General features: G+C 43.5%; 22 protein-coding genes across 40 annotated transcripts in view; 8 read left to right on the top strand and 14 right to left on the bottom strand.

Moving 5' to 3' along the window:
- The window catches only part of LOC137791994 (solute carrier family 12 member 6-like), a 21,888-nt gene extending 18,982 nt beyond the window's left edge, over positions 1–2,906 (bottom strand). Inside the window, exons 1-2 of the mRNA XM_068587311.1 lie at positions 2,750–2,906; positions 1–61 (exon numbers count right to left, since the gene is read on the bottom strand). The exon at positions 1–61 is cut by the window's left edge and continues 682 nt beyond it. The gene's annotated coding sequence lies outside the window, so the exon portion shown is untranslated. The remainder of the gene's footprint in view (positions 62–2,749) is intronic.
- A 622-nt stretch (positions 2,907–3,528) lies between these two features.
- On the bottom strand, positions 3,529–4,988 carry nop10 (NOP10 ribonucleoprotein homolog (yeast)). Its single transcript, XM_068588078.1, has 2 exons — positions 4,795–4,988; positions 3,529–3,956 (listed from the first exon to the last, which is right to left on the bottom strand). The coding sequence occupies exons 1-2, from the start codon at positions 4,846–4,848 to the stop codon at positions 3,816–3,818; spliced, it is 195 nt and encodes a 64-aa protein (XP_068444179.1). The 5' UTR covers positions 4,849–4,988; the 3' UTR covers positions 3,529–3,815.
- Positions 4,989–5,423: 435 nt separating this feature from the next.
- On the top strand, positions 5,424–8,933 carry LOC137792649 (nucleolar and coiled-body phosphoprotein 1-like). 2 transcript variants are annotated; one of them, XM_068588394.1, is made up of 4 exons: positions 5,424–5,476; positions 5,990–6,202; positions 6,480–6,575; positions 6,684–8,933. In XM_068588394.1, exons 2-4 carry the CDS (start codon positions 6,020–6,022, stop codon positions 8,730–8,732), a joined length of 2,328 nt encoding a protein of 775 aa, XP_068444495.1. In that variant the 5' UTR covers positions 5,424–5,476; positions 5,990–6,019; the 3' UTR covers positions 8,733–8,933. The 2 variants fall into 2 exon arrangements, with proteins under 2 accessions (XP_068444495.1, XP_068444496.1); XM_068588395.1 differs by lacking the exon at positions 5,424–5,476 and having other exon boundaries at positions 6,011–6,138.
- lpcat4 (lysophosphatidylcholine acyltransferase 4) lies at positions 8,836–16,742 on the bottom strand. Its single transcript, XM_068588396.1, has 13 exons — positions 16,235–16,742; positions 15,265–15,628; positions 14,904–15,016; positions 14,419–14,479; positions 14,174–14,232; positions 12,982–13,016; positions 12,239–12,293; positions 11,981–12,063; positions 11,105–11,230; positions 10,853–11,009; positions 10,432–10,524; positions 10,161–10,296; positions 8,836–9,451 (listed from the first exon to the last, which is right to left on the bottom strand). Exons 1-13 carry the CDS (start codon positions 16,322–16,324, stop codon positions 9,300–9,302), a joined length of 1,524 nt encoding a protein of 507 aa, XP_068444497.1. The 5' UTR covers positions 16,325–16,742; the 3' UTR covers positions 8,836–9,299.
- A 1,635-nt stretch (positions 16,743–18,377) lies between these two features.
- Positions 18,378–20,778, bottom strand: emc4 (ER membrane protein complex subunit 4). The gene is made up of 6 exons (XM_068587863.1): positions 20,649–20,778; positions 20,196–20,328; positions 19,991–20,105; positions 19,681–19,834; positions 19,426–19,586; positions 18,378–18,909 (listed from the first exon to the last, which is right to left on the bottom strand). The coding sequence occupies exons 2-6, from the start codon at positions 20,291–20,293 to the stop codon at positions 18,874–18,876; spliced, it is 564 nt and encodes a 187-aa protein (XP_068443964.1). The 5' UTR covers positions 20,294–20,328; positions 20,649–20,778; the 3' UTR covers positions 18,378–18,873.
- Positions 20,779–21,167: 389 nt separating this feature from the next.
- cyld3 (cylindromatosis (turban tumor syndrome) 3) lies at positions 21,168–28,618 on the bottom strand. The gene is made up of 17 exons (XM_068588043.1): positions 28,481–28,618; positions 27,988–28,216; positions 27,183–27,300; positions 26,714–26,871; positions 26,012–26,548; positions 25,750–25,855; positions 24,930–25,435; positions 24,523–24,688; positions 24,297–24,438; positions 24,029–24,151; positions 23,813–23,904; positions 23,646–23,709; positions 23,169–23,382; positions 22,951–23,059; positions 22,739–22,857; positions 22,125–22,344; positions 21,168–22,024 (listed from the first exon to the last, which is right to left on the bottom strand). Exons 2-17 carry the CDS (start codon positions 28,156–28,158, stop codon positions 21,840–21,842), a joined length of 3,030 nt encoding a protein of 1,009 aa, XP_068444144.1. The 5' UTR covers positions 28,159–28,216; positions 28,481–28,618; the 3' UTR covers positions 21,168–21,839.
- Positions 28,619–28,779: 161 nt separating this feature from the next.
- On the bottom strand, positions 28,780–43,015 carry LOC137792177 (adenylate cyclase type 2-like). Its single transcript, XM_068587709.1, has 26 exons — positions 42,783–43,015; positions 39,462–40,619; positions 38,135–38,332; positions 37,861–38,022; positions 37,228–37,377; positions 36,636–36,790; positions 36,378–36,489; positions 36,142–36,269; positions 35,885–36,043; positions 35,606–35,765; positions 34,947–35,123; positions 34,641–34,672; positions 34,343–34,396; positions 34,028–34,091; positions 33,840–33,937; positions 33,665–33,749; positions 33,375–33,512; positions 33,212–33,289; positions 32,508–32,683; positions 31,812–31,896; positions 31,547–31,705; positions 30,921–31,067; positions 30,713–30,820; positions 30,476–30,590; positions 30,160–30,284; positions 28,780–30,036 (listed from the first exon to the last, which is right to left on the bottom strand). Exons 2-26 carry the CDS (start codon positions 40,287–40,289, stop codon positions 29,902–29,904), a joined length of 3,828 nt encoding a protein of 1,275 aa, XP_068443810.1. The 5' UTR covers positions 40,290–40,619; positions 42,783–43,015; the 3' UTR covers positions 28,780–29,901.
- A 3,463-nt stretch (positions 43,016–46,478) lies between these two features.
- khnyn (KH and NYN domain containing) lies at positions 46,479–55,657 on the bottom strand. Of its 9 annotated transcripts, none has more exons than XM_068588010.1 (9): positions 55,482–55,657; positions 54,294–54,558; positions 53,088–53,222; positions 50,298–51,952; positions 50,053–50,183; positions 49,232–49,328; positions 48,959–49,066; positions 48,625–48,726; positions 46,479–48,108 (listed from the first exon to the last, which is right to left on the bottom strand). In XM_068588010.1, the coding sequence occupies exons 2-9, from the start codon at positions 54,519–54,521 to the stop codon at positions 47,712–47,714; spliced, it is 2,853 nt and encodes a 950-aa protein (XP_068444111.1). In that variant the 5' UTR covers positions 54,522–54,558; positions 55,482–55,657; the 3' UTR covers positions 46,479–47,711. The 9 variants fall into 9 exon arrangements, with proteins under 9 accessions (XP_068444111.1, XP_068444112.1, XP_068444110.1 ...); XM_068588011.1 differs by lacking the exon at positions 55,482–55,657 and adding an exon at positions 55,408–55,451; XM_068588009.1 differs by lacking the exon at positions 55,482–55,657 and adding an exon at positions 54,671–55,401.
- Positions 55,096–65,612, top strand: ripk3 (receptor-interacting serine-threonine kinase 3). Its single transcript, XM_068588017.1, has 14 exons — positions 55,096–55,149; positions 57,517–57,645; positions 58,558–58,715; positions 58,805–58,970; positions 59,527–59,682; positions 60,665–60,813; positions 61,640–61,689; positions 62,089–62,250; positions 62,330–62,412; positions 62,499–62,568; positions 63,006–63,067; positions 63,928–63,979; positions 64,068–64,264; positions 64,474–65,612. Exons 3-14 carry the CDS (start codon positions 58,564–58,566, stop codon positions 64,675–64,677), a joined length of 1,503 nt encoding a protein of 500 aa, XP_068444118.1. The 5' UTR covers positions 55,096–55,149; positions 57,517–57,645; positions 58,558–58,563; the 3' UTR covers positions 64,678–65,612.
- Positions 65,613–66,699: 1,087 nt separating this feature from the next.
- Positions 66,700–70,969, bottom strand: si:dkeyp-74b6.2 (cerebellin-1). Its single transcript, XM_068588369.1, has 4 exons — positions 70,769–70,969; positions 69,045–69,676; positions 68,119–68,238; positions 66,700–67,731 (listed from the first exon to the last, which is right to left on the bottom strand). Exons 2-4 carry the CDS (start codon positions 69,327–69,329, stop codon positions 67,534–67,536), a joined length of 603 nt encoding a protein of 200 aa, XP_068444470.1. The 5' UTR covers positions 69,330–69,676; positions 70,769–70,969; the 3' UTR covers positions 66,700–67,533.
- Positions 70,970–73,827: 2,858 nt separating this feature from the next.
- Positions 73,828–77,219, bottom strand: LOC137792480 (E3 ubiquitin-protein ligase TRIM39-like). The gene is made up of 10 exons (XM_068588194.1): positions 77,177–77,219; positions 76,504–76,741; positions 76,030–76,396; positions 75,657–75,752; positions 75,332–75,565; positions 75,089–75,236; positions 74,931–74,957; positions 74,754–74,818; positions 74,469–74,588; positions 73,828–74,349 (listed from the first exon to the last, which is right to left on the bottom strand). The coding sequence occupies exons 1-10, from the start codon at positions 77,190–77,192 to the stop codon at positions 73,948–73,950; spliced, it is 1,713 nt and encodes a 570-aa protein (XP_068444295.1). The 5' UTR covers positions 77,193–77,219; the 3' UTR covers positions 73,828–73,947.
- Positions 77,220–81,632: 4,413 nt separating this feature from the next.
- LOC137792558 (E3 ubiquitin-protein ligase TRIM39-like) lies at positions 81,633–84,553 on the bottom strand. The gene is made up of 9 exons (XM_068588290.1): positions 84,324–84,553; positions 83,845–84,217; positions 83,588–83,683; positions 83,262–83,495; positions 83,019–83,166; positions 82,899–82,925; positions 82,721–82,785; positions 82,409–82,528; positions 81,633–82,034 (listed from the first exon to the last, which is right to left on the bottom strand). Exons 1-9 carry the CDS (start codon positions 84,551–84,553, stop codon positions 81,633–81,635), a joined length of 1,695 nt encoding a protein of 564 aa, XP_068444391.1.
- A 13,457-nt stretch (positions 84,554–98,010) lies between these two features.
- On the bottom strand, positions 98,011–102,009 carry LOC137792303 (E3 ubiquitin-protein ligase TRIM39-like). Its single transcript, XM_068587927.1, has 9 exons — positions 101,783–102,009; positions 101,284–101,674; positions 101,077–101,172; positions 100,418–100,651; positions 100,120–100,267; positions 99,948–99,974; positions 99,122–99,186; positions 98,922–99,044; positions 98,011–98,752 (listed from the first exon to the last, which is right to left on the bottom strand). Exons 1-9 carry the CDS (start codon positions 102,007–102,009, stop codon positions 98,378–98,380), a joined length of 1,686 nt encoding a protein of 561 aa, XP_068444028.1. The 3' UTR covers positions 98,011–98,377.
- A 3,817-nt stretch (positions 102,010–105,826) lies between these two features.
- Positions 105,827–106,738, bottom strand: LOC137792557 (adhesive plaque matrix protein-like). The gene has a single exon (XM_068588289.1). It carries the CDS (start codon positions 106,736–106,738, stop codon positions 105,827–105,829), a length of 912 nt encoding a protein of 303 aa, XP_068444390.1.
- Positions 106,675–112,145, bottom strand: LOC137792446 (E3 ubiquitin-protein ligase TRIM39-like). Its single transcript, XM_068588125.1, has 10 exons — positions 112,127–112,145; positions 109,764–109,994; positions 109,268–109,655; positions 109,006–109,101; positions 108,589–108,822; positions 108,291–108,438; positions 108,096–108,122; positions 107,686–107,750; positions 107,486–107,608; positions 106,675–107,317 (listed from the first exon to the last, which is right to left on the bottom strand). The coding sequence occupies exons 2-10, from the start codon at positions 109,988–109,990 to the stop codon at positions 106,943–106,945; spliced, it is 1,683 nt and encodes a 560-aa protein (XP_068444226.1). The 5' UTR covers positions 109,991–109,994; positions 112,127–112,145; the 3' UTR covers positions 106,675–106,942.
- A 5,573-nt stretch (positions 112,146–117,718) lies between these two features.
- LOC137792434 (E3 ubiquitin-protein ligase TRIM39-like) lies at positions 117,719–123,096 on the top strand. Its single transcript, XM_068588104.1, has 9 exons — positions 117,719–117,825; positions 118,057–118,120; positions 119,212–119,793; positions 120,377–120,472; positions 120,851–121,084; positions 121,314–121,461; positions 121,566–121,592; positions 121,806–121,981; positions 122,072–123,096. The coding sequence occupies exons 3-9, from the start codon at positions 119,215–119,217 to the stop codon at positions 122,438–122,440; spliced, it is 1,629 nt and encodes a 542-aa protein (XP_068444205.1). The 5' UTR covers positions 117,719–117,825; positions 118,057–118,120; positions 119,212–119,214; the 3' UTR covers positions 122,441–123,096.
- A 1,478-nt stretch (positions 123,097–124,574) lies between these two features.
- Positions 124,575–127,351, top strand: LOC137792504 (macrophage mannose receptor 1-like). Its single transcript, XM_068588232.1, has 5 exons — positions 124,575–124,614; positions 124,898–125,269; positions 125,935–126,282; positions 126,803–126,897; positions 126,993–127,351. Exons 1-5 carry the CDS (start codon positions 124,578–124,580, stop codon positions 127,119–127,121), a joined length of 981 nt encoding a protein of 326 aa, XP_068444333.1. The 5' UTR covers positions 124,575–124,577; the 3' UTR covers positions 127,122–127,351.
- Positions 127,352–128,149: 798 nt separating this feature from the next.
- On the top strand, positions 128,150–133,857 carry LOC137792633 (type I phosphatidylinositol 4,5-bisphosphate 4-phosphatase-A-like). The gene is made up of 7 exons (XM_068588374.1): positions 128,150–128,411; positions 129,611–129,792; positions 130,155–130,261; positions 130,607–130,718; positions 130,823–130,875; positions 130,969–131,059; positions 131,715–133,857. Exons 1-7 carry the CDS (start codon positions 128,315–128,317, stop codon positions 131,856–131,858), a joined length of 786 nt encoding a protein of 261 aa, XP_068444475.1. The 5' UTR covers positions 128,150–128,314; the 3' UTR covers positions 131,859–133,857.
- A 110-nt stretch (positions 133,858–133,967) lies between these two features.
- LOC137792556 (uncharacterized) lies at positions 133,968–156,751 on the bottom strand. The gene is made up of 53 exons (XM_068588288.1): positions 154,474–156,751; positions 153,817–154,203; positions 152,728–152,789; positions 152,361–152,537; positions 151,946–152,190; positions 151,573–151,793; positions 151,261–151,377; positions 151,037–151,135; positions 150,682–150,726; positions 150,541–150,578; positions 149,761–150,254; positions 149,465–149,572; positions 149,342–149,376; positions 149,078–149,230; positions 148,739–148,867; positions 148,414–148,452; positions 148,199–148,324; positions 147,975–148,104; positions 147,005–147,175; positions 146,875–146,909; positions 146,612–146,773; positions 146,379–146,513; positions 145,981–146,019; positions 145,741–145,881; positions 145,342–145,436; positions 145,185–145,208; positions 144,638–145,088; positions 144,520–144,564; positions 144,387–144,424; positions 143,735–144,147; positions 143,613–143,647; positions 143,291–143,443; positions 142,579–142,710; positions 142,256–142,294; positions 141,835–141,960; positions 141,611–141,740; positions 141,211–141,381; positions 141,081–141,115; positions 140,830–140,991; positions 140,569–140,703; positions 140,181–140,219; positions 139,941–140,081; positions 139,569–139,663; positions 139,392–139,415; positions 138,733–139,336; positions 138,418–138,480; positions 135,827–138,292; positions 135,630–135,738; positions 135,217–135,339; positions 134,729–135,001; positions 134,517–134,630; positions 134,308–134,429; positions 133,968–134,211 (listed from the first exon to the last, which is right to left on the bottom strand). Exons 1-53 carry the CDS (start codon positions 156,316–156,318, stop codon positions 134,149–134,151), a joined length of 11,553 nt encoding a protein of 3,850 aa, XP_068444389.1. The 5' UTR covers positions 156,319–156,751; the 3' UTR covers positions 133,968–134,148.
- Positions 156,752–158,895: 2,144 nt separating this feature from the next.
- On the top strand, positions 158,896–186,243 carry LOC137791998 (uncharacterized). The gene is made up of 35 exons (XM_068587324.1): positions 158,896–159,086; positions 167,897–170,141; positions 171,622–171,683; positions 171,977–172,009; positions 172,200–172,394; positions 172,545–172,903; positions 173,183–173,421; positions 173,698–173,832; positions 173,993–174,091; positions 174,228–174,265; positions 174,551–175,470; positions 175,872–175,967; positions 176,057–176,091; positions 176,259–176,411; positions 176,509–176,640; positions 176,799–176,837; positions 177,013–177,138; positions 177,230–177,359; positions 177,549–177,719; positions 177,815–177,849; positions 177,939–178,100; positions 178,227–178,361; positions 178,720–178,758; positions 178,858–178,998; positions 179,213–179,307; positions 179,478–179,501; positions 179,799–180,339; positions 180,542–180,604; positions 180,764–184,192; positions 184,282–184,390; positions 184,681–184,803; positions 185,019–185,306; positions 185,405–185,521; positions 185,609–185,730; positions 185,843–186,243. Exons 1-35 carry the CDS (start codon positions 158,911–158,913, stop codon positions 185,903–185,905), a joined length of 10,869 nt encoding a protein of 3,622 aa, XP_068443425.1. The 5' UTR covers positions 158,896–158,910; the 3' UTR covers positions 185,906–186,243.
- Positions 186,244–187,039: 796 nt separating this feature from the next.
- LOC137791999 (zinc finger protein 638-like) lies at positions 187,040–204,614 on the top strand. 2 transcript variants are annotated; one of them, XM_068587325.1, is made up of 30 exons: positions 187,133–187,216; positions 188,828–190,898; positions 192,526–192,587; positions 192,873–192,905; positions 193,158–193,388; positions 193,556–194,631; positions 195,093–195,337; positions 195,432–195,563; positions 195,655–195,753; positions 195,872–195,909; positions 196,114–196,631; positions 196,719–196,753; positions 196,827–196,976; positions 197,224–197,352; positions 197,534–197,572; positions 197,984–198,109; positions 198,204–198,333; positions 198,562–198,732; positions 198,828–198,862; positions 199,220–199,381; positions 199,502–199,636; positions 200,163–200,201; positions 200,301–200,441; positions 200,534–200,628; positions 200,800–200,823; positions 201,118–202,727; positions 203,064–203,189; positions 203,405–203,788; positions 203,871–203,992; positions 204,423–204,614. In XM_068587325.1, exons 2-30 carry the CDS (start codon positions 189,096–189,098, stop codon positions 204,483–204,485), a joined length of 7,953 nt encoding a protein of 2,650 aa, XP_068443426.1. In that variant the 5' UTR covers positions 187,133–187,216; positions 188,828–189,095; the 3' UTR covers positions 204,486–204,614. The 2 variants fall into 2 exon arrangements, with proteins under 2 accessions (XP_068443427.1, XP_068443426.1); XM_068587326.1 differs by lacking the exon at positions 188,828–190,898 and having other exon boundaries at positions 187,040–187,216.
- A 4,230-nt stretch (positions 204,615–208,844) lies between these two features.
- Positions 208,845–264,044, top strand: dysf (dysferlin, limb girdle muscular dystrophy 2B (autosomal recessive)). Of its 9 annotated transcripts, none has more exons than XM_068588108.1 (57): positions 208,845–209,083; positions 216,064–216,119; positions 216,598–216,689; positions 216,823–216,928; positions 218,077–218,203; positions 218,288–218,544; positions 218,940–219,068; positions 219,149–219,211; positions 219,289–219,339; positions 219,417–219,447; positions 219,638–219,753; positions 220,600–220,726; positions 220,807–220,910; positions 221,115–221,183; positions 221,300–221,343; positions 221,471–221,553; positions 222,292–222,324; positions 222,564–222,679; positions 222,823–222,936; positions 223,029–223,206; positions 223,375–223,499; positions 223,876–223,982; positions 224,104–224,299; positions 224,553–224,699; positions 224,778–224,909; positions 224,994–225,160; positions 225,277–225,391; positions 225,501–225,606; positions 226,011–226,153; positions 226,361–226,531; positions 226,858–226,942; positions 227,045–227,122; positions 230,168–230,349; positions 230,795–230,935; positions 231,280–231,309; positions 231,443–231,478; positions 231,753–231,794; positions 232,452–232,553; positions 233,332–233,493; positions 236,638–236,818; positions 236,998–237,071; positions 239,216–239,275; positions 246,505–246,603; positions 251,832–251,960; positions 252,124–252,279; positions 252,369–252,460; positions 254,830–255,000; positions 255,120–255,262; positions 256,984–257,123; positions 257,224–257,312; positions 257,419–257,514; positions 257,619–257,760; positions 260,796–260,895; positions 261,263–261,435; positions 261,528–261,637; positions 261,719–261,866; positions 262,070–264,044. In XM_068588108.1, the coding sequence occupies exons 1-57, from the start codon at positions 208,996–208,998 to the stop codon at positions 262,127–262,129; spliced, it is 6,414 nt and encodes a 2,137-aa protein (XP_068444209.1). In that variant the 5' UTR covers positions 208,845–208,995; the 3' UTR covers positions 262,130–264,044. The 9 variants fall into 9 exon arrangements, with proteins under 9 accessions (XP_068444209.1, XP_068444208.1, XP_068444213.1 ...); XM_068588107.1 differs by having other exon boundaries at positions 208,846–209,083; positions 226,358–226,531; XM_068588109.1 differs by lacking the exon at positions 208,845–209,083 and adding an exon at positions 211,442–211,872 and having other exon boundaries at positions 226,358–226,531.
- Positions 264,045–270,000: the final 5,956 nt, after the last annotated feature.

Here is a 270,000-nt window from a genome sequence, read left to right as displayed (position 1 = left end):
GGAGACTGTGGCTGCTCGTCCGTCTCTCCGCCGCTTCTCAAGAAAAAGTACAAATGTCTTTCTAATGACGGCACCCATCGGTGGTCACAACCGGGGGAGGGGGTTGAGGAGGCGTCATCATGGGGAAAGAAGAGAGATAAGAAAGAAAAACAATAAAGCAGAAATTAGTTTACACAGCAAAACAACTGCTCTTGCAAAACTTAGTCACCAAAGGTTGTCATTGTCAGGCGGCGCTTGTATGTTTATGCGTTTACGAGTAAAAAAAAATCAGTGTTAAAGAACTTCCTCTTTAATAGGTTTCACTTTTTAGGGAAACAGTTCAGCAACAGCGTGAAGTCCACCTATGTGCTCTCAAAGCAACAGATGCAGGCTTCAACACGCCCTCCCCTTCCTTCTTTCCTTACTTAAATAAATGGGACATTCCTATCTTTTTGTAGCAAGTTAACTGAGCTAAACTAACCCTTAGAAATATTTGACCGGGGTAATTACCCTTCCAAAATGAAGGGAGGTTGTTAAACAATAACAAGCGAGACTCAAACCGATGGCCCCGAGAGCCGTGCAGGTGCAGAGTCATCCTTGCAATGTGCCCTCCTCCTTGTCTGGGGGGAAGAACAAAAAAAAAAGGACAAGACAGGACAGGGGGGTGAAGCTGAATGGTTGTTTAAGCTTGGGTTCATAATTTAATTATTAAAAGAGAGCGGTTCCAACCGGTTGCGGCAGTAGCTGCCGGCTGTTTTCTCTCCCTCTGCACAGAACACTTTCCTGTTTTCTAACGCTGCTTCACACCCTCTGTCCACACTGAGTGATGGACAGGGAGGGGGGGAGATAAAGAGACGCAATACTTGTTTTGCCGGTTCAACAAAAAAAAGTCTTCCTCAAAAGAAGGGGAGTGGGTTGAGTTTAATTTGCTCAAACTTCCAGCTTCTAGTGTCCCGTCACGGCAGGGGAGTCGAGGCCCATCCCAGCATTGGTGCAATAGGAGGCTGGGAAACACCCCTGGAGAAGTTATTGGTCTAGACACTCGAGTCTAGACAAACACATTCAGACCTTTTGGGCGATCACGCATCTTCAATACAACGCACAGCTTTGGAAAAGAGTTCGGCGGGCGAGAGGAAACCAGTTGGACACACAAGGAGAAAATGCCAACGTCAGCGCTCGCGTTATCTCCTCTCGCACTGTGCCAGTCACTGATGTATTAATACATCATGGGACGGTCTCCCACAGGGTGTTATCAATACCGTGGCACAGCTTTATTGCAGCATGTTCCATTGTGAAACATAGGTGTTCTCCTTCTTTTGGTGTGTGTGTGTGTGTGTGTGTGTGTGTGTGACTGCAGACGTTTGTTCCTCTTATCGCTATGAAGTACGACAATATGTGGTTACTATAACATGTTAAGATTCCTCTTTCTCTCCACTGTGTTGGCCTCAGCAGTAATATAAAGAGCATCACAAGGTTCAGAACATTTTGTTCTCCTTTCTGGACATTCAGCTCTGATTTGTACCTTTTTTTTTGTTACTTGTGCATATAACATGATTGTTATTATGCTCAGTTACATAAATACAACACTGCTGTATCACTAATAATTGTTTTTTGTATATATAGTTAGCATTGTACAACCCTAAATGCTCACAGTCCCCACGTGTCATAAACAAATACGTCACCTAGTTGACCTAAAGTCAATATGAACTGGGACTTTTCGTTATGTTGTTCAAATACAATACATTATAAGGCGGATGCAGGTTGTTTAATGTTCATTTTCTGGGTTGTTATCCACGTGTAATGGTCAGCAAACGGCTGTAACGTCACCTGTCATTTAACATTAAGTTTACCAATCTTCAGTAAAGTACCGCATCACCACCTCGGGACTACTCCCCGCAACGCCGTCGCAATAATGACCAAAAACAAACGTATAAATGGGCGTCTGAGGAGACGATGTGACCCGGCTGCCTTACCTCTAGCCGACGGTCTCTGCCCTCCCTCGGGGCACTCGAGTTAATCAATATGATCCAGTGGGCATTGCGTTTATCCAAACACGCCTCCATTAATGAGGATAACCATCCTCTAAACCATCCGACGGCAGCAACTTAAAGAGCGCCCGTTGGACGGTGATCCCCCGCGTGCTAACCGCCACTCAGCTGCCCGCCGTAAGCCAATTAAGCTCGCCATAATAATTCTGGCTTGAACCGGTCAGTGAACACCTCCCGATAATAATACGGCGTTTGTAACATTTCACAATAAAAAAACAATATTACAAATGTGAAACACGTGAGCAGATGTGTTTTTCCTCCCTCAAGAGAGAGAGAAGAAGAAGACGAAAAGGAGGGGAATGCGGCAACCGACCCGAAGCTGCGGTTTCTGGGTTTCCAGGCAACAACACGCATTAGAAAACCGGCTAAATTCGAGAGAAAGGCGCGCGCAGTAGAAATGAAACAAACGGCAGGCGGAATTAGCTTCGGCGCTGACGGACGTTGACAACCGTACAATGGGGAGCGGCGTGTCGGACGGGTGAGGCATCCCCCCGGGCGGCTGTCGGTACCCAATCCCCCGGGTGGCTGTCCGTACCCGGGGCGATGTATCGACGCGAGCCCCCACCCCCGGCCGCTTCGCTTCAGTTGGTCCCGGCTAACCCGACGTTAGCTAGCAATGCCGCTGATAAACTCCGCGGACCTCCGGTTTATTTCACTGACAGCGACAAATGCTCGCTGGGAAATATCGAAGTGAACACGTTAGGCACGTAAAAAGCACATACCTGGCCCAAATTCCCCGTGAAGAACGCCTCCGCCGTACGGCTTTTTTCAGTTACATCTGGGAAGATTTGGCTCCTCTCCCAGGTTTTATCGCACTTTTTTTTTTTTGTCCAACCGACCCAACAAAAAAAAAAACATGCGAGCGCGCCTGGCTGGTCCTCTGTCGCTTGCCGTCGTTCTTACAAGATTGCGCATGCGTGAGGACGAACAAGCGGCTCGTGCCTTGGGGCTGGGAAATGTAGTCCATAAATTATGATAAATAAATGACTGTTTAAAACTTTTTTCCAACGCTACATGCTTCAAATGTAAGTTTTAAAATACATAATCATTATAGTAGTGACAGCAATACTGATAGGTTTATAAATATGAACTCAAAGTATTTATTTTATTTTCAATAAAAGTATTTGCTCTTAATACTCTTGTAGTTTTATTTACGGTTGCTTTTATATTGTTGTATTAAGACTGACTTCTTCCACCACTTAGTGTCTCATCCACCAAACCAAGACGAGTAAATGTGTACATGTGCTATTGAATATGCATTGTGTTATGTATGTGTGCCTTTGACTTAAGCATTTCCTTTTGCCGGCTCTTAATCAACACTGGTTTATAAGATTCGAAGAGTTCTGACGTGTTCATTTGTGATTTAGATCTGGTGACTGGAAAAGCCGTAACAATACAGTCTTTTCATTAACACCATTAATGGAGCTCTCATTCTTTGTTTTGAAACATCTCTATTCAGGTTTCATTCTTTAGTTTATTATCTGGATTTCATACAAAAAGAGTCGCGAGCCTACAAATCACCAACCCAACATTTATTCCACATGAAAACAAATTTAAAGCATAATCAAATGAACGTCGACAAATAACGGTACATAAAAAGAAGATCCTCAACATCGATCACAGCTGATATCCAATGCAGGAACAGCCCCCGAAATGTGGGTGAAACCGAGGACAAATCCCGACTGCACGCTCATACGGTGTGATCCTGAATCTGTGTTTTTTATCAACTTTACAGTCCCAATCTTCGCCTGTGGCGCTCCTCTTCTCGGTCTGGTCTCCCTCCACCTCTCACAGAACCGGTCTTGGCTGCTGGGTGAGCAGAAGGCCGAAACGTTTCTTCACCGTCACCCGGTGTCGGGAGAACTTGTCGTCTGGGGAGAAGCGGGCCGGGTGGGCCGAGCTGGTGGGGTCCCCAGCAGGACCAATCTTCTGTTGGTGTCGAGGAGAGAGAAAGCAAAGCAACTCAGTTTATTCCATCACGGGGCGATCATAAAATAAATGCAACCTCAGATCAACACGTCTGACTGAATCGACTCCTTGTTGTGATAAATTCAGAAAAATAAAACAGTTGGGGAGAAAGAATGTATAATTTACTTGATAAGCATTTACTTGAATACTGTTTTTTTTTGCAGACTAATTCGACATATATCTCTTGTTATGCAACCTAATGACCACAATAACTTAATCTGCTTGAGTAGAACCACTAAGGAAAGTTATATTTATTGTCGATCTTAATTTATAGCACACTGTTTATGTTACATGCAATTTATAGCGCAATAAATGTGTGTTTATACATATTTTCTCTTATTATTTTCTGTGTGGTGATACGATAACGATGGTATTTAATATTAGACAAGTATCAGTTTGTGACGTTAGCAAAGGTGGATTTGGTTCAGGTAAAGAACAAAAACCTGCCCGATAATAATACGTTTTTTTTTAACTGGATTGATTACATTATTAAGTCATCTTTTCACCATATAGAATAAGTTAAATGAAAGTTGCAAGTCACGAGCTCTAAATTTAAAATAACCTTTTTTGTGTGTATTGCGTTTCCCATTAAACATTACAGATTAAATTAAGGTCTCGAGCTAACGTGATACTTAATAATAATGTTATTTAGAAAATAACCTGCATCAACAAACAGTACGATATATGTACTATATATTTCATTAAATACGCCACAGTATTTATGAGCTACTTTAAAATAGAAGAACACGGTATCGTAACAGAGTACATTTCCAGAAGCAGGACGTAAACACAACGTTACCTTCAGAGTGTAGACTCTCTCTCCGGCTTCATTTATGTAAAACTGCAGGAACATTTTGACGAAAACGTGATTTAAGAGCCTCAAAAAGTATAAAACACGTTGTTTTATCGCGTAAAACAACTCGGAAGTCGAAGCTAACGAGTTCTTCGTCCCGGGGATCCCACGTGCGGCGGAGTTTCTCCTCGCGGATAGCAGGGCGGATATCCGGTTTACAAATCAGAGCGCGGGGCATCCTGGGTAATGGAGTTTCATAGTCGTAAAATCGTTTTAAAATTGATTTTATACAATATTATATTGTATAAACGAATAGAACAATATATTCCAACGATATTGTTTTACATTTATGGTTTTATGAACAACAATATGATAATTAATTTGCTGAACACAAGCGTGAAAATGTAGTTTTTAGTATTAGTTTTACAATACAGTTGTAAATAATCAATTTAAATCAGTTCACAAAATAACAAATATTTACCTGGCTATAAATATAATTTATAATATATATGAATTCTAAATAAAATAATAAATTATATAAAACTTTTGGAGGTCTGTAATATTTCTATGCACAGAGTCTTCTGTCAAAAGAAAACAAATCCACCAGAATGCAGTTTGTTTTTAAACATGCTGCAGATGCAAACTGATTCATTGGTTGAAAACGATTCATTCCTCGCATGAAAGAAAGGTAAGCAAGATGATGATATATGACCGACAATTAGTTTCGGCTTAGGGACAACGTTTTTTGAGGCTTTTCACTTGAAACTGAGCTAAACTTTTAATAATGGCGGTTTACTGACATATTGCAAAAACTGTAAATACTGAAATTGCATCACTAAATAAGGGCCAAAAGTTTATATGAGAGTGCAGAAGCCGTATAAGTCTTGTGTTTCAACAATGTATGAAATGTGAATATGTGAATACAAATGTGTAAATGAAGAAAGATATTGTATGAGTAAGTGGCAATAGGAGCATGAGATACTGTATATTTTAGATTATCTTCCTTCTTCTTATACTACTGTTTATTCTCATGTATGGCTGTTCCCTTTAAATCATCAATCTGTATATTCTGTATATTCTACTCTCACTAAATACTTATTGAGTAGTTTGGTGCTAGAAGACATTTCAACAATGTGATTTGTGCGTCTCTGCTGTTTTAATCGCTCAAATTGCTGTTGGTTATCTCACTTTCCTCTGACAGCTACAAGCCAGAAACGCACAGCGATACACGATGGACACGATGCTGTTTTCTCTTCCGGAGATCATCCTGAGCGACGTGGAAGAGCCTGATTCCACTCAGGGCCCCATCACCTCGGCGCCAAACTCAAACTTGGAGTCGGGCTCCTACCGGTCGGTCCCGCCTTACATGTTGTTCCCCATTTCACCGCCTCAGTCCTGGTTCGTCCCGCCGGAGGTTCGTCCCGTATGAAGGCTGGAAAGCACATGATCTGTTACCTTTAAAAGCGAAGATTCTTACTCGTAACATTATTACTGTAGTGGAGCTTCAAAAGACTTGGGACGCTATCAAGTGGCATTATGGGAAATGTAGGATACAGAGGGCGTAGCTCATGCTGGCGAGTAGAAGTCAGGAGGGTCAGAAAGGCTTCTGCTGTTTCGGTTTTGAGGATTCTTTGTAAAAATCTGTCCTCCTCAAGCCCCTTAAATGTATATTATCAATCTCTTTCTCTCAGGTGGAGTCGATGCTGAATACAGAGTACCTGGACCCGCCCCTCGCTCCAGATCCAGATCCCATTGACCTTCTTTCATACAGGGAACTTTTGATGGAGGTAATAGGTCAAAACAACACGTCACAACATTTGACATGCAGGATAAAGGTTACTGAGAGAACAGGTTCGAATGACTTTAAATCTTGTATTTCTCCTCTTGCTCAACAGCTTTTGAATGTGATCCAGCAGCAGTTAGCGGACCTGTCCGCTGCCGCCTCCGGCATCGTGACTTCTGGCCCCGAAGAAGCGGCTTCGTCGCGTGTGGAGGAACCGGCACCGCCGGGCTCACGGTCCGACACAAGCCCGAACCAGGACGGACAAAGAACACCTCCGGGGAACACGAGCCCAAGTGAAGGTTGGACCATTGGCTCCCCCGTCGTCCCTTCGCAAGCCGACACCTCGCCGTCTCCCCTCGACCACGACGACTGCCTTTTCAAGGCCCACATTGCTTCTCAGCAGTTGTTTCCCAAAACCTCCCCGGCCGGCGGTATGGCTTCGGCTTCGGAGGCGAGAGACGCCGGAGCGTCGGCGGAGACGCCTGGAGGCGCAAAGCCAGAAGAAGCCTTGACGTCCCTCTCAGACCTCGGGGACACGCAGTCAGCTCAGGCGTCCCAGGAAGGACCTCGACCGGGGGACCCTCCTGCATCCGAGTCCCCCTCAGCACCAAGTGTTTCATTGGCCGATCAGGATCCTCTTGCAGCCGAGTCCCCCTCAAGACCAAGTGTTTCAGGGGCTGACCAGGACCCTCCTGCAGCCGGGTCCCCCTCAAGACCAAGTGTTTCAGGGGCCGACCAGGACCCTCGCACCGCTGCTGTCGAGGATCCTGCTTCCGGTTTCGGAGACGATTTTCCAGCCGGCCCTCCAGCTCCGAGTGTCCCGGCGTTGACGCCTCCTCGCCCACTGCCTCCGATGAGAGAGCCGGAAAACATGAACTCCAACTCTCGTCCCGAAGCAACTCCCGAGTCCTCTAATGCAGACTCTTGCGATCGCCCAGTTGACGTCGTTTTATCAGAGCCGGCGTCTCCTGAACTAAAGGCGGAACAAGGGGGCGAGACGGCGATAAAAGAGGCAACGCAGAAACAAACCGCCACGAAAGCGAAGGAGGGAAGGTCGACGAAGAAGATCGCCAAGCGGAAGGAGAACGCAGACAAAAAGACAAAAGCCAGACGCAGTCTGAGGCCGTCGAGTCAAACTGAAAACCCCAAAGCGATGCTGAGGGACGAACCCACGACAGAGGAAGCAGAGGAGAAGAAAGCGTGTGAAAAGGCTGAGAAGGAACCAGAGAGGGTCGGGGTGGTTTCTCAAAAGCAGAAGAGACGGTCGTCAGGAAGAAGAACGTTGTCTCAAGACCAAACACCGAGACCAGAGATCGGAGAGAGGGAACGTCGTCGAAAACCAGAAGGGGAGAAGCAGAAGCTCGAGGTCAAGGACCCCGACGCGAGCAGCGGACCGGGGGCAGGAAGCGCCCTGACGATGGAGGTCCCGCAAGAGGAGAGAGAGTTCGGTGAGGGGGCTCGAATGTCCGGTATCACGAGGAGAACCACGAGCGCGACGACTGAGGAACGAGAGCAGCCGACTCCTCCTCCGCCCGCCGCGAAAGCCAGAGGGAGAGGCAGACACCCGGGCGTGGAAATCCAGGACCATGGCACACTAGAAGGAAAGGCGAGCGAGGAGGAAGCCGGGCGGCGGACTCTGACAGTTTTAAGTCAGATGAGGAGAAGCAGAAGAGAGAAGACCAGCGAGGACAAGGTGGGTCCGGCTGAAGCTTCTCCGCAGAGCCCAAAGGTTCAGACCGACACTCGTTCGACAAAAGACTCGACGGAGGAGTCGTCGGGGGAAGAAGGCCAGCGACTCCCAGACAAGAGGAAACGCGCCGACGTCTCCGGGATCGACTGCTTGAGGTCACAAAGTGCGTCACGTCGACGGGCGAACCCGGTGGAGGTGGAGGCCGGACGGCGCAGCCTCGCGGAGAGTCCGCGGAAAAGGCCGAAAACATCCGGCTGTGAATGGAGCCCGACCCCGACGGGAAGCAGCGTGAAGGCGAAGGATGGAAATGCTCTGAAAGCAGCAGGAAGAAGAGAAGGAACCAGGAGAAGGTGCAGAAAAGGTCGCGGCCCATGTTTCCCAACGCGGCTTTCCAAGAAGTTACCCACAAAGTACCAAGACTTCACATTGTGCAAAGTGAAGACGCGCAGCCGGACGCTGGGTAAAGAGTAGAGGAAGACGAGAAGAGGAAGAAAACGCTCTCAGGAAGATTATTATTATAATTATTTTTGAGTTTTGGGATGAAAGATACAGAAAGAATGCGATTGACAGCTCCTGAAAAAGAAATTCACAGTTTAATTTATTAAGGATAAAAAATATTCACATGCAAAAATGTAAGAATTAATTTACGTAAAATAAACGTTTTGATTTACAGAGATTTTTCTTTTTTTTTGCACATTACTATTGTCCTGTTTAAGAAAAACACAAAAAGGCCACGTACAAAAGAGGGAATTACATAAATAAGACTTTTCATGTAAAGTAAAGAAATCTTTTAACATCTGGAGCAACACATCAAGATGTCTGTTGGGCAATAAAAACAATTGCACTGTAAACATACAAGTCTTCAAATACACAAGAGACACACACACACACACACACACACACACACACACACACACACACACACACACACACACACACACACTTAAAAAAATACAATCCTTTGTCGATTATTCTGGTTCAATACGTCTTGTCAGCTGCGTTTAACGTCCCGTAAAAAGCAGAATCCACGTTTCTTCCTCATTCAAACTTTTTGTTGTCGTTGTGCGTGCTCCTGTTGTTGTTGACAGTCTTCCCGTCGGCCGGCCGGGAGCCCGCCTCCTCGGGCCGCATGTACTCGCTCGCCACTCTGTGATAGGTCGGGTCGGTCGTCAGCACTCGCAGCAGATTCTCTGTTTGGTGTAAAAAGGGCGGATTAAAATTTTTATAAAACACTAAATTGTCACCTGATGAAACGCACGTGTCAGTTGCCTTTTTGCTTCATCGAGTTACTAAAGATATCTTACAGAAGAAGAGGAAACAGACAGATAAATATCACATCCGGTCAGGCAGAAACATTTGCCTTAAGGCGCTTTTTCTTTAAATCATAGAGTAAACTGAGATATATTTATGAACGTTTAAATGTTAGTTATCTATCTATCTATCTATCTATCTATCTATCTATCTATCTATCTATCTATCTATCTATCTAGAGTGCATCTGGATTTGTTTTCAATTATAACAATCATTTGTACGAAATAGGATTGTTTTTTGACAAAGTGTGTTTTCTTCTTAATGTTTTAACCGCTATATTTTTGAATATTTAGAATAGATTAGATTAGATATTCCTTTATTCGTCCTGCAGAAGGGACATTCACAGACTTACAGCAGCAAACAGGAACTCTCAAAACCTCCAGAGCAATTTTGTTGAGGTCAAAGTCTTAAATAATAATAAATTGAATTCAATTGAAAACAATTGAATTCAGTCTTCTTCACAGGAACTAAAGAGGCTCACTGTATGTTCTGATGTTGCCTTAAAATCCTATAAAAGTCAAATGGAGTCACAGTCGCCTGTTTTATCCCAGGACTATCGCAGCGCCCTCAGTGCGGAGAGCCGCTCACCTTCAGTGAGCGCGCCGCAGCCGGCGGCCTGAGCGTACAGCTCGGCGGTGTGACGCTGAGGGAAGTCCAGCAGCGCCGCCATGAGGTCCGTCAGCTCCTCTGCACTCAGGCGGCTTTGGCCCTCTGCGTCGAACAGCTGGAGGGCAACGAGACATTTAGAAGAGGAGGGGGAGGAGGAGGAGGAGGAGGAGGAAGAGGAGGAGGAGGATAAGACAAAGAAACAAGACGTCGGCTCCTCTATCTCCGGTCAGAAACCAGAAACCAGACTCACGGTGAACGCCGTGTGAAGCAGCGGCTTGAAGCCCACGCATCCCGACAGAGCGGCGACAGTCAGATAGAGCGGCCGGAGGTCCACCGTCTCATCCTGAAACAAAGAAAACATGCTTTATTACACGTTTTTGGACACAGTTTTTACTTATTCTTAATAAAAGTGCGAGCAGAGACAGAAACAGGTATTTAACTCATTTGCTAGTTGGAAACATGCAGCTCTCAGATCATTCCATTCACTTTAGGATGAATATTATCATTGTGGATTTCAGTTTTCTCATGATAGAGCGCTTTTCTCGGGACTCAAAAGGATCATCTTCTTCTTCTGTACATCTTGTTCTCGTTACTGGTCAACATGGACTCCTAAAACCCGATAACTCATCTACAGGAAACACAAACGCCTGTGACGAAGAAGAAGTAAGAACCTTGGAGTAAATGTCTCGGATCGCGTCGTCCGTGTCGACGTCCGTCAGCCCGAGGACGAGGGAGAGCTCTTCCGTGCTGACCTTCGACCCCCGAGCTCCCGACCGACACCTGTCAATCATTCTGTCCAGTGCCGCCGCCAGTTGTGGCGCTCCCAGACTGAGATGGAGAGAGAGAGAGAAGAAGCTGGTGAGAGGCATGAAGTGAATAACTCCTCTGTGAGGGGCGGGATGGAAACGCAGATCTGCTCTCACCCGCCGCCTCGCAGCAGCTTCAGCGCTTTCCTGGCGGGAGACTCCAGCGGCAGCGAGAGGCCGCCCAGCTTCTCCACGGGAACCCGGCCCTCCATCACGTAGGCCGTGGACGGGATTCCAAGGGCCCTGTGGCGCAGGAGAGAGGTGCATTATGGGAGACGTCGTACGTCATCTCTGCTGAATGTGATCCGATAACCGAGACGGGCGTCAGAAACCTCCAAAACCTTTCCCGCATCACAAGATGCGTCTTTGTGGAGCGATGGGATGGAGTGTGTTGCTTCACGGAGAGTAAAAACATGCAGTGCACGAAATAAAACTGCAAATCAAGACCCGAAATACACACAACTGCTGCTCAGTAGAGGTGGGAATCTCCAGAGCTCCCACGATACAATATCATCACAATACTTAAGTCTCGATACGATATTATCGCAATACATTGAGTATCGCGATATAATGCGATTTATTACATTTTTTTCAACCCAAAATTGTCCCCAAAGGAAAACTTTGTTACCAAAAAAAATGTATTTTATTTTTCTAGGACAAAACATTTACGTTTTTATTTAAAAGTACTTTTATACACATTTTCTATTCCATCTGGATATTTAATATTCTTGTTACTGTTCATTATTTGATTTGGTTTTGTTATCGTTCTACTGTTTATTTATATTACTTGATTTTTTATCTTTATTTATTGTGAGCAATGCTTTTGTAATCCTGTAATTTCCCCACTGAGGGACTAATAAAAGATTATCTCATCTCATCTTATTTCTACCAACAGCTCCCATCAGGAGATGAATGGAGCATGATCTCATGTGATAATATGACCGACATGCACCTGACATAGTGACATGAATCATATGGCGTCTGCGTACGCACTTGGCCATGAGTTTCTGGACGTTGTCTGCGTACAGGTTGGGGTCATCCTTCTCCTCCTGGGACGGGGAGTAAACCGGAAGGAACTACAGCACGAGAAAGAAAAACACCTTTTTACAACACTTTTATCAAAAGTACAGCTGTCTCCATTCACTGCTTCACACAGCAGTGATGTCAGAGTGCTGAACACACACAGAGCACCTCAACCACAGCATGCGACACATATCTATTGTTATTGAGACTAATAAACGGTAAAATGACCTCGATGGTGACTCTGGTGTAGAGCTGAGAGGTCGTGTGCCACACCGCCTGCTTCCTGAGAGACAACACATCACATTTAAAGTACATATTACTACTCATATTACTGGTTTTGTCAGAAGAAGTCTGGCGGCTTTTGGAGCGAGCGCAGAAAGAATCTAAATATAGATGGCACATGTTCAAAACATTGTTTTGTTTAGGCGTCTAAAACCTCGTAATAAACATGATATTTTTAACAATGAATGTGGCATTATGGGAAACGTGTTACATTACGGTTTGAATCTGATATGGATGAATACAATTTTTGTTCATTTAGCTAATCCAGCAAATTAACATCAGACTAATTAATTAAGCTACTTTGACCATAAAAATGATAAATTAAAAACAGTTTGACCATAAAGCAGCACTTCTAAGAGTCATTATGAACACGTCTTATTAAAATAAAAGCAGTGGAATCGCCCTGGTGGTGAACATATCGTCTTATTGCCCAACACCTGCTTCTTCTTAATGCAACATGACTAATGTGACCAGAAATGAACTCCAGAACACGCCCAGTCTGCAGTTCACAGCTGTAATAAAGCTGCAGACACAATAAATCCTCCCTCGTGGAGGATGTAAGAGCGAGGATTCAACTTCCTGGTTGATTTCTAAAAATCAAGGTTCTGAGCAGAAACAGGAAGTACAAAGTCCTGCTAGTTGTTAAAGCGTGTGTGTACACAGTGTTGTGAGGAGACAGTTGCACTCACCAGCTCGTTCCTTTGTACGTCCAGCGCACCGTGTCCTGATGAAGAGCAATAAAAACATCTCGTCAGTGAACGCAGCAACGAGTCAACGGAGGAGAAGAAAACTAAAGCGCGTCCTTCAGCAGGCGGCGTGGAGAGCAGCTGTTGAACCGGTGGAGATAGCGACGCTGGCATGGTTTTCACTGCGTGTGTGTGTGTCTGTACGTATGTGTGTCATTGTGGTTCCCACCTGGAGAGACCTTCTCTCACGGTTTTTGAAATCAGGTCAAAAGGTTAAGCGCAAATCTTTTTACAGGTGCGTAGCCGAGATCTCTACAGTCTGAGCCCGGGGGCCCGAGACCAGAGGGCTGAAGGACGAGGGGAAGTCAGAGACGTGTGTGTGCGTGTGTGTGTGTGCGTGCGTGCGTGCGTAGCAGCACAGCGTTGCTCAGGATCGTTCCAGTGACTTAGTTCCTGATTGGCGATCGTTTCTGCTTTTGAATTATCTCTAAAGATCTTTAAAGTTCATCTCTGGATGGACGACAGTCCTTCAGCATGCAGTCAACAAAGAGCTGATAATCTTTACTTCATCACACACACACACACACACACACACACACACACACACACACACACACACACACCTTCTATTTTTAAACCATCTCTTCAGTATCATGAACGCTCAACTTGTTGTCGGGAAATAATTCCCTCTCTTAATAACACTATATTTATATTTTACATTTACTCTCTCAGTTATCCACACTTTTTATTATTATTTATCATATTTAACTGTCTCTTATTATCATGTTGCTAAAGTAAAGCTTAATTAAAGACTCTATTTATAGCTATCTCAAATAATATAAGGACAAGTGACTTAATTACTTAATTCATCTTCACAAAGTGAGGTAATAAGTAAAGTTTGTGGACATTTGTGTCACTGTTTGTTATCAGTTTTTTTGTGAATCGGTGCATGAAGAAGTTCTGTAAACGTCTTCAGTTTGTTTCCAGCCTCAGACGTTCAGTTCAGAGGTTTCTGACTCTGAGACCTTGAAGAACGGCATTGCTTCCTCCCTGACTGGACAGAAACCCGTTTGAAGCCGAAATAAACACACACAAAAAAAAACATGGACGCTGCGACTCACCAAGCGGCCTCCTCAGGTCGCCTGACTGTCATTAAAATAAAAAACTGCCTAGCAACCCAAATGGCTTCACTCACCGGCTTGTTGGGGTAACGCAACAGAACCGGTTGGACCGGGAGGCCGGCGAGGAAGGCACCTGATGGAAGAGAGAGACACAAAAGAAGAGAGAGAAAGAGAGAGAGACAGAGTGGAAAGACTGGAATGAGAAAGACAACCAGCTGCTGCGCCCTTTTCTCCTCATTCCCGCAACAATTGTACCAAAGGTGAATAAACTGTCGGCATGCAGCGAGTCGCACAGCAGGACAAACCGGACGGGACTCACCGGGTTTGAATTTGATGAGCGCGCTGCCGTTGGTCGTGGTCCCCTCAGGAAACATCAGCATCTGACGTAGAAGGATTAAGACGTGTGACGTGGGAGAAAATACTACACACTGATCATATTTCTACACCAATGACATCACATTCTGGTCCCCAGGTTCCCGTTGCACTGTCCCGAACTCTCATTTAAAAAAAGGAGGATGGCGTTCACGGGAGGAAGACGTGTGTTTTGTTCCCCTCGAGCAGCTGCCATCTAATCTCGATCAGCTGTTTTTTCTGCTGACTCAGCGATACGCACCGCAAAGCAGAGACGTAACGGTCTCAATCGCTCGCCGTGGCTCCTGACGTCAAACCACCAGATAGCTAAAATACGATCAACTAATTGCTGCAACGTGTGAGCGGGTGGTGTCGTTGCAGTGGCTCTGTAAACCACAGCGAGGTGGAGGTGGAGGCGGACAGCGTGTACGCGGCCTGTGAGTGATGTCACACCTGAGGCCAGTAGCCGTTGGAGGTCACCCTCTCCGTGACCTGAGCCACGGCCTTCTTCCTCGACTCGTGGTCCGTCCTGCTCACCATCACCGATTGGTTGAACTCCAGCAGAGCTGAAAACACACACACACACACACACACACACACACACACACACACACACACACACACACACACACACACCCACACGCACACAAACCAAATGTTGTCTTTCTGCTTGAGTGACAATGTAAACAATAAATGTGTATATGTGTGTGTGAAGGTGTATATGTGAGTGAGTGAGTGAGTGAGTGAGTGAGTGAGTGAGTGAGTGTGTGTGTGTGTGTGTGCGTGTGCGTGTGTGTGTGTCACAGCCCCTCACCTCCTACGACCGGCAGGCTGGTGTTCTCCGACCGCGACACCACCGTGGGCAGCTGGGTCGGCATCAGCACCACCATGTCCATGAAGCTGCTGTGAGGCGCCACCACCAGCACCGGCGCCTCCTTCAGGTCCGCCCTGCGACCTTTGACCTCCACCCACAGGAAGCCCAGGAAGAAGAAGGCCAGCCGGCTGAGCCACAGCATGAACGGGTGGAGCAGCCAGCGCCGCCAGCCCTCCACGGGCCGAGCGCGAGCCTCCTCGGACAGGCCGGCCAATCGCAGCCGGGCCAGAGGCCACATGACGAGGAAGCAGAGCACCGTCAGAGCGACGCGCAGGGGGGTGAGGACGCAGCCAAGGAGGACACCCTGGTGACCAGAAGAAGAAGAAAAAAGTTATTTAAAAAACACAGGCACAAGCATGGCTACTGTTTCTGCATCCAGCATCACATGTCAGAGGTTTTAGACGCAAGCTTTACGTCATACGAGGACAAATAATGTCCCTAACATGAGCCGTGACTCACCGCCACGACTGTCAATCACGGAGTAGTGTTAATCTGTGGTTTGTTGTTATTGTCGTACGTCACGCCCAACCTTGATCATTTATGACTCGGCCGTTTTGTTTAGTCACCGACAGTCCGATAGATAAACGTGAAAGACTTTTTGTTCCCTTAAACTCATGTTGAGAAACTGAAGATTAGATTAAATGTACAGTATCCATGCATATATCCCCATATGTCACCGACTCCTTGAGTCCTTTACAAGTACACCATTAGTAGTTAGGAGTCTTGAAAGACATGCTCTGCTCCTGTCAGTCAAATGAATGCCAAACTAGTTTCAGGTGGCAGATTTGAATTTATTTTTAATTTCACTTCCGTCGCTGTTAAATTAAAACCTGCTGTTGTATGTGAACAACCTTACCCTGACCCCTGAACCTTACCCTGAACCCCTGACCCCGTTAAAGATGAAACTTACCCGGATCCTCTGGGTGCTGGTCAGCTTCACCTCGTGGATGAACGGATGTGGATATTCCTGCGTTGCTGAGTGACAGCCGTGCCTCTCCATGGCAACAGTGGTGGAGGCGGGGCACAAACCTCAACGTTCAACTAATGAATAAATACTTTTAAAAAAAGTCTTTACACGGACTTTTCTTGTGAATAAAGTGTTGTTTTTTTCTTCTTATGTTTGTTTTGTGGGTAAAATCCGTCGTTTCCGTCACTTGACAGCTGCGGTTGGACGTGAGAATTAAAAGGAGAAACGTCAGTTAACGTTCAGGTCAAACCAACGAGCCGAGGAGGACAGCGGCCGGAGGACGGAGGGAGGAAACAACAAAAACAGACGACGTTAACTGAACAAACTTAAAATAAACCAAAAAAAAGATAAGGTTTAGTTTAAAAAAAAAAAAAAATTCTGCTTATATCCTCCGCTCGCTGAAAGCGGACGAACGCCGTGAAGGAAACTGCCCATCCTTTTCTCTCTTGTACTCTCCTCCTTACCTGGCCCCGCCCACCTCTCGGCCCCGCCCCCGCCCCTTGTCAGCCCGCCCCCCTCGTGTCTCAGTCCGGCAAGCTGAACCGGTCCCTCACGAAACTATGACCAGAACACTTTTTAGAGGAGGGGGGGTATTAAAGTTCAATCGATTAAATGTGGAATAAAACATATTTTTTATCCATGATAAATACAAAATATGAGATTTTATAAGTGAAAATCATGATTGGTCTTAAATCAAATAACTAAATCAAAGCAAAAGTAAAACCCTCATACATTTAAAATTTACACCCCCCCACCCAAAAAATATATTATTTAAATGAGACTACTGGATTGTGACGTATACATTTTCGGTTTAATTAATCTAATGATGGGCCTAATTACAGTAACATATCTATTGTGGTATTTGAGTAAATGTACTTAAATACATTCCACCAACGTGATACACAAAGTCTAATTATGATAATACTAATACAGAATTATGACAAAAATATTTTAAAAATAATATTTTGCCTATAAATATATATCAGATTAAGGTATTCAAACATATATTATCACATAAATAGCACAATTACCCAGTACTGTATGCACAGATTTATGCTGGATAAAAAGCAGCTACCAGCATAAAATAACATTGACATGAAAAATGACTCATTGCCTTAAAGTTTACTCCTTAAAGGAGTAAAATCTCCAACTTTGACCTCATCTTTCATGTTTTCGGGTGTGTGTGGAGCATCTGTGTAAACGTCTTTGCGTAGTTATTCACACACGGCCGTAACAAAGAGCTTTAGCTCTCTGCTACTCGCCTCTCAGGTTCTCCCTCTGCCCTACCTGCCGGCCTTTGTTCTGCAGGGTGTTGCTGCTGATACCGACGCTCACGCCCACAAGAGCAGCAGCAAGCAGCAGGTAGAAGAAAAAAGGAAGGAAAGTCTATATATATGTTTAATTTGATTAACTCATATATGTTGACGAGGTGTCAATGCAGGTTTTGGCACTTTCAGTCCAACAATGGGGAGTCATTTGGATTTTGTGATAAAATTCACAATATTCTCAATAATCATGGAATTCGAAGGACAAATATATGGATAAAACACAAAAATGGAGATACAGTTTGTTAATTCAATTCCATATTTTCACATTAATATATGTGATATATTATTTTGGCATCAAATGTTTTGACAAACAGTTCAAATAAGGCGTTAGAAATGTCCATTTCTGGCTGAAAAAACACCAGATTTAATGCAAACTATTGTAAATGCATTATGTCCATAAAACTGATTTGCAACCAAACCCCTCGCGGCCTGAAACCAGCGGATATTTAAGGACATCAGAGAGGAAAACGTTCGCTGTGACGTGATGTCAGATTGCACAACCGAGTTGTTTAATCACATTATCTTTGAGATCAAACTTTTCTTTCTTTCTATGCTTGTGACTGAAACCTTTATCAGCTCGAGCAAACAAGTTCTCTCCAATATTTCCGTCTCGATGGCTCAGATCGATGTCGCTGAAGAGTCTGATTACTTGTTTAACAGACGTATATTTTATGCTCAATTTTCCCCGTAGAGAAATTACTTTGTGATATAAAATTCTACGCTCGTCCAACACATCAACGGACACGGTTGAAAACATGTTATTGCAGCCAGAAAAAAATGCTTTATTTATGTCATGTAGCATATAAGTATAAATTAAACAGACTCATAAATTAAAACGGATTAGTAAATGTTGCTGGTTAACGTCAGGAAACCACGAGTTCCACAAAAAAAGAGAAGGAAATACGACTCTAATGGAATAAAACTGTTCCAGACAAAAAGAAAAATGTTATGAGTTATGTAAAGTTCAGTATTAATGACATTAACCCTCTAAAACTGGGTTCAGCCTTCTGTAAAAAAAAACAACAACCTGCGACTGTTATTTCAACTGTAAAAGAAGAATACAGCAGTTCAACGTGATCGTCTGCTGGCTGTTAACCTTTTAATAAAATGTGAACGGGCAGCAAACGAAGAGCTAAAAACATCAAGCAGCAGGACGAAGAAAAGAAACATCAACGTTTCTGTCAAAAAAAACAAAACAAACTAAATGCGTCGTGGAGAACGAGCAACGAATGAACCTCTGTAACCGCGTCCTCTTCACAGCACCATCCCTCCGCCCATGATCTCCAGCCTCTGTGGAGAGGAAAGACGGTAAAATCAAGATGTGACGATTGGCTTCGTTCAGAAATGTTTACAATGGAAATAACTTTTTTCATACTACTGCAACAGAAAAAGGCGTTTTTTTCTCTCATTAAATGCGTATTATATGCAGTATTATATTTTGTTGCATATTGCCTTTAAAAAATCCCCCTCTCAATATAATTAGATGCATGTATTAGAGCCTGACCTATAAATTGGCCAATGAAAACCCTGGATTGATTATACAATCCATGCGTTTCTGTTATTGTGATCCACAAATAGATAGATTTTTTTAGCCCCTCTTTCTTCAAGAGGCTGCCATTGTAAATAAAGTTTGTTCTGATTGACTCAAATGGTAAATAAAAGGTAAATAAAGAGTAAAAAAGGCAAATCCTGCCCTCTACTGGCTGAAGCGTGAACAGCTGCCAGGATGTATGTGTTAAAACCAGAAGTAGTGGATCAAAGATAAAGAACAAAAGGAAGTGAAGCGGCGGTCTCAGCGGCGTTTACCTGAGGCGGTCCTATGAAAGCCAGCCAATCAGAGGAGTGCGTCGGGAGCAGCCCCATCGACTGACACTTGTAGATGGCCAGCGCCGAGCCCAGGACGTTACCCAGCAGGTAGACGAGGCCCTGCAGCCACTGCTGACTGGAGCTCTCCAACAGCTTGAAGGCTGAGAGACACAACGAGAAGGAAGACGTGAGAGACCGAACCCCGCGAGTCTCCGCTCGGGGTCAATGGGCGCCGGGGGGAAGCCGGGTACTCACTGGCCGACATGGACATGAGCGCCTGGATGGGCCTCCAGGCCATCATGCAGACCATCATGATGGGGAAGATGGAGATGGTGTTTCCCGACATGTACATGATGAACAGGTTCATGGGGATCTGCTTCAGGGGCCCGAGGGCCACGTCCCAGCAGCGCTGAGGAGACAAGAAGCAGAGGCCCGAGCTCAGCATTTTCAACTTTTTACTACACTTCCTTTGGGAGGAAAACAGAAACAAACACCACAAATAAGACCGACGTCTCGGCCTGAAGGAGACAAAGGAAGTGACGTCTCTCCGTCTCTCCTCCCTCACCTTCTCCACCAAGTTCTTGTCCGTCTCCTGGATGCTGGTGTCGGGGACGGGCTTCTCAGAGTAGCCGATGGGGTACACAACGTCTCCCTGACCGCCCTGCCGGTCGCCACGGCTCCTGCAACGCACAACGTTTGATGGATGTGCTTCTTTAAAAAAAAAAAAGTCTCTCTAGGTCACGTGTTTGGATGCACTCTGGTTTGTTTACCTGCTGTTGCCCAGACTCAGCTCCAGAGCCCACTTCATCCTCCTGGCCCCGCTGCCGCCTCTCGTCGACAGAGCTCCTCCTCCTCCTGGAGACGCCATGGCTTCACTGCTGGACCTCAAGAGACTGAAAGCAGCTACATGAAGACATACAATCCAAAATTACGCACAGAAACATATATGGTTGTATCTAATATCTTTATTCAGGTGCCAGCCTTCATACACACATGACACACACACACACACACAGTTAAACAAGCCAAGTGGCGGGCTGTTATACGCAAATATTATTGATTGCTAAAATTACTTAAGGCAATGTGATTGTATTAATAAGAAACTGAACATTAAAAACGACCCCACACGCTGAACATTAGGACGTTTACTATTCCTCGGCTTCGTCAAATATGACGTCACGACTCAAATAAGACAACACAGCGTCACTCACAATCACTCTTACCTTAAATAAACATCCACGCGACTGATAACTGGGTTTTATATCGTTTGTTTGTGTTTTCTTTTGGAGGAAATTAGCACAAAATGTTGCTCGCGGTGCTTGGGAAGGAAGTCGCTCGCTGTTTCCGGGGCACGTAATGATGACGCAGTTACGCTGGTGACCCGGATGTTGCGTCAGTTTCGCCCCCTCGTGGTGTTTTAGGAGAAGCGTTTAAATTCTCCTCAAATCACTTTCCGTCGTAATGAACGTTTGGTATAAAAAAAGATATAATAAAATATAATATAATATATATATATATATATATATATATGTATATATATATATATATATATATATATATATATATATATATATATAAATATAAAAGATATAATCTTTAAGACAATTCTTTATGTCTTATTGATATTTTATGTATTATTTGGGGAGATTTTGGATGCACGACAATGCTCCTTGTATCTAATCTGCAGTACTGCAGAGACATTTTAGTACGATTAATAACAGAGAAACAAACAAACTAGCAGGTTAGTATCAAAGTATTTATTTGCAGCTTTATTATATCAAACAACCCGTAAGAAATACAAAAGTTTAAACATCAGAGTGCAATCTTCACAGTCAGTTTAAGGCAACGCTATTATACACACACATACTGACACGTGAAGGAAGCAGTGCAAAATGGAAGCTGTAAAGTGTGTTACATGTACAGGCACAGTGGTTCTGTACACCGAGAGCGTTATTGAGTTAAACTCTGAAGACCAGAACTGACACCTCGTACAACTGAGTCACCCTCGAGGTCGCGTTCCAGCGCTTCATGAGTTACCATTCTCGACTAGGAAGCTAGAAAACACACATCTCCTTTCTCACGTTTAGTTCACGTAGCTCATCCTCTACACTAGAGCCGCTGGTTGTTTATTACTCAGAACATTGAAAGGCACGAACTGAGGCTAAAACCACCCAAAAGTGTGAACAGGCCCTACATACAGTAGCTGACATGTTTTAGATGCTTTTGGTTTGAATGAAAACTTTATTATTCACTGGATCAAGTGACAAGGGTTCTGATTATCAATAACCTAAAGTTAAAGTGGATGTCATCTGACGGTTGGATCAGACAAAATTTTTGCATAGTTTCTGTGTGTATATGTGTGTATGTGTATGTGTATGTGTGTGTGTGTGTGTATGTGTCTCTGCGTGTGTGTGTCACTTGTACAGGCTGAGCTCAGGGCTGTGGTACAGACACATGTAGGCGTCGCAGAGCAGGCGGCGGGCGGACTCCTGCAAGGAGGCGGGGTCAACTCTGGCCAGCTCGTCCTCCGATAGGCCGAGGTAGCGGCCGACCTCTGGACAGGCCTTCACGTGGGGGACATTGAAGCCGTTCTCGCCGCCTGAAGGGACAACGAGAGAGAGATACGGGAAGCTGTAACCACCCTCGCTCAAGCGCCTTTTCCACCTCCACTGATCCGATCGTTGGAACGCGCGGCTCACCTTCCCGGTCGGCCATGCTGTCGAAGAACAGCCAGTCGGCGGGGCGTGGCCCGTGCCTGACGAAGCTCACGTAGTGGCTGGTCTCGATGCACGTCACGGCGAAGAGGGACATGCGCTGGCGGGCGCAGAGCGCCGGGCCGGACCACGGGCCGGACCACGGGCCCCCGGGGACGGAGACGCTAACGGGGGCGTGAGACGCCCGCTTCCTGTGACTGTGGACCTAAACGCCAGACGAACACATCAAACACACACCTCCTAATCATCACTACGGTTGTTATTGTCATTTCTTATCAATGATCGTTGCTTTTTGAACTCGACAAGTTAGTGTCAACCAAAATTCCACGACTTTAAACAAATTTCCCATGACTTTTCCTACTTTTAACTAAATTTTCATGACTTTTCCATGACTTTAAACCACATTTCCATGACTTTTAACTAAAGTTCCCATGACTTTTCCTATTTTGAACCAAATTTCCATGACTTTAAACAAAATTTCCATGACTTTTAACTACATTTCCATGACTTTAAACCAAGTTTCTACGAGCAAACATGTAGTAAAATCTGAGTGTAAACATAAAAAAGTGGTAAAGTATTTGAAAGAACCCTGCAGGTACCTGTGAGTTGCAGGTCTGGCAGTACTGCTTGATGTGACCTGGAGTGATGTCGGGGTCGTCGTAGCACTGGAGACACTCCCACTTAGCGACTGCCTGACAGATGCTGCACTGTCTCAGGGCTACAAACAACAACAACAGCTCATTTAAACGGCGCTACATCTGATATGCAGGATGGAAACTTAAAACACGTGATGAAAACTAGTTGTCCTCACTGTCGTCCAGCAGGTCGGTGATGTCCAGGCTGAGGGTCGGCAAGATGGCGTCAAACATTTTGAAGTCCTTCCCGAACCGGGGCATGAGCAGGAGGAGGCAGGAGGGCGCCTGTTGGGGGGGAGGGGTCAGAACAGAAGCGGCGGCATTGTTAGCGGTGCTTTTTCAGGGGGCGAGTAGCGACTCGACACGTGCGATGGCAGCTCGGTCGCTCCGTGACCTCGACAAACTTGAGGCCGGCGTGCAGGAAGGAGGACTCGAGCAGCGCCTGGACGCTGGCGACCCTCAAGCGGGGCGACGGCGAGGCGAGAGAGACGGGGGAGAAGAAGGAGCCGCCCGGGGAGAAGGGCGAGGAGGGCGGGGAAGGAGAGGGAGGGAGCGTCGGGGGGAAGAGCTGATAGAGGTGACCCTCCTGAGGGCGCCCGGTCATCGACCTGCGAGGAGAGAGACAGGGGATGAGGAGGGCGTAGCTTAAAACTGAACAAAGTCTGTATTTTAATATAAAATGTTTTGAAAAAAGAAACATCTAAAAGTCAAAGGAAAGTCTAAACGTCAGGTTTCTTCTTGCTCTCAAAAATTCTGTTCATCAACTTGAAACCCTGAGAGGAAGTTTTAAAGATTTAGAGTCAAGATGAGCTGTGTGATAATGACGCAGGCTGTGTGTGTGTGTGTGTGTGTGTGTCACAAGTGATGTCACCTGATCTTGAGGAGCGGCTCGACTCGGAGGAGCTGGAAAAGCTTGTTGAGGAACTCTTCAGGATCTGGTGGACAGAACAACAGCGGCGTGACAGCATTCCTCAGTCTGATCTCACACACACAGACACACACATACACCTGCAGCGCTAATGGAGGGCGGGCGGGTACCTTTCTCCTGGTTGGTGAAGCCCATGTCGGTATTGGCGGCCTCCAGCAGTCGTCTCAAGGCCATGGTCTTACTGGCGCACACATAGCCGTTCCTTCAAAACATCCCAGCACAGAATCACTTTAAGAACTGACAATACTACCACAACAAAACTACCACAACAATGACTTAGAGTTACTGGTGCTAGCGTAAAAAATAGAAATTTCCTACACCTTTACCTTCGCAGAGGGTTGACGATCTCGCAGCGCAGCAGGTCCTGAGCCTGACTGGAGTCCTCGTCGGTGCCGGAGTCCGGCGGCCAGAACAGAACCAGGTCAGCTGAACTGCAGCAGGAGAACAGACTGCAGAGAGGAACAGACCATCTCCATGAAAACACACACTTTTTTTTCCAGACGAGAGCTTTGAAAAAAACGGCTCCTGCATGACATCACAGGTCGAGCATCTGGCATGTTAAATATGTTCGGTATCTTTCACTGTCAGATCTACCTGAAGAGCGTGGCGTCCAGGTAGCAGGAGTTGAGGTGGCCCTGGATGCCTCTCTTCCAGCCGCCGTAGAGCTTGGCGGCCTCGTCCCTGTCCGGCGGCGGCGTGTGCTGCTCCACGCGCTCGCTGCCCCACTCCGCGAAGGCTGCGCAGGAGAGAGCGCGATGACGTCATGGAAGTAGTACACGGGGGTTACGTTTGAGTGCGCTCCGTCGGGGGCTCAACGCACCTATGGAGTTGCAGCGCTCCACTTGATTGACGGGCGTCTCAGGGGCGGGGAACCGGGAGTCGCGCCTGCAGTTGCGAAGCTTGACGAAGAGCCCTTTGTTGGGCGGGCAACGGAAGTGACGGTCGCCGAGGTAACTGCCGTCAGTTCCTGCAGACAACTCCTGGTCCTGACACACACACACACACACACACACACACACACACACACACACACACACACACACACACACACACACACACACACACACACACACACACACACACACACACACACACACACACACACACACACACACACACACACACACACACACACACACACACAGTTGCTACCATTAGCATTAGCTCCTGTAAACCGAGTTCCTAAACGAGCATAAAAACATCATCGTGGTGAAACTTTCTCCTCACCAGCTCGAGTCCGGCCACCGGCTCTGAGATCCCGCCGATCTCGCCGATCCAGCGGATGACCCCGAAGAGCGGCGGGTCGTTCACCTCCACCATGGAGCCCACCTCCAGCTCCGGCTCGCCCTCTGGTCCCGCCTCCTTGCCCTCTTCTGCGCCGTCGCTGCCGTCGGGCGACCTCAGCGGCGAAGGCGGGCCGTGGGCGGCGCCGTTGGTGTGCTGCTGCTGCTGCTGCTGCTGCTGCTGCTGCTGCTGCTGCTGCTGCTCGCCGGCCGGCGGCGACGCCGCCATGCTCCAGAGTTTGGGAGGCGGGAGCGGGGGCGTGGCCCTGTGGGGGGGTTTGGGCGGCGGCAGCGGAGGAGGTTTGAGTCCTGGTTTGCCGGGAGGCATCAGGGCAACCTTGGGAGCCGAGGTAGACGGCGACAGTGGGGCCGGCTTCGCGGCGGGCGGCGGCGTCGGCTTCAAATTGGGTTTGCCGATCTGGTGAGGAGTGTGACGGTGGGATTTGGGCTCTGGGGGACAAGAGCGAATGTCAAGTCTCCTGTGTAGCACCTTCACGACAACAAAATGCACTTTTAATGAACAAAACATAAAGTAGTCAGATATATGTGGGTTTTTAAACTTTGAAACCTTTTAACCTCATTTGATATGCTTTTCCTTCAGTTTCAGGGTCCTGGTGTTGCGCTCGCTCACTGAGACAACTAATGATTCTACAAGCAACGGGTTAATAAATAGCCATCCCTGAACACAACAGTGACCTCTCACCTGCTGCTGACAAACACACTGCAACACTAAGTGTCTGTGGCTTGTTGGGAAACAGCCGTACCTGTGGAAACTTTGTTGGCTGGCAGAAGTAGTCCGTAGAGAGGATTAGGAATGTGGCAGAGCGTCTCTCCCTTATAAAGGCCGCCCCAGTTACCGACAGGAGAGTCCTGTAACGCAGAGAGAGAGAGAGAACTTTGTTTGTAAGCCGGGAAACTTGTTATTACTTCAAATTTCATGCCTTCTTTTTGAGAGCGATGACATGCTGCCAATATTTAAAGTCTGTCTGGACTCGGTTTCATCCACCGCGTCGAACTCGCACTGACCAGCAGGATTCCCACGTACATCCCCGACGAGGACCGGCCGGGCATCGGGCCGCAGAAGCGCACCTCCCCTGCGTAGACGCCGCTCTCTAGGGGGAAGCACACCCGCTGGCCGACGTGCAGCTGGCTTTGGGCCGCTGAGGTGGGGGGCGCCGCCGACTCCGCCGTCCGGGAGAGGATGCCCAGAGACTGCGGCTGAGGGGGGCTGCCGGACTGACGCTGGTGGAGGTTAACGTGACGACTGTGATGCTGCTGCTGCTGCTGCTGCTGCTGCTGCTGCTGCTGGGGACTCGGACGGTCGTTGCCGCTTTGCCCATTGCTGTGCGGGTTGTTGCTGCCGCGGGGGTGCTGCTGGTGGTGGTGGTCTCGCTCCCGGTCGCGCTGCCGGGCTCGCTCGTGAGCGTCGGATGGATTGTTGCGCGACCAGCTGCGCAGCCGGATGTGGCTGACCGGCAGGAAGAGGCCGCAGCCGTCAGGGCAGCTGAAGAGCCGGTGGCCCTTGTAGGAGCCGTTGTTCGTCCCTTTACCGACCGCTGAACCCTGCAGGAGGGGCGGGTGGGGGGGGGGGGGGGGGAAATCGATCACAAAGGATTAAAGGAATACTCTCTTTCTCGAGCAGTCACTTAAATCCTAGGAAGCGTTTCTAAAGTGTTACCCTGTAAAATCCTCAACCGTACGAAGGGTTTCTTCTCTTGTCGTCTTTACCTTGAGCTGCACCCCAAACAGCGTGGCGTTGCTCCCACGAGTCACTGGCCCGACGTATTTCAGGTCGGCCTCTGCCAGCTCGTCCTGCTGGCCCATTTGGACCCACAGCGGAGACTCCAACGGCAACGCAGCCAGATTCTGCAGCTTGCCGGGATTACCTGGGAAAACACAACACAACGACCAGCTCAGGACAGAGGGAGGAAGCAACGGCTTTCACGCACTGCTCGATATCCTTAGAGCATTAAAATTGAGCCAGTTTGAGTGGAAAAAAAGGCTTTACTTCATATTTTCTACTTCATAAAATAGATCGAAAATGTAATTTTTCGCAGAACCTTTTGCGGTTCTAACAAAGGTAGATCAGAGGTGAGGCACAATAACAATCCCTATTGTTGCCCCCCCCCCCCCAACAACACCGACATGTTCATTGTCCTAATACAAGTAAGCGCAGTACTCTAGCTTATCGTATTACCCAGAAGTCTCAGGCGAACCTCTGGTTCACCGACGGGCTCCAACAGGCCGTTGAGGTCAGTCGGGACTTCGAGCAGGTACTTCCTCTCTATTTTTAACATGGAGCCATTGTCTAACACCTGAGGGGAAAACGGGAGGTGGAAAGAAAGACAAATGGGAGAGTTGAAGGTACAAAAACACACGACACTCAGAGGGGGTGAGATTAGGTGCCACCATTTGAACAAGGACTCAACAGCATGCGGTGGATACTCTCGTTTAAACTGCAGTCATGACACGAGGCACATTTTTATATATAGTTTCATATTATGCAGCCTTTTACACTGAAGGCCAGGTCTGACAGATAAGAATTTACTTTATTTAATAGAAGAAAAACATATTGTATAGTGTTGTTTAGCAAGTTTGCCTGGCGGGGATTAGCATTTCCTTTTTATATAATCTTATATGTTTTGTGTACTTCACAGTGTTTTATTCATCTTGTGTTCAGGTATGTGTGTGTTCAATGTTTACCTGTCTGGAAGACACATTTGCACTTTGGAGACAATGTAGTTTAGTAGTAGATGTAAATAAGTGATTAGTATGTTCAGTATAAATTAACTTCACACTAAGATCTCGATAAATAAATTACGTGGTTTCTCTACAAAGTGCCACAACATATACCACACCCAAAGATGTCCAATGCACGATCATATTTCTGCTTTAATATGACTAGTTTTCGTTTCTAGAAATAATTGCTAATTAATTCACATTGTAGCTTAATCGCCAAAACGAATTGTGGGTTAATTAAATGGGTTAATGTGTGTTAATACCTTGACCCAAGAGGAGTCGCCTCTGTTCTTGCTAGACTCTTGCTCCTGACAGATGTACCCCCGCTGCAGCAGAATGGTACCGTCCAACTGGTCCTGGACCTTCAGGTCGGTCGTGATCAAAAACACTCTTGGGGGGCGGCGCCGCTTGACTTGCTCGTGAGCCGCTGACATTTTAAGCGTGTCTTTCTCTGTCGCCGGTTCACAGAGCAATTAAAACCTTAATTTTTTCCTGTAATATTAAGAGAAAACTACATTAATTTTTTTAAATTTAAAACAAAACGTCAAGAGGGCCGCAGCGTCTATCCACCTAGCGACGGTGAATACAGGTGACGTTGACGGCAGTTAGCGAACCAACGGTCACTTTTAAACGTTCTACATTCATGTCCACGGACCAAGTTCGTTTGAGATAAAAACGTTAAACAGCTAAAATTACATGTCGTGCGAACAAACCACGCAGTTGACGTAAAACTAGAGGCGTTCATCAAACACTCACCAACTTCATGAACTCCAGCCGTCAACATTTCCCCTCTCATTTAAAGGAGCTGCGCTTCAATAACAAACCGCACCGTGAAGCAGGAAGCCGCGTGACAGACTCCGCCGGGAGCCAATAGCAAGTGAGAAAAGTTCCGCGGGGGTGAGGTTTTAGCCAATCAGAGCGCATGTAGGCGTCACGGATACTGGGGGAAATTCCACAGTTCTTGATAGGCAAGGTAAACACTATATATACTGTATTATATGTGAGAATGCGGTACACATAGTAGCTGTATAAAGGTACACAAATGACACCAGTAGTTGTGTTTTGCATCAGTTTATAAATAGAATAGAAAAATATTTCCCTATACTAAACATACTCAAACTCTTTATTTACATTCACACATCTTCCATCACAGAAATATATTACATTGCTTAAAAGGAGAACTGTTTCGTGAGCAATCAATAGTGCAGAACTCCCTTGAAAAAACAACAAAAACATGAAAGTGCAATGTCAAGTGTGCATTATCTGACTTATAGCAAAACACATCCATGTGCATCCGGGTGCAGATGTATTGCAGCAACATGTGTCAGTTTGGGGGCAGTAGTGAAATCAGTGAGCAACAACAGAGCGCTGACAAGTGGCTCCTTTACTTTGTTTTTTTTTGGTTTGTGACACTTTAAATAAAGCAGTATGCGCCTGTACATGTGTATGGGTGGTGTGAATGAGTTTGAATATTAGTCATTGGGCTTTGTAGGTAGAACTATGCAGGATTTAACAATAGAAGCGTAGATTAGCGTAAACAACAAATGTGTTGAGACGAATGTAGTGTTGTTCTACTTTACTATGAATGTTTTTTGTGACCCCTGACATTGTCCCGTCACCCCATTTGAGGCTGGGAACCACTGCGGTCACAGTTCTGTACCAGCAGACGAAACATTAAAAAAATAACAAGAAAAAAAAAAGAGCAGAGGATTAAATCGTAAATGCCGTTTCGCAGCTTTGTAAAAAACACTGCGGAGTGGGAAAACAGTTCCCTCTATCATATCCTTCATTAAACAACTGCAATCTTTGGCACATCTAAGACGGACAGCTTATTTCTGTTCCAATAAATTAGTCACACATGATCACCTGTCCGCCACGTTAAACGTGCCACAGCGATGATTTCAGATTTTATGTTCTCAGAATAATACAGTTAAAAGGTGCGCGTTGAGTAGAAAAGCTCCTTGCTGTCGGCCGCCAGCTGTCGTCTTTTTCCGACCGAACAGGGATTTTATTTAGTGTCTCATCCGAAAGACAAAGGCAGCTCCTTCACGGACGTAAACGGGGGGAACAGTTGATACATCTATCGCCTCGGCATCGAGTCAGTGGCGTGTCGGGTCAGACACCTCCCTGTCTGGTTCCCCGGACTCTTCAATATCAGGTGAGGAGTTCTACGGAGGTCAGAAGTGAGGAGACGCCGGGTCCGTATTCACAAAGTAGGTGGTGATTTCTCCTTTGCCCTTGACGTTGATGACCCCTCTGAGAGTGACGCTGTATCCCACGCCCTCCACCATCTGGGCCGTCTCCTCCGTCACCTGAGAGCAGGAAGAGAAGAAACGAGGCCTCAGCGCATGAGTACGTGTGACATGTAGCGTTAATAATCCAGCGTCCACAGGGATTTAAACACACAAGCGTCCTCTGTATCCTCCCTTGCCCACCTGGATCTTGTCCAGCACCCCCGTGCTGTCCATCCTGCTGGCCACGTTGACAGAGTTCCCCCAGATGTCGTACTGAGGTTTATGAGCTCCGATCACTCCCGCGATCACAGGGCCGAGGTTTATTCCTGCAGGGGAATTCACGGATTAAACATTCAGATCGGAGATTTACTGGGAGAATATCAGATCGACTGTAGTTTTAACATCCGTTTGCAAGACTAAAACACTTTTTCTAAGGAGAAAAAAAGACCAGTTGGAAGATTTGAGTCAGCTTATAATGGATTCAGAGTAAGAAACATAAAAGGTTTGTCGGACTCACCGATCCGGAGTTTGAAGCTGTTGAACGAGTGTGTGTTGATGAACTCCAGTTTGCCCATCAGAGCGATGGCGAACTCCACCATGCAGCGCAGGTGGGTGTAGGACATATCCACCTTCTGCAGGGGGAGCCAGAGATCACGTAAACGCAGGGCAAGGCGACTCAAGACCAGCAAGCGCTTGCTTTTAAAACATTGAGGACATTTCTCAATAATAATAGTGAATAATAAATGCAGCAAACCTTTTGTTCCTCCTCTTTAGGCGCGTGCCTCAGCCCCGCAGCAGCCATGTATGTACTGCCGATGGTCTTAATCTTCTCCACGGAGCAGAATTTCGGCTTTGAGAGAATCTACATGCGAAAGACAAAGACAGAGAGAGAGAGGAGAGACATTAGTTAGAGACGCGAAATGTGACACTGACAGTTTAAAAGTACATCGTCTTCCTCATACCTCATCAAAGTCTGATATGATCTCGTTGAGGAAGCGCAGGCACTCCAGACCGTCCCTGTTGGCGCTGCTCTCGCTGTAAAACTCTTTGAACTGAGGCACCGAGGCGAACATCACACACACGGAGTCATACGACTGGCTGTAAAGGTCCTGAAACACAAGTTTTAACATGGGAAAGGGTTTAATTTCACGACGACAAGCAGTCAAACCTGTTCAGCTCACGAATGACCTGAAAGATTTAATGAGCCCAAAACCATCGACGCAATCACAGCAATCATTTATAAGTGTCGGTTATTTTCTGAACGGTGGATTTCAGCTTCAGTGCTTAAAATACAAATTGTTATATAAAAACAGGCATTGTAATAACAAATTCCACAAAATCTATATCATTTTTCATGTTAAATTTGCTCAAAAGACCAACATACCCTAACTTTCTCTGGATTTAAAATGTATTAAGCCTTACAGCTTCACTCCCTTATGTTGCCCATCTTTCCTGCTGTTCTCACAAATCAATGTTTTCCTGTTTTGTAAATCCTGTATCTTCTATTTTTAACAATAAAACACCGACCTGGTCTGTTTCATATGATTGCTACGTGCCCTTCCAGATAAAAACAGCTGGTTTTCTTCACCTGGTTGCGAATAGTTTTGCCCATGAAGAAGGCGGCGACGTGGAGCGGCAGCACGTTCTGGAGGAGGAGTTTGTTGACGTTCTCCATGGTCTCCATCTCCTCCCTCTCCGTCTTGAAGCAGCGGTTCAGCAGGAAGTCGACGCGGCAGCCCAGCTCGTCCTGACAAAGAGAGAGAGAAAGAGGGAGAGGGAGAACATGCGTGATCACGAGGATACAAGTTAACACACTCTGTGAACACGTCCTGTATTGTAAAAGGCACACACACCTGTCTGGCCAGTATGAGGCATACGATGTAAAAGATAACCAGCCACACCCCGGACATGATCTGAGGGTCCTTCAGTATGCCTGGCCTGGAGAAACAAAACACATTTTTCACATAAGCTACCATCTCTCTCCATTTTTTCCTCACCATTTCCATCACATATGAGAGTGTCTTGTGTCTCTCAGTCAATGAGGCCTGACCCCCCCCTCTCCCACCCGACCTCGCTGGGCTCTGATACAAAAAGCTCTTGAATAAATGATCTGAAACTCCAGACAAGGATTCACAATCTGGACCCCGAGAGCCGGACAAAAGGCAGGAAATCCAACACCTCGGCTGAGCCGGGCGGAGCCAATGTGGACGAGTGGAACGTGAACTTCAGCAGGATGACTGAGAGCCGGTGTGGACGAATGTGCATTCATTACATGCATCTCGTTTGCAGCAGCTGGTTCATCAACACAATGTAACACAGACAGAATGTTACATCTTGTTCATTTCTTCCCAATTAAACTGAACAACAGTAGACAAAGCTGATAAGTCTGACTTTACACTTTGCTTTCCTGTTGAAGTTGTGTCTGCTTTATTGCTCTTTTGTTTGTTATTGTCCAAATTATTTAAATTATTTCCCTCTGTTGACATTCTTTATGTCTTCATTCCTTCACTTTAATTAGTAAAACACGGTGATGTTAAAACGTCTCTCACTTGGTGTCGTTGTAAAGCAGGTCCACAAGGCAGGAGGACCTGGCGGCGTGGACATGGAGGAAGAGGGCGAGGTAGACCACCACGGCCAGCGTGAGCAGCAGAGCCTTCACGGACAAGCACGTCCTGACGAACACGATGACTCCCAGCATGGCCAGCAGGCAGCAGTACAGGTAGTACTGGATGTGGGCGGAAAGAATGCTGCGTTACGAAGATCAAAGATTAAAGCTCGCGCTCAACATCCACACTCATAAAGAGTCAAGTGAAGAGCTTTTCTTGGTGGGGGTTATAAACTAGCTTGAAGATAGAGAGAGAAAAGCTTAGAATACAGTTCTGCGTTATCAGTGAGGAAAGAATTAATGAAAATGTTTTATTGCCCTTCGACAGCAGCGTGAGATGCCTGACGTGTTCTACTAAAAGCCGCCTGGAAACTACGTTACCCAACCAATGACGTACTCTTTGATAATGGAAAGCAGCTCGTGTGAGAGGAGGATGAACTCATTCACAAGTTATTTAATAGCCAATGTTTTTAATGTTCACGCAAGAGAAGTTACAAAAATGCTTGAGTGTGCTGCCAATTGTAGTTCTTTGAGAAATGACAAATCTGAATGTGCGGGTCAGAAGTGGTTTGCCATCCGTGCATCTCTAATCTAAGACATGAAACATGGATGAATAACAATGATAAATGAGCATTTGGAGGAACTCACAGGCCCAGTGTAGAGTTTGAGGCCCTCCAGCTCTGTGTTGTTGGTAATCGACGTGCAGTTGTTTCCAGGGAGGAAGAACTGAGAGACAAAAAGAAAAACTTTTTCCAAAAAATGATTCGATAGAACGACAAGAAATGACGGGGGAGGCAGAAGAGGAGCTCACGTAGTTGAGGATGGCCATCATCAGGGTGATGAGCACACACAGGATGGCCACGAACAGCCGCAGCGCCGCCCTGGAGGAGACGCCGCGGGACAGCCCCGAAATCCACTGGACACTCGGCGGCATCTTGGTGCGCCATTTCTAAAAAAAAACAACACGAAAATGGGTTATTCGCATCTTGAATGATCGTGAGCAGAATGTAGTTTCTTCACTTTTTCTCCCGTATTTGACGAAAAAGCAGCTGTTGATGGAGATGCTGAGAGTAAACCAGATCAACTGGACCACTAATTTACCTCCAAGTATCCGGTGAAAGCGACAGACAGAAGCAGCACCAGCACAGGGAAGGTCACGCCGTACGACACGGCCATCTCGAAATTACTGTGAGGGGTTAATTGCAAGTTATTGTGAGTTGTGACAATAAAGATTCAGAGCGTAATGAGTTCGATGACGTGAGAATCCTCGACTCACTTTGCGGAGACGAGCATCTGGACGGCGAAGATGGTCACGAAGACGAACGCGATGCAGCTCATTGAGTGGTGCAGACCCTTGACCTCTGAAAAGCTGAACTGGGAGACAAACGGTTTATTGAGTAAACAGGAATAACTGTTTCGCAAACACACACGGAGATACTGCGCATCCCAGCTCGTGAAAGCCACCTCTTTCTCCAGACTCCAGTCGTTGAACAGCAGAGTCAAGCAGTTGAGCTTTTTGGTTTTCCTCCTTTTGATAGAAAAATACAGGATGAAAAGTCAAAGGATGGATGGACATGAAACAAACTGCAGACTGGACAAATACAGAAGAAAGTCAGAGTGTAAAATAAGGGAGGAAGCAAAATGATGATCTATATCTACAAAGATCTGTAATTCTTTCTCAAAAAACAATGTTCTTCCTCTCGTCTTGTCTCGTCCTTCAGAGCGTATTTATTTTGCTTTTCCACCAACTTTAAACGATTTAAAACAGATGAAACTTACACTGCATTGTCCAGTGTGTCCAGTGATCCCCGAACCTGATTATCCACGACCAGACTGGAACAAAACAAGAACACATTAGAAACAGCTTTTCACTAAAAACAGTGTTCTGTATTCCTCATCCCACGAGTGTGTTTTAACAAGGAGAAAAAAAACAGAGCACTAGTTTAGGAGTAAAAGTGCTTATGTACACCTAAAAGAACGCTACATGCTTTATTCTGATGCTATCGATGCTACTAATGCTACTGATGTGGAGTAATGCTGCCGTGCTTTGCATATTTTTTCAGATGCGGGAACTTACCAGTTGGGGTTGTTCTGGCAAGGCGGCTTTTCCTGAAGCACACACACACACACACACACACACACACACACACACACACACACACACACAGACACACACACACAGTCAACAGAATGCATGAACAAATGTCACCTCTTTCAAATAAAGAATAAAATGTCAAACACTGGTGAGAGCCCGACAAAAGATCAGAAGACTGTAATAAAGATACTAAATAATAGATGATAAAGGTATTTTAACTTGTATGCAGGGATCAATGTGTGGGAGAAACTAAGCAACAAAAGGCGGGAGAGCAGCACAAATACATACTGTCGACCCCTGTGGTTGGTTCACGGAGACGTTGGCGGGAACGGACGGCTTCTTGGAGGGCGTGGCGTCAGGGTTGCTGAGGTCGGCGAAGGGGTGGATGTTCCTCCAGGACTGCAGGTACTGAGACATCCGCATCGACGCCCGCTGCCGGGAATCGCCCGCCGTGAGAGTGTTTGCCTAAAATCCAGATGGAGACCACTTTGTTTGAAACTCTGGATTGGGATTTGTCTCCCTGCACATCCCTCAGCCGAGAGTAGCAGCAATTTAGGAGATTGAAAGCACGTCTGCAGATGTTCATGAGCTTCACAGATTTAACTCCTCTCGTTCTTGACCAAGCTTTTCAAAGTCACGCTTCTCTGTATACTCACTTACAGTCAGGAAGTTTACCAGATTAACCTAAAATTAATGCAGACATCATACAGAAACTTGACATCTCAGATTGCCAATTCTGTATTCAATCAGAAGTACAATTTAAAATGTCTTTACTGTTTTGTGGTTTAAATTTAGTTCAAGTAAAAAATAAAAGAAGTAAATACTTCTCTACATATAATATGTTGTGTTGACCGTAAAAGTAAACCAAAGAGTACATCATTAAAGTATTATTTCTGTGTTCTAAAAGTACACAAATGAGACACAAAACATCTCTGAATAAAGCGCACCAGCTTAGGCCTCCTGATGATTCTGTCCTGCATGTGTGGGTCGATCACCAGGAACGTTTTTCTGTCTTTGAGAAGACCGTCCCGACTCCCGCCGTCCGTATTCTCTACTTCATAAGCTCCGTTCAAGTGCTGCAACGTCTCCTCTGTGATATGGACCCGCCTGTTAATAGTAGTCGTGTTAGAAAACACAAATTATGACATCAAACGAGACCAGAGAGGCCTCTCCATCATCCACACACCCACTCTGAATCTGTATTATCTCCGAGCAGACTTTCTCACCCGGGAAGACCTCCAGACTCCATGTGGTTGGCTAACGTGACGTCATGTGACCACACGTCGTACTGCCACTTCTGCAAGCCGATCACGCCGCAGAGCACGTTGCCAGTGTGGACGCCCACCCGCATGCTGATCTCGACCCCCGTCGCCTCTCGCAGTTTACTGCGGGGAAAGATACGAGTAAAATCAGAATGTGAGTGTCATGAAAAATGTGTTTCATAATAAAATTGTCAATAATCCCAGGAGCAAAAGAGACCGACCTGATGGCGGTGCACATGTCCAGACCCATCTGAACGCAGTTCCTGGCGTGGGTTGGGATGGGGTCGGGTAGACCAGAAACACAGTAGTAGCAGTCGCCCAAGATCTTAATGCGGAGACACCCGTTCTTCTGCAAGGGGAGAAGAGAAGAGAGAGAGTGGGAAGAGTCAGGAATTAGCTGGTTTTCCTTTGTGACAAAGCTGAAGTTTTTTTTTCATTTCGGGTGTGCTGCTGTCACCTTGGCGATGTCATCAAATCTGCCGAAGAGCTTGTTGAGCACGGCGACCAGCTCCTCTGGCGTGCAGCTACTCGCCAGCTTCGTGAAGCCCACGATGTCTGCGTACAGGATGCTACACGGACACACAAAGACGCCGCTAGTTACGGAAACACCTGACCGCCACAGTTTGCACAAAACTAGCTAAAGTGACTGGTCCAAATATGATTTTGAGTACGCGCTGTCCCTTTAAGACCGCTAACGACGGGGGGCGGTCGTCACCTGACGTCGTTGTGCTTGCGTACGTAGAGGCTGTGGAAGTTGTGGCGGTGGGACTCTTTCTTCCCCTCGCTCTGGGGCTTGAAGAGCTTGTTTATGACCTCGGTTTTCAGCTCCATGGCGATGTACCGCGGCAACACCGACAGGAGGAGCTGCTCCTGTTGCAGAGGACAAGGGAGAGGGGGGCGGAGAGGAGGGTGATGAGCTTCAGACCTGAGACACTTTGACAATCTGTTCACAAAGGCTGTAAAAGAAATTGGTGTCCCCTTGATGCCGTGTTTACCAAGTGGAACGTGTTTCATCTATTTGTTTACCCGCCGTGAATGGTGTCTATTTGGCTTTGTCTAGTCTGTAGCTGCCGGGCATCGGACGAGTGAATGATTAATCTGTTGGCCAAATAGCCAGAAAAGCATACAGTAACTAAAACCCAGGCCGTCCAGGTAAAGGGCCTCCTTTAATGAGAGCGATTACACGTAGCGATTTTTAAATTGAACTGAAACAAGAGAAAAAAAAGATCAAATAAGAGCTGCTTTCTTCTCCTTGAGCTTAAGAGATCATTTATTATGTATAACGTGCTTGAGGCCAGTGGTCCAACCTGCTGATATTTCCTGATTTCCTTCTGGGAGCGTATGGCGCTGAACTGTTCCCTCTTGTGATTGGATATCCTGCGATCCTGCTCGGTGATCCACAGATGGAAAATCCCGACGCAGTTGACGCACACAAACAGCAGCGCGTTCGCCACCAGCTGAGAGGTGAAGGCAGAGGGAAAGCAGAGGAGGGAACGTGTACTTCATTAATCGCAGCTTTCGACACAATCAATGTCAGAGTTTTGCTAAGGAACGTGGACGTTGTTGCTTTGAATTTGTGTACGTTGTGACTGGGATTTATAACTGAAAAGCTCACTTCTACTATGTACTCCTGACTTCTGCATGAACCCACAGACTGTGATGCAGATCTTTTGCATATGTTCCGTTTTGTGCAGTGTGACCGCTGCTCACAAAGCACAAAGCAGCATTATGCCGAGTGAAACCCCACACGAGGGATTTCAATTTGGACGCTGTTCTCTTTCATTTGCAAATATTTGTCTACATTTACATTTAAAGCCTTATTCCGTACACATATTTGCTTTTCGACCATGACTCAGCATTAAATCTCCCCCTTGTTTCAAGTCTGTGTGCAATGCTAAGCTACTATTTCTGTTTCACGATAATCCGCTCAAATCCTTTACCTGCACCGCCAGCTCGGGTGTCTCCGGCTGTGTGACGGGGACGTACACGCTGATGATGATGATGTGCGAAAGGCTGGTCCCGATCCCGACCATGAGGGCCCAGGCCAGAGAGAGAGGCAGCACCGTGTACACGCTCAGGGAGAGGAAGAGGAAGAACGCCACCTGAGGAAGCCGGGAGGAAGGAACGGCGAGAAGATGTTGAAGAGCAGTGAGAGGGGAAAACAAAACTCATTATTTCGCTCGGTTTTCTTCTTTTTTGTTGCTTCCTCTTCACCTGTTCCCACGTGGTGACAGGTCCACCGGTGAAGATGAAGACGATGGCGACGACGTACAGCGTCCCCCAGACGAAGAGGGCCAAGGCTCCGCCGCAGCGCCTCACTGTGGCCAGCCAGGGCAGGCAGACGAGCAGGCCAGCGCTCAGGCAGAGAACCACGCACAGCACCGACAGAGCGGCTATGTGGACGTCGATGTCCTGCGCGGAGATGAGCGAAAAGCACACGTTTAGAAAAAAAACAAAACAACAATGCTCTAATTCATACTCTCCTCCTGGCTTTGCTGTTAAACGGGTCGGCGTGTGAAGCATTTAAAGGCGGTAATGTCTTAATAAAGGTTTTCTTTTCCACTGTATAGATGTGTCACTAGGAGTGGTAAGAAGTGATGTCAACGCAGACGCAGGGAAATGTCACGTTATTGTGCAGTGGCTATGACTTATCTGGCGTTTATTTTTTTCCTGGTTTGACTCAGCAGTTTAATATATTCTAAAGGCACCTGTCACGAAGGACTGAAATGAAAATGCCTTCATTTATCAGACATCCAAAAGCCAGGTTGAGCTTTCAACAGCTGGCGCGATGCTTTTTAATCTGCTCCTGCCATGGGAAGGGAAGGTATTTTTTATTTTGCTGCAATAAGACAACAGAACAGGCGATGCTTTTTATAATAACTGCACGTTATGACGTATTAGTTCAGTATGTGTGAACACTTAATTTATCATTTATAAAGCCTTGTTCTACACTTTATAAAAGATGGATCCACTGTTTGTAAATGAAGTACTATATAATGCGTCATAGCGTGCAGTTGTTATAAAGTGTGAGCGCTTATTTTAGTTATAATATTTGGACTTTTAGAGGCAGCAAGTGGCTTAGAGAAGTTTCTCTCTGGACCTTTGGCTCGGTAAAGTGAGTTCAACAGGTTATTTGTGTGGCACAAACTTTAGCACAAGTACTGGATGTAATTCTATAAATAAAGGACAAAGCTCTGTGTGATTGGTTGGCCAACCAGCAGCACTCTGATCTTTTGAAAGGGTTTAAGATAAACTTCTTCATTACGTCCTGTTACACTTTTGTTATCTGCAGCAGTGTCAACAATTCAAACGTTATATTCACATACATGCATATAGTTCTCACATGTGTAACTGTGTTTTAACTTTAGTCTAAAAGTGGACAAAATGTGCCATTTTGTGTCAGAAGATAAAGCACAAGTTCCTCCAATTTAAGTATAATTTGATTTGACAAAAACCAATATGTATTCAAACAGATATAAATGAATGCATGTGTTTACAAACAGAGCACACATCCCCCTCACACACTCTCTGCATGCCTCACCCTTCCTGTGGTGGGAATGAGGACGATGATGGCCACGCAGAAGGCCAGAGACAGCACCAGTCCAGACAGCATGGCCGGTGTCTCCTCCACGCACTGCAGGAACGCCCTGTGGAACGCCTGGTAGCAGCAGCACACCCCCTCTTTCACGCTCTGCCTGGACCGGGTGCTTCGCCGGTCCTCGTCTCCGCACTCGTCGTCCCACCTGACGTCGATGCTGTCCCGCATTGGGCCGTAACGAAACACAACGTCGGGGAACACGGGCGAACTGCAGTCTGGAGAGTTTTCCCGTTTCGGCCTGAAGTCGCTTCTACCGTCAACTGTACTGTGTTTGGTGTCTTTGACCGAAGGATTTAAACTGGGTTCAGAAGAACCAACGGGAGTGATGGTTTCCGTCTTTTCACCAGAGCGTCCATCGAGCTTTGACGACTTTTTGTCATCGACGTCGGCGCTGTTGTCGGTGCGTGGCGTGTCAGGTGACGAGTTGACCACGGCGTCATGACCCTGAGCCTGCGGGGTCACAACTGTTCCCTTCAACAAAGGGTTGGCCTCGAGGGGTGCGGGCGCCCGCTCTGCTTTAGCCACGCCGACCTCAACGGAAACCTGGGATTCACTGAGCCCTAAGTCATTTAATTTGCTTTTTGAGCTGTCGCTTGCTCTGAAAATGTTAACGTCTTTGCTTACTCCGCCTTTAGTTTGACGGAAGTCGTCGAGCTCCATGATGTCGGCCTTTCCAGCACTGGAGACGACCACACTGTCCGGCACAAAAGCCATCGGAGCTTCCTCTCCGATCCTCCCCTTTTCCTGAAAATCTTGCGACTTATCCGGCATCGTGACTGATTTGTAAGCGACGTCACCGTCTAGTTCTCATGTTAAATACACACTTTACTTCTTTTTCTTTTTCCCCCCCTCAGGTGTTGTTTAAGTTCCACTGTTGTCTGCGTGTCAGATGAAATCCAAACTTTTCCAGTAGGAGTCCAGCTCCTGTTTTGAATCCTCTCGGACAGCTACAAAGATGTCATCAAAATAGACGATGATGAGAATTGTGTTCGTTCTGAGGGGGTGTAGATCGGTTAAGGTCCAAAAAAACGCTGGTAAGGAATCTTAAGATGGAGCACAATCTCCTTTGACAAGTGCCGTTGCATGCTGAATGGCGTCTCGCTGCCAAGAAAAAGACAAAAGAAACATCAACAATCAGCACAGGGCAAAGAATAATAAACTAATGTTAAAGTATAAATTCCCTGCTGAAATGTTTTCAGCTGAGAGACTGCACTTGTGTCTGTGTCGCAGCAGCAAAGCCCAATAACGAGTGCATGGAAGTCATACCTGTGCATGGTTCTAATGCCAGTTTAATGAACAACTTCTTTTAGTCATTTCCCCATTATGCAAAACTTGTTCGTCCAGCTGCATGCTCTTCCCCTGACACACACACACACACGCGAACACACTGTTCAGGTGTGTTCAAGTGACATGTGAGCGACGCGCCCAGTGCAAATTAAACACATTTTTTCCAGTCACCACCAACATACACTCAGGTGGTTTGCTTCTAATGTGGAGTCTTCTCCCCAGTCACATGACTGCTCAGACTGCCGTTGTTATACCTTGCCGGCTCCAATGTCACCATCGATTCCAGGATTAAAAAGAATAAATAAAAAATCTCCCTTTAATCTGTCTCTTTGGCCACAGGTACACATCTGATTTAAAAGCAAAGCCGCAGAGGGATTTAACAGTAATTCATCTGCTCATCGTGATCAACCTGCCCCGGTGTCGCAGATCAACCTTTCACATCACAGACAATCTGGTTTCTTTCACTGAAGTCTTTTTTTTTTTTTGAGGCTGACGCACTTTTCACTGGAACGTTACCCGCTGACCACAGTACATGTATTGTTGTTGCACTGGTGTCCCTTTTCCCGGCCTGCTGGTTTCACTACTCTGCGCAAAAAGAGGGGTTTTCCACAACTCACTCAGACTTTAAAAGAACGAAAACAAACATGCCGTTGCTGCTTGGAGGTCATGATGGATAGAGTGGAAAAAAACAAAAACTACAATTTTGTGCAACACAGATCCCATCATGCATCTCTGAAGGGTCTCGTTAAGTTAGATGCTTCGTTACATCCGGTTGGAGTTTTGTTCTCTACAGTGCAAAACATTTATATTCACATTAAAAAAAGGAAGTAACGTGCTTTCACTGTTTTTTTGTTGTTGTTGCAGGTAAATCGTCGTGTGCACGGTTTTCATTCGTGTCACTGTTTTGTGGGAAAGAGGAAGTCATGCAGGAGTTGATGCACAAGAATGTTGTGGTGTTTTAGAAGAACGGGTTTAATGCTCTATTTCCTTGACCTCCAGCCAAACTCTTTTAGCAAAGTGCTTGTGTGCGTAACAGTAATAAACTGTAGCCGAAAAGTGTGCAACACAACACGACTACCTTCCTCATAATCAATCAATAGTGGGGTTAGTAAAGTTTTGATTTTTTACAATCTCACAGAGCCGAAAGGATTACTAAATCGCTGGAAAAATTATATTTAGTTCAAGCAATGGTCACTGAAAGAATGCCACATCATGTGGTAATAAAAATGCATTTAAAAAGTTAGAAATTAAACCAGGATTATTGTGTTTTCTAGTAAGCAAGTATTAATCTGGTGATGTGCAGGGCAGAAAAAAGAGCTAAAATTGATCAAAAAGTGAACATCTTTCCATCTAGATTGCATACAACACGGTTTTGTATTTAAATATATTTAGCTAGGGACCCGCTTCACAATGACATTAACTCATTAAAATGTAGTTGAACCATTCTGTTCCTGACTATTGTAACCATCAACTTTTAAAACAATTATTGATGAATCTGTACACTATTTTTCTTAATTAATCCATAAACCTAGCTTAAGTTGCCCACAGTGAAGTTCAACAACTAACTAGCTAGTTAGCTAACCTAACTAGTTAGCAAGCTTGTTAGGTTAGCTAATTAGGTCATAGTTGATTGACAGTTTGAACCAACCACCAAAATACATAGTTAACTAGAACATACAGTATATATATATATATATATATATATAACTTATCATAACTTACTATATTTTTTAAAGCAGGTTATTATAACAAACAAGCAAACGTAATAACGTTAAACTTCTTGTGTAACTTAGCAAACTTTAAACCAGTTTTTTCAGTGATTCTAGTGATAAAATATGTATAAAAACATGAATTTGTATCGGTATTAAAAGCTGAGTGCTTGACGGAACCGAACAAATGTTAAACACAGGGTGAGGACTTTAACAAACATGTTGAAACAAGAGCAGAAGTTGATATGAGGATAAATAACATTCCTACCTCATTGTTTATGAACGTTAACGTCTGTTGGGCTCATTTCCTCCGTCAACGGCCGTTGCCGTGAAAGACGACTCGGACACATTTTAACCGTTAAAACCGGATAAAACCGGATAAAACCGTCAACGTTTATGTAAAAAAACGTCGCTCCTCTCAGAAGTCCCAACTCACGGACGTTGTTGGTTCCCGTCGGGAGGTCCGAGGCTCGGGCGGCGGGCTGCGGTGCGCACGAGCGAGTCTCGCGCGTCTGTGTGCGCGCGTGAGAGGGTTCGAGAGAGGAGGCAGGTGTATGCGGCGCGGGGGCGCGCACACAAATCACGGGCACGAGCGTTGTGGTCCAGCTGATAGGATGAGACAAACAGAGAGGGATGGAGAGAACAGAGCGGTGTTTGCTCTTTAAAAACAACAACAACAACAACAACAACACATTGCATATAGTCAATATTGAGCTTTAGTGCTTCAGTAGAACATTTGAGGTACATTTTTTCTTTTCATTCCACTTTTTAATTCTACTTTAGGCTACTTTTTAGAAGAAAATGTTGTATGTATTACTTTTCCTTCATTACAATAAATTACATCTTTAGTTAGAAATTAAGATTTTTTTTAACCAAAAACATACATAATTAATTATGAAATTCAAGTACAGCTGCAACAATTAGTTGATCAATTAATTTGCTGACTGACAAAAAATGATCTTGCATTCAATATTAGTTAATACAACATACTAATCAGCAGATTAAGCCATAATGAAAATAAGAAATAGTTCAAAGTTCAAAATGAGCTTCATCTGAACCCACTTCAACTGTAAAATCATGCTTTTACATGAATGCATGAGTAATAATAACGTCATTATATATAATATATATATATAATGATAAAAAATAGCATAACAGTAAAAAGAGACATTTTCTGCATTGAGTACTTTTATTCTTAATACTTTCAAGTACTATATGTCTATATTTACTGTAAGTAGCAGTACTTTAACTTAATGTATTTGTACAGTATGGTAGTACTTCCTCCATCACTGACTCATATAATACTTAAGGCTTATGTAACATCCCAACAATACATGGATGAAGGTTATATTGTTTTACAGAGGTGTTGATTCAACTTGGTGATTATTTTGGAGGCTGCATGTTTGAGGAGCTGTATTATTAATTAAATAGTTCCTATAACTCACATTTATGACTCAGGTTGGACAGAATTTCATAAACTCACTACACACATGATGCATTCAATGAAACAACAAGCAAGTCGTGACCTACAACGTATAGGAAAACAACAACTTAAGGAACAATGACAATCCTTAAGAGATGGAACATGTTTGTCTAACAGCATGAAAACAGATAGTCCTATATGTCTTATTGCTGTGCTAATATTTCCCTATATCGTCAAACAAGCAATTTTACAGCATCGGCAAACACACACACACACAGACACACGCACACACACACACAAACACACACACACACACACACACACACACACACACTCGTGTTGTTGTGAAGACGGTAACACTGCAGGCTTTAGGGCCGGATAAAATGTAATTACATGGATTCAAGTAAAGTAATTCTGAGGTATAATTGTACGTTATACTAGTTCCATTTCAGAGGGAAACATTGTACTTTTGACTCAATTTATCTGATCTAAAAGTTCAGCTATACTTTGCAGATTATGATTATTAACACAAATATAAGCAGCAAATCATGTTATTTTATGTTAAAACAAACAACTAAACAGTCAAGAGATCAAACATGTGTAATATTTACCAACCTGCACATTTACAAGAATATGGGTTGCACTTTCACTTTCTTTTCATCTTTCTTTCTTTAAAAAATGATTTATGCTTTCAACGACTTCCTTTAACTAAGGAATTTGGCCACCATTCCAATAAGTAGATTAGAATAAAGTACAGTGAAGGCAACACCAAACTGAACAAACAGTGGATAAGATGTATGCAACACTGCATTTTTTATTGCATAATGAGGTAAGGAAGAGTTCCAACTCTGACTGATATGAAAAATTAACACATTGTCAAAGACGCTGCAGAAACATGCAGAAATCTGGTGCAGGTTGGTGCATGTTAGGAGGCTTTCACCCCACGCTCCTGGAATGCATCAATATTCCCAATTTATCATTTTCTAATTAACTTCAGACCTATTTATAACAGGTTTTCTCTTCTTTTTTTTACCCTTCTCATCTGTCAAAAGTGGAGTTTTGATGCACTGGCCTGTCAGTTGCCTGCACTTTTCTATTACTGTGAGTTATGCAAATATGTGTGTTTCAAAAATAGCCTTCAAAGACCGCCAGCTGCCAGCCGCCCTGCGTGTGACATTAACTTACATTATAATTGAACTCCTATAGTGGTGAATCAGACGTCACTGGGCGAGTCAAATGGGCGAATGTCTTGCTGATGTTCCCGAAATAGACGCGCTGTCTGTTTCCACCATTGTTCAAGACTCACCCAACTGGAATATGGATCTATTCTCAGAAGGAGGCGTCGTCAGTGAAGTCCACAAACACAAACAAGGCGCTCTATTTTGATGTGTAATAAACGCCCAGATATGCACAAAAAGACGTGCACAAAAGAGTTGCAACAGCGAGAGGAAGCAGAAGATGCCAAAGAAAACAGAAGAGTAAAGACTTTCTCAACGCATCTGCTCTTTATTCTGCAGAGAATCACCTGAATGGACTACCTGCACGATCTAATATTAACAATAAAGTGTTTCTGGTAGCTTGAAACAGTCAGAAAGGCTGCAGGAGGACAAAAGCACATGTGCATCATTGTTTTGACCATTCCACTTCTTCATTTGCATTGTCATGCATGCGTCTGTGAAGGGTGAAACATCCTAATAACCCTCAACAGATTCTGTCTACAGATGCATAGATTTATTAAAACTGAGGTGACGTTGATCTCAACTCTCTGCGGAGACGTTTACACATTAAAGAAATCAAACAACTTCATTTTTCTGGAAGGTGTTTTATTCTGTGTGTTATGAATTCACTTCAATCACTGCCTCTTCCATATAAACAGTGGTGAAGGGCGACCCCTAGAGGACATTGTGGTGAACAACAGTTCATATCAACGTTACACTTAATGTCTCAGGGTCCATATTCTGAATAAATGGAGTGTGTCGACACATCTGGTAGTCACTGATGGGTCTGTGTGTACTGCAGTATGTGTCCCAGTCACTAAAATAGTAGTTATAAAGGGTTTTAAATAATCAGAAAGTACATAGAGCAGATTAAATGTGCAGTCAAAGTGGGAAATGTGTATAGATAAATGACATTACCCGCTAATCTATGCTGAACCTTTTCTTCTGTGGTTCCTCTAAAGCGCTGACGTTCATGTGACGAGTCAAAAAAGGTCCATGAATCTGAATCTGTACATTTAAATTAATGGGATTGAGAAAAAAAAGTACTGGGAACCGCTTATCTGGATTCTGTTTACTCATATTAGTCATGTATTTGAAGTCAAACTATACTAAAAATGCGTAATGGAGTAGGCTATTAGTATATTAGAAAAATAAAAATGTTTCCATCTGGTTTGCATACAACTCTTTTTATACTTGATCGTAGGATATAATGGTCTATGCAACATTTAACACCGCTTTTTAACCAAAGAACACTGAATGAAACACGTGAAAGACTTTTTAAAGATGCTTTAATATTTTTTAATGAAGAAATATCTTAACAGAAAACATGGGCAGAAATCAGCATCAATCTTTTAAAATGTACACGTATAAACAATGCAAATAAGATGATTCACTCTCACAGTGAAAGGTGAGTAACGTGGCCCTCGAGCGGCTGATTTGAGGATCTGATCTTTGGTCACGAGAGCTAAAAAATTCACTTGCTGCCGTCTTTCGGGTTTGATTCCCCTCCTGAATCAGCGGGATCGTGGACTACAATCATGTCAGTCGTCAGACCCGCTTAAAATAAATTAAATATATAAAAATAAGTGGTGTATAGGTGATAGTAGGATTGGTTTAGTATTGTTGTAACGTTGCAATATGACATCCAACCCCACAACTGATGCGACAACTACAGTCAGCGCCTCTTCTTGTCTGCATTTTGGTTTATCAACAGGTAGCTATACAAAGTTTTAAGCTCAGCGGGTTATCGTGAAATTAGACTATAGACAGATATAAAAAACTTTACAAAAACGACTTTTTGAAAAGATATGAAATCCTCTTAAAACGAGCTAAATGTTCGCTCTCACAAAAACACCAGAGAGGATGAACTGCGCTTCAACGTTATCGCTCGATGACGACCGTCACTCCGTTTAACGACCCTGAGGAAGAGGTTCCTGAAGGCATCGCCGTGTTTTAAGACATATTTCTAAGACTTACAAGAGTCAACAGCGGCACGGTGATGATGCCAAGCTGCTGGTTTAGCCCGGCGCGACGAAGAGCTGAGGCTGATGGGAATGTCGTCAGTTTCTTTTTATAGGTATGTGATCATAACTAAAGTGCAGAGAGAGTAAAAAGTCAGTGGGAGACATGAATATCTTTACGATATTTCATGGCAACCCATCAAATAGTTGTTCAGATATATTGAATCCTCGTTCCAACCCTCTCTCTCTCTTCCCACCCGTCATTCTCTAGCCTCTTTTATTTGCACCTGTCTGGGATCCATAAGGATGCTGAAGGTGGAAGGAAAAAGACGGAGCTGAGGAAGATCGAGGGAGGACGAGGATGGTGGGAGGCTTGACTCAGTGGCAAAGAAAGCAGAATTTAAGATATCGTGTTTGGTAGAAAAACCAGAACTTTTTCCGTGGACTTCTCGCGTAAGCAGAGAATAACGTTAGCCGGTGTGATTTGTCGCGGTGGCTTTTTTTTATACATAAACACAATTACAATCACTTTAAAAAAAAAAAAGGGCAGAGTAGTAAAGTCTGAATTTACGCCCGAGATAAAACATTAAGCTCGTCTACTGCTGCAAGATCCGATCAGACAGCACGTTGATGTCGGTCTGCGTCGGGTTGCACTGCAGCACCAAGGTCACTATGCTGTCCTGCCCGGGGAACACCTGACACAGCAGCTCCCTGAGGCCGGCCGTCTCCTCGGGGCTCCGGTCGGCCCTGAACCCGGCCGGCTGTCCCGGGCCCCAGCCTTTCCCATGTGCTCTGCTTTTGCTCCGGCTCCCTCCTCCTCCTCCTCCTCCTCCTCCTCCTCCTCCTCCGTCCGGCACGCCGTTCGGCAGCGCCGCTCCTCCGCCCGGCGTCCGGTCGCGGAAGTTCAGGAGCTCCGTTTGGGAGCGCGGGTGTTTGGTGGACGGGAAGGAGGTGGCGGCGCCGGCGAAAGAGTGGTTCCCTGGGTTCGGAGTCCTGAGAGGAAACAAAGGACTTCATTTACAGGGTTCATACGCATTTCGACCAATGGATTTCCATTACTTTTAACCACATTTTCCACTTTAAACCACTTTTCCATGACTTTGAAAAAATCTAATAGATAGACGAGAGCAAACGGAGAGAAACATTTTGATCCTACTATTGTCATATTTACATAAACAAAAGAGTGAAATAGTGATACTTTAAAATATCCCAAAAAAGTGAGAAAAAAAGCCATTCTAGCTATGTCGAAAAAACTCAAAAAGCCATTGTAACAAAAATACTACAAACCTAATAATAGAAAGACGAGAGTAAACGGAGAGAAGCATTTTGATTATATTATTGTCATATCTACATTAAAAAAAAGAGAGATCTAAAAAAGTAAGAGAAAAAAAAGCCACCTATAACTCATTAAAGTTTCTGAGATGCAGCTATGTGTGTGTCCATCTGCATGTGTGTATGTGTGTGTGTGTGTGTGTGTGTGTGTGTGTGTGTGTGTGTGGTGGTTAATACCTGTGGTCGCAGCGCAGGAAGTCATCCAGGTGAGGCCCTCCTCTGCCCAGAGGGTCGTCCGGCACCATGAAGTGATCCCCGACAAACGTGTACTGCAGAAGTCTGCAACATGACATCACACCACGGAGATGAGTGCACCGGCCCTTTAAGAGGCTTCCGCACAACCTTTTTATACCAACACCAAATATTTACTTTTTGTGGTGAAAAAATAAATAACGGACACTTTTGTCCACAAATCAACACAAAATAGCAGTAAAGGAAAAATAATTAGCATATATATATATTTTATGAACGTGATAAAATAGCTCGATAGTCCTGAGCTGTGACATCATACCTCTTTTTGATGATGTCCATCCACACAGGGGACTCGTCCGACAGGTCTCTCAGGTTGTCGTTCGTTACGATCACTCCGTCCGTCTTCTGCGCGTGCTGCAGCATAAATCTGGAGAAAGATTCAAAAAATTGCCAGGGGGAAAAATAAACTGTAAGTTCTTTGGCGCCACCCAGTGGCGGGTGGCGGCTGTGGCTGCTGGTGAAAAAGTGAATGAATCGTAAACACGCCACATGACGAGTAAAAGACTTTTTCTACAAGCGTCCGTGCGTCTACCTGTCGTCGTACGAGGCGATCCTCCGGCCCTGCACCTCTCTGGACGGCGTGTAGGAGATCAGGCCGAGCTCCTGCAGCTCGCTCATGTAGTGCTGCTCTGCGTGGGCACGAAAAACAAACAAAAAATGATGTTTAGTCTGCAACTCTGAACGCCCACACGCTCACATGCAAATCCTGATTTTTATGTGAGACACAAATACGAGCAGCGAACACACACAAGCCCTTTGTTATTTTTAAACCACATTGTGCATTTTACAAAAGTACAAACTGTAAAAGCAGGAACTATTAAGAATGTTATCTTCCGCATCTTCTCATACAAGGATATTTTCTACTTCCTATATTTGTGAAAAAGGGGTAAAAGAGAGATTAAAGAGGATTGGGTGTATTGTATATTTTTAATAACAGGCTTTGTATGTTATTGCTGAGCAGCCTTTTTTCTATAAATCTTATATCCTTTTACATTACATGTATTACACTATTTAAAATACGTGAAAATAGTATAAATAATTTGAATGCACACATAATGTAAATAAATGCACATAGGTGTATTTCTGTCAGTGTTTTAAGCAGAAATGCAAAAATATTCCCCTATTCCAGCTACTCAAACATAAGATTTGCTTTCTTTTTTTCATATGTGATTGCACATTTTAGTATTTGGAAATGAAAAGACACCAAAACGAATTTCTCACTGCATTGAAAAAGAAAATTTAGGAGCTTAATCAACGAGTTCAAGCGTCCACGTCGATGTAAACTATTCTATTGCGATTCACGTGCGAGACGTCATCTCTAAAATGCTTTGTCTCCCGCACAGGTTGTGTTACCTTTGACCTTGGGGTCGCTCTTCTGTCTCCACTGCGGCAGCAGGGCGGTGATGTGCCGATGGCCTCGGTCCCAAAAGTGCTGGACGGCCAGAGCGATTCCTCGACAGGAGAAGAAGTGACCCAAGCCGTGACTGTAATGCGTACACGGGGAGTTTTAGAGCAAAGCACTTGGGAAACACACGCAATAATTTCCATTCAAACAAATCAAGTAATATATTATAAACGTGTGTGAGTGCCGCTCTGACCTCATGGCCACGTTGCTCCCGTCGATGATGATCGCCCTCACTTTCGGGTCGCCGGGTCTGTCCGTGAGCTGGAGCTCAAAGGGCATCTGCAGGCCTTCCATGAAGCGCTGCTCCCCCGTCACCACCACCGAGGCGGCGGCCGGGAAGCCCCGCCTCTCCCTCGTCTTGGTGGGAGACGACGAGTCGTTCCCCGGGAAGCCCCCTGGTAGCCGAGGGGCGCGGAGCGCTTGTTTCAAAAGGGCAGAAGACTTGGGCTTGGGGTTCGGGACGTCGTCCTGCGTCGGGCGGTGCGGTTTCGAGGTGGAGGGCTGAGGCCAGTAGTTGGTTTCGTCGTATTGCTTGTCAGATTGGACATTAGCGAGCGGAAGATTGAGGCGTGAGAGATACGTCGGCATGGGCGGCCCTTTCACTGTGGAGTCCGTGGGTTTAAAAATCTCGGACGCAGTCGCATTCGGCCCTTCCGTACGTCCTCTACGGTCGGATTCCCTCCTCTCCGCCGGTATCGAAAGCTCAACTTCTCTCGCTTTGCCCTCGAAGGCTCCGCCTCTCGGCGCGTCTTTCTCTGGCGCCGCGTCGTCCGTCTCTCTCGGCCCGTCCCGCGGGGCGGCGGCCTCTCTGCTCCCCTCCCGCTGCAGCTCCAGCAGCAGCTGGTGGGTGGACCGGTCGGGCAGCATGCTGTAGACTTTGGCCACTTCCTGCTCCATGTACCCGCAGCTGGCGGCCGCCTTCTTCACCACGCCCAGGACGAAGTCTTCCTCGTGCTCTTCCTCTTTTGCTTTGGCGCCCCCCGTCGCCTCCTTGCCGCCCACCGCCGCCTCATCTCCCCCGACCTCCATGTCTTCCTCTTCTCTGTGCTCCGTCTCGCACGGTCGGTTCCTCTCGCCTTGATTTGAGGCGGCGGCGCCCGTCTGCTGCTCGCGGTCGCTGCGGTCCTGCTCCTGCTGGACCACGTCCAGGATCTGCGAGGCCTCTTGGGGTCCTGTGCGGGCCAGGACCCGTTTCACGACGTCCGGCGTGTAACCCATGGCCGTGAAGAACTGCAAAAGGAGCCAAAACTCCTTGTTCCCCACGGACAGCTGCAGCTCCTGTCCTTCCTCCTCCCCTCGCGCCTTTTTCACCTCGCTACCCAACTGCTGCTGCTCGCCCGCCGCCTCCCGAGGAGAACGCACGAGCCTTCCCTCGGCACCCTCGGCCCTCCCTCGGGTGCCCCCGGACGCAGACCGGAAAGAGGAATCCTCGGAGTCTTTCTCTGAACCTTCGACCCACGGGGCCGCAGTCCGGAGAGGCTCGGGAAGCGCGTACGCCGCGGCGAGAGGTTCGACCCACACGTCCTCCCCCGACTCCTCGTCTGACCTCGCCCCCGGAGCCGGGCCGGTGCTCGACCTCAGCCCGGAGTCTCTCACCAATTCCAGCAGGATTTCCTTCACTGCCCCCGGCAGCACGAGCAGATCCAGCGTGTGGCCGTCCTCCCATTTCTCCACCAGAGCCTTGAACGCCCGGCGGGAATCCAGAGACTCGCCGAGGCCCTTGTCCCCGGCGTCGGAGCGTCTGGACTGCGTGGCGTCGCAGCGCTCCAACAGGTCCGTTATGAGGGAGTAGGCTCGCACCACCGGCTCCGTGAGACCGGATATGAGCAGGAATCCCGGGGAGCCCACCTGGTTTGGTGAGAGGAGGACAGAAGGACATTAATCCTAAACAGAAAAGTAACGTTCGGACTGAACAGTGCCAGCAAGTCGTGTTTAAAGGTGCAGTCTGAGAAGTCCAGTTTGAGTAACAGACGAGTTTAAAGGCGTTTCAGACTCCAAAGCACCGCAGAGACATTATTTGACACATGTGGAAAGTCTCTATCGTTGTCGCTACGACTATCGCTATCCGGCTAACGAAATAACCACAACCCCCATCAAACCTTAAAATAGACTTTTAAGGGAACTTCAGAGTATTTTCAGCTGAGCTCCATTGTCAGACTATCAAACATGAAACACAGAGTTTGAGGGCCACGTCCTGTTTGTGTAAAAGATAATCAGGTTAGTTTAGTTGAAAAAACACAACTAGTTATTCCTATGAAGGAAAAAACATGAATGGGGGATTTCCAAGGAATTTTTACAAACTAATAATGAAAAAGTGTGTAAAAAGTAATTGATTTCTTGTAAGAATAACAAGAATGCAAGATATCTCTTTTTCGGTCGAGGTCATTATTGCATCATCAGTCGTGGGGGATTAGCACAAAGAGAGGAGTGATAATGAGTGAGCGTTCTCATGTACTTCTCTACTCCTCTAGACATAACTCATGTACTCCTCTAGACATAACTCATGTACTCCTCTAGACATAACTCATGTACTCCTCTAGACATAACTCAGTAGAATATGCACATGCAGACGAGCCACGCGCATTTATAAATTCACTGTGACTCACACTTTTTTAGGGGAAACGATGATCTCTGATGCGCATCGCAAATAAACATCCGCTTTGAAATGATAAAGATAATGAAGATGAAAGAGGCTCCTCATGAATCCAGAACTCGCCTGCTTATCTTCCCGTTTTAAAGTATTCTTTAACATCAAAGTAATTCGGTGATAGTTGGTGTGTACTTCAACAGGTACACTCGCTTATTTGGGGTACATATAATTGTGAAAAACTGCCAAAATATACAAGTGTAGGTCGGTACCTGGAGCTCAGGTTGCCTCTACAACGTTGGTTCTGAGTATCTAAAGACAACAGTTCCAACCCTTATTGCTCTTTTAGCGAACACAAATGGTACAGCAAACAAAGTCCCAGAATGCAACACTCACCACGATATGTGCCGAGGTGTTTTTCGTCAGGCAGTCCATGAACAGCCCCCTGGCGCCACAGAAGATGCAGTGGAGAACCCCGGGATAAGAGACCTCCTGCTGCTCCTCCTGGTTCACCAGTCCTCTCACGAAGAACTGCAGGACAGGAATATGACTTTGCATTATTGTTGAATCGTCATACTTTATAATAGTAGTATATAATACAATAGAAATATCTTCAATCTTAACTTTATGATTTAAAAAAACAGAGTTTGGTTTATATATTGACGACGTCACTGAAGCATAACCACAGAGTTTGTCACACTGGTTACAAATAAAGTTTAAAATGGAGAAAAAAGGACAAACTCTTAACATTAAAAAGGCTTGTTGGCCTGTATCTGTCTGTTTTGTCGTCCTGTTGATGTAATGGCTACGTATTGTCTTTATTTTGTTTGTGCAATAAAAAAGTTTAAAAGAAAAATTTAAAAAAAACATTAAAAAGGCTACTGTAGCTATAGTAACAATGTCTTAAAGGGACAGGAACGATAGGCACAGTCTAGGGAAACACAGAAGCTTCTATTTAATATATATATATATATATATATATATATATATATATATATATATATATACATATATATATATATATATATATATATATATATATATATATATATATATATATATATATATATATATATGCTTGTTTTGACAGACTCAAACTGCCGAAGGCTCCACTTTTAAATGTGTTTTTTAAATAGTTTTTTATCGGGAATGCACGAAGAACAGATAATAAATACGTTGATTATGAACCTGTTTGACCTGTTTGGGTGCTCAACCTCCTTCTTGGAGCTTCCTGCCTGTCGGTGCTGCCGTTTGCAGCAGTTATGCTAATTACCGCACGCCGTACGCCACCGTGTGACCTTTAAAGGTCAGCTCTCATGCTCCAGACATCGCAGGCAGCAGGTTTTGTGTCTGTGGATTAACTCTTCTTCTGTAATCTGCTGACGAAGACTTAGATAATTAATTCTTAATGAATTAAGAAGGTGGGACCACGTTTGGTTCCGTGACTCAACTCAAGACATTTAAAAAATAAAAAACAAACCTGGATGAGTCACGCACCAGTACAGCGCCCTCAAGACCATGAGTAATGCCAAGAACAACTCTTCTAAATTAAATATTGACTCATATGCTTTAAGTCATATCAGTCTGAAAATCAGGGCTCACTTTGGCCGCTTCCACGTCGGCGCTCGGTCCTCGCAGCTTCAGCCAAATCTGCCCGTTGTTGCCGCGGGCCGCCGGGTCGTCCGCCCCGATCCCAAAGGTCACCCCGAATATCCGCTCCACGGTGCCGTGAAGGGAGCTCAGGGATCCCCGCAGCATCCCGGAACAAGCAAACTCATCCTCCACCTCCAGCGGCTCTCCTCCATCTCCACCTCCTCGGTCCCCGTCCATCCCTTGATCTCGAACTCGCCGTCAAAGGTTGAACATACTGCGGAGGAGAAGAAGAAACACGGTGGAACGGTGTTTACTTCAAGGATCTGAATAGAGAAACATCAGGTTGATAACAGTGATTAAAAGGTGTGATAAGACTGTGTGCATACACTTCAGGAGATAAGATGAACTACAATCCCAGAGAAGCATTGGAAGGAGAAACAACAAGCTTAAGAGTCTGTAAAAAAAAAATTATATATATAACAAAATATATAGAATATTTTTCGGGGGCTTTTATCACTTTTGACTTTTCTGGCAATGACTGATGGATCAAATTTAAAATACATTTAGTATAAACCTGTATTTAAACATCCATAACTACCAACCACAATGCATTCCTTTCATTACAAAGTAAGAACACCACGAAGAGACACAACAACAACACAAGTCTGTGTGCCTTCTGCTTTATCGCTTCTGTGCCAATAAGAGTAGAGATCAGGACTTGTTGCTATAACAGCTGTTCACTTAGTCACGTGTTGCTTTTAGTTTGTTGTGTTATTCAAAATCTCAATCCCATAAACTAACAATATAATAACGACAATAACAAGGTAACAAAACGCAGCACCTCTCCAGCACTTTGCACCTGAAGGTGAAGCATGCAAAAACGAGTCCACACACACACACACACACACACACACACACACACACACACACACACACACACACACACACACACACGCACGCACACACACACCGACAACAACAGTCTCGTTGAGGAGAATCAAGTGATTTCCTCTCTAGACAGACATCGTTTACGCAGCTAAATGTGGCCCATTGCCCACTTGTGGCGCATTAATCTCTCTAAAAATAGATCCTTGTTTTTTTTAAAACAGCAGGGAATACGTACCGGACAGCGGCTGGTTTTTAAGAAACAATACAACAATAGAAAATATGATTTTTCTTTCCCCTCGTTGCGCTTACGTGAGCTCGGTCTCTCCGCGTCTTCTCAAAGTTTCGTTTCCAGCTGCGCGCGGCTCCTCCGCGCTTCCGCACTTCCGCAGAACAACAACAACAACAACAACAACCACGAAAAAACACGCAGCGGATCAGGAGCAAAGTTCAGCGCGGGGCACGATGGGACAGAAAGAAGGAGGGGAATAAAAAGGGGAAACTTGACGGGGAAGTAACGAGCCTCCTCCCATCCTCCTCTTCCTCTAGCTCTGGACGAGGAAGACCAAACCGAAACTAAACGAGGGAGTAAATCTACACATTTCACAGTGGGGGGCGGGTTTACGGCTCGATATCGCAATCATATCGTCTCCATGTGACATTCCCTTTAATCATCACATGCACTCAAAACGCATCTGTGGACTCTTCAGATGTATTTTAACGTCCTAAATGTACAACAACTACGTGATAATATCCGTGTAATGATAGTTTTTCGCATGAATTATACATAGATGGTTATTATAACACATGGTGCGTGATACAAGTGTACTTTTTAAGAGTGTTTAAGATGAGTTTCATGTTGACTTGAGTCCGGGTCAAAGAGGAGATGAAGGGAATTTCCACTGACGTCACAGCGGGGTTTTTTCTGTGCTTTTTTCCTTTTTCTTTTTTTTAAACTCTGCTTGTTTCTTTGTACAAGCAGATGCTGGAGCCTGTGTGTAGCACATTTGTGTCTCGAGTCCACATCCCCTACATCTAAAAAAAAAGGGGATTATTCCCTCAAAAGGCTCTTTTATGTGTTTACAACGTGGTTTCCTTGATGTGGGTTAAAGACCGGAAGAGGCGTCCCCTCCTCCACTGAACTTCCTGTAACTCTGCTGGTAAACTGGGTTCAAATATAACCAAATTAACTGATTATAGTAAGTGTGTGGGGGTGTGTATGTGTGTGTGTGTGTGTGTGTGAGTGTGTGTGAGTGAGTGGGTGTGAGTGAGTGGGTGCGTGTGTGTGAGTGTGAGAGAGAGCTAAAGAAAGAGAGAGAGAGAGAGAGAGAGAGAGAGAGAGAGAGAGAGAGTGTGTGTGTGTGTGTATGTGTGTGTGTGAGAGAAAGAGTGTCTGCTTGTGTGCGTGTCTGCGTGGGTGTGGGTGTGAGAGAGAGTGTGTGTGTTTGTGTCTGCGTGTGTGTGTGTGTGTGTGTGTGTGTGTGAGAGAGAGAAAGAGAGAGTGTGTGTCTGTGTGTGTGTGTGTACGTCAGTGTGTGTTTGTGTGTGTCTGTGTGTGTGTGTGTGTGTGTGTGTGTGAGTTTGTGCAGTGATAAAAAAAAGTACTCCGATCTTGTACTTTATAAAGTACAGAAGTACAGCAACGTAGAAATACTCTGCACAAGTATTCAAAATGTCCCCGATAAGTAAAAGTACTGGCATTAAAATATACTTGAAGTATCAAAGTAGTACATTTCAGAGTACAGAGATATTATCAGTGATGAATTAATGCGTTCATGTTTCAGGTGGAGCTCAGGTTGTGACCTCAAGGCAGACAAGTTGTGTTGCGTTATGTAATCCTGATTTAATCACTGGTGATTAGAGGAACTCCACCTATTTACTGTAAATCATGCAGCAGACTGCGCCCCCTGCTGGCAGGAATCAAAACTGACGACAGGTATGTTTTTTAGATATTTCTTTTGGGTGTAAACTTTAGTTTAATGTCCATAAAAAGCTTGTACTTGTGATGTGTGACATTAAAGCACATCATACCTGCCAGTCTGTTCTTACACAAGACAATCTGCTTCATCGCGATCAAATAAAAGCATTAAAAACAGCTTGATCGCAGCAAAAAATAATGAAAAATTAGCCGTTAAAGAGCTTATTTTATCTCCACCAGTACCTGCTAATTATATTTCTCACAATTACAGCGATTAAAGTGTTAAAGCTAACTTGTGTAACAGCCGTAATTGAGCTCTCTACACATATTAATACACAAATTAAATCAGGATGAACAGAACATAAGCGTCCGTAAAAGCTGAACAAAGGAGTCCGGTTGTCATGACACAGTTAAACGTTTGTCCAGCAGTCCTGAAGCAGAAGTAAAAAGACAGTTTCACTTCCGCTTCAGTGGAACATGAGCTGCCGGCCGGAGCAGAAAGCCTCTGAATGAGCAGCGAGAGGTTGAACGATGAGGAAGAAGAGCATATCGCTGAGGGTGAGTGGACACAAAATAAATCACTTATTAGTGTTTTAAGTGCCTGTTGATCAGAAATGAGTCAGACTTTGTGGTTTTCACATTTCAGATCATCTTATAATTTCAGTCATATCAACTTTTCTTTTATGTTAAAGTTATGTAAACCCATTGTGTTCAGCTCCCAACTGTAGATTTAGACTTTAAACTACAATTTAGTGGAGTTTAGTCCTCAGGAAGTGAACTAAACACCTGGAGGTATGATGTCATCGCAATGCAAGGAAGTATTTGTGAGGATCTTTAGATTTTACAGGTGTTCCTATTATTTTGTCCACCCCTGCAGGGGCTTCATGATGTGTCAGGTAGCCTGAGTGACACAGAATGTGGTTTCCTGTTGTTTCCTCCGTGTGGCACAGAAACCAGAGCAAAGAACAAAACACAAAGCGAAGATATTCTTTGTTTTAGATCATTTATCAATGAGCAAAATACGACAAACGATCACAAACGTTTCTGTCGTTTTATCAACCAAAGAATTGATTTATTGGAAAATATGATGAAGTCTGTGTGTGTGTGTGTGTGTGTGTGTGTGTGTGTGTGTGTGTGTGTGATCCAATAAATAAAGTGGCAACATTTGTTTTTTTGAATTACAGTATATTTTTGAATGAAGTGTTTAAGATATGAGGTCTGCTACGAGTGTGTGTGTGTGTGTGCGTGTGTGTGTGTGTGTGTGTGTGTTCGCGCGTGTGTGTGAGGACAAAAATGAGCCCCGTTTTCTAAACCTGTAACGCGTCCTCCTCTCACTGAGTGTCTGCAGATCTCTTGAGGCTCTTTTAGAGGAACACTCAATTTCAAACAAAACAGAAATGCATCCTGTAACTTCCCCACTGAGGGACTCATAAAGAATCATCTCGCCTCATGAATAATGTCCTCCTCCAGTGAACGATGTCCAGCTGTCCAGTTCCTCCCCTGATCGAGGACTCCAGCCTTCAGGGCTGGAAGCTGATTGGCTCCGGGGGTTTCGGACAAATCTTCAAAGCGCGGCACCGGCGGTGGGGCTGCGACGTGGCCGTCAAGCTGCTGCGCTGTGACGACGGGTGAGCTGTCAGCAAGCTTTTCTTGTTGTTGTTTACGGACTGAACACAAAAGGTACGACTTTACCCATGATGCACTGCAACACACACAGGACCAGCGCGTCTTTGCTGCGGGAGATGGACATGATGCGCCTGGGCAGCAGCCCGCACGTCATCCTGGTCCGAGGGGTCTTCAAGGGTTGCGTGCCGAACTCTTCCCACTCTCAACTCGGCCTGGTCATGGAGTTCATGGAGAGGGGATCGCTGACCACCCTGCAGGTATCGAACCACCGGAAGAAGAAGAACTCAGTTCCCTAATCCTATGTATTGACTGAGTTGTGTTTAGATGTTGCACATGGGGATTATGTATAATTGTAGCCCTGATTTTTATGTTTAATTTGATATCTCACATGTTTTTTTTCTTGGTTTGTATCGCGTGACCTGATATAAAAAGCTCCCCTTTTTTGGAGCCTGCATTAAAAATATAAAAGTACAATAACTAAAGTATCCAAAGTAAAAGTACTAATAGGGCAGAGTGTTGTGTAGTTTGGATTTGTGCATAGAAAACATCTGAAAGAGCGTATAAATATGATGTTTTTGTAGAAATTACAAGCAGCTGAAACAATTAGATCAGATTGACCTTTTTAATGTAATTGCATTTGTAGCCTCTCTCTTGTTACCGTCTTTTATTTATTCAACAAATTCACTAGAGGGATATTTAGTGGCACATTTTATGTCGGAGGACAACACGTTAAAATCTCTTGAGCTTGTGTTGAGCTCAGATTTTAATTTAGGGATCTAACCCCCCCCTGAAACAATATGCAACCTCTTTCAGGACAGCCTCCGCGGCGCCCCCCCCTGGCCGCTGGTCTTCAGGCTGGCCCACCAAGTGGCTCTGGGTGTTAACTTCCTCCACAGTCTGACTCCGGCTCTGCTCCACCGGGACCTGAAGCCCGGCAACGTGCTGCTGGACAACGATCTCAACGCCAAGGTGAGCTCACTCCCTGCTGGGAGATCAGTTTGCATGAGAATACTTCTTCTGCACGCAGAAGGAACAGCAGAGGGAGGCTGACAGTCATTTAAAGGCCCGGCGTGTGAGACTTAGTGCCACCTAGTGGCCGGTTGCAGATTGCAACCAACTAAATAATCAGAGCCTACAGGTAGAAAGAGGATCCATAGTATAACTTATCAATACGTTCTAAATGACTAAATACCTGCTTTTGAAAACACATATATTTAAAAATCAATAAACTCAGAACTGGATTGAAATGTATATTGATCCTAAATATAGCAGCAACGTTTACATTTACAACAACGATGTCATTAATAGCTGTCTCGAAACAAATAATAAATAAACATAGAAAAAAAAATTCAGTACACAAATACATTTATTGTAAATTAAAAAATAAAAATAAATAATAATAATACTAAATAAAAATAAATATTAAAAATAATGATTATATACATATATATATAATATAAAATAATAATTATAACAAATAAAATAAAATAATTATAAAATAAGCGAACAGATCACTACAAGTTTCAGATGATTCTGCACTTATTAAAACATAGTGATGAATATTGTTATTATTATTCTATTCCTGCCAATGTATCGCCCTAAACTGTTTCTTTATCAAAGAGAAACAGACGTATAGTTTTCCCCTGAATGTTGTAACTTGATTATAAGCAGAAATGGCGTTTGATGAAAAGGTAGTGACATTGCATGTGGCGTCCCTCACTGTCATTAATAAAGGAAGTGAAACTGATCGTGGCCTAAATGAGGCAACTATTTGATTTAATAAATTATTTCACATTTCAGCATATCACACTCACAGCAGTGGAAACTTCTCAACTTCTGTACGTTTAGTTTGTTCTTAGAACGGAAGTGTCCCAGCATGTCACGTCATCATCTCTGCAGCTGTCATATTTCAATAATCTCTTTTCCATCTCTTTGCTTTGTCTCTCTCCAGCTCACAGACTTTGGCCTCTCACAGTTTTCCCGCAGCGTCACGCGTTCTTCCCAGAAGGTCGACGAAGAGGAGGCCGGGACGCTGTGCTACATGCCGCCGGAGTCGTTCCAAGTGAACTACAAACCGAGCCGAGCGTTCGATATCTACAGGTACGAGAACCTCGAATAAGAGCGTTTTCTTATCGTATCAAAATATATAAAAATACAAGGCAAATTGAAGTACTCTTCTTTTATTTTACCATATAGAACTTCACATAAATTAATAAACAGGTATTATGAGTGCAAAAATGAAGGAATCTCGTCAATGAAACTTGATTAAAAATGCAAATAATTAAGCTGTGAACTTGTTCTTTGGGCCACGTGATCCTCGTCTCGTGAGGGAAAGGTTTCCCTGCGATGTCATTTATTTACCCTCTATCACTAATATAATAATAATAATAATGACTTCATTTTTACAGCACTTTTAAAAACAGAGTTTACAAAGTGCTTTTACAGATTTGCAAAGCATAAACACGACCAGAATGGTGTCAAACAAAAAAGACCATACCATAAAAGCATTGAACGCAACTAAACCAAACAAATAACCAAAAAGTAGAGTTGAAAACTAACAAATATATAACATATACAAACAAAACCATGGGAACAAACTGCACAATATATCATAAAAATGAAAAATAAAAACATAAAAGGACGACATCACATAAAAGCAATTCTATAAAAGAAGTTATTGATTCTGCCTCATCTCCTCCGGTAGGTTGTTGTTATCGTCATATTTTACCCCACATCACCCGACGTTGGTGTCTTATAGGGTTAAAGTGTTTTTTGTTGAACAATGAAGACATTCACCTCTCGACTCAAAATATTCTGGCACTGATTTCGTTGTTGAATGTCCTAAAATCCAATCAACGCAAACGGGTTATTAAAAGCAGGGTGTGTGTTTGTTATGACATAAATACTCTCTATGTCTCTCTTTCAGTTATGGCATACTCTTGTGGTCCATTGTCACCGGGACAAAACCTTATCCACGTAAGTGACTCTTCTGTAGCCTCTTGCTCACCATGAATGATCAAAACATCTTGATTTTTTTCTCATTTGATTGGTTTGACTTTGAGCCTTTTATGACACACAGTGCAGGACCGGCAGGACTTTACGAGTGTAACCACACCTACTGTTTGTTTTCTTGGCTGTGACCTGTATGTAGGGAGCACATAACTCCTTAAATCCCCACTACAGTACGCGGGATTGTCTTTGCAGCACTTTACTTTGGGACATATCACATACAGTTGCTGAAATCACACACATTACTGCATATTTTTCAGCAACCATTGGCACAAATTGCTTGTAAGAATGTAAGCATCGCTCCAGAGCTGATATTCAGGTGTTTCCGAGGTCTCGCTGACCTCCGATTCCTTCCTCCGCTTGTAGATGCAAAGTCCAGCTTGGTGCGGTTTCGCATCCCGGAGGGAGATCGCCCCCCGCTGGACGAGATCAGGCTCCAGGCCGCTGGACTCGCAGGGTTGACGAGGCTGACGGACCTCATGAAGAGATGCTGGGACACCAAACCCGAACAGAGGCCCTCCGCCCTTGGTGAGAAAACACAGGAAAATGAGCCCTTTCAACAGCTGGTGGTGCGCGGCCCTAACGCTACATCGTTTACGTTGTGCAGTGTGTACCACGGAGGCAGAAGAACTGTACAAGATGCACAAACTGAATATCAGCGACGCCGTCTACCAAACGCTGAAAAAACTGGTGAGATGGAACTCTTTTCATGATAGTTACGCTACGATGGTGGGAAATTTTGACATGACGTTGGTCCTTTTCTTCCTCTTTTCCAGGACCAAAAGAAAAAGGAAGACGAAGAAATGATGGAGCAGATTGAGCGGGTTCACGTCACTCCGGTTTCAGGTCTGCTTTTATGTCATTTATTTCCTTCTACACATCTATTCCCTTTCTAGATAAATTAGATAGAAACCACTCTCATGGCTGTGCGCTAAATCTGAAGCTAAAGCCAGCAGCCGGTTAGCTTAGCTTAGCAATCGGAAACAGGGGAAGAAAGTAGCATAGCGCTGTCCAAAAGGCAACAGAATAACCCTTTTTAACACGTTATATCTTGTTTAATATGTAAAAGAGCCAAGCTCAATGCTTCAACCCGCTTCTAGTCTTAATGCTAAGCTAAGCTAGCCTTTTTTTGTTTAGTGTTTGCGCAAAAAGGCCCAAACTAGACCGACACTTGAGTTAAGATAATTGACTTACTTTAAGTCAGGGAGTTGTTAGATTGAGATATTTTTTTGCAAAATAACAAAAGACAATGTGACATATGTTGTTGTATAATTGTGTTGCAGCGAGTGAACGTGAGGAAGTGAAGATTCGTGACACCGTGCCAACAGGTCATCCACCAATCCAAGTGAGAGTCAGACTATTCACCCGGTCGCTGCTGTAATAGATTTAATTTCCGAAGCTTTATTAGAAAAGTTTAAATTTACGTCCAAAACACCAGGCTCATTACTCACATTGTGGTCTGTGAGCTATTAATAAGTTAATTTGCCACAAATTGGCCAATGCTGTGGTGTTTCTACACAGTACTTTTTCTTTTGTGGGAAATATGACATGCATCACTTCCTGTTGCGCCATGGGGATTTTCACAGGAAACAGTGTTGAGCACTGCGAGTGTTAAAAAGCCTCGATGACATGAATATAGCCAAGACGACAAACTCAAGATGATGGTCTTTGCTTTTTTACTTGACGAGATTAAAACCACTTTCATGTCGTTTCACTGAATATGTAACTTTAGCCATCGGCTGGTTAGCTTAGCATAAAGACTGGAAACGAGGGTAAACGGGTAGCATGGCTGCCAATCAAGCACCTCTAGCGCTCACTGATTAACATGTGAGATAATGTTAAATCTAATCCGTACAAATGTACAAATGTTTTGTACCAAACTATTTTTTAGCTGTTTGTTGCAAATAAATAAATACACCAATTACCAAACATAAGAGGTGCTGCGAGCCTGGCTTCCCGTTTCCCCTCGTTTCCAATCTTCATGCTATGCTAAGCTAGTTACAGACATATGGTTGAATTTTGAGAATAAAGGTAGAAAGATTCAAAGGATTTAAAGTGGAGAGAAAACAATTGGTTTCTTTTGTCTCATTGTGGTGTCGACGAACAAAACAGACACTCATTTCTGCTAATGCTAAATGTATTTAGCTAATTAACTGCCGTCTTTGTTGTGATGACGGTGCAACGTTTACTTCCGTTTTGTTGCAGGAAATGGCCGGCAGTGGGACTACAAATAGAAGAGACGTAGCGAGGGCCAAAGGTAAAAAAAGGAAGTTGGCGTTGATGCCGCATAAAAACAAATCAGACATATAAATCATGTATCGTCAGGTAATTGTCTTCTCTTTCAGATCGGCCTCCATCTCGCCCTTCCAGCAGGTGTTACGATGACGTGAGCCGCCAGTCGACGGGCGATGGCGTGAAAAAGTCGTCCGTTTGCCCCATTCAATCGTCCCCGTCGTCTCCTTCGACCGGGAGGTCCCACCCAGGCAGAGCGGCTAAACCTTCCCGGCAGGTTTCAGAGCAAAGCCGGTCTTCCCAGTATCACGTGGGTGTTTTTTAAAATGTGTTTAACTTTTGCATCACCGCAAACTGAAACATCTTTTTCTCTAGCCTTGAATTGTAGTTCAAATTAATCTTTTCACGCCGTGCAATCTGTCTTCATACGTGTTGTAGTACTTGAAATGAGGATTTGAAAACCACCGTCTTGACCTCGACTGCTGCTCTTTTCCTCTCTTTTTATTTCTGTATCTGCAGCGTCAGTTTTCCAGCCCCGAAGCGTTCACCCGCCGAGCTGGCGTCCAAATCCACCTCAGCAACGTGACCGGATTCCAGTACGGCAACAACAACACCATGCACCTCCAAGTTAGAGACCACCCGGAAAGGAAACGGCATCCGACAGCGCCACCTAGAGTCGACCTCCAGGGAAGCTGGAAGGACAAGACGGGAGGCGTCCGCTGAGTTCAAGTTCTCTAATTCCCTGATAAAGTTCTCTGCACTTGGTTCATCCTTTCTTGCACAACAGGAAGGTCATGTTAGGTCGTTTGTGAGCTGCATTTAAAAAAAAAAAAAGACTCACAAGCTCACAATCTGCTCACAATCAAGTGCCAAAAATCGCCAGAAGAACAGATTGATTATTAATCAACACATAGTTTATCTTGTTTTCATTTGTGCACATGTGACCAACCGTTTGGTTTGTGAAGGAGGTTAAAACAAGCTGAAAGAATACTTTGTAATAATTAGATTGTATATTTATATATTTTGGAAAGTGCAAATGTTTTTTTGTGTCTGTTAATTTGTGTCCTTGATATATTTTTTAAGTGCAACCAAGAAAAGGTTCCCTGCCTAAGAACTTAAAAATGATAAATTTCATAGGAACCTTTTTAAGAGATTTTGTTTAAAAGTGTGTTCATCTATAATTCTTATGGTTGATGTGACGGTGCTGCCGTAAAATGTCGGCATCTTGAATTCTTCACTCAGTAGAAGCGTGACGTAGCTTCAATGAAGTGAAAAGAAAAACAATAATAATAACTAATAATAATAATAACTCTTGAATGGAATAGTGGGATATTTAATATCGCCAGACTTTGATCCTAAAGGTGCATAAGTGGAAATATAAACTAAGGGGAACATTAAGAGTTAAAAACACATAGTTTACTTAGATTTCGAGGTATAAATACCTTTAATACTCCTTAATACCTTTAAGTGTTTTTATTAAATGTTTTGTGTGATCTCAAGCACCAAAAACCGCGTTCCTTGACAACTTAATTTAATTTTTTATATTTCAGGTAAATATATCAGAGCTGCAATAATTAGACAATTAATCGTCTATAAGAAAACATCTGCAATACTTTTGATACTCGATAAATTGTTTATGTTCATATGGAAGGAAAATATTCTCTGGGTTTCAATTTTTTTGAAGAATTTGCAATTATTCTCTGTTGTCTTTGTATCTTTGAAAAGTCTTGATTTTTAATAAAAGTAAATTCAAGATCATGTCCGAGTTTTGTTAAAAAAAAAGTCCCTAAATCCCCTTTTTTAAATTTTATTTTGGTGTCAGGGTGTCCGGTGGTAACTTTCCAAAAGAGTCAGTAGGTGGCGCTCTTGTTTTACTGTTCAGCTCGTGTCCTACTTCCTCTTTCAATCGATTCCAAGTAAACCACTTCTTTTGCTGCTGAAAAAAGTACAATTCATCACTTCCAGTTCACACCTTTCAAAACCTATTTAACGTATAGTTTTATATCTATTCATACACATCGGAGCAAAAAAATCATGCGTATTTGAAATGATGTTTTATGTCCTTTCTTCCAAGGTGTTTATCTAGTTCTTGAACCTAAGTCATCACATTGTTTTGTACTCCAAACACGTAATATCCAAAGTGCTAACACAGGCCTCTGCTGTGCACCCGGGCGTTGAGGCTAATCCGTTGTGATGGTCCGGTGTGAACTCTGCAGGCTCCTGGCACCGGATCGCTTCCTTCACGGCCAATCCCCCATCTGCCACCCGATCACAGAGATGCAGTCACACAACATCGTATGCGTGCAAAGGTCTTCACATGAAGCAGGATGCATGATATTTTTAGAACAGCAGTCATGTGTGCATCAAGTGATTTATAGCTATATTAATTATAGTGCAGGTGTTCTCGAGGACATTGTGAGTTGAGTCAATGACCTGGATTAAAATGTTCAAATTAATAAAAGAAGGGGGTTTTGGTTAGGGATAGTTAACAAACTAGGTTTGACATTTCTTGTTTTGCATGTAACTATATTTATTAAAAGTTTTACAAATAGAGAGCCAGTTAGAAATCAAATTGTATAGACAAAAAATGTAGCAAATGGTTGTAAATATTAAATAAACACCTAAAATGAAATGCTAAAACAAATATAAAGTTTTTAACTTCTGTAGGGTGTCACAATTTATACACACACACACACACACACACACACGCACAAACACAAACATAGATAGATAGATTGAAATGTGTTCAACTTTTTCAAGATGTCGTTTTATTTTTCAACTTTCAACTTTCGGAGGTCTATTTTGTCTGAGAATCCATTAATACTACTTCATCTGAACTATGTATTTATATATTTCACACTCAACATTCACCATTTCTTTTTGCATATAGTGTGCATGCATGTCCAAAGTGACAGCTAACGTTAGCGAACTAAAACACTCATTCACACCATCATTTACTTATATTTTTAGATTCGGTGTCACTGACTCTTTTCTAACGGTGGACAAACGTTCATAAATCTGCTCTGAACTCAAAGGGAAAAAGAGTTTTCTGTGCACAACAAATATCTACAACACAAGTTTGGCACACAGTTAGCTAGCTAACTCCACGGCAACATTGAACATCCGGTTTACATCCCCAAAACCCTCACATTATGGTAAATGTAGTTGTACCAAGCTCCATGGGTAGTAATAAGTGGATAGACATAGCTGAAGGGGCAATATACACGGTATGTTTCTTTATTGGCACAAATATCCGCCACCTTGTAGTTCATGCATTAAGAGACAACCACAAACCTCTGACCGGCTGAACCCAGTTGTTTTTAAGCAAGCATAGACGACTCGTTACAATAGGAAGACAACCGTGAGACATGAAAAGTGCGATGGAAATGTGAATTACACTCAGGATTATTTGGTGTCGAGTGATCTCACTCGTTCTCACGAATACATGAAGACGCATCAACGCAGTTTGAGGAAATTCAATGTTCATCGATTAATACTTCTTCCTTTTTCGTAAAAATCTCTATTTGCGAACCCTTGACTGTTGACTTTGCCAAGAGCATAACGCTACCTCGGCCTAATCTACAAGGGGAACACCAGAAACCCAGAGAAAGTGGAGTACTTCCACCCGCCCATCAGGTTCCCCTTCTCCAGTTTGAGGGAAGCCTTGTCCCCTCTCTCCATCATCACCAGGCCGGCATTGGTGGCGGCTTCTCTGGTGACGTCCTGATCACCTGCGAAGGCGGAAATCACCGGCCAGCCGTTGAGAACTAAACTCACCTGGGGAAACGAAGGGTGAGGAGAAGGAGCAGGTGAGCAGAGGGAGAAGACATTTGCAAGGAAGTGATGGTCAGAAAACATACATATGTGCAATCAAGCTTTACAGTTGTAGAAAGGTTGGCTAGAGACATTGAAATACATGTTACAATGTTTGAACATCTTTGTGGGTGAACATTTGTCAAGTTTGAGCCACTGAAATACTGAAGTCCGAATTTGAGGACAATTTCAAAATTTTGGGAAATGTGCTTAGTAGCTTTCTGTTGGAAAGTTAGACGAGAAGATCGGTTCCCCTCCCGTGTCTAGACAGTAAATATGATGCTAACACCAAGAGCTGGTTAGCTTAGCAAGTAGAAAATGTCGGGGCCATTCCTTTAACGGTGTCCTTACTTGTATTGTCTGCCGGTTGTAAACTTTGACAACATGAAAGCTGAAACTGAAGACTCCTTTTCGAGGGGCCACAAAGACACTCCTCGCTGGATCAAAATGGCTGCCTACGTTTACAAGGATCTGAAAAGAAGAATAGACGAAGACAGAGAATAAATAATACAAACTGAGCCATGCTCCTCAATCTATCATTAGATTTACATTTTGGGAAGTTCAGTGTTGACTTTGCGCAAGGAAAACAAGAAAAGGGAAGAGTTCTTTGGGACATTTCAATACCACAGGACACAAACATGACTTTGTGAATCATTATGTGTCTGGTTTGTGTATCGTTAAATGGAATACTCCTCTTTAATTAACAGCTGCCAGACAATGTTTGCAATAAATCAGCTTCACCGCTCAGTATTGCTATTGCGCACTACTTTCAAGCCAACGACTAAACACCAATTAATAGGATGTGACACATGCAGCTTGGTGTTTGTGACCTAGATAACTTCCAGAATTTTACATTTGACTCATCGGCCAGTGAGTCAAGCCAGTGAGAGTGCTTATAAGCATTAATACCTTCAGTGTTCACATCGAATCAGTGACTGGCGGTGAGTCAACAGTAAGCAATTGTGTTTTCTGACAGCAGCAAGAGACAGTTGTTTTGAATGGAAATACCCAACAACTACTGGAAGGATTGGCTTAAAAAATGGCTGTGCAGTAGGGTTAACCCTAACCCTAACCCTATGGAAATAAATGAAATTGGATATGCGATAATAGCAATGATGATACAATTTTAACCAATTTAAGGCTTAGCCTGCAATGCTTTATGACACCATCTTTCTTGTTTTACTCGCAACTAAATTCTTGAGCAGCGCAGAGACATCCGATTGTGTTTTAAATGTACGGCTACCAGCAATAACGCTACAGTTTTGGGATCCACCCACCTGGTCAAAGTAGATGGTCATGGTGCGGTTGCTCATCTCCGAGGGTTCGTGGTTGGTGTTTCGGATGGCCGAGAACGCCACCCGGCCGGTTCCTGACCTAACCGACATGCCCAGAGCGTTGCCCGAGGGCTCCGCAGAAGGGGTGGAGTCACACACCACCAGACACTTTCCCTCCAACACGATTGGCTCTGTGTCATTCTGGCAACTGACCTCTGACGGCCCCCAATGGACCAGAAGCAGCAGCAGTCCAGCAAAAAAGACTGAGCGAGGAGACGGACAGTGCATTGTTCCAAACGACGGTGAGCTTTTGGTGTTTCTGGGGCGTAATCAGAGAGAATGTGTCTTCTTGAAGAACCCCTCACTTTAGCATCATGATCATAATAAAATATAGAACGCACCCTTCAACAAAGGCCTCATGGGACACATCATGATTCAGACGATCCTCAGCCAACGGTTCTGCCGACAATGGGTGGAGATCGAGTCTGATCCAGTTGGCACCAAGATGGCAGCTTTCCACAACAGCAGACAGAACGTTTTCACAAGTAAAGTTGGCGGTCGTCCAGCTTCTCAAACAACAGCGAAAATGGCCGTCGGCCAAGCAAACTGGTTTGGAGGCTGTCAAGGTGTCATGCCTGTTTGAAGGAGAAGTCACAGGACACCATTGTGCGCATGACAATCTTGTTTATTTTTCAGTGTATGAAAACATTTACATGACAGAAACTTGGCTACTTTAAGATGTTTTTCTACATTTATTATTTCAGATATTTGTTGAGGACTGTTGGATTAGCATTAAGATAATGGAAAATTTAGAGTCGAAATTACAGTGGAATAAGGTATTTTTTACCAACTAACTAAAATTTGGGCGTAAGCTTATGTTTGCCTATGTTACGTGTGTATGCAAGCCGATATTACATGTAAGATTATCATTCGAAGTACATTTTACTTGTTAAAAATGGAATTGAAAAATAATTAGACACTACAAATCCAGTAGCAACTGCATCACGGTGACTTTTAGTACCTTCACACTGAAATAAAGACGATGCAACAAAGATTATATATCTTCTACATAAGTTAAATGTGACTTTTCTATGTTGAAAGCTGACGGTGTTGCATATTTAACCAATAAATTAGACCAAAAAACAAATAATTAATCAAAAGAAAGGGAATGGCAGTGGACATTACGAGGGAAATTATTTTGCTGAAGAGGAAAATAAGTGGAAGTAGAAGTGATGAGGTCATGTTTTGGCCAGGAAGAGGACGTGTAAGGGCCAGCTGGACTCTGGAGGGGGGTAAAGCAGACTATCACAGTCCCACCACCAAGAGGCCATCTGTGGGTAAACATGCCCACTTTTTCTCTTCCTTCACCTTTCCTATTAAATCCCTGTCTCTGGATTTGCATAACATTAAATATACACATTAGAAATATAAATATACACTCGCTCATGCATTATGGGAGTTGCAGATTGGTTGATCAGAAAATGACCATAATTCAGCCGTCAGCTGACTCTTCATGCAATGCAGGAAAATCACTATCCTAAAATACATTTAGTGAAAAACAAAGAAGGAAGTCTTACATCGTTTTGCAGAAAGGTATAAATCCGCACAATACGAGCCTTAACAACACAGTCAACAATAAGCAGGACATTTTCACACACTCAACCATTGCAACATGAATTTATGATATTATGGTTTGTTAAAAAAATATCACGGGACAGAACACCCACCTTAAATGTTGGCACTGCAGCGATATACAGAAACTTGCTTTCTTCAGTTAAGTTGGACCATCCCAACAGCCCCTGCTCCCTGTGCAGCTTTATCTTTTCCTGTCCTTCTCTTTTCTTTTCCACCATCTCTCTCTCTCTCGCTACCTCTCCCTCTCTCCCTGTCCAACAATGTCTCGGTTCCAGGAAACCCCTGCGTTCGAGCAGACGTTTAATCGCATCACACGTCTTTCCGCCTCGACCCCCCTACTGTACCTGTTCCCGCCCTCCACCTCCATCTCTTTCACCTCAGAAATCACAAAAAAAAAGCCATTCATGCGTAACGGACTGGTTCATTTTGGTTGTATGATTTTGAAATAGTGGGTCTGGCTAAATAATTACATTGTTGTTCATTCTAAAACCTGTCTCTTAGAAATTACGTTTAAATACTTTGAAAATGCGACAAAAAAAGAAGTCTGGGGCTTATAATGTAAGCGACATTAACTAAAAGACAATTATGAAACTCGATGTAGAACATTTTTACTCTAATATTCAACCTATGTGCTTTTGTCACTTAAAAGGACTCACTTGAAGGACTCAATACACCGTCTTTCATGGGTTTCAGAGGAACGTACAGCTGGGTGTCATCTGCATAACGATTGAATATAATTTTGAAATTGTTAATCAAGTCAAACTTGAGTGAATCTGATGACTGGGACAATATTATTAAAAAAAACTACATATTTACATATAATATTGTAAAAGATTAATGACAAATACAAAGAAATCAGATGTATTATGTTACACAGAAGTCATCACTCCATTTTCCCTAAAACGTTCAGATTTTTGCTTAGTTTTATAGTCACATTGTGCCTTGTAATAGCAGCCGAATAGAAAGTAGTTAAATAATAACAATAGTACAAGTTATTAAAAGAACCCACTGACAGTACAAAATATTTCACAACAACTTTATTGATGAGTATTTACAGTACACGTTGCCAGCTGTTATCTTATGTGATCGATTTCTTTGGACTGAAATGTGTTCAATAAAAACAGCTGCCATGCATTTTCCTTGTCAAACAAACAGGTTAGCTTGTTCAGATGAATTGTTTGTACTAAATCACAAAGGTGTGTGGTGACATAAAACGCCCGAGGACAAACAGTCACACTGTAATTACATGACTAATCGTCACGTGATTGATCACAGAAAGGATGTCGGAGTGTCTCTCTTCATACATGAAACAGAGGGGCGATCACTATTTCACTCTTTTTTTTCCTCACTTTTTGGATATTTTAAAGTATCATTATTTCACTATTTTTTTCATGTAAATATAACCTAATATGATCAAAATGCTTCTCTCCGTTTACTCTCGTCTTTCTATTAGGTTTGTAGTAATTTCGTGACAAAGAATTTTTTTGATTTTTTTTTCGACATAGCTTTTTTTCTCACTTTTTTGGGATATTTTAAAGTATCACTATTTCACTCTTTTTTCATGTAAATATAACAATGATATGATCAAAACGCGTTTCGTTTGCTCTCGTCTTTCTATCAGGTTTGAAGTATTTTTGTTACAAATGCCTTTTCATTCAAAAATTAATTGTCCCTGAAATGGACCATTTGCAAAAAAACACAAATTCACAGTTTCACAATCCAACTTTTATTTTGAGTTTCCCAATGTGATTCTCAAATTATACATTTATCATTGAATAAAGTTTCACTGTCTACAAAAACATTTTATAGGCTACATTTATATATAACTTTAAAATTGTAATGTCTGTGCACTTTGACATTGCAATATCTTTTTGTCTACCTTATTGTGTTACATCGAGTGTCCTGATCGTCCTCATAAGGTGAGCCTACAGAATACAGCAAGGTTTAAATAGTGAGAAGCACTCCTTGTTTTCTGAGGGATTTGAAGCTGTTGTTTGATTACAGTTTAGCTTTCCCTCTTTTGATAACCAATAATTACTCATTCATTTTGGTACATCTTGTACTTTGGCTTCCACTAACTACTTGAGGACAGATGAGGCCATGCAGGTACTGAAGAGTTGGCTCTCAGCTGCAGATCAAGCTGTATATGAATATTTATTTATGAAATAGTTGTGATTAAACGTGTATTCTTTCACATTGTACAGAGTGCTTCAGACAAGGTTTGTGCAATTCTTCAATCTAAAAATAATTCCAGAGATATATAAACAATACATGATGCAATAACATCTTTTGCAATCAAATCTTCAGACTCTCATGGTCTTCAACAAAAATCACTAAATACATGATTTCAATATTTAACACTAAAATAAAATACTCATTAAATAATTCCTCTTGCAAGCTTTAAAAATTTAATTTAAATAACCCACTATTCTTTTGTTGCACATATGGACACCAAAATATGCACAGTAACGAATATATATATATATATATATATATATATATATATATATATATATTTAGCCGTTTTGTGCTAAATCAACTCTCTTACACACACACTTCATCTAACTACTGTACATTTATATCAGTGGTGGGCCGTCAGGGCCTGTAAACTTTCTTTGTCGGCCTAAACAGAATCGTAAAGTGATAGCTATTTTATAATTTGGTTGTTTTTCACAAATACACCACATGTATTATACTTATGTTTCCTTATCAGCTTATTTTCTCATTGCATAGCTCCTCTATTCCTCTGTTGCTCTGCCTTTAGCCTTCAACCAGGGTTTCATCGAATCAGACTTGAATATGAATAATTGAATTGATGAATAACTTTAAAACATAAAAACTATCACTTTAACAATTTACCCGAAAAGCTAAAAGTTGAACCACCTACAAACCTCTGGCTCTTTAATGAATGTAATTTCAAAGTTTAAATACAATAAATTAAAGACAAATGAATCTCCTGAAATGGGCCCTTTGAAAAATGACTCAAATTCACAGTTTACATTTTTCAGAATACAACCTTTATTTGATTTTGCAGGTTATACATTTCTACTGTATGCAACAACATTTGATAGGCTATATCTATACATATATATACATATATACACACATACACTGTACAAAAAGTAATAGATGTTGAAAACCTTGCCCGTGTCTTTTAAGTAGTACAATTCAAGTAGCTATTCAAGTACAAATAAATACACATATAATGTTGAATACATTATTTCAACCTAAATATATATACACTTAGCACCATCCTGTTTCTCATGACACATCACATTACTGACTCAATGGTTATGTCCTGTCCTTCGCTGACTCTGTCCTCGAGAGAGCAGATGATCAGCGGGGCGGTGTTCTTCCCGTCGTCTTGAACACAGGGGTTGAAGTACGGTTTGAGGGGCTCGTTGAAGTCACAGCCGCTGAAAGTGTAAATGTGGGTCTTCGCCTCCGCGTTGTAGAAGGACACCGATCTTTCCTCGTAGTCCAGGAACACGCCCACTTTCTGGGGCGTTTCCTGGAGGTGGAGGCTGACGGAGGGGCCGGCGCAGGCGCTGAGATTGCCGCCTCTCCGCCGGCAGATCGCCCAGTAACCGTTATCAGGACGCACCGCGATGGCCCCCTTCCTGTTGATGGACTCCCTGGTCACGCCGAGGTCCCAGTCGGCTTTGTTTCCAACCTGAACCACAATTTAAAAAAATACTGTCAGACATTGAAGCTTCCCAATAAAAATGCATTTGTGATTCACTTTAGGTCAATTGTGTTTGAATATACTCCATGTAGAACTTGCTTACTTACCTCAATCACCCAATAGCGTCTTCCGGATGCAAAGCTTTGTTTCCCCAAAATGCAGACGCAGGAGTCAAACCGCTGAGGATTGTCTGCGAGTACATTCTTCCTGTGGCTACTGACGGTCACCTGTGGATCAACGTTATCATCGTAACTATTACAGGATGTTTGAGAGCGGAGGCGCAATCATTTCAATCTCAAACTGCTTCGTCTTAAAATGTGAGGACTTTTAGTTTCCCAGAAAACCTGTGCCCTTCACACGTTTAATGAAATGATTGTACAATCAGACAATACCTTCTTTCTGTCTGGAGACAGGACGAGCCAGCCTGAAGCAGTCTCAGGGTCCAGAGTGACATTGACTGCAGAAACAAAGAAGAACAACGGTGAGTCAGGTCATAAGAAGAGGAACTAATCAATGTTAAATAAAGTTATTGAAATAAGCATTGAACTTCGATTACACAGGTAACATACCTGCATATTGATTCAGCTTGTATGCTTCTGCAAACGAGAGAAGAAAAAGGTTATCACCATGCACTTAATTTCACAACAATCCTATAATCTTTAGTTTAACCCTATAATCTTTGGTAGTTTGTGAAGTAGATCATATTTTTTTCCAAAAGACTACTGACCCTCTACAGAAAGTTTGTCTGAAATATCCTGGCAGATGTCGACAAGCTTGGAGAAGGCTCTCGTCACCGTCCCCATGCAGTTATCAGACTGGAATGCCACCTCGGACCACTCCCTGGTGGATGGGAGGCGACCCAGAGTCGGGAAACTCTGAAGTGGGGAAGAACGCACGGGTTTGTCATGATTACAGTTGTTGAAACGCTGAAGCTGCACAGAAAAGTTGAAATTCCCTTCAGGTATCTCACCTGCAGGAGGTGGACAGGGCTCTGGTCTTGCTCTAGCTGCTTCAGCTCGATGCCTCTCGCCTGCAGCTCACGTATTTCCTGCGCCAGCTCCTCGGACAGCTCCCTGGCTCTCCTCTCAGCTTCTTGCTGATTCTTTTCCAGCTCCTCCACGAGCCTGTCCTGGTTCCTCTCGATGGCGGTTATCAGCAAGCTGCAGACCTGAGCACTGCCCTGTATCTCCCTCTCTGTGATTTGCTGTCGAATGAAACCATAGAAACGGTTATTTTTACAGATTAAAAAAAACGACAAACGTGGCCAGTGAGACTTTTATTTAACAAGAACTCACTTTGCTTAAATCCAAAGATTCCTTTATCTGCTCCATTTTTAACCGTCTGGCCTGGATCATCTGTTTGATGCTGGTCTTTGTGTCCCTCAGAGAAGTCTGCAAAAGAAAAGAAAATGTTGATTGTTTTGATGCAGATGGGAAAAACTTTTCTCACTTTTCTCAGATTCTATGAAAAATTTAAAAAAAAAATATAGCTATGTTAGGAAAAGCCGTGTACAGAGAGAACAAGAGGGGACCCAGGACAGAGCCTTGAGGGACGCCAGTAGTGAGAGGACAAGGTTCATGTGATGCATTTTGTGTAAGGTTATGATCCACAAGGTAAGTATTGTTAAAGTTTATATGTAGATGAAGACTAAAAGAATAGTTTTCTCACCTTGACCCTCTTCTTCTCGTTCTCGATGGGAACGATGTTGTGGTGTTTGTGTTCCCTGTCTTTGCATTTCACACAAACTGGCTTCTGGTCGCTCTGGCAGAACATCGTCAGCGGCTTCTTGTGTTTGCTGCAGTGGTGACTGACGATGAAACTGGTCGGATCCGTCCGCTGATGTTTCTGCAGCTCTGGTTCGCTCAGGTGTGGCGCGAGGTGCATTTCACAATAAGACGCCATGCACGTCAGACACGACTGGACCGATGGGGATTTTTCTCCGCAGCAGAGGTCACAGGGAACTTCGCCAGGCGCCAAAAGTTGGACTATGGAATTATTCCTGCTTCCCGAGGCCACTGCATTCTCCCATTGAGACCTTTGGATTTTAATCAAATTCTGTTATATCTCAATGAAATTAAGATATTTAGAGTTTATTATGGTTTGCATAAACATCCTAAAAAGATATAGCTTTTAACAACAAACCTTTTAAAGAACTCAAGCATTTCAGCAAATCCAAGGTTAATCTTGAGTTTTGGGCGCCTTCTGAACGTCTCTTTGCACAGCGGACACTCGTGCTTCCTCTTGGTGTCCCAGAAGCCCTCAATGCAGTCCAGGCAAAAGTTGTGACCACATGGGATGGATGTCGGGTCGGTAAAGATGTCCAGACAGATGCAGCACTTGAACTGATCCTCCAATGAAACGCCAAGGGCCATGTTTGCGACTGGAAAAAAAAAAATGCGTGAAATTCTTGCAAACGTATAGCTTTAAAGTCTGCAAAGGAACATTTAGGCTTCTAAAACAAGAAGTTGAACCTGAAGTCGTTGGACCGCTATATTAATAAAAAAGTCAGCAATAAGTCTTTTTAAACAGGTCACACAACACATTTTGACATTTTTGCAATACAAATTTGTGTTGTAGTTCAATTGAAAGCAACAATCAAGCCACACAGAAACTATAAATAAACAGATCACGATTAAGAGAGGCTGCATGAGTTTACAAGACACAGTAAAGGAGTATCAACCATTACAGCACTTGTATTTTTCAATAATACCCGAAAGAGTAAAAGAAAAGCAATGAACATGTCTTCTAGGCTTTTAAGACAAAGTTAGCAACATAAAACATAACCATAACATATTGCAATATTAGTTTTGTCTACCTTGAGGTGTTGTCATGTTGAATGTCCTGATCGTCCTCTTCGGTCGAGCATACTGTGCAGAATGCAGCGAGGTTTAAATAGTGAGAAGCACTCCTTGTTTTCAGAGGGATTCGTCATTCTTGCCTGATTACCGCTTAGCTCCTCCTCCTGTACAGAAAAATAATTACTTCTCATTACTCAGTCAGTCTGGTACATCTTGTACCTTGGCTTTCAATTGAGGACAAAGAAAGTTGTGCATGTACTGAAGAGTTGACCCTAAACTGTAGATCAAGATGTACTGATGAGCAAAGATATGTAGGTCATCGGTTCAAGGAAAGTGGGACATTGGGCAACAGACAAGACCTGACAAAAGGACAAATCAATGTGTGTTTGTGTGTCAAAAACCAACTGACAGAGTAATATGTACAAAGAGTAAGTGAGTGTGTTGGAATTAAACGTGTATTAGTTTACATTGTACAGAGCGCCTCAGGTGAAATTTTTGTAACTCTTCACACACACACACACACACACACACACACACACACACACACACACATATATATATGTATATAAATATATATTTAAAATATATATTAATATATATATATATATTATGCTTTGTTTGTATATCTCTGGAAGGATTTTTTGAAAAGCCAGCGGTGTCTCATCGCACTCCTCCAACCATCTTTACGCGACAACCTCAGTCCACCTCGTTCCTTCCCTACACCCTTGCATCCTCTACCCTTCATCCATCGACCCCCATGCCCTCTTCCCTCAACCTTAAACACAGTAAAATAAGGGAAATCGTTAATTTTGTTGAAGCACATTTTCTAAATTGTCAAGAACTTTTAATGAAGTATTCCTATAAATCTGGAATGATTTTTAGATTGAAGAATTGGCAAATTTACATACATGTTTAATCCTGTAATTTCCCCACTGCGGGACCAATAAAGGATTATTTTATTTTAGCGTATCACAAAGCACTCACATGATAGCTCACAATAATTGACCGTGCAACATCTTTGTAAATAATATTTTGTCGGATGTTTTTTCTTCCTTTTATATTTCACACAGAAACATATTTATTTGTTGTCAACAATAATTGATCATGTTCTGGCTGCTGCTCCAATACTCACATGCCTGGAACTATTGACCTATATATCTGTTCCAGCACAGCTTGGTCTGCTGCCGAGGGCCAACCCTTCAATTACTGCACGAGCGCAACTGCATAACCAGAGGAAGGTGATTTAAATATAACGAGGAGGAGCTAACAGGTAACAAGACGAAATGTCCCTTTGACACACAAATATTCTTCATGTTTGCTATATTTAAACCGCTGCGATGGAAATGGACAAGAATGGGAGGGGGTTTTCCATCTTGATTCCATGGAGCCCAAAAATAAAAATGCCTCAAGACACTGCAATTAATTTTGGGAGCCAAGCCCTGTTTTCCAGAAATTGGAAGGCGGTCATTCCCGTACTAAAACTGGGTGATCTCCTTAACCACAACGGCTATTTGAATAATTTAAAATGATATAATACAGACACCATTGTGAGATTAATTCTATATTCATACAATATTTACTCATGGATCATAACTTTCCTTGTGGATCATAACCTTACACATAATGCATCACGTGAACCTTGTCCTCTCACTGCTGGGGTCCCTCAAGGCTCTGTCCTGGGTCCCCTCCTCTTCTCTCTGTACGCCAACTATCTCAGCTTTTTCATTCGCTCGCATGTCTGACTGACTTCTCTCAGTGTGTGTCCGCACACCACCTGAAAATGAGCCCTGACAACACTGAACTACTTTTCCGACTATACATTGAATATAGAAAGTAACACATTCGTAGCACTTAAATGGCACTCACTCATAGCACGTTGTAGTTTTGCTTTCTTGAAGGAGTTGTACTTTCTTGATTCTTGTTGTTCTGAGTTTGTGCTCATGGTTGAATGCACTTATTTTAAGTCGCCTTGAATATAAGCGTTAGCTAAATGTAATGTATTGTAATGGAAGTGTCCCAGCTGTCATGTCATTCTTTCTGAGTCTGATTCATCATGCTGGAAGTAATTATTCTTGATGTATATATATATATATATATAATATTCTTGATTTAGCTGTCTGATCAAATTATTGCCAAACAAAACATTTGACCGGTTGTAAAACTTTTGGGAACTACCTCAACATTCTTGAGTTATGTTACTTTTAACCCTTTGAATACAATTTTTACGACAGTTTACAAATCTTACCATGTTATTTATTTTTTTAGTCCTGAAGTAACATTGTGTTACAGCTGTTGTGTCATCATGTCTGGGTCTAATTGCTTGTACTGTAAGTCATTTTATCATATTAAATGGTTGCACACTTTCCAGTTAAATGGCATTAATAATTGGCTTAATCTCTATTAACAGAGCCATGTAGGCACCAATCACATTTAAGTGTCCAGGAACCTGTGTCGGAATATGTGCAAATTAAAATTGTTTCTTTTTTATTACAACTATTATTGTTAGTGTATAACATAGAATTATTGGAAAAAAACATTCAACAAAAAGAACAAAATTAAGGTAACTCAAGGGTTATTTCCGTCAAAGATTAGCCGGCAGTCACTTACACGTTACCTCACACAGCTAAACTTCTTATGGCTAACCACGGGGGAAGTACCCAAACTCTTTTGTTCCTTTCTCTTCCTTTCTCTCTCTCTCTCTCTCTCTCTCTCCCTCTCTCTCTCTCTCTCTCTCTCTCTCTCTCTCTCTCTCTCTCTCTCTCTTGCTCAAAAGTCTTGACTCCCCCTGCTCTCTTAAGCCACTGGACACCATCAGCCTCTCATCGCACCCCTTCACCCTTCTTTCCACGACCCCTTCAACCTTCCTACACCCTTCCATCTTTTACCCTTCCTCCCTCAACCTTCTCTCAATAAACCATTGGATATGCATACGGCTATTAGCGGGATCTTTGTTAGTGATCATGTATTCAGATTTCTTCAGTTTTACAGAGTGAAATCATGTTATTCGTGAATTTTATTGAAGACAATAAGCTAGTTGTCTACATTGTCCAGACTTTATGATGCATTATTCATACATCTCTGGAATGATTGCACACACTTGCATACAAGTTTAATCCCAACACACTCACATGATGGCTCCCATCTACATTTTATTTTTTTCCACATACACACATTTATTTGTTGTCAACAATAATTGATCATGTTTTGGCTGCAGCTTGATTACTCACATGTCTGAACTACTTACCTATACATCTGTTGTTAAAGCGTGTGAATCATGTCTGAACTACTTACCTATATATCTGTTGTTATAGCGTGTGACATTCCAGCACAGCTTGGTCCGCTGCCGAGGGCCAACCCTTCAATTACGGCACGAGCACGACTGCATGTGTTCAACAAAGTATGTCAAGGAACAAGACGTACTAAAAGGTTTGAGTGACGAAAAGGAGCTAACAGGTCACAGGCATTTCAAGGCCCGTTGTAGTCACGTCCACTATATTATATGTATAATACTTTTTAATTACTTTTACTTGCTCAAATACATCCAACGTTGCATAAAATGAGACTTTTGGCTGTAGCACGTGTAACAAAAAAAACTAAGAAAAGAGATCAAGTACTCCTGTATTAGCTTCTCTGTATTGTACCATATGACCCCACTAGAGAGCTTGTAGTACCATATGACCCCACTAGAGAGCTTGTAGTACCATATTACCCCACTAGAGAGCTTGTAGTACCATATGACCCCACTAGAGAGCTTGTAGTACCATATGACCCCACTAGAGAGCTTGTAGTACCATATGACCCCACCAGAGCTTGTAGTACCATATGACCCCTCGAGAGAGTTTATAGTACCATATGACCCCACTAGAGAGCTTGTAGTACCATATGACCCCACCAGAGCTTGTAGTACCATATGACCCCTCTAGAGAGCTTGTAGTACCATATGACCCCTCGAGAGAGTTTATAGTACCATATTACTTGTACTCTGTGCAATGACAATAAATAGGTTTAATAGGAAAACTACTTTGAAAGGCTAAACGACAAATTAATTGACCTTAAATAGGTAGTTTGACAAATTTGTATTTTTCAAAAAATAACTTTTATTTACAGATAGACAATTTGTATCTCAAGTGATACATTGCCCATTTGGGCTAGTAAAGTGTTGCAGTTTATGCAACATTTTATACATTTTTTACATACATATATTTACATTTATATACACATGAGTCCGGTATCATTTGATAGAACTGTGATAAATTTGAGAAAAGAAAACAATTCATGGTTGCAGAAAAAGTATAAACAGCAGCCATCTTTTTGTGCAGCTTGTGTCATTAAAAACAAAGACAACGCATGACATTGAGATCATTTCATGCCAATGTTGGTTGAATACTAGTCCAGTACAATACATATAATATTAAATACATTGTTTTAACTTAACATTAACACACTTAGCACCATCCTGTTTCTCATGACGCGTCACATCACTGACTCAATGGTTATGTCCTGTCCTTCGCTGACTCTGTCCTCGAGAGAGCAGATGATCAGCGGGGCGGTGTTCTTCCCGTCGTCTTGAACACAGGGGTTGAAGTACGGTTTGAGGGGCTCGTTGAAGTCACAGCCGCTGAAAGTGTAAATGTGGGTCTTCGCCTCCGCGTTGTAGAAGGACACCGATCTTTCCTCGTAGTCCAGGAACACGCCCACTTTCTGGGGCGTTTCCTGGAGGTGGAGGCTGACGGAGGGGCCGGCGCAGGCGCTGAGATTGCCGCCTCTCCGCCGGCAGATCGCCCAGTAACCGTTATCAGGACGCACCGCGATGGCCCCCTTCCTGTTGATGGACTCCCTGGTCACGCCGAGGTCCCAGTCGGCTTTGTTTCCAACCTGAACCACAATTTAAAAAAATACCGTCAGACATGAATGCTTCCTGTAAATAAAATGGTTTCTCGCAATACAAATGCATTTGTGATTCACTTCAGGCCGATTGTATTTGAATATACTACTAGTAGCACTTGCTAGAATCAGAGTGTGTATTATATTAATTGTATGCAGTCTTACGTTCACCTTGAGAGCTTTGATTGACATTAACATTGACTTTTTTAATTTAAAAATGTAAAAAATATATATATATGTACTTCTTAACTGTGTATTATTTATGTTGTTATTATAAAGCACTTTGTGACCCTAGTCAAATGAAGCTTATTATTATTATATCATGACAAGCTTAAAGCGTTTGTTCTTGTGTCTGAGCTCCTTACCTCAACCACCCAATAGCGTCTTCCAGATGTAAAGCTTTGTTTCCCCAAAACGCAGACGCAGGAGTCAAACCGCTGAGGATTGTCTGGGAGTACATTATTCTTCTGGTTGCTGACGGTCACCTGTGGATAAATATGATCTCCGTTACTATCATCATTTCCATCACATGACATAATAGCCTAATTACAACAATTGGTAGCCTAGACTTATTATCTTCCAGATCAAAGCATTTCATCATAACTTTGAGCCCCTTTGCATTGGATATGTCACATTACTTCGACATCTACTAAAATAAAATGCAACGAAATATTTACCTTCTTTCTGTCTGGAGACAGGACGAGCCAGCCTGAAGCAGTCTCAGGGTCCAGAGTGACATTGACTGCAGAAACAAAGAAGAAGAAGAGTGAGTCAGGTCATAAGAAGAGGAACTAATCAATGTTAAATAAAGTTATTGAAATAAGCAATGAACGTTCGATTACTCAGGTAACATACCTGCATATTGATTCAGCTTGTATGCTTCTGCAAAAGAGAGAAGAAAAAGGTTATTTTCATGCACTGCAATCTTTGGTAGTTTGTGAAGTAGATCATATTTTTTTCCAAAAGACTACTGACCATCTGCAGAAAGTTTGTCTGAAATATCCTGGCAGATGTCGACAAGCTTGGAGAAGGCTCTCGTCACCGTCCCCATGCAGTTATCAGACTGGAATGCCACCTCGGACCACTCCCTGGTGGATGGGAGGCGACCCAGAGTCGGGAAACTCTGAAGTGGGGAAGAACGCACGGGTTTGTCATGATTACAGTTGTTGAAACGCTGACGCTGCACAGAAAAGTTGAAATTCCCTTCAGGTATCTCACCTGCAGGAGGTGGACAGGGCTCTGGTCTTGCTCTAGCTGCTTCAGCTCGATGCCTCTCGCCTGCAGCTCACGTATTTCCTGCGCCAGCTCCTCGGACAGCTCCCTGGCTCTCCTCTCAGCTTCTTGCTGATTCTTTTCCAGCTCCTCCACGAGCCTGTCCTGGTTCCTCTCGATGGCGGTTATCAGCAAGCCGCAGACCTGAGCACTGCCCTGTATCTCCCTCTCTGTGATTTGCTGTCGAATGAAATCATAGAAACAGTTATTTTTACAGATAAAAAAAAAACGACAAACGTGGCCAGTGAGACTTTTATTCAACAAGAACTCACTTTGCTTAAATCCAAAGATTCCTTTATCTGCTCCATTTTTCCCCATCTGGCATGGATCATCTGTTTGATGCTGGTCTTTGTGTCCCTCAGAGAAGTCTGCGAAAGAAAAGAAAAATGTTAATTTGAATGTTCATTTTTTTGATGCAGCTAAGAGAAAATGGTTCAAAGCTTCTATGGAAAATATATTAGTTGATTTTTGCAAGTAAAAGGACTGATTCCTAATAAGAAGATGAAGACTAAAAGAATAGTTTTCTCACCTTGACCCTCTTCTTCTCGTTCTCGATGGGAACGATGTTGTGGTGTTTGTGTTCCCTGTCTTTGCATTTCACACAAACTGGCTTCTGGTCGCTCTGGCAGAACATCGTCAGCGGCTTCTTGTGTTTGCTGCAGTGGTGACTGACGATGAAACTGGTCGGATCCGTCCGCTGATGTTTCTGCAGCGCTGGTTCGCTCAGGTGTGGCGCGAGGTGCATTTCACAATAAGACGCCATGCACGACAGACACGACTGGACCGATGGGGATTTCTGTCCGCAGCAGAGGTCACAGGGAACTTCGTCCGCCTCCAGAGGGACGAGGGAATCTTTCCCGGTTCCAGACGGCACCAAGACGTCCCCATTCTCCTCTTGAGACCTTTTGAGTTTAAAACAATTGTGTTAAATCTCAATTTAATAAAAAATAGGATTCGTTCACTTTCATTTGCTTAAAAAAAAAAAAGAGGAAGTGTCAAATAACAAACCTTCTAAAGATGGCAATGATTTCCGCATATCCGAGGTTAATTCTGAGTTTCGGGCGCTCTTTGAATGTTTCTTTGCACAGCGGACACTCGTGCTTCCTCTTGGTGTCCCAGAAGCCCTCGATGCAGTCCAGGCAGAAGTTGTGACCACATGGGATGGATGTCGGGTCGGTGAAGGTGTCCAGACAGATGCAGCACTTGAACTGATCCTCAACTGACACGGCAAGGGACATGTTTGCAACTGGAAAACCAAAGAAAAACAGTTAGTATTTTGGAATAAATAGCCGTTAAATTGGACTTTTCTTTGAGTTTTTTTGAGACAAGGTTAACCAACGGTATGGACTCACCTTTTTGGGTTGTCATGATGTGCATTCTTCGTCAGGCGCAGGTGTTTTATACTCATGGACACACCTGTTTGTTTTTTTTTCCCAATGAAGCTCCTCCCGTGAGACTTTCTGGTCGCTCAGGTTCTCTTTGGCTCCGAGTGATTCAGAACAAGATGAAGCTGATGATGCAGAACAAATGCGGCTTTGTGACGGAAGACAAACCTGTTGTGCAAAGTTCCGTCTTTACTTTCAGAAAAAAAAAAAAACATACTGTACTTTACATGAAAAACAGTCACGATTCACAAGGAAAGTTTTTATTTTTCATGTCATTGCTTTTACAAATGATCGCCTTCGTGATACACGCCAGATAAGATTTAATTGCCTTGTTGTGTCAGAGAAATACTTATATCCTTTACTCAAGAACAAATATCCAGTACAGTATATCATAGTATATTGAAAGTAAAAGTACAAGCACCTAAGTATCAGAATAAAAATGTCTCACAATTCAGAAAAGTTTCCCTATGTAAGCATCACATTACTATATTTGTACTGTGCATGTTAGATACATCTTTATGGTTAAGGTATTTTTTACAATGCACAGAATATATGCAATATTAAGTATATTTAATTCAGTTTATTTTATATAGCCTAAAACTTTACAATCACTTTACAAACTGTGCATATTAACATCCCTGTCCCGGGACCTCACATTGGATCAGGGAAAACTCCCCCAAATAAAGATATTTAAAACCATCAAGGGAAGAAACATGAGGGAGAACAAGAGAGGAGGATCCCTCTCCCTGGAGTTACAGCACATTCAATGAATATGACTATGATGAGTAGTATATGCATGGTACACGGGCCAGATAACCACGATCCATGGAAACTTGAGACGAGGAAGCACAGTGGCTCCCGGAAAGAAGTAGAGTTACTAATGTGCATTGCTTTCTTTTGGCTGTCATAAGGCATTTACCAGAAGTTCAACCCTAAACCTACCCGTAACCCAAAACATAACCCTAACCACGAATCCAATCAAAAAAATGTTTTTTTCAAATTGGGTTCATGTTTTTTGTCCCAAGATGTCTCTAGGTCATTGTTCTTTAGTCCAAAAGAGCCCTTAGGAAGTGACCTAGATTTAGAGCATGTAGCGGTAAAAGATAAACAGTCATATTAATTATACGTTACTGGAATCTTATTGTCGTCATGCTCACACGTACACACCTTTTCAAACCAACAACTAGACTATGCGTCATCAACAACAACATCCTCCTGTCTCCAAACTCAAATAAATGTATGGCAATAAAATAAAAGAAGTACGATATTCGCCTCTGAAGTGGAAAGTATGGGAATCTTTCAAATAAAGTACGGGAAAATGTTCTGTGATTACGAAATGTTCTCTTTTCTCACACTGCCACCAAGGTAGACAGAAAACTTTAATCATTTGGCACACGCAACTGCCCCATTACGACACGTTTTGAGTCATTTATTAAGTGACACACGTCCAAACAACATGAGCTCACTGACTCGACCAGCTGACATGTCATCACTTATGATTCATTGTGCCAAAAGTGATTTCACCATATGTTCACTTTTGATATTGCCACATTACCAATTAGTAATGCTTCCGCCAAAACAGCCTGCTTAGCTATTACTTTAAGATGACACTTTCATCCAAAGTTACTTGCATTTTCTTCTCTACACCGTAGATCGTAGTACAGCATGATGTTCATTTAGTCAATTATGGTCCGTTTGGAGTCAAACAGACCATGAAGCAGGGGCTGCAAGGTGATTGACAGGTTGCTGCCGCTACCAGAGACGTTCACGGGGTCTCAATGTCACTTCACCGCATTCCAAACATCGGACTTTACGTTAGTTGGTTGGAAAAAAGTCAAGATGTGACGGCCGTAATTCCAAGATGGCCGACGGAAAAAGTCAAGATGCGACGGCAGTAATGCAAGATGGCCGACGGACAAATTGTTGAATTTCAGGCTTAAAAACCGCAGTCCACAAACCAACAGGTGACTCTTTAATAGTAAATCTTCACACGGACAATTTAAAACCAGTGTGTTCAGAGAACGTGGCGATTATTACCAACGTACAAAACGTTGAAATCTGAAATGGAGGGGCATCAGCAGGACCATGGCAGGAGACAGGTAGGGGTTAAGTGTCTTGCTCAAGGACACTTTGACATATGAACTATGGGGGGACTAGGGATTGAACCTGCTACCTTCTGGTAACAGGTTCATATATATCTTTTACATGGTGGCACACCTTAATGTCTAGCACGCTGGTTGGATTGAGGCCAAGTTGTTGTATGGATGTGTAGGAACATCATGTACCTCTGACGACAGCTTCATATTAAAAACTCCTTTATGTGTGTATTTAAAATACATGTGGCTTTAAATATGATGGGCATTGTTGCCAAATAAATATCATGACATGAATGAGAAACAGTAGAAGTAAGCGGTGCAGTAACCAACTCAATCTGTGCATAAAAGAGCAGCTCTACAGAAACGTTTAAGTTTCTTAACCAGCGCTAAATCTTGGCTTTGTCTCAGAGCGTAAACGGCTCTAACCCGTGAATTATCTCACCTCGCTTCAAGTAATCATTTTGCATCATTATTATAATCTACTCTTGAACCGCAGCCAGTTAAATCATAAGTACATAATTGCAAGTTGCATTTAAAAAACTCCGCTAGATTGAATGAACAAAACCAAACGCCAGTTGAAGTTAAAAAAGTCCACTCAAATGACAGCATGTTGTGAACCTGTATCGAGTGTCAGGACACAGTGTACTCTAGATCGTAATCTAGCCGTCGAAAGTACAGTTCAGGCTGTGACAAAGATCTCTTTAAAACATCACAATAGCGTATCACGTATGATTTTATGCTAGTTGTGAAAAAACTTCGACTGTTTGTTTGCCTCTTTTTTTAAGAGAAGCTGGAACATAGTGAATCACTGATGACGGTTTCAGGTGGAGCCACAATATAAAAACTCTTTTATGTGAGTATGTTGGCTGCTTAAGCTACAAAATAATCCAAAACAATTCATAAAGGCGGTAGGAAATGGATGAGAGAAAGAAAAGCAAGTGATTAACCTCTGCAGGGTGAACCAGGCAGAGTTGCAGACACTCAATTAGATGTGTACTTTCCACCACTGGAACATATATAACCTCAAGTTTTGTGTTTGTTCAGGACAGCAATCATCTTCTACTTAAGTTTCTGTTGAGGCATACGTGCTCATGCACACACACACACACACACAGACCTGCCTACACATTATTACACAGATGCTTTGTGTTCATGTTCAAGCAGTGAGGTGACTTTTGCAACCAGCCCTTAAACGTCAGCACGGTATGTCTGCATCAGATTATCAAAACAATGCAATTGCAAAACAGGTACTATTGTGACCAGCGGACATTTGTAACCGAGCTCCTCGGGACAAAGCACATCAGTTGTCGTCTTGTGAAATGCTGAAGATCCCTGTCACCGTCTGAACGGCACATTCCAACAGATTGATTACGATCTCGAGTACACTATGTACTATTCTCTAGGAACTTCTGACACTCGATACAGTACACCACAGGTTTCATTTTAGTGGACTTTAAACACAAATTAAAAAATACATAAATAAATAACTTAGCTGTGGTTTTGTCAATCCAATTTAGCAGCAGATACAGATAACTTGTAATTATGTACTTATGATAAAATTGGCTGCCATGCATGATAAAATAAAAACCATTGTGCAAGGTGAGATAAGATAAAGGTTTAAGATGTTTAAGCTGTGAGACCAAGCTAATATTTAGCATTGTTTTTTTTGGGACAAAATGTTATGTTTCTGTAAAACTCCTCTTTAATGCACAGATTAAGTTGGTTACTGCACTGCTTACGTCTAATGCTTCTCATTAATGACATGTCATTTTTTGTCTGATTATTCGTAGTACTTTTGACGAGTGTTGTCAATATCAGCATGCAGTTCATCGTCATCATATTTTGGTCTGACGTGCTACAGAGCTTGCTTGTTTGATTGTTATCTGTTTGCCTTCACAAACAAATGTGTTGACACACTGTCGTTCATTTTCAACCCACACAACCCTGAAGCCTTTAGTTTAAACACACGCTAGTGAACCAAATGGTCTTAATCTGCAGGTGAAGATAGACACTAACTCCTGAGATGCCGTGTATATATCTGTGGTAGTTTATGTTGTTGTAAATAAATAACTAAATTAAAGTGAAGTTCTTGATATCCAATCAGATGAAAAGGAGACACAATGTCAATGTTGTTTAAAAGCATATTAATGAACACATAAGACGCAGTAGACACAACAGAAAGGAGCCAAACAGGCTCAAAGCTTCAGTAGCTAACATACGTACACTCACAGTGTGTAATATATATTGCAAGATGCAAACAATGTATGCTCCTTATTATGTTCTCTGCATACACGTACACATTAATAATTATGTGTATTTGGCTATCACTTGGATTGGTCTATTAATAACTGAGGTGGCGCGGTGGCGCGTGCCCGTCTCAAGACCGTTAGCTAGTGACTAGCTTGCTAACTAGCTCGCTAGCTCGATACTCATGATGAACCAGAGTTTTTAATATCGTGGCTTCACCTGAAGCTTTCTTGACTGTTACATCATGTTCCAGCTGTCTTAAACAAAGGCGTCTTCCTCACTCGATGTTCCTACACATCCATACAATTACCTGTTTAAGGCGTCTTTCTGGCCTCAATCCAACTAGCCTGCTCGACGTTGAGGTGTGCCACCATGTAAAACATATGTATGAAGGGAACAAGACAATCTTAAGACTTAAGAAACCATTCTATTCATTGTGTTATGTAACCTTGTTTTTTGTGTGTCCAAAGCAGGTATTAAAACAAAGTTCTCAAGTTAATACATTTTAAGTGTGAAGGACAAATACATTGTAAAGGTTTACGTGTTTGAGGATGGAGTTTTAAACACTTGATGCATCTGTTTGGGCTCGCGTCAAGTTTTTTTGTTGAGGTTTCTGTAACTAGTGTCGCTGGTTTAATCTCTGAGACAATGAGATATTAAAAAACTCTTTTACGTGTGTATTTGTACCTATGTATGGTTTTAAATTTGCTAGACCATGTTGCCAAATAAATATCATGACATGAATGAGAAACAGTAGAAGTAAGCGGTGCAGTAACCAACTCAATCTGTGCATAAAAGAGCAGCTCTACAGAAACGTTTAAGTTTCTTAACCAGCGCTAAATCTTGGCTTTGTCTCAGAGCGTAAACGGCTCTAACCCGTGAATTATCTCACCTCGCTTCAAGTAATCATTTTGCATCATTATTATAATTGAATCTTGAACCGCAGCCAGTTAAATCATAAGTACATAATTGCAAGTTGCATTTGAAAAAACTCCGCTAGATTGAATGAACAAAACCAAACGCAAGTTAAAGTTAAAAAAGTCCACTCAAATGACAGCATGTTGTGAACCTGTATCGAGTGTCAGGACACAGTGTACTCTAGATCGTAATCTAGCCGTCGGAAGTACAGTTCAGGCTGTCACAAAGATCTCTTTAAAACATCACAATAGCGTATCACGTATGATTTTATGCTAGTTGTGAAATTTTTTTTTCCTTTTTTTTAAGAAAAGCTGGAACATAGTGAATCACTGATGACGGTGGAGCCACAATATAAAAACTCTTTTCTGTGAGTATGTTGGCTGCTTAAGCTACAAAATAATCCAAAACAATTCATAAAGACGGTAGGAAATGGATGAGAGAAAGAAAAGCAAGTGATAACCTCTGCAGGGTGAACCAGGCAGAGTTGCAGACACTCAATTAGATGTGTACTTTCCACCACTGGAACATATATAACCTCAAGTTTCACGGTGGGTAAGGACACCAATCATCTTCTACTTGACAGGTTAAGTTTCTGTTGAGGCCTACGTGCACACGCACACAGACCTGCTTTAACTGAGGTGCCGTTAGCTAGTGACTAGCTTAGCTAGCTGGCTCGCTAGCTCGATACTCATGATGAACCAGAGTTTTTAATATCGTGGCTTCACCTGAAGCTTTCTTGACTGTTACATCATGTTCCAGCTGTCTTAAACAAAGGCGTCTTCCTCACTCGATGTTCCTACACATCCATACAATTACCTGTTTAAGGCGTCTTTCTGGCCTCAATCCAACTAGCCTGCTAGACGTTGAGGTGTGCCACCATGTAAAATATATGTATGAAGGGAACAAGACAATCTTATGTCATTAGAAACCATTCTATTCATTATGTAACCTTAGTTCTTTTTGTTTAAAGCAGGTATTTAAAAAAAGTTTTAAAAAAAACGTTAAGTATGAAGTGTTAGAAAAAGGGAGTGGTTGATACTGTAAGGTTCACTCTGGAAGGAGAAACAAATGCTCTGAGGATGTGAGACAGGTTTCTCATGGAACAAAGTGCAGTTAACTTTGTACCTGTAAACATCTCACTCAGTATCTTATGTCATACTTTTACACCACAATACAATACAGATGATGTTTTGGTGTTGAAAGTTCACGTCACATGAATTGTACAGGCTTTTTACTTTTCACATGCTGAGGTTCCCGTATAAAGTCGTGCATGAAGCTTTTACTTCCAACATCTGATCCAATTCCGTTGTAGCTGATTTTGTTTTTTAAAAGATTTGCTTAAAATTAGCTCGTCAATTGAATAGAAACACAAAAGAGGAAAAAACAGAAATGCAAGAAAAGGGGAGATGAACAGTCGGTACCATGATACTTCTAGAGTCCAGTACATTAATTCAGACAACAACCCAACAAAATTCAACAGAAACTGCAATCTTAATTACTTTACAAGGGAAATTAAGCTTTTTTTCACTCGTACGATGTTTAGAAACTTATTTGGGAGAAGTCAAAGACAAACTTATTCAGGGTGAAAAAAAACGTAAGTCCCTTTGTAGGAGACCTGGCTCGCTTTTCAGAGCCTCTTTTTGTGCGTGTTTTGTTGATTCATGTGCGTATACATCACCAGGTTCACAACATCCTGCCTTCACATGTATGTGGAGCTTTCCCTTTTTATTTCAATCTAATGGTTCATGGATGTCTGAACTGTTCTGGAGTCCAGTGCGTCCTCAGTAACGTCAGAAAAGAAGGACGAATGTTAACTTTTAACAGTCACATAAAGGGTTGTGACCAGAAGCCTGTTGCACCGGTTGCTCCGTTGGCATCCTCCAGCCGTTCATGAGATGCTTTTGCATCCTGTCCTGACAGCAGACTCTTTGTCTCACCGGGCTGATAAAGAAAGTGTGCAAACAAGTTTGAACGTACGTGCGCCTAACTTTGAGAAACTGTACAGGTTTGCTCCGATTGTATTTTACATCCTTTGAAAAAACATATATATTCCACTATGACGAAGGAGCTAAATGAGCTAAACGCTGAAATCAAGCATGTGTAAAGTCTACCGCTCAACATCTTATTTAGTGTGTTTGCATGCAAATGTTTTATATTTGAGTCTCATGGGAATGAGATCTCTTGAGCAAGTATTTCGCCAGGAACCAAAATCTTAGGAAAAAATGGCAATTTTGACCTGACAATGGCGGAAGATATAAAGTCAGGGGATCACAAAAATCACAAGGATTCATTCTCTTAAAAACATGAATGTCCGCACCAAATTTCATAGGTATGTATGTTTGTGCCGTATGTATATTATGTAAATTTGTGCTTTTGGTTCTTTCGTCTCTCATGAGGTCTTTTTTATTTCAAAGGCTACGTTTACCCAAATTTTCCACGACCGGTGCGTCTGTTCTCACAACTTACCGCGTGCCAGATGTTTATGAACGGAGGATAAAACTCATTAGGTCAAGAAATGACATAAAAGCAGCTGATTTAACGCGATTGAAATCATTGCTAAAATATAAGTTCACACATCACTCGAGAAATGAAGCCACAATGAACCGACACATCGCAGATCAACTTACCATGGGAACCAGAAGGTTCAGTCGATGTGAAACTGAGTACTTTGTTATTTCAGCATTTTGCCCGTCAATTAAAAATAAAACCCAGCATCCTGTCAAGGTAAAGAACGTGTTAAAAGATCAATGTGTTGACAGGAGCCGCTTTGTCTGTGAAGGCAATGAATCATGTTGCGCTGACAGCACAACGCTGGGTGAACAATAGTACGTTTTCTATTTTTATCTCACGTGTAATTCCACTTTTTTTCCACACAAACAGCTCTCTCCTGGGTGAAAGTCCTGTGTTTGTAAGACCCAGCTTTCCACGCAGACCTCATGTCGATGTGGACTTCCACTCACAATGATTAGAGACACATTCGTTATACGTTAAAGACAAACTGAACGCAGGAAAAAATATGTTCACTGAATTCCTCAATGTTTCTATTTTTGCATGTGTTTTTCGGTGAGAATATGCACATAACTGGAATTATTGCAAAAACAATTCTGCTATAATTCTAGTTACTCACACATTGTGTGTCTGAATGCACATTCCTATTGTTGGTAAGTGTTACACCCAGACAAACACACACACACAAGCATGTGCATGTGTTTTTAAGACACACTTTGAAACATTGCAATCGAAAATGTACATGGAAACGCAAAAATAAAATTGAGAGAAAAAATAAAACCATACGGTTTCTTGAGATGTTTCTAGTTTTTGTTGAAAAAGAGTTGATTCGCTCAGTTAGTTGTCCGAGTAAATTCTGTCCAAGTTTTTAACTCACGCAACTGGTGAGCAGTTTCAGCTGCTGGTGTTTACGTCAGATGTGAATATGTATATTGTCTTCGTCTATGGACAACATTAAATATGGCCAATCCTAACTACTTTAAAAAAATAAATAATTAAAACCTGCCCAATTTAAAATCAACTCCTCAGACCGCTCTCCATTTTCTTCTAGTTGATGGTTAAGGCCGAGACGACTACTCTACTTCTTCTACTCCGTCTACTTCCATCATCTGACCCAATTTCGCTGTAGCCGAAGACAAACCTAATCAGGGTGAAAGTAGGCTTCCCTTGAAACAACGGCGTTTTGTTGGATGGGCTACTTTTGTCCACATTTACGTCAGTTCTCACAATCTGCCGCGCGCCAGACGGTTATTAACGGAGCAGAAACCTCATTATGTCGATAAATGTTGTATAAGCGCACAAATTAAAGTGGTTGAAATCATTGGTCAAATTTAACTTCACACATCGTTCGAGAAATGAAGCCGCACCGGAGGATGAACACAATGAACCGACACATCCCAGATCAACTTACCATGAAACAAAAGGTTCAGTCAATGTGAAACTTAGTGCTCTGTTGTTTTAGCATTTTACCCATCATTTAAAAATGAAACCCAGCATCCTGTCAAGGTAAAGAATGTGCGAAGAGATCAACGTGTTGACAGGAGCTGTCTTGTCTGTGAAGGCAATGAATCATGAAGCGTTGACAGCACAACGCTGGGTAAATTTATATCTAAGGACTTTGACTTTTTCCACACACGAACAGCTCTCTCCTGGGTGAAGGTCCGCATGTCGACGCAGACGTCCACTCACGATGATCAGACACGTTTATGTTGGTGTGACGTCTCACACATTACGTGTCTGAATACACATTCCTATTGTTGTTAGGTGTTGTGTTTGAATGCAACAGCAAACAAAGGCAGCCAACCGATGAAAGAGTACATCTGCGTGAGTGGAAAGAGCAGCAGTGGACACACCCACACAAACACACGCGTGCACGTTTTGAGGTATTGCATTCGAAAATCTGCAAGGAAACGAAAAAAGAAAGATTTACTAGATCTTGTCTTAAGATCTATGTTGAGCTTTCCCTATCAATTTCAATGTAGTTTTTCATGAACGTCTATAAACTGTGATTCCAGTGCATCAAATGTTACGTTCAGTAACGTTAGAAAAGAGGAACGAATGTTGACCTCGTTTAATAGTCGCATAAACGGGTTGTGACCAGAAGCCTGTTGCGCCGGCTGCTCCGTTGGCATCCTTCAGTCTTTTATGAGACGCTTTTGCTCACTGATCGTGTAAAACATGTTTAGTCTTGACAGCTGACTCTTTGTCTCACCGGGCTGCAAACAAGTTTGAATGTAGGACACCTAAAATAAATATTACGCTGTGAGAAGATGACAGCTTATGATGCACATGGGTTTTGACTCCATAACACTAAGACTATTAAAATAGCTGTAGGGGTTGCAGAGATACACCCTTTTTAGTTTGTGTATGCAATCTTTGAGTACAGTTTTGCTCTATACATCGTAGACAGATTCAGGGTTAAGTGTCTTGCTCAAGGACACAATGATGTGGACTAGGAAAGCCAGGGTTTGAACCACCGATTCCCTGATTGAAAGACAAGCATGTTATCTAGTGAGCCACAGTCGCCCCTACACCATCTGCCTATCTATTTAACGGAGCACTCAGGTCATCCCTGTCAAGTTGTAAAGTTCAGAAATATCATGTTAGTGTTTTTTAAATACAAATAATTGACATATTCCAGAAGTTTAAGTTGCAGCCAGCATTAAAAATGTCAACACCTTTTTTTTCATGACCAGTTTATCAGAAATGAAACCCAACATTCTGTTATTGCAACACATTCTTTGTCTACAAACACAACGGATCATAAAGCATTGAAAGCACAATGCGGTATTCATCAGCAGGTGAGGCGCTGCACCTCCAGTTCCTGACTCACCCACACCCTTAAAGGAACAGTAGACAAAAATGTAGGGAGATTAATTGGCATAAATGGAATATAATATGCATATGTATGTTTCCATACATCAAAAAACATGCAGCTTCGGGTTAATTGGAGGCTTTAAATTGCTCGTAGGTGTGAATGTGAGCATGAATGGTTGTCTGTCTCTATATGTCACTGTTGTGTTTCTGCAGCAGTCCAGAATGGACAAACTTAAGGCCTGTCAAGTCATTTTATGTGGCCCAGTTATAGCTTGAAAGGTATATGTTTCACAGTGTACAGTGATAATAGACTACATGCATATTGATTTTGTGACCCGTGAATAAACGGCCTCCTACTGCAAGAAAGCAATGTTTCAATATCGGCGTTTGAGTAAAGACAAGTGATCAAGTTGAAAAAGATCAACAAATAATCCTGAAATGTCCAAGAAGACAAAGATTGATGCAGAATATATTCACAACAGCTACAGCCATAATGCTGCTGCTCTGAACGCTCGCTTCATTCTGGCTGAAGAAATCACACAAGCTTCCTAGCAGTGCACGCTAAAGTTATGTAAGAAAGTTACGTAAGAAAGGTATGTCAGCAGGTGAGCCCCAGACCGCAGAAAGTTATATGAGCGGGTGTGCCCCGAACCACATAAAGGTATGACAAAAAAAGCTTTGAAAAAAGTTAATGTAACAATGTGCATTTCATCTTTATCTCCTTTATTTAAGTTAGATTTTTAATAGATGGCATGTTGTAGCTTGCGATTTGCAACCTCGCCACTAGATGTCACTACATTTCACACACTGTGACTTTAAGCAGTCGAGGACTTTCCCCTCGAGATGGTGGACATATTTCTTGGTAACACACGCCACCTGGTGGCGGGTTTGATTCACATCAGCTTCAGCAGCTTCAATTGAATTCACACAGCTGAAACCAAAACATTTGACTTTATTGACTCGTAGTGGTCATTTATAAAAATTACATCGTACAGATAGAAGCTATGACAGAGTGTTTTATGAAGTTTATTAATTTAATGTATACATAGTCTTTGGTACATTGAAAGCTTACACACTCAGAAAAAGAATGATCTCGTGGTAATTTGTTTTAAACAAAGTGCGCACATAAAAACATGTCTCTGGGCTCAACCGTCACCGACCTCCATTTTGTTTTTCTGAGACTGAGCATCAGGCAGCTAGCAGGAGGCCAGGGGGAGTACGCTCAGGTCATAGCTGAGTTAGCTTAGCTTCCATCTAGGCTTGTTATAAATATGTTGATTCATATGTTTTTGTAAATAAGCAGAACCTGATACGCAATCCGGTCAAAAGTACACACCGTGGTTCTTTTTCTTTTTTTTTAACAGTGCCCACAATTTTTCTACAGCACTTTGTTGACATTGAACACATCATCTGCGAACCTTCACTGACACAAGGAAAAAATCCAGTAGGGGCTTAAACTTTTCTTTTTGTTTAACTTTATTTATTAAGTGTAAAAGTGGATACAGTCTTTGGTCGATGATCTTGTCAAACATAAATCACTTTTTGTACAAATTCATTTTTTCCTTCACAAGTAGTAGACTTAAACTTATCTCTAACACAATGACCAACAATCCTTCAATTTATTCAAGATGATGTAAGATTCTTACAGATCACTTGACTCTTAACCTGAGCTTTCTTTGTGTAAGGGAAAGTTCACGCTGGAGGGTTAAGTTCACTCATACGTCACAGGCCATGAAACAGCAAATATTAGAGGAAATAGTTTTTCCCCATACATCGAAACACACTTAGAGTACCAAAGTAAAAGCCGTCATTATGCAGAAAATTGTATGATTTCATTTAATTATTGATGCATACTGTGTTCATACCTTTAATTAAAGTAGTTATTAGCGGTGGAGCACATTTTCATTATAAGTACTGCTAACTTAACACTTAAACAATGTCCTGATTTCATCCCCAATAATAAATCATCATTATTTGCTGATTGTATTGAAACACTGATGTGTCCCACTGTGGGAAAAGACCTTGAAGTTCAGCACAGCTCAAAACACTTCCTGCCCTTGTAGCTCTTATTTTAGGCCATAAACGTTGGCTGTATAGCAAATAAGTGTGTTAGTTTAGCAAATAGCAAAAATATTATTACAATTTATATGTAATGAATTACTCTGCCATAATATGAAGATTTCCATAAACAAAAATGGATTATACAAAAAGTTGCAAATATGTCCTCTTACGACTTCAATAGCCCAAAAAACTCTCCCCAAATATTTGTTGTCATTGGCTATTTGTACATTTTTACATGGAGCATCTCCAGTTATATACACAGTTAACATTTAAACAATAATTTGATAGTACTGTGTTGATACAATAATATGAAGATTACAAGAAACTAAAACGGACAATACAAAAAGTAGTAAATATGTCCTCTTTACAATTTCAAAAGAAAAAAAGGACAAAAAAAATTCAAAAGCCCTCAAACAAAGCCCAAATATTTGTTGTCATTGGCTATTTGTAAATTTTTACATTGAGCATCTGTCATCACCAGATATATACACGGTTAACAAGTAAACAATCATTTGATAGTACTGTATTGATACAATAACATGACGATTACAAGAAACTAAAACGGACAATACAAAAAGTAGTAAATATGTCCTCTTACGACTTCAAAAGAAAGAGGTAAAAAAAACTCAAAAGGCCCCGAAAGTCCTCCAACAAAGCCCCAATATTTGTTGTCATCGGCTATTTATAGATTTTTACATGGAGCATCTCTCATCATGGTTAACAAGTAAACATGGCCAGATCATTGGATAATACTGTTGATGTATCTTTGTAATAAAAGACTTGTTCTTTAAGACAGCAGTTGGCCGACCTTCCAGTGATCGACACTCACAACCTGTTTGCTGCAACAACTGGCAAGAATCAGGCCGGACTCTAAAGAACTGGAACAATGGGACAATTTATATTTTTTAAATTCGTGATAATTTTTGATTGGCCTTAGCTTACTTGAATAGCAATCAGATGGGTATAGCAGCAACTGAATACAATTTAAAAAAGAGTTTAAAGAAACAGATACCAGGCCTGAGCCGCTCGTTCAAAATGCCACCTCGGTCTCCCCAACCGGACAGATGATCAGAGGGGCGATGTTTTTCCCGTTGTCATGAAGACAGGGGTTTAGGTACGGGTACAGGGGCTCAGTGAAGTTACACCCGCTGAAAGTGTAAATGTGGGTCTTTGCCTCGGCGTCGTGGAAGGACACCGATCCTTCCTCGTAGTCCAGAAACACGCTCACTTTCTGGGGCGTTTCCTGGAGTTTTAGGGTCACGCAGGGGCCGGCGCAGGCGCTCAGACTGCCGGCTTTCCTTCGGCAGATCGCCCAGTAACCGTTATCGGGACACACCATGATGGTCCCCTTCCTGCTGATGGACTCCTTGGCCAAACCCAGATCCCAGTCTGTTTTGTTACCAACCTGGAACGCAATTGAAAAAATAAAGAATCAGACCCAGGAAAAGCAATAACGAGGTTGCATCTGAATTTACATCTTCTGTCTCTGGATGAGATGGAAGTCCCCCAAAAGACCCTTTGTCTTTGTCTTGATCAGGTGATGTCATAGTGTAGCTGAAGGCCGGAGCTCCTACCTGAACCACCCAGTAATGTTTGCCAGCGGTGAAGCATTGTTTCCCCAGAACGGAGACGCAGGAGTCGAACCTGCGGGGGTCGTCGGGTGGAGAGAGTTTCTTCTGCTGCTGGCTGAGGCTCACCTGTGGATTAACAACAACATCAGGAATATCCAGAATGTACTACACGTTAGCCACATATTTAAGTCAGAGATCTTTACCTGCTTCCCGTCCTCAGACAGACACAGCCAGCCGGAAGCAGTCACTGGATCCAGAGTCACATCCACTGGGGAGGGAGAGAGTTACACTTATTGGCAGATCTCACCGAAAATGAAAAAATCGATACGGCATAGTATCGCGATATTTTGCGTGGCGATATTGTATCGACACACGGAAGCCAAGTATCGATCTTTTATTTAATCAATTTTACACGTTTTGGTCCTAGAATAATAAAATCTATTTTATTTTTTGTTGACAAAGTTTTCCTTTGGGGACAATTTGCGGTTGAAACAAATGTAATAAATCGCATCATATCGCAATACTCAATGTATTGTGATAATATCGTATCGGGACTTAAGTATCGTGACAATATTGTATCGTGGGACCTCTGGTGATTCACACCCCTACTATACACGTATTCAAACTCCTAGTTACATGGCAATCTACACACACATACACGAATATACACATATTAACACACGACACGGGCATACAGTACATATAGCCTCATAAATATATAGTAATTTGTATATTACTGCATGTCAGGCACATTTAAATACATATAATCTGATTGATTGGAGTGATGATGCACTTAAAATTAGCCGATACATTTTTCCTTACACAGTTAACCTGTCTGATATTTTGCCCTCGCAGCGGTCACGGTGTTAAGCTGCGTTCACCCCAAAAGCGTTGCGAATATTCCCAACGCTTCTGTTATGAACACAACTTTAGACTTTGCCATGTTTATATGGTCTTAACTTCACACATATGCTTTCATGATCATCTTGCCCTGGTCAGACTCTACTGTGAGAAGATGGTGAAACATACCTGCATATTGATATGCCATGCTCATTTCTACAAAGAAAAGGAGAGAAATAATACATTATTTTGCTTCATGAAAGATTCCTACATTCAAATTATATTATATTCATATTTTTCATATAGAAATATGAGGATATATCTAATAACAAGCAGTACAACAACAACTTAAGTCACCGACCTTCTGCAGACAGATTCTTTTCCAGTTCATGGCACACTTCCACCAGCTTGGTGAACGATCTCCTCACTGCCCCCATGTAGCTGACCGAGTGGACTCTCACCTCGGACCAGTTCCGGCCCAACATTGGAGCACTCAGGAGGGGAAAAGACTAAAACAGGAAGACACACAATGAGTACAAATACTATTCAGGGCTTGAGTTTGTTTGGTATATTTAGTGGGATATGATCTAGCTCTTGTATGAACAGTCATGGATGGATGGGAACATGACCAGAGGGCGTCTTTTTGTGACTTTTCTAACCTGTAGGAGGTGAAGATTGTCATCGCTGTGCTCCAGGTGCTGCAGGTCACTTCGTCTCTTCTGCAGTTCGATGATTTCATTGCCGAGCTCATTGCAAAGCTGCTCTTGTGACCCTCTAGCCGCTTCCTGCTTCTTCTCGATCTCCTCCAGAAGCGATGCCTGGTTTTTCTCAATGACGCTCACCACTCTGTTGATGACCTGCAAGCTCTTTTGTATCTCCTGTTCTTGATTTTTCTGCAAATGTGCATAAATCTGTGTTAATAAAGATATAAAATGGAGATGTTCCTCTATTCAGTGGCACTATTGTGCTTGCATAAAAAAAAGGCTATCGCGCTGACACTTTTTCTGCCCTGGATCCCCCTCCAACTCCAGGCAACACCCTAGAAAGTGAACGTGTTCCTGGACTACGAGGAAGGATTGGTGTCCTTTTCAAGGGATCACCAAAGTTATTCCAATTTCATCCTCAAGGGGGCATGAATGCACCAAATTACAGGTCAATCCATCATGTGGTTGTTGAGATATTTCAGTCTGAACCAAAGTTGGGGACATCACTGCAGCCACACTGCTAATGTGGCTAACAATGCCATAAATTTTACTTACTATCCTAGTACACTAAATATACGTAACATATTGAAAGACATTAAAATACAAAAAGGTACCTTGCTCAACTCTGCTGCAGTGTTGATCTCCTTAAGTTTAATAAGTCTGGCCTGGACCATTTCATCAAACTCTCCTTCGATTTTCTTAATCGCCGTCTGCAAAGGTTGCATGTGAACATAAGTCCAGCATCAAGAGCACCGTAAGGCAACTATCAGAATGCAGTTAAATTCAAATTGATCATATAATATAGAGTACATTTTCCTCACCCTGACTTTCCTGCTCTCCTCCTCTATTGAGACCGTTTCATGGTGTTTGTGGTCCGACTCTCTGCATCTTATACACACCGGTGTCTGATCCCGCTTGCAAAACATATTCATTGGCTTGTTGTGATGTCTGCAGAAGTGGCTGGCCACGAAGATGGCCGGATCGGTCAGACTGTGCTTCGTCAACACTGGATCGCTCAGATGGGGCGTCAGGTGAAGTCCACAGTAAGACAACTGGCACACGAAGCACGACTTGATCGCAGCTACGAAGTTTTCCTGACAGCTGTCACACGGAACTTCATCGCCAACCCGTCTTTGCCGCTCCTTCAGCCTGATTGATCGGGCTGGCTTGATTGGTGGGACTGGCTTGTATGATGGCCGGCCTCTTATAGACCTATTGATTCAATACAGATCTGGTCAATTCAATTCAAACGTGGAGGTAGAAAGTGCTTTAAAGGGTGTATTTTATTGTGCAGGACATGATTACAAAATGGATACAGACTCTTTATACTTCTCGATGATGTCCTTCAACCCTACGTTGATCCTGAGCTCTGGACGGGGTTTGAAGGTCTCTTTGCACAGCGGACACTCCGACTTATGGCTCTTGTCCCAGTAACGTTTGATGCATACCATGCAGAAGTTATGGCCACACGGGATAGTGACGGGGTTGCGTAAGATATCCAGACATATGGTGCACCTGAACTGGTCCTCGGAGAACGCTGAGGCCATATTTCTGACAGAAGAAACGACGATATTTTACATGCAACAATTGAGTGGATTTTTTTTAACATTACAATGTAAAAATGTGTTTGGAAAAATTCAAATTTTTTAACGTAATAATCTACATTTGCCTAATTGTGGAGATTTCCAAGGATGTAGTGTTATTCAAAGTCTGCCTGCAGCCGGGCGTCGTCCTAAATTATATTTCTTTGTTTAAAATGTACTTTTTAAGATTATGTGCAAAAAAAAGTACTCACTAAACTAAAACTGGAGGAAAACAACAACAGGTAACAGGCACAACATTTCCACAAGGAGTGGGTTTGCCACAGGTGAAAAAGAGGACTTTTCAAGTTCTGAGAACACACATGACAAGGTAGAAACCAAATTATCTCTAATTGGGAAAAGATTGAGGTGGGAGTGTCCAGATGTCCTGTCAGTAACAAGTACTATTTAACTCAGGAATGTTGCAGAGCTGCTTTCGCCACTTCAGTGTGTTGTTTAAATACTAAAACACAAACTCCAATAGAACATTTTAAATGATGTCGTAATATTTGGTACATTTCTGGTCCTTATACGTTGGTTTAAAAGGACCTTTTTTCCCAGATACATTTTACATGGAACTGCGATCGCTGTCTCCATCTTTGTTTTCGAAAGGTACTGTCGAACATGGCTGACCCCACTCGCTCCTCCACCTAGAGCCACTTTTCTTTTGAAAACCATTGCTGGCATTGTTCACATTCATGGGAAAAAGGAACTTGAATAAATAAGTATGACTATTATTATAACTTTTATTAGGACATAAGAAAGGCAAGGCACAAGTTATTTGCATGTTGTCAACACATCGACTCCTCCAACCTCGTTATACTTCCTACATTGGCACCCAAAAAAAGCATAAAGTACTGATATCTCATTGCAAATGCTATCCCTCTTTTCTTATGAATATAAACAAAGTCTTACCTGCCTGTGTTGACAGACTGATACTCCTTAACAGGTGTGTTGACAGCAATAGCATGCGTGTACGCAAAGCAGTGTCCTTAAGAAAGACAACATCTTTCAGGTTCCTCCCTCACTGACGTTTAGCAAAACTGGAAATTCATGTTCTCGTTCTCCGCCTCTAACAGAATGCACCTTTAATTATCACTGACTGTAACTACTGTCTAATAACAAAGTTAGCAATTATCACACAACTTGTATTTTTACTTTCAGAGCCAAAGCACGTAGCCTGGAGTTTTTTTTACGGGTCACGAAAAAAGAAAACAAGACTTGTTTTTGCGCCTCACGTGTTTTTTTTCCAGCAAAGTCGTGGAAATCTAACGTGAAATCTTTACCCGTCACTCGACGAGTTCACATATATTTAAAAGGTATTGTTTTACAGAGCAATGAGAGGGAGAAGGACGGCAAGTCCTTTCTCCCTGCTGCTGTCAGGCTGCACAACGAGCTGAGCCCCCAGGAGGCCACGAATTTTTACTTATTGTGCAATACTTTCATACACACTTATTTTATTTTTTATTCCATCTGTATATTAAATATTGTCTTCCTGTTTAATTTGTTTTAATGTTGTTTTAGTACTGTTCTACTGTTTATTTATATTACTTGATCTTTATCTTTATTTACTGTGAGCAAGGCTGCTGTAATCCCGTAATTTCCCCACTGAGGGACTCATAAAGGATTATTTTTATTTTATCTTAATGCTGTGATTCGGTCAGTATCTGTTTATTTTTGTTGTGGGGTTTTGGTGTGTTTTTCCTTGTTATGTAATCTGTGTCAGTTGTATCTTGTGTGTGAAACGTTTTTCTTGCGGCCCAACTTGAGCAGGACATTTGGCAGAAGACAGTTTTTCAACGGGGCCTCTCTTGTTAAATACTGAATACAGTGAAAAATATAACACTTTAAATTTTCGTCAGCAAAACTTGAGCCTCATTAATATTGCCGAGACAATTCCATGTACCTGGCTGTACTTGGAATTGTCTAAGCAATACATTGGCACACAACAAAACCACAAGGAGTGGAAGTTTTGAACTAAGTCTCGCCACTTACAAACGCTGAAAGGACTTTTACGTAGAATGCGGTCACAGTTTCAATGCACTCCGAAACTCTTTGTCTTCAATGTGCGCTGAGCCCGGAGACTGCATCCTGTGTGAAATGGGTCATTACTGTGATGATTCTATGTAGTACCACATCTTATTTCATTCATTCAATTCAATTCAGTTTATTTTGTGTAGCAAAGGGGATTTGGGAATATTTCACGTGAATTTTTGTACCATATGTCTCTGCAACTGCTGCTAAATTTAGAATTGGAAAAATCCACATATCAGCTGCACGGGTCAAAGTTGAGAAAAAAATCAAATAGCTGCTTATACTTGAATTTTACAGTAGTTAATATCGTTCCTTCTGATCGTGGCTTGTACTCTTGAGTGTGCGGTGTTTTAGTGCGATTGTATTGCATTGTTTTTTTTATAACTAAACGTGACTGCTTCTTATGAATTTGTTCTTGTTGATGTGGACTACATGCATTGTCTGTTGATGACGCACCATCAAGTCATGTGCGTATTTATGTATAGGATGTCAGCCGCCCTCCTCCTCCTCCCTGAGAGTGCCAATGGGGAAGAACATAGAAGTGACAACAACCACAAGACATTGATTGTCAGGAATATGTGAACAATGTTTGTTTGAAGATTTGGAACAACCCGGCCTTTTTGTGTGTGTGAAGAACTGGCACAAACACAGCTTCACTCACTACAGGAGCTGACAGGTGTGACGGCATCTATTGCAGCGCGCCAAGTTGTGCGACATCGTTAACCTTCACATCACCTGGGAGGTTGAATACAAACATCGACTTTGTGCTCCACCCAGTGATACACACCTGCAATGCCAGGATGGTAATTATCTTAATAATAACTGTCTCTGTAAAATGAAAAATTGTATCGCCAGTCAGTCAAACATTCAGAGAATTTTCCACCTGATGTCGTTAGCGTCCTAACACAAAGAGAACGTTGTTTACGTTTGCAAAAAGGAATATTAAGAGTAAGCCACATGCATAATTACGTGAAATAGTTGATTCATTGCAGTAGATAGTAGATCCCAGAAAGAGTCGTCCGCCTATCTGATTCCATGTGATTGCGGTGTTGTGGCCACTTGTTCACTTCTGGTAGGTCCCCTGCTTGGTGTACATAAGCATTTAATAAGGTAAATGGAGAATTGTTAAAAAAAATGTGGTTGTGTTCTCTATATCTTCATTGTTAGACACAATAGTTAAATTGTGTTTAATTCACGTTATTGTTTTAAGTGATCTCACTTTCCACTTTTCTGATTTATTTTATGTTCTGGTGTTATGCAATTGATTTTACATTTTAATTACATTGTACGTTAATTATAGTTTGGAACATGTCTCAAACACAAAAGACAACTACTGAAGGTAAATAGAGGGAGGTGCAGGTTGTTTTCAGGACAACTATTACAAGGAGTGGAAGATTACCACTCAGCTTTGACTTTAAAAACATATACGTGTGCTCCTTTTACCCAGAATGCATCCACAGCGCTAACACGCTCTGAGACTGGCCTTCTGGGGCCACTATGGCATTAATGTTAGTGTATACTGTTAGAGAAAAACTGATTTCTTCTTAACGAAAGCACAGAGATGCACTTTGGTTGGAATGTACAACATACAAACCAGTTTTATTGTTTGATTTTTTTTTACAGTAATCTGAAGATTACAAGTAACAAAAATGGATTAGACAATAAAGAGTAAATATGTCCTCTTACAACTTCATAAGAAAAAAGGCCAAAAAAACTCAAACGTCCTCAAACAAAGCCCCAATATTTGTTGTCATCGGTTATTCATACATTTGTAAATGGAGCATCTCTTGTCTCCAGATCCATTCATGGTTAACAAGAAGACAATCATTGGATAATACTGCTGGTGGATGTAACTCGTGGGGATGTGGCTCATGGAGATGTAGCTCAAGCAGATGTAGCTCAAGCAGATGTAGCTCAAGGGGATGTAGCTCAAAGGGATGTAGCTCAAGGGGATGTAGCTAGTGGGGATGTAGCTCAAAGGGATGTAGCTAGTGGGGATGTAGCTCAAGGGGATGTAGCTCAAGCAGATGTAGCTCAAGGGGATGTAGCTCAAGGGGATGTAGCTCAAGGGGATGTAGCTAGTGGGGATGTAGCTCAAGGGGATGTAGCTCGTGGGGATGTAGCTCAAAGGGATGTAGCTAGTGGGGATGTAGCTCAAGGGGATGTAGCTCGTGGGGATGTAGCTCAAGGGGATGTAGCTCGTGGGGATGTAGCTCAAGGGGATGTAGCTCAAGGGGATGTAGCTCGTGGGGATGTAGCTTGTGGGGATGTAGCTTGTGGGGATGTAGCTAATGGAGATGTAGCTTATGGGGGTGTAGCGCGTGGGGATGTAGCTCAAGGGGATGTAGCTCAAGGGGATGTAGCTCAAGGGGATGTAGCTCGTGGGGATGTAGCTCAAGGGGATGTAGCTCAAGGGGATGTAGCTCAAGGGGATGTAGCTAGTAGGGATGTAGCTCAAGGGGATGTAGCTAGTGGGGATGTAGCTCAAGGGGATGTAGCTCGTGGGGATGTAGCTCAAGGGGATGTAGCTCAAGGGGATGTAGCTCAAGGGGATGTAGCTCGTGGGGATGTAGCTTGTGGGGATGTAGCTTGTGGGGATGTAGCTAATGGAGATGTAGCTTATGGGGGTGTAGCGCGTGGGGATGTAGCTTGTTTTTAGCATATTTTTGTATCTTATATTTTCTAAATTTGTGATCATTTTTTATAATGAACATTTACAGTTATCTCCACATCAGAAAAACCATAGTCATGTTGTTACAGGCCTGAGCTTCCTCAGATAGCAGTCAGATGGGTATAGCTGCAACTGAATAACATTTAAAAAAAAAAAAGAGTTTAAAGAAACAGATACCAGGCCTCAGCCGCTCGTTCAAAATGCCGACTCGGTCTCCCCAACCGGACAGATGATCAGCGGGGCGATGTTTTTCCCGTTGTCATGAAGACAGGGGTTTAGGTACGGGTACAGGGGCTCAGTGAAGTTACACCCGCTGAAAGTGTAAATGTGAGTCTTTGCCTCGGCGTCGTGGAAGGACACCAATCCCTCCTCGTAGTCCAGGAACACGCTCACTTTCTGGGGCGTTTCCTGGAGTTTGATGGTGACGGAGGGGCCGGCGCAGGCGCTCAGACTGCCGGCTTTCCTCCGGCAGATCGCCCAGTAGCCGTTATCAGGACGCACCGTGATGGTCCCCTTCCTGCTGATGGACTCCTTGGCCAAACCCAGATCCCAGTCTGTTTTATCACCAACCTGAAACGCAATTGAAAAAAAGAGAATCAGACCCAAGAAAAGCAATAACGAGGTTGCATCTGAATTTACATCTTCTGTCTCTGGATGAGATGGAAGTCCCCCAAAAGACCCTTTGTCTTTGTCTTGATCAGGTGATGTCATAGTGTAGCTGAAGGCCGGAGCTCCTACCTGAACCACCCAGTAATGTTTGCCAGCGGTGAAGCATTGTTTCCCCAGAACGGAGACGCAGGAGTCGAACCTGCGGGGGTCGTCAGGTGGAGAGAGTTTCTTCTGCTGCTGGCTGAGGCTCACCTGTGGATTAACAACAACATCAGGAATATCCAGGATGTACTACACGTTAGCCACATATTTAAGTCAGAGATCTTTACCTGCTTCCCGTCCTCAGACAGACACAGCCAGCCGGAAGCAGTCACTGGATCCAGAGTCACATCCACTGGGGAGGGAGAGAGTTACACTTATTGGCAGATCTCACCGAAAATGTTGAATTGGACTCCAAACGCAGGCGTCTACACGGGCCGTTTTTTTATACTTTGGGTCAAAAGTAGAATATTTACAAACTATTAGGTGCTCCCTTTGCGTTTTTTCAACTCAACTTTTTAGTCACTTTAAGATAGAAATAACTTGGGCACACTGTCTTTTCTTTTTTTTAAAAACATTTTCTAACTTTGTATGGTTACTTTCTCTTAGAAAGATAGACTTTCTATGGAACAAGCTGACATCATTAAACCTGGTCAGACTCTCGTGTGACAAGATGATGATTTCACAACAGGAAACATACCTGCATATTGATATGCCGTGCTCATTTCTACAAAGAAAAGGAGAGAAAAAGACGTTATTTTGCTTCATGAAAGACTCTTACAATCAAATTATAACAAATTCATATTTTTCATCTGTACATATGAGGATTTATCTAACGTTTTTTTAAAGGTACTAATCCCAAACAAGCAGTGCAACAACAACTTAAGTCACCGACCTTCTGCAGACAGATTCTTTTCCAGTTCATGGCACACTTCCACCAGCTTGGTGAACGATCTCCTCACTGCTCCCATGTAGCTGACCGAGTGGACTCTCACCTCGGACCAGTTCCGGCCCAACATTGGAGCACTCAGGAGGGGAAAAGACTAAAACAGGAAGACACACAATGAGTACAAATACTATTCAGGGCTTGTGTTTGTTTGGTACATTTAGTGGGATATGATCTAGCTCTTGTATGAACAGTCATGGATGGATGGGAACATGACCAGAGGGCGTCTTTTTGTGACTTTTCTAACCTGTAGGAGGTGAAGATTGTCGTCGCTGTGCTCCAGGAGCTGCAGCTCAGTTCGTCTCCTCTGCAGTTCGATGATTTCATGCCTGAGCTCGTTGCGAAGCTGCTCTTCTGCCACTTCAGTCGCTTCCTGCTTCTTCTCGATCTCCTCCAGAAGCGAAGCCTGGTTTTTCTCAATGACGCTCACCACTCTGCTGACGACCTGAATGCTCTCTTGTATCTCCTGCTCTTGATTTTTCTGCAGAAGTGCATAAATTTGTGTTAATGAAGATGTAAAATGGAGATGTTCCTCTATTCAGTGGCACTGTTGTGGTTGCATTAAAAAAAAGGCTATCAGTGGTTCGACATCGACATGGATTAGCAGAGTGGACATGTTGAATGTAGTTAACATATTGAAAGACATTAAAATACAAAAAGGTACCTTGCTCAACTCTGCTGCAGTGTTGATCTCCTTAAGTTTACTGAGTCTGGCCTGGATCATTTCAAAAAACTCTCCTTCGATTTTCTTAATCTCAGTCTGCAAAGGTTGCATGTGAACATAAATAAAGCATCAGAATGCAATTAAATTCAAATTAAAAAACGATTTGTGCAGACCAACAGGCGTTTAATATACAGTATATTGTCAGAATCAGTACTATTGTAACGTTTCAATTAAAAAGATGAAAGTAGCTCATTTTCCTCACCCTGACTTTCTTGCTCTCCTTCTCTATCGAGACCGTTTCATGGTGTTTGTGGTCCGACTCCCTGCATCTTATACACACTGGGGTCTGATCCCGCTTGCAGAACTTATTCATTGGCTTGTTGTGATGTCTGCAGAGGTGACTGGTGACGAAGGTGGCCGGATCGGTCAGACTGTGCTTCGTCAACACTGGATCGCTCAGATGGGGCGTCAGGTGAAGTCGACAGTAAGACAACTGGCACACGAAGCACGACTTGATCGCAGCTACGAAGTTTTCCTGACAGCTGTCACACGGAACTTCATCGCCAATGGAAATCTGTGACGGCGGCATCCCGACCCTCCTTGGCTTCGTTGGTGGGACCGGCTTGTATGACGGCCGGTCCCGAATAGACCTATTGATTCAATACAGATCTGGTCAATTCAAGTCAAACGTGGAGGGAAAAGGTGCTTTAAAGGGTGTATTTTATTGTGCAGGACATGATTACAAAATGGATACAGACTCTTTAAACTTCTCGGTGATGTCCTTCAACCCTACGTTGATCCTGAGCTCCGGGCGGGTTTTGAAGGTCTCTTTGCACAGCGGACACTCCGACTTGCGTCTCGTGTCCCAGAAACGTTTGATGCATAACAGGCAGAAGTTGTGGCCACACGGGGTGGAGATGGGGTTGCGGAAGATATCCAGACATATGATGCACCGGAACTGGTCCTCGGACAACGCAAAGGCCATATTTCTGACAGAAGAAATTACAACGTTTGACATGCAACAGATTCATTTTCCGTATTTGAATGTTAAAATGTGTTTGGAATTATTCCATATTTTAACGTATAGTTGTAACCTACATTTGCCTAATTGTGGAGAGTTCCGGTATCGTAGAATTCAATTTGTATTTGTCTGTATACACATACACACAAACAGGCAAACACTCCAAAACTAAAATATTATTCTGCGGACTAAGTGGAAACTCAAAACATTCACAGACTGCTACTTCAATAAAAAAAGAAATAAAAGATATTAGGGCTGGGCACGTTAACACGTTATATGCGCATTATAAGCGTGTTATAAGCGCCTTTATAAGCGTGTTATAAGCGCATTCATAAGCATGTTTATACGATTGTTTATAAGAGCGTTAAAAGTGCGTTATAAATGCGTTATAAACACATTATGATTGCATTATAAACACATTATAAACGCATTATAAACACGTTAAAAATGCATTATAAACACGATATAAACATGATGATTGTGTCATGCGTTAAAAGCACGTTCTTTTGCATTGGGAGGGCCTGAACACTGCAGCACACAGGTATATTTTGATTTTAAATGTCTCCCAGACAGCGGAGTTAGTTGATAAAAGCAAAGCTAATTGGATCCACTGTAAACTGTAATTATTTTTTACGCCTGAGTACTACGAGTCTGAAGTACCATTTAAGGCGTCACACAGCATTGATGCAGCCAACCAGCGTCTTTAGGAGGGCAATGAATGACGGCGTGCATGAGGCTCAAGACGCACCACAAGTTGTATGAAACGGAGCGACTACACAAGTGACGCCGTGCACCATCACTGAGACCACTGGACATCGCTGTAACCGTCACAGTTTGCAGCGTTCACCTCCAACAGATGACAGTTTTAAAAACCAACCTGTGCCTCTTCAGGGGAGAGCTAATACCGTTTCTTTCTCTATTAAAAAATTTACCATAAAGACCCGAGTTTTAGCCGTTGAACGGTGACGTCTGTTCAAAATAAAAGCACCTTCACTCAAAGCAGGAAACTAGATGTAAAAAAGATAACCGATTGATGTTACTGTTTGTTAACTTGCTGTTGCTCTGAGAGTTATATTGTTCTAATAACATGACTTTGAAATAAAATACACTAGTTTTTCATTCATTATTTCAATCATAATGCGTTTAATCCCAGTGAATCACAAAAAAATCATGCGATTAATCAGTTAAATGTTAAATAGTTAAATATATATCTTTTATTTCTAATATTCATACTATTTTATTTATATCGTTTTATACGTATTGCCCTTATATTTTTGACTTCTTCATCGTCATTCGTTTATTCCTAAGTTGAATGCAACGTTCTTCCTGATAGATTAAGTTGAGTTTGGGGAATATACTCATTAGTATAATTTTATGACGTGCAAGCCGCAAGACGTTCACAAAAAATAAAACAATAACAATATCTGGACAAATCCTGTATTTTTGAACACAGTTTTTTGTTTTTTTTTGCGGACTCTCAAGCACAAGTGAGATCTGATGTGCAGATAATGAGTGTTTTTGTCACAGTTGAATAAGTGAAAGTTTTTGAGTTACGAGAACATTTATTGAAATGGCAGAAACCAAATTATCTGTGTTTAGGAGCAGACTGAGGTGGCAGTGTCCAAATGTCCCGTCGCGGGTCGGGAACAAGCACTATTTAACTCAGGAATGTTGCAGCGCTGCTTTCGCCATCTACATGTCCTCTCTCACAAACTCCAACACCACATTTAAATTGATGCAGGAGTATTTTGTGCATTATTGGTCTCATACGTTAGCTCAAAGGGATTTTGCTGCGCTCGCTGGGCCTCGAGAGCGTCCCGAGCGATTCACTTCCTCCACGTGGGAAGTCATTGAGAAAACTTCGGCCTCTCCGTCTCCAAGTTGTCGAGCGCGACGGAGAACGTCTGGTGTGAAGTCGATGGATGGCGAGAAAAATCAAAAGGTCGTAAACAGACGCAGACGGACCCCTACTCTCTGCTCCACATGCGGCCATTTTCATTTAAAAAAACATTTATCGGAGAAGTCGCTTTAAGCTCAGAGCACTGATACCTCATTTCACATGTTATCACTCTTTCCTGCTCAATATAAACAAAGTCTTACCTGTGTGTGTCGGCGGACTGCTACTCCTTAACAGGTGTGTTGACAGCAATAGCATGCGTGTGCACAAAGCAGAGTCCTTAAGAAAGACAACATCTTTCAGGTTCCTCCCTCACTGACGTTTAGCAAAACTGGAAATTCATGTTCTGTTCTCGCTCTTACCAGAATGCACCTTTAATTATCACAGACTGTAACTACTGTGTAATAACAAAGTTAGCAACCATCACATAACCTGTATTTTTACTTTTGTACCGGAGAACATCAACCTGGAGCTGATTACGGAACAAAAAACAACAAAAAAAGACTCGTTCCTGCGCTATATAAACCCTACGATTGGAAACAAGCTCTCTTTTGTTAAATAAAAATATTTTCTGCAAAACTTAAGCCTCATTAATAGTGCTGATACAATTAAAGGTTTAAGTGCTTATCCTAATGATCCTCTCATTGCTTTGATTTTTAAAAAATGTATTAGTCACATATTCTTCTTATATTAATATTTAATTTCCGTTGCACCTTTGAGAACTAGGGTTCTCCATTAATGTTTTTTCGGAGGTTTTAAATAAAACGAAACGTTTGAATGTTGCTCAGCGTCTGCACATTTGAGCAACACAATTATAGTTCTGTCCCGTTGAAGAGAGTGTATAATTGATCAATCATTGAACGTTTATCAGAGTAAACTGAGACTGATCGTAACCCCCATTTCTGTTGAGAAAAGTTCAGTGAAAATATTTCTTTAATGTTTTTAAAAGTTTCAATACTTGTGCATGGCAACTAAGCACTGCATGATTACGGTCAAGGCAATACATAATTATGACTATTATAATAATTATTATTAGGACATGGGGAAGGCAAGGTACAAGTTATTCGCATGTCGTCAACACACTCCTGCGACCTGGCTGTACATCCATTGGCGCCCCCAAAAAAACCCCACAAGGAGTAGAAGGACACTGCAGGGACTTTCACGTGGAACATGTCTCCGAAACTCTTTGTCTTCAATGTACGCTGAGCCCGGCGACTGCATGCTGTGTGAAAGTGTGACGTTGAAAGGAAGAGAGTCACGCTGCCGCTGAGATGGCGAAATAATCTGGAGAGAGTGAAGCCAGGGTGTCTATCAGGAAGGATTTGATGAGGTGATTGTAGACGGGAGCCGTGGCAGTTCCACTCCTTGTGATCGTTGTCCTCAAAACAACCTACGACTCCCTCTATTTAAACATTTAAACTATTAACTAGTATAGTTAACGTACAGTGTAATTAAAAAGTCAAGTGAATTCCAGACCAGAACATAAAGATCAGAACAGAACAATCAAAAGCGGCATCACTTAAAACAATAACGTGAATTAAGCAAGGCAATGCACGTTGATTTGTAGAGCGCACAACGTGGTTCACATAAAGCCGTTAAAAGCATCAAAACATAATGCAAAAGCAAACAAGATTTGAAAACTAATTTTAAAAGATTAAAACATACAGTCAAAAAGCAATGTAGGATGATATTTCACTTTTGTGTCGAACAACAACGACACTACAATGACTCTATTTCATGTAATTGTTATCGGATGTATGCAGCTTACTCTTAATCTTACTTTTTGTAAAGTAAACAACGTTCTCTTCATGTCTCTTCATCAGGTTGTACATTCTCTGAATGTATGACTGACCTTTAACAGAGGAACATTTCACTTGGCAGTCCATTATTAGTCCCGACAGGCTTAGGTTTAATTACACTCAGTTCATAATAAGATAATAAGCATCCTGGCACCGCAGGTGGAGCACAAGGAAGATGTTTGTATTCAACCTCCCCGGTGATGTAAAGGTTAGCGATGTCGCGCAACTAGGCACGCTGCAATAGATGCCGTCACGTCTGTCGGCTCCTGTCGAGAGTGAAGCTGTGTTTGTGGCAGTGCGCCACACACACAAAAAGGCCGGGTTGTTCTGACTCCTCAAACACACATTGTTCACATACTCCTGACAATTAATGTCTTGTGGTTGTTGTCACTTTTATGTTCTCCCCCATATGCAGAACCTGCGGCCATGCTGTCAGCTCTGATTGCGTGCTGAGTCATAACCATCCGAGGGAGGAGGTGTATAGTTTTAGCTGCTTCTCTTCTGCGGCACAGCTTCGAGTGCCAACACATGAACCCAACCTGCCAACAAAATGTTCACTGAAAGTAACAGAGCGGAGGTGGGAGAGCTTCATCAAGCAAGAAACCTTCCTTCATTTGCAAAAAGCATCCTCTTTCCCACAGCTCAATCATAGCTGCCATGTGCAGAAATTGAAGGAAGGACAATGCACACAACAATTCCTGCTAGCAGCTAGCAGCTAACTAGAGCTAGCAGGAATTGTTGTGTGTCTATTGTGTTTACTTTAGAGTTGAGTTTGGGTAGTGTGTGTGTGTGTGTGGGGGGGGGGGGGGGGCGCTGTGCTGCGTGCGTGAGTTCCTGCAAGCTGTAGCTAGCTGTGGCAAGTGTAGCCGCCATTTTGTATTTGAAAGGTTGTCACTGAATGTAGTTTAAGTTTTTGCTGAACTATAATATCTAAATTCTTGATCATATACTTAATGTTCGTTGTTTTTTTGGCCGTCGCCATATTGCTTTTGCGATAGGGTGGAGCTAAGCACAACTAAATGCTGAATAAGACCTTTTTTTAGCCTCTCAGGTATCGTGGGAAAAATTCATAAATCTTATGAATTAATTGGCTGTAATCATTTTGATTGTTTAACAAGAAAAGAGGGAACAATTCCAGCGCCATTATCCTTCATATTTTTGCCACTCCCATTTCCAAGCCACAAAAGGATGGTCAGGCTAAGGACAAGCCGTGTAATTAAAATGTACATATTGATTATACAGGACAGTGAGCAGAAAAAGACAACAGATCTTTATTTATTTATTCTTAAGGTACTTTCCACCAGCCCATGTTTATATTATTAGGTCCTTAAAGTTGTAAAATGCAAGAGAGAAGTCGAGTCATTTATATAGACTTCTATACAACCAGAGGAGTCGCCTCCTAGTGGTCAGGAGAGAGAATGCAGCTTTAACACATGAAGCATAGACTTCTATACAACCAGAGGAGTCACCCCCTGGTGGTCAGGAGAGAGAATGCAGCTTTAACACATGAAGCATAGACTTCTATACAACCAGAGGAGTCGCCCCTTGGTGGTCAGGAGAGAGAATGCAGCTTTAACACATGAAGCATAGACTTCTATACAACCACCAGGATCACCTCGGGCTGTGCAGCATGTGTTGCTAGTTCAAGCGCCACACTGTTTTAATCTGAGACAGTATCTTGTTAATGTCAGAGTCGGTTGTGCTGGGTATGCACACACAGACAGACACGCACACAGACAGACACACACACGCACACACACGCACACACACACATAGTTGTGCTGTTATCACTTCAATCACTTACATTTATTTCCTGCAGAATTACCCCAAACCTACCGCCAAGGCCTCTCCCTAAAATGCAATGTGATGAGCTCTCACAGCGCGGACAACAGGAGACACAAAGGAAAAGGAGAATACGACAAACAACTCGAGACGCGTCCTTTCATGCATGTTGGGAAGGTTTAAAACAACTTCTTTTGACCTATGACCTCTGGTGGATAAGAGGTCAACGTTATACAAGCTCAAAGCTGGCGCAGTCTCAACCACGGAGCCAGCACAGGCGGAGAGGCTGCGGCTCATTACTTCGGCATCCGAGGGAGAAAAAAAAAACAATTTGACAGGTGATTGACTGTAAATCTGTTAAATAGTGTTTCCTGGTTGATACGCATCTCTGAATGTGAAAAAACACATATTTGTTACCCTAACCGCCGAGGGAGACGCTATCTTATTACCAGGGACGGGAACACTTCCTCACAGATAACTCACTGAACGTTCCCGTCGCTTCTGAACCATGAGAACCTCACTTAGGGGTTTGACAGACGTACGAGCAGCTGGAAACCCTCCATGCCTCGTGCTTCACGAGGAGGAGGAGTCACGACTGAAGGAGTCGCCCCCTGCTGGTCGCTAGAGAGAATGCAAGTGTATTCAACTGAATAGCTTTGCTACCACTGAGCAACGTTCCTATCATATCACTTTCATATTTCCTCACGCGAGGCGTGGCGCCACATTCCAGATGCATTACATAGCATGCTCAATATCTGGGTCTGTCAAGGTAAACATATGCTTATATTAATAGTGGTATACTTGGACTCGCTGTAATTGCTTTATGAATGTATTTATTGTATAGCTCTGTGGATTACTCTGTCGTGTTTAGCCATGTGATGAGCGGGATGACATCACAGAAATGAGTCAATGTCAGAGAAAGTCAATAGCTGAAGCTTCGTTCGACAGCCGCGTTTGTTGCAGATGGTAATAATGATAATTAACCGTGAGGACAGATTTAACCTTGTTTAGACGCTTTTGGAGAAGCGGACCAAGAGAGCGTTACGCTGGTCTTTGCGTTGGTTGTGTGCTTCTGCCACAGTTTTGTGGACGTAAATACTGACCACACCAAAACATTTATTATTATTATAACGTAATGCAGTCATCAGAGAAACATAATGCCTGTCTGGTGTTTTATTGCCACCGAGTGGAGCAGTCGGGACGTTGCAGTAAATGCTTCCAGGTGTGTTTCATTATTTCATGGGGTTGTTTGATACTTTAATCCTCTTCACCTTGATGCATTTCTAGAAACCGGTTATGAACTCACGGCTCGGTATCATGACATTATCTTTATATGCAACATATGCACTTGTATTTCTCGCCGTCACTCCAACTGATTCAACAAAAATGTACAAACCCTTGCGTAAAAAAAAAAGTTGGATGTGTTCTTCTTGAACTCAAACCCTTAAACTGGCCAACAACCATATACAAACAGTTCATTTTAAACAAGCTTTAAACATGAAGTTCTGTCACAAAACCTTTGTTACAGGCTAACAGCTAACTAAACCACTGTGTTTTAGTTTAATTGGAGTGTGTTTATGACGCCTTACTGGTGTCTAGACTGGGGGAGGGTTAGCTAATTGTGGACAGTGTGTTTGGCTAACAGCTAACAGCTAGCTGAACCACCAGAACACACACTCTGTCTTTTCTAGGCTGGCGGAGATGCTTGGCAAGTAGTGTTGAATGTAGTTTTGGGCAAGACTGTTTGTTGTTTTAGTTAGAATGGAGTGTGTTTATGACGCCTTACTGGTGTCGAGACTGGGGGAAGGTTAGCCAATTGTGGGTTGTATTCATTTTAATCACACAAGAGAGCATTGATCGCTGCAGACACACCTGGATGCACCTTTTCGAGTTGAACATGCATCGTCATCTGCTACTAAAGTCATTTACAGCACATCCTGTTGGTACTTTATGGACCCGTCACATGATCTTTGATCTGTAGATGAGCGATTGGTCCGGTTCCAGGCATTATCCGACTGTGTGTTTAATAAAGACATGTGATCTGATGTGCCCTTCCTCGTGGCCCACATCCAAGCGCACTACAAGGAGCCAGCGTGTCGACAATGCCCTGGACTGAGGCATGTGACAAAACCCATAACCGTGTCATGTTTACAGAGCCAGGCAGAGCTGCAGCGCTCCTCAGTTCAGGCTGAGGTTTATGTGTGTTTCAGGTGTGTCGTGCATGGAAAATGTGAACCATTGGACTCTAAAGCACCCCACCCATCAGGCAAACACACTCCCTCCCCTGTGTGGGAGCTACTACAGTGTAGTCCTGTGATCTCGTAAGCGCACACACATGCACATGAATGTCACATGATGCAACATGTGAGCATCATAGTAACTAATAGTGGGGTGTGATGGAAATTGCAGTAAAGCAGAGTGACTGGAAAACGTCGGCGGGCTCAGGAGAGGGAGGGTTCGAGGCTGATGAGTAACTGTGTTGACGTTACGTGTTCCTGCTTCACTGATAGCCCTGTTAACGCGTTCACACTCATTCACACTCGTTCACACAGCAGCAGAGTCACCTGCTCCGTCACCGAGGACCAGAGTGTGACCGAAGGGCTCCAGCTCAGAGACGTACGTACGAGAAATACTCAATAACGGCAGAAATAAGTATGTTTTGTTGCAACAAAAAAAGTTCATATGTAAAAACTATATTTTAATGGGTATTTAATGATGAGCTGATGCAGTATGTAAGGCCTTAAGCTTTACCCTTATTCTTTGTTTATTTTAAGGGGCTTATTGTACTTCATCATTACAGTGTTTTGATTATTTCATAAAACAGATTTAATAGGAGTTTCAGAGGGATATTTTTCACTGTTCACAGACTTTGTGCTAAGCTAACCAGCTGTAGTGTCAACCTACTCCTTTAACTCTCAAGAGTCAGCAGGTATCCTGCTTGTTGCATTGCCCTTGAGCAGGGCAGTAAATCCTTGTTCATTTATATTCAGCAGCTCTTCATTTGCCCAAACTTTGCCTCGTTACACTGTAAAAGAAATATTGGGAAAACTTAAAATATTAAGGCAACATGATGCAATTTTTTTTACTCAACTTTGACTTAACTAAGATTTCCAAGTTTCAACAAAGGTTCTGCCAACTTACATTTTATTTTTGACCTAATTATGACATTCCTGTACTCGTTGTCTTTTTTTTTTTTTACAGTGTAGTGTTTACTAACAAGGACTGAAATGCTTATTTTTACTATTAAAAGTTAACGTTCTGTTATTTCTCAGACATTTCTTAAGTTTTCTGATTTCTTTCCATAGCAAGCAATAACAATGACATCATTTCTAATTTTAATACAACTGTTAAAAGTGTTTTTTTCATTGGTAACAGGGTGTTTGTGCACTGGTGTAATTGTGCGGCTTCTCTTTTCTGTGGGAAGTGAGGTGGGCGTGTGTGTTTTCTCGGATAAATACACACAACAATGACTAATGCAGCAAGCCGGTTAAACAGTGCAGGGTGTAAAGTCCTGTATTTCAAGACGTGCATGCTATGTGGATGTTTTCACTGTGAGAGCTTTTATGTGGAACGTTTCATGATGGAAGTTCAGTACTCTTTCTACCCGTTTGTGTTTGTTCTGTACTCATACAACTCGTGTACTTCCTCTATCAAACTGATCGCCTAACTTCCCTTTTTAACTAGTTTATGGTGTATTTATTTTGCAGACAATGGCCTCCATGTTGCAAGAAAAACAGCTCCGGTGCACCGTGTGCCAGCAGGTGTTCACCGACCCGGTCACGACGCCCTGCGGACACAACTTCTGCCAGGCCTGCATCCAGACGGTGTGGGACAGCAGTGAGGTCTGCCAGTGCCCCGCCTGCGACAAACCGTTCGCCTCCCGGCCTGAAATCAGCATCAACACGGCCTTGAAAGAGCTGGCGGACGCGTTCAGGCAGATGGCGGTCTGTTCGGCGGCCTCGCCGCTGCGCTCGGCCAAACCCGGCGAGGTGGCGTGCGACGTCTGCGCCGCCACCTCCCTGCAGGTCGGGGCCCTGAAGTCCTGCCTGGTGTGCCTGACCTCGTACTGCGAGGCCCACCTGGAGCCCCACCGGAGGGTCGCCACCCTGATGATGCACAAGCTGATCGAGCCCGTCGGCGACCTGCAGGAGCGGATGTGCAGGAGGCACCAGAGGCTGCTGGAGATGTTCTGCAGGGACGAGCAGAAGTGCGTGTGCCAGTTCTGCACCGAGACGGAGCACAAAGGCCACCGGGCGGTGACGGTGGAGGAGGAGAGCGGGGAGAGGAAGGTACGTACGAGCCTGTACGCACAGACCAGGATGCAGGACGTGTGAGGAAGACGTAGACACATTAAAGGTTCCTTTTTTGGTAAGCGCTGTTGTGTGAGGACACGTTGCATTGATAATAAAATGAGGAAATGAGCCTTTATCGACCCCTAGAGGGGAAATTCAGATGTTGCAGCAGCACAAAAACATAAATATGTACAGCAATAGGAACAGAAATAGGCGTATTAGAGCAATTAAAGAGTTTGCAGAGTGAGCAGGTAAAGTGACGAGTCAGCAAGTCTAAATTTAAACAGGTTAACAAATATATAATGTGATGTATGTACATCGCAGTATACATACAAATAGTTAATAATGAAGTAATGCAGTAGATTAACAGACTGTCACATGATATAGTAAGTCATTATGGTGACCGTGCAGATGTGTGGGATCATCACAAACATCCCAAATTACCAATGATGTCACCAAGAGAGAGACACCTGTTTCAAATAATCCGTCTGTAATCTCTATCTTTGGCGACGGGCGATGAAATCCTGCATATTAGCTTCTGCGTACCTGAAGGTTTTCCCTTCCTCTTCTGCCCGTTCAGGTCCAAATGAAGAAGACCGAGGCGGATTTCCAGCAGATGATCCAGGAGCGCCTGAAGAAAGTGGAGGAGATCAAAAGCTGTCTGAAGCTCAGCAACGTGAGTCCTCTTGACCGTAAGATCACAAACTAGGTCGTAGTGTCGAAACATCTTCCTCGACGATCACTCAGAAGCTTCTGAGGACCAGAATGCAATGCAGCTGCAGGGGGAGGAAAGTTGGATATTTTATTGCATTTTGCTGTGTGAAGATCACCTGAAAAGCATCGCGTTGCACTTATTAATGACGCATTACTTTGTAACGTGAATGCAGAATTGTTTTGATTAGTCTTTTAACACTTTCATCTAATACTTAAACTAGACTTAAATGTATTTAACACAAGATTTAATCCCCGATTAACGTTAAAGGGAGTATAGTTTGAGGGTGTGGGAAAAAACCTCTGAGTGCCACTTCCACATGTGTTTTTTTTCTCGTTTTAGACGAGTGCAGAGAAGGAGGTGAAGGAGAGCGACCGGCTCTTCACGTCGCTGATCCGCTCCGTCGAGGAGAGACGAGCGGAGGTCAACGCCGAGGTCAAGGAGAAGCAGAGGGCCACGGAGAGGAGGGCGCAGGAGCTCGTCGACGAGCTGCAGCGGGAAATCTCCGAACTCGAGAGGAGAAGCGCCGAGATGGAGGACTTGGGCGACAGCGAGGATCACCTGAACGTCTTGCAGGTCACAAGCAACCCTTAACCTGTGGGGAACGCTTGAATATTACTGTAGCGAAAGGTTATTAGGGATTTTATTTTGGCGAGTGACGCCAAATATAAAGATGTAGCTCAGATTTAGAGCTAAAAAAGGACAAAAGTTTATCTTTTTGTGCAAAAATGTATAAGAATCTTACTGCTCAGAATCCATCCAGTGACATTGAATCCTCCTCTTCCTCCGTGTCTCTCTCTGGCAGAAGTCTTCCTCTCTCATGTGTCCTCCTCCCACCAGAGAGTGGACGGAGATCGGCGTGAGCCCCGAGCTCTGCGTCGGGACGCTGAGGGCGGCGCTGTCCAAGCTGGACGACGCCCTGACCGGCGAACTGGACGTCCTGAAGAAGGAAGGTAAAGGGAAATGAAGGAGTCCTGTAACTAATCATGAAATATCAACGTCAAACTTGTCAATTCAATTTAGTTTTTTAACTGAAAAATATTTAATTTGTCTTCAGAGATGAAGAAGATGCAGAAATACGGAGGTAAGACCTCACTCAACATATATATGGAGTCAGGTTAAATGCATTGTGGTATGTTGGATCGCTTTATAATAACAATAACAATGTTAAAATAATATGGTTGGACTTTAAATGTTTGGATTTTGCTGCCCTCTTGTGGTTGTGTCACGAAAACGCAAAGATTGTCCTTAAAATAATGAATGATGTGACTTAACAGATACTTTCCATCCCCCCCAGTCGAAGTGGTTCTAGACCCGGACACGGCCCATCCAAACATCGTCCTGTCAGCCGACGGGAAGCAGGCGGGCCGCGGCGAGCTGCTGCACGTCGTGCCGGACAACCCCCAACGCTTCGACCCCGTCATCTGCGTTCTGGCCAAGCGGGGCTTCCTGTCCGGGAGGTTCTACTTCCAGGTCGGTGGACGTCTCGGGTTCGACGACGGATCGATTTGATTGGCGGACGGCGCTCAGAGTCAACTCACCTCTCGCTTTTTGTCGTTCAAGGTCGCGGTGGGGTCGAAGACCTTCTGGGACCTCGGCGTGGTCAAGGAGTCCGTCAACAGGAAGGGGATGATCACCTCCAAGCCGGAGAACGGCTACTGGACGGTGCGGCTGAGGGCCGGGGAAGAGTACCGCGCGCTGGACTCCCCCTCGGTCCTCCTGCCGCTCCAGCGAAAGCCGCAGACGATCGGAGTGCTGACGGATTACGAGGACGGGAACGTGTCGTTCTTCGACGCCGATGCCAGGTCTCACATCTACACCTTCAGCGGGTGCCTGTTCTCCGAGAGGATCTTCCCCTTCTTCAGCCCGGGGGTTTTCGACGACGGGAAAAATATGGGCGCATTGGTTATCACGGACGTGAATCATCTTTAACCACAATCGCGACACGTGGACTCGAGGATGAGGATTGTTTCCGAAGGACTTGCAGAACTCGTAGAACTGATTCGGTATCCGATAGTCCGTCTTGTCTCCTCGGTGTCGGGGTTTCTACTGCTTGTCCGTCCACACCCTCAACACAGAACTCTAAACCTTTTAGCATCACTGCTTCTGAACTGCAGAGGTTCATACGCAACTATTCCAGTTTCCAGAGAAAACCGCATGCAAAAAGTTGCCGGCAAAGCCACAAAGACACAACACTTAATTTGTGTTGATCGGCGACTTCTGAGGGCGAAGCCCGTAGAGTCCAGAGCACAAAGTACAGGTTTGCTGATTGATTTAAGTTTGCCAATTGGTGGCATACTTTGAGTTTGTTTTATCATTTGCTTTCATTTGAAACCAGTCCTGTCTCCTCACAAAATAAACTAATACCGGACTGTTTACCCCCTGAGACCTTTGAGCAATGCATGAAGCCACAAAACCAGTTCATGACCTATTACACACACTTTTAACTGGATTCAACATTGACAACGTCAGATTAATGATTCCAGCTTTAACCTCGATGATCAACAATGTCATGAGAATAACGTCGGCATGTTTCAATCTGTGTTTCTACGTTGATTTGCTCATGCAATAAAATTAAACTTGTTTTACTCAGGACCCAGAAGCCTTTGCTGTTTTGCAAAAACCCTTTGCATCCGTCCAAGCAGACCGTCCGTGTTTCCATGTGCTTTGCATTCTTAGAGGACGCGCGGCAAACCATGCGGGGAGGAAGAGGAAGGAAGCATCCGAGAGACACTTTGATAATCAGTGCAACCACTTTAGCTTCAAGCTGCATTCATGGCTTTTTTTTTTAACTATTTGGGAGCAGCAATACAAGTTGCACAGTGACACATTTTTTATATAAAGCTGCAATGACTAATGTGTCAACGAATGGATTGCCTATTTACATCATCATCAATCATTTGGAGAAGTGTTTCTGGCCACATAATGGACACAAGTCCAATATCCAATCACCTTTTTTAGCTCTGTTTTGGTCTCTACTCCTTCACGAAGAAAATCAATACTACATATTAATATCTTTAATTCATAATACCTGGTGCTGAGCCCTCTTGTCACCTTAAAGCCATTGATGCCGATAATATACACATTTATTTATTGTCAACCTCCCCAAATAGACGCTACACATTAACGTCTACACATCTCATTAACGCACACTTTATAAACTTTAATCTCAGTACGTTTCAATATTATTTTTATACTTCATACTGTGAATTTTTGTACATCCCTTGATACATATTTTGCACATCTATACACAAAACTACTACTTTCAAAACTGCATGTAACAAATATACATGTAAGTTTTGTGTCTTATCTTTTACATCCATTGTTAAAATGCTCATATTGATCAGAGCAGCATTTAACTAGGAAATGAGGAAACCAGACACACGGGGGTGAAAGCACAGGCAGCTCCTGTTTTGAATATTCATGCACGTTGCTTTAAAATCAAGATGCAAAGAACAAGAGCAGACGAGTCGGGTTCTCCTGATAGACATCACCTGCTTTCTCCATCACAGGTGAGTTTTACTATCAACACAAGAATATGATGACGTTATTTGTCTTGAAGATATGTATATATATATATATATATATATATATATATATATATATATATATATATATATATATATATATATATATATATATATATATATATATATATATGTATATATTGTAGTGTACTCCTCTGACAGATGATCTAGGACTTTAACTGATGATTTTTAAATGTGTTTTATTTTTTACTAAAACTAACTTCATTACAAAACCAACGTAAGAACTTGTTCCTCTTCAGAGGAGTAATAATAATAAACTGTTTCTTTATTCATTCAGAATTGACCGTTAAAAACTTAATTTTAGCCGTTAAACGGCGCATTCCTACTTCCGGTTCAACCAGATTTTTTGGCTTTCAAAATAAAAGCACGTTACAACAAAACAGGAAACCAAAAACATGCAACAAAAGACATTGATTTTCAAACTTTAGCACACACTGAGTTACTTGTATTCATTTCTTTGTATTTTTTAATTTTATAAATCAATAACTTGTTTTGTTTTGTCCTTATAGGAACTGGAGACCATGGAGTGGAGATTTTGGGGCATTTTGTTCCTCTCAGGTGAGCTATGAACATCAACAGTATGATCTTCTTCTTATTTCACATGCAAATCAAGTGTGCGCTCTGAAGCCTTCACTTTGCATGGTGCAGTGGCTGCTCAAATGCTCTGCATGTTGGGCTTGTTGTACTATACTGGAGTGATTTATTCAACAGCTTAGTTACTTTTCAGATTAAGATTTTACATTATCAAACTGCATAATTGCATCTCACTATACTTCTGTACTTTGAATGCAGACCTTTTACATTCTCAAACCGTCTCAGCACTTCTTTAACTTGTCTGCAGGTCCGTTCCACGTCTCTTCTTCTCTTCAACACCGTCTGTACAGCTTCGTCCCTGAACCCAGGACTTGGCTCGCCGCTCGGCTGTACTGCCGAGACAAACACACCGATTTGGCCGCCGTCAACGACGAGGAGGATCTGGAGAAACTCCCTGCTCTGGTTAAGTCCGGGGTGTCGTACGCCTTCCTGGGTTTGTACAGGAGCTGGGGCTGGTCGCTGTCGGACGCCGACGACCACAAAGCGGGAGAACAGACCTTCTGGAAGTGGACGAGGGCCGAACCTCAAGATCAACCACATTACTGCGGGAGCATTGCAGCGAGCGGAGACTGGTTCGCTACGGACTGCAGCAGCAGTCTGAACTTCTCCTGCTACGACGGTAAACTCCTGAGTATGGTTTTGTGCCTGCGGCGCTGTCCGGTCTAAACACTGTGATGCAACAACAACAAGTGAAATTTGCCAAAGAAATTCATATTTCATTGGCAACTTGTTGAGTTTTAAGAGTCACATGTTGAAAGTTAAATAAATGATTTGTGTATGTGTATATTAAAGGGTTTTTATAGTTTTTCATGTCTTTATTTCTCCTCAAATGACAGCCAAGACAATGCAAAAGATGTAAATGTAACATTATTTATTGAATTTATCGGTTCTACGTTTTTTTTTACAATGTATTTGATTAGCATCAGAAAGTATCATGCCTCATTCTCAGGATGTCTATCAGGTCTTTTCATACAAGTTACACCTCAAACTAGACAACAAAAAACTTGCATAACTACCAAACTATACGAACAATCAGACGAGGACAGAAAACATGAACATGAATCAGACATAAATCATCATCCTCCATATTGAACCGACTAAAAAACTATTATATATATGAATGAATGGTGTGCACATAGTCTATCAGGTCTCATGTTGTACTAATACATCATATATATGACAATAAAACATTTCACTGATACATCGTGCATTCCTAAATGAGATCATAACCATCATCTAAAGTTCCCGACCCTCCAGCGACTGACTGAACGTTTTCTTTTGCAGAATCCATAACGACTTCCTCTGAGCGGTTCTCTTGGGTGAACCGCTCCATGGACTGGCTCTCCGCTCAGGCTCACTGCAGGAATCAGCACACGGACCTGGCCCGCGTGAGGAACCGGCTCGAGAACGAGGAGCTGCGGAGGATGGCGACCGAGGACCCGGTCTGGATCGGGCTGACGGGGGCGTCCTGGGCGTGGTCCGATGGGAGCCAACCCTCGTTCGTGCCCTGGGTCCCGGGGCAGCCCTCGCCGACAGGACCCGGGGACTGCGCCGTGCTCAAGGTCAACGGCAAACCTCTCGGGATAACAGCAGGAGATTGTGCTGAAAAACTGCCCTTTTTCTGTTACGATGGTAAAAGAAACGGTTCATAATGTCACGATTATTTTGGGGAGGAGCTTCATTATTTTCTATATTGGGACCCTTCAGAGTGCATTATCACTCTTATAGCACGCAGGCTGTCTGGAGCCTGAGGATTGTGCTAAAAAATACCCTTTTTTCTGCTACACTGGTAAAAATTGGTTTGTAATGTCTTGTGTATGTACAAATATTTTGTGGAGGAGCTCCATTATTTTCTACATCAGGACCCTTCAGAGTGCATTATTACTCTTAAAGCATGCAAGCTGTGTGGAGCCCTTTAAGCCGTAACACTAACTCCTAATCCAATTTATTGTTTGAGTTGCGTTTAGAGATCGTACACAGGGATTATATGTTATTGTAGCCCTGATTTTTAAGTTTAATTTGATACCTGACATGTTTTTTTGTGTTCTTTTTTCTTGATTGTTACCTTGTGGGCTGATACAAAAGGGTCGCCATATTAAGGGACCCTAGGGAATGAAAAAACATACATTGTTCCCTCCTCTGTTCTGTCCAGATGCAGTGATGAAACGCACGGTGGCACTGAAGCTGATCGCCGACTCCTCTGTGAACATGACGGACCCGGCTGTGTTGGAGTCCATCTTGAAATCGGTGACTTAACCTTTGAGGAATTCCTTGCAGCTTGAATAAAGTGGTGATGATGTTGATGATGTTGCACATTGAAGTCACCTTTTATGTCTCCGTAGATGCAGAAGAAGCTGAGCGATAACGGAGCAACTGTAGATGTCAAACTGAGCTGGAGTAAGCACCCACAGAAGGCGGAAACAATCGAAGAAGAGGAGGCAGAAGCAAGTGAAGAAGAGTGTGACCCGTGACTCACACGTCACATTATATATACATATTGTGTGTGTGTGTGTGTGTGTGTGTGTGATCCTCTTAGCTTTGGTTTGATATCTGCATAACAGATACTTCATATTTTTTATTGTATAATGCCAATTTCTTCTTAAAAGTTCTGTTGCTCCCAGTTCATCTGTACATATTCTAATTAATGCTAGTTGATGAAGTGTTTATTATATCCATTGTGTTTTTTTAGTTGATGTAACCACTAGATGCAAAAATACAATATTAAATATTTGATGTGATAAAATCAAAAAATGTGTAACTTTTTGTTGAAACGCAGATGGATTTTATTTGTCCAAGGAGTGACAACATTTTGCATTTTGCTTTGCATCCTGATCAGTACCAAAACATGTATCTGTGTCCAAATATCCACCATAAGAACATTTCTTCTCAAGCTAAATATTAAATCCCTCTTGTATCAGCTTTGCAATCGTCACAAAGCTGAACACAAGTCTGTTTTTCTGATCATACCCTGAAACATCTCCACACACACATTAACATTCACTGTCTGACTGTCTGTGTTCAGCACCATGGACAGAGACAGTCGACTCGATATGGGTCTTTTACATTTTCCTTCAAGGTTGCTGAGGGTGTCCTCTTTTTCAAAACTGCAGTCAAAACTCACCTGATTAAATGTAGCTGTTATTTTCTAATTGGCTTTGTTTTCATAAGCGCTGCTTTAATAAACAGAACATTTTTGCGACTAAAATGCAGCTCTTTAAATGTACTAATGTAAAAAAAAGAGTTTAACTATGTTAATTGGGTTTTGTATCATACGTTGGAATAATGGGGGCTCTGAAAAGGTACTAAACACCCAGTAAAGGACGGTGTGTATTAGTGTTGGGACGCGGCCCCGGCTGTTTAACGGCTCGACGGGAGTCCGTGAACCCGCCCATCCAAACCGAGCTCTCTGATTGGTCGAACGCGCGTGTCCATTGCGGCCGTGACGCAGCTTCCCCTGTCACGTGACACGATGTTTTCGTTACATCGCTTCCGCCCTCCGTGTTCTCGCCGTGTCATGTGGACCTCTAATACCCAAACCCACTGAGTGACGGGCTTTTTTTTTTTTTTTTTAAACGGCGGGGTCAGCGACGCCATCAGGAGAAAACACATCTCAGGACTTCCTTCTTCACGGCGAAGAGACTCTTCTCGAGGCCGCGCGGCAGCGATGGAGGACGGGGAGCGGTCGCCGCTGCTGTCCGAGCAGCACGACGGCACCAACGGCGTCTCTCCCGGCGGCAGCCTGCACGGATACACGGCTCAGAGTACGTCAGCTGCTGTCCTCCCGCCGGGGCCGCGCGGTCCCCGGAGGGGTCATTACAGCCGAATTTAAGTGTTTAATTGTGTATTTATGTTGGAGAAAACCGTCAACTCGTGGAGCAACGTTAGCTCGCGCTAGGTTGAGTGCGCGCGCGAGCTACGCTAGCTATAAATACTGAAGTTACAATAACAAACAGCGAGATTTAACTCACGAAAATATACATATGACACGTTTTATGTGTTTTTAATCACGTACAGCTACGTGTTTATGCTGCCACAGTGCAGACACATGCACATGTATATTATAAGCAGAAGTGGATTAATTATTTACTAAAGTAAAAGTACAAAGACCACAACTGAAAACTTATCAATCATAATATCTAAGTATTATGAGCAAAATCTACTGACGCATTTATATGAGGGTTTTATGGATATTACTCCTGCTTATGTTTCATTTTACTGCTGTAGATTGTGTTAATTTTAAGTACTATTATCTACCTCTGAGATGTAGTAAAAAGTACAATATGTACCTCTGAGATGTAGTAAAAAGTACAATATGTACCTCTGAGATGTATTATAGTAAAAAGTACAATATTTACCTCTGAGTTGTAGTAAAAAGTACAATATGTACCTCTGAGATGTAGTGAAATCTAAGTATATAGTTGCTTCAGCAACTATATACTTCGTAGTAAAATAATTAGCATAGAAGAGAAAGTGTCTCATGAAACTGAACTCAAATGTCCGGTTTGATTAAGAAGAACCAAAACTGATCGGTGGTGAGTTTCGTGGTAGTTCTCTGTTTGTGGACCAAAAGGTCAAAGTTCAACCAGACATTCTGTTTGCCTCAACCAAACAGTGTGAAATATGAAATTATTATTGTTATACATCTCAGTTGATTCATTGATTAGTTGTTCACATTCACTTCATAATAATAAACAAACATGTATCAAACAAAAAGAGACAAAGATTACTCAATTAATCAAAGGAAGAAAAAAAACAAGTGAGCATTTACTTCCTCCTTCTTTCCACGTCTTACACAAAGTTTGTCCTTCTGGGCGTTACTCTGATAACGTCACGATAATGATGTGGTTGATGCCAAAACTTAGATAGGTAAATCTGATCTCTCTCTCTCTCTCTCTCTCTCTCTCTCTCTCTCTCTCTCTCTCTCTCTCTCTCTCTCTCTCTCTCTCTCTCTCTCTCATAGCTTTGGCGCCGTTCCCCAGCTCGGTTGCACCCGGCGAGCCTCCGCCCCCGTACTCGCCGCAGGGCAGCCCGGACAGCAGCAGCGCTCCGGTCATCAGCTGCCGCGTCTGCCAGAGCGCCATATCGGTGGAGGGCAAGACACACCAGCACGTGGTGAAGTGCGGCATCTGCAACGAAGCCACGGTGAGATTATACATCTGGTTTTTACGTTTGTTCTCTTTAGTTTTCTGTAGTGGGAATGCGACATTTTTAATCTGATGTTAGAATCTGAATTATGAAATAAAATCGATTAAAAATGTAATAACAGATTGTAATTTTGTGAGCCTTCTACCATCTTTCCAACAATCTGAGAGTGTCTAGAGGTTCAGAACGACCATAAAACTCCCGACCGAGTGTTTCATGTCTCGTACTTCCTGTCTCCGGAAGTCTTTCCGCTGATGAGCTCAAAACTAAACTGCAAACTATTTAAACTCTCAATGCTGACATGAAAAAAAGGGTGTGTTTTAACGTTTCCTTACGCTTCTGTCCTCTTTGCCTCCCCGTAGCCGATCAAGAACGCCCCCGTTGGAAAGAAGTACGTCCGCTGTCCGTGCAACTGTCTCCTGATCTGCAAAGTCACGTCGCAGAGGATCGCCTGTCCGAGGCCGTACTGGTGAGACGCAGGAACGCCACGGGATTATTTTTATCTTGCAATCTCATGAAGGAGACGTTCGTCCAAACAGCCACTCAAAACATGCAGCTGCAATAAGAAACCAGCTGTAGAAGCACAACACATGTTATCTTATTGTAAAGTGAACGGTAGCTTATTCTTAGCATTGGAGAAACATTAGCATACGTTTAGAGTCGCTTTGAGCTGCCGCATGAGCAACAAGACTCTTCTCACAGCGCTCTTGTTCCTCATGCCGGTAAAGTAGGAGTTTGCCGTGGTTCTTGGTCTTAAGCGCCATCGGCTCCCAGTGGATTTAAATCATCTGTCCTCCTCTTTGTTTCCTGCCAGTAAACGCGTCATCAACCTGGGCCCCGTTCACATCGGCAGAGAAAGTCCTGAACCGCAGCATCAGCCCGTCGGCATCAGGGTCATCTGTGGACACTGCTCCAACACATTCCTGGTATGACACACACACACACACACACACACACACACACACACACACACACAGACTGAGGACATTGTGACCGACGGTGCAGATTTCACTTCCTGTTTCTCTTCCAGTGGACAGAGTTTTCTGACCGGACGTTGGCCCGATGTCCACACTGCCGAAAAGTGTAAGAGCCTCAACAACTTCCCCGTAAAAGAAGCGGCTCTGTTTTTTTAATTTTATTTAACTTTATCCCGCTTTTTTTATTTTGTATTTCCAGCTCTTCTATTGGTCCGCGGTACCCCAGGAGGAGGAGCTTATTGTGCTTCATGCTGTTTGTGGTCCTGGCCGCCTCCACTGCAGGACTTATGGTGTGTGTTCGTGTGTGTGTGTGTGTGTGTGTGTGTGTGTAGACAGCGTTGTCAGTGAGTAAGGGAAACTTCTCAGCTGCTCGTAGAACAAACTGCAGTCTCGATTTTTGAATTTTCAAGGTTTTCAGTGGGCCGTGAAGGGAAAATCTAGTGGAAACTTGTTTTGCATGTTTACACTCAGAAAGCTTCACATCAAGGAAGAAAGAAAGCACACACCGGCACCGGTTTACTTCCTCTTTTTCTCGAGTTAAAACGCATCCAGACAAGCAGACATTTTTCATCACGTGTTCCTTAAACCGGCTCATCCTGACGTCGTCATTAAATTATCATTCATCTCAAAGTCTGGCTGTTTTGTTTTAACGAGTATTTGCTCCTATAAAATACGGCGGGAAATACTTTTTATTTTTTCCCTTGGATATCTATATCAGAAATACGATAAGTATGAATTTACAGGACATAGACACAAAAGTTTAAAATCTGCAGCATACGGCATTTAATCCTAGAAGAAACTGTTCTTCAGATGAACAATTTTTACTTTTTTTGTCTTAAAAAGTTCAACCAAAGTATGTTTTTTTGGCTTTAGAGAACGAGTGCGCTTCCTCAGAACATTTGGGGGTTGAAGTCATGACGTGATTGTAATCTGTCTGTCGTTCAGGTCGGTACGTGGAAACCCGCCCAGAGCTCCAGAGGGATCTACGTCTCGTGGGCGCTGCTGGTGCTGCTCGCTCTGTTCACCATGGCAAGAACCATCTACTGGAGGTGTCTGAGAATCAGCGACCCCATATCCAACGTCACGTAGAGAAGAGAGAGAGAGAGATGGAGAGAATGGGGAAAAGAAGGTAGGAAGGTAGCTGAGAGGGCAAGCGGATGAAGCGAAGGAGGGAAAGATCCAAAAAGATCCAGACGAGACAAAGAGAGAGAAGATGAGACGCAGTTAAGATACAAAAAAAACTTCACATTCATGCCGGATTGGATTCACGGTGCCAATTGGCCCTTTGCTAAGCCCCGCCCCCTACTTCTACTCCGTCAAGCTGTCTTAATTTGAAGAGAAGCAAAAAAAAAAACGTGATATTGGGTAGTTTGTTTGGACCCCTGGTCGGAGCTGGCTGATGCTGGGCTATGATTGGCCAGTCCTGTGTTACAGGGGCGGGACTTAGCAAAGGGGCGATTGCCCAAGAATCGTCATAATAAGAACGACGTGTTTTTTTGTTTTATCACAAACTTTGGAGGGTTGTTTGCAAAGAGGTTAACAGAAGGGGAAAAAGAAATGTAGTTTGCGATAAAGATGTAGAAAAAACATTTAAATTATTTGCTTTTTTGACCTGGTAGTCTTATCAAATGTTCTTTCAAAGCATTCACAACCCTATAATGTTAACGGGTTGTAGTTTTTCAGCCCCTCCATCATATAAAATAATATCAAATATAAAGAACAGTCGGGAGGTGTTGTAGTGAGACGTTACGCTGTATAATCGTACCAAATTGGCGGGAAATCCATAATGAATCCCGATCCCAGAGCACTGAGTACCTCGAGAAACATGAGCTCATTTCCTCGTCGTTCTTTAAATGACTAAACCCATAGTTTTTCTTCTGTTATTACTCTCTATACTAGTAAATACAATAAATGACTCTTTTGTAATTAAATGTTGTTGGGATTTTGGGGAAAAAATGCAGATAACAGCCAGTTAGCTTAGCTTAGCATAAAAACATGGAAACTCACTGTTTCAAAGCTTTACATCTGATTTGCTTAGTGTAAAAAAAAATCCATGTTGTGCTTTTTGGGGCATTATTAATCAGATAACTAGATAAAATCATGAGGAAATGTAATTGATGTACATGAATTAATTGGCATTAATTCAGAGTAAGCGGCATTTTCTAAAAAAAAAAAAAAAAGGTCTCTTAGCAATTCAGCGTTCAGAGCATCTCATATTTGTGTATTTGATTTAATGTACTTGTGTTGTTTTATTTATTTGTACAATTCATATCAAATCTCTTCATATCCGCTAAACTTTTAACTAAAAAGTGCTGTTTTACCTATTTGGATCACTGTAACAACTGATATTTTTTGAAGTATCTCCTCTCTTTTTAATTGGCCTCTTGTCTTGTTTGAATCAAACTGAATCGAGCTGACGAACCAGTGAAACCAGTCGGCGTCTCTTCCTCTGTTGAAGTGTAAATATTTGTGGATTAATATTTCGGACTGTACAGAATAATCGGAGCCGTCGTTTCCCCCTTGTGGCTGATTAATGTAAGTACTCGCTGACTGTAAAACACGTTGCACTACATTGTACTGATGTACTACTACTGTGTGTTGTTTTTTTGGTGGTTTGTGGTTTTCTTTTTTTGTATATTGTGAAAACAAAGTAATACTTTTAACAACGTCCTCTGACTCTTTTCAATTATAGGTTGTGTATACGACAGTTTTTTGCATTTTTTTTCTCAATAAATTACTGAATATTTAGTGTTTTTTTTTTTAATATTCAGCAAATTAGTGCAAAGAAATGAGTAAATGTTCACGGTGGACCTTCAATACTCTTTGGTCCCATGATCGTGTATGAACTGACCAGAAGTTGTTTATTTGTTTTAATAACAAAGGTTTGGTTGCTTTGAAATATTTTCAGGTTGTAAATCATGAAAAATAATCACGATTGTCTGCAAGCAGGTTAGAACCCAAAACAAAGAATATTCTCTATTAAACAAATGAGAATGTGTATAAACGTGTGAAATGCACATCTTAATTATTTCTCTTTTCCAATAAACTAATAAATGGGGATTTCCATTTTTTCCACATTATGGATTGAAGATAAAAACAAAAAAAGGAATGCAAGCAGAAATTATATTTATTTACATTCAAACATTTCCTTTTGACAAACGAGTAAATAGATCATTTAAAATCTCGTGAAGACGTTCAAATCAGAAGAGTTCTTTAATATGAATTATGAAAAGAATTAAAGTAAACAGTACATTTAATCAAATAACCAAATATGTGTGAGATAATCTGAATGTACATGAAAAAAAGCTTCTAAAGTTGACCAACTTGGCTTTTTATAGACATTGATTTGTCAACTAAAGCTGTATCACTGAAGTTGGAATCAATCAGAAACGGAGCCTTGAGAACTGCTCGATGGTTTCTCTTCAAGGTCCTGGAAATATTTCTGAAAATAGAAAAAAGGAGCGCAGAACACAAATAATGAGGCAAAGCATGTGCTTTACTGCGCTTACGTTTGTGCACATGTGTTTGTGCTGCGTACCTGCAGGTTGTCGTAGTGCTTCTGGCTGCTGCAGTGTCGGTCCATGGCGGTTTTCTCGTTCAGGTAGAACATAGAGCACAGATTACAGAAGTACCCCGACTTGGGGACCACAAACTGCTGACCTGAAAGGGGAGAAAATGAAGGTGAAACAGGAGGATGGAAAAAGTGTCTGCGTCTGGTGTCGTTGCGACGACGTGCACGCGTCTCACCGAGGGGGTTGTTGGGTTTGAATATCAACAGTTCGTCGGCGTCGACGCTCCGAGACTGAGAACGAGATCGCTTTGCTGCAGGTCCGCCGGTCTCCCTCCTCCGTTTGCTCCCAACTAGAGAAGAGAAGGAATCAGAGATCCAGAAATCATTTCAAAAGATCACAGTGATCTTTTTCTTAAAAACAGTCGATTATTCTTTTAGATCTCTGTACCTTTGTCCGGCCGGCTTGGTCCTTCCTCCAGCGTCTGGTCCTCAGGATGCTCCGGCTGCAGCTCCTGTCCAGCAGAGGCAGCGTCGATGTCGGCTTGGCCGGCTGCTTCTGCCTCCACCTCCACTTTCTGGATCTCCCGCCGGCCGACACTCGACAACGTAGACGGATCTTTGTCGAGTGACGAGGAGGCGTCGAGTGCAGTCGGAGGGAGTACGTCAGCTTGCACCCTTTCTTCTTCTGCGGACACTTTTTTCCCTCTGGTAGATTTCCTCACTGGGGTAAAAGACAATGAATCGGTTGAGCAGACAAGTGAAAGGGAAACCGCTAAATAATACTCTTAAACTAACGAGGAGTTTGGCTCCAAACTGAAGAACCTGCGGCTGGTTTTCAGGCACAGAGTTCCAGGTTGTACCTCCCAAACTGAACAAAGTGAACGAGGCCCCTGATATGCATGAAAAGGTGTAAATATAACTGTGTTAGTGTCTCACCAGGGGTTTGTCTGCTTCTCTTCTTGGCTCGTCCTTTTGTCCTGGTTTTCACCGCTGCCTTTTCCTCCTCTTCATCCTCTCCCACCTCGTCTACCGTCACAAAGTTCATACTTTCTTCTAAAGCTGGACAAAAAACAAAAACAGTATTAACAGTTTTTATGGTATTTTACCATATTGATTCAACGTAGACTTGATTGAGGCTTTTTTCTACACTGATGTGAAAGTGATAACAGATCTCTACAAAGTAGGGGAGTCACGAAGTCGCCCCAGTCGCCACCAACATGCTTTACCAGACAAAGTGATGGAGACACGAAATAATCTAGGTGGTGATAAACGACCGCAGCGGAATTCAAAGTTTAATGTAAAAATATAATTTCAATCGATATTCAATTTAGAATCCAAATAACTCATACCTGCGTCGTCATCGTTTTTGCGTTTGGCAGATCTCGGGGTTTCCTCAGCTTGCTCTTCAACCGGCTTCTCTTCCTCATCGTCGCCAGCTTCATCCAAAGTCACTAAAGTCTAAAAGCAGACACGAGGCATCTTGAACCACCGGGATTTGTTGAGCTTTACAAACTTAACTTCTATGGGTTAAAATATTGACTATTACCTCTGAGTTTAAGAAGTTTACTGACTCCTTCTCCTGGCTAAGTGGGTGGGGCTCCTTCTCCTCCTCGCTCACTTGGTCCAGAGTGCTCGATGCGTCATCTTTCTCAGGCAATTTTGGTTTGTTCTCCACTTCAACGTCAGTATCACTTTGGGATTTTAATGTTTCTGTTTCTGTAGTTCCTGACTCTCCTGGTTCACTTGACTCTAAATCATCAACTATCTGGTACACAGTCTCCTCTTCGACACCCACTTTTTCAGTCTCTTCCACAACCTTGCCATCACATGTTGTTGGGTCTTCTTTTTCAGCCTTGCTCTCCACAGAATCAAGGATTTGAGGCGTTGCCTCCTCTTCGTCCGTCACAATCCTTGATGCGTCTTTGTCGTTCTTCTTTAATGTTGAGCCAAGACTTTTTTTGGTTGTCCTAGCGCCTTTCCTCGGTCTTCCCCTTTTTTTCGGAGCAGGCCGATCATCCTGAACAACCTCGTCCTCAATAGAGTCGAACACCTCATTGGTCGCATCCCCCTTACTTAACTCACCTACCTCACTCTGCTCTGACGGTATGCTCTCTTTGGGAGGAACTCTCTCTTCTAGCTTTGGCGTTCTTTCCCTGTTTCGTTCCTGTGACTCTCTGCCAGGCGTGTCCTCCATTTTTGTTTCCTCATTTGGAGCCTCTTTCTTCGGTGGTCTTCCCCTTTTTCCTCTGGTAGGTCTCGGTGTTGGTTCATCGTTGTACATCGCCTGCTCTGGTTTTTCAGACGCGTCTGTGAGATCCAATGTGATTTTATCCTCTTTCTTTCCTCTTGCACTCTTTCTTCTGCCGGACGTTTCTGCGATGGGCGCATCTTGAACCGGTTCATCTTCAACAGAATCTACTATCTCATAGACCACGTCCTCAGTGACCTCTTTCTCGGTTTCAGAATCTCTTGCAGTCCCACTCCCTACCTTTCTTTTTCCTTTGTTGCCGGTCTCGAACTCTGAAGTCATTGGCTGATCTTCCACAGAATCAATTACCTGATATGAGTCTTCCTCTTTCTCCACGGGCTTAATATCTTCTTTAGAGATGTGGTCAATGGGAATTCCAAGGTTCTGGTTGTTGTCTTCCGCTGAATTAAGATCATCAATTGAATCTAATATCTCGAAGGTTTCCTGTTCTGTAGCATCACTGTCTGGGTCTTTTAAAGTGTCTTTGTTGTCGGGGTCTTGAAGAGGCTGGTCTTCATTTGGACTTCGGCTATCAAGAATATCCACATCTTTGAAGGCATTGCAGGACTCTGCAGAAAGCATATTGCTTTGGACTTCCTGCTCTTTTCTCTTCTTCCCATCTTCCATGTCCGGAGTGTGTGTACTACCTGTATCGGACACCTGGAAAGTCTCTACATTACTTGCCACATGATCCTGAGACAGTTGCTTCACTGTGGAACTGTTATCTTGACCCAGGCGACTGTCCTCTTGACCTGTAGCTGCTTCGCCTTCGACAACACTGTCCGACACTTGTAGAGAACCACCAATTTCCGATTCCTTATACTCCGGTGGGCAGGCTTTGACTTCATCGTCAACACTGTCAGAGATCTGAACGCTTTCCTCATGCAAAGCCTGGCCTCCTTTCGGTCCACTTGGCTGTGCGTGGTCCTTATCATCCATCGGTTCATCCGTTTGATCATCAAGTGAATGTTGTTCCTGTTGAGTTGGAGGAATCTCTGATGACGTTTCCATGTTTGTCTCTGACTTAACAGCTTTTGCAGCAATGCTTTCTGCTGGCACGTTTAGGTCAGACTTTGCCACGGTGCACTCTTTTTCTTCAAGAAGCCGCTCAGAATGACTTTCAATAGAGACCATTGCTGCTGCTCTACCTTTTGTTTCACCTGAAGAGGAGGATGAACAGGTACTTAAACTGGTGGATGCTTTGACTGATTGTGTTTTGCTCCGTTGTGTTTTCTGACCGGGGGCAGAAGGGGTTTCAGTCGACAGTGGAGAAGAAGAGGGGGAGGCCTTACAGGCACTGGCAGAGGCTGAAGGTTTGATCGAGGATTTGGAAGGCTCAAATGAGTGCTTGGACCTTTTTGGTGACGCAGAACCCGAAGAGCTGAAGTCTTTATTGTACTTGGATGAGTGGGACGAGGAAGAGGTCTTGGATGAGTGGGATGAGGAAGAGGTCTTGGATGAGGAAGAGGTCTTGGATGAGCGGGATGAGGAAGAAGGCTTGGATGAGTGGGATGAGGAAGAGGTCTTGTATTCTTTCGAAGACCTTGTTGAGGTCTGTTTGCCAGCAGGCGCTCTTGAGCTTTGCCTCTCTCTTCTTGATCTGGAGGACTGCTTGGATGAGGAGGTGCTGTGAGGCTCGGGGCTCGTGTCATCCCCGTCATCGCCGACTTCGTCAACAGTGACAAAGTCTTCCATGTTGAAGTTTAGCTCATCAAACCGACAGGTATCCGACGAAGCAATGTCATCTGTGGAATCCTCCTGACCCTGATTAGAGAATAAAGAAGTTCAATCATTGAATCAAGATAAACTAAGTGCAAATAAATACATTGACCCAATAATTCACTAATCATCATCTAAAGACTTTTTGGGAATAGAAAAAGGCCGGTAACCTTTCTTTGTGGTGAGTCTTCAGCCGTTGACGGTCGAGAGCTTGTGTTGCTTTTGCTGGAGTTCTAAAGGGAGATTTCCCAGATTATTGTCATGTGAAATAAATTGGAAGATATTCATTATGCATGGCGGAGTAAATTTTTAAATCTCTGGTATCAAAGTAACAAGTTTTAAGAGACCCGAGGTAACATTATGTTTTCATGTTTGGTCCAATTTTGTGTCACTGTCTCTTAGAACAAAACACACATTCATAAATCAACTTCATTAATCTATTGCCATGTTTAAGTGTTGAATAAGATGGAAAAGCCAGGCCTCACCTCCTTCTCCTCACTCTTGGAGCTGCTCTCTCGGGTGAGCCTGTGGTTGCGAACTGCTATCGCGATTGCCTGGAACATGTCGGCGTTAATCTGAGGAAGTTCAGGAATGGGTTCAGGATTGACTTCAGGAATGGGCTCAGGGGTTTCTTCAGCTGTGTCTGGTGGGTCAGGACTTGAAGCATCTGCGACTGTGTTTCCACTGCTTGCTGCAGAGGGCGAGGTCACATCAGCAGTAACCGTCAAGGTTATCGGTGACTCCTCTTCCTCCTTTTCTTCCACTTTCACTGCATCTTCATTTGCCTCAGGACCAAGAGTGGAGTCCTCAGCCATCTCTGTTGCTGGTTCCTGATCGTCCTTCTCCACCGATAGGTCACTTGCAGCAGCAGCACTCGGTTCTGCTGTGATGGGCTCACAAACGACGGATCCACCAGAGTCACTGGTTTGCTCAACAGGTTCTGGCTCAATACCCGGTAGCTCAGACAAGGAGGAAGGGGTTTCGGCTTCGATGGGGTTCGCTTCAAAGTTTGGGATTTCACGAGTGTCTTGGAGACGTTGTTTAAGGCTCTCCATCCTAAAAGGAAGAAAAGGAGTTATCACATTGTCGCTTAAAGAAGAACTTTGTCAAAAAAATTATAACATAAACAAAGAGATGTACTCACAAGTCAACATTTGTCACTTTACTCCTGGAGAGAGAAAAAGAAGGAGTTGGTCAGTTTAGTTGAGATGAATTAAGAGTACAGTCACACAAAGATAGGCAACCTTACGACTGTGTGAGGAGACAAAGATGCGAGTTATAAAAAAATTACATTTCATAACCTTAATAAAGAAATGTTTACCAAGCTATGGGGTTTTCAAAGCAATTTGGTAGTATAGTTTTGCATTTCTCCACCACCTTGGTGACAGCGCTGGAGTCCTCCATCTCAATGCATATCTGAGGTAGAACGACAGTCATGGACGACCGGAAAAAAGACGAGAGAGGAGGGAGAGAGGAAGAAATTTATCAGGTGAAAGCAACAGAAAGAAAACAGAGCCAGACATAAGTGTATGTGAAGTATTAGCAGTATTAGCTTCCAAGCTACAGTAGCTGGCAGCTGCTCTGAAACTGAATTCAATACTTTTGAAGACTTTCTCAGGCCTGCAGATAGCTTGACATGAGGATTCTCTCAACACTGTAATGTGAAAAGAGCATCATGTTTGTGTTCTCGTACCCGGTTGGCGAGCGGCAGGAAGCTGACATAGGGCGCAATGGACGCCACCACGTTAATGACCACCGCGATGACGTCCAAAGATGTCTCCGAGGTCTCCACGCACAGCAGCCGCTCCTCCAGACCCTTTGACTCGGGAACTCCCTGAAGAGCAAGAAACAGTTGGAGTTCAGGACCAGAGATCCACAGACGAAGAGCTGCTTCCTCTTCAGGAAAGGTTTACATCAGTGATTATGGACTTACAGCGTTGCTCCACTTCATCAGAGTCGAGTACATCATCTCCTGCAAGAAGAGTAATTGGAAAAGTGATTGGAAGAACCAGCTGTCAAACTCTTACAGAAGCTAGTCAGAAGAATATTCATCTTTTCTGACGCGAAAGACCTTCAGTGTTGTTCTTTGCTCTTTGCTCAATGAAGAAATACTCTCAAGTTCCAATAAAGCTGATGCTATTGCTGGATCTATGCTAACCTCTATAGAAGACATCCACGCACCTGCCAGCAGGTCCTTTGAGGACGCTGATTGATTTGGCTCAAGGCCGGACATAAAAGCATTATTTTAGGTCTGCGAGGATACATATGCTGCATGTGATCGCAAACTACAGCGCAAGTGAGGTTATTCCTGGTGTCCATACCTCAGTGGAAGCCGGATGTATTTGTTCCAAGACAAAGTGCACAGTGAGAGTGTCTTGGGTCACAGAAACTTCATGTGTGAGGTGATCTCGGACAAAATCGCAGCACGAAGTCCAATCGGTGAAAAACACAAAGGCCTGGAGACGAAGAGAGGAACGATAGGAAAGGGAAAACAATTCAATTCAATCAGTTACATTTCGTTAATACAATTGCTCTAACAAAAATGTTTGTCTCTGTCAAAGTCTGTGGTTTCCACTGCTCACCCTCCTCTGCAGAGGTAAGACCACCACGTTGTAGTACAGGGAGTGAAGGTTCTTCTTGGGGAAATACTGCCAGACCAGCGTGGCCACGTCCTCGTGCTTGTAGTATCCCGCTGGCAAACCGGTCAGCATGATCGTTGGGAACTTGGCGCCACAACTCGCCTTCTGGGAAACACAACGTTCAAACCCATGACGAATGGATTATTATTGATACGATACATACGATAGGAAAGTTTAACAGAAATTGGTCTCACCTCAATGTCCTCCAGATTGTGGACTGTCAGGTGATCTTTGGAGTAAAAAGTGAACAAAAGCAAATACAATTACTTGACTGAAGAGGTTGGGACACATTTGGCAGAATTGGTAAAAGAATTGCTCTCTTACTTGGGATGATGAACCAAGGACTCGTGGTCGGGTACAGGAAGGGGTGACTCTTCAGCGTGACCCAAAATGGTCCAACGGTGTCTGCCGGGATGCCAAATTCCATCGAGGGGGCGGTCGCACCGGTAACAGCATCCTGTAGGGGAGGTATTGCATCCCTGGGAAATGTTGGGGCTGCAAAAGACAAAAAAACGTGTCGAAGGGTCACAGAGTTCTGTCTCCCAGACGTATACCTTTGTCTGTGCAAAGTTGCATGACTTCATCATTTATCCTGTTAGCCGTTGGTGTGAAGTTGTTATAATCAGCTTAAGAATTCTTGACTCGTCTCAGCGGCCTCAAGTTTCTCGAGTCAAAGTGGACGATTGCGCCAAAATTTGGAGAAACTCCCAAAACAGACACTTACGTTGTAACAGCGTGGGGATAGCGACTGGTATCTTCATCCTGTAGATTTTGTGAGCAGGGGCGTGTTTCAGCAAACTGTACCAAACCCCGAGCCGATCCGCGTGGCAAATGTTGTCAAATTCTACAAACACCTGGAACACGTGAACATACGTGACAAGTAAGAATGACAGGAAGTCCTTTTTGAAGCCACTTAACAGAGAAACACTTGGATGTGTTTGTTTATACCTTGTTGAGGAGAGGAAAGAAGTTCTTGACAGATTGGATTTTCTTTAAAGATTGTCTGAGTTCATAGGTCTCACTGCAGGAAATGTTCTTGATGTAGACAGTTTTGGATCCATCATCGGTCACTCGCTGCATCCAGAACAGGAAGTGAACATCCAAAAGGTTACAAAGAGCACAGAGAGACAGTTTTTCAAAATAAAAGACAGTATCTTAAATGAGCTTCCTGTATTCCCTTCACTGGTTTACACAACTGTTCACAGTTTCCAGCTGTTATGTTAAATATGTATATTTTGGGAAGACAAATGCGGAGTTAAGATATCGGATTTAAATGTTACACAAAGAAATTTTTAAGCTCAAGTGTAGCTTTGAAAGAAAGACATAGTGTGTGTGTGTGTGTGTGTGTGTGTGTGTGTATAATACTTACATAATGCATCAGCTTCATCAGTGAAAAATAAAATAAGAACTAAACAGAAACAACAAAACATTTTTTAGAATACAGAGATACATTTCCACAAACTATCACTCGTCTAATGTTGTTAACCTGCAGATTCAGAGTGTCTACATTTATTTTGTATACTTATGACCATTAATGGGATGGTGTGTGGGCTATAATTGAGATTTTTGCTCCACCTTTGAGACCCAGAGGTTGCCGCTTGGTTTTAACCAATTTGCTTGTTTATTTCTCTCGTATTTACTTAACTTATTCTATAAAACAGTCGATATAAACAGAATAGTGTCCGTGCTTACCGGTGGCGAGTTCAGGTTGTTGACGGGAATGTTGAAAGCGATTCTTGTCCCTTTGAAGAGAACGCCGTCGCTTGTGCAGGAGGCCTTTACTGCGTTGACCGCATCCAAAACCTTTGGCAGGAAGACGAAGGCCTGAAGAAACCAGAGAGAAACATGTATTACTGCTTCCATTTACTTGTTCACGGTACTTTTTTAAAACACAATTGAATGTGTTTAAATCTAGTCCAATACGTATGGAAGCCCATTCCCAACACACAACACCAAAAAAATCATAATTATGACGAACCAACAATAAAAATCATAATTATGGAACAAAAAAAGTCAATTTATTTTACACACAGTCATAATAATGACAAACAAAACAAAAATAATCATAATTATTACAACAAAATAAAAATAATGACAAAATAAAAACCATAATGACAAAAAGGTTACTTATAATTAGGACAAACAAAATAAAAATGATATTTATAACCATAAAAAAAAAAATCATAATTTCTTTTGTGGTCATAATAAAAAAAAAAGATGTTATCATAATTATGACTTGTTTTTTTGTGTCGGGAATGGGCTTCCACACAAAAGTATGTAAAGAATCTCAAGCTACATGATCTGTTCACAAATTAACTTCAAAAAATTGAAGAAAAACGGCGACGCAAAACACACAGAAACACAAACGTTTTGGGAAAGGCGTGATTAAATAAACCAAACCAACCATGCGCATCTGAGGGAGAACGTAGATGTTGTCTTCTGCATATTTAAACCCAAACGGCGTGAGCAGCTGCACGAGGTCGTCCTCCGTGTAGCAGCCGTCGCGATTGTCCGGCAGGTTGGTGACGTACAACTGCTTGTGGCTACGCATTAAAAACTGGGAAAAAGGAAGAAGTAATGAATAAGATTCATCGATCCTGATATATTTATGCACAAGATTGTACAATAAAAAAATTCAATAGCCACAAAAAAACAACCTCTACACTTGTATATTTAAGAAAACTACAAACTACATCACTTCATACAAGTGATTTGAGGAAACTGACCTTACGCTTGAAGCAGGTTTTCATATTGAAGCACGCTGTGAAGGAGGGACGACCAAAAATATGAAGCAAAATCGAGAAAGACAGTGAAATTAGACGATCAGACGTTTCCTCAGATTGCTTACACATGGTGGCAGGTAACGGGCGCATGTGGATCGTCTCCCCGAAGGTCAGATCCTCAAAATCGTTGGCGGCGGATGCGGCAGCTTCTTGAACATTGGTGGACTGGGAACCCGCTGATGCGTTTGATTGCGTCAGGTTACTTCTCAGAGGTCCCGACCCGAGCAAATTTCCCATTTCCTCCATTTCATTTATCGGCTCGGCTGAGACGATTTCCCCTTTGGAAAGAGGTTGGTCCAAAGGTTTCCCGGTTGAAGGTCTTTCGGCGTCAGAATGCGATGGTAGAGGCTTTACAGACGCTGCCATTGGAGACGTTGAAGGTGGAGGGGGAAGAGGAGAAGCAGGTGTTGGGTGAAGGACCTTTTTCGTGGTAGTGGACGTGGTTGGAGGTGTGGAGGCGCTGGACACGGCAGGATGTCTGTGAACACAAGAAGAGTTGCATGAATCATGGAGGAAAAAATGTAGAAATTCAAGGTTCAAGGCAGAAAGTCGATGTCACGGCTTCAAAGGGTCTTCAGTATAAAATAGTGCTGTACTTCACGGGTTGAACTGATGCTGAGAGCCACATTTCTTCCCACCGAGGACACACACTCTGGCAGCAACTGAATATTTATAGTAATGTATTAAAAAAGAGGTCTGTGTGAAAACAAAACTTACTTCTCGGAAGGCTTCTCTTGCGCCGTAGAAACGGTCTCCTGGAAACAAAAACAATTATTTTTGTTCAATCAGTCGGCGTACGTTCAATGTTCGTGGATTTGGACAAACGGCAGTTAAAGCAAGAAATAAGTACCTTTCTTTTGCCTTTGTCTTCCTCATCACGAGGCTCATCAGATGCCTGTCGAAACAAAATCACAGATTAATTGACGAATTCAGTAAGAAAGCTTTCACCTATTGGAAATTGCGTTAACCTGAGTTTGTTCAGGGTTGACTTCAGGAATGGGTTCAGGGGTTTCTTCAGCTGTGTCTGGTGGGTCAGGACTTGAAGCATCTGCGACTGTGTTTCCACTGCTGGCTGCAGAGGGCGAGGTCACATCAGCAGTAACCGTCAAGGTTATCGGTGACTCCTCTTCCTCTGCATCTTCATTTGCCTCAGGACCAAGAGTGGAGTCCTCAGCCATCTCTGTTGCTGGTTCCTGATCGTCCTTCTCTACCGATAGGTCACTTGCAGCAGCAGCACTCGGTTCTGCTGTGATGGGCTCACAAACGACGGATCCACCAGAGTCACTGGTTTGCTCAACAGGTTCTGGCTCAAAACGCGGTAGTTCAGACAAGAAGGGAAGCGTTTTGGCTTTGATGGGGTTCGCTTCAAAGTTCTTGATATCACTAGAGTCTCGGAGACGTATTTTAAGGTCCCTTAGCCTGAAGGAAGAAAAGGAGTTGTTATCACATTGTCGCTTAAATAAAGACTTTGTCGAATAAATTATAACATGATAACAAACAAAGAGATGTACTCACGACTCAACATTTGTCACTTTACTCCTGGAGAGAGAAAAAGAAGAAGTTGGTCAGTTTAGTTGAGAGGAAGAGTACAGTCACATAGAGACAGGCAACTTTAAGACTATAACTCAACCCAATGTCATAACCCCAATTATAAAAATGAAAAAACGCTTACCAAGCTTCAGGGTTTTCAAAGCAGTCTGGTAAAAAAGTTTTGCATTTCTCCACCACCTCTGCTACAATGGTGCAGTTCTTCATCTCAATGCATATCTGAGGTAGAACGACAGTCATGGACGACCAGAGAGAAGACGAGAGAGGAGGAAGAGAGGAAGAAATTTATCAGGCGAAAGCAACAGAAAGAAAACAGAACCAGACATGAATGTGACGTCACAGTATATTCAAGTAAAGCGATTGTTCTTGAAAAAGGTCAAACGCATACTAATTTGTTTAAAGATTAAAGAAGGAAAACTGAATTCAATACTTTTGAAGACTTTCTCAGGCCTGCAGATAGCTTGACGTGAGGTTTCTCTCAACACTGTAATGTGAAAAGAGCATCATGTTTGTGTTCTCGTACCCGGTTGGCGAGCGGCAGGAAGCTGATGAAGGGCGCAATGGACGCCACCACGTCCATGACCAACCCGATGACGCCTAAAGACGTCTCGGAGGTCTCCACGCACAGCATCCGCTCCCTCAGACCCTTTGGCCTGGGAACTCCCTGTAGAGCAAGAAACAGTTGGAGTTCAGGACCAGAGATCCACAGACGAAGAGCTGCTTCCTCTTCAGGAAAGGTTTACATCAGTGATTATGGACTTACAGCGTTGCTCCACTTCATCAGAGTCGAGTACATCATCTCCTGCAAGAAGAGTAATTGGAAAAGTGATTGGAAGAACCAGCTGTCAAACTCTTACAGAAGCTAGTCAGAAGAATATTCATCTTTTCTGATGCGAAAGACCTTCAGTGTTGTTCTTTGCTCTTCGCTCAATGAAGAAATACTCTCAAGTTCCAATAAAGCTGATGCTATTGCTGGATCTATGCTAACCTCTGTAGAAGACATCCACGCACCTGCCAGCAGCTCCTTTGAGGACGCTGATTGATTTGATTGATTTGGCTCAAGGCCGGATACAAAAAGCATTATTTTAAGTCTGCGAGGATACATATGCTGCATGTGATCGCAAACTACAGCGCAAGTGAGGTTATTCCTGGTGTCCATACCTCAGTGGAAGCCGGATGTATTTGTTCCAAGACAAAGTGCGCAATGAGAGGGGCTTGGTTCACAGAAACTTGATTTGTAACGTGATCTTGGACAAATTTCCAGCACGAAGTCCAATCGGGGAAAAACACAAAGGCCTGGAGACGAAGAGAGGAACGATAGGAAAGGGAAAACAATTCAATTCAGTTACATTTATTTCTAACAAAGATATTTGTCTGTGGTTTCCACTGCTCACCCTCCTCTGCAGAGGTAAGACCACCACGTTGTAGTACAGGGAGTGAAGGTCCATTTTGGGGAAATACTGCCAGACCAGCGTGGCCACGTCCTCGTGCTTGTAGCATTCCTCAGGCAAACCGGTCAGCATGATCGTTGGGAACATGGCGCCACGACTCGCCGTCTAGGAAACACAACGTTCAAGGCACAACGCTTGAAAATGAAGGTCGTTGATGAGCCTAAATTATTGATACGATAGGAAAGTTTAACAGAAATTGGTCTCACCTCAATGTCCTCCTGTGTGTGGACTGTCAGGTGATCTTTGGAGTAAAAAGTGAACAAAAGCAAATACAATTACTTGACTGAAGAGGTTGGGACACATTTGGCAGAATTGGTAAAAGTATTTCTCTCTTACTTGGGATGATGAACCAAGGACTCGTGGTCGGGTACAGGAAGGGGTGACTCTTCAGCGTGACCCAAAATGGTCCAACGGTGTCTGCCGGGATGCCAAATTCCATCGAGGGGGCGGTCGCATCGGTAACAGCATCCGTGATGGGAGGTATGGCGTTATTTGGAAATGTTGGCGCTGCAAAACAAAGAAACGTGTCAAAGAATTAAAGGAGTTCTGCCTCCCAGATGTTTACCTTTTATCCTGTTAAGTTGTAACTTCTTCGTCTTCTTGGGTTTTACTGCGGATGGAATTCAACAAAAGGTGCATTACCGCGACCCACTACACAGCGCGTGTTAACGGTCACGCGGGCCCTGTGACGAATCACTCGTCTAGGCGTGTTAGAAGGCCGTTGCATGTCGTTTAACTCAGCTACTCTACCACAGAGGAACAGAGCGCGTTCCTTATAACCAGCTGGCAGACGTACCGGAGGCCTGAAGCAGAGCAACAGAGGAACACCGGAGCTGTGCCATGACAAAATGACTTAAAGATATGTGGTGTACTAGTAAAAAACCATTACGTTATGAAATAGCTGTAACTTTGAATTATTTAAAAAAAATTAAAAAAAAAAACAACATTTTTTTCTTCAAAATTCTCCCCAAAAAATAAATAATTCCCCTCATTAAAAAAAAAAAAAAAAAAAAATTAAAATTTTTTTTCAATTTCTTTTTCAAAATCTTATTTTTTTCTCTCCAAAATCTTTTCAAATTTTTCCTCAAAATCTTTTCAATTTTTTTTCAAAAATTCTTTTCAAATTTTTTTCAAAATCTTTTAACGTTTAAAAATACAAGAGTAGCAGCGTTAGATGTTGTCATAGTCAGCATGTGAATTCTTGACTCGTCTCAGTGACCTCAACCGCTCAAAACCCCAGAATCGTATCCGTCAAAGTGGACGATTGCACCAAATATAGAGAAAGTCCCAAAAAACAGACACTTACGTTGTAATTCATTGGGGTCAACGGTTGGTATCTTCATCCTGTAGATTTTGTGAGCAGGGGCGTGTCTCAACAAACTGTACCAAACCCCGAGCCGATCCGCGTGGCAAACAAAGTCAAATTCTACAAACACCTGGAACACGTGAACATACGTGACAAGTGAGAATGACAGGAAGTCCTTTTTAAAGCCACTTAACAGAGAAATACTCGGATGTGTTTGTTTATACCTTGTTGAGGAGAGGAAGGAAGTTATTGACGGATTGGATTTTCCTCAAAGTTTGTCTGAGTTTCCAGGTCTCACTCCAGGAAATGTTCTTGATGTAGACAGTTTTGGATCCGTTATCCATCACTCGCTGCATCAAGAACAGGAAGTGAACATCCAAGACCAAAGGTTAAAAAGAGCATGGGTGTGTGTGTGTGTGTGTGTGTGTGTGATACTTACATACTGCAGCAGATGCATCAGTGATTTATAAAAAGAGAACTAAAACAGAAACAACAGAGCATTTTTTACAATAGAAAGATACATTTCCACAACCTATCACACTCATCTACTGTTGTTAACCTGCAGACTCAGAGTGTCTACATTTATTTTGTATACTTATGACTAAATGGGATGGTGTGTGGGCTAATGTTTAGATTTTTGCTCCACCTTTGAGACCCGGAGGTTGCCGCTTGGTTTTAACCCATTTGCTTGTTTATTTGCTCTCGTATTCATTCAACTTATTCTATAAAACCGTCAATATAAACAGAATAGTGTCCGTGCTTACCGGGGAATGAAAGGTGATGGCTAGAATATTGAAAATGAGTCTTGACCCTTTGAAAAGAACGCCCTCGTCTGTGCAGGAGGCCTTTACTGCGTTGACCGCGTTCTCAACCTCCGGCATGAAGGCGAAGGCCTGAGGAAAACCAGAGACAAACATGTATTACTACTTCTATTTATTTCATCTTTTTTGTTCACGGTACCTTTTTCCACATGTTTTTTGTGTTTAAAATTAGTCGAATATCTCAAGATACATGATCTGTTCACATATGAACTTAAAAAATGGAAAGGTTGCACAAAAAACTAACTTTTTTCTGAATGATGTGATTAAATAAACCAAACAAACCATGCACTTCTGAGGAAGAATGTAGATGTTGTCTTCTGCATATTTAAACCCGAATGGCGTGAGCAGCTGGACGAGGTCGTCCTCCGTGTAGCAGCTTTCGTTATAATTCGGCAGGTTGGTGATGTACAACTGCTTCTGGCGAAGTTTTAAAAACTGGAAAAAGGAAGAAAAATAAAGAAGGGAAGAGTAAATCATTTTTAAAAAGGCAGTAATGGTTTATGTTTGTTCATAAATGAAGATTCATCCTTGCGTGAGGAAACTTACCTTCGGCTTGAGGCAGGTTTTCAGCTTGACGTACGCTGCGAAGGAGAGACAACTGAAGATATTAAAGAAAATAGAGAAGGACGACTGCGATTACACAATCGGACATTTTCTCAGATTGCTTACGTATGACGGATAGAAACCGGCGCTGTTGAACCGTCTCGCCAAAGGTCAGACAACCAACATCCTTCGTGGCCGACACGGCGACTGGTTTCTTTATCGCAGTAACAGGATCTACAGAAACATAATTGTCGAGGTTCAATGGATGAGCTCAAGAAAACTCTGTTCAAACATGATAAATTACAAATGCTAAAAGCTTAAGCTGAAAACTAGGGCTGGGCAAAGTAGAAAAATGGACACATCTGGTCATCTGGCCACACTTCAACATGCTTAAACATCCATTCAAAATGTGTCCAACGTACCTTTTTTCCTCGGTTTCGTCTCCGCAGCAGCTTTGGTTGAGCTTCCCGCCGCCTGCTCAGTCACCTGTGAAGCCGCCGCCACTTCAGTGTTTGGCGGTTGACTCTCGGTGGATTTGTCTGCTGAACTTTCTGCTGCAGCCTCCGTGGTTGTCGGTTTCTCTCCGTCCTCGACACAACTTCCAACTTCAATGGGCTCTTCCACTTCCACTCCCATCTCACCGACCTCCATTGGGTCGGCGTCCTTTGCTTCATCAGGTAGTTCTTCAACAAGCACAGCTTCTTGAACCTCGGTTTCAGGTCCTGGCGATGGATTGATCTGTACCAGGTTATTTCTCGCAGGTCCCTTCCCAGGTGACTTTCCGCTTTTCCACAATACATTTATCACCTTGGCTGGGACGATTTCCCCCTCTTCAGAGGCAGGAGGAGGGTGAAGGACAGCTGTCGTGGTAGTGGACGTGGTTGGAGGTGTGGAGGCGCTGCACACGGCAGGATGTCTGTGAACAAAAGAAGAGTTTCATGAATCTTGTAGGAGAAAAAGTAGAAACTCAAGGTTTAAGGCAGAAAGTCAATGTCACGGCTTCAAAGGGTCTTACTGCTGTAATACTGCTGTACTTCACGAGTTGAGATCCTGAAGTGACTTTTACTTAAAATTTCCCTAAAAGTCACATTTTTCCCCACTGAGGACACACATTCTGGCAGCAAGTGGACATTTATAGTAATATATTGATAAAAACAGGATCCTGATTGTTAAAAAGAGGTCTGTGTGAAAACATATCTTACTCCTGGGAAGGCTTCTTCTGCTCTGTAGAAACAGTTTCCTGGAAACAAAAACAATTAGACACGTTATCTTAGATCAGTCCGTCCGCATTTTAAAATAAAAACACAGAAGTCGGAGAAACGGCAGTTAAAACAGGAAAGTACCTTTCTTTTGCCTCCGTCTTCCTCCTCAGGAGGCTCATCAGGTGCCTGTCAAAAGAAAATCACAGATTAATTGACACATTCAGTCGGAAAGCTTTCACCTGTTGGAAATAGCTAAAGTTTATTGGTAATGTTTGCGTGTCCTCTCGTGGACAGAACTTAAAACAAGTGGCATCGACAATGCATAAGCCTGTGGACACGTAAATAATAAAAAGACAAAGTTTCAGCATTAATAACCGAAGCAATTCTAAAGCAATGAGTGTAAAATGTGAATATAGAGTCCTGCTGATCACACTATATCACACATATCATTATCTACATTTTCCCAGACACAGAAAGACAAAAGAAAGTGGAATACCTTGTCTTTGGCCACATGGATTATGTGTCTTTTCACATTGAGGGTCTTCAAGTCCTTTAATTTCTTCGCGTCTTCCTCTCTCTCATATATCACGAGTGCCTACATGTGAACACACACACAAACACACACATCCATGAGTTTGATTGTCAAGAACAAATTTAGCCAACAGCACTGTATTTTGAATGGCATGAAAGGGGCAAATACAAGCCTCTCTCTTCACGTACCTTGTGTGTGGACCGGTACATTACAAGCGTATTGATTTTTCCAAAGACCTCCACAGTAGCCAACAAATCATTGTGAGCGATGTTTTGATGAACATGGTCCAGATTCACCTCGTTAAGCTTCGAGAGAGAAAACCACAAACTTTAGACTCAATAGGTTATTTTTTTTTTGTCCGTTCTATTTAGATCAGGGACTATCGACACAAATACATGTAGAAGCTCATTTCCATCCCCAGCCCCTGGGCAGGTGAAAGGACAACGCAACACTGAGCATTGCCATCATGTCAAATCTCAGACAAGGACACACACGCTAACCTTAGTCGTTGCATGAGAACCTGCCTCGCTCTCTGCTTTTAAAGGCCTTTTGGTCGACTCCTTCTGCGCTGTCGAGGACGAGGAAGAAGACGAGGAGGGCTTTTCTCCAGAGGAGGAGGAAGATGATGAGGACTTCATCTTGGCGAGCTCGGCCATTAAGGCAGGAGCCAGAGTTTTAACCACGGTCTCCAGGTCAGACTCATTGGACAGAGACTGGACAGCTAGAGGGACGAAGACGAAAAGAGCAGCGTTTGGTGGTTAAAAAGTCTCATTCAGAGTCTCAAAGAAAGACGAAAAAAGTGTCAGACGAAAAGAGCAGCTTAAGTCTTTAAGCATGGTGTTAAATCGTTAACATTTTCGCAGTTTCTCAAACCTGATGTTTCCAGAAGTTTCTTAACCAAGCTGTCTGTACGGCTCTCCTTTCGTTTGGGGGATCGTCTCTCTTTGCTCCTCCTCGATGTCGACCGTCTCTCTTTGCTCCTCCTCGATGTCGACCGTCGATCGTCGCTCCTCCTCGATGTCGACCGTCGATCGTCGCTCCTCCTCGATGTCGACCGTCGATCGTCGCTCCTCCTTGGCGAGGATCGTCTCTCAGGGCTCCTTGAACGAGACCGGGACCTGGTAGGAGTACAGATCAAAGTTAATGACAATCCTAAAAATATATTTCCCAAGGGGTGACAAATCCAAAAGAAAATAAAATGCTGATGCAGGCATTTTGTAGCTTCTTGCGTCACGTTTGGTACTTCTTGCTCACTTCTTGCTCGTTTTAGAACGTATGCATCACAGACCTGCGAGTGTATCTGGAGCTGGCCGGAGATCGCGATCGACGACTTTTTCTCTCTGAACGAGAGTACCGACGGGGACTTGGCGAGCTGGAGTAGGAGCGAGAACGCGAGCGAGAGCGGCTTCCATGTCTGGCTTTCTGACGATGCTGTGAAGAGGCCTTGGCATCTTTACCGGGAGCGCTGGAGAGAGCAATGGATGTGAAAAGCATTAGAAATGATAGGAAAGCTAAGCTGTTGCAACTGATAGCGGCACATTTTAGCCCTGAATTGGTCAAATCGGGCAAAATGAAGAGGAGGGTGTGCGGGTTCGTAACTTTGTGGCTATACAAAGATCTTTATCAGGAAAGGTTCAAAAGAAAAAAGAACTGACCGTTTTCGGAGGAATTTGCAGTTCTCAATGTGAAGACTGGAGTTTTGGTGGGAGATCCAATCCTAGTAGTCGGAACAACAAGTACAGCGTTAAAAAGACTTCCTTATCATCAAACTGCTATGAGCATGAACTCATCTTTGTGATCGTCTGACAGATTATTCAACTTCACAGCAGCCAGAAAGAAACGGTTGAGTCCAAGTGTCTAATTCTTCTGCTCGTGTTCAGATTGTGGTGAATGTGTTGATAATAAGAGAGTCTTAAAAAAAATAATTTTTAATCTGGTTTCTTTCAATCTTTAGTCAACAGCAGTCATCTCAGCGACAAGAACAACCTTGAGCTGGAACACTCCAGCAGTAAATAAAGTGTTTCAATAAAGTATTGCGAAATACACATAAAAACAAGTAGAGTTCAAGGGCAACAAGTAATTATCATGAAATATAACAAATATAGGAGTGCCAGTAACAAGCAACCACAATTAAAGAGTTCTTTGGGTTCTTGGTTCTTCAGTCTTGTGTCAAAACATTTCCTGGAGTACGTTGATGATCATCTCAGCAACGGTTGTTATCAGGATCAGGGCAAACACACACAGGGGAGACCATATGAATCAATATTACAAATGTGTATATCTACTGTTGGCTATTTAATCAATGCAAGTAACAAAATGCATCACCAATAGTTCCAATAGTGAGAAAAACAAATCCTAGGGATGCACCGATCTAACTTTTTCAGTCAAAAAGCCAATATCTGGGCTTTGGATATTGGTGGATACGGAGTACCAATGTTATAGAGATGGTTGTCAGACCCAACCTAAAAGTTGATTGGTTTAATTTAGTTTTTCAAAGAAATGCGTAGATATAAATGTACTGAAATTTCTTTCATAAAAATAATGGTTTCCAATATCAGATTGTCAACAACACCCAATCTAGCTAATTGAGTCAGTATCAAGTCAATATCCAATATCAGTATAGGCATCAGTGCATCCGAATATACAACAACTAACTTCTGTTTCATAGTATTTAAAAAAGTTAAAACATTTACAATTTTAAATAATAAAAGGGGGAGAGAGAGAGAGAACAGACTTCCACTCACCTTCATTTGAAGACATTCTCTGTTACACAGACAACAGGTATGTGGAAAGCTTCTTGGTGAGGCCTCTGCATCATCATGCATCATGGTCTCTGTTGGCAGGCCCTTGACGGCTGCAGCCTTTGCCGGAGGCTGCTTGTTGGAAGCTGGCATTGGATGAATGAGGTCCATCCGATCTGGGATTGGCTGAGGCACAGCTGAAGGACTAATGATGGGAGGAGGTCCACCAGGAATAAACACTGGACGTTGTTTGGCATCAGTGATGTTGGGCATGTGAAGAGGAGCGGTAACCGATTTTGCAGGAGGAAAAAATGGAGACCACATGGCTTGTGGTACTGGCTGCTTCTGCTGCTGCTGCTGCTGCTGCTGCAGCATCAGCTGCTGCTGCGTCTGCTGCAGCATCTGCTGCTGCTGCGTCTGCTGCAGCATCTGCTGCTGCTGCGTCTGCTGCAGCATCTGCTGCTGCTGCATCTGCTGCTGCTGCATCTGCTGCTGCTGCGTCTGCTGCAGCATCTGCTGCGTCTGCTGCATCTGCTGCTGCTGCATCTGCTGCTGCGTCTGCTGCTGCTGCATCTGCTGCTGCGTCTGCTGCTGCGTCTGCTGCTGCTGCATCTGCTGCTGCGTCTGCTGCTGCGTCTGCTGCTGCTGCATCTGCTGCACCGGCTGGTTCTGCATCTGCTGCTTTTGCATCTGCTGCATCTGCAACTGCTGCTGCGTCTGCTGCATCTGCTGCTGCTGTGTCTGCTGTAATGGCTGGTTCTGCAACTGCATCGGCTGGTTCTGCAACTGCTGCATCTGCATCGGCTGGTGCTGCAACTGCTGCATCTGCATCGGCTGGTTCTGCAACTGCTGCATCTGCATCGGCTGGTTCTGCAACTGTTGCATCGGCTGGTTCTGCAACTGCTGCATCTGCAGGTTCTGCAACTGCTGCATCGGCTGCTTCTGCAACTGCTGCACCGGCTGGTTCTGCATCTGCTGCACCGGCTGCTGCTGCGTCTGTTGCTTTTTCATCTGCTCAGCAACGGTTGACCCTTGTCCGGAGTTTTTACTCAAGTTCTTATTCTGACGGGTGTCATTACTGTCAATGACCACAAGGCCAGTTCTGTTGGGATGCACACCACGGGTCAAATAGGCGGGTTGTTGGGTTTTCGCAGTTGACTGGCAAATTGGCTTTGGTTGTTTCAATGAAACTGGTTTGGAGGCTTCAGGCTTGACAACTCTGATGTCTGTGTCTTTCAGATAGATGATTTCTTGGGTTTGCAATCGTTTAGTCTGATCATTGCTTGGGGCAGCCACATAGCTCAGTGTTGAACTGTGCGGAGAGCCGAAACTGGAAGAAGAACTCGCCTGGTCTCGACAAAAACCCAAGGCACTGCTTTTCACCTCTGTTTTTTGCAGTGGTTGTAGACCGTGTCTGCTACTATTGTAAGTGTCCATTGGCAACATACTTCCACTGCCACCACCGTTATCTCTACCTCCACTGGTCCTTCCAATCTCGTCTGCAGCCCCTCCAGTATATTTGCCTGTATGTCCGTAGTCAATCACATTACTCAGCTGGAGAAAAGCCGATGAAATGTCCTCCTGGCGTACCCCTGCCCCTCCTGATTGAGTCGTTCTGGTTGGTTGGGGTTCGGGGCAGGGTTTTGACTGAGCTGCAGTCGTAGCTCTTTTGGTCTTATCAATGCGAATTTGCCGCAAGATTAATGGCAGGTTAGCAGGGGTGATCTGGTCTTCAGGGTACGAGATGAGGTGTTCCAAGTCTTCTTTTTCCAGTCCAAAATGGAAAAGGATGCTAGAAGCTGATTCAGATGTGTACTTTGGTTGATTCGAATCGGTAAGGGCCGCAAGCTTGTCCGGAACTGGTTTGTTAAAAGTACCTAACCCTGGAGTGGACGGCATACCACGTTCTCTTTCACTGGAGGCAACAAACCTACCATCAGCACCGCTTGCATAGTTAGACGAAGCAGGTGACGAATAAAACGTATTGGGTTCATTGACAGTGGGTCTTTGGTAGTTAGATGACCAGTCCGAGGAGCTATTGCCACTTTCAACTCCCGGGTATCTCTGTCCGAGAGATGCAGAGGTTGAAGACATTGGTTGAGGGTAGGAGACCATCCCTGTGCCTGAGGAGAGACACTCCCTTTGAGTGCTCATAAATCGAGAGTCTATGGTCTGCTGATGCGCTGGTTTGTCAAGACGCCTCAGCTCCTCTCTGGCTCTACTTATATGCATGTCAATAGACCTTTCAATGTTCTCGTCTATTATGGTCCTATTTTGTTCAGGAGGCCTGTAGCTCATCGACTGAGGCAACGGCAACGGAGGTATTCCCCCAGAATTGTAAGAAGTCCCAGAAGAAGATCCAGAAGAACTGAAGCTGGATCCAGGTCCAAGGTGAGAAGGGGCCATCCGAGGGTCCATCCCTGCCTGTCCACTGGGGAGTCCATACTGCCCCTGGGTGGCTCTTTGGTTCCCAGAGGCATAGGGGTTATACGGCGGATGGGACATGGTGTTTACGATCTTCAGAAGGTTCAAGAGATGGATGGCCGCAGCAGTTGGGGTGGGGGGTGTTGTGGGTACGTAGGCAGCAGGCGAGTTGCCAACAGCGAGATCATTGTTTATCTGAGTCACAGCTAGCTGGGCTTTCAGTTGAGCTTGCCAAGTAAGGGCCCTGTTAGAGGCGGGAGAAGACGCACAACTCTCTGATAGCAATGCAAAGCTGAAAAGTAAAAAAAATTAAAATAAACAACAAAGGATGGGGTTGAACTTCAGCATCACGGATGGGTTAAATCCATCATCTGGATGGTCTCGTCTTGAGTCGCCCACTCTGGTGCTGTTGGACACGCATACATTCAGAGTCTTTACTAGCCAGAAAGAACAGAGGACGCAAAGGCAACAAAACATAGATGAAGATAGAAAACAAACAGGACATATCCAGAACAGACACAGACTCATTTATTTTTTTCCCCATGTTTATCTCTGTTGGGAACACTGGGTTGAGACTGGCACCAGCAGACAATGCACATTGCAAAACAGACAAGAACCACAATTTGCATTTCACATCATGCAATCGTTGCCACTCAGATACATCTGGTTGGGGGCCAGTGGCAGGGCAGAGTCTCATGTCTTTTAACTTCTAACTATATGTCATGCCTTTGGAATAACTACAATGGGCCTTTCTCATTTCCTAATAGTGTGCCTAGTCAATTCCTTTCCTCGACTCCTCGCGTCTTAGAAGGAAGATACAGGAGGAGGCGAGGAGAGTAAACATGACGTCAGCCTGCAGTCAGTATGAAAACATAAGCATCAGGTGAACTTCATTTTACGTAAATGCAACGGTTACAGAAAGTAACCTGGTTTGAGATCACCACATCTGTGTCACGCGACTTTTTTGTTTGTTTACGTGTGCCGAAAACACCCCTGCAAAGGACACACCGGTGTTTCCTCGCTCCTAGCTCCTACCGTACACAAGCCGGAGGCTCCAGGAGACACAACATCGGAACATATAACGTTATAAACGTGTACTCGTTATACCTCAGCCCCTCATTATGGCCACAAAAAAAAGCTAAAATGGCTCAGCTGGTCTCACGTGCTGGCCCTGAGCGGAAGACTTCACGAGGACCCCGGAAACAAACACACGTTTAAACACAATGAACACGAGTAGAAACGACGTGTTTTTGTTGTTGCATACCTTTCGTTACTTATTTGAGAGTATTTTACGTCTCTGGTTTGTTCGGACTCACCTTCGGGAAGTCAGTCTGCAGGCAGGAACTCCCGAGTGGAGCGGTTTCTCTATTTGGCGGACACTTCCGGTTCTGGTGTCACGCCTTCAGAGTAAAAGCGCTTTGACTCCGAACGAGAAACGCAGATCGTGTAAATAAGCGTTGCTATAACTTGGAAATACTTTCAATAATCAGTTAAACCTGCTGGCAAACTACGAATGTCACATTGCTGTTGCTGTAAAGTGCTGTAAAGTGATCGAACTGCTGTAAAGTGCTGTAAAGTGATCAAACTGCTGTAAAGTGATCAAACTGCTGTGAAGTGATCAAAATGCTATTTGATGTTCTCTCTCTGGTGTATTGCAGCCTCAGCCCTCATTTTAAATTTTACTTCAGTTGCAGTTATCTCTCTATGGAAGCCCATTTTCGCCCCCCCAAAAAAATAAAAAAATTAGGACCAAAAAAGACAACAAAAAAAATGAATCGTTTACTTTTTTCCCAAATTTTTACATTTCCACCACAAAAAAAATAGGACAAAAAATAAAAAAATATTCAACGGAAAAAAAATTTACGAAAAAAAATAATAATTTTCTTAATACACTGTATGAATATTTGTTCCAGCTGACGCTTTTACCCAAAGCAACTTACATTTTTGCTCTTTACACCGTAGACACAGCAATGAGGAGCAGTTCAGGGTTAAGTGTCTTGCTCAAGGACACATCAACATGGACAAGTGGAGCCGGGGACTCGAACCACCGATCCTCTGATTGAAAAACAGGCATGTTTACTACTGAGCCTCAGTCGCAGCAAGAGGCCTGCTTTGAAAATGTGCTTTGAGGAAAAGTATCTCAATTTAAAGACAACCATCAAGACTCTCGCCCGCTTGCTTACATATATCCCCCTCCCTCTCTCTCCTTCACTCTCTCTCTCTCTCTCCCCCTCTTCTTCCCCTCTCTCTCTCTCTCCTCACCCCCCTCCCTCTCTCTCTCCGGCTGCCGGCTCAGAGGAAAGCGTGTCGTGAAGTGCAGCGTTTCTCCTTCCAGTCTCTTTGCCCTCCTGGGTTGAAAATTCCTCTGGATTTAAGAAGATCGACTGACTTCCTCTTGCATTCGCTCTTTTTTTTTTAAGAGTTCATCTATTGCCATGAAAGCGGATCCATCTTCCTCCTTGAATTACATTTTTGTATAAAACTCATATTTGTAGAAAAAGAGCAAGAGACAAGCAATCTTTTCTTTTTTTGAAAAACTTTTTACCTCATTTTATGGGATTTATCTTTTGGATTTAGGAAGCTTGACATGCTTCCCGAGGAAAGCAATCAGACATGTGTGTGTGTGTGTGTAATTAAAGCCATCGAGTAAAGGTGTGTGTGTGTGTTGTTCCTATGTCTGCGTGTATCGTTGGCCATGCTGGAGGAAAAGAAGCCTCGCAGGACGCCGGTCGCCCCAAAACCCAGAAGCTCAGCATCAGCACCGGCGCCGGTGACTCGGTCGCCGCTAAGACCGAGAGGAGCGTCTCTGACGGTGCCGCTGCCGTCACCGCCACCGACCCTGCACGCCGGTAAGGACAGAGACACCGTCCTCACTTCATCGATAAAGACATGTTGTGCTTCCTTTTGTTTCCACTGCGGAGCTGAGAGGAAAACCCATCGTCTTCTCGTCCCCGAATGCGACCGCATTCTTGTCTGGCCACGCGAGCATTTGGGGCAATTAACAAGTGTGAAATAGTCCTGTGGGATTAACCTCGCTGACCCGGCAGCTAAAACAAGAAGACAACTGTGTGTTTGAGTGTCATGTATGTACGTATGTGTGTGTATGTACGTGTGTGTGTGCGTGTAGGTGGGTGCCTCATGCGTCTAAATCCAAAGCTTTAAAAGTTTTCTTCATCGATGCATATCAGACATACACGAAATACCTACACACACACACACACACAGACACACACACACACACACACAGACACACACACAGACACATCGCTGGATTTTGCCTGAGGTTTCTAGATATTTACTTCAGTGGTTTTAACATATTTTTTCGTCGTTAGCTTTTGATTGATTGATTAATCCCAGAGGAAGCTGCACCATTAAAACCAGTCTAAGAAGTAGAAGAGCACTCGAAGAGAAGTAAAGATGTGTTCGTCCGTGTCCTGACACCAAGTTTCATGACAATCTGAGTTTGTAATCCTGCTCACAACCTTACAAACATACCCTCACTTCAGGAAGGAGACGGATTAACTGTAAAATAAGATAAAATAATCCTTTATTACTCCCTCAGGGAGGGAATTACAGGACAACAGCAGCATTGCTCACAAGTAAATACAGATAAAAATCAAGTAATATAAGTAAACAGTAGAACAGTAATAAAGAAAATTAAACAGTAAGAAGAATATTAAATATTCAGATGGAATAAAAATGTGTTTAAAAGTACTTAAACGTACTTAAAGGTACTGGATGTTGCACCAGGAGATGAATTAAACACAGAAAGTAACGATGAATCATTGAAGGACATTTTAAGACTTCTCTTGGATAGAAACTTCCACATTTTTTAAAATTTTTTGGCATTTTTATTGAGCAAACTATCAATTCATGTAAAAAAGTAACGACCAGGTATATTGATATTGAAAAGAGTCGTGTTTTTTTAGACTCTTGCTGAACGTTGCTCGGACAAAGTCCTGAGCTGTTAATTCCAAAAAAAGCTTTTAATAGTTTTCCTCTAACAGCCGGGATGCTCACGAGGCGTTTATTACAGTGTGTGTGTGTGTGAGTGTGTGTGTGTGTGTGTGTGTGTGTGCGTGTGTGTGTGTGTGTGTGTGTGTGTGTGCGTGTGTGTGTGTGTGAAATAGCTCCGGTCTGAGGCGAGGCTTCGCTCTGAGGGTTTAGACGGCTGGATTTAGAGTATTTACGCAGCGCGTCCATCTGATTTACCTCCAGGTCCTCCTGGTCTCTATTTTCAGGTTTCTATCACAGCTCCGCCATCTGATGCACACACACACACACACACACACACACACACACACACACACACACACACACACACACACATAGAGGGGTTTTGGGGGGTTTCTATTGCTCCCATAAGACTTGTAATAGAGCGCCGGCACCTCTCCGTCCGCCTTACATCGGTGGCTGAAGCTGTGAAGTCCGTGCCAGCAGATTGAGTCTCGTGGGTCTCACAGCTCGTTAACCAACAAGTCCTCCAAATTAAATAAATAGATGAACTTTATTGTCCCTTCGGGAGGATTTGTCTCGGGCACAGTGTTAACACCGTGTCCCTCCAGAACCACACGGTAGAGGCTTTCAGATCTAACGCCTCTATGGTTCAGGTCTGGTTAGGTTTGGGCAGAAAAACAGCTTAGTGAGGGAAGAAAAGTCAGATTTAGGCGATAATGATAACTAATTCTTGGCCCTTGGTTGCAGTCAGTAGTAAAATAAACACATTTTGGCATCTTTGAGCTGGTTTGAAACACACACACGACACATTTTCATTATTTAGCTGATGCATAAACTGCATTGTCTCCTACAGACTAAAAAAAACATATTTTTAGCAATCAAAAGCTGATGCCTGCTTGCTAACCTGGCCCTTGGTGCCATTAAACCATTCAAGAAGATGGTGGAACAAGAAGATAATACATGAAGTGTGCCAGTCAAACCTTAAATATGTGTCTCTTCAGCTCTTTTAGTGAGTGGAAGTGAACCAAAAACACAGAAATTAACGAGCTGAAAGATGCTAAAACGCCCTGTAGGAAGAGTTCAAAAACACGCTGACCTTGACACACACACACACACACACGCACACATTTAGCCTACAGTGCACACTCACAATATGACCAAACACCTCGTAAATGTCTGAGCGGGTCTCAGTTTTTACAACGTGACAGGTGAGCTGTGTTAGAGAGAGAGAACAGCTGCTGCTTCACCTCCATCTGTGACTTCTGCTCATCGTATCGTCTTCTCTCTTCATCTCTAACGCCTTCTTTAGTCATTGTGCTGTTTCCCGCTCTCTGTGTCTCTCTGTTGACCTCTGACCCTTTACTGGTTTCACTGGTTTCCCTGCTTCAAGTTCAGCAGCACAGGAAGTTAGCATGACTGGAATGCGGAGAAGTGACGTAATGATGCTGTATAGATCGACCAGTCAGCATTGACTTCTATACAACCAGAGGAGTCGCCCCCTGGTGGTCAGGAGAGAGAATGCAGCTTTAACACATGAAGCATTGACTTCTATCTTTTTTCAGTCTCCTAAAATAGAGAATCTCTTAAAGCCGGATCGCGGCGTCCGAGACGGCGAGGAAAAAAAATCACTCCCTGGCTGTAAATCAAGCCGAGGTGTGATGATGTAACTCAAATTAGACCCTCGGACACATCGCCGCATGATGCGGTATCGCTGTCGCCCTCAGCTGTCCGTCCCGAACTCCCCGTGAGGTCAGGAGACATTTCTGAGATCCTACAGTCACGTCGTCACGTAGCGGCTCCAGTAATAATCGCCGAATTGGCGTTTGAAGGAACTTTAAACCACCGAGACGTGGAAAAGAAGTACATTTACTCCAGTGAAGTACTCGAGTACACGTTTCTGATACTTTACGTGAGTGTTTTTCACATTCTTCTTCTACTCTACCACCTCTATATATATATATATATATATATATATATATATATATATATATATATATATATATATATATATACATATAATGTAATATTTCTGATTAAATTTACATACTTCAATATATCAATGTGCAGGTCTCTTACTGGAATATTCATACAGTGTGGTATTAATACTTTCACCAAAGTAAATGATCTGAATACTTCCTCACCAATGTATAAGGATTCATTAAAAATGAAACTAAGGAAAATACCTTGTTGAGGTTTCACACTGTTTATGTATTATTAGATATACATGAATCTATATAAAAGAATAAATGTTCAGTAATCATCACCAACACATCACACGGTTATATTGGAGGGCACTGGAACATACTTATCATGAAGTACCATGTCTCTCACACACACACACACACACACACACACACACACACACACACACACACACACACACACATGCAGACGTTGAGGTCTTGTGGTGCTGAGTGACCACATCTCTCTGCTTAAGCCGGGATTTATTTTCATCAACGCTCATTACGTCCTCTTGATAACTGCTCCTCGCTGTACACACACACACACACACACACACACACACACACACACACACACACACACACACACACACACACACACACACACACACAGGGAAGCCGATACAGGGTGTGGACAAATTGAATGAAACTCGAGCGGGCCGGCTCACAGGAACGTCTCGGCCCGTGAAAAGGTCCTTCCCCAAATGTGCTTCACAAATGAGCTGATCGCTTAGATCTGTTATTTCTGGAATATTTTTTATTTTTTGTTTGCATCAGTTGCCAAAAAAAAGAAACAATTTTGCACATTATTTTAATAACTAATGGACAATATTTTGGTTCTAAATAAAATGGGGTTAGTATGTCTTACAATTAGGATAAACATGATCACAACTGGCCTATTTCTACTTTTTCATGGGAGCACGAGAAGCACAGATGTTGGATTAAACACGTTTATACATTGTCTTTTTTAAGGACATATGTTTTTGTTTGTTTTATTCAAAGACATCAAAACAATATAACAAGTGGACAGAAGCTTATATATACAAAGATATTCCTTAAAGAAAGTCTGAAGAAATCTGCTTTTTTGACCACATTAACCCGTTGCCCTCGTCCCCTTTCATCTCCTTCAAATCATCCATTAAAAAATGCCGAGGCGTATCAAGGCACCGACTTCACGGAGAGATTTATGACCCCGACATGTGCCACCGCCGGTGTGTCCGGTGTGTGTTACCGGGTGCACTCCCTGTCCCTGTTGCGTGATGGTTGACACCCATCTGTCTGTCGCTGGGCGTGAAGCTGAGGGCCGGTGGAGTGCCAGGAGCCGCCGGCGACCACATAACCTGCAAGCTGTGAGGCCAACGAGGCCGGGTGTGCAGCTAAAAGGCCGATGATTAGGGTTTTGGGTGTCGCACCGCGGCTAATGACCGTAATGAAAGTCTGCAAAGTGACGATGAATGAGTGTAATCGTCTGCAAAGAGGAAATAAAACGCCCAATCAGCAGAAAAAATTATATTTATATTGTCCGTTTGACAATGTTTACTGAGGGAATAACAAAAGTAGAGTCATTTTCTATAGACTTCTATACAACCAGAGAAATCGCCCCCTTGTGGTCAGTAGAGAGAATACAGGTTTAAGGCACTTCTACATGATGCATTGGTCAGGAGAGAGAATGCAGCTTTAACACATGAAGCGTAGACTTCTATACAACCAGAGAAGTCGCGCCCTTGTGGTCAGTAGAGAGAATGCAGCTTTAACACATGAAGCATAGACTTCTATACAACCAGAGTGGTCCCCTGGTGGTCAGGAGAGAGAACGTAGGTTTAAGGCACTTCTGCATGATGCATTGACTTCTAGTGAGAAACGGCAGCTTTCAGTATTAGTAGCTTGTTAGTTTAACTGCTGAAGCACGAGTGCCTTGCTCAGCAGCACCTGGACAGCCATCCCTCTGGGAGGGTTAAACATTCCTCTGTCATCTTCCCTGCCAAGTTTTTTTATTTTGCCACGTTGAGGAAATAGAAGCCATGTTTTTTTTATGGAAAGATCCCCCCGTTGAAGACAGATAGTAATTTGAGATTTCACATTCCTCGTCGGTCTCGACGGCGGGCGCTGCCCGTCGTCACTGATCTGGGGTCAGGTTACCTCCAGTCACAAGTGATATCATGGGAGAGGATCTCACCTTGCATTACATGCATTACTCTTAAATAGTTTATAGTAATATATAGTTTATTTTTACATCAGTAAAACTTGAATGTATGACTTTTACTTACTCAAAGAAGAACAAGAGCTTTTTGACAATGTATTTTTTTACATTTACCTCTGAGATGTCACTCGAATACAAAGTACAATATCTACCTATGAGTAGTACTAGAATAAAAGTACAATATTTGCCTCTGAGACGTAGAATACAAATATAATGTAGCAGAAAATAAAGTACTTCAAAAATATTCCACTGGGGGTCAAAGATACACTGTAATTTGAAGGTTATATTCAAGGGAGAGGAAGCAAATAATAACATATGGTGTGTGTGTGTGTGTGTGTGTGTGTGTGTGTGTGTGTGTGTGTGTGTGTGTGTACTTTATGGTGAGGTCACCGCCACAAGCCTCTGTCAGGGTAGCGATGACAACCTAAAATAAATATCTTTTGGCTGAAGCTCCCCTTCCAGACCCCTCTCTCTCTCTCTCTCTCTCTCTCTCTCTCTCTCTCTCTCTCTCTCTCTCTCTCTCTCTCTCTCTCAAACACACACACACACACACACACACACGCACACACACACGGTCAGCTGTTGTGTCACGGTCAGGTGTTAAACCCTGTGGTCAGGGGAAGGGATAAAGTGGATATATTATTAATTTGATGCAATCCCCAACTGAGAAAGATCCGTTATTAAAAATATTCATCGTCATATTTTGATAAACTGTTGATTCAGCAGTCTGAGTAGTCAAAAATAAATATTTTGAAAGAGTAACGGCTCATATACTGCAACCCCAGTCTCCTCCAAAAAGACGTTGCTATAAAACTGAACTGTTTTCTAGATTATGTTTTGAGGGAAAAGTTTCTTCAAGGTTAGGGCCGCAGTTTTAAAAAAATTGATAATTTAGTAAATTGAAAAATCTAGAATATTATATATATATATATATATATATATATATATATATATATATATATATATATATATATATATATATATATATATATATATATATTGTAGGACCTTATTATTTCACTGTTATTTCACTTGTAACGTCCGCGCTTTTACTCTGAAGGCGTGACACCAAAACCGGAAGTGTCCGCCATATAGAGAAACCGCTTCACTCCGGACTCCAGACTGACTTTCCGAAGATGAAGCCCAACAAACCAGAGACGTGAGATACTCACAAATAACGGAAGGTATGCGACAACAAAAACGCCTCGCTTCTACTTCGTGTTTATCGTCTGAAACTCGTGTTGAACGTTTGTTTGTTTGTTTCCGGGCTCCTCGTGAAGTCTTCCGTTTAGGGGCCTGTTAGCAGGAGCACGCGCAGCCAGTTGAGTCATTTTAGCTCTTTTTTTGGCCAGAATGAGGGTCTGAAGAGCACTTGTGTGTAGCGAGTACACGTTTATAACTTCATGTATACATCCCGATGTTGTGTCTCCTGGATCCTCCGGCTTGGAAGCAGATCTCGTCCTAATTTCCTACGATGCATCTCGAGGATTGAGGAGGCTTACCGGAGGAGCTAGGAAACACTTGTGTGTCCTTTGCAGGGGTGTTTTTGGCACACGTAAAACAAAAAAAAGCGGCGTGACACACAGGTGTGATCTCAAACCACGGTTACTTTCTGTAACTGTTGCATTTATGTAAGATGACATTCACCCGATGCTTATGTTTTCATACTGACTGTAGGCTGACATGACGTTTACTCTCCTCGCCTCCTCCCGTATCTCCTTTCTGAGAGGTCGAAGGACTCGAGGAAAGGAATTGACTAGGCACAACATTAGGAAATGAGAACGGCCCATTGTAGTTATTCCAAAGGCATGACATAAAGTTAGTAAACTTAATGGTATTCCCTAAATTCAGATAGCGACCTTCGGTTCTGCCGAGTGAGGTCGATGTGAGTGTCTTAAAACGTGCATTCTCTCTCCTGGCCACCAGGGGCGACTCCTGATTGTATAGAAGTCTATGAGGAAAATACTACTTGTCACTTTATTTATTCCCTTAGTAAACATTGTAAACATGAGTTTATGTCTCAATCTCTAGTTTCAAGTTTTCTTCAATACAGCATGATGTTCATTTAGTAAATTATGGCCCAATTATAGTCAAAAAGACCATACATCAGTATGCTTTAGGGCGGGCTTACTGTGATTGACAGGTAGCTGCCACAACCAGAGCCAATTCCTGCATCTCTTCATGGTGATGCCAAAATCTGCAAAACTCAAGGCTTTATAACGGCAGTCCACAAACCAAAATCCACTTTTTATATGCAGTCTGTGAGTCGGAGGGAATCTCCCAGAAACTAGTGAGAAAGATACATCTGTGTTGAAGTGTTTTAAACATTTGACTGAACCCCAGATAAGTGTTTAAAAAATGAAGCGTGGGCTAAACATCTGTATAGAACCCCAGAAGAGTCCAGGCAAAGGGGTGCAGCAACTTGATTGGAAGTTACATTCACGATGTTAAAAGAAAAAACACCGGCCTGATATAATGGTTACAATGGGATAAAGCTGGAAAATGCAAAGCATTCTGTTTGTTTGCAAAGTGACATTTGTGAATTTGCCCTTGATTTGATGGTGCTGCCTCCCTCAACTTGACTTGGAAAACAAAGGGGAAGGATATCACAGATACACCTTTTGGAATTGCTGTTATTGTTCTTTTCCAGAGTGGGGCGGGGGCGTTGGACCCGGCACTGCCACTAACCCCCCAACCAGATGTTAGGCTAATTTTGCTCGAGGTTACGTCTCACTACTACGTTTCTGTTTTGAAATGCAGTTTTTTATTTGGACTGAAAAAGTTAGTCTGTTTGAGTGTATATAGAGGAAGATATTTAGAATCAACCTAGACCTTTTATAATTGAAGAATCATACTATTATTTTCTGTAACTTCCTGTATACACCCTCAAAGCCCTAGTTCAAAACAGAAAGGTATTGGTGTAGATGGAGCCTTAATTTGGGCCGTACCACTTGTCTTTGTTTGTTTTTCTCGGTGACTCTCAACTTGCTTTTATTTGTGTTAGTTTTGAGTAAATTTGTTGTCTTTGAGACAACAGTACAGAGCGAGCCATACAGTGTGTCCAAAATGACTTACTACTTACTTACTTACTACTATTTGTATTAGTAGTTTTTCAGGTCGGTTGTCTAATTCTTTCGATATGATCTAATGTCACCACCTGAAATTGCGGTTCTGGTCTGTTACATTTTGCAATGTGCATTGTCTGCTGATGCCAGTCTCAATACACTGTTTCCACCAGAGATAAACATGGTAACAAAAATAAAGGAGTTTGTGTCTGTTCTGGATATCTTCTGTTTACAGCAGTTACCATGTTTTCTATCATCGACATTTTGTTGCCTTTGCCTCCTCTGTTCTTTCTTGCTAGTGAAGACTCTAAAGTGAAATAGACTGAATTTATGCGTTTTTCCGACTGCACCAGAGTGGACGACTCAAGAAGAGACCATCCAGATGATCGATTTAACCCATCCAAGATGCTGAAGTTCAATCCCATCCAATAACCCCATCCTTTGTTTTTTGTTGTTGTTGTTTTTTCACTTTTCAGCTTTGCATTGCTATCAGAGAGTTGTGCATCTTCTCCCACTCCACGGCCCCTAACAAGCCCCTTACTTGGAGGGCTCCACAGGAGTTCGCTCCTGATTGGCCAGCAGGCTGCATCCTTGCGGCTGGCTCAACTGAAAGCCCAGCTAGCAGTGACGCAGATAAACAATGCTCTCGTTGTTGGCAGCCGAGCTGCGACTTTGACGCCCAACTCACCTGCTGCCTACATACCCACAACACCCCCCTCCCCAACTGCTGCGGCCATCCACCTCCTTAACCTTCTGAAGATCGTAAACACCATGTCCCATCCTCTGTATAACCCCTATGCCTCCGGGAACCAAAGAGCCACCCATGGGCAGTATGGACTCCCCAGTGGACAGGCAGGGATGGACCCTCGGATGGCCCCTTCTCACCTTGGACCTGGATCCAGCTTCAGCTCTTCTGGATCTTCTTCTGGGACTTCTTCCAACTCTGGGGGAATACCTCCGTTGCTGCTGCCTCAGTCGATGAGCTACAGGCCTCCTGAACAAAGTCGGACCATAATAGACGAGAACATTGAAAGATCTATTGACATGCATATAAGTAGAGCCAGAGAGGAGGTGAGGCTTCTTGGCAAACCAGCGCATCAGCAGACCATAGACTCTCGATTTACAAGCACTCAAAGGGAGTGTCTCTCCTCAGGCACAGGGATGGTCTCCTACCCTCAACCAATGTCTTCAACCTCTGCATCTCTCGGACAGAGATACCCGGGAGTTGAAAGTGGCAAAGGCTCCTCGGACTGGTCATCTAACTACAAAAGACCCACTGTCAATGAACCCAATACGTTTTATTCATCGCCTGCTTCGTCTAACTATGCAAGCGGTGCTGGTGGTCGGTTTATTGCCTCCAGTGAAACGGAGCGTGATAAGCTGTCCATTCCAGGGTTGGGCGATTTTAACAAATCCATTCCGGACAAGCTTGCGGCCCTTACCGATTCCACTCAACATAAGTACACATCTGAATCAGCTTCTAACATCCTTTTGCATTTTGGACTGGAAAAAGAAGACTTGGAACACCTCATCTCGTACCCCGAAGACCAGATCACCCCTGCTAACCTGCCATTCATCTTGCGGCAAATCCGCATTGAGAAGACCAAAAGAGCTACGACTACAGCTCAGTCAAAACCCTGCCCCGAACCCCAACCAACCAGAACGACTCAATCAGGAGGGGCAGGGGTACGCCAGGAGGACATTTCATCGGCTTTTCTCCAGCTGAGTAATGTGATTGACTATGGACATACAGGCAAATATACTGGAGGGGCTGCAGACGAGATTGGAAGGACCAGTGGCAGCAGAGATAACAGTGGTGGCAGTGGAAGTATGTTGCCACCGGACACTTACAATAGTAGCAGACACGGTCTACAACCACTGCAAAAAACAGAGGTGAAAAGCAGTGCCTTGGGTTTTTGTCGAGACCAGGCGAGTTCTGCTTCCAGTTTCGGCTCTCCGCACAGTTCAACACTGAGCTATGTGGCTGCCCCAAGCAATGATCAGACTAAACGATTGCAAACCCAAGAAATCGTCTATCTGAAAGACACAGACATCAGAGTTGTCAAGCCTGAAGCCTCCAAACCCATTCCATTGAAACAACCAGAGCCAGTTCGCCAGTCAACTGCGAAAACCCAACAACCCGCCTATTTGACCCGTGGTGTGCATCCCAACAGAACTGGCCTTGTGGTCATTGACAGTAATGACACCCGTCAGAATAAGAACTTGAGTAAAAACTCCGGACAAGGGTCAACCATTGCTGAGCAGATGAAAAAGCAACAGACGCCGCAGCAGCCGGTGCAGCAGTTGCAGAAGCAGCCGGTGCAGCAGTTGCAGAAGCAGCCGGTGCAGCAGCCAGTGCAGCAGACGCAGCAGCAGATGCAGCCCATGCAGCAGCAACAGACGCAGCCAGTATCACAAGCCATCTGGCCTCCGTTTTTCCCCCCTGCAAAATCGGTTCCCCCTCCATCTCACATGCAACGTCCAGTGTTTATTCCTGGTGGACCTCCTCCCATCATTAGTCCTTCTGCTGTGCCTCAGCCAATCCCAGACCTGATGGACCTCATTCATCTGATGCCACCTTCCAACAGGCCGCCTCCGGCAAAGGCTGCAGCCTTCAAGGGCCTGCCAACACAGACCATGATGCATGATTATGCAGCGGCCTCACCAAGAATCTTTCCACATACCTGTTGTCTGTGTAGCAGAGAATGTCTTCAAATGAAGGTGAGTGGAAGTCTGCACTCTGTTCTCTTCCTTTCGGAAACTGTGGGATATTTATTCCAATATCTAAAATGTCTGTTATTTTTCATTCTGAAATTCTTTTTCAAATTGTATATTTTAAAACTTTTGTGGAAACTGATGGATTTGGTTTGAGGGCGATACGTTTCTTCTTTACGTTATGTTTTGGATGTACTGTAAACCAAAAAAACAAAGCATCAAAAATGCAATTCACAACTGTTTTTGATCTCTGTAATTCAGTTCACAGTGTTTGATTTTGGCTTAAAACCCTTGTTAGTACACCATAGTCTAGTTTAGACAGATTAAACAGAATGTAATTGGTATAAGACTATTACCTTTTACAGTAATGACTGTAGCATAATTTAAATAAAAATGTGGCTAACTTCTGGGACGGTTGTTGAAAAAGAAACCGGAGGCTTAGAAGACCTGACCAGGAAGAATCTGCACCTCTGAAGAACTAATGCATCAGAGGAGGATGGAAGAGGACTGTTTTTCTTCTTTCTTATTTTTTGTGCTTTTTTCCTATATTGTGTATATGTCGTTAAAATACTATGAAACGGTGGTTAGTTGTATATAGAGATGCACTGATGCCTGTACTGACTTCCAGACAGTGAGTCAAACAACATTGGTCCTCCGTATCGGCCAATATTAAAGTTAGATCAATGCATCATTAGTTTTATAATTTGTACTTATTTGTAATTCTTACTATTGGAACTATCAGTAATACATTCTGTTACTTGCAATAATTTAATATGTGCCAGTAGATACAATTTTGTAATATTGGTACATATGGAATATTATTGTGGAGTCAATCTCCCTTTTCGTATCCCAAAAATATTCCAACCACAATCATTCGCCTGAAGTCACCAGCATCGTACGAACCACACAATCGGCATTACAAATCGAACAACCAGGAACCGCCAGCCCCCACATCTTCCTGTCGACTCCACAGGTTTCCCCTGTGTGTGTTTGCCCTGATCCTGACACCTGATAACGACCTCTACAGAGATGATCATCAACGTACTCCAGGAAACTTTCTGACGCAAGAATGAAGAACCAGACTGAAGAACCAGACATTGCACTATCAAGAACCCAAAGAAGAACTCTTCATTCTAGTTGCTTGTTACTAGTACTTCTATATTTGTTATATTTCTTGAAAATTCTTGAACTCGGAAGTTGATCAAAGTCTGCTGTAATTATAATGAAATGACTGCTGTTGACTGGAGATTGAAAGAAACCAGATTAAACTTTTTTTCTTTTTTTTTAAGACTCTCTTACTATCAACACGTTCGCCACAATCTGAACACAAGAGCAGAAGAATTAGACACTTGGACTCAACCGTTTGTTTCTGGTTGCTGTGAAGTTGAATAATCTGTCAGACGATCACAAAGATGAGTTCATGCTGATAGCAGTTTGATGATAAGGAAGCCTTTTCTAACGCTGTACTTGTTGTTCCGAATACTAGGATTGGATCTCCCACCAGAACTCCAGTCTTCACCTTGAGAACTGCAAATCCCTTCGAAAACAGTCAGTTCTTTTTTCTTTTCTTTTGAACTTTTCCTTGATTTAAAGATCTTTGTGTCTCGAAGGGTCTTTCTTGAACTTATATTGTTGGGAACTTCTGTTAGGGTTCATATTTAGTTCTTTAAGGTACCTCCTCTGGTTGTTATGTTCTGCAGAACTTGTACTATTCCTTGATGCTATCTGACATTAGAAGCATTACCGAAATATCTAACTGCTTGATGACTGCCTACCTTTCTCAAATTTGGCCCCTTTGCTGTTTTTAATACGAGTGTTTCATTTGTTTGTTTGTTCAACAGATACCCGGATTGGGATGGTGAGATTGCACTCGGGTAAGTTTGTTACGCTCAGCCGACACTGTAGGCATTTTTATTGTTCCCCCCCCCTCTCATCAAAGTTTTGCCCGATTTGACCAATTCAGGGCTAAAATCCATCCGGATCCATCAAACATGTTGCACCCGCGATCGGTTGTACCCTGTTCCTATCGTTTTTAATGCATTTCACATCCATTGCTCTTTCCAGTGCTGCAGTCAAAGGTGCCCAGGCCTCGCCGTCAACCTCTTCACAGACTTACCCGCATCGTCAGAAAGCCAGACATGGAAGCCGCTCCCGTTCTCGTTCTCGCTCCCGTTCTCGCTCCCACTCCAGCTCGCCAAGTCCCCGTCGGTACTACAGTCGCCGATCACAGTCGCCGCCCAGCTCCAGATACACTCGCAGGTCTGTGATGCATACATTCTCAAAGAAGCAACTTGTGATGCCAGAACCTTTAAAATGCCTGCGTCAGCATTTTAACCTCTTTTGGATTTGTCACCCCTTGAGAACTATATTTTGAAGATTGTCATTAACTTTGATCTGTACTCCTACCAGGTCCCGGTCTCGTTCTAATTCCCCATGGTATGCCCGCACTACTCTTACCCACTGCCAGTCGCATTCAAGGAGCCCCGACAGACGATCCTCGCCAAGGAGAAGGGATGATAGATGGTCAGCTCCAAGAAGAAGCCGCGAGAGACAATCGTCGCCGAGGAGGAGTAACGAGAGACAGTCGCCATCAAGGAGGCGCAGAGAGAGACAGTCGCCATCAAGGAGGACCGACGAGAGACAGTCTGCGGCATCAAGGAGGCGGGACGAGAGACAGTCGCCATCAAAGAGGAGCAAAGAGAGACGATCCCCCAAACGAAAGCAGAGCAGCACCGACAGCTTGGTTAAGAAACTTCTGGAAACATCAGGTTTGAGAAACTGAGAACATTTTAACGACTTAACACCATGCTTAAAGACTTATTTTGAGTGGGAACGTACCTACGTCTATTGAAAAACAATCGCCATCTAACAAGTACCCAGATTACTGCCCTTTTCAATGGTTCAGATGCAAATGTTGTAAACCAGAGAGAAAACGTTTTTTTCAGACTAAATATGATCTTAACTCTAAATGTTTTCGTCTTTCTTAGAGACTCTGAATGAGACTTTTTAACCACCAAACACTGGTCTTTTCGTCTTCGTCCCTCTAGCTGTCCAGTCTCTGTCCAATGAGTCTGACCTGGAGACCGTGGTTAAAACTCTGGCTCCTGCCTTAATGGCCGAGCTCGCCAAGATGAAGTCCTCATCATCTTCCTCCTGCGCTTCCATTGGAGGAAAGCCCTCCTCGTCTTCTTCCTCGTCCTCTACAGCAAAGAAGGAGTCGACCAAAAAGACTTTGAAAGCACCTCCCAGCCTGCAAAGCAAAGCAAGTTCTCATTCAAAGACTACGGTTAGTGTGTGTGTGAGAGTTTGTGTGTAATGGGTTTACCAGAGAAACTTGGCAACATACAGTCTAACATCTGGTAATTTCTTTCATTGTAAATTATACTTTTTTGCGTCATCACTCGGTTAACAGTCCAGTTAAAGTGGACATGACAGGAATGCTCAGGGACTTTTTTGAGATGACTGTATTTTTGTACATCGTATGGTCCCTGATGTAAAACAACTAACCCAGATGCATTATATTTAGTCTAAAGTTTGTGTTTTTTTTCCCCTCTCTGCTCAGTCTGAGAGATCTACCCAACCAACTGAGGTGACTCTGGAAGGTGTTTTCAATTTCATCCCTCATGATGATTTGTTGGCTGCTGTGGAGGTCTTTGGAAAGACCAAGTCGTTTGTAAGGTACCGGTCCAAACACAAGGTATGTAAAGAGAGAGGCTTATATTTGCAAATGCTTTGCCCCTTTCATGCAGTTTTGAAAATATAGTGCTGTTGGCTAAATTTGTTCTTGACAATCAAACGTGTGTGTGTGTGTGTGTGTGTGTGTGTGTGTGTGTGTGTTTGTGTGTATGCACATGTAGGCACATGTGATATTCGAGAAAGAGGAAGACGCAAAGAAATTGAAGAGCTTGAAGACCCTCAATGTCAAAGGGCTTATACTCAATGTGGTCAGAGACGAGGTATTACACTTTGTCTTTCTTTCTCTGGAAAAATGTACATAATAATATTTGTCACTTGTAGTGTTATCAGCAGGACTCTATAGTCCCATTTTAATTTCATTTTTAAGATAACGTGTCTAATTGTTTTTGTTTCCAGGAAACTGTTTCTACAGAGCAGAAGAAGCCTTCCCAGAAGTAAGATATGGTTTCACACAGACCTCTTTTTAACAATCATGATCCTGTTTTATCAATATATTACTATAAATGTCCACTTGCTGCCAGAATGTGTGTCCTAAGAGGAGAAAAATGTGACTTTTAGGGAAATTTTAAGTAAAAGTCACTTCAGGATCTCAACCCGTGAAGTACAGCAGTATTTCATAATGAAGACCCTTTGAAGCCGTGACATTGACTTTCTGCTTTGAACCTTGAATTTCTACATTTTTTCCTCTATGATTCATGCAACTCTTCTTGTGTTCACAGACATCCTGCCGTGTCAAGCGTCTCCACACCTCCAACCACGTCCACTACCACGAAAAAGATCCTTCTCCCAACACCTGCTTCTCTTGTTCCCCCTCCGCCCTTAATGTCTTTGATTGCAGTGCCTATAAAGCCTCTACTGTCGCATGCTAAAGCCAAAAGACCTACACCTGGGAAACTTATGAAAAGTGCAGCAACTGCCTCTCAAGCAACCAGCTTAGCTAAAAAGGGGAAAATCGTCTCAGCCAAGCTGATAAATAAAATGGGGAAAACAGGAAAGTTGCTTGTGAATAAAATGGGGAAAGCAGGAAAATTGCCTGGGAATAAAATGGGAAAAATGGGAAAGTTGTTTGCGAAGGGACCTGTGAGAAAGACCCTGGTAAAGAAAAAAATATCGCCAGGATCCAAGTCCACGACTCTTCAGTGTGACGTCAAAGAATCTGAATCCGAAGTTCAAGAAGCTGTGCTGAAAGACACAGCCGAGGTTGCTGAGAAAGAACTTGACAAAGTACCTTATGAAGCAAAGGACGCCGACCCAATGGAGGTCGGTGAGATGGGAGTTGAAGTGGAAGAGCCCATGGTAGTTGGAAGTTGTGCCGAAGACGAAGAAAAACCGACAACCACGGAGGCTGCAGCAGAAAGTTCAGCAGCAGAAAGTTCAGCAGCAGAAAGTTCAGCAGCAGAAAGTTCAACGAGATCCAACGAGAGTCAAGCACCAAACATTGAAGTTGACGCGGGGCCAACAGAAGCCTCACCGCACCTCCAGCAAAGCACCTCCTCAGGGCCAGAGTCCACTGCTCAGGGGCCGGAGAGCGAGGTGGAGGCTTCACAGGGGACTCAGCAGGCGGCGGGAAGCTCAACCGGATCTGCTCTGGAGGCGAGGCCGCCGGGTGGAGGGCTGAACACCAAACCAATGAAAAAAGGTATGTTGGACACCTTTTTGAATGGATGGTGACGCATGTTGAAGTGTGGCCAGATGACCAGATGTGACCTTATACATTTCGCATCCAAACTTTTCAGCAATGTATTTTTGTAGTTTTTCAACGTTTTCCTTCTGGGGTCAGAGGTCATGGTCTCGATTTTGCATCTTTTTTAAATTCACTTTTTAAGGGCACTTGCATGTGAGCTATATGCCCATGTGTGACATCAACATTTGCAGAACAATATTAGCTCTTTGGATAATGAGGCAACATTGTCCCCAAGGCACAAGTGTAAAGTGATAATATCGCCAAAGCTGAAAAATTGAATTTCGATTTTGGAAATTCTTCAAATATCTCTTGTGAGAAGCATAACAATTATGTTTCTGTGGATCCTGTTGTTGCAGTAAAGAAACCAGCAGTTGCCGTATTGCCCATGAAGGCTTTTGGTGGTCTAACCTGTGGGGAGATGATCCTAAAGCGCCCGATTCCATACAAAATACGTAAGCAAGTTAAAAAAAAATGTCAGATTGTCTGATTTCACGGTCTTTCTCTATTGTGTTTCATACTTTTTGTTGTCTCTCCTTCACAGCGTGCTTCAATCTGAAAAATTGCTTCACGCCAAGGGTAAGTTTCCTCAAATCACTTGTATGAAGTGCTGTATTTCCACTTTAAAGACCAGGTGTTTTTGTGGCTATAATTTTTTTTTTTCTTCTTCTTTCGTCCTTGTAATATTGTTCAATGAATCTACCGCTCCTTAAAATCCTGACTAACGCGTCATTTCCTTTTCCCAGTTTTTGACACTTGGCCAGAAGCAGTTGTACATCACCAACCTGCCGGATTATAGCCCCAGCTGCTACACGGAGGACGACCTCGTCCAGCTGCTCACGCCATTCGGGTTTCAATATGCAGAAGACAACATCTACATTCTTCCCCAGACGTGCATGGTTTGTTTGGTTTATTAATTGCACCTTTCTGATGTGAAAAAATACCTTGCACAAGTAAATAGAAGTAGTAATACATGTTGGTGTCTGTTTTCCTCAGGCCTTCGTCTTCATGCCGGAAGTCCAGGATGTGGTCAACGTCATGAAGGCCTCTTCTGGAAAAAGGGCCATTTTTTTTAAAGGGAAGAGACTCAATTTCAATGTTCTTGCGAACAACATAACTTTAGCACCGGTAAGCAAGGACACTATTCTCTTTGTATTTACTGTTTTTATAGAAGAAGGTAATTCAATACGAGAGAAACAAACAAGTAAATTGGTTAGACGAGTGTGATAGGTTGTGAAAACGTATCTTTGTATTCTAAAAAATGCTCTCTGTTGTTTCTATTTCAGTTCTCTTTTTATAAATCACTGATGAAGCTCTTGCAGTATGTAAGTATTTTGCCCACACACATACAAACTCAATTGCATCTCCTGTTTCTAAGCTAGGCTTTAAAATACGTTCTAATTATTTAAGATATTGTCTTTTACTTTAAAAAACTGTGTGTGTGTCTGTGTGCTCTTTTTAACCTTTGGTTCGGATGTTCACTTCCTGTTCTTGATGCAGCGAGTGACCGGGGATGGATCCAAAACTGTCTACATCAAGAACATTTCCTGGAGTGAGACCTGGAAACTCAAACAAACTTTGAGGAAAATCCAATCTGTCAATAACTTCCTTCCTCTCCTCAACAAGGTATAAACAAACACATCCAAGTATTTCTTTAAGTGGCTTTAAAAAGGACTTCCTGTCATTCTTACTTGTCACGTATGTTCACGTGTTCCAGGTGTTTGTAGAATTTGGCTCCGTTTGCCACGCGGATCGGCTCGGGGTTTGGTACAGTTTGTTGAGACACGCCCCTGCTCACAAAATCTACAGGATGAAGATACCAACCGTTGACCCCAAAGTATTACAACGTAAGTATCTGTTTTGGGAATTTCTCAAAATTTGGCGCAATCGTTCACTTTGTCTCGAGAAACTTGAGGCCGCTACGACGAGTCAAGAATTCTCATGCCGATAATGACAACTTCACACCAACAGCTAACAGGATAAATGACGAAGTGGCAGGAGGCAGAACTCTTTGACATGTTTTTGTTGTTTTGCAGCATCAAAAGTGCCCAAGAACGCCATACCTCCCATCGCGGATGCTGTTACCGGTGCGACCGCCCCCTCGATGGAATTTGGCATCCCGGCAGACACCGTTGGACCATTTTGGGTCACGCTGAAGAGTCACCCCTTCCTGTACCCGACCACGAGTCCTTGGTTCATCATCCCAAGTAAGAGAGCAATTATTTTACCAATTCTGCCAAATGTGTCCCAACCTCTTCAGTCAAGTAATTGTATTTGCTTTTGTTCACTTTTTACTCCAAAGATCACCTGACAGTCCACAATCTGGAGGACATTGAGGTGAGACCAATTTCTGTTAAACTTTCTTATCATATGTATCGTATCAATAATAATCCATTAGTCATGGGTTTGAACCTTGTGTTTCCCAGAAGGCGAGTTGTGGCGCCAAGTTCCCAACGATCATGCTGACCGGTTTGCCAGCGGGATACTACAAGCACGAGGACGTGGCCACGCTGGTCTGGCAGTATTTCCCCAAGAAGAACCTTCACTCCCTGTACTACAACGTGGTGGTCTTACCTCTGCAGAGGAGGGTGAGCAGTAGAAACCACAGACTTTGACAGAGACAAACATTTTTGTTAGAGCAATTGTATTAACGAAATGTAACTGATTGAATTGAATTGTTTTCCCTTTCCTATCGTTCCTCTCTTCGTCTCCAGGCCTTTGTGTTTTTCCCCGATTGGACTTCGTGCTGCGATTTTGTCCGAGATCACCTCACACATGAAGTTTCTGTGACCCAAACCTCTCTCACTGTGCACTTTGTCTTGGAACAAATACATCCGGCTTCCACTGAGGTATGGACACCAGGAATAACCTCACTTGCGCTGTAGTTTGCGATCACATGCAGCATATGTATCCTCGCAGACCTAAAATAATGCTTTTATGTCCGGCCTTAAGCCAAATCAATCAAATCAATTAGCGTCCTCAAAGGAGCTGCTGGCAGGTGCATGGATGTCTTCTACAGAGGTTAGCATAGATCCAGCAATAGCATCAGCTTTATTGGAACTTGAGAGTATTTCTTCATTGAGAGAAGAGCAAAGAACAACACTGAAGGTCTTTCGCGTCAGAAAAGATGAATATTCTTCTGACTAGCTTCTGTAAGAGTTTGACAGCTGGTTCTTCCAATCACTTTTCCAATTACTCTTCTTGCAGGAGATGATGTACTCGACTCTGATGAAGTGGAGCAACGCTGTAAGTCCATAATCACTGATGTAAACCTTTCCTGAAGAGGAAGCAGCTCTTCGTCTGTGGATCTCTGGTCCTGAACTCCAACTGTTTCTTGCTCTTCAGGGAGTTCCCGAGTCAAAGGGTCTGGAGGAGCGGCTGCTGTGCGTGGAGACCTCCGAGACATCTTTGGATGTCATCGGAGTGGTCATGGACGTGGTGGCGTCGATTGCGCCCTTCGTCGGCTTCCTGCCGCTCGCCAACCGGGTACGAGAACACAAACATGATGCTCTTTTCACATTACAGTGTTGAGAGAATCCTCATGTCAAGCTATCTGCAGGCCTGAGAAAGTCTTTAAAAGTATTGAATTCAGCAGCACCCAGTTCATCATATAATGAACTGTTGCTCCGAGATAACTGTGGTCATTCTCCCTCCTCTCTTGTCTTCTCTCTGGTCGTCCATGACTGTTGTTCTACCTCAGATATGCATTGAGATGGAGGACTCCAGCGCTGTATCAGAAGTGGTGGAGAAATACAAAACTTTTTTACCAGACTGCTTTGAAAACCCTGAAGCTTGGTAAGTGTTTTTACATTTTTATTATTAGGGTTATGAAATCGGGTTGAGTTATTTTTTAGTAACTCAAATCTTTGTCTCCCCAAACATTCGTAAGGTTGCCTATCTTTGTGTTACTGTACTCTTAATTCATCTCAACTAAACTGACCAACTTCTTCTTTTTCTCTCTCCAGGACTAAAGTGACAAATATTGAGCCGTGAGTACATCTTTGATTTATTCTTGCCCGGTTATGAGAGAGACAAAGCATGACAATAATCAATGTGATGGCTGTTGTGATTTCACATGATGTTAGCTGTTGGTACATTTGGATAAATGCACACGCATATCCTTGAGTTAAAGATCAATCAGTTCAGATGTCAAGCTCAGTGGACAACAGTTCTGTGTGTCGACATTGTTCAACTTAAGTCTGCTATATCTGTGGAGACACCTCAGACATTTAATTTACGGCATTTTAAGCTATAATGTGACAAGAACTCCTTTTTTTTGATTTTAGGCTGAAGAGCCTTGAACAACGTCTCCAAGACTCTAGTGATATCAAGAACTTTGAAGCGAACCCCATCGAAGCCGAAACCCCTCCCTCCTTGTCTGAGCTACCGGTTATTGAGCCAGAACCTGTTGAGCAAACCAGTGACTCTGGTGGATCCGTCGTTTGTGAGCCCATCACAGCAGAACCGAGTGCTGCTGCTGCAAGTGACCTATCGATAGAGAAGGACGATCAAGAACCAGCAACAGAGATGGCTGAGGACTCCACTCTTGGTCCTGAGGCAAATGAAGATGCAGAGGAAGAGGAGTCACCGATAACCTTGACGGTTACTGCTGATGTGACCTCGCCCTCTGCAGCCAGCAGTGGAAACACAGTCGCAGATGCTTCAAGTCCTGACCCACCAGACACAGCTGAAGAAACCCCTGAACCCATTCCTGAAGTCAATCCTGAACTTCCTCAGATTAATGCAGACATGTTCCAGGCCATCACGGTGGCAGTTCGCAACCACAGGCTCACCCGAGAGAGCAGCTCCAAGAGTGAGGAAAAGGAGGTGAGGCCTGGCTTTTCCATTTTATTCAACACTTAAATATGGCAATAGATGAATCAAGTTGAAACATCAAAACATAATGTTACCTCGGGTCTCTTAAAAGTTGTTACTTTGATACCAGAGATTTTAAAATTTTCTCCACCATACATGATGAATATCTTCCAGTTTATTTCACATGACAATAATCTGGGAAATCTCTCTTTAGATCCCCAGCGAAAGCAACACAAGCTCTCGACCGTCAACGGCTGAAGACGCACCACAAAGAAAGGTTACCGGCCTTTTTCTATTCCCAAAAAGTCTTTAGATGAACAAGTATATGCAGTAAATTATTGGGTCATCAATGTATTTATTTGTATTAAGTTTATCTTGATGAAGAAGATAACAGATTAATTGATTCAATGATTGAACTTCTTTATTCTCTAATCAGGGTCAGGAGGATTCCACAGATGACATTGCTTCGTCGGATACCTGTCGGTTTGATGAGCTAAATTTCAACATGGAAGACTTTGTCACTGTTGACGAAGTCGGCGATGACGGGGATGACACGAGCCCCGAGCCTCACAGCACCTCCTCATCCAAGCAGTCCTCCAGATCAAGAAGAGAGAGGCAAAGCTCAAGAGCGCCTGCTGGCAAACAGACCTCAACAAGGTCTTCGAAAGAATACAAGACCTCTTCCTCATCCCACTCATCCAAGTACAATAAAGACTTCAGCTCTTCGGGTTCTGCGTCACCAAAAAGGTCCAAGCACTCATTTGAGCCTTCCAAATCCTCGATCAAACCTTCCGCCTCTGCCAGTGCCTGTAAGGCCTCCCCCTCTTCTTCTCCACTGTCGACTGAAACCCCTTCTGCCCCCAGTCAGAAAACACAACGGAGCAAAACACAATCAGTCAAAGCATCCACCAGTTTAAGTACCTGTTCATCCTCCGCTTCACGTGAAACAAAAGGTAGAGCAGCAGCAATGATCTCTATTGAAAGTCGTTCTGAGCGGCTTCTTGAAGAAAAAGAGTGCACCGTGGCAAAGTCTGACCTAAACGTGCCAGCAGAAAGCATTGCTGCAAAAGCTGTTAAGTCAGAGACAAACATGGAAACATCATCAGAGATTCCTCCAACTCAACACGAACAGGGGTTAGAGTTGAGCCACGCCCAGAAACTGGAGATTGCTTTTAATGTCAACACACTTGAAGAGCAGAAGCAAAGCAAAGATGAAAGAAAAGAAGATGATCTTTGCAAACATACAGAGGTGGAAGAGGGTGAAAGTTATCAAATCCTGGATTCACTTGATGATCAAACGGATGAACCGATGGATGATAAGGACCACGCACAGCCAAGTGGACCGAAAGGAGGCCAGGCTTTGCATGAGGAAAGCGTTCAGATCTCTGACAGTGTTGACGATGAAGTCAAAGCCTGCCCACCGGAGTATAAGGAATCGGAAATTGGTGGTTCTCTACAAGTGTCGGACAGTGTTGTCGAAGGCGAAGCAGCTACAGGTCAAGAGGACAGTCGCCTGGGTCAAGATAACAGTTCTTCAGTGAAGCAACTGTCTCAGGATCATGTGACAAGTAATGTAGAGACTTTCCAGGTGTCCGATACAGGTAGTACACACACTCCGGACATGGAAGATGGGAAGAAGAGAAAAGAGCAGGAAGTCAAAAGTAATATGCTTTCTGCAGAGTCCTGCAATGCCTTCAAAGATGTGGATATTCTTGATAGCCGAAGTCCAAATGAAGACCAGCCTCCTCAAGACCCCGACAACAAAGACACTTTAAAAGACCCAGACAGTGATGCTACGGAACAGGAAACCTTTGAGATATTAGATTCAATTGATGATCTTAATTCAGCGGAAGACAACAACCAGAACCTTGGAATTCCCATTGACCACATCTCTAAAGAAGATATTAAGCCCGTGGAGAAAGAGGAAGACTCATATCAGGTAATTGATTCTGTGGAAGATCAGCCAATGACTTCAGAGTTCGAGACGACCAGCAACATAGGAAAAAGAAAGGTAGGGAGTGGGACTGCTAGAAAAGATGGTAAACCATCAAATAGGAGTGGCTCCACAACCACCACATCCAAAAGTGAAGAGAAAGAGAAACCAAAGAGGGCGGTTAAAAAATACGAGACCCAAACGAAGAAGGACCTCACTGCAAGAGATTCTGAAACCGAGAAAGAGGTCACTGAGGACGTGGTCTATAAGATAGTAGATTCTGTTGAAGACGAACCGGTTCAAGATGCGCCTATCGCAGAAACGTCCGGCAGAAGAAGAAGTGCAAGAGGAAAGAAAGAGGATAAAATCACATTGGATCTCACAGAAGCGTCTGAAAAACCAGAGGAGGTGAGGTACACGATTTTAGACTCTGTAGACGGAGAAAATGCCAACGATGAACCAATGCCAAGACCTACCAGAGGAAAAAGGGGAAGACCACCGAAGAAAGAGGCTCCAAATGAGAAAACAACAACGGTGGACACCTTACCAAGACGGAGGCAAACGCCTGGCGGAGAGTCACAGGAACGAAACAGGGAAAGAACGCCAAAGCCAGAAGAGAGAGTTCCTCCCAAAGAGAGCATACCGTCAGAGCAGAGTGAGGTAGGTGAGTTAAGTAAGGGGGATGCGACCAATGAGGTGTTCGACTCTATCGAGGTGAAGGTTGTTCAGGATGATCGGCCTGCTCCGAGAAAAAGGGGAAGACCAAGGAAAGACACTAAGATAACCCAAAAAAGTCTTGGCTCAACATTAAAGAAGAGCGACAAAGACGCATTGATGATTGTGACGGACGAAGAGGAGGCGACATATCAGATTCTTGATTCTGTGGAGAGCGAGGCGGTAGACGAACAGCCCCACACGGAACAGTCAGAGGAGGAAACTTTGAAAAACATTGACCAGCAAACTAAGAGAAGTGAATCTCCCACAGGGTCGCCCAAAAATGAGGAGGAAGACGACGAGCCGATGTACTGCATTATAGATTCCCTGGATGACGATCATGTTCAAGAACAGCAGAAGAGCACGGAGGACGAGACGAAAGGTACAACTTCTTCAAAACGAGAGTCGTCGGCTGAAAAAGACACACCAATATGTGCCGGCACTGTTGTTGAAGAGACCGAAGAGGGTGTCGAAGAGGAGACGCTGTACCAGATAGTTGATGATTTAGAGTCAAGTGATGAACCATCTGCTGCAGAATGTTCAGGAACTACAGAAACACCCAGACCAGACATGCAGACATTAAAATCCCAGAGTGATACCGACGTTGAAGTGGAGAACAAACCAAAATTGCCTGAGAAAGATGACGCATCGAGCACTCTGGACCTGGACCAAGTGAGCGAGGAGGAGGACTACCTTGACCAAGTGAGCGAGGAAGAGGAGAGTTACCCGGACGATGCGACCGAGGAGGAAGAATTGAGAAAGCAAGTAGTCGCTGTGAAAGAGAAGCAATTTGCCGAGGAGCGAGGGGCGAGGATGACCAGGGAGAGGGAGGAAAGGAGGACCAGGGAGTCAGAGCAGAGGGAGCGAAGGAGCCGAAGCGGCAGTAAAGGAGGAGGAGGAGGTGGAGGAGGCAGCGGGCGAGGATCGAGGAGGGAAAAGCAGAGGGCAAGGGAAAAGGAGGAGACGGTGGCGGTAGACCCCAAGGAGATGGTGACTCTGGATGAGGTGGGAGCGGATGATGCTGCAGAGGAAAGAGCGTCCGACAGCAAAGAGTGGGATGAGGAAATCATGGAGGGAGAGCTGCAGGCACTCGTCACTCTGGATGAGTTCATTGGAGAAGAAGAGGATGAGGAGGATGGGAAGGTGGAGCAAAGCCCACTGGATCCCCATTCGCCAAGCCAGGAGGAGGAGGAGTTGGTGAACTTCTTAAACCCAGAGGTAAACGTCAATATTTTAACACAGTAGAAGTTACATATGTAAAGCTCAACAAATCCCGGTGGTTCAAGATGCCTCGTGTCTGCTTTTAGACTTTAGTGACTTTGGATGAAGCTGGCGACGATGAGGAAGAGAAGCCGGTTGAAGAGCAAGCTGAGGAAACCCCGAGATCTGCCAAACGCAAAAACGATGACGACGCAGGTATGAGTTATTTGGATTCTAAATTGAATATCGATTGAAATTATATTTTTACATTAAACTTTGAATTCCACTACGGTCGTTTATCACCACCTAGATTATTTCGTGTCTCCATCACTTTGTCTGGTAAAGCATGTTGGTGGCGACTGGGGCGACTTCGTGACTCCCCTACTTTGTAGACATCTGTTATCACTTTCACATCAGTGTAGAAAAAAGCCTCAATCAAGTCTACGTTGAATCAATATGGTAAATTACCATAAAAACTGTTAATACTGTTTTTGTTTTTTGTCCAGCTTTAGAAGAAAGTATGAACTTTGTGACGGTAGACGAGGTGGGAGAGGATGAAGAGGAGGAAAAGGAAGCGGTGAAAACCAGGACAAAAGGACAAGCCAAGAAGAGAAGCAGACAAACCCCTGGTGAGACACTAACACAGTTATATTTACACCTTTTTATGCATATCAGGGGCCTCGTTCACTTTGCTCAGTTTGGGAGGTACAACCTGGAACTCTGTGCCTGAAAACCAGCCGCAGGTTCTTCAGTTTGGAGCCAAACTCCTCGTTAGTTTAAGAGTATTATTTAGCGGTTTCCCTTTCACTTGTCTGCTCAACCGATTCATTGTCTTTTACCACAGTGAGGAAATCTACCAGAGGGAAAAAAGTGGCTGCAGAAGACGAGAGTGTAGAAGAAGAAAGGGAGCCAGCTGACGTACTCCCTCCGACTGCACTCGACGCCTCCTCGTCACTCGACAAAGATCCGTCTACGTTGTCGAGTGTCGGCCGGTCGGAGATCCAGAAAGTGGAGTTGGAGGCAGAAGCAGCCGGCCAAGCCGACATCGACGCTGCCTCTGCTGGACAGGAGCTGCAGCCGGAGCATCCTGAGGACCAGACGCTGGAGGAAGGACCAAGCAGGCCGGACAAAGGTACAGAGATCTAAAAGAATAATCGACTGTTTTTAAGAAAAAGATCACTGTGATCTTTTGAAATGATTTCTGGATCTCTGATTCCTTCTCTTCTCTAGTTGGGAGCAAACAGAGGAGGGAGACCGGCGGACCTGCAGCAAAGCGATCTCGTTCTCAGTCTCCGAGCGTCGACGCCGATGTCGAACTGCCGGCATTCAATCCCAACAACCCCCTCGGTGAGACGCGTGCAAGTCGTCGCACCGACACCAGACGCAGACACTTTTTCCATCCTCCTGTTTCACCTTCATTTTCTCCCCTTTCAGGTCAGCAGTTTGTGGTCCCCAAGTCGGGGTTCTTCTGTAATCTGTGCTCTATGTTCTACCTGAACGAGAGAGCTGCAAGGGACCGACACTGCAGCAGCCAGAAACACTACGACAACCTGAAGGTACGTAACACAAACAAAACACGTGCACAAACCACCACACACAAACTTAAATGCAGTAAAGCACATGCTTTGCCTCATTATTTGTGTTCTCTGCCCCTTCTCTTTTTTTCAGAAACATTTCCAGAAGCTTCGAGAGAAACCATCGAGCAGTTCTCAAGGCTGCGTTTCTGATTGATTCCAACAATTTTAATTGTTTTTTTTGTTTTTTCATTTGTCAAAAATGTGGCAGCGGTGAAGCTGGACGAGTAAAACCTCTGCAGCTTCAGTTGACAAATCAATGTGTATAATAAGCCATGTTGGTCAACTTTATTGCTGGTTTAGAAGCTTATTTTTTTTATACATCTACAGGTTACTGTATTAAATAATTCATATTTTAGCATGTATCGTCTCATTTCAAGCTCCTTACAACTACAGTTCTGGTGCCTTGCTCTGCTTGTTTTACATTTGGATGTTTATAAGCAGACAAGATGCCACATTAACTAATCTACTCGTCAATAAACGATTACCACAGTATTTACACAGTATAAACAGAATTTGTTTGCATTCATTTCTGCTTATTTTCCCGGGTTATTTTTAAAAAATCAGCACATTTTGGATGGGAACTTGGCTGATGATTTATAGCTCAATTTGACTGATAGAGAAACTGTTCTGTTATTTTTGCACATACATAAATCATCTTCACCCCGTCTCAGGTACTCTTTAGTCTGCTCTCATAGTGTTATCTGCTCTTTTCTACTAATTGTAAGCCGTATTAATATGTGACTACAGCAGGAACAAGGACCACAAATACATTATTCACCACTGACATTCTCAAGTCATTCCCCCCAAAATATCAAAGTTTACATGAAACACGTGTAAACTAGCTAACAGGTGGGGCTTTTATTGTGAAGGGGGAAACGGAAGAGGAGGATTTGTTCGAGTGAAAAGGGAGACGAGAATAAAGTGCTTGTCTTGTCTCACCTAACGGAGCAGCGTGTTATTTTATTATTACACGTATATAGGCGCGAGAGAAACCCTCGGCTACACGTTTAGTAGATAACTGTCGAGCTAGAAATGACAACTAACGGTCGCGCAGTTTGAATCCACCTGTTATTGTGAGTGCGCACTGATACGGAACGCTCTGGTAAATGTAATCAGGTTGTACAGTACTTTATGGCTAAATAAACTACACCTCGTGATTCACTCAACCAATCAGAATGCTTGATTTGATCCACCCGTATTATAAAAGTGTATGTTTACATTGGGTACTTTAGTAAAAAAAAATATATATATACTTAAAAACAAAGACAATACTTTTCTAAAGTAGGACCTTACCGTCATTTCACTCGTAACGTCCGCGCTTTTACTCTGAAGGCGTGACACCAGAACCGGAAGTGTCCGCCGTATGGCGAAACCGCTCCACTCAGGAGTTCCTGCCTGCAGACTGACTTCCCGAAGAAGCGAACGAACAAACCAGAGACGTGAAGTCCTCACAAATAAAGGAAAGGTATGCCACAACAAAAACACCTCGCTTCTACTCGTGTTTATCGTGTTTAAACGTGTGTTTGTATCCGGGGTCCTCGTGAAGTCTTACGCTTGGGGCCAGCACGTGAGACCAGCTGAGCCATTTTAGCTTTTTTTTTGTGTAGCCAGAATGAAGGGCTGGCGTATAACGAGTACACGTTTATAACGTTATATGTTCGGATGTTGTGTCTCCTGGCTCCTCCGGCTTGTGTATTTATCCTCCTTGATGCATCTCGAGGATCAAGAAGGCTTACTGGAGGAGCTATGAGCGAGGAAACATTGGTGTGTCCTTTGCAAGCACACGTAAACAAATAAAAGCGGCGTGATACGTCCATAGATGCTTCAACTGTTAATGTTACTCTCTGTAACCGTTGCATTTATGTAAGATGGCATTCACCTGATGCATATGTTTTCATACTGACTCTAGGCTCCATCCAATTCAACTGCTATAACCCTGACATGTTTACTCTCCTCGCCTCCTCCTGTGCCTCCCTTCTAAGAGGTTGAAGGAGTCGAGGAAAGGAATTGACTAGGCACAACATTGGGAAATGAGAAAGGCACATTGTAGTTATTCAAATGGTTTAAGTTAGAAGTAAACCTAATGGTGTCCACTAAATTCAGATAGCGACCTTCGGTTCTGCCGAGTGAAGTCGATGTGAAAGTGTCTTCAAACGTGCATTCTCTCTCCTGGCCACCAGGGGACAACTCCTCTGTTCGTATAGAAGTCTATGAGGGAAATGACTACTTCTTACTTGATTTATTTCCTCAGTAAGCATTGTAAACATGAGTTTATGTCTCAATCTCTAGTTTCAAGTCTTTAATACAGCATGATGTTCTTTTCCTCAATGATGGTCCATTTAGAGTCAAATAGACCCTACATCAGTATGCTTTAGGGCGAGTCTACTGTGATTGATAGGTTGCTGCTGCTACTGGAGCCATTCCCGGCATCTCTTCATTCCAAATATGGTAACTTCAGTTGACTGGTTGCAAAAAGTCAAGATGGTGACGGCCGCATAGCAAGATGGCAAAGAGTCTGTGGGTGGGTGGGAATTTCTCGAAACTAGCAAGACGGAGATATAGCTCTGAAATTACGAAGTGGTTCAGACATTTGCTGCTTCCCTCAAAGTATAAACTTCATATGAACCTTTTGACCTCTGAGTGCAATCAACCTCCCTGCGTCAGATGAGTGTTCTATATTGTGAGTTATATACTACCAGCATCAAGTGCAGTGTTTTCTGTATTGTCTAATTCTTTCAGTATGATCTAATGTCACCTCCTGAATTGCGGTTCTGGTCTGTTACATTTTTGCAATGTTCATTGTCTGCTGATGCCAGTCTCAATCCACTGTTTCCATCCGGAAAAAAAACAACAACCTTGTTTTCTATCATCATCATCTATATTGTATTGCCTTTGCCTCCTCTGATCTTACTAGTGAAGACTCTGAAGTGAGATAGAGTGAATGTATGCGTGTCCGACTGCACCAGAGTGGACGACTCACGAAGAGACCATCCAGATGATGGATTTAACCAATCCAAGATGCTGAATTTTAACCCCATCCTTCATTGTTTTTTTTGTTGTTTTTTTTACTTTTCAGCTTTGCATTGCTATCAGAGAGTTGTGCATCTTCTCCCGTAACACGGCCCCTAACAAGCCCTTTACTTGGAGAGCTCGCTCTTGTTTGGCCAGCAGGCTACATCCTTGTGGCAGGCTCAACTGAAAGCCCAGCTAGCAGTGACGCAGATAAACAATGCTCTCGCTGTTAAAAGCCGAGCTCCAACTCACCTGCTGCCTACATACCCACAACACCCCCCTCCCCAACTGCTGCAGCAATCCTCCTTAACCTTCTGAAGATCGTAAACACCATGTCCCATCCCCTGTATAACACCTATGCCTCTGGGAATCAAAGAGCCACCCAGGGGCAGTATGGACTCCCCAGTGGACAGGCAGGGAGGGACCCATGGATGGCCCCTTCTCACCTTGGACCTGGATCCAGCTTCAGCTCTTCTGGATCTTCTTCTGGGACTTCTTCCAACTCTGAGGGAATTCCTTTGTTGCCTCAGTCGATGAGCTACAGGCCTCCTGAACAAAGTAGGACCATAATAGACGAGAACATTGAAAGGTCTATTGACATGCATATAAGTAGAGCCAGAGAGGAGGTGAGGCTTCTTGGCAAACCAGTGCATCAGCAGACCATAGACTCTCGATTTACAAGCACTCAAAGGGAGTGTCTCTCCTCAGGCACAGGGATGGTCTCCAACCTTCAACCAATGTCTTCAACCTCTGCATCTCTCGGACAGAGATACCCGGGAGTTGAAAGTGGCAATAGCTCCTCAGACTGGTCATCTAACTACAAAAGACCCTCTGTCAATGAACCCAATACGTTTTATTCATCGCCTGCTTCGTCTAACTATGCAAGCGGTGCTGATGGTCGGTTTATTGCCTCCAGTGAAAGAGAACGTGGTATGCCGTCCACTCCAGGGTTAGGTACTTTTAACAAACCAGTTCCGGACAAGCTTGCGGCCCTTACCGATTCCACTCAACATAAGTACACATCTGAATCAGCTTCTAACATCCTTTTGCATTTTGGACTTGCAAAAGAAGACTTGGAACACCTCATCTCGTACCCCGAAGACCAGATCACCCCTGCTAACCTGCCATTCATCTTGCGGCAAATCCGCATTGAGAAGACCAAAAGAGCTACGACTACAGCTCAGTCAAAACCCTGCCCCGAACCCCAACCAACCAGAACGACTCAATCAGGAGGGGCAGGGGTACGCCAGGAGGACATTTCATCGGCTTTTCTCCAGCTGAGTAATGTGATTGACTATGGACATACAGGCAAATATACTGCAGACACGATTAAAAAGACCAGTGGCAGCAGAGATAACAGTGGTGGCAGTGGAAGTATGTTGCCACTGGACACTCACAAAAGTAGCAGACACGGTCCACAACCACTGCAAAAAACAGAGGTGAAAAGCAGTGCCTTGGGTTTTTGTCGAGACCAGGCGAGTTCTGCTTCCAGTTTCAGCTCTCTAAAAAGGACACTGAGCTTACTGGCTGCCCCAAGCAATGATCAGACTAAACGATTGCAAACCCAAGAAATCGTCCATCTGAAAGACACAGACATCAGAGTTGTCAAGCCTGAAGCCTCCAAACCCATTCCATTGAAACAACCAGAGCCAGTTCGCCAGTCAACTGCGAAAACCCAACAACCCTCTTATTTGGACCGTGGTGTGCATCCCAACAGAACTGGCCTTGTGGTCATTGACAGTAATGACACCGGTCAGAATAAGAACTTAAGTAAAAATTCCGGACAAGGGTCAACCGTTGCTGAGCAGATGAAAAAGCAACAATTGCAGAAGCAGCCGGTGCAGCAGATGCAGCAGACGCAGCAGCAACAGACGCAGCCAGTACCACAAGCCATGTGGCCTCCGTTTTTTCCTCCTGCAAAATCGGTTACCGCTCCTTCTCGCATGCCCAACATCACTGATGCCGTGCAACATCCGATATTTATTCCTGGTGCTGCTCCCCCCATCATTAGTCCATCAGCTCAGCCAATCCAAGTGCTGCCAACAGAGACCATGATGCATGATTATGCAGCGGCCTCACCAAGACTCTTTCCACATACCTGTTGTCTGTGTAGCAGAGAATGTCTTCAAATGAAGGTGAGTGGAAGTCTGCACTCTCTGCCTATCTGAAATTGTGAGATATTTATTTCAATATCTAAAATGTCTGTTCTTTTTTTTCATTCTGAAATACTTTTTTAAATTGTATATTTTCAAACTTTTTGTGGAAACTGATGGATTTGGGTAATACTTCAAAGCCCATGTAAATAACAAGGTTGGATTTTTTTATTTTTTACTTTAACTAATTTAGATGTACTGTAAACCAAAAGCGCCAGTCACAACTGTTTCTGTTATCTGTCATTCAAGTTCACAATGTTTGATTAACATGTGATTTTGATTTAAAACTCTTGTTAGTACACCATTGTCTAGTTTAGAAAGATGATGATCATTGATAAGAAAGTAATTGGTAGAAGATTATTACCTTTTACAGTAATGACTGTAGCATAGTTTGAATACACATGTGGCTAACTTCTGGGACGGTTGTTGAAAATGGAACCAGAGGCTTAGAAGACCTGACCAGCAAGAATCTGCACCTCCGAAGAACTAATGCATCAGAGGAGGATGGAAGAGGACTGTTTCCTTTGTTTCTCAGTTTCGGTGCTTTTTTCCAATATTGTATATGTTGTTAAAATACTATGAAACAGTGGTTAGTTGTTGTATACAGAGATGCACTGATGCCTGTACTGATATTGGATATTGACTTGATACTGACTCGAGTGGCTAGATTGGGTATGGTTGACAATCTGATATTGGGTACCATTATTCTCCTGGATAACATATCAGAACATTTATATCTATGCATTTCTTTGAAAAACTAAATTGAACAAAGCAATGTCTAGGTTGAGTCTGATGTTGCGTTCTTCGACACAGTTAGCCAAACAACATATTAATAAAACATTCGTCCTCTGTATCGACCAATATCCAAAGCCAAGTTATTGGTATTGAGACTGCAAAGGTTAGTGCATCCCGAGTTGTATGATTGGTATTTGTTTTCTTCTTAGTATTGGAACTATCAGTAAGGATTTTTGCTTCTGGCATTCATATCCAAAAGGAGATTACAGTATGTTTTTGTAATATTCAGTGCCCTTGGGGCATCGCATTTTACATTTTTAAATAAAAATATAAAACAGAACCACCAACCCCCAGCAGTTTACACATCTTCCTGCCGACTCCAGAGGTCTCCCCTGTGTGTGTTTGCCCTGATCCTGATACCTGACACCGACCTCAGCTGAGAAGATCTTCAACGTACTTCAGGAAACTTTCTGACACAACACTGAAGAACCAGACATTGCACTACCAAGAACCCAAAGAAGAACTCCTAATGTCGTTTGCTTGTTACTGACACTCCTATATTTGTTATTTTGAATGATAATGAAGTGTTGCCCTTGAACCACTCCGATGACTGCTGTTGAGTAAAGATTGAAAGAACCAGATTAAAAATGTTTGTTTTTTTAAGACTCTCTTATTATCAACACGTTCACCACAATCTGAACACAAGAGCAGAAGAATTAGACACTTGGACTGAACCGTTTCTTTCTGGCTGCTGTGAAGTTGAATAATCTGTCAGACGATCACAAAGATGAGTTCATGCCGATAGCAGTTTGATGATATTGGATATTGATAAGAAAGCCTTTTTTAACGCTGTACTTGTTGTTCCGACTACTAGGATTGGATCTTCCACCAGAACTCCAGTCTTCACCTTCACAACTGCAGATTCCTCCGAAAACAGTCAGTTCTTTTTTCCTTTTTAAAAAAAAACTTTTTCCAATTTAAAGATCTTTGTGTCTCGAAGGGTCTTTCTTGAACTTATATTGTTGGAAACTTCTGTCAGGGTTCATATTTGGTTCTTTAAGGTACCTCCTCTGGTTGTTATGTTCTGCAGAACTTGTACTGTTGATACTATCCGACTTTAAAAGCTTTACCTCAATACAACTGCTTTATGACTGCCTACCTCACCGCAGAGACCTATGTGGTTTTTAATAGGTGTGTTTCATTTGTTTGTTTGTTCAACAGATACCCGGATTGGGATGGTCAGATTACACTCGGGTAAGTTTACTACGTTCGGCCAACATTGCAGGCATTTTTATTGTTCACATACGTTGTGTTAACTCAGACTTCACATTTCAATTTGCAGGGTCTTTGCAGGGCCACAAAATTCTGAACCACCATAAAAACTTTGCTCGATTTGACCAATTCAGGGCCATACCCATCCAGATCCATCAAACATGTTCCACCCACGATCGGTGGTACCCTTGTTCTATTGTTTTGAATGCATTTCACATTCATTGCTCTTTCCAGTGCTGCAGGCAAAGATGCCCAGGCCTCGCCGTCAACCTCTTCACAACCTTACCAGCATCGTCAGGAAGCCAGGCATGCCAGCCGCTCCCGTTCTCGTTCTCGCTCCCGTTCTCGCTCCCGTTCTCGCTCCCGTTCTCGCTCCTACTCCAGCTCGCCAAGGCCCCGTCGGTACTCTTCAGAGAAAAACAGTCATCCATCACGATCTCCAGCCAGCTCCAGATACACTCGCAGGTCTGTGATGCATACATTCTAAAACGAGCAAGAAGATAATTTACCAAACATGTCATGCAAGAACCTTTAAAATGCCTACATCAGCATTTTAACATCTTTTGGATTTGTCACCCCTTGAGAACTATATTTTTAAGATTGTCATTAACTTTGATCTGTACTCCTACCAGGTCCCGGTCTCGTTCTAATTCCCCGTGGTATGCCCGCACTACTCTCTCCCGCTACCGGTCATGTTCAAGGAGCCCTGACAGACGATCCTCGCCAAGGAGAAGAGATGATAGATGGTCTTCTCCGAGAAGGAGCCGTGAGAGACAATCGTCACCAAGGTGGAGTAACGAGAGACAGTCGCCATCATGGAGACAATACGAGAGACAGTCGCCATCGAGGAGGCGAGACGACAGACATTCGCCATCGTGGAGGAGCGAGGAGAGACATTTGCCATCGAAGAGGAGTGACGAGAGACATTCGCCGTCGAGGACGACCTATAAGAGACAGCCACCATTGCGGATGAGCGACGAGAGACATTCGACATCGAGGAGGAGCAACGAGAGACATTCGCCATCGAGGACGACCTATAGGAGACAGCCACCATTGCGGATGAGCGACGAGAGACATTCGCCATCGAGGAGGAGCGACGAGAGACATTCGCCGTCGAGGACGACCTATAAGAGACAGCCACCATCGTTGACGACCTCCAAGAGACAGCCACCATTGAGTACGGCCGACAAGAAACAGTCGTCATTGAGTACGACCGTCAAGAGGCAGCTGCCACTGAGTACGACCGACAAGAGGCAGCTGCCACTGAGTACGACCAACAAGAGGCAGCTGCCACTGAGTACGACCGACAAGAGGCAGCTGCCACTGAGTACGACCGACAAGAGGCAGCTGCCACTGAGTACGACCGACAAGAGGCAGCTGCCACTGAGTACGACCGACAAGAGGCAGCTGCCACTGAGTACGACCGCCAAGAGGCAGCTGCCATTGAGTACGACCGGCAAGAGGCAGCTGCCATTGAGTACGACCGGCAAGAGGCAGCTGCCATTGAGTACGACCGACAAGAGGCAGCTGCCACTGAGTACGACCGACAAGAGGCAGCTGCCATTGAGTACGACCGTCAAGAGACAGCTGCCATTGAGTACGACCGTCAAGAGACAGTCGCCATCAATGAAAAGCAAGAAGGGACGACCCCTGAAACGAAAGCAGAGCAGCACAGACAGCTTGGTTAAGAAACTTCTGGAAACATCAGGTTTGAGAAACTGCAAACATTTTACGACTTAACACCATGCTTAAAGACTTATTTTGAGTGGGAACGTACCTACGTCTGTTAAAGTGCAGGGGAATGGCACCGATACGACCTGTTATTTGTGTGGTTTTTATACAAAATATTTAGGGGAAACTCTTTTGCGACATGCGTTTCATTGCTGTGTGTGTGTGAGATGAGTGAACTGGCACCTCCTCAACATTACCTTTTTACTTGAAGCAGTGCTTGTTATGGAGATATGTATTTTGAGCATTTTCTTGTATTGCCCTTTCCAATGGTTCAGATGCAAATGTTGTTAGAAAATTTGATAACAGCTCTGGAACTAAGAAAGCTGTGGCCTCTTTACTATTATATGGTCTTTAACGAAGTGTTTTCGTCTTTCTTAGAGACTCTGAATGGGACTTTTTAACCACCAAACACTGTTATTTTCGTCCTTGTCCCTCTAGCTGTCCAGTCTCTGTCAAATCAGTCTGACCTAGAGACCGTGGTTAAAACTCTGGCTCCTGCCTTTATGGCCGAATTCGCCAAGATGACGGCCTCGTCATCATCCTCCGCTGCCATTGGAGGAAAGCCCTCCTCGTCTTCTTCCTCGTCCTCTGCAGCAAAGAAGAAGAAGTTGACCAAAAAGCCTTTGAAAGCACCTCCCAGCCTGGAAAGCAAAAAAAGTTCACATTCAAAGACGACAGTTAGTGTGAGTGAGAGTTTGTTTGACTGAACAGAAGCAGAAAACTAACCCAGATGCATTATATTTAGTCTAAAGTTTGTGTTTTTCTCTCTGTGCACAGTCTGCTAAATCTACGCTGCGTGAGGTGACCTTGGAAGGTGATTTTAAAGACATCTCTCACAATGATGTGTTAGCTGCTGTGGAGGTCTTTGGAAAAATCGAGTCGGTTAGGCTGTTCAGGTTCACGCATGAGGTATGTATGCTGTAAAGAGAGAGGCTTATATTTGCTAATGCTTTGCCCCTTTCATGCTAAAATATAGTGCTGTTGGCACAATTTGTTCTAGGCACTCGTGATATTCGAGAAAGAGGAAGACGTAAAGAAATTGAAGAGCTTGAAGACCCTCGATGTGAAAGGACGTATACTCAATGTGGTCAGAGACGAGGTATTACACTTTGTCTTTCTGTCTCTTGGAAATATACATAATATGTTTTGCCTGTAGTGGGCCGACGTACGCCGGCCGACTGATCTAAAATAACATGTGTGATTGTTTTTGTTTCCAGGAAACTGTTTCTAAGGAGCAAAAGAAGCCTTCCCAAAAGTAAGATATGTGGGAAAATATGTGGGAAAAATGTGACTTTCAGGGAAATTTGCCTCTCAGTATCTGTTTTTTGGTGGGAATATGAAGTACAGCAGTATTTCATAGTGAAGACCCTTTGAAGCCGTGACATTGACTTTCTGCCTTGAACCTTGAATTTCTACATTTTCTCCTCCATGATTCATGCAACTCTTCTTTTGTTCACAGACATCCTGCCGTGTCCAGCGTCTCCACACCTCCAACCACGTCCACTACCACGACAAAGATCCTTCTCCCAACACCTGCTTCTCTTGTTCCCCCTCCACCTGTAATGTCTTTAGAGGAAGTGTCTAAAAAGCCTCTTCTGTTGGATTCTGATGCCAAAAAACCTACACCTACTTCTACTCCACCTCACGTGCCTTCAATAACGCAAGACGTCAAAGAATCTGAAACCGAGGTTCAAGAAGCTGTGCTGAAAGACACAGCCGAGGTTGCTGAGAAAGAACTTGACAAAGTACCTGATGAAGCAAAGGACGCCGACCCAATGGAGGTCGGTGAGATGGGAGTTGAAGTGGAAGAGCCCATGTTAGTTGGAAGTTCTGCCGAAGACGGAGAAAAACCGACAACCACGGAGGCTGCCGCAGAAAGTTCAGCAGCAGAAAGTTCAGCAGACAAATCCATGAAGGATGTTGAGGATCTGACCTTTGGGGAGATGATCCAAAAGCGCTTGTTTCAATCCAAAATACGTAAGGAATCCGAGAAAATGTCCGATCGTCTAATTTCACAGTCTTCCTCGGTTCTGTTTCATATTTTTTGGTGTCTCTCTTTTACAGCGTGCTTCGGTGTGAAAACCCGCTTAAAGCGGAAGGTAAGTTTTCCTTAGAAGGAATGTGCGTCTCTTAAAAATCATGACTGCATCACCTAACCTTCCTTTTTCCCAGATGTCAGCACACCACAGGCAGTTGTGCATCACCGGCCTGCCGAATTATGACGAGAGCCACTACACGGAGGACGACCTCGTCCAGCTGCTCACGCCGTTCGGGTTTAGATATGCAGAAGACAACATCTACATTCTTCCTCAGACGTGCATGGTTTGTTTGGTTTATTAATCGCACCTTTCCAATGATACGTTTTAGTCAAAAAGTTTGTTTCTTGTATTGCCTTTCTATTTTTTTTATGTTAATTTGTGGACAGTTCATGTATTTTGAGATGTTTGCATACTTCTTATTTTGTATATACTGTTGGTACTGATTTTAAACAGATTCAAATATTTAATATAAAGTACCTTGAACAAGTAAATAGAAGTAGTAATACATTTTTGTCTCTGGTTTCCCTCAGGCCTTAGTCTTCATGACAAAAGTTGAGCATGCACACAAAGTAATGAAGGCCACCAAAACAAACTGGATTTATTTCAAAGGGTCCAAACTCACTTTCAAGGTTCTCTCGAGAAGCTTTGATGTGGAACCGGTAAGCGCGGACACTATTCTGTTTATATTGACTGGTTTTAAAGAAGAAGTGAATTCAATACTAGATAATATTGATAAAGAAACCATTAAAACAAGGAAATTAGTTAAAACCAAGCGGCAACCTCTGGGTCTCAAATGTATCTTTGTATTCTAAGAAATGCTCTCTGTTGTTTCTGTTTTAGTTATCTTTGTATATATCGCTGATGAAGCTGATTCATTATGTAAGTATTAAACACACACACTCTCTCTGTGTCTCTATCTATCTATATATATCTATATCTATATCTATATATATCTATATATATATATATATATATATATATATATATATATATATATATATATATATATATATATATATATATATATATATATTCATCCCTGATAAAATACAAATGTTTCTTCTGGTACCAGATTCATATACGTTATATATGTATGTATGATAAAAGTGTGCAATACACTAGATTTTACTAAATTTTTTAATTTGGCGCATTATGCGATTAATCAGTTGAATTTTTCCAACTTTGTCTAGCCCTAATTTAAGATATTGTCTTTTATTTTGAAAAACTGTGTGTCTGTGTGCTCTTTGTAACCTTTTGGTATTGGATGTTCACTTCCTGTTCTGGATGCAGCGAGTGACCGATGATGGATCCAAAACTGTCTACATCAAGAACATTTCCTGCAGTGAGACCTATGAACTCAGACAATCTTTAAAGAAAATCCAATCTGTCAAGAACTTCTTTCCTCTCCTCAACAAGGTATAAACAAACACATCCAAGTATTTCTCTGTTAAGTGGCTTTAAAAAGGACTTCCTGTCATTCTTACTTGTCACGTATGTTCACGTGTTCCAGGTATTTGTAGAATTTGGCTCCGTTTGCCACGCGGATCGGCTCGGGGTTTGGTACAGTTTGCTGAGATACGCCCCTGCTCACAAAATCTACAGGCTGAAGATACCAACCGTTGACCCCAATGAATTACAACGTGAGTGTCTGTTTTGGGAATTTCTCCAAATTTGGCGCAATTGCCCACTTTGACTCAAGAATGAACGGATACGATTCATGGTTTTCAACGGTGGACCTAATAACAACCTCACCAAACAGCTAACAGGATAAATGATGAAGTCATGCAACTTTGCACAGACATTGGCAAAGGTATACGTCTGGGAGACAGAACTCTGTGACCCTTTGACACGTTTTTTTTCTTTTGCAGCACCGACATTTCCCAATAACGCCATACCTCCCATCGCGGATGCTGTTACCAGTGCGACCGCCCCCTCGATGGAATTTGGCATCCCGGCAGACACCGTTGGACCATTTTGGGTCACGCTGAAGAGTCAACCCTTCGTGTACCCGACCACGAGTCCTTGGTTCATCATCCCAAGTAAGAGAGAAATTATTTTATCAATTCTGCCAAATGTGTCCCAACCTCTTCAGTCAAGTAATTGTATTTGCTTTTGTTCACTTTTTACTCCAAAGATCACCTGACAGTCCACAATCTGGAGGACATTGAGGTGAGACCAATTTCTTTTAAACTTTCCTATCCTCATAATAAGAATTTAGACTCATAAACTACAACTATAATTTTGAACAACGATCTTCAGAAGTGTCAGGACCAATCGATCAGCATTTTGCTAAATAAACCTCATATTGCGCTAAAAGGTTTGCATGTAAATAAGCTAGGTTAAAGAAGTTCAAGTCCCCGCTGGTCTAGTACTGTTCTATATGTGACTTCTTGTGTGCCTTACTCAACAACAAGACCATCTATATGAGTCATCATGGGTTTAAAATGGATCAACACGGGCTACCGTTGAATTGGCGGCAACACATTCATTAATCAAGAGTTGTGCTTTGAACGTTGTGTTTCCCAGAAGGCGAGTTGTGGCGCCAAGTTCCCAACGATCATGCTGACCGGTTTGCCAGCGGGATACTACAAGCACGAGGACGTGGCCAAGCTGGTCTGGCAGTATTTCCCCAAGAAGAACCTTCACTCCCTGTACTACAACGTGGTGGTCTTACCTCTGCAGAGGAGGGTGAGCAGTGGAAACCACAGACTTGACAGAGACAAACGTTTTTGTTAGAGCAATTGTATTAACGAAATGTAACTGATTGAATTGTTTTCCCTTTCCTATCGTTCCTCTCTTCGTCTCCAGGCCTTTGTGTTTTTCCCCGATTGGACTTCGTGCTGCGATTTTGTCCGAGATCACCTCACACATGAAGTTTCTGTGAACCAAACCTCTCTCACTGTGCACTTTGTCTTGGAACAAATACATCCGGCTTCCACTGAGGTATGGACACCAGGAATAAGCACATTTTCGCTGCAGTTGGATTTTTGCGATATCTCATGGGGCATATGTATTTTGCATATTTTTAGTATAGATCCTTCATTAAAATAGCGTGGAAAAAAAGGGAAACCATACAGATGTTTTATGTATTACTACTTAAGGTAAATCTACCAGTATCGTATTTGTGATATTGTATCGAATTCTGATATTTTATCGGTATCGTGATATTTATTGCAGGTATAGTATTGAAATCATAATTTTGTACTGTCATAACCTTAGTCCAGAGGTTCTTGCAATGGCATCAGATTTATTAGAACTCTTCATTGAAAAATGATCAAAGAACAAGACTTTTTGCGACAGAAAAGATAAAGAGTCTTCCTCCTGGCTTCTTTGATTGACAGCTGGTTCTTCCAATCACCCGTCCTTCCCATTCCATACCGTTTCAGACGGTTTCTCGTATGATTCTGGTAAAACATAACATGATTTAAAATGTGTTTTGACGACATTTGTGATTGCACTCTTCTTGCAGGAGATGATGTACTCGACTCTGATGAAGTGGAGCAACGCTGTAAGTCCATAATCACTGATGTAAACCTTTCCTGAAGAGGAAGCAGCTCTTCGTCTGTGGATCTCTGGTCCTGAACTCCAACTGTTTCTTGCTCTTCAGGGAGTTCCTGAGTCAAAGTGTCTGGAGGAGCGGCTGCTGTGCGTGGAGACCTCCGAGACGTGTTTGGACGTCATCACGGCGGTCATTAATGTGGTGGCGTTCATTGCGCCCTTCGTCGGCTTCCTGCCGCTCGCCAACCGGGTACGAGAACACAAACATGATGCTCTTTTCACTTTTCACATTAGAGTGTTGAGAGAATCTCCTGGTCGTCCATGACTGTTGTTCTACCTCAGATATGCATTGAGATGGAGGACTCCAGCGCTGTCACCAAGGTGGTGGAGAAATACAAAACTATATTACCTGACTCCTTTAGAAACCCTGAAGCTTGGTAAGCGTTTTTACATTTTTATATTTTGGGTTATGAAATGGGGTTGAGTTATTTTTATAGTAACTCACATCTTTGTCTCCCCTCACAGTCGTAAGATTGCCTGTCTCTATGTTACTGTACTCTTAATTCCTCTCAACTAAACTGACCAACTTCTTCTTTTTCTCTCTCCAGGACTAAAGTGACAAATATTGAGCCGTGAGTACATCTTTGATTTATTCTTGCCCGGTTATGAGAGAGACAAAGCATGACAATAATCAATGTGATGGCTGTTGTGATTTTACATGATGTTAGCTGTTGGTACATTTGGATAAATGCACACGCACATCCTTAAGTTAAAGATCAATCAGTTCAGATGTCAAGTTCAGTGGACAACAGTTCTGTGTGTCGACATTGTTCAACTTAAGTCTGCTATATCTGTGGAGACACCACAGACATTTAATTTACGGCATTTTAAGCTATAATGTGATAAGAACTCCTTTTTGATTTTAGGCTGAAGAGCCTTAAACAGCGTCTCGAGGACTCTGTTGATAAAAAAAACCTCGAAGCGAATTCCATCAAAGTCAAAACCCCTCCCGCCTTGGCTGAACTACTGGGTATTGAGTCAGAATCTGTTGCGCAAACAAGTGACTCTGGTGGATCTGTCGTTTTTGAGCCCATCACAGCAGAACAAAGTGCTGTTGCTGCAAGTGACCTATCGATAGAGAAGGACGATCAGGAAGAGGAGTCTTTTCCCTCTAAGAAGAGAACAGAGCAGGAAGTCAAAGGCCAAATGCTTTCTGCAGAGTCCTGCAATGCGTTCAGAAATGTCGATAATCGTGATAGCCAAAGTCCAAATGAAGACCAGTCCCTTCCCGACCCCGAGAACAAAGACCTAGACAGTGATGTTATGGAACAGGAAACCTTTGAGATATTAGATTCAATTGATGATCTTAATTCAGCGGAAGATGACAACCAGAACCTTGGAATTCCCAGTGACCACATCTCTAAAGAAGGCATTGAGCCGGTGGAGAAAGAGGAAGACGCATATCAGGTAATTGAGTCTCCAGAAGATCAGCCAATGACTACAGAGTCCGAGACCGGCAACAAAGGAAAAAGAAAGGTAGGGAGTGGGACTGCAAGAGATTCTGAAACCGAGAAAGAGGTCACTGAGGACGTGGTCTATGAGATAGTAGATTCTGTTGAAGATGAACCGGTTCAAGATGCGCCCATCGCAGAAACGTCCGGCAGAAGAAGAAGTGCAAGAGGAAAGAAAGAGGATAAAATCAAATCGGATCTCACAGAAGCGTCTGAAAAACCAGAGGAGGCGATGTACAACGATGAACCAACACCGAGACCTACCAGAGGAAAAAGGGGAAGACCACCGAAGAAAGAGGCTCCAAATGAGGAAACAAAAATGGAGGACACGCGTGGCAGAGAGTCACAGGAACGAAACAGGGAAAGAACGCCAAAGCTAGAAGAGAGAGTTCCTCCCAAAGAGAGCATACCGTCAGAGCAGAGTGAGGTAGGTGAGTTAAGTAAGGGGGATGCGACCAATGAGGAGTTCGACTCTATTGAGGACGAGGTTGTTCAGGATGATCGGCCTGCTCCGAAAAAAAGGGGAAGATCAAGGAAAGGCGCTAGGACAACCAAAAAAAGTCTTGGCTCAACATTAAAGAAGAACGACAAAGACGCATCGAGAAACGTGACGGACGAAGAGGAGGCATCGTATCAGATTCTTGATTCTGTGGAGAGCGAGGCGGTAGACGAACAGCCCCACACGGGGCAGTCAAAGAAAACTTTGACCACAGAGGACGAGACAAAAGGTACGAATTCTTCAAGACAAGAGTCGTCGGCTGAAAAAGAAGACACACCAACATGTGTTGGCATGGTTGTGGAAGAGACTGAAAAAGTCGGTGTTGAAGAGGAGACTCTGTACCAGATAGTTGATGATTTAGAGTCAAGTGAACCAGAAGGGTCAGGAAGTACAGATACACCCAGAGCAGACATGCAGACATTGGTGACTTTGGATGAAGCTGGCGACGATGAGGAAGAGAAGCCGGACGAAGAGCAAGCTGAGGAAACCCCGAGATCTGCCAAACGCAAAAACGATGACGACGCAGGTATGAGTTCTAATATTAAGAGTTCTTGCAAATTTTGATCTTTTTGTCGTGGAGCTGTCACAATTTGGATTCTAAATTGAATATCGATTGAAATTATATTTTTACATTAAACTTTGAATTCCGCTGCGGTCGTTTATCACCACCTAGATTATTTCGTGTCTCCATCACTTTGTCTGGTAAAGCATGTTGGTGGCGACTGGGGCGACTTCGTGACTCCCCTACTTTGTAGACATCTGTTATCACTTTCACATCAGTGTAGAAAAAAGCCTCCATCAAGTCTACGTTGAATCAATATGGTAAAATACCATAAAAACTGTTAATACTGTTTTTGTCCAGTTTTAGAAGAAAGTATGAACTTTGTGACGGTAGACGAGGTGGGAGAGGATGAAGAGGAGGAGGAAAAGGAAGCGGTGAAAACCAGGACAAAAGTACGAGCCAAGAAGAGAAGCAGACAAACCCCTGGTGAGACACTAACACAGTTATATTTACACCTTTTTATGCATATCAGGGGCCTCGTTCACTTTGCTCAGCTTGGGAGGTACAACCTGGAACTCTGTGCCTGAAAACCAGCCACAGGTTCTTCAGTTTGGAGCCAAACTCCTCGTTAGTTTAAGAGTATTATTTAGCGGTTTCCCTTTCACTTGTCTGCTCAACCGATTCATTGTCTTTTACCACAGTGAGGAAATCTACCAGAGGGAAAAAAGTGTCCGCAGAAGACGAGAGTGTAGAAGAAGAAAGGGTGCAAGCTGACGTACTCCCTCCGACTGCACTCGACGCCTCCTCGTCACTCGACAAAGATCCGTCTACGTTGTCGAGTGTCGGCCGGCGGGAGATCCAGAAAGCGGAGGTGGAGACAGAAGCAGCCGGCCAAGCCGACATCGACGCTGCCTCTGCTGGACAGGAGCTGCAGCCGGAGCATCCTGAGGACCAGACGCTGGAGGGACGTGTAGAGACCAGCGGACCTGCAGCAAAGCGATCTCGTTCTCAGTTTCCGAGCATCGCTGCCGACGTCAAACTGCCGAGATTCAAACTGCCACCATTCAATCCCAACAACCCCCTCGGTGAGACGCGCGCCGTCGCACCGACACCAGATGCAGACGTTTTTCCATCCTCCTGTTTTACCTTCATTTTCTCCCCTTTCAGGTCAGCAGTTTGTGATCCCCAAGTCGGGGTACTTCTGTAATCTGTGCTCTATGTTCTACCTGAACGAGAGAGCCGCCAAAGACCGACACTGCAGCAGCATGAAACACTTCGACAACCTGCAGGTACAAAGCACAAACACACACACACACAGAAGGTTCTGCACAAGTACCCAGTTTGTAATATTCAAGCTTTAATGTAAACTCCAGAGAGGCCACCCCGCTCTGTCTTCTGTCATTCGAACAGGGAATAGAGGCGAATGAGTACACAACGAACAGGAGCGATGTGTACATTACGAGGAGCACACAGTCATGTGTAAATAAAACACTTCGTCCCTCTCTGGTGTAGCCATATTTGGTCATGTTAGACTTGTGTAAATGTAAATTATGGACATTTTGAAGACATCGGTATCCAGTTACACATCTGGCCAATGGCACAGTTTCTATGCTGTATCATATCTCCGAGTGCACATGATTCCTTTTTTACACACAAACGTAAGCGTAGTAAATCACATGCTTTGCCTCATTATTTGTGTTCTCTTTTTTCTATTTTCAGAAACATTTCCAGAAGCTTCGAGAGAAACCATCGAGCGGTTCTCAAGGCTACATTTCTGATTAATTACAACTTCAGTGATTTTTAAATTGTTGTTTTCCAAAAATGTGGCGGCGATGAAGCTGGACGAAGTTAAACGTCTGAAGCTTCAGTCGACAAATCAATGTGTATAAAAAGCCATGTTGGTCAACTTTATCGTTGGTCTCGAAGCTTCTTTTTTATATAAATGTGTAAATATTACATTTAGTGTAATACTTAATTCATATTTTAGCGTGTATTGTTTCATTTCAAGCTCCCTACAACTCCACAGTTCTGGTGCCTTGCTCTGTCTGTTTCACATTTGGATGTTTAGAAGCAGACAATATTCTTCTAAACTAATCTACTGATCAATACATGATTACCACAGTATTTACAGTATACACAGAAGTAGTTTGCATTTATTTCTGCTTCTTTTCTGGGATTTTCTTTTTGGAAATTAGCACAATTTGGATGGGAACTTGGCTGATGATTTAAGCTGAATTTGACTGACGGCGAAAGTTTCTTTTGCACATAAATAAATCATCTTCACCCCGTCGCATGTCGCTAAGTGGGCTGCTGGAGTGGGGATGGGTTGCAGGTCACAGAGTGCCAAGTATGAGGAGTGTGGAGAGGAGCCTCTTGTTGTGGAAAGTGGGGAGGAAGTGGAGGAGGAGCAATCCACAGGGTGCAGACGGTAGGTGTCAGCAAAGTGTGGGTGGGGGGAGGCCTGGCTGGTCAAATGTGTTAAAGACGAAGTTCAGATCATTCAACCACTTTTAGTTGGACCCTTTTCTCCTTGAGGAGGGTCTTTATCTCCAGGGAGATCTGTGGTTTGCTGTTTTTGAGAAACACATCCTCTGTTCTCCCTTTGTAGTGTAACACTTGTATTTAAGAGGACATGGATGCAGTGGGACGTCTGTTGCATGAAACGACAAGTCACACATGGGAAGCTTATATTGCTGCGCTATTGACTTATATGAGAATTTAAAATTGTCCTAATACATGTTTTAGGAGTGTGGGAATCCCATTACTGTAGAACTCCCACATACGGTCTTATTGTGATGCATTCAGGTGTTCCTCGGATAGTCCCCTTCCCCCCCCCCCCCCTTCCCTTTCGACAGAGTTGCTGTTTCTCCTGTGCGTTCAAAAACAACATGAACGCTACAAAGAAGACGTAACACTTGTGTTTTTACTGCTTAAACAAAAACGTCTTTCCTACTTGAAGTGCAAAAGTGAATTTTCTTTCCAGTCGGGACTTCACGTTTGCGTTTATTCCAACACGACGTGAATGCAGCAGAAGCAACGGTCCGAGTGGGCGTGGCTTGTGCAGGGACTTTGCATACAACGAGATATAACACATTTACACACACACACACGCAAAAGAAAAGAAAAGAGGACACTGCGAGGTCTTTACGTCCTCACAAACCGCAGAGCCGTCCCACAGCAACACAGGACAAATACAGAGAATACAAGAGACGACTCAGGTAAACCATGACTTTCATTTCTCATGATGCTAATTACCGCCATGACTGCGGGATTTATCAGGTAAGAAATTAGCTGCAAAATTAGAGAAACGAGGTCGAGACGACACGTTTACAATAAAAGAGTCACAATAACAAAGGAGGAGCGTTCACACCTGGCCATGCTGCATGCTACAGCTGTGTGTGTGTGTGTGTGTGTGTGTGTGAAAGGAAGAGTTACTACATGTAGAAAACGCGCAATTAAATATTATATGTAAATAACAGTAATGAGTATATAACAGTATGAGAAAGTAACTTGTCAAAGTCACACACACACACACGTTGATCATTTGTGATTGTATATCTTGTTAGAATACTTTGTCATCAATATTACCTCGTCATATATTTTGTGTTTGTAATATAGAGGTGGAGGCTTCAATTAAGCCCAGTGTGTGTTTTCAGACTCTTGCTGCACTGTTGATATTAATAATACTATTGTTGTTGCTGTATTTGCACGTTGTTCCCATTCTCCTATGTGAACGAGACCCTCACTTGGAGGCCTCACTGGAAGTCCACTTGCTTGCTGCAGACTCAACTGAAGCCCAGTGACGCAGATGAACATAGCTTTTGCAGTTGGCAGCTGAAGACCACAAACAGCATGGCTCATCCCCTGTACAACTTGTATGGCTCAGGGAACCAACGAGCCATGCAGGGGCAGTATGGACTCTCCAGTGGACAGGCTGAGTGGGACCCTCAGAGAGCGTCATCCAGCTCTGGACCTGGGTCCAGCTGTTCTGGGTATTCTTCTGTGACTTATGCCAACTCTGGAGGACTATTTGCTCAGACCTGAACCGAGTAGGGCCACAATACACATGGAGAGGTCATTAGATATGCATATTAGTGGAGCTGGAGAGGGGAAGAAAAAGTCTGGAGGAGCGGCGACTGAGCGTCCCAAGATGTCTCTGTTTTTTTAAATTGTCTGCTACATCAACAATGTAATATTAAACATAAAGAAGAAAGAAAAAAAAAACGTTTTGGTGTTCAACATTTATATGAACACAAATGTCTCACGCTTTGAAGTCCTGTTGCTTTTTGTGTCCGAATGAAACATCAGACTCTGAATCTGCTCCCTCTCTGTACGTTATTATTATTTTTAAACGTGTGCTAAATTTAGATGCAGAGTTGGCTGATGATCTACAGCTCAGATTTCTGCTCGCTTGCAGTACGACACCGAACAGACAGAGGGCGCCGTTTCAGTAGACACAACACAAGCACCACTGGAGCTTGTTTTTCTTCCGGCATCTTCCATCAGCTCTGAAGTCAGTGGAGAGTAAATTTGATTCCAGCGAGCGTCTTCTCCGGCGAGCAGCGATCATACGATCAATACGATGTAATTGATGTGACGGAAGAAGCTTTGCTGTCGCAGGCTGTGTCTTAGAGATGTTGGAGGGACATCTCCTGCACCTCCTGAAGACAGAAATAGAGCAAGACGTCCAGAGGGAGATACTCGCATATCCCCCTGAGTTAATAAACACTCTGTGTGTCGTCTGTCTTCACCATAACTTCGACCTCCACGCGTCCACGTGGAGGAGAACACACACAACGACACGTCTGAGTGATTGTAAGCAGCTTGAATCAACTTTTAAAAGTGAAAATATAACTCTGGACCCACAATCAGGGCCTCTTTCTTATTCTTATCCCTCCCGCCCACAACGAAGCGACGTCAGCATACTTCCCGTAAGCACTCACACACACACACACACACACACACTCCTTAAATATGCAGATGACATGACTGAAGCCCAGTGGGTCGTGCTATGAATAGAGGAACAGAGATGCCCTCCGTCTGCTCTCAGTCTGCTCAACATGGCCACGACATCTCAACTCATTTCATCTCCTGCCGTCGGTTTGAAAGAGGAACTCGCTCCGACCCAAAAGTCACATGACGTCGTACCTGAATGCCTTCGTTCCTCGTCCTTGTGCCTGAAACACACTTTGTTCAAACCTTTTGTTCACGTGAAGCGTCCTGGTTGCAGATTGTTTAGATTTTTCATCCCAACATAATTCATCTTGATTTTAATGTTCTATCCGCTCGTCTCTGACCATTTTATTCAGACTATTCAGTGTCATCTGTCAATCATTTTTATGTGTTTTGCTCTTCTGTTTTTGCATCATCTGAAACTGTATTTAATGACCCAACATATTACAGTTCAAATTGTTTGGCCTTCAGGTAGATTATTTATTCTGCTGCACTTTTGAGATTTATTTAACCTCTATTGTCCAAAGTGAAAGTTATAAGACAAGAGTCGATGATCCAAATCAAACTAACTCAACCGTTTAAACAGGTTCAAGTAGAAGAATGTAAAAATACATATTTAGAAAAACTGACACGCCCACAACTCATTCATTCATTCATATTTTACACAGCATCTTTGTCTGCTTCCTCCAAATCTGCAACAATAAACACATTTTTACCGACACACTCTTGCCCTTTGTCTGTGTGTGTGTCTGTGTGTGTGTGTCTATGTGTGTGTGTCTGTGTGTGTGTGTGTGTGTGTGTGTGTCTGTGTGTGTGTGTGTGTCTGAGCTCCCCACGTGTGTTGGTTTAAGTTGGCAGAGTTTGGATTGTCAACTGTGTGCAGGCATGTGTGACCGAAAAAATAAAGGCCACTGTGTGTGTGTGTGTGTGTGTGTGTGTGTGTGTGTGTGTGTGTGTGTGTGTGTGTGTGTGTGTTGCTGGCCCTTTAAACTAGCTGTGATTGAAAGGACAGTGTGTTTATGTGTGTGTGCATGAGTCAGCCAGTGCACCATGCTCTCTCTCTCTCTCTCTCTCTCTCTCTCTCTCTCTGTCTCTCTCTCTCTCTCTCTCTCTCTCTCTCTCTCTCTCTGTGTGTGAGAGTCGGTGGTCAAGCGAAACAGCTGAGAGCTGCAGCTCTGCTCTCTCAGTCTGTTCGTCCTCTGTGTCTCTCGTCTCTCATTTTGAAGATATTTTCTGGATACACTGACGCCCCAACATGGACCTCCCTGTGTCTGCCCGGGGCGTTTAAACAGAACTGTGTGTGTGTGTCTGTGTGTGTCTGTGTGTGTGAGTGTGAGGCATGCTGCGTGTGTTCGTACTGTGTGCAGAGCGTCTGCAAACGCCGGACGACGACGTCAGCGACTCCTACTGCACCGTCACCTATGAAGGTAGGGATGATGTCAGAGAGACGGAGGATGAGAGAGTGAGATGGTGAGATGGTGAGAGGGTGAGAGGGTGAGATGGTGAGAGGGTGAGAGGGTGAGAGGGTGAAGTTAAAGTACAAAGTGTGTGTCGAGCTTTAGGTCTGAGACACTCAACCACACATCTGCTCTCTAACAGCTGAGGTTATAACGGGAAAGTCTTTAATGGCTCCGGTCTGTTTGGGGTGGGGCGAGAGAGAGAGAGAGAGGGAGAGAGAGAGAGAGAGAGAGAGAGAGAGAGAGAGAGAGAGAGAGATGGATGAGGAGAGAGAGGAGAGATGTGATGATGGAGCGGATAAAATACATTTGAGGTACTTTACTTCTTTCACTTCTACTCCTCGACAATGAATCAGGAAATATGAAACTTTCCATATGACATAAATCTGCGGTCAGAGACAGTTACTAATGTAACCCGTTAACTGTGAAACCAATGTTGTCTCCAGACCTCCTTTCTCCTGTGTTTGAGTTGTTGTATGAACCCCAAATTAATTACAATACTTGTGTTTATTGTATGTATTTGTTCAGCAAAGTCTTGGGGAAAAAATGTATATCTGCAAAATAAATTTTTTTTAAAGATATTTTGATTATAACTATGAACATCCAGCATGATATGAGCCAGATTCCCCAAAAAAGCTTCCTGGAGCATCAATAAGACCCTTTTTAGAAAGATTAGGACCTAAAGAATCAGAATCTGCAACAAAAATCAGAATAAAACAAAGTTTTAAGTTGAGGCAACACAATTATTTTATTTAGGATGAAGGAGACGAGTCGAGCTTCATGAACTCATGACACACTTCGTCTTTTCTGCTGCACAAAAGCTTCCCTGTGTGTGATGTAGGGCACTGCCTGCAGTACACACACACACACACACACACACACACACACACACACACACACACACACACACACATCTGATATCTTATATCTCATCAGCTCTCATGAACTCGTCTGCCTCGGCTCTGAAAAAGCTGCTGCATCATTCTATCAATCTATCTATCTATCTATCTATCTATCTATCTATCTATCTATCTATCTATCTATCTATCTATCTATCTATCTATCTATCTATCTATCTATCATCCATCCATCCATCCATCCATCCATCCATCCATCCATCCATCCATCCATCCATCCATCCATCCATCCATCCATCCATCCATCCATCCATCCATCCATCTATCTATCTATCTATCTATCTATCTATCTATCTATCTATCTATCTATCCATCCATCCATCCATCCATCCATCCATCCATCCATCCATCTATCTATCTATCTATCCATCAACCATCACCACTTACAGGTTGTGGTTTGTGGTTTAGTTGCGTTACTTCTGTCGGGAAGTTACGCGACAAATAAATCCACTTTTACTTCTCTTTTTCCCACGAAGTGCCAGCAGCGATCTCCTGGACGTGAGACAGGAACGGATAGAAAATACTGCGTTTTTTAAAGAAAGATGGACTTACCAAGTTACCAACATTTGATCATTTCCTATTTTTGTGTGTTTTGTTTCCTTTGTGGGATCGTGCATGTGAGTCTGTTGTGTGCAGTTCACTGACGTGAGTTTAAATAAAAATCCAGTGTGGAACAATAACGGAGAAAATTGACATATTTCAGTTTTTAAAAACCTTTTCCTCAATTCACTTCATTACCTTTATTGGAACTGTTTGACTCAAACATGTTAGAGCGGAGAGTCGACCCCACAAATAAAGAACGTGTGTGAATCTCATATAAATGTTTCAGTCAACATTTATAAACTCTTATCATTGAGAGGAAACTTTCATCTCCCTTCTGTACATCCGGTGAGCGTTGGCGCTCTGGTTCGGTCTGCAGGTGGCGCTCTCTCGCTGTGTTGTTGTTTGCGTGTCCGTGTGTGACCTTTGTCGGCCTCTCCTCATCTTGACTTGTTGTATTCGTGATTATTTAAAACAACTGCAGGCCGGGCGATCGGTCGCTATTGTAGTTTTCAATTCAGACATTTCAAAATAAAGCTCTTTCAACCTTTTGATGAGGTAACCGGCCTAAATGATCTTTATGAAGATGAAGTCATGGCGTTTCAGAAGCTTTGACACTTTACTGTCAACACCAGGTTGAAATAAACTGGGTCCAAACAGAGATTACAGAGATTCGAGGTCAGATGCAGCCGGAGGGCGGCGGTGGAGAACGACGTGGGCGAAGGTAAGGAAACGAGCAGGAGACAAGAGAGGAAAGGAGAACAGGAAATGTTGAGATTTCCTCTGGATGTGAGGTGTGAGCCTGCGTCCCTCTGTCGCTCCACGGCTGGGTCAGAGGGAGAAGCTCTGTGACGGCACGGCTGCTAAAAGAGCTTTTATTTTGTAGGAAACAATCTTTGGATCATGAGTTTTTCACCACGTTTTTGCCAGACTTGGACTTTAATTTGGAATTACTGACGATCTTTTAGAAAAACCCTAGAATCTAGTCTGGATTTCCTTCTTTGGGGGCAAAGTCTCTCTTTTCTTTCACACCTTTTGTTGCCCAGCTAGTTGGTCTTTGGGTTGTTGGTTCAGCCGTCATCATCCTCACTGCAGCTCCTGGGGGACATGCGAGGGCCCCCGGACGCCTCTCACCCGGTGAACCGAGTCCGAACCCGACGATAGACAGAAGCAAAAAGCCCCCTGGCTTCCTCCAGCGACTTCTCTGAGCCGGGCTTTCTTTTCCCGCCATGTTGCGCTGCGTTCTCCAGCGAGCCAACAACCTGAGGCACTCTGACCCTCTGGCCGGCGTCACCTTCAGAGGTAAGAGGGTCGCGGGGGAGATCAGGGCATCGGGAGGACGATGGAAGGCTGCGTAGGAAAGCCTGTTGACCAGAATATTCAGTACCTTTTTCATTTGACAAAAGTCCTTAAACTGTGGATGAAAATGAATATTCAATAGAAAACTTTCCTCCTTTTCCAGATGCGGTCGTGTAGCCCTTTAAACCCGAACCACTAATCCTATTCCTTGTCTAAGTTGTGTTTAGAGGTTGTACATGTATGTTACATATGATTGTAGCCCTGATTTTTATGTTTCTTTTGATACCTAACATGTTTTTTTGTGGATTCATACCATATTTTTTCTTGATTTGTACCATGTGACCTGATATGAAAGGGCCCACTAATTAGACTCTGGAGGCCCCAACAGAAGCATTTTGCAAATGTGCTGTCTACATGTCTTTAGCTGCCAAGAGCATTAAAAAATACTACATTGGGTATAATTGGGAATACCCAAATGGAATATACTGTTCAGTTGACCGGCTCATATTGGGAATGACAGTGGAATACGGATCAGGAATCTGCCAGTTGCAGTTTTCTAGGTAACAATCTGAAGCGCCTTGTTTCGTTGTGTATCGGCTCCTCTTTAAAATGCTCTGGACCTTCAGCGTTCAGGAGGATCCGTCGTGTTGAGTCTGAAGAGCAGCATCGACCAGATGAATAGGAGTCTGGTGACTTGGCTACCTGCTCGGTTTTTCCATCAGTTTGTTGTTTGTTCTTCCCAACGAGTCCTCCGTGTCTGAGCCTTCTTGACGAGGTGAGCTCTGCTCTGGACTTCCTGCCTTTGTCCTGACTCGGTTTCCTGGTGCCATCACACTCAGGCCGCGGTGGAAGAAGTACTCGAATACTTCTACAGAAGTGAAAGTAGGAATACCACAGTCTGAAAATACTGCGTTACAAGTAAAAGCTGCAGAAGGATGATGAGGAGGAAGATACTTCCTCCTCAAGGACTTGAGACTTGACTTGGACTCAACCTCAAAGACTTGAGACTTCATGTGTATGGTTTTCTTCACATTGCATTGCAATAGTCTGTTTAAAAATAAAATAAAATACATTTAAAAGGTAAATAAATAAATAAAATAAATAAAATAAATAAAATAAATAAAATAAATAAAATAAATAAAATAAAATAAATAATCTAAAATAAAATAAAATGAAATAAAATAAATAAAATAAAATAAATAATCTAAAATAAAATACAACTAAATAAAATAAATAAATGAAATAAAATAAAAATAAAAATACATTAATTACTTAAACAATTGAAATTAAAAAAAAGTACTTTCTTGATTCTTGTTGTTCTGAGTTTGTCTTCTCATATCTGAATCCACTTATTGGAAGTCCCTTTGGATTAAAGCAATAGCTAGATTAATGGAGTGTAATGTCAATGATCATATGCCAAACAGCCAATCAATGCTGATACTTTCTGCTGATAGATATAATGATTCAGTGCATGCTTTGAATTGCTTTGCTAGAGACGGCACGATGGAGCGTCCTTTACCATCATATGGGGTTTGAGACGTGACCTGTGGTGTCGGGGCGGTCCCAGCGTCACCATAAATAGACCGTATTTGTTCTTTTAGTTGACATTGTTTAAGTCTGATGGGAAAGTAATGAATTGTCAAGTGTTTCTGGGTTGCAACGACTTCTGACAGAGTCCCTTCCTCTCCAGAAAGCAGAGGCCGTGCCCATTTATAGAAATCACAGATGATAATAAGAAAAGTGAGGAAGCCGTGGGAGGAGAGAGAAAAGACTGAGAGAATGTGAGAGAGAGAAAAGACTTTCACTGTACCTGCTGCTACCTAAACATTTATACGACAAACTGTAATAATCTTTAAAAGCATTTGTGTATTATATTTTTGTGATTGTTCTTTTTCGTCTCCATCATGCTCGTGGCCGCATGTCTGCAGGCGGAGGTTACGCAGCATGAGAATGTGTGATTAAAGGTGAGAACGTGTGCTTCGGTTTGTGTACCGAAGGGCAGGATTTCCTGCAAAAGTGTTGTTACACTGGAACAATAAGTGTTGTTCTCCGTCAAAACCAGAAATAAAAACTGGCAGTGCTGCGACTCCATCCTGGTCCTCCACCCGTTACAGCCTGCAGCCACGCTCGTAGACTGAAGACGCATCTGTTCAAGACTTTTGATTCATGCTGTTGCATTAGGAAACAAAGCAGAGGCCGTGTTCACTGTAACTTCACTGTAACGTTGTTGACTTCACATTTGAAGCCTTGAGTTTGGCGTTGTCAGCGTCGCCATTTTGTTTTTTTGCAACCAGAAGTGAGAGGGGAGGAGCTAAGTACAACTGAATGCTGGGAAAATACATTTTCTAGGTGGCTAAAGTGTTTCAACTATGACGTGACAGTTGTAAGAAGAAATTACAGACAACTCCCAGAGCGGTCAACTTTTGACAACTCTTCATTGAGCTGTCAATCAAAAGGTAGCCCCGCCCTAAAAAGCATCCCCTTCTTTATGGTCTGTGTAACTCTACTAAATGAACATCATGCTGAATTAAAGAAGACATAAACTCATGTTTACAATGTTTACTAAGGGAAAAAGTCAAGTGAGAACTAGAGTCATCTCCCCCTGGTGGCCATTAGAAGCAGTGCATGTTTAAAGCGTGACGATACTGGCTATTCTTTTCAAAAACTAGCGTTTTTTTCCGTGTTTTTCACATGAAAATGGCCACTAAGCTGTTACCACAGTAAGCTCAGTCATAAGGTTATAAATAATGTGAACGCTACTGTAGACGCATCTGTGTGACTCACCCTGATAAAGTCTTTAACTTTAGTCCCAACAGACGCTCTGATTGGATCAGGAGTGTCATGCCAGATTCCCACATCTGAGACCTGGTCTTAATTATAGTTTGGCAACCATTTATAGTATAAATTGTGGAATAAATGGTTGGCAAACTTTGTGCTTTTGTTGTCTAAACTCTAAAAAACACATGTCTTTCCAAGCCTCATATTTAAACTCGTCAATAGACACACAACTAACACACTCTCACACAAAGCCCGGGGCTAAACTTAGCTTTCCCCGCATGTAATTCACAGCGCTGTCTATTCTGGGCTCATGACAGAAACTGTGCCAAGCTGAACCAACCAGGAAGTTAACGCTGTGCCACTTCCTGTCTCCTAGATGCTAGCTCAGATATCAGCCCTGGGACACACACACACACACACACACACACACACACATAACGTACCCTTTTGACCCCTCGTTGAAGGGTGGAGGTGTTTTTCACAAGATCTTCCAAGAACGGAGGAACACTTACGTAGGTATTTGCGTAAGAACTTGCACGTATTGTTTGTGTGTCTGTGAAGGTAGCTTTGTGTGTGTGTGTGTGTGTGTGTGTGTCCATGACATTGGGAAAAAACAGGAAAGGTGTGAAACAGCCTTGGGTGTGTGTGTATGGAGAAAAAACATTTGTGTCGAAGAAAATTGTGAATCGAGACCTTTCCATTGTGCATTTTTTATTGTTCTTAATTTTTAATAATGAACTATCGCCAGTGGAAGGAGGGCGTCATGTTTGTGTATGTGAGGCTAAGTAGAGTCCATCAAGACTTCCTGGTTGTGATTGTATTGTCTCACACAGTTTTTGTTGAAACTAAACTGATTACAATCTACAATCACTCACTTTTTATAGTTCATAATGGTTCAATCCATCAATCATTCAAGTCTTATTTATAGCACGTTTCAAATAAAAGCCAAGATGAAGAGACGAATGAACACGTTAAATTTGACACAGAATAAATAAATCAGAATAAAGGTTAATCATGTAATGTGATAATAATAATAAAACATCGGTTTAATCCTGTGAAATGACATCAGTTTAGTGCTAAAAACTAAACCAAACTTCATGGTAAACTGCTAACCAGCGGCACGATCTAAAATCAGACAATAGTCATTGTCTCTGTTTCCTTTCATCTGGAAAGAACGTCTCAATCTGTCTCCTGTTCCTCTTTTTAAACTGGAAATAATGAATGAATGAATGAATTCCATGTTACAGGAAGCCAGAGAAGGATAACACACACACACACACACACACACACACACACACACACACACACACACACACATGCACATACACACTAATGTCATAGGAACATCCCCATTGGACCCCAAATGTTTGTTTCACTAGCTGACTCTGAATGTTTCGGTTTCTCTGTTTTCTTCAGGGTCTAAGAAGAAGACGAAGGTCATCAAGAACAACTCCAACCCCGTTTGGAACGAGGTACGTCATGTACACGACTCCATATTTAATATTTAGCTATTTCGACAATGACAAGGTAAAGTAATACCTTGAATATTTGGAAAAAAAGAACAGACTTATCAGTTTTTTTCTGGTGGACAGTGCTCCTAATAAAGCCGTAAGAGGGCGCTTTTATTGTGAAAATATCCCCCATCCTTCAGCCTAAATCATAAGTGGAGATGTAGCAGAGAAGAGAGTCATGACTTAGGTTTAAACACCAACAGGAAGTGATGTAATCAACGCTGGAGAAGCACCAGATGAGGCCGAACCTCTTCCAGACACGAATACTCTCTTATTTTAAGAACCTTTTCCAGCTTTTTTAGACGCCATCGTCGCCTCTATTTTGACACCAGAACCTCAGGCCTTCGAAAACACGCTTTAACTGCCGCGGGATCCCATTGTCCCGCCTTTTTTCTCTCTCTCCATTGTCTGCTCACGGTGTCCGCTGTGTCTCCGGCAGGGTTTCGAATGGGACCTGAAGGGCGTCCCTCTGGACTCCGGTGCAGAGCTGCACTGTGTCGTCAAAGACCACGAGAAGATGGGGAGGAACAGGTACAGAGGGGATGGAGATAAGACCCCCTGGCATTGTGGGACGCAGGTTAGAGGACTTGTGTCCCAAATAGAGTACATTTCAAGACCGTGTGTGTGTGTGTGTGTGTGTGTGTGTGTGTGTGTGTGTGTTTAGGTTTCTGGGGGAAACCCGGCTGTCTCTCAGAGACGTTCTCAACACTCCCAACCTGGCCGCCACCATCACCGTGTCGCTGCTGGACACCAAGAGAAACATCACAGGGGTGAGCACACACACACACACACACACACACACACACACACACACACTGAATGAAGCCCAGACAGTTTAATTTACAGCCTCATTGTATCATGAAGCAATGACAAGTCATAAATCACTCTGAGTTTCCCGTCTGGATCCTAAAATAGAGTCAGAGCAGAATAACACCCATTTTCATCTCTCTCTCTCTCTCTCTCTCTCTCTCTCTCTCTCTCTCTCTCTCTCTCTCACACACACACACACACACACACACACACACACACACACACCTTGACGGGCCACACCTACAGTCGTCCTCACTGTTCTGTTCCTCAGCCTTGTTTCCTGAATCCAAAACAAAGTCTTCCTCTCGGTGTCAGAGTGACTCTGATTGATGTCCACACACACACACACACACACACACACACACACACACACACACACACACACACACACACAATACTCTACACAAAATGTGTAGATATTCCCTACATTTTATTAACGTTTTCAGATGTTTTATAGATAGTGCATGTGTGTGTGCCTGTGTGCGTGTGTGTGTGTGTGTGTGTGCATGTGTGTGTGTGTGTGTGTGTGCGTGTGTGAGGACCTGCACGAATAGGATCCGATGCTGCACACACAGACCTGATAGCTTTGTTTACAGACACGTTACAGCTGATCCCTTAAGCTGCTTTTTCCTGTGAAAGGAAGCTGCAGAAGACTACACCTTTAACACAGTAACGCACAACCACTACACACGCTGAAGAAGTCCTCTTTGGTTTCATGCAACCTCAAACCTTCCATCCCTTGATCGTGCTTGCGCATATACAGTGAAGATCTCTCGCTGTCTTATCTAGAACCATAACCTTTAGACGAGTAAATACGGGAGTTTTTTTCATAAATGTTGAAGCCCCCTTTCAACGTCACGTCTCATGACCTCTTTCAAAAACATGTGTTTAAGTTCTTTATGATGCGTTTAAGTTCATTATGATGCGTTTAAGTTCTTTATGATGCGTTTAAGTTCGTTATGATGCGTTTAAGTTCTTTATGATGCGTTTAAGTTCGTTACTCTGAGCTATACTTGTTTGTAAATCTCGTGTTTCCCGCCTTTACTCCCCCCCCCCCCCCCCCGCACTGATTGAAGCTCATAACTGTGCTTTCCTGTGTTCCCTGAAGGCCACGCTGACCCTGCAGGTGTCCTACGTGCCTCCTCCAGGATCGGCTCCCATGTTTCAGCCTCTTCCCCATCCCGAGGCCCTGCCCCATAACAACAACCCCAACGTGGAGATGGACACGGTCACAAGTAACATGGCCGTCATTTCATTATTAAATAAAACATCTATATAGTATCTATTATTCACCGTGTGAGTCTCATGTTTATCATCAGTGATTTCTATGGACACGCTGGACGAGGAGGACACAGAGAGCATGATCATGCTGGAGCCCACGGAGGACCAGGGGCCCGACGACGGCCGCTCCATGGTCATCGTGGGCCCTCAGGGGCCCTCGCGCCACGAGTCCCCCGCGGCGCAGACGCCCAAGCGCTCGCCGCCGTCCTACAACACCCACGGGGGGCTGAGGAAGAGGAGGAGGGGAGCCAGCAGCCAGCCCAAACCGCTGCCCAACAAACCCCAAGACCTCCAGGTAAAGAAGCCATAACAATGACCAAAAACATGGATGTAATATTTCATTTTGATGTCTAATTTACACAAAAGTTGATGGTAATGTATAAAACTGTTCATTTTGATGGTGAGTAATGTATGCCACTGATTGTTTGAGGCAGATAAAGGTGTATAATGATGAATACTTCTGAAGCTGTAACATTATTTACTGCGCTGGATCCTCTGTTTTAGCTCACAGCGCCTCCATGTGGTGATTTAGGAACATTACACAAGGAATAAGAGACAGAACCTGTGCTAACACATAAAATAATAGTTAATATATACAAAAAGTAATATATATATATATATATATATATATATATATATATATATATATATATATATATATATATATATATTTGTAAAATGTGTCTCCAGGTCCGCGTGCGGGTCATCGAGGGCCGTCAGTTGCCGGGCATCAACATCCAGCCTGTTGTCAAGGTAACCGTCTCCGGGCAGAGCAAGAGGACCCGCATCAGGAAGGGAAACAACCCGTTCTTTGACGAGGTAAACGAGCTCAAACCATTTAACAGAACAACAGTTTGACGTCTGTGAATCTGCAGCCTGAGCGTGTTTCCTCTCCTCAGACCTTCTTCCTGAACTTCTTCGAGACGCCGTCGGACCTGTTCGATGAACCGATCTTCATCACCGTGAGTCTGCTGGTTCTTTTGAGAAGATCTATGATTTTACTCTTCGGTGGTTTAAACTCTCTCTACCTGCCCGACAGGTGTGTGACTCCCGCTCACTCAGAACAGATGCTGTGATCGGGGAATTCAAGGTAAACCGGCTTCAAAAAGACAGAAAGTCCTTCAATATATGCACAAAATATGTCAAATATTTGTATATTTCTTACAGTTGGATGTGGGCACCGTCTACAATGAGCACAGTAAGTATACATTTATATGATATGTATGTTTTTGGGGGGATTTTTCCTGTTTTATTGGTGTGAAAGTGACCACTGAGGAGCAGAGTCTTGCTACTTCCTGGTTCTTGTTCAAATTCTTCATCCTGCTCTATCATTGGTTAGTTTGAAGTTTAAGCCCCGCCCCTCCCTCTCCCTCTCTCTCTCCGTGTAGGACACTGCTTCTTGAGGAAATGGCTGCTGCTGTGTGACCCCGACGACCTCTCTGCCGGGGTCAAAGGCTACCTGAAGGTCAGCCTGTTGGTTTTGGCGGCTGGAGATGAGCCACCGGTGAGTCTGATGTGAAAACCTGACGAGCGCATTACGTTAAAGTGATGCTAACGTGCTAAAGGTTAGCAGTTTGAAGCAGCAACGTTAGCTAGCTAAGCACCTGGCTAATTGTGTGCATGTTGAGAATAAATACAGGTGGAAAACAACAGTTTGAGCCTAACAAGTGTTCACTTTGAGTTAAGCAACACTTTGTCCTTTCCTCTAAGGTTTAACACTAACTTTGGTTTGTTTCTTCTTAGTTGTAAAAATAAAATAAAAGCTAGCTTTAATGCTAATTTCAGTTTTTGTATGGTTAGCATGAGTGGTGGAAAAAGTACTTGCACGTAAAAGTAGAAATACTAAACCACAGTCTACAAATACTAGAAGTAAAATGACATGTATTATCAGAAAATACACTTTAAGTATCAAAAATGGAAGTAGTCACTTCATGTAATATGATATTTTTGTATTTCATCGCTAATGATACTTGTTAAAGCATTTTAATCAATGTGTCAATGTGGAGCATATTTGAGATACTTTGTATACATTAGATGGATTATTACATCTTATCAGACAATAAAATCATGTTTTTACTGTGAAAAGGAACTTAAATGTGTAAAATAAGGGTAGTGGTGTACAACGTTTCCCTTTGAAATGTATTGGAGTGGCATAAAATAGAAATTCTTAATTAAGTAAAGTAGTAAAGTATGACAATGTTAAATCTATGTTATTCCCTCAAGAAAAATAAAAATAAAAATCATCGCATAACCATTATAATAATCATATCATAAGCATTTCTTCCCCAAATGTTTCTTTATTGGATTTCATTAATGCACGGACATGTGTGAGTCTGTGTGCGTCCTCCAGGCTGATAAACGCGAGTGTGTGGAAGATAAAGAAGACATTGAGGGAAACCTGCTGAGGCCGGCGGGTCTGTCTCTGAGAGGAGCCACGTTCACCTTGAGGATCTTCAGGGCCGAAGACCTGCCGCAGAGTGAGTCCCTCGCGTGCGATCGTCTATCTGAACGCATGCGGGTAGGTCTCTCGTTTCTCATATCCGTTTTCTGTCCGCAGTGGACGACGCCTTCATGGACGGGATGAGGCAGATTTTCGGGTTCGACTCCAACAGGAAGAACCTGGTGGATCCTCTGGTGGAGATCCACTTTGCCGGCAAAACTGTGCGTTTTTTAAAGTCCTATTTTCTCTTCACATGTTTGCCTCGTGACAATGGTGCCTCGTTACACAGAGAGCTGAGATTGTTCTGCAATTTTAGATGTAAAACACATTGGTATCTATCATATGTAAGTGGCTTTAAAAAGTGAATTTAAGAAATTATGTAAATCCATTAAATGCAGAACCTTGTATTTTCTTCCTCTTTTCAGGTCTGCACTAAGATTCTGGAGAAGAACGCCAATCCCCAGTGGAACCAGAGCCTGGCCATGCCGATCAGGGTGAGACGCAAACGACAAACAGTGCAAACACACAATGTTGTGCACCTTTATTGTGCTAACAACATTAACATACTCCTCATCATCGTCATACGGGATATTCTTTCTTTTCCTCACAGTTCCCCTCCATGTGTGAGAAGATGAGGATCAGAATTCTGGACTGGTGAATCCTGAACTCATACGTTCATCTCTGGTTTAGATTATACATATATAATATGTAGATAATACATTTTAATTCATGTCACCATTTAGCTTTAAAAGCATGTTTAAGAGCTTCTTTCTCATTTCAGGGACAGAGCCAGTCACAATGACGTCATCGGCACCACCCACCTCTGTATGTCGAAGATCTCCGCCCCCGGTGGAGAGATAGACGGTAGGTAACTAATCCAGACCGGTCTGAACTGGACTCTTCCGGACCAGTTTGGTTTGGACTGGAACTGGCTGGCTTTGGCTGCATGGGATTCTTCTTACTTAACCCGTTTTGTCTGGTTTGGTGAGCACGTGCACTGCGGACTTGCCGTCGTCCATCTTGGACATTTTTAGAAGACTAAAAAGGTTCAAAATGACTTTCATGAACTGAAAAAACCTTGTGAAATTGAAGACAACATACTAGGCCCGCCCCTAAAGCTCTGAATGACCATAATTTACTTAATGAACATCATGCTGTATTGAAGAAGCATAGACTTCTATACAACCAGAGGAGTCGCCCCCTGGTGGTCAGGAGAGAGAATGCAGCTTTAACACATGAAGCATAGACTTCTATACAACCAGGACATGTGGTGTGAACATAACAGAGCATGGACACTGTTGCAGTGACATGAAGACTGACTTGGTTATCTCACAGCTGTCTTTTAATGATGACTCAGCACGTAGCAGCTTAATGCTAATAATAGCACAAAGTCATTTACTTTAACTTTTTGGCACCTTGTTTAAAGTCACGTACTCGAAACAAGAGAAACCATTTTGCTTTGAGTATTCAAGGTTGTTTTTTTTGGCGTCAAGTGCACTTGTTTGGGTTCTGCGGTGCGTTCAAAGACCTCCGTTTTCCTTCCTCTTCTGACTCTGACATCTGTCTGTGATTCTGAACCACGCTTCCTCTCCACGCATTCAGATGACTTGACTCAACGGACCGTCCACTCTGGCAGTACGTCCAACCATCCTTCCTTTCTACACCATTTATTTTCATTTTAATTCATTTTCGTGATTCAAATTTCCTTTTTTCCTTTTCAACTCATAATCTGCTTCCATCTTGGATTGATTCTGATGAAACTCTCTGAATCTATTGTGTCAAGCGCACATTAATCAATCAATGAATCAAGTATTTTCTTCAGTTTCACTGCTTCCCTTTCTTCCCGTACTGCTCTCTTTGACGTGTCTTTGCAGTGGACGACAGCCTCGGCTTCCTGCCCACGTTCGGCCCGTGCTTTGTGAACCTGTACGGCAGCCCGAGAGAGTTCACCGCCTTCAACGACCCGCACGAAGCGCTCAACCTCGGAAAAGTAACTTTTTCACTTACAGGCCGGAGTACCGGCTGTCGGTTTGGAGTTTCTCTTAACACCGACGTCTTTAACCGATCGAGGCGACAATAAATTGACATTTTAATGACTATTGCACCTTTTAAAGACGTCTTCCTGTCCGTCAGGGGGAGGGCGTGGCCTATCGGGGGCGTGTCCTCCTGGAGCTCACCACGAAGCTGGCGGACAAGCCGGAGCAGAAGTCCGAGGACATCCCGTCAGATGACCTGCTGGTGGTGGAGGTGAGTTAAAAGACAACACTCGGACGACTCGTCTTCTCTCTTGTCGTCGTCCATTCTTCCCCCCCGTTTCTCTCTCGTCCTCCGCCCAACAGAAGTTCCTCAGGAAGCGGCGGTTCTCTCTCTTCGTGGCGTTCTACTCGGCCACGCTGCTGCAGGACGTCGACGACGCCGTCCAGTTCGAGGTCAGCATCGGGAACTACGGCAACAAGTTCGACTGCACCTGCCTCCCGCTGGCCTCCGCCACCCAGTTCAGCAGGGCCGTGTTCGACGGTAGGTCAAAGGTCAAAGGTCAAGGTCGCAGGGAAACTAACTTACATTTAAAGGGACAGTGTGATTTGTTTGTGTATGTATCTTTCTATAATTGAATCTTATTTGATTTAAAAAAGGGGTTAAAAAACATGTCTGTGTGTGTGTGTGTGTGTGTGTGTGTGTTTCCAGGCTGCCACTACTACTACCTCCCGTGGGGGAACGTGAAGCCGGTGGTGGTTCTGTCGTCAGAGTGGGAGGACATCAAGCCGAGGATCGAGGCGCTCAACATGCTGCTGGCGATCATCGAGCGACTGGTGAGCGTCGCCTTGGAGTTTTAAAAAAAAAAGCCGACTATGTCGAAAAAAAACTCAAACTGCTTCTCTCCGTTTGCTTTGGTCTTTCTATTAGGTTTGCAGTATTTTTGTTACAAAGGCTCTTGTTGAGTTTTTTTGACATAGCCGTGGCTCTTTGGGATATTTTAAAGTATCACTACTTCACTCTTTTTTCATGTAAATATGACAATAATATGATCAAACTGCTTCTCTCCGTTTGCTCTTGTCTTTCTATCAGGAGTTTATTTCGACATAGCGTTGGCTTTTTTTTGCTATAAAGTGTTTGAGATGAATGTAGATCTGTGTGTGTGTGTGTGTGTGTGTGTGTGTGTGTGTGTGTGTGTGTGTGTGTGTCCAGGAGGCACACCTGCAGCGGGTGCAGCTGGACGTGAAGGCCGGCGGCGATCTGGAGGAGGTGGAGCTGCGAGTGGTGGAGCTGCTGGATCAGGTGATCGCGGACTGCAGGTAAAACGCCTCCAGATGTGATTCAAGTACATTTACTCACGTTCTTCCCCTTTTCAAGCTGATGACATCAGACTTTCCAACACCTCTCTCTCTCTCTCTCTCTCTCTCTCTCTCCCTCCAGTGAAGAGCTGCCCTCCATCGAGCAGTGGCAGTGTGCGACGCCTCTGGACCGCTCGCTGAGGCACATCCGCGTCCTCCACCTGCAGCAGATCGTGGCGGCGGCGCAGGCGCTGAAGCACGGCCCGGCCACGGAGCTGTCCACGGTGCTGGAGCAGGCCGAGGACTGGGCCGGCCGGCTGAGGAGCATGGCCGAGGAGGTGAGGCCAGGGGCGTCTGCATCAGGAGAAGTGACTGGAGGAGGAGGAGGAGGATGAGGAGGAGGAGGAGAAGGAGAAGGAGAAGAAGAAGAAGAAGAAGTCTATAGACTTCAATTGCTCCAATTCTTCTGGAGAAAAACATCTCAAGCAGAAGTAAAAAATGTTTCCTCTCTCTCTCTCTCTCTCTCTCTCTCTCTCTCTCTCTCTCTCTCTCTCTCTCTCTCTCTCTCTCTCTCTCTCTCTCTCTCTCTAGCCTCAGAACAGTCTCCCTGACATCGTGATCTGGATGCTGCAGGGCGACCGGCGGGTGGCGTTCCACCGCATCCCGGCTCACACGGTGATCTTCTCCCAGCAGCACTGTGGGAAACACTGCGGGCAGCTGCAGACCGTGTTCCTCAAGGTACACAGACACACACACACACAGACACACACACACACACCTGAAATAAAGGTTTACCGGGCCGTGCGTGTTGTGCAGAACCCGCAGGGCGGCGCCGGAGACGCCAAACTCCCCGGTCAGCTGAGGGTCAAAGTCTGGTTCGGATTGGCCGCCGACGGGAAACACTTCAACCAATACGCTGAAGGGAAGCTGTCGGTCTTCGCCGAGACGGTAAAACGCCACCGCCGCCGCCGCTGGGAGTGAAGACCCGACAGGGATTTAGTTCACTCAGCTTCTTAACTGTTCTCTCTGCAGTATGAGAACCAGACCCGACTCGCCCTGGTGGGCAGCTGGGGGACGACGGGTCTGACCTCCCCGAAGTTCAGCGACGTCACGGGACGAGTCAAACTGCCCAAAGAGAGCTTCAAGCCCTCGCCGGGCTGGACCTGGTCTGGAGACTGGTGCATCAGCCCCGAGAAGACGTACGTGTGCATTTCGTGCCTTTTTAAAGGTTCGTTTGTTTCTATACTGTCACCCATACCACGCTGAAAGCATCACCGTGTGTGTGTGTGTGTGTGTGTGTGTCCTGTACAAACAGAATGCTGTATGACGTGGACGCCGGTCACATGACCTTCTCAGAGGAAGTGTTTGAAAACCAGATGAGGTTACCGGGCGGACAGTGGATCGGCATGCCGGAGGGGTACACCGACGTGGTGCGTGGGCTTGTGTGTGTGTGTGTGTGTGTGTGTGTGTGTGTGTGTGTGTCTGTGTGTGTATATTTCACTCACTGCTGTCAATCTAAAATGTGTGTGTCTGTGTCAGAATGGGGAGAAGGCGGTGCCGAAGGACGAGGTGGAGTGTCCTCCAGGTTGGGTTTGGGAGGAGGTGGAGTGGAGCGAGGATCTCAACAGAGCTGTGGACGATCAAGGTACACACACACACACACACACACACACACTTGTTATCTTGTTAACTCTAACAAAAAGCGGGGGCCTGTTTATTTTTTTATGTAATTTTTAATTTTTTAAACTATTTTTTAAATTTAATATATATATATTTTATTTATTACATTTATTATTATTTATCTATTATACATAGTTCAGTTTTCTTGTATTATATTTTGTATTATTATTTTTTTAAATATTTAAATTGTTTGTATTTAAGTTTTTTTTATTAATTTTTTAAAAATTTAAAAATCACATATCTCTACATTTTGCTCATAATACTTCTGTACTTTTCAAAGTGCAGCAGTTTAACTGGGTGCTCTCAGATTGTTGTATCAGCACTTTCACTGAAATAAAAGAGTCTCTTTAAACCCGTCTCCTCCTCCAGGCTGGGAGTACGGCATCCCCATCCCGCCGGACCGCCGGCCTAAGTCGTGGGTGCCGGCGGAGAAGATGTACCACACCAACCGCAGACGGCGGTGGATACGGATGAGACGGCGAGACCAGCAGAAGATGGAAGCTCTCAGAAAGGTAGTGAAGGAAAGACACAATCAGGAGAGAGGATGACCAGATAGAGCTCTGAAGATGGAACGCACAAATATACTTCAGTACTTCAGCCACTAGGTGGCGGTCGAGTAGCACAAATGAGCACGAGAGGAGCTGAAACACACAGATGTTCATGTAGTGTTGTGTGTGTCTGTGTGTGTGTGTGTCTGTGTGTGTGTGCGTCTCCAGCAGCGTCCGGACGAGGCGGAGAGGGAGGGCTGGGAGTACGCCTCGCTGTTCGGCTGGAGGTTCCACCTGAAGCCGAGGAAGACGGACAGCTTCCGGAGGCGCAGGTGGAGGTACCGCATGGAGCCGCTGGAGAAGACGGGGCCGGCCGCCATCTTTGCTCTGGAGTGTTCTCTGGTGAGAGGGAGAGAGAGATGAAAAGAGAGAGAGAGGGAGAGCGAGAGGGAGGGAGGGTTGTGGTCCACTTCATCCTGAAGGTGTCGTATCGGGGTCGGGGTCACCACGTCCAACTGGAGGTGGCAACAAAGTTGAAAGCACACTTTCTTTTTAATTAAATATTGTTTATAACTATAAAGCTGGCCCCAGACACGTATGTGTCCACTGCCATGTAGGCTTTTATTTTGAAGGCCCCGCTGTGTTTCATTAAAACGTGTAGTAAGAATGTTCTTTTCTTTCTGAATGTGATCTTCCTCCTCATCCTCTCCCTCCTCTTCCTCCCACAGAGCAGCATAGAAGACAAGAACGAGGACAAGTCCATCACGACCACGTTCGGAGTCAACCGGCCGACCATTTCCTGTTTCTTTGACCGTAAGACGGCGCTCAGCGCTCATCCATTTTGTCCTTCTGTCTCTTATTGTGCCAACTCAATGATGTGTGTGTGTGTGTGTGTGTGTGTGTGTGTGTGTTTAGGCGGCACCCGCTACCACCTGCGCTGCTACCTGTACCAAGCCAGAGACCTGCTGGCCATGGACAAAGACAGCTTCTCAGGTATCTGTGCAGCCATCAGTGATGCTTTTTTATGGACTTAAGCGCCATCTGGTGGTCAGAAAGTATATCCAGTAAGTAAAAAAAAAAGAACGAAAGAAACCCAAATAAACAGATTATTTGCTGTGATTTATTTGCGATAAACGGATCAAAAGGAGGCCGAATAACTGCATCATGACAGCGGCAACAATGCTGACTCATTACATTTCTGCTTCGTGCTTTTCTAAGTGACCAAAGTGACGTCACAACCAAGTCTCTTGAGAAGAAAGTGAAGTTTAAGATCGGCAAATGAATGCCGATGCTTTCATTGCTAACAAGCTTCCAGATCAACCTCGCAGCTGAGAACATGTCGGTGTTGCGTTTAAAGATTCAACCAAAAGCTCAAAAAGGGAATAAAGTTAATAATAAAGGTTTAATTGCCACGTTGGTGGGTGAAGTTTTGATTTTTTTTTCACGCTTACGGACACAAACTCAGGGCTTAACTTTCCAAATACGAATCTCTAATAATAAGTATTACTCTTTAATATCAAGTGGTTTTATTTCCTTCTCTTATAGAGCCACAGAGAGAGAAGGAAAGAGAGATTCATATTATTTTTTTAGGGGCAAATCACCAAAAGTGTAATGATTTCTTTATTTTTCTTAAAAAGGTCAGATTGTGAATAGAGTTTGGTGGAGCTGCACTGGAGCGCTGACAGAAACACTGAGGGAGAGAAAGAGAGGACAGTGTGGTTATTATCTGAAGAAGGTCATGGAAACTACGGCTACCGTGTGTGTGTGTGTGTGTGTGTGTGTGTGTGTTAATCAGAAACCCACCGCAGACTCAGATGTAAAAACAGAGACGAGGCTCCTGAATAACAGACGGATGAATAGACGCAGGGAGGGAGGAGTGATAGATGATGGAGGGAGGTCGGCTAAAGAGGGCGAGAGAGAGAGAGACACACACACACACACACACACACACACACTCACACACACATACACAGGCGGTGTAACGGATGGGTGGAGTTGATGGATGGGCTTCACTCGTGTGTTAATCTGGTGTTGCAGCGTCTGGCGGTCGTGATTAAAGAGCGTCCGGCTATCAAAGAGCGAGATCGCCGCTTCTGTCTTTTCTTTCCGCTGAGGCTCCGCCTCCGTATTCTCGGCGCCGGCGTCCTGAAAAGGGGGCGTGTCTTTCCTCTAGTTTGGACCCTCCGGCTCTCCGTCCCCTCAGACGCTGTCGAGGCGTCTTGTTAGCGGCCGATGGCGCAAAGCGGAAGGTCAAAGTTCACCAGAGTGAAACTCTATTTTCCTGTTTTAAACCCCAGGCTTTTTCTTTCTTTCTTTCTTTCTCTTGTTCTCTCTTTCTTTCTTCTCTTTTTTTCTTTCGGTTCTTTTTTCTTTCTTTCTTTCTTTCTGTCTTTCTTTCTTCCTTTCTTTTCTTCTTTCTTTCTTTCCACAGTTTTTTGTCATATCTGTCTCTTTATTCTTTTTCTCTCCGCCTGTCTGTGCCTCAGCCTCTTTCTTTCTTTCTTTCTTTCTCTCCGTCTGTCTCTGTCTGAATGTCTTTATTTCATCCCTTCATCCTCACTGTCTGTCTCTCTTCACTTCTCTCTTTCTTTCTGTTTGTCTTTTTGTAAATCCATTTAAGTGAGGAACTAAATTCCAACATTTAGACATTTAGTTCTCTTAACTCTTCTGTCTCTCCTTGTCCCTAACCCTTCTCCTCCTCCTCCTCCTCCTCCTCCTCCTCTTCATCCCCCTCTCCGGTGCGTTCATGTACCCCTCGTCTCCCACTGGGTTTCTACACACAGACTTACATAACCCCCCTGGGCTGTTTGTGTTGCTGTTTACATCAGCTAATGGGCTGTTGGGAATGGACGGTAATTGAATGGGTCACCATGGGTATGTGTGTGTGTGTGTGTGTGTCTGTGTGTGTGTGTGTGTGTGTGTGTGTTTGACTTCCAAGGTTAATTGGGGGCTGGTGGGAAAATGCAACTTAGCTTCTGTTTACTCTATCGCTAACGGCTCCATAGAGACTCTTTACTCGGCCTGAAACAACAAACTATTCTGTGTGTGTGTGTGTGTGTGTGTGTGTGTGTGTGTGTGTGTGACTGTACATATATGTGGGTTTAATGCATGTGTCCACATTGTGAGATGTGTGTGTGTGTGTGTTAACATGGGAGAGAGTGGTTGTGACCTGGAATAACAAACTTCTCCGAGCTCTGTTCCCAAACCTTCGTCTCGAGCTCGGCATTCCCAAGCTGCTGATGTCACTGTGTGGGACACACACACACACACACACACACACACATAAGTTACTAGTATTCTTGTCCCTCATTAGGAAGGCATTCCCTCGCTCCAACGGTAACCTTCAGCTTCCACCGGGCGGCTGATAAAAACCCGATAGGATCGCTTCGCTGCCAGTTTATCGTCTCCGCCAAGATGTTTTCAGTTTGGTTTTGTTTGATTTTCAGTAGCATTGCTGAACAAAAAAAAACTCATGAAACTCGGTGGAAGGGTGAAAGAATCCAGCTGATTGGAGCGGATCCGGATCACAGGGGGAAGATGCACATTTCCCAACGCAGAAGTTTTGTCATTGTGCAGAAACGCACGATGCTAAATGGTTCAGGCCACAAAAAAGATCATTTGAAATAGTAACGGTACAGTCATTGTAACGGAGCTAGCATAAACGAATACAAATCGCTTGTAGCATGTAGCCGACGTTTCTTTACACCCTGGAAGTGAGTTTTCAGCTGATTTCTTTCAACCTGAATCACTTTGATGTGTGTTTCTTGTCTGAAAGTTTGTATTTGAGGTACAATCAGACCTCTAGTTCAGTGTTGAACAAGAAAAAACACACTTATCGCTGCCTTGTAGTTTTGGTTTCACATTCACGTTGGCTTTTAGATCATCTGAAAGAAAAGAAAAATGGCGGCAACTCACAATACAATGCTCGCTGACTCCCCCCTGAGGTGATCTAGAAATTGCGGCTCTTCATATTGTGTGTTTGTGTGTGTTTTAGAAGAGTGAATGTGAAGCGCTTCATTGCTGTTTCCTCTCCCGCAGACCCCTACGCCATCGTGTCCTTCCTCCACCAGTCCCAGAAAACGGTGACGGTGCGCAACACCTTGAATCCCACGTGGGACCAGACGCTCATCTTCTTCGAGGTGGAGATTTTCGGCGACCTCGAGGCCACGATCGCCGCTCCGCCCGACGTGGTGGTGGAGCTGTACGACCAGGACTCATACGTGAGTGTTCAGAGTCAAAATATCAACCAAAACAAATCCATGCCGGCTATGTCGAAAAAAATAATACTACAAACCTAATAAAAAGACGAAAGCAGATGGAGAGAAGTATTTTTTGTCATATTAGTGTCATATTTACATGAAAAAAGAGTGAAATAGATATACTTTAAAATATCCAAAAGAAGTGTTTTCTAAAGGGACTCTGGTGCTCTGAAACACTACTTTCCTTTTCCACAGGGGGCGCCAGAATCAACATGAACTGAAAGTTCCTCGTAGTAGCTTTAATCTGACGTCGTTTTGCTTTGTGTTAAGACTGTGTGTGTGTGTGTGTGTGTGTGTGTGTGTATATATATATATATATATATATATATATATATATATATATATATATATATATATATATATATATATATATATTTATATTTATGTGGATGTTTTTAATGTCCAGGGTGCGGATGAGTTCATGGGCCGCTGTGTGTGCCGGCCCTCTCTCGCCGCCTCGCCCCGGCTGGCCTGGTTCCCGATCCGCAGAGCGGACAAGAACGCCGGCGAGCTGCTGGCCGCCTTCGAGCTCATACGCAGAGAAAAGGTCGGAGGTCAACCATCGCACCTACTTACCGTTCCTCCTGTGTCTTTAACGCCCTTCTGCTGAACTTCAAATCATGAAGAATGCAAGTTTTTTTGAGCGGGAAAACGAATACTCGTATAATAATATACAAACGTGAAGCTGAGAAAACTAATTATACAACATTATTTTCCACAACTTTTTATTCAGCACAACAGAACAATCTTTGACATTTAAATGAACATTACAAAATAAAATGAATAGTAAAGAATCAAAACAGTAGTATTAATATCAATAGTTTAGCTTGAAGCGAAGATAAATGCTAAGCTTTACGCCAACAAATGCTAATTTCCTTTTTGTGTCTGCAGCCGTCTGTTCATCACATTCCAGGTCAAGAGGTACGTCGATCTTGTTCTTTTTAGTTCCAGTTCCAACTAGTTATCTCTTAATTAACCCTTTGTCTTGTATTTATCTGTCTTCTTTATTTACGTACCTTTTAAAATCTAATTGTTTCCCCCGTCTCGCCTGCAGGGAGAGTTCATGACCTCCACCCACGTGTTGGACGAGGTAAAAACAAACATACGTACAGATTGATTTTGTGGGATATCTAATCTGGATGCTTATTAGAAATCGAAATGCAACACAATCCTGTGAAATATGAGTATTCTTTGGGAAAACACAAAAATCCTGTTTCTAAATGAATACAAAATGGCTTCCATGTCTCTGGTGATTCTGCATTTCCTATAAAATATCTGCAGAATATGTGAATATTTCCTCTGATATCTTATAAAAATTCTCCTTTTCTTTTATTCCTTTAATTTTGTTCCTTCAACGTCTTCAGTTGATGTTTCCAGGATTCCTCTCAGAGAACCTGCAGCAATGGGTACAACGCATGTTCATGTCCAGCTCACAGAGATAACTTCATCGTTCATGCGTGTTACTGACCGCCTCCTCTAAATATACTATTGTTTTCCTGGCTCTCAATTTTCTGTCATTTTTTTTATACTTTATTTTATAATCCAGAAATACACTAACATTTTGTTTTCTCTTCTGCATTTTGTTGATTTTTTTTTTTTTTTTGAGAAAGTTGTTAACACCCTGCCGGTCTTTCTTGTGATCATGTGATCATAAGTATTACATCATTAAATCTGCATCACATATTATTTCCTTGTGCGTACCGTAAAAGTCGGGTTACAAGCGGCCCCTTCCTTGTGGCGGGTGTCGACGCTAGCTCCCAGCTTAGCTAGCAGCAGCTAGCTCACCGCTAGCAGCAGGTTGTAGCGGCTTGTAACCCAACTTTTACGGTAATTGTTTTGTATTGTTTTTATTTTCACTATTAATTAGACAAACACAACATGTGTGTTTGTCCGTACGTTACGAGTAACAGACTTCACCTCCACCGGTCTTGACTTGAATGTTAACAGCAAACATTAAGGAACTTAACATTTCTGCATTTATCGGGCAATGCACATTTTTTCCCCAAAATGTTCGTCCTGTCTCGTCTCGATGACTCACCGCCGTCCTGCGTTCCTATTGGCAGCCGGAGGAGTCGGACCTCCCCCACCCGCCGCCCCAGAGGGAACCCAACGTCTTCGTGGTTCCTCAGGGAATCAAACCTGTTCTGCAGAGAACCGCCATCGAGGTATCGCTCTGATCTGCTACAGCTGCTGTGCAATGTGCTTTATTATGAAATAACGGGTGGCTAGCTTGCTCCTCTGTGGAGGAATGGAGACCTAAAGTCAATGCATCCAGACGCCCACAGAAACGTCTCAAAAGGCTCCAGTTTCACATTTTGGGGAACACGCTTCTGCGCTTTCTTGGTCCAAAGTTAAATGAAAAGATTGCCAATCAATACGAAGCTATACAGCCAGTAGACGTTAGCTTAGCTTAGCATATAGGCTTAAAACAGAGGGAAACAGCTAGCCTAGTTCTCTCACAAAAGGTTGAACTCATTTCAACAAGTGATTTGTCAACTTTCCTCCGAATTGAACATCCCAATATCGAAAAAAAAATCTCTTTTGTCCAATCATACGTCCAAAAACCAAATATTAATCATTTGCTGTCACATAAACGTCCAACAAACACAAAATCATGCATCAAATCATCACATTTGAGAAGCTGGTTCAAGGCAATATTTGACATTGCTGCTTGAAGAAGTACTTTAATTAATTGATTAATTCATAGATTATCAAAGTAATTATTCGGACATTCTACCGTTTGAGTAATTTTGTTATTGTTTCAGCTCCAAAAGTGGCCCTATGATCAGTAATAATCTAAAACATCTGCTGATTCCAGCTGTGAAAACGAGCTGCTTTTCTCTGCTTGATATAATCTGGACTGTAAAAAAACAGAACAACGATTAGGAGGCCATGATTTGCTCAACATTTGGAGCATGGCTCCTCTCCCTGTGCGCCCGCCAGGTGTTGGCGTGGGGCGTCCGCAACCTGAAGAGCTTCCAGTTGGCGAGCATCACGTCGCCGAGCCTGCAGGTGGAGTGCGGCGGCGTCACGGTGCAGAGCTGCGTCATCCGCAGCATGAAGAAGAAGCCCAACTTTGACGTCAACACGCTCGTCCTGGATGTGGTGAGAGCGAAGCACCACACACACACACACACACACACACACACACACACACACACACACACACGACGCAGATGCAATCAGTGCAGGGGCTCGCCGCTTCGATGGCTAACGAGCGCTCGGCAGTGATGTGGTTTCACGTCGTTTATCTTCATCAGTGGAGCAGCAATAATGGACTCCATTGTTCCCCAGGAGGGACGTGGATGAGACCGTGGAGCCACAATATGCTGATATTATCAAAGAATCTCATATTATAACCACTATTTTCTTGAAATCACAAAATTCTCTTGAATTTGTGATTTCATAATTTTGTATATTTTGCGCTGTGATCAAGTTTTCTACAATGTTTGGATTATATCAGATTAAATTAGATGCGTTAATTCAGAATGCAACAAATACATAATGAAATACATACATACTAAATACATACATACTTACAAATACAAATAAATACATACATACATATAAATGTATACAAAATAAATTCAAAAAATACATTAAACATACAAATAAATACATAATAAAAACAAGATTAACCACTAATATTAACAGTGAACACAAACAGCTTGTTCTAAATGAACTACATTAATAAAAACATACTTTGTGTTTAAAAAGGCACAAGTCCTGCCGCTTTCTATCGTTTAAATAACTTAAATATTGAACTTAATGTTCATCACATGAGTTAATATTTTAGCCATGTCCATGTCGGACCTGTGAGGAGCGTATATATATATATATATATATATATATATATATATATATATATATATATATATATATATATATATATATACACACACACACACACACACACACACACACACAACTGTTGCCACATCAGTTTTCCCAAAGTACAGTTTTCCCAAAGTGGCGAAAATGCCACGGCAACAATTTTTACTGGCCACAAAAATGAAGTCAGCCGGAGCCTCAGAAAGCTTTTGGCTTTGAGTTGATGCTCCACGAGCTGCAGGAAGAAGAGAAGCCGCCCGTCCTGAACGGGGTTCAGCGTCTCCATACGAGCGTCTCGCTGGTCTGCTCGCTCTCTTCAACGTCCCGCTGTTGTTGTTCACTTCTTAACTTCTTACCGTCTGCGTGACTCACGAGAAAGAATTCAGCTTTTACTACATGGAAACCACAGGAAGCTGCAATCAAAGACGGCCGTTTAAGTGGCACCCAAACGGCTGTGGTCCCTGTTTCAAGAGGGGAAGAACAGGTCAAAGCCTACGCATGCAAAGTATAAATATATAAATATATATATATATTCTGCTGGCTTTATGAATCGTGGTGGAAGGGCTCGTTTGCTTCATTGTTAAAGAAAGTAAACAATGTGGTATTTGATGCTGAAATACATCCAAGTCATAATTTCAACTCTTTTTTAAAGTAATAAATAAATTGTGTGTGGGAAAACAAAATTATACCCCCCACATGGTAAATATTTTATTCTTAAACTGCTTATTTGTGTGCTCAATACTTTAATTTAATCCCCTCAATGTGGGAGTCAAACATAAACGAGACCATGTGAGAAGTTTGGAGGGTAAATATGCACAAAAACGGATGTTTAGTCTTTAATCTTTGATGATTTTGTTTTATAAGCTTGTTTTGTTTGTGAAATCTTGATATTGATCAAAACCTGTGGAGCAGAAAGTACAATAATTTACTCTGAAATGTTAAAAGTAGCATCAAGTAAAGTACAAGTATCTTAAAATGTTACTTAAGTACATACTTTTTAGGAAACAAGTCATACACCTTGATGACATCACCTGCAGTATGTAGCTCTCTATATATTGTATTATTGTTGCTTAAAGTAAAATATATGTTTATTATGTAACTTTAAAGGTGCACAACACGATATTTAACAGTCAGTATAAACTCATTAAATATTTGTACAATATATTTGTATATTTACATTTTGATAACGAAAGAAAGAATGAAACAAAAAGACTGAATACAAACACAACACAAGGACAAGAAGCTCGAGGTTACAGGCAAAAATGTAGGAATATTATATACTTCTACAAGGTTTCTAAATATTATACTAACAGTCGAACACTTACTCAACTAAAAAGTCTCATTTAATGTCTTTTATAAGCGCCGACGTCTCTGTAAATATCCGTGTAAATATTCTGTCCTCCGTGAATATACTTCCCCCGAGTGTACATTCAACCTAAGTGTTTTCCTATAATAAAAAAAAAACTGAAATATGGAAATATCACACAGGTTTTTTCCGACCGGCGTCTCCAGAACGAGCTCAGAGAGTTTCATGTTAACGACGTTAAGGTCTGAAGTTGATCACCTCGGCGTTTTATTATGACAGCTTTAATTGGAGTGTGGAAATATTCGCATATTTTCCCCCTCGTTCGAACACACGTCCTCGCTCTGGCTCGGGCTGCGTTCAACGTTAACAAGATTAAGGTCCCCGCGTTGACCACCGTGTGACGGCCGGCCCTCGACTGTGGAAATATGCAACATATTTCTCGCTGAAATTCAGCCCCTTGAACCGAGTCCAAGCATGTAATGTTAACAACGTCAAGGTCTGAAGTTGACTGCGTAAGTGTTTTTTTTTCTCCTTCGTCTTAAGAAAATGTCATGTGCATAGTTTCCTCCAATGCAACTCTTTGAAGTTCCTACCTAATGTTTACTCCCTCAGTTTATTGTGTGAGTTTAGCGTCATTAAGCCTTTTTTTTAGAGGTCAAATGGATTAAAGTCGCCAATTATGTGTTTTTTTCTTCCTCGAGTCGGCTAATAAGGTGCACACACTTTGCATCTCCGTGGTGGATGTGTGGCGCTTCTTTACAGAGAATAAAGGATGGTGGCGTACTCAGCAGAAGTTTTATATTATACCCAAAGTATAATCCAGTTCACTGCCACAGAATGTGAGATTATCCCTGGACGGACATAGAGATGCACACCCACTCACTCACTCACTCACTCACTCACTCACTCTAGTTGTCTTTTCGTAGCGTCGCTTTACGCGTAAACATGAAGTGAGACCCTGAGTTCCCTCACAAAGGTCGAGACCCCTGCCGAAGGTCATCTGAGGTGCGATGATGCCAGAAAAGCAGGCGACCAATCAGCTGCAGGCAGTCGGCCGCCGTAGCCAATCAGCATCAAGCGTCTCTCTCTTTTTTTCTTCCCCTCCTGCACAGAGGCTTCCCCGCGAGGACCTCTACATGCCGCCGATCGTCATCAAAGTCATCGACAACCGGCAGTTCGGGAGGAAGCCGGTGGTCGGCCAGTGCACCATCCGGTCGCTGGAGGAGTACCGGTGCAGCGAGGAGGAAGGACAGGAGGAAGAGGAGGAGGAGGAGGAGGAGGAGGGATGGAGGCGTAAGTACTCGGGATGGATGTGAAGCCGTCTGGCGGAGAGCTGGATGATCAACGCTAAAGGTGTCTTCCTGCTGTGTGTGTGTGGGTGTGCGTGTGTGTGTGCGTGCGTGCGTACGTGCGTGTGTGTGTGTGCGTGTGTGTGTGTGTGTGTGCGTGTGTGTGTGTGTGTGTGTGTGCAGGTGAGTCGCACCAGGTGACCAGCGGGGAGGTTTTCATTGACATCGATGACGAGGAGCCGCTCGTGCCCGACCAGGTGAAGCCGCCAGTTCAGAGCAAAACCTGCTGTCGTTTAACTCTTTATTTATTTTTTAAGATGTGTGTGTGTGTGTGTGTGTGTGTGTGTGTGTGTGTCCTGACATTTCAACTGACGCTGGTCCCTTTGTGCATCTTCTGTGCGAGTGTGTGAATGTGAGCTTTTTGTTGCGCGGGGTGAAAAGTATGAAACACTCATTTTTCCGTGTGTGTGTGTGTGTGTGTGTGTGTGTGTGTGTGTGTGTGTGTGTGGTACCAGCAGCATAAATAAACATGTTCTGACATGATGACATGGCAACCGTCTCTGTGGTCGGTGGTTACCGTGGGGACCGCGAGACCCGCGCTCGTCACCAATCATTACCTCTCTCTCTCTCTCTCTCTCTCTCTCTCTCTCTCTCTCTCTCTCTCTCTCTCTCTCTCTCTCTCTCTCTCTCTCTCTCTTTTTAAAGGACGGACATGGGATCTGTTCCTTGTTAGTTGTCTCCTGTCTCATTATCCTTCCATCTTTTTTCATCTCCTTTCTTCCTTTCCTTGCTGCCTTCACGTTCTTCCTCCCACGGCTTCTTTCCTTCCTTCCTCACTCTCTTTCTCCTGTTGAATCCTTCTTTCACTTCTTTCTTTCTCCCTCCTTCCTTCCTTCTTGCTCAATTCTTCTGAACTCCTCCCCTCGTCCTCCTTCATTCAGTCCTTCATTTCTTTCCTTCATTCCTTCCTCCCTGCAGAACTTTCTTACTTCCTTCCTGCTTTCCTTCCCTCCTACTCTTTTCCTTGCACAATCCCTTTCTCCTACCTTCCCTTCCTCTCTGACCTGCTCCTCTCCATCTCTACCTCCATCCTTCCTTCCATCCATCCTCCGTTCTCTGCTTTGTCTCCTCCTGCATCCCTCCTCTTCCACCACTCCTCCATGCACTCCTCTCCATCTTTCTACCTTTTCTCTCGTTACCGCCACTCCAGCTTTTTGTCTTCACGATACTTTTCTTTACCTTACTTTCTCTCTTCTTCATCGTTTTCTCTCCATTTTTATTTCCCTCCCTCCTTTGTGTCATCCGCCACATTCCTCTCTTCCTCTTCTCCCAGCCCGCTCCCTCGTTCCCTCGTTCCTTCTTTCCTTCTCAATCTATCACTCTGACAGTGGGTTTTAATTACAGGGCATCTTCCCCTCCTCCTTCCCTCCTTCCCTCCGTTCATTGTTGTGGTTCATCAACCACTCGCCTCCTCCTCCGTGATCCCTCCATCATCTTCAAAATCCGCTCTGGTCTTTAATTTATTTGTGTGTTCGTCTCCGTTATCCCACAGGCGCCACGACAGCTACACACACACACATACACACACGCACACACACACACACACACGCACGCACACGCACACCACTTCTTCTACTTCTTCTTCTTCTTCTTCTTCTTCTTCTATTTCTTCATCTTCTTCTTCACCTCCAACATTTGACTTCTTGTTCTTTTTCTTCTTCTTCTTTCTTCTTGTTCTTGTTCTTCTTCTTCTTCTTGTATTTCTTCTTCTTCTTCACCTCCAACATTTGACTTTTTCTTCTTCATCTCCTTCTACATCTTCATCTTCTTCATCTTCACAATCCAACATTTGACTTCTTCTTTTTCTTCTTCTTGTTTGTCTTCTTCTTCTTCTTCTTCTTCTTCTTCTTCTTCTTCTTCTTCTTCTTGTATTTCTTCTTCTTCTTCACCTCCAACATTTGACTTCTTCTTCTTCTACATCTTCTTCTTCGTCCTTCTCTCCTCCTCCTCTTCCTCCTCCCTCCTTCTCTTCCTCCTCTTCCTCCCCAGCAGGACCTCCCGTCCCGGCGACAGAAAATCGTTTGATTCAAGTCATTTTTTCCGCTTCAGAACAGACTTTTTGATGAATTGTTGGTGTTTTGGGGTGAGACCCGACGTTGACGGTGCGTCTGAGTCACTGATCTGTCCGGTGAAGTTAGTGAGCGCCGTCTGATGACGTTAGCGTTAAAGAACAGCGTGTTTTAATGTGCCAGCCATTACAGAGGACATGAAATCATTTAAATGGCTTGTTTGTTCCGTACACAACACTGATGTGTGATGCTAATAATGTGGCTAACCCTAACCAGCTAACCTGTGAGTGTGTGTGTTTCTACATGTGTGTGTGTGCATGTGTGTTTCGTAGCTTGCAGATGGATCCGGCTCCGCTCTCATTAACCTTTCCGCCTCTAGTTCCAGCCTCCATGTAGGTAACAAACTCACCTTTGAACTCATTTCATGTGTTAACGCTTCATCACGATGTCAAACCTACTCTCATTTACCTGTTTTATGGCTTTATTTCTTTATTTTTACCCGTTTTACATTCGATGTTAGTGAGCGAGTAAAGTTGTTGTGTATTCTGTTCACATTGGCAACATAAATAAATTCTTATTTAAGCTTAAATTCATGATTAAAAAGCATCTTATATAGTATTTTAAGCGGTGATGACAGCAGAGAATCACTGGGATATATTTAAATATGTAACATTAAGTTACTTCATCTCTTTCATGATAACAAATAAGACATTTCACAACCTTATGATTATAAAATCAAATGTTACGGAATAGTTTGGACTATTTGAAGTGTTTTTTTATGAAGTCCCCATCATCAGTATATTGCTCGTAGTAGATTATGTTGAATAAGTGTAAGTTATATTTAAGGTAGTTTCATGTGTGCTGGATGTTATAAAATGTTTTTAAAAAATTAAAATAAAATTTGAAATAAAAAAATAATTCTGAAAAAAAAGTTATAAAATGACACAAGTAAAAGTAATGTGTTAAAATACATTATAAAAAATTAAAACATAATAAAAAATTCAGAAAAAAAGATATAAAATATATAGATAAAATATAATAAGTGTTAAAAGTATCAGAAATGTGTTATAAAAAATATAAAATTTAAATTTAAAAAAATTCAGAAAAAAATATTAAAAGTATTCAAACTCATTTGAGGTTGATACGACTACTTGAACACGAGGAAAAGAGGTACAGACCCCAGTTTGGGTCGGACGGGGTGGAGCGGCCTTTACAATAGCCGTGGTATGTATTTACCTGAGCCGGGTCAGTTTGAAGCCTCCGCTTGACCCGGACCAGACGTGCACACACACACACACACACACACACACACAGTACTGCTCTCGCTCCCCTCCCTCGCCCGACGGTAATTGGGCGGCTGATTTCTTTCTCTCCAAACATAGATATTTGTTTTATTAAGGGTCAGATATTGAAACCGGTCAAATTAAAGGCTCGGCTTTCCCGCCTCCCCGGCCGAGGCCAAAGTCAACAGAGCTGCTATAGATCGTCCACACCGCAAGGCTCCGTAAGCAGACAGTTACTAAAGGGCCCAGGGAGGGGATGGATAAACGAGAGAGAGAGAGAGAGAGAGAGAGAGAGAGAGAGAGAGGGTTAAAGAGAAGCAGAGGGAACGAAAAGAATCGGCTGAAATTAGGAAGAAAAAAAAACAAAAGGGCGGACTAATATCTCGTGGCACCAGAGAGAAACGAACGCTCTCTCATGTGCCGTAAATCCTGGCTTCGCGACCCAAAAAACGGGTCATGGGCGTACGCCTGATGATTACCAGATTACCGCAGCCAAGTGTGTACATGTACGTGTGTGTGTGTGTGTGTGTGTGTGTGTATGAGCGGCTTCCAAGGCGGATCAGGCGGCTTCGGTTTCAAGAGTCGGAGAAGTTTAGGAAGATCGGCTGTCGGGAGCGTCATGGCTCCTCAAACCTCGGGGGCACCGACCCCCTCCCCCTCCTCCCCTTTCGAGATGTTTCAGATCTAACGGCGCTCGGATGGAAAATGAACATTGTGTGTCGCGTTTCATCCGGGCTTGATGACGGTTCTGCATGAAACCAGCCTTTTCTCTTTTTCCCCTCCTTTTAGGTAGTCTTAAAAAAGAAATTATAATAATTGCGGTTGCGCCGCGTCTATCCTTCACCATTAACTCTCGTGTAAAACGCCAGAAAACTGTCACGTCGGGTTATAATCCCGCTCTGAAAACGCGGTCGTTGTTGCCTCTTGTTTCCGTAAATCCTTCCTGGCTGCTTTTTTTTTTGGTTTAAAAGGAGCAGACAAACCAACTGACATGGCTTCACGCCAGCTGACTTTGCGGCACATCCATGGCCTCGTAACGACACCGCGACCAGGAACAAGATGTCCAAATGGCTCACGAAATCAGAGTTGTTGTTTTCTTGTTCTTGCTTATTACAAAACCGCAGATCGCCGTGAGTTTTCCCCCGTAGTGCTGCAGGAGGAAGGATGTGAGCGATTCAGTTAACTTTATTTTGACCAACAGGTGTTTTTGTGCCTTAAAATAACACAAACGGAAACTTTAAAAGAAGCCGCAATAATCGTCAATTCTACATTTTTGGACATTTTTTTACTTTTTGGAATATTTTAAAGTATCACTATATCACTCTTTTTTATGTAAATATGACAATAATATGATCAAAATGCTTTTTGTTTGTTCTCATCTTTCTTTTTTTAGGTTTTTAGTAATTTTGTTATGCATTTTTTTCCCCGAAATCTTTTCACTTTTTAAAAATATTTTAAATATGACAATAATGTGATCAAAATGCTTCTCTCTGGACGCTCTCGTCTTTCTTTTAGGTTTGTCGTATTTTCGTTACAAAGCCTTTTTTTGATTTTTTTTTTCCGACATAGCCGGCATGGCTTTTTTTCTCACTTTTTTGGGATATTTTAACGCCGTTAAAAGTGAACCGAATAGTCTTAAAACGTCAATCTCTGCATGATACAACGGTGGCTATCGTTGCTAATGCTACAACCCGGTTGCTATTTAGCGTTTTCCCGAATCTGACACGCGTCGTTTCCTGCGAGAGCGGTCGATGCGCGAGCGGCACGAGTGTAGACCGGCCAGTGGAAAAGTCACAGTCACTACTGTGTAATGTCAGTCAGTGATTGGGAATAAGACATTTATTTATGTGAAAATGCCACAGATTCTTACTTGAGGTTTTGGTGCTGTGCCTTTTTTTAAAAAAAAAACCACAGCGGAAGGAATGACAAACACACACAAACAGCTCCGCTCGAAACATCGATTCCAGTCTTTTTTTTTCACATTCTTCACATTGACAAGTTTATTTTGGAGATGCAGAAAAATCCAACGCTCGTTCAGGAAATTATCCTCAAGCTGTCGCCGTGTCCAGCCCACATGTCCTGGACCGAATACGTCATCACAGGTCAAGAAGGTCAAGAAGATGGTGAAATACTTGATTAGGTGGTAGAAGATGGTGAAATACTTGGTTGGGTAGTAAAACATGATGAAATACTTGGTTGGGTAGTAGAAGATGGTGAAATACTTGTTTAGGTAGTAGAAGATGGTGAAATACTTGGTTGGGTACAAGAAAATGATGAAATACTTGATTAGATGGTAGAAGATGATGAAATACTTGGTTTGGTAGTAGAACATGGTGAAATACTTGGTTAGGTACAAGTAGATGGTGAAATACTTGGGTAGGTAGTAGAACATGGTGAAATACTTGGTTAGGTAGTAGAAGATGGTGAAATACTTGGTTAGGTAGTAGAAGATGGTGAAATACTTGGTTAGGTAGTAGAAGATGGTGAAATACTTGGTTAGGTAGTAGAAGATGGTGAAATACTTGGTTTGGTAGTAGAAGATGGTGAAATACTTGGTTTGGTAGTAGAAGATGGTGAAATACTTGGTTAGGTAGTAGAAGATGGTGAAATACTTGGTTAGGTACAAGAAGATGGTGAAATACTTGGTTAGGTAGTAGAAGATGGTGAAATACTTGGTTAGGTACAAGAAAATGATGAAATACTTGATTAGATGGTAGAAGATGGTGAAATACTTGGTTTGGTAGTAGAACATGGTGAAATACTTGGTTAGGTACAAGAAGATGGTGAAATACTTGGTTAGGTACAAGAAGATGGTGAAATACTTGGTTAGGTAGTAGAACATGGTGAAATACTTGGTTAGGTACAAGAAGATGGTGAAATACTTGGTTAGGTAGTAGAAGATGGTGAAATACTTGGTTGGGTAGTAAAACATGATGAAATACTTGGTTGGGTAGTAGAAGATGGTGAAATACTTGGTTGGGTAGTAGAAGATGGTGAAATACTTGGTTTAGTAGTAGAACATGGTAAAATACTTGGTTTGGTAGTAGAAGATGGTGAAATACTTGGTTAGGTAGTAGAACATGGTAAAATACTTGGTTAGGTACAAGTAGATGGTGTAATACTTGGTTAGGTAGTAGAAGATGACAACTTCTCTGTGATTAATCGGCAACAAAAAAGCTCCGCAGACCTCCATCAGTCAAACTTCAATCTTTCCTTCCACCAGAGGCTTTTTTCTTCCAGCTCCTGGGTCGCTGCTCTGACCTCTGACCTCTGACCTCCGTCACCGGCGGGGTTCCCGCTCCGCGGCGGCGCAGCGCTCTGAGTGGCTTCTGCTGGCGGAGTTCTTGGCAGTGCCAGTCTGGGGTTTTCTGGTCAGCCTGGCTTCCCCTGCAGGCGTAATGATAGCCTGCCGACCGCAGCGACACCCCGAGCAGACCGCCGCGTGTGCGCTACACACCCGCCGCAGTGTGCGCTACACACCCGCCGCAGTGTGCGCTACACACCCGCCGCCGCCGCCTCCATCCGTCAGAAGCGGGAGCCGCCGCGCACCAGAGCGACCAACGCACCTTAACACACAATTCCTGGCGCCTCGGTCATCAGCGCCTGGCACCGGCTGCACACAGAGGGCACGTTAACACACACCAGACACCGCATGGCTCAGACACAGTGTGTGTGTTTGTGTCTGTGTGTGTCTGTGTGTGTGTGTCATGTCCTCCACGTGCTGCCCTTTTCCATGCCATGCTGCCACTTTGGAAAAACGAGGAACTCCATAGTTTCCCCCCTTCAGTGTGTGTACGTGTGTGTGTTTTAGATTGTGTGTGTGTGTTGTGGGTCTGTGGGAAGTAGGAGAAAGGGGATTCCACACCAACCCAGTGCCATAAGAGCACTTTTGTTCTGCATTTATGCCCACACACACACACACAAACACACACACACACTAAAACACACACAAAAGGAAAAAGTGGTGCATGCGTCATGAGTGTGTTTTAAGCTGGAGTGGTCCTCGGAGGGTTGAAGGTTGCAGGGCGGGGACTCTGTGTGTGTGTGTGTGTGTGTGTGTGTGTGTGTGTGTGTGTGTGTGTGTGTGTGTGTGTGTATAGGGGCTGGTAGTTTGATCTGTCCCCTCGGTATTCCCCATCGTTGTAGTCGTTGCGTCAGGGCCAACGGGCTGCCATCACACTCACACACTTACACACACACACACACACACACACACACGCTCTCACACACACACACACACACACTCAGACAGAGTTTCTACTTCTGTGAGAAACGGCTCACAAAGCGACGGCTGGTCGTTGCCAACGCGAGCAGAGTTTTAGTGATGGTGATGGATGAGGCGGCTTCACGCTTGATAAAAAACACAAAACAAGGTTTCATTCAGAGATGCTTTGCCCCCTCCCTCTCGCTAAATAAAATCACGTATAAATCAAAACAACTTGTATCCAAACCACAAAAAGCCATCAGTCAACATCTCAAAACATTATCCTCCAAAAGACAGAAGGACATTGTGAGCCGGCGGTGACTCATCGCTGCAACAGGGAGACGTTTTAACGGCCTTCACCTTCACGCCAGCGCTCGCTTTGCCACAGGGCGACTCTCTTTTTAAATGTTCCTCTCCAAAACGGTGTGTGTTTCTTCTTGGGATTGACACTGTGATGTGAAACCAGCGTACGCGTTGTGGAAAGTGTTGAAAAGCTTCTTGAAACTGTGTTTGATCCTGTTGAGGCCTGAAATTAACCGTCTGTTTGTTCTCTTAACGCCGACGCTAGCTGTTACAGTGGGTAAGTTTGTGAGCCAGTGTGATCGTCCATATTAGTGATTAATTACGTATATATCGATCAATAGATCACATGATAGATGCAGTGCAAAGTGAGTTTATGTGTTTACATGTTAAACGTGTTTTTCTAGCTTCTCTAACTCGCTTAAATCTCTCTTTTCGCTTTTTATTTACAGTTTTTTTTTGATGAAATTAAAGAATTTTTCACTCAAAAAACGCCAAAAACAGACACTCTGCAACCCATCTGCTTCATTTTGAAGCCAACTGTTGAGTTAATTAATCTTGTTTTTGTGACGTTATTTATGCAACATAATTATTACCAATAACGGTAGCACTTTATAATAAATACACACTATTTTTAGCATTAGTAAAGCATGAAAATCATTGAATATATAAAGCATTATTCCAACATGAACACTCATTGGTAAGCAATTCATAAACACAGTTATACATGTTTCATTCTTGATTAATAAGCTTGGGTTTCATACTTTATAAATGATGGATTCCCCTTTTTTAAATCAAGTATTCAGATGATTAATAAGATCATTTGTAAAGTGATTAATTCAGGTAGTTACTACTCGTTCGTCTCAAGGGAAGACCGACTCTCCTTTACAAAGCATTAATATTAGCAGGGAAACTTTTAAAAAACTCTGCGTGAGCTTTTAAGCGGCGTTCAGAAACATAAATATGACATAAACATTAAAAAACTACTAATTATACGACTGCCGTGCTCATCTACACATGTGACGCGAGCCCCTCAGCATATTGTTGCAGGAAGACTTGATTGCATGTGAACTGCAGTACATGTTATACCCCAAAATCATCAAGTCAGTGCTTCATTTGAACCCAGTTAATAAGTTCAGTGGAGATTTATTCCATCTGCAGCTTAATAAATACATGGCAAGTGGAAAGCAGCAGAGGGATTTCCTTCATTCATACATAAACATACGTGTTGCAACTTTCTTCTGCTGACGTCCCGCGTTGCCTTCGTCCACTTTGTGCCTCCGCGTCCCGACGTTGCCCGTTTCCATTGCCTCACATCGGCCGTACGCCGTGACCTTAGTGCCAGGGAGCCACCGGAGGCTTTCTTTTTTTTTTTTTTGTATTTTGCACTTGTGTTGACGTGACTTGGCGGGCTCCGCATTGCCATGCGATCATTGGAAAAATCATGAAAAGCGGTTTATTTCTGAGCCCGGCGGCGCGCTGCTCCACAAAAAAAAACACACACAAAAAAAAAAACGTCACTCACTGCCGGGCTCTTTTGTCTCCGTGTGCTTTCAAAGGTCAAAGGTCATCAGATGTTTAGCAGAATCATCGATGTACGGTTCATTTTCAGATTATATGAAAACATGTTTATTTTAATGCCACCATCGCACGAAGAGTCTGAACTTTGAAGTAAAAATGAACGACTGAAAAAACGACAATCAAATTTATGTCACGTGTGACATTGAAAGCTCATGAAATCATTACAATCTTTTCACGCCTCCATTTAGATTGAGCTCAATCGTTTTTAACCCGCCGACCTCTGACCTCTGACCTCTGAATCTGTGACCAACAGGGAGAGGAGGTCATGGACTGGTGGAGTAAGTTCTACGCCTCGACCGGAGAGAAAAACAAGTACGGGACGTACCTGGAGAGAGGCTTCGACGCGCTGAAGGTAAGATGTACAATAGATGCAAAACAACCAAATGTACTTCGATATTCTGCGTTTTTCAGTCCGATGAAACATTTCCTGGTTATATAGCGTTGACATCTTGTCAGGGGGCGGGTTAGAAATACAGTTTTGCCCCCAATGTCATGATAACTTATGAGGTAATATGAACATTTAACATATTTATAAATAAATACAAGTCGCTGGAAACCAATAAAATTACTTTTTAGAGGTCATTTTGCATGTGACGCTCACACATTTTAATACACGAACAGCTGAACAGCTGATCCACTGAAGGCACAGGTAAAAAACACACCGCCCGCCACTGATAGTGAGCAATAAGTGCTTGAGAGATTTGTGTGCGTGTGTGTGTGTGTGTGTGTGTGTGTGTGTGTGTGTGTGTGTGTGTGTGTTTTTGGTGAAAAAACAACGTTGGAGAAAAGGGGGAAAAAACATTGACAGAAGATGGAGACAGTGTTGGCCTTTGTTCCATTTTCTCACAATTTGTTGCTCTACACTTCACCATTTAAACCACATTTTTGCTCTCCTGCCAGCTCCCCTCCCAGTCCTCCCAGTCCTCCCAGTCCCCCTCTCTTCTCATGCCCCGTCCTCTGTGACATTTCGGCCGTTTTTTTCCGATGACTCATCCGCGTTGAATTCTCCTCGGGATCGCGGCGGCGGGACGGCTTCCGCCGCTCTTCGGCGTTGGCGGGTCCGAGACGAGGGATCGCGTCAGCCGTCTTGCCTTCGTGGTCTCGTCTCCTTTCGGCCGGTTTACCCAAACCCCGTCCCTCTGGAGCCCGGCCGCCATCACCCTCGCCCACGCTCTCCTCGACCCTTATCCCGGTTCTCTCGGCCCCCGAACGTCGACCCTTTTTCCCTCCGGCGGGACTCAAAGCTCACGTCAGTCTTCTTGTCTGATGCCCAAACAAATGACTAATCACATCGGGATTATATTTTTATTTTATTGCTTTTAAATGAGACCTCTACCCTCTCCCTTGAAAGCCATTTCACATCAGTGCGGCGGCCATTTCTCTTTTCCTTCATGGGGCTTTTGGCCGCCTCTGCAGCTGTGATATCAGTTCTCTGGACGGATCATCGCATACACGCGATGCAAAGAGCGTGAAAGCGATATTTAGACGACCGAAAAGCTTTCACAGGAAAGCTTTATGCAAGATTCATGGCACAGTGAGAAGGGATTGTTAGTTATCTGCACCCGCCTCGCCGGAGGGCAAAAACCGCCCATAGTCCATTTTTTTGCCGCCTTTTTTTGCCGCCTTTTTCGTAGCTTCCTCTTGGGTAGCGATCTGGCACCTCCATTTTTGTCGAGGGCGACGCCCAGAAACATCCCAAATTCAGTAAAATAAGAACAGGAAAGCTTCCAGTGGCTCAAAAGTGATAATTGACATGACTTAAGTCTAAACATTCTTGTTTTGTCAGTGTAAAAACTCATTGTTACACTTTCTGGCGAATGTTGGAAGCATCGGTGACATAAATAGCCAACATATCGTAAAAGTAGTCTGAAACGTTCCCCTAAGTGGCAGAAACGTTGCCGTACACGCTCTTAAGTCTTTTTCTTCGTATGAAAACCTTAAAACACGGATCAAACCAAAGAGAACAATAACCGCTTTCCCGACAGTCGTTGACCCTCGAACGTCTCTTTCCATTTTTCAACCGGGTGTATTTAAATTGTGTTCCCTCAGTCAGGAAGCCTATTAAATGGGTTCACCCCCGCCGATGGAAACACATTTAAAGTCGCCTTTGAGTTTTGCGACATTTCGAAAAAAACTTAACTTCGCTCGACAGCCGGATGGAAACTAAAGCGCAAAAAGACCCGATGATCCGCTGGTTCCGACGTGGCTTTGCCTCGCTTTCACCCTCTCCTCACTCCTACTGCGTGCCAGCGCCTCCTTTTCTATTTACTCCCTCCTTCTTCTCTCCTCCTTTTGCTTTCTTTCCTTTGACAACCACATTCAGTCAGATCTGCTACTGTCACGGGGAAGTGAGCCACTGTTTCCAGCCTTTCCATCCCCCCTTTTACCTTCCTCTCACCCCGCCGCCTCCTTCCTCCTTCGCCCTCGTCTGTTTCCCTGCTACCGTCGACCGAGACGCACTTTCCAGCCCTCTCTTTGACCCGAGGTAAACCCCTCGCTTCTTAAATAAATCCTCACCTTTCCTCTCGGCCTTTTCGGCGCCGCGGCCTCCTCGGTTGCATCATCGTCCCGAGCACTTTGCTTCTGGCGCCGTCACGGAGGTCCTTCCAGAAAATGAGCTGTGGAAATGAGCGAGCAATTAACTCCTTTTTAACTTGATCTTTTGAGAGTAACTTAAGCCGCTAAATCAACTCTGAAGAAGGTAAATCATTTGCAGACTATTGATTCTGCTTCAAAGTGAACAGAGCTCATCACGGCACAAGTTATTTTTGCTTTAATGCGGACAAAAGAAATTACACTTTTGTGAATGTCTGTCAGGCTGCACCCTCAAAAAGCAAGAAACAAAAACCTCTTGGTGGATTAGAAAAGGGTTTTCTACAAATATATCTATATATAAATATGCAGAATTAGCTATTAGCAGTTCCTGTTTGCAGCGTACCCATTGATGTACAGATACATACTCATGAAAACTTAAAAACAAGAACATTGTCATGGAAGTTCTGGACGTCTAAAGAGTGCTGATAAAAAAAAAAAACACCTTTACCTCCAGTGAAGTCTATGTCCTCTGTCACCCCTCCTTGTTCCCTCCTTTAATCCTCAGTTTTTATATTTTCATCTGTCACAAAGACGCCGCCTGTTATGCCTTGTTATGACTCGGTTCACCTCTCGCTTCCTCCCTTTTCACCTCCTCCCTCCTTCCCCCCTTCCTCCCTCGATGCTGGGTTTGGTGCGGGAGGATTATTGTGTGTTTGTTGCAGTCCGGTGAGCCAGTGTTTCCAGATTCGCGCTTTCATTTGCATCATCACGGCTTTTCGGACCTCCTCAGGCATCGGCTTCACCTTACAAATAGCAAAATTGCCAAATTGCGTTCTGTCCCTTGATAGTTGAACGTCTTTGAATGGGAGTAGTGTGGGCGAGGAAGCCATTGAAGACAGAAAGAAAAAACCTAATGAGCGACCGGGAGGTGATGCAAATCTTTAGTTTTGTTGGTTATGGTTTCGATTATTGAGCTTAAGATCACTTCAGTGTGTTAGGTCAATTGAAAGGCATCAAATTATTGACGATGCCTGATTTCCGTCTTCACTAAAAGAGCAATTTCACCTCCTCCATCAACTGGTTGAATCGTGGGCAACGTCTCAAAACAATGAACAAGAAACAACCCTCTGGGAATAAAGTGAACGGCCATTTTCACTCTTGTTAGATTGAAAACCTCCATGCATCAAAGAGAGATAATAAACCTCGTCTGCAGCTTCAGGCGTCCTGACTGTTTTTAAAAGGTGTTGACGAGTTATTGTCCGCCAACAGGAAGTTAGCGTCACGTGTCTTCCCTTCGACAAAAAGCCAATGAGGACCGGATGTTCTTGGGGTCGTTGCAGAAAATAAGCTCTGTGGCAAACAAACGTTCACGATACTTGAAGATCTGCTTCGGCGAGATGTACCTCAAAGACGTAAAAAAAACACTTTTATGACTCTTTGACGTCTGGCAGTCCGATTGAGCTCCTAGTTAGCGAGATGTTGAAATATGTCTGGTGGTCTTTGTGACTTTAAAGCGAAGACGTATTAGCACTTGAATACGTTCCTGTATCGTATATCCAGCCTAAACCCCGGCTCTGAACCCTCTCCCTTGGTACTGGGTTTGGTGCTGCAGTAGTGAAATGAACCGCTGTTTCCAGGCCTCTCTTTCGTTTACATCATCCCCCTCATCACTCTCTCTCTCCCGTTCCTCCCCCTCCATCCTCACCCTGCTTTTCCAACTCTTTCACCCCATCTCCGCCCAAGTCTCAGACCATGTATACCCTTCATTCCTCTCATCTAACCCCTCTTCCCTAACTCGCTCTCTTTGTTTGAGTATAAAGACGTTGCATCGCTGTCCAGCTGTGTCCACATGCAGTCGGTTTCTACCTGGTTGTTTCTCGTCTCTTTGGGTCCTTTGCGGTCATCTTTTGTCGGTAGTCATACTGCATCTCCTTCTCCTTCATTTCTATGTGTTCGTATGATGTCTCTTTGTAGACATGTTGGGTCGTTTGAAGTTGTTTTGTGTCTCTTACTTCTAATTCTAGTCTCTTCACAACTCCTTGTGGTCATTTTCTGGTTATTTTGCATCTCTTTCGAGTAATTTATAAAGGTAATCTGGATGTAGTTGATTGTTTTGTGTCCATTTTTACTGATTTGGGGTTGTTTTTAGTCCATTTGCCTCCATTTTCAGTACTTTTAAGTCTCTTCGTGACTGATTTGCAGCCATCTTTTGTCATTTTGCTTCTCTTTAAATGAGATGTTTTACATTTGAAGTTGTTTGGGTATGTTTTTGGTCCCGTAGAGCCTCTATTTTAGTACTTTTGCGTTTCCTTGTGGTCATTTACTGTTTGATTTATGTCTCTTTGTCGTCACGTTGAGTGGTTTGTAATCGTTCTGTGATCGTTCCAGGTCCTTCAGGGCCTCGTCGTGATTGTTTTGGGTCCTTCAGAGCCTCATTGTGATTGTTTTGGGTCATTTAGAGCCTTGTTGTGATCGCTTTGCGTCCTTCAGAGCGTCATTGTGATCGTTTCGGGTCCTTCAGAGCCTCGTCGTGATCGTGAAGTCAGCCCCCGCTGCCCCCGGTAGGCCCGATCAGTAATCCGTCCATGCTGGAGTGAACCACTGTTTCCAGCCCGCTCCCTCAGAGTCCTCCTTTTCAGCGACTGCCATTCTTCCGTGATGGGAACAGAATGGGGGAAAGTGTGTGTGACTGATGTACACAAACATCACTAATGATAACAAATGGATCATTTCGGGCTCCTGACACATGGACGTCCCTGCCCAGATACAGTACGTACAGTGCACATGCGTGACTGTAGCGTGCTGTTGAGCGGCTCTTGGCTCCAGCGCCGGTGGCATTGCACCAATGTCCTCAGCTGGGGTGGTATTTCCTTCGCTTCTTTCCTTTTCCTCATCCACACTCACACTTCCTTATAACCCTCATTCATCTCTATCTCTCTCCAATGTCGCATTCTTTCCTCCTTTTTTTGCACTCCTTCCATCGCTTGAGTGTCTTGTTGAACGACACCACCAACATGGTAAACCTCCTCTCCTCCTCTTCCTCAGGTGTACGGCCGGGAGCTGGAGAAGGTCGAGGGTTTTGAAGGCCTCTCCGACTTCTGTCAGACTTTCAAGCTGCAAAGAGGAAAGACTCAGGAGGAAGGAGAAGATCCTTCAGTGGTGGGAGAGTTCAAGGTTTGTGATATTGTTGGTCGAAGTGCAAAAGACCCTTCAAGACTCAACAACTTCCCCGTGACATTGTGTCGTCGTCTGGACGATGCAGAGACGTGAACACGCCACAAATCGGCAGCCAAATGCAGATGAAAAACGGTTTAATTTCCCCTCTTACCATAACCAGGGCATGTTCAAGATCTACACAGTGCCGGACGACCCCTCCGCCCCCGCGCCCCCCAGGCAGTTCAGAAAGCTTCCCCCCAACGGCATCGAGGATTGTTTGGTCCGAGTCTACGTCGTCCAGGCTCAAGGGCTGCAGCCCAAAGACACCAACGGGAAGGTGAGCGGGCCGGAGGGAAGCGACTCGAGCCGATTATCACCGATTTAAGAGGAGAACAAATGAGTGAACCGAGAGCTCTGTGTTTGCAGTGTGACCCCTACGTGAAGATCACTCTGGGGAAAAAGACCATCAGCGACCATGAAAACTACATCCCCTGCACGCTGGACCCCGTCTTTGGAAAGTATGTGACGCCCCTTTAAGTTCTCACTTTCTCTGACTGAGACCAGTGAAGTCCGGAGCCGCCAGGGGGCGACTCCTCTGGTTGTATAGAAGTCTATGCGTTCATGTGTTAAAGCTGCATTCTCTCTCCTGACCGCCAGGGGGCAACTCCTCTGGTTGTATAGAAGTCTATGCTCCATGTGTTAAAGCTGCATTCTCTCCTGACCACCAGGGGGCGACTCCTCTGGTTGTATAGAAGTCTATGCGTTCATGTGTTGAAGCTGCATTCTCTCTCCTGACCACCAGGGGGCGACTCCTCTGGTTGTATAGAAGTCTATGCTCCATGTGTTAAAGCTGCATTCTCTCCTGACCACCAGGGGGCGACTCCTCTGGTTGTATAGAAGTCTATATCAATGACTTCTTACTTGATTTATTCCCTCAGTAAACATTATAAACATGACTTTCTGCTCTCAATTTCCAGTTTAAAGTCTTTTTCAGTACAGAATGATGTTAATTTAGTACATTATGGTCCATTTAGAGTCAAATAGACCATAAAGCAAGGATTTGTCTGTTTAACTTGAACCCTTTCATAGTTAATTCTAACATTTTTGTGGCCTAAAAAAACTCTTATTCAGCATTCGGTTGTACTTCAGCTCCACCCGCTTGTGTCACTTCTGGTTTACATCTCGTAAATTAAATCTGTGACAAGGTTCTCGCCTCCAACTTTGAGAAACCCGTTTATTTGGGACTACATTTTAGTCACATGTATGTTTTGGCTGCATTTCTCTTGAAGAATGGGAGGAGATCACGTCCAAGCAGAAACCCAAAAGAAAACCACCTGTTACCTGGCAGCCGGTTGGCTTCCCGCTCCGTTTAGCCGCCGCGTGATTGTTTTCATAGTTGGAGACTTTGCAAGCAGAACGTCCAGCTGCTCCACTGCAGGAACTCTCTCTCCTATCTGGATTTAACGTGTGAAATGAGGGATGGATTTGCTCTTTCCAGCCCAAAACGCATTAGTCATATTGTAACTGCGGCAATCCTTTCCATGAAGACATCACGTGTACAGTGGGATGATTGACTGCATGCAGGTTGACAGATTTATCTTCTGCTCTTTAAACATTTTAGTCTGATCACTGTTCCCCCCCCTTAAGGCTCCTCTTTGTGTTGTTCTCTTCCTTTTCACACCAGTAGGGGTCGCTACTCACACACCAATCCCAGTGTCGGCACACAGGGCCGAGCTGTGATCAGATGAACAGTCAGTGCAGCTCTTGATACTGACGGGACATTGTGTGTACCCTTTTATTAAACGTCAATGACGCTGGTTAAAGTTCAACCATCAGAGGTCGAATTCAAAGTTCTTTCACATCTGAGTTGACTTTTTTGTATTAAAAAAGAGTTCTCTCTCATTGCACTCTTTAGCCACATCGGGTCACATCCCCAGAACTTCTCGTCACGTCACCAAACGTCCCGTAGAGGCACTTTTGGCCGTCGCCATCTTGTTTTTTTTAGCTCAGAACATCCAACAACTGAAGACAAACATGTTATAAATAACTCACCACGTTTAAAACACAATGTGAAAAGGTTAAAGTTATAAGAGAAAAACAACAGAAAGAAAACGTGGTAGCGACCTGCCAATCAAAAGGTAGCCCCGCCCTAAAGTATACTCTACTTTATGGTCTAGAGATTGAGACCATGAACTCATGTGTACAATGTTTACTGAGGGAATAAATGAAGTGAGAAGTCATTTAGATAGACTTCTATACAACCAGAGGAGTCGCCTCCTGATGGCGAATAGAGAGAATGCAGCTTTAACACATGAAGCAAAGACTTCTATACAACCAGAGGATTCGCCCCCTGGTGGTCAGGAGAGAGAAGGCAGCTTTAACTCATGTAGCATAGACTTCTATACAACCAGAGGAGTCGCCCCCTGGTGGTCAGGAGAGAGAATGCAGCTTTAACACACGAAGCATAGACTTCTATACAACCAGAGGAGTCGCCCCCTGGTGGTCAGGAGAGAGAATGCAGCTTTAACACATGAAGCATAGACTTCTATACAACCAGAGGAGTCGCCCCCTGGTGGTCAGGAGAGAGAATGCAGCTTTAACTCATGTAGCAAAGACTTCTATACAACCAGAGGAGTCGCCCCCTGGTGGTCAGGAGAGAGAATGCAGCTTTAACTCACGAAGCATAGACTTCTATACAACCAGAAGAGTCGCCCCCTGGTGGTCAGGAGAGAGAATGCAGGTTTAACTCACGAAGCATAGACTTCTATACAACCAGAGCAGTCGCCCCCTGGTGGCCATTAAAGGGAATGCAAGCCACATCACACCGTGTCGTGATTTAGGACGCCGCAAAAGCCCGAATCTCTCCCCGCCGCTCTTCCCCCTGCAGGATGTTCGAGCTCCCCTGTTCCCTCCCGCTGGACAAGGACCTGCGGGTGATGGTGTACGACCACGACATGCTGACCAAAGACGAGAAGATCGGAGAGACGACAATCGACCTGGAGAACCGCTTCCTGTCCAGATACGGAGCCATGTGCGGGCTGCCGCGGTCCTACTGCGTGTGAGCAGCCTCTTGTGGAGGCTTTGTGTATTGTCATCGTCATAAAGATTCAGCATTTTCGTCAATTATCACTCTAAAACAAATATCCTCTCTCTCGCTCCATGTCTCCATGTCTCCAGGTCGGGGGTGAACCAGTGGCGGGACCAGATGACGCCCAGACAGCTGCTGTACCGAGTGTGTGAGCGCAGGAACCTGAAGAAGCCGATCTACCACGACGACGCGGTCCACTTCAGGGGAGACCGCTACACGGCGGCCGACCTGGGTGAGAAACACCGAACATCTCAAGTCCAGTTTGAGAGGAGACGATCTGCGTGAGAGGAACGTCAGGATTCTCCTCCAACATTCTTCTTCTTCTTCTTCTTCTTCCTTTCCTTCCATATTTTCACTACCTGCTCCTCCGTTTCCTTCCCTCCTTTCTGAACCTGCTTCTCTCCTCTTTCCTTTCTTCCTTCTTTCTTCCCACATTTTTATTTCCTGTTTTCTCATCTTTTTTTCCTCGTTTCCTTTCATATTTCCACCTGTCTTCTCATTTTTATCCACTTCTCTGCCTCCATATTTTCTCTTCATTCATCCGTCTTCCTTCCCTCCTTTCTTTTCTGAGCCTGCTTCTCTCCTCTTTCCTTCCTTCTTCCTTCATTTCCTCTTCCTGTTTTCACCCCCTCCTCCTCTTTTGTTGTCCCTTACACTTCCTTACTCCTTTCTCTCTTCTTCTTTTCTTTTTTCACTCCATCTTTTCCCCGTTGCCTCTCTCCAAGTCTTTATCGACCTCCACCCGTCCTCATCTTCTCCTCCGCTACTAAAACTGGAGAACTTGGGAGGGAAAGTGGAGAGGAAAGGAAGGAAGGAAAGGAAGGGAGGAAAGTAGGATGTAGAGGAGGGGAGTTAAACCACAGGACCACCTGAAGAGCAGAGCAATGAGATAAATATTCAAGATTCATTTTCACCCTTACACAAACACACCTACACGCACACACACACGCACACACACACACACACGCACACACACACGCACACGCACACACACACACACACACACACACACATGTTCCATGGCTGCTGCGATGAAGGTCATGGTTGTCGTTTTGGTGATTTATGGTACAACTCTTTGCGTGTGTGTGTGCGTGTGTGTGTGTGTGTGTGCGTGTGTGTGTGTGTGTCCAAGCCAACGTCAACATCGTGGTCGTCTCCGGGTTAGCGAGGAGCGCCGGCCGCGTTCTCTTTCCACTGTTGCCGCGGTTACCGTGCGTCAGCCTGCTGTCCGTCAAAAGCGGTCGCTAATTGGCCGAGAGGCCGCGCTCCTCTTCCTCCTCTTCCTCTCCGTCGCTGTTTTACCTCGTTCCCTTCTTTCTCTTTGGGGGTCGTTCCTCACTCCTCTGGTTTCTTTCCTCCCTCTCTCTCTTTTCTTGGGTTCTTCTTTCTTTCCTCCTCTCCTCACTCCTCGTTCCCTCCCTTCTTTTTTTTTACTGACGTTTCTTCTCTTCTTTAGTTTCTTATATTTTTCCTTCTTTATTCATTTCTGTTCTCTTCACCTTTTCCTCTTTTGGAGTTTATTCAACTTTCCATACTTCTGTTTCTTCTTATCTCTCACCTTGTCAAGTTTCCTTGTTTCATCTCCTCGTTCCCTTCTTTCCCTCGTCTCCTCTACTCGTTCGTCTTCTTTCATGTCTTCCTTCGTTTCCTCTCCTGTTCTCTCCTCTCTTCCTTTGTCTCCATCCTCAGTCTTTTTGCCATCCTTTCCTCCTTTGTCTCCTCCTCACCTCTCCTCTATTCATGTGTCCCCTTGTTTCCTCTCCTCACTCTTTCCTTCCTCTCCTCCCCTTGACATTTGTCTCCTCTCCACCTTAGTCTCCTCTCTTCTCCTAGTCTTTTCCTCCTCTCCTCTCATCTCCTCCTTTATCTCCTATTTAACCTCCATCTGTGTGTGTGTGTGTGTGTGTGTGTGTGTGTGTGTGTGTGTGTGTGTGCGCGCGTGTGTGTGTGTAGAAGACAAGAACATGTCCAAGCGTCACCTCGGCCCTCTGAAGGAGCGGCTGTCGCTCCTCATCTTGAGGAAGCTGGGACTCGTACCCGAACACGTGGAGACGAGGCCGCTGTACAGCCCCCTGCAGCCGGACATCGAGCAGGTACACACACACACACACACACACACACACACACACACACACTCACACTCACACTCACACACTCGACCGCCACGTCTCTAACTCCTCCCCCTCCGGTCAGGGCCGTCTGATGATGTGGGTGGACCTGTTCCCCAAATCCCTGGGACCCCCCGGAGCGCCGTTCAACGTCACGCCGCGCAAAGCCAAGAAGTAGGAGCGCCGCGCACCTTAAGCCACGCCCACTCTGACGTTCTGATCGACTGATTGATTGATTGATCAGTTAGCCCATCGATAAACCTCTCTGCTCGCCGTGCAGGTTCTTCCTGCGCTGCATCATCTGGAACACCAGCGACGTCATCCTGGACGACGTCAGCCTCAGCGGGGAGAAGATGAGCGACATCTACGTCAAAAGGTGAGAAGAAAGAAGAAAAAAAGAAGCCGCTTCTTCATTTTTTAAAAATGTTTTCTTCAACGTGCGACTGAAATAAATGACGTCATCGTGACACCCTCCTCCAGCTGGCTCGACGGCCACGAGCACAACAAGCAGAAGACCGACGTGCACTACCGCTCTCTGGGCGGCGAGGGGAACTTCAACTTCCGCTTCCTGTTCCCGTTCCACTACCTGCCTGCAGAGGAGCTCTGCGTGGTCGACAGGAAGGTGAGCGGGAGCAAGACCAGGACGTCGATCAGTACGAATTATTAAAGTCCGTGATGAATTTTTACACGCGTAGCTTCTCAAGAAGCACAAATAGTCCCCAACAAGTTGAGCTATTCATAGTATTTGATAAAAACTACAATGACCTGCTGTTTTAGGGAATAACTAAGTAACATATTTGTATTCTTTGTTCAGAAATTTCATTTTTTTTGGTTGTAAAACACCGGCTACATACCTAGCGTTACTTATTTTGTGCCATTTCTAATACGTCCACTGTTTCCTTCTGGTTCCCTGTGGGATTATTGAACCCTGTTGAGGCTGATTAGTCCCTTTTTTACAAGGAGAACTGAATCAGTATATAAATACACACATATATATATATATCTATATATATTTATATGTGTGTATTTGAGCTGTGCTGGGTGGAAAGCGCTCACTTCAAATCAGAGCTGGAGCCAGAAATTGAGTTCATGAAACCAGAAAACTCAGCGGTCGGTGATATAATCACTGAGTCACAGGGCTGATATATATATATATTTATATAAATATTTATATATATATATATTGCATTGTCCTGATACACTTTGTGCAAACAATAAGCTGACGGATGCACTTGTCCTCCACCTCTCGTCTGCATAAGTGCGTTGATTTGTTTTGGGTTGTGAGAGTGAAGCAGAAAAGCTGCCGGTTGTTAAATCAAAACAATGAGCTCCAAGAAAAGAAAAGAATAAAAAGCTCCGTAGAGTTGATCTATTGTTAATTTACGAGATGCTGACTGCAGCAGGTTTGAAGTGCAATAAACAAGACGTATAGTCCACATGCCAGAAATAAAAAGTCCTTATTCATCCAAAGGAAAAAACATGAAATCAGTCCTTAAAGGGCCGGCGTGTATTATGATCTATTAGCAGATATATATATAATATTCATATGTTTTTATTTGTGTATAATCACTTGAAACTTGGAAGCCATGTTTCTACAGTAGCCCAGAGGGGACAAACCCGAGTTAGCTTGATTTTACTGCCACTAAAACATGTAAAAAATAAGAAAATACGAGGGAATTTTAATCTTAATTTCAGTTGTTTATAATTCCAGAAAATATTCTCACATTTTTAAGTTCACATTTGTCATTTTTTTCATGACTACTGAGATTTTAGACAAATATATTTGATTATACGACCGTCAAACAACGCCACAAATAACCTGAGAGAAGAGTTATGTCATCAAACGGTTTGCTATTTAGCTGTGTTAATAATATTAATACTTAATATTAATATTAATACTTAATAGAGCTCATGTGAAGAGAGAGGGAGGGAGAAGACTGAACAAGACTCTGTACTCAGCAGTCTGGCAACCAAAAGGAAGTTGATTGATGCTGTTAGATATTACAGAGAGCCACACACACACACACACACACACACACACACACACACACACACACTCGTTTATAACATCCCACCCCTGCATTTGACAGCTGTGGAGTGATAACTTAATGTACTTAGACAGTCTGGATAAAGTCAGACACACACACACAGACACACACACACACACACGCACACAGGGTGTAGTGTGTTTACTCTCAGTGTTTGTGTGTGTTGTTATGAAGTGTGAGAGCACGATGTGGATTTAGACTCTGATTTAGAGAGTGAGCGTGAAGTCATACCGGCAGAGAGGAGTCATTGAAACACACGGACACGCAGAGAAGTTGTTTTATTTGTGTGCAAATATGAGATTTATCGTTTCAGAAACATTACACCGTTTGTTCCACTCGTAGTGAAACCTGAGCTCCACATTCACAGGAAGATCAGCAGAGACTCAAACGGCTGAATTATGAGCAACATTGTAGCAACGTAGTAGCAACGTAGGAGCAACGTAGTAGCAACGTAGTAGCAACGCAGTAGCAACGTAGTAGCAACGTAGGAGCAACGTAGGAGCAACGTTGTAGCAACATAGTATCGAGGTTGTTGCGACACAGTGGCTACATAGTAGCAACATAGTAGCAACATAGTAGCGACATAGTAGCGACATTGTTGTGACATTATAATATTACATAGTAACATAACATCATAATGAGCGTAAACTCAAATCCTTCCAGACGTTCTTCGGTGACGTCATGAGGGTGAAGACGCGATGAACGAGCGTGAAGACGACGTTTACTTTGGGTTTTTAACCTGCGCTTCGTTTGACTCTTTTCAACGGTTTCTTTGACCGCGAGGCTGTAATAAAAGCAAACAGAACTCTCTCTCCTCACTTTGAATCGACCATCAGCAGTTTAGCAGCAAAGTTTATTAAAACAACAACAACGTGTGTGAAGTCGCCAACAGCAGCTTTTAGCGGAAAGTCTCCCTCACCTTCACCTGGAGTACTTTCAGGGACGTTACATTCAGCGACCGATAGGTGTTTCAGGTGTGAAAAGCCAGACATAAATATATAAATATATATATTAATTGTTTTTGTCAACACAACAACGGCCAAAGTGTCGCACGCAGAGACAAAAAAGAGCGAGTGAGTGAATGGAAAGAGGAGAGAAGCCCATTAGCACGAAGGTGAGACAGGATCAGACACTGTCTGGCAGCTTAGTGTGAACCCACCAGAGGCGATAATAGAGGTATCACACACACACACACACACACACAGACACTCACAGACAGACACAGACGAGTGTGTGTGTGTGTGTGTGTGTGTGTGTGTGGTGAGAGATGTGTCGATGGAGTGCCGCTCTGAGCTGAAAGCAGCCTCCCATCGTGTCTCTTCTTCTGTCTCCAAAGTTTTATTTAAAGGTTTTATTACAATCTGTTATTATTTATTGAAGGTTCGAGGACACAAAAATAAAAGTTTAAAGCCTTTTATCAACTTTTTACCTGCAGATAATAAACAACTTACATTAAGGTAACGTTACACTTGAGCTTCAGTGAAGCTGCAGGGATAAAAGGCGTCGTATGCACAGATCATAACGCCCTTTGTGTTTAATATCGACGAGATGACGATGAAATATAATCAAACTGAATAAATGAGAATGTTTTCTCTGTGTGTGTCTGCAGGAAAACTTCTGGAGTTTGGATAAAGCCGAGACCAAACTGCCTCCTAAACTCACCATCCAGATCTGGGACAACGACAAGTTCTCCTTCGACGACTACCTCGGTAACACACACTGTGTGTGTGTGTGTGTGTGTGTGTGTGTGTTTAGTGTCACCTTCTTATTTTATATTCTGTTTCTAGAGAAAGTCATACTTCTAACCACGTGTCTCCTCTTATATTTAGCTTTAAATGCCACTTTTAACGACACACAAAAACAAATATATAATGTATTTGTACACATTTATTCACAGTACTTCTCATAGAAATATCTCAACTACAACCTGTGTGCACACACAGAAGCGCTTCAGGTGCTTCGCTCCTTTAAAAACCTTCTTGGTTGCACAAACACTGCTTCAACACACGCCTGTCGAGCAAAACGTGGAGGAATCTGTATCCGGGCCCTCGTTAAATGCATCGGATGCGTCTGCAGGTCACCTGGTGATGGACCTGAACCGCATGCCGCGCCCCTCCAAGTCCCCGGAGAGGTGCGACCTGCAGCTGCTGGAGCCGCCGGCGGAGCGCCTGGTGTCTCTGTTCGAGCAGAAGACGGTGAAGGGCTGGTGGCCCTGCACCTGCCAGCAGAACGGAGAGAAGGTCATCGCGGTGAGCGCCCAGAGAGAGAAGAAACAGTGTGTGCCGCGTAGGCGGTTAGCTCGCGCGAGCTAGCAGCGCTAACGCGCGTGTCTCTGCTCCAGGGGAAGGTGGAGATGTCTCTGGAGATCGTCACGGAGCAGGAACACCAGGAGAGACCAGCCGGAGCCGGGAGGGACGAACCCAACATGAACCCTCACCTGGAGGAGCCGCAGTGGGTCTCTCACACACACACACACACAGACACACACAATCACACTCACACTCACACTCACTCTCCCCCTCCCCCCCTCAGGCGTCCAGAGACTTCCTTCCTGTGGTTCTCGTCTCCGTTCAAGACGCTCCGCTTCGTCCTGTGGAGACGCTTCAAGTGGTTCATCGTCCTCTTCATCATCCTCTTCCTCCTCCTCCTCTTCTTCGGGGTCTTCCTCTACTCCTTCCCGGCAAGTTTGATTTTGTGTGTGTGTGTGTGTGTGTGTGTGTGTGTGTGTGTGTGTGTGTGTGTGTGTGTGTGTGTGTGTGTGTGTGTGTGTGTGTGGAGACATTAGATTGTTTGTAATCTTTTAGCTGAGGAAAGGAGTTAAACGCTAAGAAGTGAACACAGAGACAACATTTAACGTCCTGCGTCGTCGCTTCTGTCCTCCAGAACTACGCCGCCATGAGGATGGTGGGACCTTTCGGGCCGGCAAAGGCAGCAGAGGGATGATGATGATGACGAGGAGACGAGGAGACAAGGAGGCAAGGAGGCGAGCTACAGAACAATGTCCAGTTTCTACAAGGGAATGATTTTATTTTTCTTCCTCCTGAATCTTTGAGCGGATTCTGTCACGTTGTCAAAGTTGTGTGTGAACTTCATCTGACTCTGTGTGTGTGTGTGCGTATGTGTGTGTGTGTGTGTGTGTGTGTGTTTCCATCCGTGCCTTCCCGGTCCCTCCACACTGTACTGGCTGCGTTTCCAAAAAGTCAGATCTCAGCCGGCGTCCTCGCCTCTTTCATCCTCTCCTCTCCCTCGCTGAGGAGAGAGAAGGCCGCCGCCGCCGCCGCCGCCGCCATGTTTGAAAGAGCGGAAACAGAATCAAAGATTGTGAAGTTGTCGCCTGATCTTTTTACCGCCCGCTGTTTCCCCGGCGGCGGCGGCGGCGGCAGATTGGGGTCATGCGGCGGCGACAGAGACACAAAGTTTTTCTTCTGTTTGGCTTCATTTGGTTCAGGTTTAAACAAAAAATAAGAGTTTACATTAAAAGACCTCGAAGTTGAATGAAAAGAAATAAATCACGTTTCTTCGGGATGTTTGCCGCGGACAGACAATGATTATTATGTTTTTTTTTGCGTTACTTCTGTTAGTATCTAGCGTCGTATATTTAAAAGAGCTTTAACTGTCCTGCTGATGTAAATCCACGAAGCTTCATCGTCTCGCTGTCGCCAAACACTTATGGTGTGAAAAATGTCTTGCTTACCGTACAAGCCGCTACTACCTTCGGTGGGTGTCCCATCTGTAGCCAGCTAGCGCTGCTGCTAGCTCCCCGCTGGCTCATGCTAGCTCTCCGCTAGCTCCCCGACAACTAGCGGGACCAGCCCCGACTCGACGCCCAACGCGGGCAGCAGCAGCAGCAGCAGCAGCAGCAGCGAGGAGCTAGCAGCAGCGCTAGCTAGCAGCAGCGCTAGCTTGCTACAGCGGGGACACCCACTGATGCTCGGAGCGGCTCGTGACTCGACTTTTACGTTGTTTTATTGCTCGTTCAAGATGCCTTCAGACCGCAAAGTTTGTCTTTAAAACATCAACCCCGGGGCTGTATTTCCCCGGTGTCAGTAAACGCATCGTGCCTTTAGCCTTCAGCTTTGTCTCCGTACGGTGAAACTGACTCGTGCCTCAGCAGAGAGATTACTCACAAGCAGAACACTGATGTTTTTCTGTCTTCGCTGGACTTCCAGTCGCCTTGATGAAGCTTGTTTTGCTCAGAAGTTTGAAATGTGTAAATGACTCTTTACAGGAATAGTTTGACATTAAAATGCACTTATTCGCTGTATTTTAGACAGTTAGCTTGGCGATCGATACCACTTTAATAAATATTAACCTCATGTTAGCTTAGCTTAGCATAAAGACTGGAAACAGATGGAAACAGTTAGCCTGAGTGTCCAAAGGTTTAAAAAAAAAAATCTGCATACCAGCGACTTTAAAGTTAACAAATTAACGTTGTTGCGCTATTTTATTTCACAAAATGTCAAACAATGTCTCCAGTGGATAAGAAAATAAAAACAATGAACGTATTGTTTCATACGTGCACAATAAATGCATGTTTTCTCTTCTTAAAGCCTTAAATTTAGACTTGCACTGAATTCTAAAAGCATAAAGAAAGACAAAACGTTTCATATTTTCAGAATGCGTTCCTGGATGTCGTAACGCGGAGGGACTGGAAACAAAACCCTATTTCAAACCCAGTTTCTGCTCCTTGCCTTGTTGTAAAAGCTGGTTCATGGTGACTGACAGTGTTGATGATGTTTGAATGTATTCTTGGAGAAACGGACTGAATGTCTTCCAAAACAAAACGGCTGTTTGAACCCACATCTACAGAGAGCAATACTGCATTATGTCAATATTATCAATAAAACTGCGATTATGATCGGTGACGTGTGTTTCTTTTGTGTCACATGAAAGCTCACGATGTTGGCGCCGTACGTCAGTTCAGAGCTGTGTGGTTATCTGAAAGTAACGCACACTGAGCGGCCAGGAAGAACTCCTGGACCCGGAAAATAATCCTCAAGGTCAAATGAAACTCGTGTTGCGATCATTCATTTTGGGTTTTGTTGGCGGTGTTTTTTTTGGCCCGGACGCACCGTTGATGCAGCCCATCTGTGTGTGTTCAAGGTATGTTCCTTGAAATATATAAATATGTACATTTAGAGAGAGTAAGGGGATTAAGATGTAAGTGTGTGTTTTAGCTGCGCGACCTCGCTGCGAACCTGCAGCGTCGACAGAAGTTTGACTGAAAACCTGCAACCTTAAATTATTGCTTTGCTTTTCCTCTCCCTCGTCTCCTCCCTCCATCTGCTGCTTCCTCTCTTCCTTCCCTCCCGTAGTCCCGTCTCTCTCTCTCTCTCTCTCTCTCTCTCTCTCTCTCTCTCTCTCTCTCTCTCTCTCTCTCTCTCTCTCTCTCTCTCTCTCTCTCTCTTTCTTAGCGGTGCTGTTGTGGTCATCGTGAACTGCAGGTGACCCTCTGACCACAGAGTGTTGGGTGGGTGCAGGGTGGGTGGTCTCTCTCCATCTCTCTCTCCTCTCTCTCTCCATCTCTCTCTCATTTTCTTTGACCTTCGCAGTCTTCCTCCTCCTCACCCCGCCCTGACCTCCCTCTCATCCTCCTCTCTATGATACAAAACAATATTTCAGTGCTAAATAAAGTGGATCGTGGTCATTCCACAGTTTTCCAGAATCGCCAACAAATATGAAAGTTGAACTGAAGTTTTCTTTACGATAAATATTGTTTTGGAGACATCCATGAGAATAAATCCTCAGTCGTCCCTTAGAGATTACAACGAGCCGCCGCAGCGAAGCTGTGGATACGTCATGGTGGCACAAATGTGCTCACGGATACCCAGAATGCAACGGGGCGACCACAGAGGAGCCGGTGAAAGTTTTTTATGACGGATTCTTCTGCTTTGTGTTGCGCTTGTTCTCTGGTCTCCTTCATGCAGCGGCTTGTTAATGACAGACTTCGACGTGACGCTACATCCGTAGCATCTTCCTCCCTCTCCTTTTTTTTTCTTCCTCCTCTTTTTTTCTTCGGCCCAAATCCTTCCGCTCCCCGAAGCCTCCGTCTCATCCTCCTCTCCATCACCGGCCGCTCCCTCGCTCCACCACCATCCTGTTGACTCACCTCGCTGCTATGTTAACCAGACCCACTGGTGGAATAAACGCTTTGTTTACAGGCAACGTACATCGGTGTGTGTGTGTGTGTGTGTGTGTGTGTGTGTAGGGCAGCTTTGAACATGGACGGGGTCAAAGTGCCCCTCGTTCACCAGACGTGATGGAAAATGACCCGAGGGGAGGCTGGCAAACAGGATTCTAGTTGTTTCATTATCACCTCACTCACACACACACACACACTCTCTCACACACACACACACACACACACACACACACACACACACACACACACACACACACACATGTTTAGGCCTAAAACATCAAACACTTGCAGCAAGTAAAACCACAGTAGCCCCATCTGTACCTGTGAGTCGATCCTCACACTGCCAGAGTTCAGGTCGCTGATATCAGCTTACAAACTCTCACACACACACATGTGCAGACACATGATATCATCTCACACACACACACACACACACACACAGATGCTCACACGTGTACAGATGTGCGTTAAGCGCTGACCCCTCTGAGGTCGAATCCCCTCTGACTCGATGTCAGTGAGCGCTGATCTCCTCCTCACTCGGGTTTTGATGTTTTTTTTGTTGTTTTGGGATGAAATGTTTTAAAAATAATTTACTCCGTTGATTTTTGGTGAAGAAGTTTTGGTAGAATAAAAGTAGTTGCAAAGTGAAACTGCACACGATGAAGTTCAGTAACCGGGTCGAGGTTTCTGGAACGAGACCCATGAAGTGTTGCGCAATAGTCATGCAGATAAACAGGAATAACAATAAATATATTTATATTTTGGGTTCTTGGTGAACAACAGTGTGTGATTCATCTTAAGAGAACTCACACTGTGCTGTTTTCATTATTTAATGTCTCCCTTCATGCATTCATGCATTGTGATCTTATTTAAAACTGTTTTATTGGTTGTTTATTACTAAAGAAAGACGTCTGTGATAAAATAAAATATTGTTTTTTTATTAAAAAAAATACATGATAACATCATGAACACGATGAAAAGAAGGTATAAGTGAAGACTTAGGAAATGATTTAGAAAATGGCCTTGACTACATTGACTCACCTTGACTACATTGATATTGACCTACATTGACCACATTACATTGACTTACATTGACCACATTGACTACATTGACCACATTACATTGACTCACATTGACCACATTGACCACATTACATTGACTCACATTGACTTACATTGACCACATTGACTACATTGACCACATTACATTGACTTACATTGACCACATTGACTACATTGACCACATTACATTGACTTACATTGACCACATTGACTACATTGACCACATTACATTGACTTACATTGACCACATTACATTGACTTACATTGACCACATTGACTTACATTGACCACATTGACTACATTGACCACATTACATTGACTTACATTGACCATATTGACCACATTGACCACATTACATTGACTCACATTGACCATATTGACTTACATTGACCACATTGACCACATTGACTACATTGACCACATTACATTGACTCACATTGACCAACATTGACCACATTGACTTACATTGACCACATTACATTGACTCACATTGACCACATTGAACACATTACATTGACTTTCATTGACTCACATTGACCATGTTGACCATGTTGCAGTGGTCCATATGCTGCACAGCCCCCCTGTGTGTGTGTGTGTGTGTGTGTGTGTGTGTGTGTGTGTCCGTGGGGCTCAGCGTACTTGTTTGTTTCCTGCAGTCCATATAGCAGCAACACACGGCAGTAAACTCATTTTACACGCCATGCTCCTCTCATTAGTGCTCGTGTTAACTAGCAGCGAGGAATGCAGTGGACAGCTCAGTGGAAAAAGCAATATACTTTAACAAGATGCTAATCACCAGATTGCTGAAGTGTTTAGTCACCGTGTGTGCAGGTAGAGGGGGGGGGGGTCTTTACCTCTTTACCTCTTTACCTCATCCTCTGGTTCATCTCAAAGCAGCTGGCGGGCTGATGGGAAAGTCTCAGATCGTCCTCACGTTAAAATGAAGAAAAAGCTGAAAAAGCAAAATTTCTCCATTTCTTCTGGTCACCTGGTCTCCAACCTGCAGGACCAATGAGGTGAATCTGAGGGTTCAGCGGGATTTATGTCGCTTTTATTGTGAAAAATGGCTTTTTTTGGTCATAGATTGACAGAAAATGTGGCGTCAGAAGTGGCCATTACTGCATTTTTAGATTAGAAAAAGATAAATAAATACACTTTAATGCATTCATATGTGTAAGTTAAGCACATTAAGGTCTCCGGCTGAACCTTACGTTTAAATTAAAAAAAGTTAAGACCATCCCATCAATATTAATATCATATTAGTGCCACCATTTTGCACATTTACACAACTCTGATACAGACACAGATAACGCCGCATAAAACTGTGTTTTTGATATCTTGAACTATTTAATATTGTGAGGCTGGAACAAAAACTATGCACTATATATATATATATATATATATATATATATATATATATATATATATATATATATATACACACATATACATTTCCCCCGTGCTCCTCTTGTTGTGTACATCTTTGCATTTTGCCCCATAAACACTCCTGAAAAGACTTCTGCCTCTCAAAAACCATCACAACACATTCCTGAATCCTCCCCAGACGCCCGTCTCTAAAATCCTCCGCCGCCGATGTCCTGACCTCCGCGTTCGAGTTCAAACAACCTCCACGCACAAAAAAAGGAGTTACGAGGGCGCCGAGCCGAGCCGAGAGGAGGAAGAGGAGGAAGAGGAGCGTGAGAGCGAAGCGAGCGGACGTCCAGACGTATTCAGAGGGGAACGTTAAAGGAAACGGCTTCTCGACATTGTGGAGCGCTCGAGGTGTGAAAACACACTCAGCCGTCTTCAAGGCCTTTGACGGATGTCACTCACACACTCACACTCACACACACACACACACACTCACACACTCCTGAAACGCCACGGAGAGGCTCCGACCGGCTCGTCCACTTCCTGTTGCGGGACAGGAAGTGAAACGGGTCAAGGAGACAAACAACAAAAAAAACGCCCTGTCTCAGGCCTTAAGACCGTCATTGACTGTGTGTGTGTGTGTGTGTGTGTGTGTTGTGCAGTGTGGGAGCTGTAACTTTGTCCTCAACAAACAAAACAATGCCCGTCTTTGTTCAACCTGGTATTGTTCGACTTCTATTGTTGTGTTTTGCCGCTTGTGTGTGTGTGTGTGTGTGTGTGTGTGTGTGTGTGTGTGTGTGGGCTGTATCACACACACACACACACACACACACACATTTCACCAAAACAGCAGGACGTTATGATTGCAAATTAGCATCAGTGCTAATAAGATTTCAGGCCACATTGGAGGGACTTTTATTTAGTCTCGTTAAGGACAGGAGGGGGGGGGCATGAGGGGGGGGGGGGGGGGCTCGTTAAGCCCTTAACGAGCTTCCAGGCTGACAGTAAAAAAGCGGTGATGAAGTGAAATGAAGTGTGTGCTTCATGGCCGGGGCAATCTGTCGGAGATGTTGTTTTTCCGCCATTAACGGAGTCGAAAACGACAAATATGGTAAAAAAAAAATAATTTAAAAATCAGAGTTCGTGACCTTTTTAGAGATCCGATCACGTTTTTTTAGATCGCCGATGAGCTGTGTTTGTTTGTGTGGTTGTGTTATCGCAGCTGGTGTGAAAGCCTCCAGACGATGTTCACCGACGTCCCGGAAAACTCTGAACTTTATCAATTCACGTCGTCATCGTCGTTATCGTCGTCTCTCCCGATCATCTGCATAAAAAACACACGATTGAAACGATAAACCGACAATAAAGTGTGTTTTTAACTCGCTGTCTAACGTCTATTTCATGTTGCTGTTGCGTTGTTATCAAACATCTGGATGCATTCAAGTTGTCTAGCCCCAAAAGCTCCATTTTACGAGACATTTGAACACATCACGATAACGTCACAACAACATGAACGTTTTTACTGAAACGCATCGTGACGTAACAGGATGGAGCCTCGTTTCTACTGCTATCTGTTGCGTCCTGTGTGTTTTTATACACAATATACATTGTTTATTTGTTTGTTCATGTGCGTGCACGTAGTGACGTCACTTTTGGGTCGTTTTGCCTTCGATTGCCCCTCGTTTATCAACCGGTAACCGAAGGTTTTCGGAAATTTTTGGGAAGTTTTTTGAAAGTTTTGTCTCGTAAATGTCTTTCATTTCTCTTCCGCTTTGCTGAAGTTCACGTCGTTCAGGTCTCGGATGCTCCGATCAATCGGCCACCGATCAGCTGGACCGGAAACACACTCAATCCTCATTTATCGGCTTTTAATCCCGTCCGAACGGCTCATTTCAACGGTTAAATTAGCCCGTAAATTAACCTATAGACTGACGCGCTTCAGCAGCGTTTATGCCCTCCTCATCCCACACTGCGTTGTGTATTGTTGTAATCTGTTGTCTGGGTTTATGTGCCTCCCTGTGTGCCCACTTGTGTGTTTTTGTTTGTTTTACAGTTTGCTTTCTGGTGGTCACAGTTGCACAATATCCCAGATGGTAAAGTGAGTTTCGTACTGTGATGATTGCTCTATAAATCTAAGTGCACACAGAGTTTTTTTTTTTATTTATTTTGAGAGCAGCTCATTGTTCATTGTCTGGTGGGTTTCGAGAGCAGAAGCCAGTCGAGTCGGTCGGTGTCTGAA

This window comes from Clinocottus analis, unplaced genomic scaffold, assembly GCF_023055335.1.
Source record: "Clinocottus analis isolate CAN_PGR_092001 unplaced genomic scaffold, fCliAna1.0.p SCAF_21, whole genome shotgun sequence".
NCBI classification, from domain to species: domain Eukaryota; kingdom Metazoa; phylum Chordata; class Actinopteri; order Perciformes; family Cottidae; genus Clinocottus; species Clinocottus analis.
Note: the sequence above shows the minus strand (reverse complement) of the source record. Positions and strands in the feature narration are given on the sequence as shown.

Excerpts from the sequence above, each read along its gene's own strand:
- emc4 (XM_068587863.1), bottom strand. The coding sequence starts at position 20,293 with ATGGCGTCTCCAGGAGGAGGAGGAGCTCTGTCGACGAGAGGCGGCAGC. Across the intron at positions 19,835-19,990 it reads ACAAGAACTTGGTGGAGAAG|CGCTGCTGGGACGTGGCCCT; the intron begins GTGAGGGAGGAG and ends TTGTCTCCTCAG. Across the intron at positions 19,587-19,680 it reads GCTCATGTCCATGTCGGCCA|CCTTCAAGCTGTTGGAGAGC; the intron begins GTGAGTACCCGG and ends TGTGTCTCTCAG.
- LOC137792480 (XM_068588194.1), bottom strand. Across the intron at positions 76,397-76,503 it reads ATGCTTGAGTTCTTTAAAAG|GTCTCAATGGGAGAATGCAG; the intron begins GTTTGTTGTTAA and ends TAAAATCCAAAG. Across the intron at positions 74,958-75,088 it reads AGACAAACTTTCTGTAGAGG|AAGCATACAAGCTGAATCAA; the intron begins GTCAGTAGTCTT and ends TCTCGTTTGCAG.
- ripk3 (XM_068588017.1), top strand. The coding sequence starts at position 58,564 with ATGTCCAGCTGTCCAGTTCCTCCCCTGATCGAGGACTCCAGCCTTCAG. Across the intron at positions 58,971-59,526 it reads GATCGCTGACCACCCTGCAG|GACAGCCTCCGCGGCGCCCC; the intron begins GTATCGAACCAC and ends AACCTCTTTCAG. Across the intron at positions 59,683-60,664 it reads ACAACGATCTCAACGCCAAG|CTCACAGACTTTGGCCTCTC; the intron begins GTGAGCTCACTC and ends GTCTCTCTCCAG.
- khnyn (XM_068588008.1), bottom strand. The coding sequence starts at position 53,561 with ATGTTTTTTTTAAATTTTTCTTTTAAACTTTTTTATTGCACAAACAAA. Across the intron at positions 51,953-53,087 it reads ACACCTCGGCACATATCGTG|GTGGGCTCCCCGGGATTCCT; the intron begins GTGAGTGTTGCA and ends TCACCAAACCAG. Across the intron at positions 49,329-50,052 it reads GAGCGACCCCAAGGTCAAAG|AGCAGCACTACATGAGCGAG; the intron begins GTAACACAACCT and ends GTGCCCACGCAG.
- LOC137792177 (XM_068587709.1), bottom strand. The coding sequence starts at position 40,289 with ATGCCGGATAAGTCGCAAGATTTTCAGGAAAAGGGGAGGATCGGAGAG. Across the intron at positions 35,766-35,884 it reads GAGTCTGGAGGTCTTCCCGG|GCGGGTCCATATCACAGAGG; the intron begins GTGAGAAAGTCT and ends TACTATTAACAG. Across the intron at positions 31,897-32,507 it reads CTGCTTTACAACGACACCAA|GCCAGGCATACTGAAGGACC; the intron begins GTGAGAGACGTT and ends TTGTTTCTCCAG.
- LOC137792434 (XM_068588104.1), top strand. The coding sequence starts at position 119,215 with ATGGCCTCCATGTTGCAAGAAAAACAGCTCCGGTGCACCGTGTGCCAG. Across the intron at positions 120,473-120,850 it reads GCTGTCTGAAGCTCAGCAAC|ACGAGTGCAGAGAAGGAGGT; the intron begins GTGAGTCCTCTT and ends TTCTCGTTTTAG. Across the intron at positions 121,593-121,805 it reads GAAGATGCAGAAATACGGAG|TCGAAGTGGTTCTAGACCCG; the intron begins GTAAGACCTCAC and ends CATCCCCCCCAG.
- LOC137791999 (XM_068587325.1), top strand. The coding sequence starts at position 189,096 with ATGTCCCATCCCCTGTATAACACCTATGCCTCTGGGAATCAAAGAGCC. Across the intron at positions 198,863-199,219 it reads ACAATCTGGAGGACATTGAG|AAGGCGAGTTGTGGCGCCAA; the intron begins GTGAGACCAATT and ends TGTGTTTCCCAG. Across the intron at positions 202,728-203,063 it reads CAAAAACGATGACGACGCAG|TTTTAGAAGAAAGTATGAAC; the intron begins GTATGAGTTCTA and ends GTTTTTGTCCAG.
- lpcat4 (XM_068588396.1), bottom strand. The coding sequence starts at position 16,324 with ATGGAGAGGCACGGCTGTCACTCAGCAACGCAGGAATATCCACATCCG. Across the intron at positions 14,480-14,903 it reads CCAACGGCTACTGGCCTCAG|ATGCTGATGTTTCCTGAGGG; the intron begins GTGTGACATCAC and ends CTTCTACGTCAG. Across the intron at positions 12,294-12,981 it reads ACGTACAAAGGAACGAGCTG|GAAGCAGGCGGTGTGGCACA; the intron begins GTGAGTGCAACT and ends GTTGTCTCTCAG.
- LOC137792633 (XM_068588374.1), top strand. The coding sequence starts at position 128,315 with ATGGAGGACGGGGAGCGGTCGCCGCTGCTGTCCGAGCAGCACGACGGC. Across the intron at positions 129,793-130,154 it reads GCATCTGCAACGAAGCCACG|CCGATCAAGAACGCCCCCGT; the intron begins GTGAGATTATAC and ends GCCTCCCCGTAG. Across the intron at positions 130,262-130,606 it reads GCCTGTCCGAGGCCGTACTG|TAAACGCGTCATCAACCTGG; the intron begins GTGAGACGCAGG and ends GTTTCCTGCCAG.
- LOC137792504 (XM_068588232.1), top strand. The coding sequence starts at position 124,578 with ATGGAGTGGAGATTTTGGGGCATTTTGTTCCTCTCAG. Across the intron at positions 124,615-124,897 it reads GGGCATTTTGTTCCTCTCAG|GTCCGTTCCACGTCTCTTCT; the intron begins GTGAGCTATGAA and ends ACTTGTCTGCAG. Across the intron at positions 126,898-126,992 it reads TGGAGTCCATCTTGAAATCG|ATGCAGAAGAAGCTGAGCGA; the intron begins GTGACTTAACCT and ends ATGTCTCCGTAG.
- cyld3 (XM_068588043.1), bottom strand. The coding sequence starts at position 28,158 with ATGTCAGCGGCTCACGAGCAAGTCAAGCGGCGCCGCCCCCCAAGAGTG. Across the intron at positions 27,301-27,987 it reads GCGACTCCTCTTGGGTCAAG|GTGTTAGACAATGGCTCCAT; the intron begins GTATTAACACAC and ends TTTTCCCCTCAG. Across the intron at positions 25,436-25,749 it reads AGCCAACAAAGTTTCCACAG|AGCCCAAATCCCACCGTCAC; the intron begins GTACGGCTGTTT and ends CTTGTCCCCCAG.
- LOC137792649 (XM_068588394.1), top strand. The coding sequence starts at position 6,020 with ATGGACACGATGCTGTTTTCTCTTCCGGAGATCATCCTGAGCGACGTG. Across the intron at positions 6,203-6,479 it reads CCTGGTTCGTCCCGCCGGAG|GTGGAGTCGATGCTGAATAC; the intron begins GTTCGTCCCGTA and ends TCTTTCTCTCAG. Across the intron at positions 6,576-6,683 it reads ACAGGGAACTTTTGATGGAG|CTTTTGAATGTGATCCAGCA; the intron begins GTAATAGGTCAA and ends CTTGCTCAACAG.
- nop10 (XM_068588078.1), bottom strand. The coding sequence starts at position 4,848 with ATGTTCCTGCAGTTTTACATAAATGAAGCCGGAGAGAGAGTCTACACT. Across the intron at positions 3,957-4,794 it reads AGAGAGTCTACACTCTGAAG|AAGATTGGTCCTGCTGGGGA; the intron begins GTAACGTTGTGT and ends CGACACCAACAG.
- LOC137792446 (XM_068588125.1), bottom strand. The coding sequence starts at position 109,990 with ATGGCCTTTGCGTTGTCCGAGGACCAGTTCCGGTGCATCATATGTCTG. Across the intron at positions 108,123-108,290 it reads AAAGAATCTGTCTGCAGAAG|AAATGAGCACGGCATATCAA; the intron begins GTCGGTGACTTA and ends TTTTCTTTGTAG. Across the intron at positions 107,751-108,095 it reads CACGGCATATCAATATGCAG|TGGATGTGACTCTGGATCCA; the intron begins GTATGTTTCCTG and ends CTCCCTCCCCAG.
- LOC137792558 (XM_068588290.1), bottom strand. The coding sequence starts at position 84,553 with ATGTCCCTTGCCGTGTCAGTTGAGGATCAGTTCAAGTGCTGCATCTGT. Across the intron at positions 83,496-83,587 it reads AATCTTTGGATTTAAGCAAA|CAAATCACAGAGAGGGAGAT; the intron begins GTGAGTTCTTGT and ends TTCATTCGACAG. Across the intron at positions 82,529-82,720 it reads TGTCTCCAGACAGAAAGAAG|GTGACCGTCAGCAACCAGAA; the intron begins GTAAATATTTCG and ends ATTTATCCACAG.
- si:dkeyp-74b6.2 (XM_068588369.1), bottom strand. The coding sequence starts at position 69,329 with ATGCACTGTCCGTCTCCTCGCTCAGTCTTTTTTGCTGGACTGCTGCTG. Across the intron at positions 68,239-69,044 it reads TGACCATCTACTTTGACCAG|ATCCTTGTAAACGTAGGCAG; the intron begins GTGGGTGGATCC and ends TCTTCTTTTCAG. Across the intron at positions 67,732-68,118 it reads ACAACCGGCAGACAATACAA|GTGAGTTTAGTTCTCAACGG; the intron begins GTAAGGACACCG and ends TCGTTTCCCCAG.
- LOC137791998 (XM_068587324.1), top strand. The coding sequence starts at position 158,911 with ATGTCTGCGTGTATCGTTGGCCATGCTGGAGGAAAAGAAGCCTCGCAG. Across the intron at positions 174,266-174,550 it reads CAGAAGAAGCCTTCCCAGAA|ACATCCTGCCGTGTCAAGCG; the intron begins GTAAGATATGGT and ends TTGTGTTCACAG. Across the intron at positions 178,999-179,212 it reads TCCTGCCGCTCGCCAACCGG|ATATGCATTGAGATGGAGGA; the intron begins GTACGAGAACAC and ends GTTCTACCTCAG.
- LOC137792557 (XM_068588289.1), bottom strand. The coding sequence starts at position 106,738 with ATGCTAAAAACAAGCTACATCCCCACGCGCTACACCCCCATAAGCTAC.
- dysf (XM_068588107.1), top strand. The coding sequence starts at position 208,996 with ATGCTGCGTGTGTTCGTACTGTGTGCAGAGCGTCTGCAAACGCCGGAC. Across the intron at positions 222,680-222,822 it reads AAGCGCTCAACCTCGGAAAA|GGGGAGGGCGTGGCCTATCG; the intron begins GTAACTTTTTCA and ends CCTGTCCGTCAG. Across the intron at positions 226,154-226,357 it reads AGATGGAAGCTCTCAGAAAG|CAGCGTCCGGACGAGGCGGA; the intron begins GTAGTGAAGGAA and ends GTGCGTCTCCAG.
- LOC137792556 (XM_068588288.1), bottom strand. The coding sequence starts at position 156,318 with ATGTCCCATCCGCCGTATAACCCCTATGCCTCTGGGAACCAAAGAGCC. Across the intron at positions 141,382-141,610 it reads TATCCCCACGCTGTTACAAC|CCCCAACATTTCCCAGGGAT; the intron begins GTAAGTGTCTGT and ends TGTCTTTTGCAG. Across the intron at positions 134,631-134,728 it reads ACCAAGCCGGCCGGACAAAG|TTGGGAGCAAACGGAGGAGG; the intron begins GTACAGAGATCT and ends TCTCTTCTCTAG.
- LOC137792303 (XM_068587927.1), bottom strand. The coding sequence starts at position 102,009 with ATGGCCTCAGCGTTCTCCGAGGACCAGTTCAGGTGCACCATATGTCTG. Across the intron at positions 101,675-101,782 it reads ATCATCGAGAAGTATAAAGA|GTCTATAAGAGGCCGGCCAT; the intron begins GTCTGTATCCAT and ends TTGAATCAATAG. Across the intron at positions 100,268-100,417 it reads ACAATCTTCACCTCCTACAG|TCTTTTCCCCTCCTGAGTGC; the intron begins GTTAGAAAAGTC and ends TTCCTGTTTTAG.